This window comes from Salmo trutta, chromosome 27, assembly GCF_901001165.1.
Source record: "Salmo trutta chromosome 27, fSalTru1.1, whole genome shotgun sequence".
Lineage (NCBI taxonomy): Eukaryota > Metazoa > Chordata > Actinopteri > Salmoniformes > Salmonidae > Salmo > Salmo trutta.
In genome coordinates, this window is record NC_042983.1 from 32,263,122 (window position 1) to 32,551,479 (window position 288,358).

Consider the following 288,358-nt stretch of genomic DNA (forward strand, 5'->3'; position numbering starts at 1 on the left):
CTTGCCACAGCTCGCATTGATGTGCCATCCTGGATGAGCTGCACTACCTGAGCCACTTGTGTGGGTTGTAGACTCCGTCTCATGCTACCACTAGAGTGAAAGCACCTCCAGCATTCAAAAGCGACCAAAACATCAGCCAGGAAGCATAGGAACTGAGAAGTGGTCTGTGGTCCCCACCTGCAGAACCACTCCTTTATTGGCGGTGTCTTGCTAATTGCCTATAATTTCCACCTGTTGTCTATTCCATTTGCACAACAGCATGTGAAATTTATTGTCAATCAGTGTTGCTTCCTAAGTGGACAGTTTGATTTCACAGAAGTGTGATTGACTTGGAGTTACATTGTGTTGTTTAAGTGTTCCCTTTATTTTTTTGAGCAGTGTATATATACAGTTGAAGTCGAGCATTTACATACACTTAGGTTGGAGACATTAAAACTTGTTTTTCAACCACTCCACAAATTTCTTGTTAACAAACTGTAGTTTTGGCAAGTCGGTTAGGACATCTACATTGTGCAAGACACAAGTCATTTTTCCAACAATTGTTTACAGACAGATTATTTCACTTATAATTCACTGTATCACAATTCCAGTGGGTCAGAAGTTCACATATGCTAAGTTTACTGTGGCTTTAAACAGCTTGGAAAATTCCAGAAAATTATGTCATGGCTTTAGAAGCTTCTGATAGGCTAATTGACATCATTTGAGTCAACTGGAGGTCTGTGGATGTATTTCAAGGCCTACCTTCAAACTCAGTGCCTCGTTGCTTGACTTCATGGGAAAATCAAAAGAAATCAGCCAAGACCTCAGAAAAGAATTGTAGACCTCCACAAGTCTGGTTCATCCTTTGGAGCAATTTCCAAATGCCTGAAGGTACCACGTTCATCTGTACAAACAATAGTATGCAAGTATAAACACCATGGGACCACGCAGCTGTCATACCGCTCAGGAAGGAGACGCATTCTGTCTCCTGGAGATGAATGTACTTTGGTGTGAAAAATGTAAATCAATCCCAGAACAACAGCAAAGGACCTTGTGAAGACGCTGGAGGAAACAGGTACAAAAGTATCTGTATCCACAGTAAAACGAGTCCTATATCGACATAACCTGAAAGGCCGCTCAGCAAGGAAGAAGCCACTGCTCCAAAACTGCAATAAAAAGGCCAGACTACGGTTTGCAACTGCACATGGGGACAAAGATCGTACTTTTTGGAGAAATGTCCTCTGGTCTGATGAAACAAAAATAGAATTGTTTGGCCATAATGTCCATCGTTATGTTTGGAGGAAAAAGGGGGAGGCTTGCAAGCCGAAGAACACCATCCCAACCATGAAGCACGGGGGTGGAAGCATCATGTTGTGTGGGTGCTTTGCTGCAGCAGGGACTGGTGCACTTCACAAAAGGAAGGAAAATGATGAGGAAGGAAAATGATGTGGATATATTGAAGCATCATCTCAAGACATCACAGGAAGTTAAAGCTTGGTCACAAATGGGTCTTCCAAATGGACAATGACACCAAGCATAATTCCAAAGTTGTGGCAAAATGGCCATCACAAAGCCCTGACCTCAATCCTATAGACAATTTGTGGGCAGAACTGAAAAAGCGTATGCGAGCAAGGCCTATAAACCCAACTCAGTTACACCAGCTCTGTCAGGAGGAATGGGTCAAAATTCACCAAACTTATTGTGGGAAGCTTGTGGAAGGCTACCCGAAATGTTTGACCCAAGTTAAGCAATTTAAAGGCAATGCTACCAAATATTAATTGAGTGTATGTACACTTCTGACCCACACTGGGGATGTGATGAAAGAAATAAAAGCTGAAATAAATAATTCTCTCTACTATTATTCTGACATTTCACATTCTTAAAATCAAGTGCTGATCCTAACTGACCTAAGATAGGACATTTTTACTAGGAGTAAATGTCAGGAACTGTGAAAAACTGAGTTGAAATGTATTTGGCTAAGGTGAATTCAAACTTCCGACTTCAACTGTGTGTGTATATATATTAAGGGAAATATGCACTGAGTGTACAAAACATTAAGGACACCTGCATTTTCTCTGACATAGACTGATCTGTTGAATTCAGGTGAAGGCTATGATCCCTTATTCATGTCACTTGTTAAATCCACTTCAATCAGTGTAGATGAAGGAGAGGAGACGGGTTAAAGAAGGATTTTTAAGCCTTGAGACAATTAAGACATAGATTGTGTATCTGTGGGATTCAGAGGGTGAATGGGCAAGATGAAAGATTTAAGTACCTTTGAACAGGGTATGGTAGTAGGTGCCAGGCACACCGATTTGAAGAACTGCAACGCTGCTGTGTTTTTCACACTCAACAGTTTCTCGTGTGTATCAAGAATGGTCCACCACCCAAAGGACATCCAGACAACTTGACACAACTGTGGGAAGCATTGGAGTTAACATAGGCCGGCATCTCTGTGGAATGCTTTCAACTCAATATTAGGAAGGGGTTCCTACAGTAATGTTTGGTATACTCAGTGTACAGTAACAAAGAGATGAATTAGAAAACACTCAAATTAACTCAAACCCTACACCCCAACCTGAGCACTCCGTTCTGCCACCTCTGGTCTTTTAGCCCTCCCAAAGTCAGGAATGCTGAGTCCCTGCCCATCTTCCGAAAACATCTGAAACCCCACCTCTTGAAAAAGTATCTTTGAAGAAAAAAACACTAACAGCCTTGCTTTGACTGCACTAACACTCGCTTGTGTCTTTTCTTTCCAGCACTGACTTTGCTGAGATCTACTTTTAAAGAGGAAAAAAGCCTACTATGACTGTGATATGTGGTTGTCTCACCTAGCCATTTTAAGATGGATGCACTCTGGATCAGAGCATCTGATAAATGACTCAAATGTAATGCAAATGATATATCTGCCCATAGGCATATGATTTCATGAAGTGTAACTTCTTACACTTCTGATGGGAGGAAAGCTGATGGAATCATTTGGATGAATAAGAAAGTCTGCGAATTCAAGTGAGAGACCCCCTGGCCTAAGCATATACATTCAGAACCAACCCTCTAATAGGAACCTGGACAGAGATGCATGTCAGCTGAGATCTTGAACTGAATTGCTTTCCAGAAGACATAAGCCTAAAATTGGAGCTGGGAGCAGCTAAATTAAGGGACCTGTTTTGTATCAGTGACCATTGCCAGTTCTCCCAGAGGTCTGGTGGAAGAAACGAGAAGAGGGAGAAGAGTGGCTGATAATATAATCTAGATCCCACCCTTCTGAATTTGGCGGTGCTTTGTAGCCATTAGCCTAGCAGTATCAGCACGTGTTGGGAGGAGCTGAGGTTTGTCTCTATCAGTGAGACAGCGCCCCAGTCGGATTGCTGTGACCGACCGTGTACTGCGCGCTCCTCATCCGCCAGTGTTTTCACACATTCGCACACACACAGTCTCTGACACTCACGCGCACTCAGAGTGAAACCGTCTACCGGGACCTGCACGCACGCACAATCTCTCTTGGCTATCGCATCACATCGCGCATCACTGCGGAGAGGGTAAGGCAGGTAGCGGACCCTTGGCACTGCCACTTGTTTCAACACTCAGCATTCCAGGTAGACTAGTGCGGTACTGTCCGTGACTCTCTTCGGAAAATAAGAGGACTTACCACCACCAGTCGAAGAGGAGGTACTAGGCTACTACTGTCACAGACTAGCCCTGCGGCTCCGTGAGAGGAAGAACTTTTGTTGTTTTGATTCGTGATTTTCCCACATTCCTTAACCTTGGAAGTGAAACCTGCTATTTGAGAGAGGATGGGACCGTTACTCGTATTCATCGTCCTCTGCTTGAGCGCCGCTGTCCCGCATCTTGTGAAAGGTGAGTAGAGGAGCGCAATTTTATGGATGGGGATAGTCGAGAGGAAGTATGCTATGCTTTATGTCTGGGTGGGTTTCTCTACATCCAATGACACCCGCTGAAACAGATTAGGCTATATGTGGCAAGAATGAACATTTATTTCCCATCAAAGTGTCATGTTTTAATACGGGATGTGGCAAAATAGTCTAGGCTACTAAATACGCCCTGGTTGTTATGTTATGCAAGAGGTAAACGCAGTAGACATATACAGTGAGTGTTAACTGAGTTATTTTTCATTTTCCAATAGTGTATGGTAGCCTAATTTATGGAAATAATACCGATATTAAGGAGCATGCACAATAGCTTTGACAGTTATTCAGTAAAGCTTAACGCCCGTTCTGCATCCTCTCCGATCTGAGCGGCTATTCCTCGCGTATCATAACTCTCCTGTAGGCTACTTGGGCACGTTCGTCCACTTTAGTATAATTCCAGCATCCAAACTGTGCACTGGCCATTGATGAATGGAAAGAGAAATCTGTTACAAAACACCAAAAAGCGTTAATGACATTCGGATATTGTCAAGCCAGGCCTTCCGTACTGGGTACAAGGTAGGAAAGGATGTATTTTATGTTTGTCGTGATTGACATAGTCTATTTTATCGTGGTGTTGAAAACGCCAGCCATGATGTTGAAGTGCTTGAAGTGGGTAATTAGTATGCAGTTATGCTTTGCTTATTGGTAGTGTGGTGCATTGGCACAGTAGCCCTGCGTGTCATCAACTATGCCATAAAAGCATACTGAAGTGGAAAAGTCCATATCCACGTTTATAAACACAGTCACTACAGTTATTGTTATTTGTGGTCATTATATTTAATTTGAGTTAATTAAATGAGGGGGGCATTTTTTTTTTTTACAGTACAAGGGAGGGTTATGTGAAAATCATTTATGAACCACCCCAGTAATTCTTTACAGCAGAATTTTGATGTTACCAGAATTAAAGGGACAGAAGCTCAGGTTGACCTTTATTGTCATGAATCTTGCCCTGGATGCAGAACAGAGTGATTTCTGCAAAATTGGCCAGCTGCAAAGTCAAAATTGGCCATATTGTACACATTCATGAACATTTATTTTGAAATGGTTAGCAGTGTGGTTAAGGTTAGGTTTAAAATCAGATTTTATGACTTTGTAGCTGTGCCAGCTAGTGACCACTCTGCAGAGCTGCCTCCAGGGCAAGATGAATTACAATAAATGCCAACCTGAGAAGGAAGCCAGAAAATGACAAATGTCTTCAGCAGATCATAATGTGAAAGCGGATGATGGAAGGAGATGTAATCTTGCTTGATCATTTCAGGGAATGTCAAACCGTTGCTTTTAATCCCTATTATAACATTAGTTGCAATGCGGAAACCATATTAGGCTACCCATGACCTCATAAAACATCTGGAAGCGGTAGGCTAGGCTAACTGGGATCTCACTTGAACAGTCTACCACTGAGACTGTTGAGTGTTAAACTCTGCTGTGTTGAATGCTGATTTGTTGAATGTAAATGAGTCATCAACTTTGAGACATTATGATTTAGAAATCAACAGTTTTCTTGTGCAATTATGGTGACCATAGAAGATTGCATATCGCATAATGTTTTACATGAGTCATTTGGCAGCCAATTACCCTCCTTTGATCTGTGCAGCTGTTGCTGAAGAGTGAAATGAGGATAGTGTGTTGACACAGCAGTTAGCCTACTGTAAGTCAGGTCAGAAGATTTGACTTCTGGTGGATAAGTGACTTAATCTAGGTGACACATGGCTACATTTATTAAAGGTGCAATATGTAGAAATTGCTCCGCCATTTCCTGGTTGCTGTAATAGTTCGCCTAATTTCAGTTTACGTGACAAAACAAACAAGTATAGTGTTGAGAATCATTGTACCATCTGAACCTCTGTTTCATTGATATTTACATTTGTATAAGCAAATTCATACTTTCTTATCTTTTGGTTGCTGGTCCTAGTCGTTCGATTAGTTTGATATTTGAGGACGCCACCCAGTCCTTTGTTCTTTATGTTCCGTTGTTCTTTATGTTCTGATGCTAGCTAACCAGCTAGCTACGGCTAACACAGTCATGACCTCTGCAGCCAGAATAACAGCACAGTAGCTGTTTTTCTGTTGACATTCATTTGGATACAACCATAACAATGATAATGCCTGAATTTTACCTGGCATAGCTAGAAACGTTTGCCTTCTCGTCAGGACACTCGACACTGTTCATTACGAGTAGATCGCACTGCATATCAAACACTAGACTAGAATCTAGCTAAATAGTTTGTTGCTAGCAAACCTGCCAATATGACATCCGAATTCAAAAATATTAGTTGTTGAAAACAGAAAATGTCAAACTAGAAACGTGGGCGGATTTGACAGCATAGCGCCAGTTGCGTCATGACTGCAACAGTAGGGACCGTATAAATTCATGTTCATCACTCACCACGTTAGGTCATCAGTCTCTGCAAAAACAAGTCAATGCTAGATAGCTAAGTTTTTCCTCGTTGGACCTGCGTTTACAATGAATGGTTGTTGGTTTAGCTTTCTGTACCCTTGTAGCAAGTATGGTCTGCATCTGTAGACGCTTGTTCCGTCATGATTGCAAGGTGTCACAATATATTTCCCAACTGTCCCGATATCCTTTCCAACTGCCCCGGTATCTGGTTTTAATGTCTATTCTAAAATGCCCTTCTAGACAATCAGAAACGAGTATTCAACAATGCTGTGGTATATAGTGCATTCTGAAAGAATTCAGACCCCTTGATCGTTGTCACATTTTGTTATGTTACATCCTTATTCTAAAATTGATTAAAATATATTTTTCCCTCATCAATTTAGACACAATACCCATAATGACAAAGTGAAAACAGATTTTTTTAAATGTTTGCAAATGTATATAATATGAAAAACAGATACCTTCTTTACGTGAGTATTCAGACCCTTTGCTATGAGACTCGGAATAGGTGCATTCTGTTTCCATTGATCATCCTTGAGATGTTTCTACAACATGACTGGACTCCACCTGTGGTTAATTCAATTGATTGGACATGATTTGGGAAAGCTCACACCTGTCTACATAAGGTCCCACAGTTGACAGTGCATGTTAGAGCAAAAACCAAGCCATTAGGTCAAAGGAGTTGTCCGTAGATCTCAGAGACAGAATATATCAAGGCACAGATCTGGGGAAGGGTATTCTGCAGCTTTCAAGGTCCCCAAGAACACATTGGACTTCATTCTTTAATGGAAGAAGTTTGGAACCACCAAGACTCTTCCTAAAGCTGTCCACCTGGCCAAATTGAGCAATCAGGGAGGTGACCAAGATCCCGATGGTCACTCTGACAGAGCTCTAGAGTTCCTCTGTGGAGATGGGAGAACCTTCCAGAAGGACAACCATCTCTGCAGCACTCCACCAATTATACCTTTAAGGGTGAGTGGTTAGACGGAAGCCACACCTCAGTAAAAGGCACATGAATCCCCGCTTGGAGTTTGTCAAAAGGCACCTAAAGGACTCTCTGACCATGAGAAACAAGTTTCTCTGGTCTGATGAAACCAAGATTGTACTCTTTGGCCTGAATGCCAAGTGTCACATCTGGAGGAAACCTGGCACCATCCCTATGGTGAAGCATGGTGGTGGCAGCATCATTCTGTGGGGATGTTTTTCAGCAGCAGGGACTGGGAGACTAGTCAGGATGGAGGGAAAGATGAAGGGAGCAAATTAAAGAGAGACCCTTGATGAAAACCTGCTCCAGAACGCTGAGTACCTCAGACTAGTGCGAAGGTTTTACCTTCCAACCAGACAACGACCCTAAGCACACAGCCAAGACAACGCAGGAGTGGCTTCGGGAGAAGTCTCTGAATGTCCTTGAATGGCCCAGCAAGAGCCCGGACTTGAAGCCGATCGAACATCTCTGGAGAGACCTGAAAATAGCTTTGCAGCAATGCTTCCCATCCAACCTGACAGACCTTGAGAGGATCTGCAGAGAAGAAGACTCCCCAAATACAGGTGTGCCAAGCTTGTAGCATCATACCCAAGAACGCATGAGGCTGTAATCGCTGCCAAAGGTGCTTCAACAAAGTGCTGAGTAACTGGTATGAATACTTATGTAAATGTCATATTTCCATTTTTTATTTTAATACATTTGCAAAAATGTCTTAAAGCGTGTTTTTGCTTTGTCATTATAGGGTACTGTCACCGATCCCTCCTGAGCTTTCATTACGCACAGCTGGCCCCTATTCCCAGTGATAAGTAATTGTATAAGTGTGCCCTGTGTTTTTGCTTTGTGTTTGTTTGGTGTTCGTCCCCGTGCCTTTACACGACACGCCGTAATTTGGGTGTACTAAAAAACACTATTACATATTCCTGCGCCTGTCTCCCGACCCTTTATGCCAGCGTGACAGGTATTGTGTGTAGATTGATGAGGCGGAAAACAATTCAAACCATTTTAAAATAAGGCTGTAATGTAACAAAATGTGGAAAAAGTCAAGGGGTCTGAATTATTTCCAAAGGCACTGTAATGTATTTTAAGCTGTTTGAAGCTGGTGTACAAAATAAAAAATGCAAAAACAAAACTTAATTAAGGACGTGAAGCATAGAAATAGTGCGCATAGAACATATCTTCCACTTCTTAGACTTGCTTTCAATGCTGATGACATATAAACATGTTTTTAAGTAGTGCACATACAAGTAATCAATTACTTCCATCATGTAAACATATATATATATATATATATATATATATATATATATATATATGCAGTGGTGTAAAGTAAAAATACTTTAAAGTACTAATTAAGTCATTTTTAGGGGTATCTGTACTTTACTTTACTATTTATTTTTTTGACAACTTTTACTTCACTACATTCCTGAAGAAAATATTGTACTTTTTACTCCATACATTTTCCCTGACACCAAAAAGTACTCGTTACATTTTGAAAGCTTAGCAGGACAGGAAAATAGTTTAATTCAAGCACTTATCAAGAGAACACCTGATCATCCCTACGGTCTCTGGCCTGGCGGACTCACTAAACACAAATGCGTCTTTTGTAAATAATGTGTTGGAGTATGCCCCTGGCTATCCATACATTTTAAAAACAATAAAATTATGTTGTCTGCTTTGCTTAATATAATCAATTTTAAATTATTTATACTGTTACTTTTGATACTTAAGTATATTTGAGCAATTACATTTACTTTTGATACTTAAGTATATTTATAACCGAATACTTATAGACTTTTACTCAAGTAGTATTTTACTGTCTGACTTTCACTTTTACTTGAGTAAATTTCTAATAAAGTATCTATATTTTTATGACAATTGGGTACTTTTTCCCCCACTGTTGATATGTCTACTTCTTCTGTGTGTATAAGATGGTTAAATAAAGTGTATTTGCCTATTTTAAAACAGGTGTAGGATCTTAATTTAATCACTCTTTTGTTGTTGAGAAATTTCCTGCACCGCAGGAAATGTAGATAAGCTTGGTGATTTACATAAGTTCACTGAAAACCTGCGTTAATTAACACATGGTTATATTAACAGTGTTGAACTTTTAATGTAGTTACATTTTGGCCAGCTAATAGCCTAACCACCGATCAAGCAACGTTATAGACTAAACATTAAAATCATGTTGCTGCAGGATTCTTTTTGCTGCCACGGTAGTGGTCAAATTAAGATCCTACATCTGTAAATGGGTAATGTATTCCTCTGTCTCTAGTCATTTGGCAACACGTTAGTTAGCCTCAGGAGTCAGCCTTGTCAGGCAGGTCTAAGCCTCTCCTGTCAGGCTGTGCCTAGAGCAGTAGTAGTAAGACTGCTGGGACCCTAGTCTCCTTGTGTCTGCTCCCAGTGTCAAGACATAATTCTCCCTCCTAGTCCCTGCACAATGCACGCACAGCCAAGGTACATTGGGTCTATTTTGTTTCAAGGCTCAGTCAGTTAAAAATATATCCAGAGTGAGGTCTTCAATTAATCATATTCATCTTTTATTCCTGAAAATGTAGTGGGATTTCGTCCATCTGTTTGTGGCTTTAAGCTCATCCAGGGATAATGGTATACTGGGTTGGGGTTGGGGGGTGGGGGCAGTTGATTTCCCACAATAATATCCCCTTCGCAAACTCTGAGGGGATAATTTCACCAAATATGTGGTCATAACGGTTGTTCCAGCTGGTATTACATCACATGTTCAGTCAGATCAGAGTCAGTATGAGCAAGTACACTTTGTTAGCAGTAGTAAAATCTTTTAGCAGCAGTAAATTCATATTTTTTACTGGAGCTAAGAGGACAGTAGGTGGTCCACAAGGCTTACTGCCGGAAAAAACAGCCACAGAGCCGATCACAAATCAATCACATCTCCCCTGAATTCTCACACAATGATCCCTACTTCAAGTGTCTAATCCCACTCGAGAATTTGCTCCAATTGGAATTTAGTGTCTCAAATCCTCTGAAGCAATATTTTCCCAGTTATATTTTTCCCCTCACACCTCTGTATTGCCCAAGGTATCAGGTGTCTTTGGAGACAGTTTCTATCAAACACTCCATTGAGTGTTTGAGAGTATCACGGGGCAGCTCTGTCTGCAGTAACATATGGTTTGGTTTCCAAGGCTGATTCTCACCCATTGTCCGCACACTTGCCTGGGTACACTGCATGACTAAGGGCAGTGGTGTAAAGTACTTAAGTAAAAATACTTGAAGTCGTTTTTTTGGGGTATCTGTACTTTACTTTGCCATTTATATTTTTGACAACTTTTACTTTAACTACACTACATTCTTAAAGAAAATAACCCAAAAGTACTTGTTACATTTTGAATGCTTAGCAGGACAGGAAAATGGTCCAATTCAGACAATTATCAAGAGAACATCCCTGGTCATCCCTACTGCCTCTGATCTGGAGGACTCGCTAAACACAAATGCTTCATTTGAAAATGATGTGTTGTAGTGGCGAACCGTAAAGAAATATAGATAAATACAATTGTGCCATTTGGCTTGATTAATATTAGGAATTTGAAATGATTTGTACTTGTATATTTAAAACCAAATACTTTTAGACTTTAACTCACTTTTAGACTTCTACTCAAGTAGTATTCTACTGGGTGACTTTCACTTCTGTTAAGGTATCTTTACTTTCACTCAAGTATGACAATTGGGTACTTTTTTCACCACTGACACACACCACTTTCAGAAGTGACACCTCTTTCTATGGAACCACAAGAGATGTAAGCTAAGTGTAACCTTAATTCTGACAAGCTTTATTGTCTCTATGTCATGATAAGAGTATGAAGCTTTATCCATTATTCCCATCCATACGTATGTGACCTGTCGTAGCTTTGTGGCTAGTGCACTATTCTCAAAACCTTCTAGATGTATTGTATATTAGAGCAGACTTGGCTGTTCTTCATTTTTTACCATAATTGCAGTAGGATATCCAAAACCTAAAATCAGTGTAGAAAAAAATTACTGATATTAGTGCAAGACGGTTTGTGATAATTCTTAAGAACAACAGACAAAGCCTTATATTTTTAATATGCAGAGTCTTAGACGACTAAAATATCGCATTTATATCGCTGCAATATCGCTTGGTTACCTTTGAATTTGATGATTTGAAGTCAACTGAAACTGACTCTCTCAAAGGAAATATGAAAAAGCGGACCCCACAATAAAATAGGTTTTGCTTTACGTTACTAAGCAGCATGTTAGTAAAACATGAGTCCTACATTTTATTTTACTAGGCAAGTCAGTTAAGAACAAATTCTTATTTTCAGTGACGGCCTAGGAACAGTGGGTTAACTGCCTTGTTCAGGGGCAGAACGACAGATTTGTACCTTGTCAGCTCAGGGATTTGAACTTGCAACCTTGCGGTTACTAGTCCAACACTCTAACCGCTAGGCTACGCTGACGCCCCATGCATGCAGATGATAGCTATCTATCTGAATGGCCATTCTATACATCCACCGTTCCTCATCTGAAGGTTATGGCTTATGTTAAGGTCACTTTTAATAATGTAGCCTTGCAATCTACCACATTGCCCTTCACTCTCCCTGTGAATGGCATGGTCTTCAATCAATGGAGAGTGGTTAAACTCTGAGATCATCAGTCGCGATAACTGTGAAAATCCTGGGTGCTCATTGGACGACAATCCAAGCAAATGGAAATGTAACACATAGACACAGGGGTGAAACAGAAGTGATTATTTTCATAATGCCCTCTACTCTTAATGAATTGTCATAGGCCAGACTCATTGTTCTCTTTTATTCCTTACGTGGCATTGTCAGTGCAGATGCTGTTTAGTCATAATAATATTTGGAGGGGAGTTCATTTTTCACCTGTGTTGATAGGCTAATAGCCATTGTGGTATGTGTCTTTACTGTGAACTTGTATGAGTTATTGGGAGAGCATTAGGTGGTAAAATAATATGGTTAAATGTGCTAGGGTCAAAAGGTTAGTCTGTCTAGGTCACAGGGAGTGGCTTTGTAGTAAAAGTTCAGTTGAAACTGAAACGAAAATAAATGTTGAGACTATAATACAAAGACCAAATCAGAGACCACTAGATGTCCTAAGATTTACAGCACGTTTAAGAATTAGAATAACGCAGAGGCTTTAGGACTGTTAGTGAGATTAAAGTTGGACAGGCGCTGTAAGGAGAGAAATGATGCAGAGAGCTTTGGATGAGATTTATATTTTATCAGTTCACAAGAAACCTGAGACAGATGTTTTCTATAATTAAGCGCAGGCCCTTTAATGTCTATTTAATGTCTATTAGGGTCACATATTATTGTTTTTGTGTTTTTCAGGGCAAGACCTTATTCACATTTTATCACTGATTGGATCAATGAGTGTTCCTCAAAACAGTGATGCCATCATTTTTGGTCACGTCTTAGAATAAACGTTCAAGACATCAGAGTAGTCTCGGGTCAAGCCACAGATGTACAGATTTTGTTGGCCTGGTATACACTACCGTTGAAAAGTTTGGGGTCACTTAGAAATGTGTAACGGCTTGTCTGTGGTGTGGCGGAAAGAAGCGCAGGAAGCAGCGAACACTGTGTGGTAATTTTAATAAAACCACATGTACAAAATAAAAGGTCTCCCAACAACAGGGAAAATACAATCAACAAGCACAGTCGAACAAAACGCAGTCGACACACAGAAGGACAATCCCGCACAATAGGGAGCGGGCCAGCTGAACTAAATAGCCCTCTTAATGACTAACTCAGGGCAGGTGAGAAAACATAAAAAAAGGGAAAAACAAAAAGGGAATCGGTGGTAGCTAATAGGCCGGTGACGACGACCGCCGAGCGCCACCCGAGCAGGAGGGGGCGCCACCGTCGGTAGGAATCGTGACAGTACCCCCCTCCTGACGCGCGGCTCCTGCAGCACGCCGACACCGGCCTCGAGGCCGACCCGGAGGACGAGGCGCAGGGCGATCCGGACGGAGGCGGTGGAACTCCTTCAACATGGATGGGTCCAAGACGTCCTCCGCCGGCACCCAGCACCTCTCCTCCGGACCGTACCCCTCCCAGTCCACAAGGTACTGCAGGCCCCCCGCCCGGCGTCTCGAGTCCAGAATGGCCCTTACGCTGTACGCCGGGGAACCCCCCGATGTCCAGGGGGGGTGGAGGGACCTCCGGCACCTCATCTTCTTGTAGGGGACCAGCCACCACCGGCCTGAAGAGAGACACATGAAACGAGGGGTTAATACGGTAATAGGAAGGGAGTTGCAACCGATAACACACCTCGTTTATCCTCCTCAGGACTTTGAAGGGCCCCACATACTGTGGCCCCAGCTTCCGGCAGGGCACGCGGAGGGACAGGTTCCGGGTCGAGAGCCAGACCCTGTCACCCGGTGCGAACACCGGCGCCTCACTGCGGTGGCGGTCAGCACTCCTTTTCTGCCTGGCACTGGCCTCCTTCAGTGAGTCCTGTACTGCTTTCCAGGTCTCCTTGGAGTGCTGAACCCAGTCCTCCACCGCAGGAGCCTCGGTCTGGCTCTGGTGCCATGGGGCCAGGACCGGCTGGTACCCTAACACACACTGGAAGGGTGACATGTTAGTAGAGGAGTGGCGAAGTGAGTTCTGGGCTAACTCTGCCCAGGGAATATACCTCGCCCACTCCCCTGGCCGGTCCCGGCAATACGACCTCAGGAACCTGCCCACCTCCTGGTTCACCCTCTCCGCCTGCCCATTGCTCTCGGGGTGATAACCGGAGGTTAAACTGACCGAGACCCCCAGCCGCTCCATAAACGCCTTTCAGACCCTGGATGTGAACTGGGAACCCCGATCAGAGACAATATTCTCCGGCACCCCGTAGTGCCGGAAGACGTGGGTAAATAGGGCCTCCGCAGTCTGCAGGGCCGTAGGGAGACCGGGCAAGGGGAGGAGACGGCAGGACTTAGAAAACCGATCCACAACCACCAGAATCGCAGTGTTCCCCTGAGAGGGGGGAAGATCTGTCAGGAAGTCGATAGACAGGTGCGACCATGGCCGTTGCGGAACGGGGAGGGGCTGTAACTTCCCTCTCGGTAAATGCCTAGGAGCCTTACTCTGGGCACACACCGAACAGGAAGAGACATATGACCTCACGTCCTTAGCCAAGGTGGGCCACCAATACTTCCCCCTTAGACTCCGCACTGTCCTCTCTACACCAGGATGACCCGCCGCAGGTAGCATGTGCGCCCACCGAATCAACCGATCGCGAACATCGAGCGGCACATACATGCGCCCCTCGGGCACCTGCGTAGGCGCAGGTTCCAACACCAGTGCCCGCTCGATGTCCGCGTCCACCTCCCACACCACTGGTGCCACCAGCCTAGACGCTGGAATGATGGGAGTTGGATCGATGGGTCGGTCATCCGTGTCATACAGACGGGACAGCGCGTCGGCTTTAGTATTAAGGGAACCCGGTCTATATGAGATGGTAAACCTAAACCGGGCGAAGAACATGGCCCACCTTGCCTGACGTGGATTCAGTCTCCTCGCTGCCCGTATGTACTCCAGGTTTCGGTGGTCGGTCCAGATGAGAAAGGGGTGCTTAGCCCCCTCAAGCCAGTGTCGCCACACCCTCAAGGCTTTGACTACCGCTAGCAACTCCCTGTCCCCCACATCGTAATTACGCTCCGCCGAACTGAGCTTCCCTGAGAAGAAAGCACAGGGGCGGAGTTTCGGTGGCTCACCCGAGCGCTGTGATAGCACGGCACCCACCCCAGCCTCGGATGCGTCCACCTCTACTACGAACGCTAAAGACGGGTCCGGGTGCGCCAACATGGGCGCGTCGGTGAACAGTGTCTTCAACTTCTTGAAGGCTCCGTCCGCCTCCGTCGACCATCTCAAACGCGCCGGCCCCCCCTTCAGCAGTGAGGTAATGGGAGCCGCTACCTGGCCAAACCCCCGGATAAACCTCCGGTAGTAGTTGGCAAAGCCCAAGAACCGCTGCACTTCCTTCACCGTGGTTGGAGTCGGCCAATTACGCACGGCCTTAACGCGGTCACACTCCATCACCACCCCCGTGGTGGAAATGCGATAACCCAGAAAGGAGACGGCTCGTTTGAAAAACTCACACTTCTCAGCCTTAACGTATAGGTCATGCTCCAGCAGTCTACCAAGCACCTTGCGCACCAGGGACACATGCGCGGAGTGGGTGGCGGAATATATCAGAATGTCATCGATATAAACAATCACGCCCTGCCCGTGCAGGTCCCTGAGAATCTCGTCAACAAAGGATTGAAAGACGGCTGGAGCATTTTTCAACCCATACGGCATGACGAGGTACTCATAATGGCCTGATGTGGTACTAAAGGCGGTTTTCCACTCATCTCCCTTCTTGATACGCACCAGGTTATACGCGCTCCTGAGATCCAATTTTGTGAAGAGCTGTGCTCCGTGAAATGATTCCACTGCCGTAGCGATAAGAGGTAGTGGGTAACTAAACCCCACCGTGATCGCGTTTAGACCTCTATAATCAATGCACGGACGCAGACCTCCCTCCTTTTTCTTCACAAAAAAGAAACTCGAGGAAGCGGGTGAGATGGAGGGCCGAATGTACCCCTGTCCCAAGGATTCCGTGACGTATGTCTCCATAGCCGCCGTCTCCTCTTGTGACAAGGGGTACACGTGACTCCTGGGAAGCGCAGCGTTAACCTGGAGATCTATCGCACAATCCCCTTGTCGATGAGGTGGTAATTTAGTCGCTCTCTTTTTACAAAAAGCGATCGCCAAATCGGCGTATTCAGGGGGAATGCGCACGGTGGACACCTGGTCTGGACTCTCCACCAACGTGGCACCTATGGAAACTCCTAGACACCTCCCTGAACACTCCTCCGACCACCCCTGGAGAACCCCCTGTTTCCATGAAATGAGGGGATTGTGACCAGCCAGCCAGGGGACCCCCAGCACCACCGGAAACGCAGGTGAATCAATAAGAAAAAAGTTAATGCTTTCCTTATGATTCCCCAGCGTTACCATGTCCAGCGGCACCGTAGACTCCCTGACTAGCCCTGACCCTAATGGTCGGCTATCTAAGGAGTGCACGGGGAAGGGGGAATTAATCGGCACCCGTGGAATGCCCAGCTTAATGGCAAGTCCACGGTCCATAAAGTTCCCAGCTGCGCCTGAATCGACTAGCGCCCTATGCTGGGAAGAGGGAAAAAAGTTAGAAAATGAAACAGGCAAAAACACATGACCAACAGGGGGTTCTGGGCGAGTCTGGTGCTGACTCACCTGAGGTGACCGAGAAGTGTTCTGCCTGCCTTCTCGACTCCCAGACTGGCTCCTCCAGCACCGGTCGGCCGTGTGTCCTCTCCGACCACAGCTGGTGCAGGAGGAGCCACCTCCTCCGGTGCCCCTTGACACGGCCCCCCCCTACCTCCATAGGGGTAGGGGCGGGGGTGCACGGTGGTGGAACGGGCAGGACCCTCTCCGAACGCCCGCGGGCAGCCAGCAAATTGTCCAACCGTATGGACATATCAATGAGTTCGTCCAGGGATAGATTGGTGTCCCTACAGGCCAGCTCCCTGCGGACGTCCGCCCGGAGACTACACCGGTAGTGGTCTATGAGGGCCCTGTCATTCCACCCCGCTCCAGCAGCCAAGGTCCTAAACTCCAGCGCGAAGTCTTGAGCGCTCCTCGTCTCCTGTAGGAGCAGGTCTGACGGTGGCCAGGTACAACTCTAACTGGAGAAGAAACCCCTTGCACCCAGCCGCCGTCCCATCGTACTCCCTCGGGAGTGCCAGGCGAAGCGCGCCAGAGCCAGACGTCGTAGGAGGAGGAGATGGTTGTATCGGGGGGGGGTATAGGTGGAGAGAAGATACCACTCCTCTCCCATCGGTCCATCCTCTCCATCACCTGGTCCATGGCGGATCCGATGAGATGCAGGACCGATGTATTATGCAGGACACGTTCCTCCATCGAGGGTAGTGAAGTGCCCGCTGCTCCCGCTGATTCCATGCTCTTTGTGGTGCGGGATTCTGTAACGGCTTGTCTGTGGTGTGGCGGAAAGAAGCGCAGGAAGCAGCGAACACTGTGTGGTAATTTTAATAAAACCACATGTACAAAATAAAAGGTCTCCCAACAACAGGGAAAATACAATCAACAAGCACAGTCGAACAAAACGCAGTCGACACACAGAAGGACAATCCCGCACAATAGGGAGCGGGCCAGCTGAACTAAATAGCCCTCTTAATGACTAACTCAGGGCAGGTGAGAAAACATAAAAAAAGGGAAAAACAAAAAGGGAATCGGTGGTAGCTAATAGGCCGGTGACGACGACCGCCGAGCGCCACCCGAGCAGGAGGGGGCGCCACCGTCGGTAGGAATCGTAACAAAATGTCCTTGATTTTGAAAGAAAAGCACATTTTTTGTCCATTAAAATAGCATAAAATTGATCCAAAATGCAGTGTAGACATTGCTAATGTTGTGAATGACTATTGTAGCTGGAAACGACTGATTGTTTATGGAATATCTACATAGGTGTACAGCCCAATTATCAGCAACCATCACTCCTGTGTTCCAATGGCCAATAGCTAATCCAAGTGTATCATTTTAAAAGGCTAATTGATCATTAGAAAACCCTTTTGCAATTATGTTAGCACAGCTGAAAACTGTTGTTTTGATTAAAGAAGGAATAAAACCGGCCTTCTTTAGACTAGTTTAGTATCTAGAGCATCAGCATTTGTGGGTTCGATTACAGGTTCAAAATGGCCAGAAACAAAAAACTTTCTTCTGAAACTCGTCAGTCTATTCTTGTTCTGAGAAATGAAGGCTATTCCAATGTGAGAAATTGCCAAGAAACTGAAGATCTCATACAACGCTGTGTACTACTCCCTTCACAGAACAGCGCAAACTGTCTCTAACCACAATAGAAAGAACAGTGGGAGGCCCCGGTGCACAACTGAGCAAGAGGACAAGTATATTAGAGTGTCTAGTTTGAGAAACAGACGCCTCACAAGTCCTCAACTGACAGCTTTATTAAATAGTACCTGTAAAACACCAGTCTCAACGTCAACAGAGAAGAGGCGACTCCGGGATGCTGGCCTTCTAGGCAGAGTTCTTCTGTCCAGTGTCTGTGTTCTTTTGCCCATCTTAGTCTTTTCTTTTTATTGGCCAGTCTGAGATATGGCTTTTTCTTTGCAACTCTGCCTAGAAGACCAGCATCGCGGAGTTGCCTCTTCACTGTTGACGTTGAGACTGGTGTTTTGCGGGTACTATTTAATGAAGACTTTTTTTCTGTTTCTCAAACTAGACACTCTAATGTACTTGTTCTCTTGCTCAGTTGTACACCGTGGCCTCCCACTCCTCTTTCAAAATAGTTTTGTTTTTCATCTATGCATAGTCACTTGAACTCTACCTACATGTACATATTACCTCAATTAGCCCGACTAACCGGTGCCCCCGCACATTGACTCTGTACCGGTACCACCTGTATAATACAGTTATTTTCACAGTTATTTTATATTTTTTTATACATATTTTGGCTATTTTTTCCTTCATATACATTTTTTTCTTCACTTATCTATTGTTTACCTAATACCTATTTTTTACTTAGAAATTGCACTGTTTGTTAGGGCTTGTAATTAAGCATTTCACTGTAAGGAGACATGTTGTATTCGGCACACGTGACAAATAAACTTTGATTTGATTTGAAGATGTGTCCTACCTCCAATGATATAGTAGTAGTAGTAGTAGGACAGTGAGGTTAAGCTTCCTTTAGTCAAAATATGATTGCAGGTTAATAAAATATAGCTCTACTTTGCTCTGATAAAATCTCTCCATGAGAGAATGGAACACCCCTGCATTTTCAATAAGCCCCATCTTCTTATTCTGGATCAAATGGGAGGTGGCTTAAGATCTTACCTTCGACATACCCCAGGAGATAGGGGAGGCTCATTTTAATTCTGGAAGGGTACACTCCAAATCATGGACTTCCTTACACCTTTTTGTTCTCTTGCAGGATGGATATGTACTTGGATTCAAGTACAAAATGGAACAATGCTAACTGTGCAGGAAAATTTAAAAAAATCCTAAAGGCACAGTAATGCGAACTGTATTTAATTCTCTCTCTCCTCATAGTAATAATGTTTAATAATTTAACTCTCTCTCCTCAGAGTAATAATGTTTTTATTTACTTTAACCGTAAACGGCCGGTTTGATTAAACAGGGACCTTAGTTTCTCTAAGGCTTTGGGTCTAGCAACCACTGAGAACCATGTGAATAATTCAAGAGGTACTTTAACCTGCAGAGGTGAGCTCTATGCTTGATATACAGTACTGTAGTTATCAAGCCAGCATTTCTGAGTAATTTCTCTCTCTCTCTCTCTCTCGCTCTCTCTCTCGCTTCCTCTCTTTCTCTCTCCCTATCTCTCCTTCTCTCTCTCTCTGTCTCTCTCTCTCTCTCTGTCACACTCGCACACTAACACACTATTTCTCTCTCCCATACTGTGCTCCCTCCCTCCCCCCCTCCCTTTCTCTCTCTCTCTCTCTCTCGCTTCCTCTCTTTCTCTCCCCCTATCTCTCCTTCTCTCTCTCTCTCTCTCTCTCTCCCATACTATGCTTCCTCCCTCCCTCCCTCCCTCCCTCCTCTCTCTCTCTCTCTCTCTCTCTCTCTCTCTCTCTCTCTCTCTCTCTCTCTCTTTGTCTCTTTGTCTTTCCCTCTCTGTCTCACTGTCTCACTGTCTCTCTCTCTCTTTCTTTCTCGCTCGCTCTCTCTCCCATACTCTGTGCTTCTATCCCGCTCTCCCTTAGTCAGCGCTCCCAGCGTAATGTTGTTAGGCACGTTAACTGCATTAGGCACATGCAATATCCCAAGATTTGTCTGTGCATTTCATCCGATTCTCAGACTCATCAGCTCTCCCAGAGTTCACAGAATTTTCCCTGCTCTGTTAACTTTTATTTAATTGAATGTGCCAGAGCCTGTGTGTGTGTGTGATTTTGCATCTGTGTCTGTGTGCGTGCTTATCCATCATTTTGATAGTGTGGGTGTGTGCAGTTATGCATCGGTTAATTTGTGTGTGTACAGTACAAGTGTGTGTGTGTGCTTGTGTGTGTGTGTGTGTGTGTGTGTGTGTGTGTGTGTGTGTGTGTGTGTGTGTGTGTGTGTGTGTGTGTGTGTGTGTGTGTGTGTGTGTGTGTGTGTGTGTGTGTGTGTGTGTATGTTTGTGCGTGTTCATCTGTATGTGTTTGTGAATATTAACTATGTGGGCTGCTTGCATATGTTTTTAACTCTGATACTTTGAGAGCTAACCCAGAAATGTCATTGCTAAAATAAAGAGTTATTCCAGGAAGTGTTCCTCTTGTGTTTTGCTCAGACACTGACTGTAGAGCCAAAAGCTTCAGTCATTCCACCACTCAACCAGCATGTCAACACACTGATATGTTTCACCATACAGCCTAATGTAGACTAATAGCCTCTTCACTATTGGTACTGTGTATGGTAGTCTTTTTTTTTGGTGTTATCAAGAAGGATCCCACCTATGGGATATGATGACTGTTTGAATAATATTGTTGTGTATGAGTACGTGAGCCAGTGTGTGTCAGACAAGGCAAGAGAGACAAATGGGATGTATTGTTTGGGGTTATTTGGGGCGAAATATGATCCTTGAAAAAATATCTAGTGACAACGGAGGTATGATTTAGTTATGTGAAATATCTCCAGTGCAGCTGTTTTAGATTATCCTTGGGGTGTTGGCTCAGACAGAGACCAGCTCAAACAATGTGTGGAAGGTATCTGCAAGTGTACGTTGCCGTTGCGCTGCAGTCCCTCACTCTCCAACCTAAAGAACATCAACACCAGAAGATGGTAGAGGTTAGGGTCGGTGAAGGCGGATGGTTAGTGGAAAAATGCTTGTTCCTTCGGCTCTGGAGACAGAGCATTGATCTAATAGGGCTGGGTTGCAGCCTCTTGCAGCAGCACAGTAAATAGGAAGAATACTTAATGGCGCATTCTGCAGTTGCTTGATTCAGTTTTGGACTTCTGAATCTATGAAATGTAACAATTGATTCCTGAAGAACATAACTTAGAAATGCCCCATCCAATCAGAACCCAAAATATAGGCTTGTTTTTTAAACAAAGTAAATGTAAACATACACTACGTAGCCCACCAGAGTCAACTGATGCACTGGTGCGTCAATCTAAGTTACATAATAAAAAAATGCCCATCAAAATCCGTCAGTTTAAGCTAGAGATATCCATTTTTTGCGTTGAATGTGTCTCAATCCACTGCATCCGTCAGTGTCGCACTTCCGCATCTGCAGTGAAAGGTGGCAGAGCTAGAGCGGTGTTTGACAGACCGTGAGACATCTTGAAAATGGGTCTTCTCATGTCAATGTCTGTAGTGTCCGAACGGTCTGACCTACAAACTATTATGACCACTATGGAAAGGGGAGACTCAGGAACACGACGATGTTCTCCGTTTTGCTACGACCCCCACAAGTGTCAGGATATCAAGAAGCTCATTAAACAGCATGATCATTACACAGGTGCACCTTATGCTGGGGACAATAAAAGGCCACTCTAAAATGTGAAGTTTTGTCACACAACACAATGCCACGGATAGTTCAAGGTTTGAGGGAGCGTGCAATTGGCATGCTGACTGCAGGAATGTCCACCAGAGCTGTTGCCAGAGAATTTGTTCATTTCAATATCATAAGCCACCTCAACTTGTTTTCGAGAGTTTGGCAGTACGACCAACCTGCCTCACAACCGCAGACCACGTGTATGGCGTCGCGTGGGCGAGCGGTTTGCGATGTCAACGTTGTGAACAGAGTGCCCCATGATGGTGGTGGGGTTATGGTATGGGCGGGCATAAACTACGGACAACGAACACAATTGCATTTTATCGATGGCAATTTGAATTTACAAAAATACAGTGATGAGATCCTGAGGCCTATTGTAAGTCCCATTTTTTTTAAGGTATCTGTAACCAACAGATGCAAATCATGTGAAATCCATAGTTTAGGGCCTAATTTATTTCAATTGACTGATTTCCTCATATGAACTGTAACTCGGTAAAATCAATAAAATTGTTGCATGTTGTGTTTTTTTTTTTTTTGCCATTTATTAATGTGTTATTCAATGTGTTTATATGGGCTTTTTAAAACTATACCTGAGGGGTCCTAAAATTCTAAATCAAATGGCTACATGATCCATAGTATGACCATCTTAAAACATATTCCATATGTCAGCTTAGCACCCCCACCACCCCTCACCCATTGTCTTAGACTAAAGAATTAAAACTATAATTTTGATATCATGGATGGTCAGTCCTTGCATCCATTGCTCTGTCTATGAATTTGAGTGGTTACATTTTTCCAGCCATATCCCTCAGCTTTTTCCCGACACAGGGGTGGGGAGACACTTTGTTATTGTTTCACCCACTGATTGTCACTTTAAATTCAGAAGGGAGTTTGGGTTTGAGGAATGAGATTTTCTCTCCTCTGAGGTTTTTTCCTTTGAAACATTTCCCTGCTGCTTAGAAGGCACCTGATCTCCCTTTAGAGTGTGGTCAATGTCTCATCCCTCTCTCCCATGATTTAGACCAGTGGTCCCCATCTCAGGACCTACAGTACCCCAAACTGTGTGTTGTAACCCCAGACAAAAACACCTTATTCATCTTGTCAATGGCTTGATGATTAGTTGACAAGTAGAATCAGGGATGCTTGTCGGGAGCCACAACACAAATATGTACTGTTAGGGATACTCGTGGACCGGAGTTGGGAAACACTGATTGTAGAAACTGGTTTTCAAATGTATGTTGTCTTTTATTGTAAAGGTCTTCTATGTAGATTATATTATGCCTAACACCGCACATACATTTTGGAAAATTTTGACAGTGGAATGTGCATAGAATGTGGATTAGCTTAGGGCTGTGGTCTGTCGTGTGTGTGTGTGTGTGTGTGTGTGTGTGTGTGTGTGTGTGTGTGTGTGTGTGTCTAGACATTTGCATCTAGTGATGAATGGACGAAGCTATTTTTCAAGTGAACAACCATTCCATTGAGTGTATCTGTGTCTTGCTGTGTTTTTTTATTTAAATACCTTTCTTGTGTTATGTAGTGGGGGAGTGACTGACATGTATCATGGAATCGAAAGAATGGGAAAAAACTACACATACTTATCCCCCTTTGTTTGTTTGCATGGCATATTAAAATAACATGTACCAAGCTATTTCTTGTCTATTTGAAATGTTTATATTCTGGATACATTTTCAGTTACAGTTTTCAGTTGTATTACTGACTCAGATATTATGTGGATTTAATGTCTGATACTATCTAAACATGCCAAAGGCTGTGGTGGGTTGTGTCCAGACATTAGCTAACCGCTAACCACACCAGACATTCCTCAGATGTGTGTGTGTTTTAAAGTGTTGGTCATAGTAAGTAAGCTTGCACAATCTGCCTGTTTTGTAACTGCACGTGGACTTTTATTACACCAGAAGACTTAGCTAACATGTATTTTATGATGGCACAATACGTTTGCATAACTTCTTCCCAGTTGCAGCGAAAGGCGATAGGTTGATGTCACTGTATCTTTAGCAGCCTTGCTACCCTTTAGTTTGCACCTCCAGTCCCCAAGGCAGCCTGTGTACAGGGCTTGAGCAGCCATGTTGATTTGTTCATATTGGCCCCCTTGCAGGGAGGACATTGTTGATCTGGGCTGGCAGGATGCCAGGGTTAATCAGGGAGAGTTGTCTGTACACACTGGGCATCCGCACCATAGCTGAAGGCCCCAAGCTGCTGGTCAGACCAGCATGTAATCCATGGGTCAGGATGTGGGGATTCAGCTGGCTATTTAATGACAACGTATGCCCTTTTATCCCCCTGAGATTTTAATCAAAATGTACATTTTAGGTTGATGTACCATACAACACCATAAATATTGAGCACAAAAATGTCACACCAAAAGCAAAACGATGCACCAAAGCAGTGAGGCGCTTGGATCTTAATGTTATCACTCTTTTGTTGCTGAGAATATTCCTGCTCAGCAGGAAATGCAAACGTGTAGTGTATTTGAGTTTTAAAATGGCTTCTAAAGTTTGTAATTTCCACTACAAAAATGTTAATTAATTATAATCCATATAATAATTCACATTTCCTGTTGCTGCATGATTATTGTCCTGCTGTAGCAAACTGGCTCTAATTAAGATCCTACATCTGTGTGAAGGAAGTTAATATGACAAAGATTTGTTACCTGTATCACCATGTGAGGTTGCTTAAAATCTCCCATCTGTCTGTCTGTCTGTCTGTCTGTCTGTCTGTCTGTCTGTCTGTCTCTGTCTGTCTGTCTGTCTGTCTGTCTGTCTGTCTGTCTGTCTGTCTGTCTGTCTGTCTGTCTGTCTGTCTGTCTGTCTGTCTGTCTGTCTGTCTGTCTGTCTGTCTGTTCTGTCTGTCTCTCTTTCTCCATTTTCTCCTCTCCTCTCCTCGTTTTCTCACTGATCCTCCACTGTTGCTGGGAGTGCTGGCCTATTCTAACCCCAGAAATTAATCCTCATAAAATGAATATGATTCTTTTGTAGATGGAGGCATCTCTGCTAGTGTGATTAATATCAGCTGGGTCGGAGGAGATGGGCGTGGTGGAAATTTAAACCCTCAATTTAGCATTCCTCTGATAAGAATATTAAATGTCCCAGTGTACAAATATGGCAATTAACTCTCCACACCAAATCGTAGACCTCAGTGGAACAAAACAGAGTTAAGAGTAATATATTTGAGTTTCAAACTAATGAGTTATATGTATAGTGTGTCTACCACTGGGGGATGTCTCTAATGGTATTTTGCAATAAATTACCCCTGAGACAATTTCAAAACCTCTGTAAAAAGGGTGCAGTTATGTCGGCATCAAAAGGCTTTTCTAGCAAAGCCCCTCGATTGAAAACTATCCTTATTGTTGTTTCTATTCACTACATTCTGTCAGTCTCTATAGACAATCATCCCATTGAAAACGTGGAATAAATGTAAAACTCCTCTGGGCAAATCAATAGGCTTTTTGAGGAGGCTGTTCACTGTATTCTTCACCAGTTTTTGAGGAATATTCACCAGCGTCTTCCTTGTTATCTGTTCCTGCTGTAAGCATTCTCTTCACACACTCAGGCCTTGGAGGCTAAGACTGATCACACATGTTCACAGAGCTCTAATTATGCCACATCAGTTCCTAATGTATTCTTTGGTAGAACATTGCGGCTTGCATCCTGATTCGGTTTGATCTCAGGAACAAAACACTTTGATATTGTAGGCCTGCTCCCTTGTGTGATTTGTGTGTCTTTGTTTGCGAGCATATGGTAAGATTGTGTGTGTAGTGAATACAGTAGTATATATTTTATTGTATTTGAGTTGTGAAAATTGCTTTATACTCGCCATAACTTGATAAAGACCTGTTGGTTTCTGATAAGATTTCAACAACCATGCCCATTTCAAACCAAGTGTAGAAAATGACTTCTGATGTTGAAGGGTAAAGCTCAGTACCAAGAGACCTGCTGAGCTGGAGGCACAACCGATAACCAGGAGTAACCAGGAGTGACCAGGAGTGACCAGGAGTAACCAGGAGTGACCAGGAGTAACCAGGAGTGACCAGGAGTGACCAGGAGTAACCAGGAGTGACCAGGAGTGACCAGGAATAACCAGGAGTAACCAGGAGTGACCAGGAGTAACCAGGAGTAACCAGGAGTGAGAGTTAACCTCTACGGGCCACGGGGGCAGTATTGAGAATTTTGAAAAAAATATGTGCCCATTTTTAACTGCCTCCTACACCAACTCAGAAGCTAGGATATGCATATTATTAACACATTCGGATAGAAAACACTCTGAATTTTCTAAAACAGTTTGAATGGTGTCTGTAAGTATAACAAAACTCATATTGCAGGCAAAAACCTGTGAAAAATAGATAAAAAAAGAGAATTTTGTGACTGTACTATTTAGTGTCATTGTTTTAAAGATACCACAGTGAGAAAGGATTCAGTTCGCAACTCCTACTGCTTCCACTAGATGTCAACGATCTTTAGAAAGTTGTTGGAAGCATCTGTCATGAATACAGACCGAATTAGAAAGCTTACAAGTTGACACGTCATCACTTCATTTTTTGCGCCTGCGCATGAATCTGAGAAGAGTGTCTTTGTCATAATCGTTTATTCTAGACACTTGATAGGTTGTGTGAAAATATTACTGATGTTTACTGATGTTTCACGTTTAAAATGGACCAAAAGATTAATGCTAAACAACGTTTGACATGTTTGAACAAACATAAATAGATTATTTACTAGGTTTTTTTTAGCTTTTCGGCGTGACTTTACACTGCCCACCTCATTTTGTGGGAGCCTACTGAACGCTAACTATTTGGACATAAATTATGAACTTTGTCAAAAGAAACCACATTTGTTCTGGACCTGGGATCGCTGGCAGCGCCTTCTGATGGAGATAATCAAAGGTAAGGGGATATTTAGAATGTTATTATCGATATTAGATGATGCTAATGCTAACGGTTTAGCTTAGCTTAGCTTATAGCTTAGCTTATGTTGTTAGCATAGTACCCAGTTTATAGCAAAATGTGATTTCCCAGTAAAGTTATTTTGAGATCTGGCCATTCGGTAGCAATTACGAGATGATAATATATTATTCTTTGAATGACAATATTATAATTTACCAATGTTTTCGAATAGTAATTCCGTGATTTGTAATGCTGGATTCACTGGGAGCATTCGAGCCGAAAAAAATTCTGAATTTCACCGCGACTGTAAATGCTGTTTTTGGATATAAATATGAACTTGATGGAACTAAAAATGCATGTATTGTCTAACATAATGTCCTATGAGTGTCATCTGATGCAGATTGTCAAAGGTAAGTGCATAATTCTAGCTAGTTTTCTGTCTGTTGATGCCCTTCTTTGAATTGGCTAAACATTACACGCAGCTATTGTCAATGTACTCTCCTCACATAACCTAACTTTATGCATTCTCCGTAAAGCCTCTGAAAATCGGACAGCGTGGTTAGATTTAGGAGATATATCTTTCAAATGGAGGAAAATAGTTGATTATTTGATTATTTGAAATGATTACTCTTGCAGTTTTGAATTCCCCGCCATGGTCACATGACAATGAATCCCAATACCGGGATAAGATCCTGCCCCCTGGCCTCATTAAAGTGCAACAGGGTGTTGGTTAAGATGGTACAGGTTTGTATGCATCGGTGCTAATATGGAAAGCTTTTTTACCATTGATCATCTCTTTCTAATGAGACATCTGTCTTTGACACAAAACAGTCGTGTCTTTGGACACAAGTATTTTTCCTACACAGTGCACACCCACTGTGTACACACTGGTTGAATCAACATTGTTTTCACATTATTTCAATAAAATTACGTTGAATTGATGTCTGTGCCCATTGGGCTCATGTTGATGGCTGACTCTTGATTTATTTCTGCCCTCACAGCGATCAGCTTTTGTTTTGGAATTTCCAGTGTTGAAAATATTGCTTAAACGGGTGTTGGGAATTAGTCTTCTGAAAGTGCTCTGTTTTTAAGGAGTCATGTCTTATTCATCTAAAATTCCATGTGAAAATCATCAGGCAAACAAGAATGTTAACGAGTCAACCATTTAATGAACAAGGTCTCCGAAATGCTTTAATGTCTCAATGTACTGTAAAATATTCATACATTTTCTGGATCTCTGACTGTTCAAAAAAAAAAAAAAAATAGTGCAATACCCTATCGCCTCGCCCCTTTCCACAACCCCCCCCCCCCTACCCAATTTCATTTCATGACATGTTTTATGGATCGTATTAACCGTGCCACAAGAATTAATCAGGGTGATCTTGTCTCTGGAAGCGATGCAGATGTAGGATCTTAATTTGAGCCAGTTTGCTACAGCAGGAAAATAATCCTCAGCAACAGGAAATGTGAATTAATACTGTATATGGATTATAATTAATGGACATTTTTGTGGGGTTGACAGCCTGACATTTCAAAGTGGAAATTACAAACTTTAGAAGTATTTCTAAAGCTGCAATAAGTAACTTTTTGGGCAACCTGACCAAATGCACATAGAAATGTGAGTTATAGATCTGTCATTGTATTTGAAATCAAGTCTAAGAAGCGATAGATCTGTTTTTATGTGCACTATTTTCATGCTTCCCGTTCTTAAGTTTTGTTTTTGCGTTTTTTTACTTTCGGTTTTGTTCACCAGCTTCACCAGCAAATATTTCACAGCAGTTTAGATAGTAGAATGATTCTCTACATTATACTTGCTTATTTTGTCACATAAACTGAAATTAGGTGAACTATTAAAATTTTAGCAACCATGAAATTGCACCTTTAATCCTCAAATACACTACAAGTTTAAAATGCTCTGCATTGCAGGAAAGTTCTCCTCCAACAGGGTGATCAAATTAAGACCCTCTAATAAGTCTAGCAGCAGTAAGGTTGTCACTAGTTACCACTTCCACAAAGTAGTAAACCCTGCCTATTTCTACTATTTCTCTTCTGAACATGTGATTTTAAACTTAACCCTAACCTTAACCTTAACCAGTCTGATAACCTTATGTCTAACCATAATCTTAATTTAAGTAAAAAAAGCAAATTTTTGTTATCATTAATTGTTACAATATAGCCAATTTCGACTTTTGGGCTGTGGTAACTAGTAACAACGTAGAATTAGGCTCTCCTGGCTCAGCTCGGGCCTGAAGTAGGGCATCAGTAATGACACAGTAGAGAGAGGAGCAATCACACCACTCAGTGTTTGATGTAGTCAGCTCTGGGATCTGAGATCACAGATGCATCAGTAACCTAGATAACTGCATTGAAAGGGTTGTCTTATGACAAGCTCTCAGCAGGAGCTATTGGATGGGATGTGGGGCTCCTTCCATCTCGTCAATAATTCTGACCTCTAGTGTTTAATATCGGTTCAATCCAATGTGAGAGGTGATTTTGTTATTGCAGACAATAGTTGTACTCAATCAAAGTGTAACGATTCATCCAAGTAAAAGTGATCGGTATTGTATATTTCAAATGTGTTTGTTATTGGGTATAATATGGTACATTTGCTGAATGATGTTTGTTGGATTGTATGTTGGTATTGATGGAATGTCAAAGCTATCACATTAGCAGACCTCATTTCCACCCCCATTCAGAGGCTGGATTAAACCAAAAGGCCTTAGTGTTGGCAACAGTAGCAGAAAGTGTGACAAAGTGAGAAAGTCAAAGGAAACGTCTCGGCTACATAGAGAGCCTCAAGAAATATCACTGTGCTGGGTTAAGATACACCATATGCCAGACTGGCATTGGAGAGGCACTTTGGTCAGAACTTCAGCTGGGTAAAATTGTCTGCCAGCTGCTCCTTGGACTCCCTTGAGACTTGTCTCTTATGTGTGTGAATTGCTTTGATTAGCTTTCGTTATTTAATGAAATTTGGCCCTGTCATATGTTGAATTTCAGAGACAAACAGACAAGAACACAGGCACAATTTTGCACATGTGTTACCTCACTTTATCATCTATACATTTTGGCACTATAGAGTTTTACAATTTGCCTTTGAAATTAAACAATGTGAAATATTTGCCAACAAGTTCAATTTAATAACAACAAAGGGGTGAAGGGTCAAAGTAAACATTCAAATAACATTGAGGTTTTTTACCACATTTTACACAACATTGGATTATTCTAGATGTTAGATGTCCATGATAAGACTCAATCAGTATTGCATTCCTTAGCTCTTGCTTAAGAAGATAAATTATGTTGGAAAATGCAGCTTTGGAGAGTTCCTGGAGAATTCTATTACCATATCCTCTTGTATGAGGTTGGAGTCAATTTATTCTGACTATCAAAGTATGTAGAATATCAAACATATTACATTCTTTCTTTTAGTGTATTGATAAACGCTGTGTCTGTGTTTTACCTGAGAAGTGGAAGAATATGATATTGAAAACTGCCTCCACAGGACACGTTTTTCAATCAATATATTGATTGATGTACATAATTGGCTATAATTGTGTGGTTTTTAACTATAATTTACTTAGGCCACAGGTTTACTTTGTGAAAAGCCTTGGTCCATGTTACAGGTTATTCTGTAAGCCCCTGAACTGTGCAGGCCCCAAGCAGAGTGCATTATGTCTGCCCTTCGCCCATGATGAGGTGAGTTATTGATCTCTTACTGAGACGGAAGCCCTCTGTGTACCTCTACAGGGCTTAGAGTTGGCAAAGCAGGCTAGGCTGTGCACAGTGATGAGGGCTATAAACACTTACAAAAAAGGGTTCCAATAGGGTTGTGCCCATTGGAGAACCCTTTTTGGTTTCAGGTAGAACCCTTTTGGTTTCCATTTAGAACCCTCTGTGGAAATGGTTCTTCATGGAACCGAAAAGGGTTCTACCGGGAAACAAAATGGGTTCTTCAAAGAGTTCTTCAATGGGGACAGCCGAAGAACCATTTTAGGTTCAAGATAGCTCCTTTTTTTCTAAGAGGAAGTAAGCTTGATATAAAATCAGTCTTCTACCACACTGACTTTGGCCAAGTTCCCGGAACTTTCTTGTCACAAGCAGTTGGAAAACAATTTTGATTAAATCTCAGGAATGAGAAAGGAAAGTGGTGGAGGTCGTATTATGTGGATGGAAGCACTTATCAGACAAAGTGCTAGATAAGCTAAGTCAGACTGTTGGCCTATGGCTGGGAGGAAAGACCCTCAGTCGCTTTGAATGGTTTGGAAGGAGACATGGAGATTTCTGTGGCTGCTGAGTCGGGTCTTTAGACATGGAACCCAAGGAGAAGGAAAAGTGTTTGGGTCTGAAGTTCAAGCGATGATTACAGTTTGGAGAAGTCACCTACCTCATAGCAACTGAAGCACGACCACACCTGGTGATTATGGCATCTGGTCCCAAAACCACGGTCACCACGACCGTGACTGTAATGGTTTGGGTTGCGAACGCCAAGGGCTGACTTCATGTATATGAACGTCGGGGAAGCAAACAGTATAGTAGACTAATCATCCTCTCAGTTCAGATCCAACATTAGATTAGACAAAGCAACCTCTCAAAGTTAGCAAACATTTACATGACATTGTGATCCCTTGGCTTTCATCATGAAAATGAAGCCATCACTGTCTGAACCTCACAGTTTCGCTGCAGCCTGGATCCCATCGGCTCAGCAGATGTATTTAACCCCGTAGAGGTGGCAAGGTTGAAGGATGGCTTCAGCGATTCACTGGATTCCCAGCATCACCAAAGGCCTCTCTCATCTTCAAACCCCTAGCAGACTATCAACAAAGCAGATCCATCTCCCTGGGCTGCGTCCTCCAAAAAGCAATCGAGCTATTTAGAGATAAACGGCCGGCCTGCTCCATGCCTTTGCTACTTGCTATGGCTGTCACAGAGATGCAATGCTATCTTTTCGTTCTCTCTTTTTTTCTCTCTTTCTTCTCATCTCGTCTGCTTGGTTTTATTTATCTTTGCATTGTTTTGGCGCTGCCTTTCTTTGGGAACAGATTCTCACTGTGTCAGCTTGTTAAGACCACAATGTCTGTATTTTATGTTGGCCTGTGATCCTTTGACTCTTTCTGCATATTTTTGTTGCGTTTCTTTTCTCTCTTCTTTCTCTCATTCCCTTTAAACATTTCATCTAAATAACAGAAGAGACCCACTGGGCACAGACGTCAGTTAAACATCTAGTTTTGATTTACATTTGTCAACTAACCAGAATTCAACGTTAAATCAACCAAAAATCTCAACGTCATTGGATTTAGGTTAAAAGTTGGGTGAGAAAAATACAAAATTCCCTTATGTTGATTGTTTTTTTCAAATTCAATCAGTTTTCCATGTTGATTCAACATCATCAATTTTTTTGTTGTTGTTGTTGAAATGACATCGAAACAATGTTGATTCAACCAGTTTTTGCCAAATGTGGAGTGTCTTGTCTCCCTCTATTTCTACAATGACAATGTGGACTATAGAGGGATGAATCAGGCGTTTCTTTTATGAGAACAAATCATGTTCTAGTCACTTGGCATGTGTACAAAAAGCCTCATTGTACTTTTTCCGCCTTTGTGATTTTTTGTCATTTGGTGAACCAATATCAAACGCAAGAATAGTCCTTTTGTGTTCCATTAAAATATAATTACTTTATATTGGCTTGTATCCAGTCAACTGATTATCTTTGTGAAGCCCAAGAAGAGTGTTATTTTGTTTGGATGGTGGTCTAAATAAAGCTCTTAAGTATTTATCACTGTGGACCATGGGTCGATCCACTTTAGAGGAGGGTGTATAGGAGCTGTTTGTAAAGATGAGCTAACACCAGAGCAAAGCTGGGCCTATTAGAATGAACCATCCCAACAAAACATTTATTTTGAAAATGGAGTAATGTTGTTTGCGGATTACCAACCCTGTAGAATCTTGTGACCAGTCTGACACCAGCTCACTTTCTGAACTAATTTGAGTTCTAATCAAATTCCAATTCTCCCTCTTTAGATTATTGTGCCAAAGAAATGATCCCCATTAGCGGACGCCAATGGCAACAGCTAGTCATACTGGGGTCCGTCACATAACGAAAAAGACATTACAATTTACATACATTTACAAAACGTGAACATGTAGTGTGTGTGTGTGTGTGTGTACATCTATCACTTACACATACTGTACATGTCAGTAAATACACACAACAAGTAGGTCACATATGAGCGATCTTGCTGTTCAGTAACCCCTCGGGATCCAGTGTTCTTGTCTCGCTGCGTCTTGGAAGGGAAATGTTCATACCAATCACTGCTAAAATGGGCCGCCTGACTCAATGTTCTGGCTGACAAGGCCTTTTCATGTGAGTGTTTCACTGGTTTCTCAGGGCTCAAGTGTGCTAGAGGTATGGAGGTTGGTAAGTGAGATCAGAACCCCCCCCTGAAATGACACACACACATCTGTGATTGTGTGTGCATGGGTGTATCCAACCTCAACCTGAGCCCATGCTGCGTTGGTGGTTGTGGATTGAAAGCTTGCGTTGTGTGTCTGTCACTATGGTATCGGTGGTGTCATACAGTATGTAACTGTTCACAGGTGGCGAGGTGTGATCTCTGAAATGTTAATATGGCGTCCCATCTGGCGTGTGGCAGCTTGTCTCCTTGGCTTGTGCTCTGCCCCCCTTCTCCCCATCACCCCTTCCTGCCCTCCTCATGGCAGTGAGACACTTAATCCCAATTCACATGCCTCAGTCATCTGCACATACCGATCCTAGTGATATCATTTTTTTCCTGCACATTTCTTTCTCCTGCTCTATTTTGCCCTATTTCTTTTTTAGCCCCCTTCCTCTATCTCTGCATCCCTCTCACTCACACCCTCACACCCTCTCTCTCTCTCTCTCTCTCTCTCTCTCTCTCTCACTCACTCACTCACTCACTCACTCACTCACTCACTCACTCACTCACTCACTCACTCACTCACTCACTCACTCACTCACTCTCTCAATTCAATTTCAATTTAAAGGGCTTTATTGGCATGGGAAACATATGTTTACATTTCCAAAGCAAGTGAAATAGATAATAAACAAAAGTGAAATAAATAATAAAACATTATTAACAGGAAACTTTACACTCACAAAAGTTCCAAAATAATAAATACATTGCAAATGTCATATTATGTCTATATACAGTGTAATGATGTGCAAATATTTAAAGTAGAAAATGGAAAATAAATAAACATAAATATAGGTTGTATTTACAATGGTGTTTGTTCTTCACTGGTTGCCCTTTTCTTGTGGCAACAGGTCACAAGTCTTGCTGCTGTGATTGCACACTATGGTATTTCACCCAGTAGATATGGGAGTTTATCAAAATTGGATTTGTTTTCGAATTCTTTGTGGTCCTGTGTAATCTGAGGGAAATATGTGTCTCTAATATGGTAATACATTTGGCAGGAGGTTAGGAAGTGCAGCTCAGTTTCCACCTCATTTTGTGGGCAGTGTGCACACACATTGTTGCAGAATTTTGCATGCAGTCTCAATTTGGTGTTTGTCCCATTTTGTGAATTCTTGGTTGGTGAGCGGACCTCAGACCTCACAACCATAAAGGACAATGGGCTCTATAACTGATTCAAGTATTTTTAGCCAGATCCTAATTGGTATGTCGAATTTTATGTTCCCTTTGATGGCATAGAAGGCCCTTCTTGCTTTGTCTCTTAGATCGTTCACAGCTTTGTGGAAGTTACCTATGGCACAGGATGTTTAGGCCGAGGTATGTATAGTTTTTTTGTGTGCTCTTGGGGAACGGTGTCAAGATGGAATTTGTATTCGTGGTCCTGGCAACTGGACCTTTTTTGGAACACCATTATTTTTGTCTTGCTGAGATTTACTGTTAGGGCCCAGGTCTGACATAATCTGTGCAGAAGATCTAGGTGCTGCTGTAGTCCTTCCTTGGTTGGGGACAGAAGCACCAGATCATCAGCAAACAGTAGACATTTGAATTCAGATTCTAGTAGGGTGAGGCCGGGTGCTGCAGACTGTTCTAGAGCCCTCGGCAATTCGTTGATATATAGTCGAGAGCTTTTTTGAAATCAACAAAGCATGAGAATACTTTGACTTTGTTTTGGTTTGTTTGTGAGTTAGGGTGTGCAGGGTGAATACATGGTATGTTATACAGTAATGTGTTAAAAAGACAATTTGACATCTGCTCAGTACATTGTTTTCGCTGAGGAAATGTACGAGTTTGCTGTTATGATAATGCAGAGGGTTTTCCCAAGGTTGCTGTTGACGCATATCCCACGGTGGTTATTGGGGTCAAATTTGTCTCCACTTTTGTGGATTGGCGTGATCAGTCCTTGGTACTAAATATTGGGGAAGAATACCAGAGCTGAGGATGATGTTAAAGAGTTTAAGTATAGCCAATTAGAATTTGTGGTCTGTATATTTTACCATTTAATTTAGGATACCATCAACCCTGCAGGCCTTTTTGGGTTGGAGGGTTTGTATTTTGTCCTGTAGTTCATTCAATATAATTGGAGAATCCAGTGTGTTCTGGTAGTTGATTAGTTGATTCTAAGATTGTTATTTGATCATGTATATGTTTTTGCTGTTTGTTCTTTGTTATGGAGCCATAATATTTGTCTCTCTCTTATCTCATCTCTCTCTCTCAGCTCATTTCTCTCAATTCAATTCAAAGGGCTTTATTGGCATGGTAAAAATATGTTTAAATTGCCAAAGCAAGTGAAATAGATAATAAACTAAAGTGAAATAAACAGAAACATTAGATAATTCCCTCTCTTTCTCTAACACACATTTTCTCTCTCTCTCTCCGTGTATTTGGTTTATTAGGATGTGCTTTATGTTTTCTTTACACATACTGTATGGCTTTCAAAGTCATAAAAAAGTAAAATGCGAGAAGCTGGGGCTTTAACCCAACCACATGTTCACCAGAATACAACTACAGTGACTTTTAGAGAAGTGGAGAGCAGGAGCTGACTGGCATTTGCATATTATAACAGCTTTTACAAGACTTTTTTGCAATCCAAGCAATACGGCCTATTCTCTGTTCTGTATTTATGTGGAATATTGTGTGAAGTTCATTTGGAAACACTATAAATCCATTGTGTAAAGTCTTTTCATAATACCGCTCAACAGCACAATAGCTACTGTATGACATCTGGAGTCTGCTTTCTCCCTAACTCTCTGGGGAGGCTCTGTAGCATCTGACAGATTCTTAGCTCTGCTTGCAGTAAATGTTAGCTTTAAGACATTTGGGGTTGTAGTAGAGTGAATTTGATGTACCAGAACAAGAAGTGAATAATTATTTCAAACACAATGGGGTTAATAAGCTCTTCTGTGTCTCTATTACAAAGGATTTCCAGAAATGTGCAACTGCCATTTGCCATCTTTTCTTTAGAAATGTACAGAGATTTGAAATGATTCAATCATGAATGGATGGGTGTCCCATTGCATCAATTGACCGATGTGTCAACTTCTGGCTGCGACTCGACCCACAATGCATCTCTCGTACGGCGCCTACACCCAGCCAAAACTATCATATCACACAGAATGTGGCTACAAACAGAATAGTTTTTATTGCCATGTGTAGATGGGATGTTCCTCATTAGAGTCACAGCAGTTTCTTTGTATGACGCTACTCCAACAGGATGTTTATGTGGAACAGAGAGTGATATTGAGCACATCCATGCTGATATACAATTATTTTCTCACAGACACACACGAAAGCAGATGTGGAAAACATATTGATTAAAAGTAGAAGGCAGATGATCGCTCGTGATCAGGAAGTGGATGTGTCTGACTATTGGCCTGAGCTGAAAGGGTGAATATATTCTTCCTGTCAGTCCCAGAAATGTGTTTTTCTTAGACCTTTTCTTATGCTTGAAAGAGTAATTTGATGCTCAATTTTAGATTTTATTCAGCTTGCCAAAAAAAGGAATCCCCTAAAAGGGCTATGAAATGTTTATTTATCCACCATGCTGTTGTACATTTAAAAAAATGTCATACACATTTTCCTCTATTTTGTCTTAGGACACATTTTAATAGGAAAGCAACCCCAAGAAGATTACAAAAATATATTATGTTTTACTTACAAAGCATTACTATTTGGTTTCAAGATCTTTCAAAGACACTACGCTTGGTGTTTGGGGTTTTAGGCTGGGTTTCAATGCAATAGTTTTGTGACATCTGCTCATGTAAAAAGGGCTTTATAAATACATTTGATTTGATGTAATGTATCTCTAATATGAGCCAGATGATTGGTAACAGAGACTCAAAGCTCATTCTTAAGAGTGCAGTATTTTATTTTATTTGACCAAAGCCACATGTCAACGTAGCAGGTAGTGGTTTGTGGACAGGGTTGGGCGGTTACATGAAAAATGTAATCCGTTACTGTGAATATTTTTGAAATAAAGTAATCGGTAATGTAATCATTTGGATTACTCAAAATGAGTAACAATCTGATGACATTTTGATAACTTGAAATACTTTAATATAGAGTTTTTTCATTTAGTAACATGAGTATTTACAAATTGGGGATTAGTGTGAGAGCCTAAAGATCCTTTAATTAATATGTTCTATTCTATGTGTTAGAGCATAATCACAGGGCTCCATACTAACATTTTCAGTTGGTGGCATCAGCACATGATTTGATTGCACCACAATTGCTGTAGGATCACGCAATAGAAAATATGTGTAGCCTCATCATCTTATAAAAGTCATTCAAAGAGTTTCATTAAGAAGTTTAGTAAACTAAAGACAACTAAAATGATACATTTAAATAAATAAATAATTTATTTTAACATCATGTTGAAGCACAGAATCATGATTCCAGATATTTTGATGTGCAACCTTTATTAACCAGTGATTGTCATGAATTTGGGTTTTGACTAGGGAATTGTTGTTCTTATTTTACTATCAAAATAGGGTTCCAGAATTTCCCCTTTGATATTAGATTAAGCAATCTAGAATGTAATGAGCTGTTTTTAAGAATGTAACTGTAATCAGATTACAAGTTATTTTAAAGTAAGTAATCCAGACTGATTAAAATTACTTCATTTTTGTAATTGGATTACGTAGTCCTCCTTGCTTTACCTTTCGTTGTGGCTCTCAATGTGACATTCTGGGTCCGCAACTCAAATTGACAGTAAATATCACAGTAGCTAACTATAAGCTATTTCAGAGTCCGAGCAATTTTTCTTCTAAAACATATTACACTATTGAATAATGCAACCAAACCATATTACACTCTTGAATAATGCAACAATTCAGTATGTGCAGACAATTAAAGGATTTATTTTCTTGTCCGTACACATTAAATTAGCTGACAATACACAACCAACTTCTGCTGGCTAGCTAACAACATCCTTCATGATCAAGTAATGTTAGCATATCAATAATGAACATTTACCCCTCCCATACGAACATAAAAGTACAGTAACATTATCATAAAGTGTCATTAATATTATAATATAGGCTATTAAATGAAAGAGACAATTCTGTTTACGCTCCCCTGCCTAAAGGGGGGCAACTGTTGGGCGGGTGTTGTGCGCTCCCTCCTGAGGTAGTGGTCAAGACGTGAGAAGTTTGCACATTTACATTGACTAATATGTGTAGCTCAGGGTATTTTTGTGAAAACTCTAGTAAGTGTGAAGACCCTCTAACAGAAGCGTAGTGTTGTCACCTCTGACCACTTTATCTCTTATTTCCGCATGGCTTCCAACTATTAATACAATTTCCTGCTCAACCCACCCACTCTAACATGCTGACAACACCTGTGTGAGTAACGTGTGCATAATAAAAAATAAAAAAATGTACACATGCATGTTATTCAATCATTGCACCCATACTGCTTGCGTGCGTCAATGAGCGTCTGCGTAGCCAGCCACTAAAATAGAACTTGGTTCTATTTGTGACGCTTGATGCGCTGCAAGTCCCGCCTCTCCCATCTCCTCATTGGTTTTTAGTAGCATATACCCACGTGGGTGATTGAAAGATGAACTGAGGTCCACACTCTAGTCCAGTTGGTGGTGGTAATGCACCTTAAAGTTGGTTTCCAACCACCATATAAAGTCCAAAGAAGAAGAAGAAGCCTGAATGAGGAGAGATTACTAGAAACAAACTTGGTTTACACTTTTATCTGTGGATTAATTGTCAGAGTAGAGGACCTTGTGCATTTCAGGTAAAATAACAACCAAATGTTTTTAGCCCAGGACAAATGCGCTAGCAACAGCGAGCTAGCTAGCTAAACTTCCATAAATGTTTAATGCTTTTCGACCTGTCCCGAAATTAATATAGTTGGTTCAGAGTTTGTTTTGATATTTCAAACTGTGTGTCCTGATTGTGTCAGTGTCACCAATTGTTCTGTTATGGAACAATCAAATGGAGGAATGATGATGTATAAGAGGTATGTGGAACATTTGCTTCTCAGCGAGAGAGAGAGAGAATAGTTTTTCTGCTAATTAATTCCAGCAATATGGTTGGTCCTTGAAGATTCTGTCACATTAATAGTTCTAATCAATAATTACATTAGCTTAACACCCACAACAAGGCGGTATTTTTATAAACACCAGCCAACTCAACCATCTTTTTAATTTGCCAATGCATTGTATTATTCCTAGGGCCTCTCTTGTATGCTTCACTAATTGTCTGATTTAATTGGCCAATTACAGGTGTTTGGCAAAGGAGTGAGTGACTGTGATTGGACGACCTCATCACAACCATAGATGGATCTACTCCAATTGATAGATACATCCTGTTTTGCAGGAGTTGTGCCCGTATTTGTCACTCACTCTAATTTCCTGAAAAAAATGCATAACCGAATGATAATAAGAATGTCACAGTTTGATGTAGTTCTTTACATTGGGCTTACTGTGAATGACTCCATGGGAAGTCCATTCTCAGAACTCATACAATAGTCAAACCAAACCAACCGAGATGTCCCCAGCCTGTTATTGTCCTGTGAGCATCAATCGCAGTATCCCACAATGGGAGGTTTCATTAAAAAAACAAGTCCTTTTATGGTCTGTCAAGCCTCCACCTCCAGTGATTATGATGTTTGATGACATTTTAATATACATATATCTCGCTTTACAGTATATACTGTTGCTCTTTATTTATGACTTGCTTAACTCAAAACATACAAATCAAGTAATATTCTTTGATGCACATTTACAGCATGACATCAATTAAAACTTACATCTGTCACTGATTCATAGACAGTTATGTGGCTGCATTAAAGTAAACTGCTTTTTATTATAACAATGACTGGACCAATTTTACTGCAGACACACATTCATTGCATCAGTTGGCCTTCTGCAACACTGGAATGTTAAGCCAATAGGACACACAAAATCTCCAACACAAGTTATCATGTCCTAGGTTCTCCACTAGGCCACTTCACAGACACAAACAGGATTTTTCAGTCTCTGAGAGTGGTGTCTGGGCTGCCAGAATTAGCGGTGACAGCACTGTCACTCCTGATGCCATACTGCTTAATGGAGATAAGATCCATTAACCAGATTGGTTGTGACCTTGTCATTGGGCCGTGGGCCGGTGGGCACACAGCAGGAGTGATATGCGTTACTCGTCTATGACGTCACACCTCACTCGTCAGCACTGTTCAGCGTTGTTCAGACATCACTGTCAGCCTCTATATGCTCAAGAATTTGACCAGTCACATAAGGAATAAGTTATTCATCGAGGTCATGGACACCATGATTTATCTAAATACCAGTCAATTCGTATGCCTGAATGTACCACCGGTCCATTTAAGATATACTGTACTTTACAATTGACTGGTTATATTTATGAACGGCGTGCAGGGTGGACAGTTTGTACTTTTTGGGACTATTCTATTTCTTTACATTGTACCAGGCAATCAAGAGTATCTCAAGTATTTTGAAAGTACTGTATGTGAACCAGGTCTGATAGATGTGAGGTGGTCCCCCTTATGTACTACTTCTGGACAGAGGCAGAGCACTCTGACTGGGGCTGTTAGTGCTGCTGTGAAACTAGAGTCCTTTGGTTCTTTCATGAGTCCGAGGCCATCCAAAAGCTGTCATCACTCTGACCCACTGCTAGCTGAATGCTGCACTACCTGGTATTTTCCTCATCAGCATCCAATGAGTCAGATTGTTCAAGAAATTTGACAACGGCAAAGTGATTTGATTATTAAGATTCAGATGATTCAGATCTCCCAGTAAGCATGTTCCTATTTTCTTTAATTACCCCTTCTTCATTAAATCAGTCAGGGAATCATGTTGGTAAAAATGGCTTGTGCAATACATGCCATATCCTTCTGAGTAATGATACGCTATCTGTCTTGGGCGGCAGGTAGCCTAGTGGTTAACTGAAAGTAGGCTGATTCAAATCCCCGAGCCGACTATGTGAACAATATGTTGACATGTCCTTGAGCAAGGTACTTGACCCTAATTGTTCTGGATAAGAGTGTTGCTAAGTGACTGAAATGTCTGTGGAAGTAATGGTGATCTGAGTACAGTAAAAAAATGAACTCAAGCCATAATACAATGTCTGCATATCTACAACCACAGATAACTTGCTCAAACACCCCTTTATTGTTCCATAGTGTGTATGGGCAGATTTTGTTTACGTTATGGTAACCGTGTCTATTTAGTGGCCCACTGTCGGGCAAATGCATTGTGCGATTATTCTAACACATCCACCCATAGACGTCTGTGGGGTTTTGTATATGTGCACTACGCATGGTTCCCTGTATCTCCTCAGTATACATTGGGGTAATATCTGACCTCTGCTGGATGACTTGGCTGGAACCCATTTACATTATGGATGGTTTTAAGGATGGTCATTCAGATGACGCCAATCTGCCCCAGGGCAGTCGTATCATGCCACGGACAGTACCATCTCAGGCAGAGAGGAGGGGATCCCTTTGAAAAAGTCATCACTAGTGCCTTTTCGCAGACTCAATAATTGATGATTTCCATATGGAGAACCTTTTGCCGGAATCAAATAGATTCTAAAACACGATGTATATACAGTATATAACTGATATATTGTCTATGGTTAAAGGCTCTCCCTAGAATACTGGGTATTGGGTAAAAGTGTAGAATACAGAAAGTAAGCTAGACACTGAGAATGTGTTCCATAATCTTTTTAGTCCTGACAAGTTCTATATTATTATCATTGATGTATTTCATTTCGCTGTGTGATGACTTGCAAGGATAATGTTGTACCTAGCTAACATTTGGAAATTGACATTACTTTTTGTAAAGATGGCCCTAAATGGACATGTCATTTCATGTTTTTTTTCTTTCCGTTAACTTTTTGTTGTTCTTAGGTAGGAGCGGTTTGGACTCTTGATATTAGTCGATGTTTTATTTGGAGCTCAACTCAGACCATCTGACCACTCCTTAGACATAGCATTTCCAGCCAATGTATTCATTTGCCTCAGAAAATTAATGCAACAATTGGCACATAAACAAATAGGATCATAAATATGTGATATATCTCTGTCGACTTCAAATCAAATTTATTTATATAGCCCTTCTTACATCAGCTGATATCTCAAAGTGCTGTACAGAAACGCAGCCTAAAACCCCAAACAGCAAGCAATGCAGGTGTAGAAGCATGGTGGCTAGGAAAAACTCCCTAGAAAGGCCAAAACCTAGGAAGAAACCTAGAGAGGAACCAGGCTATGAGGGGTGGCCAGTCCTCTTCTGGCTGTGCCGGGTGGAGATTATAACAGCACATGGCCTAGATGTTCAAATGTTCATAAATGACCAGCATGGTCAAATAATAATAATCATAGTAGTTGTCGAGGGTGCAACAAGTCAGTAACACAAGAGTAAGTGTCAGTTGGCTTTTTCATAGCCGATCTTTGAGAGTATCTCTACCGCTTACTTCTTGGTCTATTAATCAATGAGCAGCTCTCCATTGAAAATATCTTCACTAAGCTGCATACAAACTGAAGTATACAGTGTATGAAACAAGTGTTAGGCCTAATATACAGCTCCTTTGCATAACAAACATTATTTCCATGACTCAGTACACATAACCATAGCACATTGGTTTAGTGCACACAGTGGTTCAAAGTGAGAAACAATTAAGGACAAATAGAAACAAATTACAACAAAATGCAAAGCAAAGCACAATAGCTGAGTGTGCAGTTGAAGAAAGTCCGATTTGAAGAGACACAACCAGAAGTCTCAGAATACACAGCCTTAAATCACTCTGACATGGACTGTTAAATGTTTCTATAGGAGAAGTTGGCCAGAATGGTTGGTACGGCAAAAACATGTTTGGGATATTTTTTGAAACATCCGAAAAGGGTTGCTAAGAACTGTATTTTCATAGGATTTTTTATCTGAAACTTTTTTGAAACGTTATCTGCTGCACAAATACAGATGTATGATTATTGCGGTTTTGATCAGTGTTGACATGTACTAAACCTTTTTTACAAGTCTGGCAACTCATTAAGTATAATATCGCTTTTAGCATTTTATAAACACACTGTCACTGTTTGGGATTTGTCCGTATTGAACATATTGGATTTGTCAGTATGTAGGTCACAGACAAGCATGAATTATGATCTGATTACTTATTTGAGCTTAATTGGCCTGAATACCATTCCATATAGGCATTATCCTTCAATCTACTTCCTGAGTACTCCTATGTCACTAATGCGTGTGTGTCAGTACTTGCTGTTTTTCAGCAACTCTAAAGCAACTCCTCAACTGCACTATCCAAGCAGGCAACATCTGCTGTGGGTTACTGGCACACGCGCTCTTCCATCATGAAACAGGCTGGCTGGCAATCTAAAACATGGCCACTATTGGCAAGCAGAAGTCAAGTCTTTGGTCCCAACTTTGTTTACCTTTAAGAGTTAACTTAAGTTTATTCATAGACAGTGACAGTTAAAATTGCTGAGCACAATGCATACATAACCAACAGAAAGCCTACACACTTTGAAAAAGTCTCGCCTCTATGAAAGTTTTCTTTTCTTTTTTGAAGCGTAGACAGACACAGACACAAAAGCTATGGAAATGCACTTTGCAGTTACTGCCACTCAAACTTCTCACAAAAGAAGTCCCCTAGGCTACAATTGTAGTGGAAGAGACAAATCTTACCAGCTGTAATTCATTACAAAACGGTGCAATTTTCTAACATTTAGAGAGTGATGATTTTGACAGGATACAATGTTTGCAAGTTATATGACTGCTCAATGGATGCAATAGTCCAGTCTTTTTCTCTTAATGAGCTTTTGCAAATTTTAAGAAAAGTGAGGTTGGAACATTTCCCATTATGTTTAAGACTTTGAGTAGTTTCATAATGCTGTCGGCATTGCTTGGAGTTTTATTTCTATTGTGGTGCTGGAGAAATGACATATTAAGTCATATTTTGTAGAATCTTATACAGTAAAATGTCTTGCTGTAAGCCATTCTTACCAAACAAAGAAAACAAATACATTAGTATTTATCTACAATATACTGAGAAATGTTTGGAGGCATTGGGAAGATAACATGAGAACAATATTTCACAATAGTTTATTTTTAGCATTTGTTAGTTCTACACTGGGTATACAAAACATTACAGTTTTTCCCAATTGTTTACACACTAAAACTGGCCCATGAGGCACAATGACACAAACCTGTAACTCATTTGGCAGAACCATACACCAAATCTGCAATACTATTGGCACATGTTTTGCTTTATACTCAGATTGCAGTTCTATAACAAACATATAACAAACAATGCTCTATCTACCTTTGCAAGTCCCATCCCCCAGTAACAAATTTTCATAGACGTGGCTGGATTCAATTTAGCGAAGACGAGGAGGAGAGGAGGGAACATCATTGTCAACACACCATCATTGAAGTAACTGGCCAGTGAGGGGGAAATGTCACCATATGCGCAGCTATGAGCCACAATTGGGTCCTCCACCACCATGCCACCTTTGGAACATACAACACTGCCCATCTCCTTCATTTCCTGAACACCTTACATGACAATCTTTTAAGCCAGAGCATAGAGGGCCATGTGATCCTGAGCAGCAAATGTATATCCTAATTTGGGACATGAGTTTCCATCGGGCTGCTCAGGTCTGCAGCTGGTTCCATGACCATCTCAGGTTTATAATTCTCTATCTCCCACCAGATTCCCCATTTCTCAACCCCATTGAGGAGTTGTTTTCAGCATGGCGGTGGAAGGTGTATGATCGCAAACCCCATGAACGGATGGCCCTTCTCCAGGCAATGGAGGAGGCCTGTGGTGACATTCCAGCAGAGTCCTGTCAGGGGTGGATGCGTCATGCCAGAAGATATTTCCCCTGCTGTCTGGCCAAGGAGAATATCTCCTGTGATGTTAAGGAACATTTGTGGCCGGACCAAAACAACAGACATGACTGATTTGTTTCTTGACTTATGATTTAGATTGTATTGCATTTTGACAGTTTCTTTATCTATTCTGTACAATTGATATAACATACACTACAGTAGTACAAATAAGCCTACTTTTCTTCCTTTGCATATGCAAAATATATTTATTGAATGTGTGCTTACAGTATGCTGTTTGACATGTATTGAGTAATGTTAAATATAAAATGTTCTTGTTTGAGTACACACAAACAATATACAGTATACTGTAACAACAAAATCTTACTCTTTACACTGAAAAAGGTTCTGATAATAATGTTTTGAATATGTCACATTAGTGGGATCTCGGTTGTCACTAAGTTACATTCATTTGATGTGTGTATGTCTCATTTGTGTGCAGAGTTTCACTTTGAGCAGGGAGTACATTGCTGTGATTTTGATTACAGTGTTTCATTTAGCAAGAGGTCTGTGGGATTTGGGGAAATTGGCTAACTGTTTTGTGTTTAGATTTTTGAGTACCTGAGATGTAGTTTCAGCAAACGTGTGTTATCAATTGGGAAAAAACTCTAAGAACACCTGCTCTTTCCATGACATAGACTGACCAGGTGAATCCAGGTGAAAGCTATGATCCCTTATTGATGCCACTTGTTAAATCCACTTCAATTAGTGTAGATGAAGGGGAGAATAAGGATTTTAAAGCCTTGAAACAATTGAGACATTTATTGTATATGTGTGCCATTCAGAGGGTAAATAGGCAAGACAAAATATTTAAGTGCCTTTGAACAGGGTATGGTAGTAGGTGCCAGGTGCACCGGTTTGTGTCAAGAACTGCAACGCTGCTGGGATTTTCACACTAAAAAGTTTCCCGTGTGTATAAAGAATGGTCCACCACCCAAATGACATCCAGACAACTTGACATAACTGTGGGAAGCATTGGAATCAACATGTGCCAGCAACCCTGTCAAACATGTTCGACGCCTTGTAGAGTCCATGCCCCGACAAATTGAAGTTGAGGGCAAAAGGGGGGGTGCAACTCAATATTAGGAAGTTGTTCCTAATGTTTGGTATACTCAGTGTATATGGCTGGAGTTGAGATTGTTTGTTATGCCCCCAGTCAAAATTGTATTGAGCTGAGCAAAGTCAACGATACAGTATGTTTTTCTTGGCAAGCCACAATAAAATAACATTACAGAAAATATCTTCATCCAACTAGCTTCAACAACATCATACTGTGGAAATAATCATACTTAGATGTATATGTACACACACACACACACACACACACACACACACACACACACACACACACACACACACACACACACACACACACACACTTACATATATATACACACACACAAACTTACATAGATACACACACAGACTCACACGTCGGTCCTCTGGCCATGTTTTTGCGTGTGCTGTCCAGGACAATTCCCCAGTGTTGTTGGGCTAGTCGCAGCCTGAGATAACATTGGTCTTACCATCATCTTTGGAACACCACTTGACATAGGAGGGGAAATTGGTTTGGATAATATATCATAGGAACAACCCTTGTCTTTTGTATGTGTGTGTGTGTGTGTGTGTGTGTGTGTATGTGTGAGAGTGTGTGTGTGTGTGTGTGTGTGTGTGTGTGTGTGTGTGTGTGTGTGTGTGTGTGTGTGTGTGTGTGTGTATGTGTGAGAGTGTGTGTGTGTGTGTGTGTGTGTGTGTGTGTGTGTGTGTGTGTGTGTGTGTGTGTGTGTGTGTGTGTGTGTGTGTGTGTGTGTGTGTGTGTGTGTGTGTGTGTGTGTGTGTGAGTGGGTAGGTGTGTGCGTACGTGCATGTGTTGGCCTTTACAGTGGATGAAGAGAAAGGGACACAAGGGAAACCACAATAAGAGAACTGTGGAATGTGTTTAGTCTCTTGGTCTTGGGATCAGAGGAGTCTTCTGGTGCATGGGAAACATCCACGAGGAGCTTCTCATGCCAGACATATGGGATAGCAGGAGATCAACTTCCTAGTTTTTGCTTCTTCACTGTCTTTGTCCTCAGTTACTCATGAGCTGTGGTTTTCGGTGCATTTCTTTATGGATGTTCATTCATATGCATCTGTTTACTGGCATTCTTATGTGTGTGTTTTTATGCGTGTGTGTTTTAAAGGAACTCTTATCTTTAGTAATCACCGCTATGACACTGTCCAGATGATAGAACATTGGATGAGCCAACAGGAAAACAGGAAAAACTCTTACCAGTAGTAACGAGTCATGGGTTAAAAGGACTGACAAGAAGACATAAAACAGACTCCGTAAATTGGATTAGCGTGGTAATGTGCAAGGTACTAGAACCCTTGGAGATGATTTAGCGTCTGTCTGAGAATGTGATTGTATTTTTAGGACTAGGGTCCCTCCAGAGAATATTGGCAGAGACAATGTTGATGTTTGGTTTTGTGAAAAGGAAATTGAGTCTGTTCCATGTGTCTCTCTCTCTCAGTATTGTATTTGGCTAAAATGCTCAACATGTTCAACACGTTTTAAACAGTACCCTGCTCAAGTGTCTTTAAAATTATTGCTTGAGAAATAGTTTTTTCCCCCATTTTAATGGAAATCTATTACAGTAAGGTGCTTAATTGTTACCCAGAAGTTATTTGATATTGACATAAAAAAGTAGCTGCATTGGGCCTTGACGTTTGTCATTCAAGAATGGCTAAATATATCCAGTCTGTCTCTGAATTCCTACACCTTGGACTGTAAGGTAATGACAGTTAGAGAAGAGAATGGACATCACAGGACCTGCCCTAGCCTGGCACAAACCATTCACACATTTAAACTGGTAGCCAATTTTTTTAATGAAAAGGCTACACTTCACATTTGGCTACATTTCACAGGCAATACTACTGCACACTTGACATAAATAGCCTCCCTGTGGCTCAGTTGGTAGAGCATGGTGTTTGCAACGCCAGGGTTGTGGGTTCGATTCCCACGGGGGGCCAGTACGAGAAAAAAAAAAAAATTATGAAATGAATTGAAATGTGTGCATTCACTACTGTAAGTCGCTCTGGATAAGAGCGTCTGCCAAATGACTAAAATGTAAAATGTAAATAACAATGGCCAACAATGAACACGTTCATCAAAACAAAGACATTTGCACAAACATCAGTATTTCTGGTAAACAATGAAAGCACCCCTTAAAAGGAATAAACCAAATGATGAGAGGTGCTGCACAACCTTTGCTGGCGCTCGCTCTCTAGGAGCTACTTCAGACCAGTAGTAGGCCTAGAGGCAGGTTGGCGATTAACAAAGAGACAGACAGTGGGTGAATTTTACATGGCCCGGTACCCCGGTGTTTGAGGGGACCCAACGATAGCAACTTTAGCAAATAATATTTGAAGCAAACAATGTGTCTGTTTTTGTGTGTGGAATGGAAGGAAATGTTGCGACGTTGTCAGAACTTTGAATATTGAAATTCGCATAGCTCTCTCTCTCTCTCTCTCTCTCTCTCCTCGCTTTCTCTCTTTCTTTTTCTCTCTTTCTATCTCATGGTATATGTAGTCCTTACCATTCCCACATGCAACCTCATGTTTACGTCAAGAAAAATAACATGGTAGATGCCACAACATCAGGGAAAACCACAGCTTTACAGTATATACAGTAACTCCTCCCCTTGGGGTCTCTGTGTCTGGCTGGGGGTGTGTCTGCGTGTTTGAGGCAGGCCTGCTCTAGCTTATGATTGGGGTAGAGATAGAGAGCTGTGATAACGATGGGAGACAGCCCAGCCCTCAGCCCTGCCACTCACCCATGGCATAGGAATCGGATTAGGAGGGTGATTCGGCCGTGTATGCCTCACAAAGTAGTCCTACTGTACACTGGTCCAGAATGATGAGTCCACATTAGTCAGAGGCTAGTAGCCAGTATTTTAGCCATGGAGACCTTGAGGGGGATGGGGTTTGGCCAAGCGCTAACATTTCATGATGGCATTGTGTACATTTAGGCTTTTCTGTGGTACTGTGTCTGGTTGATTGTCACCCGCTCACCTGTTATATCATACAGTATGCATGCATGTTATTGCGTTGTGATGGTGGGGTGGGGGTTTGGGGGGTAATATATTGAGTCCACAGTGTTGGATGTACTGTACATTGTGACTCAAAGTGGGAGGATTATTAACGGAGTATTTGAGTGACTCATCCATCCATCAGTCGAAGGATTAGTAAATTATTTGATCAATAATTATATTGTAAATACAAAACCTTCAGTGTTCATGATGGAGTTATACCATTAAAGCCTTTTTAGCTACCCTTTAGTAGTATTATACCATTAAAGCCTTTATAGTTACCCTTTAGTGGTATTATACCATTAAAGCCTTTATAGTTACCCTTTAGTAGTATTATGCCATTAAAGCCTTTATAGCTACCCTTTAGTAGTATTATTTGAAAGTCTAACAATAAAGTAACTGCTCTCTCTTTTGCTCCTCCCTCCTCCCTTGCTCCCCTCTTCCCTCCCTCCCCTCCCTCTGTCTCTACAGCAGTAGATGGTGTGGAGCTGACTTCAGCAGGTGGGGTATTTCTACAATTGGTAACTTGTGTTCCCCTCATTTGTGTGTGTGTATGTGTGTTCTACCCATCATCAGTACAATCATATGACCTTTCCTGTATCCCTTCAACCACTCTCCCACTCTCTCAAACACACACACACACACACACACACACACACACACACACACACACACTTAGAGGTCTTCTCTGACCCGACGACAACCAGACCTAGACCCGACCAGGTTAAACCCAAGTGACCAAAAGAATGTGTTTATCAGCCAAGTTGCCCTTCTGGTTAATGAATAGGTATTTATATGTTGGCCAAGCCTTCTATAAGTCAATCAATTCACTTTATTAGTGTAAAATAAATATGCTTTAGGCTATGCAGAGTCGTGGTCGGGTCTATTCAGGTCCACTCAGTTGTAGTTACATAGACCCGAGACCCAATGTCATTCAAACAGGACCCGGTCCAGACCCGAGGGAAAATATATCATCTTAACACACACATATACTCACACATACACACACACACACAAGACCACACAAGCCCCCACACACATATACACACACACACACACACACACACACACACACACACACACACACACACACACACACACACACACACACACACACACACACACACACCCCTGTGACTGCTGTGGCTCCTGCTGCATTGATTGATTGATTGATTGATTGATTGATTGATTGATTGATTGATTGATCAAGCCCAGTCAGTATCACTTTGCTTGACTGATCTCCATGTGTCTCTCTTTTTTTGTTGTTTAGTTTTCTTTTAACTTTTTACCAATGATGTTTATGTGATGCTTTTAGTTCCTTTCTCTCTTTGAACAAACATACATCCCTCGCCTTATACTCCACAGACTGTAAACAGGCATTCAACCAATCAGAGACTTGTGTTGTTCTCCCTTGCAACAGAGAATTTCATGGAACAAATGTTTACCATTGATCAACAACATATATTCCCCAAGTTTGAGAACTCGAAACCATTTTGGTCCAGAACACTGCCAAACAACCAACCAAGTCCACAATATTTGATCACGCAAATATGCATGAAAGAATGAAACTCATTGAAGTAAGCCTATAATTGAGTGGTATATAATTCGAGATGGTAGGAGTGATTATTCAATTAGATTCTTCCTTTTTTTGAGAATGCTCTTCTATAAAAAAGCCTCAATAAGCATTCTACACATTCTTCTTACTTGAAAATAGCCCTATGAGTCAGGGTAGTTAGTGAGTGGAAAACATTCCATCCCTGTATGAGCTCTGTACCAGGCTGTATCACAACCGGCTTTGATTGGGAGTCCCATAGAGCGGCTAACGATTGGCCCAGCTTCGTCCGGGTTTGGCCGGTGTAGGCCGTCATTGTAAATAAGAATTTGTTCTTAACTGACTTGCCCAGTTAAGTAAAGGTTAAATAAAAAATAAATAAAATAAAAACCTCTAGTTAGTGTGCCTCCATAAGCATTTCTGTGATATTGTCCTCATGCTTCCCCAAGCAGCTGGCTGATGTTATTTGATGTACTTATTATTAGCATATGGTGTATAACAGGATGGATTGCTGGCGTACCTTGTCCATAGACTGGTTACATAGTAAGGAAAACAATGTGTGATTTTGTCATTTGGGGAACTATGCCTTTAGGAACAGCACAGTGGTTTATTATAAAGGCCCTCCAATGCATCTTCTGCTGCCTCAGAAAGCATGTTTGGCAATCACATCCAATTTCCAGTTACCTTGAAAGAGGAAAAGAAATGTAACAGAAGAAGCTTTTTAGAAGCTCTGTAAGTATTAAATGGAACTGAAATATTATTTATTGCAGATCCCAGAGTTGAGAAGTCTCTATCAATGTTGTCTGGTTGTTAGTGTTTCTGGTTGGTAATGGGAATACTTTGGGTATCTCCCAGGTGTCAATAGTCTGGAAAGATGAGCCTACGTGAAGTAGGGCTTGCAAAATAGTTGGGAAGAGATTTTTGACTTACCGATTCCATGGCACATGGTTAATAACCTCTCAGGGCTAGGTGGGACTCTTGCGTCCCACCCACTCAACAGCCAGTTGAATCCTGTGGCGCGATTTTCAAATCCCTTAGAAATGCTAATACTTCAATTTCTCAAACATATGACTATTTTACAGCTATTTAAAGACAAGACTCTCGTTAATCTAACCACACTGTCCGATTTCAAAAAGGCTTTACAACGAAAGCAAAACATTAGATTATGTCAGCAGAGTACCCAGCCAGAAATAATCAGACACCCATTTTTCAAGCTAGCATATAATGTCACAAAAACCCAGAAGACAGCTAAATGCAGCACTAACCTTTGATGATCTTCATCAGATGACACACCTAGGACATTATGTTATACAATACATGCATGTTTTGTTCAATCAAGTTCATATTTATATCAAAAAACAGCTTTTTACATTAGCATGTGACGTTCAGAACTAGCATACCCCCGCAAACTTCCGGGGAATTTACTAACAATTTACTAAATTACTCACGATAAACGTTCACAAAAAGCATAACAATTATTTTAAGAATTATAGATACAGAACTCCTCTATGCACTCGATATGTCCGATTTTAAAATAGCTTTTTGGTGAAAGCACATTTTGCAATATTCTAAGTACATAGCCCAGCCATCACGGGCTAGCTATTTAGACACCCGGCAAGTTTAGCCTTCACCAAAATCAGATTTACTATAAGAAAAATGTTATTACCTTTCCTGTTCTTCGTCAGAATGCACTCCCAGGACTTCTACTTCAATAACAAATGTTGGTTTGGTCCCAAATAATCCATCGTTATATCCAAACAGCGGCGTTTTGTTCGTGCGTTTCTAAATTTCTAAATATTCCATTACCGTACTTCGAAGCATGTCAACCGCTGTTTAAAATCAATTTTTATGCAATTTATCTCGTAACAAAGCGATAATATTCCGACCGGGAATCTGCGTTTCGCTAAATAGAGGGAAAAACAGAAAGACGGGGGCGGCCAGTGCACGAGCATGAAGCCCTTTGTCCTCTGATAGACCACTTAGCAAAAGCGCTCGTGTGTTTCAGCCAGGGCTTTGAATTACGTCATTCAGGTTTTTCCCGGGCTCTGAGAGCCCATTGGAGCCGTAGGAAGTGTCACATAACAGCAGAGATCCTTTGTAATGAATAGAGATGACCAAGAAAGCCAATAAATGGTCAGACAGGCCACTTCCTGTAAAGGAATCTCTCAGGTTTTTGCCTGCCATATGAGTTCTGTTATACCCACAGACACCATTCAAACCGTTTTAGAAACTTTAGGGTGTTTTCTATCCATATCCAATAAGTATATGCATATTCTAGTTACTGGGTAGGAGTGGTAACCAGATTAAATCGGGTACGTTTTTTATCCGGCGGTGTAAATACTGCCCCCTAGCCCTAACAGGTTTTAATGAATTGATACGCAAAACAACAGCGGATTGAAAACTTTGAATTTTTTATTTAAATTATTATACAAAATTCTTGCAACCTATAGAATGTTATTTACATGGGGGATCCAACCTACCCAGCTCTGTAGATTTTGTTGCGAAGAGGCAGAATCATAAGGTAATTTGTCCATATGTAGCTTGTTTTTCGTCACAGGTCCAGGAATGGCTGAATACTTGCAATATTTACCTGGAGCTAACACTGAAAAGTCATAGTCAATCGATTAATAATGTAATAATACTTTTAGCAACAAAAAAATATATTCAATTTTACAATCTGTAGAAACAGTGAGAATAAAGGTTCAGAACTTTTGTGAAACATCACAGCACAGTTGAACAAATATATGGCAAATAGAAATCCAATATGGATGGTGTTAAGAGAAAGATGGGAGGGGTTGAATGGAGCTGAAGGTTGGGACTAATAACAACTAATAACAACAAGATAACTAATGTAAAACATACTGTGCCCGTAAAACGTATATAGGTTAATAACTTTTGTGAAAGAGCACATTTTGAAAGATATGGCAAATAGAAATCAAACCGGATGGACATCAGAAATAGATGGGAGAGGTTGAGGGTAGATGAAGGACAGGAGCAAAAACAAACAAAATAGAACTATTGTAAAATAGAATGTGTCCATAAAATGTACACTACCGTTAAAAGTTTGGGGTCACCGAGAAATGTCCTTGTTTTTGAAAGAAAAGCATATTTATTTGTCCATTAAAATAACATCAAATTGATCAGAAATACTGTGTAGACATTGTTAATGTTGTAAATGATTATTGTAGCTGGAAACGGCAGATTTTTTTTATGGAATATCTACAAAGGCGTACAGAGGCCCATTATCAGCAACCATCACTCCTGTGTTCCGATGGCATGTTGTGTTAGCTAATCCAAGTTTATAATTTTAAAAGGCTAATTGGTCATTAGAAAACCCTTTTGCAATTATGTTAGCACAGCTGAAAACTATTGTCCTGATTAAAGAAGCAATAAAACTGGCCTTCTTTAGACTAGTTGAGTATCTGGATCTTCAGCATTTGTGGGTTCGATTAAAGGCTCAAAATGTCCAGAAACAAATAACTTTCTTCTGAAACTCATCAGTCTATTCATGTTCTGAGAAATGAAGGCTATTCCATGCGAGGAATTGCCAAGAACCCGAAGATATGGTACAACAATGTGTACTACTCCCTTCACAGAACAGCACAAACTGGCTCTAAACAGAATAGAAAGAGGAGTGGGAGGGCCCGGTGTACAACTCAGCAAGAGGACAAGTATATTAGAGTGTCTAGCTTCATTAAATAGTACCCACAAAACACCAGTCTCAACGTTAACAGTGAAGAGGCAACTCCGGGATACTGGCCATCTAGGCAGAGATAAAAAGAAAAAGCCATATCTCAGACTGGCCAATGAAAAGAAAAGATTACGATGGGCAAAAGAACACAGACTCTGGACAGAGGAACTCTGCCGAGAAGCCGGCATCCCGAAGTCGCCTCTTCATTGTTGACTTTGAGACTGGTGTTTTGCGGCTACTAGTCATTTACAACATTAACAATGTCTACACTGTATTTCTGATCAATTTGAAGTTATTTTAATGGACAAAAAAATGTGCTTTTCTTTTGAAAACTAGGACATTTCTAAGTGACCCCAAACTTTTGAACGGCAGTGTATGAATGTACAGTTGAAGTCGGAAGTTTACATACACTTAGGTTGGAGTCATTAAAACTCGTTTTTCAACCACTCCACACATTTCTTGTCAACAAACTATAGTTTTGGCAAGTTGATTAGGACATCTACTTTGTGCATGACACAAGTCATTTTTCCAAAAATTGTTTACAGACAGATTATTTCACTTATAATTCAGACTACGGATTGCAACTGCACATGGGAACAAAGATCATACTTTTTGGAGAAATGTCCTCTGGTCTGACGAAACAAATATAGAACTGTTTGGCCATAATGACCATCGTTATGTTTGTTGGAAAAACGGGGAGGCTTACAAGCCGAAGTACACCATCCCAACCATGAAGCACAGGGGTGGCAGCATCAGGTTGTGGGGGTGCTTTGCTGCAGGAGGGACTGTTGCACTTCACAAAGTAGATGGCATCATGAGGAAGAAAAATTATGTGGATATATTGAAGCAACATCTCAAGACATCAGTCAGGAAGTTAAAGCTTGGTCGCAAATGGGTCTTCCAACTGGACAATGACCCCAAGCATACTTCCAAAGTTGTGGCAAAATGGCTTAAGGACAACAAAGTCTAGGTATTGGTGTGGCCATCACAAAGCCCTGACCTCAACCCTATAGAAACCTGTGGGCAGAACTGAAAAAGTGTGTGCGAGCAAGGAGGCCTTTCAAACCTGACTCAGTTACACCAGCTCTGTCAGGAGGAATGGGCCAAAATTCATCCAACTTATTGTGGGAAGCTTGTGGAAGGCTACCCGAAACGTTTGACCCAAGTTAAACAATTTAAAGGCAATGCTAGCAAATGCTAATTGAGTGTATGTAAACTTCTGACCCACTGGGAATGTAATGAAAGAAATAAAGCTGAAATAAATCATTCTCTCTACAATTATTCTGACATTTCACATTCTTAAAATAAAATGGTTATCCTAACTGACCTAAAACAGGGAATTTGTACTTGGATTAAATGTCAGGAATTGTGAAAAACTGAGTTTAAATGTATTTGGCTAAGGTGTATGTAAACTTACGACTTCAACTGTATATATATATATATATATATATATATATATTTATGTACGTATATATTTGCAAAAAATATATGTGTAATATGGTCTGTGTGTAGCTTGTGTAGAGGAGTCAGGCACAGGACAGCAGATATGAGTAAATAAACGTAATTTACTCAAAATAGACAAATATAATACAACCAAGCGAGCCCACATAACGGACCGTATAACATACAAACAATCACTCACAAACAAACATGGGGGAACAGAGGGTTATATAATGAACAAGTAATTGGGGGATTGAAACCAGGTGTGTAAGACAAAGACAAAACAAATGGAAAATGAAAAGTGGATCGGCGATGGCTAGAAGGCCGGTGACGTCGACCGCCGAACGCCGCCCGAACTAGGAGAGGGACCGACTTCGGCGCAAGTCGTGACAATATGGGGGTTTGGAAGTGATGCAGACAATTACATTGATGGAAGCTACAATCTTTCTGCAATCTAAAAGCTGATCTAACCCCCCAAAAAATACAAATAAAAGTACGGGTCAATTCCATTTCACTCTCAGTCAGTTTTAATTGGATATGAAATTGTTAGATGTGACTAAATTCTTGAATCCATTAATTTAGATGGATTTGACCCTAACTCTGACATTCATATCTCCATGCTCACATCATGTCCTGTGCATCTCTTCTTAATCATTTCTTCTGTTTTAGATGGTTACAATGAGGTCAGAATCGTGTGTTGCTATGGTGTTATGGTAGAATTTTCTTCTTTGTTATTCAAGTATACAGATTAATAACCTAATCTGGATCTTTTCAAGTTTTTTGATCTTTTAAAAGTAATGCCTCTGTTTATTTCATAGCAAAGTTGATTTTCTTCATGGGACATTCCATATCACGTGCACATTTGAGCATGTGAATGAAAGTGTTTAAAAACAATATGCAAGGCAAAACACATGTAGTATCATGTTATGTTTTTTCAGTTACTCACAAATGTGTACACACACGCAGGAAAGCACAAACACAAGCACGCGTACACACACACACACAGACAGTACACACATCGACAGTACACAAAATGAAAAAATTACTGGTGCTATTATACTTTCTTGTTTCACTAAGTAACTAATGTTTTGTAATTACAGGTTTGAAAGTCACCTGTGAATTACCATGTTAAGAACTCATACAGAAATCTGACCTTGTTACAAGGTGCCACTGCCATCAAGTCAACATGTAATACCAGGGTTATAGAGGGGGTATGTGAGTGTGAACTCAATGGAACCTCTCTCACCAGCCATATTAGCTGAAAGGCTGCCTGACATCCAGGCAACAGCCTTCATCCAGGCAACACAGCCTTCATCCAGGCAACACAACCTACATCCAGGAAACACAGCCTTCATTTGAATATGTTCCCTAACACCAGTCATGGCAAACCACACAGTAATCAGCCAATGTTTGCTGTTTGATAGGGTCAGGTGTTACAAGCTTTAGTTGTGTGAATATATCCATGTGGAAAGAATCCTGTACTTGTAAAAAACTAAATGTGCATGTTTGACCCCAGAGTAAAATAAAAATGGTAAAAATGTACAGTACCAGTCAAAGGTTTGGATAAACCTACTCATTTCAGGGTTTTTCTTTATTTTTACTATTTTCTACATTGTAGAATAACAGTGAAGACATCACAACTGTGAAATAACACATATGGAATCATGTAGTAACGAAAAAAGTGTTAAACAAATCAAAACATTATATTTGAGATTCTTCAAAGTAGCATCGCTTTGCCTTGATGACAGCTTTGCACACTCTTCTCTCAACCAGCTTCATGAGGTAGTCACCTGGAATACATTTCAATTAATAGATGTGCCTTGTTAAAAGTACATTTGTGAAATGTCTTTTAGCCAATCTGTTGTGTTGTGACAAGGTAGGGGTGGTATACAGAAGATAGCCTTATTTGGTAAAATAACCATTCCATATTATGGCAAGAACAGCTCAAACAAGCAAAGAGAAACGACAGTCCATCATTACTTTAAGACATGAAGGTCAGTCAATCCGGAACATTTCATGAACTTTGAAAGTTTCTTCAAGTGCAGTCGCAAAAACCATCAAGCGCTGTGATGAAACTGGCTCTCATGAGGACCGCCACAGCAAAGGAAGACCCAGAGTTACCTCTGCTGCAGAGGATAAGTTCATTAAAGTTACCAGCCTCAGAAATTGCAGACCAAATAAGTGCTTCACTGAGTTCAAGTAACAGACACAACTCAACATCAACTGTTCAGAGGAGATTGCATGAAACAGGCCTTCATGGTCGAATTGCTGCAAAGAAACCAATACTAACAGACACCAATAATAAGAATAGACTTGTTTGGGTCAAGAAACAAGAGCAATGGACATTAGACCGGTGGAAATCTGTCCTTTGGTCTGATGAGTCCAAATTTGAGATTTTTGGTTCCAACTGCCATGTTTTTTGAGATGCAGAGTAGGTGAACGGATGATCTCCGCATGTGTGGTTCACACCGTGAATCATGAAGGAGGAGGTGTGAATGTGTGAGAGTGCTTTGCTGGTGACACTGTCAGTGATTTATTTAGAATTCAAGGGACACTTGAATTCTGCAGCAATACGTCATCCCATTCTGGAGCAATACGCCTTCCCATCTGGTTTGCGCTTAGTGGACTATTATTTGTTTTTCAACAGGACAATTACCCAACACACCTTCAGGCTGTGTAAGGGCTATTTGACCAAGAATGAGAGCGATGGAGTGCTGCATCAGATGACCTGGCCTCCACAATCATCCAACCTCAACCCAATTGAGATGGTTTGGAATGAGTTGGACCGCAGAGTGAAAGAAAAGCAGCCAACAAGTGCTCAGCATATGTGGAACTCCTTCAAGACTATTGGAAAAGCATTTGAGGTGAAGCTGGTTGAGAGAATGCCAAAAGTGTGCTAATCTGTCATCAAGGCAATGGGTGGCTACTTTGAAGAATCTAAAATATATTTTGATATTTTTAACACTTCTTTGGTTACTACATGATTCCATATGTGTTATTTCATAGTTTTTATGTCTTCACTATTATTCTCAATGTAGAAAATAGTAAAAATAATGAAAAACCCTTGAATGAGTAGGTGTGTCCAAACTTTTGACTGGTACTGTGTATGTATCACAGAATTGGGTGAACAATTATTTTGTAATGCTAAAGTTGTAATATGAAGCAGTGCTTAATAAAACAGTGTGACACATTTGTATAGCATTTGCCGACAGCTTCAGAAATGTTCTGCAATTTTATGAACATCAGGACATACAGTATCTGTTACGTACGCCTCTTGGAGGAGGGAATGCAACACCCCACTACACCTCAACTCCCCGTGGAGTGAAAAAAGTATATGATCATAGGTGCGGGGAAGGACGACAGAGGCAGAGAAAAATACCGTTTACAAGGAATTTATTATTTCTAAACACGGTAATGTGGGGAAACGGGTCTGGACGGAACCAAAGCAAAGAAAGTCAAAGTTAAGGAATCCTCTCTCTAGAGTTCTTACCTAGTGTGCATAGACAGATTAAATACTACGGGTTATGTATGCCCACAGGCCTCTTGCCTAAACGCTCCCAAGGTGCTTTCCCCTTCCCCCCCTGGGAACAAATGAAACAGAATAATTTACCAATAATTTACGTGAACAATTTCATTAACCAATAATACTAAGTCCTATTCGCATACACAGACCTCTGAAGGAGCGGCTACAAAATAATATCAACAAAACTTTTACTGACCGCCACAACAACCAACAAAGGACATAAAAAGAAGCTCTCCTCCCTGACGAAGGAACACTGGCTTTTATCAAGCTGGAGAAGGAGTTGGTAATTGAAGAGACAGCTGTATCCCCTGACAAGAGGGAGGTGTCAGAGCTCCAATCAGCGATGGGGTCGACCAATCAGCTGCTTAGGAATCCAGGAAGCCATTTCCTGAAATACACACACATACAAACCCACAACAACACAGAAACTGGGGAACGTAACAGTATCTCTTCTCTTTATTAGATAAGAAATACACATTATTTTTAATTACTGCAATACCCGTTTGCTCTCCACTGGTTTTAATTAACGATGAAATTGATATGCATTTTTAATATGTGGTAAGGGAGCATTCATTATTTCGCTTGTGAGGGCCTTATTAATCACCATAAACTTGTGTAATACATTAATAATGTACTGTGCATTCGGCAAGTATTCAGATCCCTTGACTTTTTCCATATTTTTTTACGTTACAGCCTTATTCTAAAATGGATTAAATCATTTTTCACCCTCATCAGCAATACCCCAGAATGAAGTATTCAGACCCTTTACTCAGTACTTTGTTGAAACACCTTTGGCAGTGATTACAGCCTTGAGTCTTCTTGGGTATGAAGCTACAAGCTTGGCACAACTGTATTTGGGAGTTTCTTCTATTCTTCTCTGCAGACCCTCTCAAGGTCTGTCAGGTTGGATAGGGAGTATCACTGCACAGCTATTTTCAGGTCTCTCCAGAGATGTTTGATCGGGTTCAAATCCGAGCTCTGGCTGGGCCACTCAAGGACATTCAGAGGCTTGTCCCAAAGCCACTCCTGTGTTGTCTTGGCTGTGTGCTTATGGTCGTAGTCCTGTTAGAAGGTCAGCCTTCTCTCCAGTGTGAGGCTCTGAGCGCTCTGGAGCAGGTTTTCATCAAGGATCTCTCTGTACTTTGCTCCGTTCATCTTTCCCTCGATCCTGACTAGTCTCCCAGTCCCTGCCACTGAAAAACATCCCCACAGTATGATGCTGCCACCACCATGCTTCACCGTAGGGATGGTGCCATGTTTCCTCCAGACGAGACGCTTAGCATTCAGGCCAAATAGTTCAATCTTGGTTTCATCAGACCAGAGAATCTTGTTTGTCATGGTCTGAGAATCCTTTAGGTGCCTTTTGGCAAACTTTAAGCGGGCTGTCATGTACCCTTTTACTGCTTTCGTCTGGTTACTCTACCGTACAAGTCCTTCAACGTCATGGCTTGGTTTCTGCTCTGACATGCACTTTCAACTGTGGGACCTTATATAGACAGGTGTATGCCTTTCCAAATCATGACCAACTAATTGAATTTAAAACAGGTGGATTCCATTGAAGTTGTAGAAACATCTCAAGGATGATCAATGGAAACAGGATGCTTCTAAGCTCATTTCCGAGTCTCATAGCAAAGGGTCTGAATACTTACAGTATATAAATAAGTTATTTATATTTTATATTTTTAATACGTTTGAAAAAAAATCAAAAATCCTGTTTTTGCTATGTGATTACGGGGTATTGTGTGTAGATTGATGAGGGGGAAAAGGTATTTTGTCCATTTTAGAATAATTCTGTAACGTAACAAAATGTGGAAAAAGGGAAGGGGTCTGAATACTTTCCGAATGCACTGTATCTACGGTTCTTTTTGTAAACGGAGGTGGAGTTGCAGGTTTAATGGGCACTGGTTGGCCATTATGTAACACAAGACTGGACTTTCTGTGCAAAATAGCACTTTATATAATGGCTATGCTGTATTTCTGTGCTCTACTCTTAGAGCTGGACCACTCAGACATTGACATGCTAAAAGCTCCTCACAATTCCGGTACATTCAGCGTGAGTTCTTGCACAGTGCAAGCTTCTTTACAGTATGCATAATGGTGCTCCTAAAGTAGCCAATTTCATTCTCTTTCAATCTGCATAGAATCATCTCTACGATTCCACTGTGATGTTTGAAAAAAGGTACTGTGAAGCTGAAGTGAAAAGCTTGGCACAGCATTTTCGTCCTCTTACTAGTTAAAGTGTGTGAGTAATACCATATACGCACTAATGCTAATTTAGCCTTATTGCAGATTTGACCACTTAATGGAAGTATGATCTCCATTCAGTCTAATACACTATTTAAATCATGTTACTGATGTTGAACAGGTCACTCTTTCACACATAATTATGTGCTGCTTTATTTACAATGCCTGACGTGTCAGAAGCAGTGCTGACATTATTATTAATGAATTATTATGACATTATTATTATTAATTAACTGTTAGGAAAGAAGCCGTGTTTGTGTTCTGCACAGAGGTGTGTAAGAGGAGTCAGCTGGGGCTTTTTCTGTGAATATTAAGATCTCTATTGGGGTAACCTTGTATGGGATCACATTCCCTGTATATATTGGATGAAAGGAAAAGGAAAACACCATGACCTTTTAACTTCCTCTATGCATCTCTTTGTTGTAGCTTTTCCTCCCGTACTTTCTTCCTTTTGAGAAATGTGCTTGACAGACCTCCATGTAGTCATATGAGCTTGACTGGTTAACAAAACTCTTTATGGAATGAAGCACAGGCTTTCTTTCATTCCATTACGAGCTGGGCATTCATGACTTTTCCAGATTCACAGAATGTCCTATGTGTGATAAGGGCCTATGTATTGCCAATAATAAGTGAATGAGTCAATGCCTGACTGTATTATGGAGAGACTTATGCCAGCAAACTTTCGTTGACCACCCCGTTGGGGCGACTCTTCTCCTGGAGCAGTCTTCGTCTGATTGGCTCAAGCCTAATTAGGTTTGATTGGCTCACATGGTCAGAACAGGAAGTACTTTCTTCCAAGGTCCCCTCTGCCAGTGTTGTGACATTTCCATGGTCTGACTAGTCTTTCCTTCTCTTCCTATTCTGTCAACGTCTTGAATGGTGTATTTTGTTTTGACCTCCCTGGGAGATATATTTGACATGCCGGAGTCTTAGGCAGTTCCGTCTTACGTCTTTGATGTGCCTTTTATACTTTCTGACTTTGCAAGTGCATTCATTTGTCATTGTCAAATGTCAATGTGTCTGATCCATTTCGTCATGGCAGGGTGCAAGGACATGTACAGATAGAAAGGTAAAGAGGAAAGGACTTGCTAAAAGCATCCCAGGATGTGTCCTGCTGAGAAGGCTACTGTCCCTTAATGTGGACCCATGCCAGTTGCTATCAGAGAGCACTGGGAAGGGTGGGCTGAAGAAGCAGTGTCAAATAAAAGGAAGTGACATAATCAGGCCAACGTTAGAGCCCTCTGCCATCTCACCAAGTATACATTTAGAGCAGAGGCTCTGAATTGGAACTTCCTAATTTACCACCCATGAATGCATGCAAGTGGCAAATACACACAATTTAAAGGACTGAGGGTTCACAGTGTGTTACAAATTACTTTTGATTGCATAATCTATAAAAAATGTATGTATATCTTTACTGTACTTTGTTGGCCTTTTCAGACCATAGATGTTTTCCATTGTTGTGTAAAACACACTAGAAAAGGCGATAGTCACCAATAAAGAGCAATAGTAATGTCATCTTTTTGTAGACACTAACTCTGCCACATGTCTCGTTGGCCAAAAAGTCTATGGGGAAATACATTTTGTTTTTGTAGGGTTTTTGGATAAATGCCGAAAATAAGGTCTGTGGTAAACACAGGCTTAGGAGATCTTATAATTTTTTTTCTATGAAGTAATCTTCATCATCTAACTTTGTGTAAATTTTGAAGCATTTATGCAATCAAAACAAGCACATTTAAACACATAAAGGCTTCATAATTCATAAATGTCATGTTAACTGACTGCTATTATCTCATAGAACAAAACGTATAAGACATGGGGGGCAGGTAGCCTAGCGGTTAGAGATGCGAGCCAGCAACCAGGGGGTTACCAATTCGAATCCCAGGGCCGACGGGGAAAATATGGCAGGAACAGAGCTGGCAATCTGAGGGTTGCTGGTATCAAATCCTAGATGCTACAGTGGGGGAAACAAGTATTTGATCCCTTGCTGATTTTGTACGTTTGCCCACTGACAAAGAAAGGATCAGTCTATAATTTCAATAGTAGGTTTATTTGAACAGTGAGAGACAGAATAACAACAAAAATATCCAGAAAAACGCATGTCAGAAATGTTATAAATTGATTTGCATTTTAATGAGGGAAATAAGTATTTGACCCCCTCTCAATCAGAAAGATTTCTGGCTCCCAGGTGTCTTTTATACAGGTAACGAGCTGAGATTAGGAGCACACTCTTAAAGGGAGTGCTCCTAACTGCAGCTTGTTACCTGTAAAAATGACACCTGTCCACAGAAGCAATCAATCAATCAGATTCCAAACTTTCCACCATGGCCAAGACCAAAGAGCTCTCCAAGGATGTCAGGGACAAGATTGTAGACCTACACAAGGCTGGAATGGGCTACAAGACCATCGCCAAGCAGCTTGGTGAGAAGGTGACAACATTTGGTGCGATTATTTGCAAATGGAAGAAACACAAAAGAACTGTCAATCTCCCTCGGCCTGGGGCTCCATGCAAGATCTCACCTCGTGGAGTTGCAATGATCATGAGAACGGTGAGGAATCAGCCCAGAACTACACGGGAGGATCTTGTCAATGATCTCAAGGCAGCTGGGACCATAGTCAACAAGAAAACAATTGGTAACACACTATGCCGTGAAGAACTGAAATTCTGCAGCGCCCGCAAGGTCCCCCTGCTCAAGAATACATATACATGCCCGTCTGAAGTTTGCCAATGAACATCTGAATGACTCAGAGGACAACTGGTGAAAGTGTTGTTGTCAGATGAGACCAAAATGGAGCTCTTTGACATCAACTCAACTCGCCGTGTTTGGAGGAGGAATGCTGCCTATGACCCCAAGAACACCATCTCCACCATCAAACATGGAGGTGGAAACATTATGCTTTGGGGGTGTTTTTCTGCTAAGGGGACAGGACAACTTCACCGCATCAAAGGGACGATGGACGGGGCCATGTACCGTCAAATCTTGGGTGAGAACCTCCTTTCCTCAGCCAGGGCATTGAAAATGGGTCGTGGATGGGTATTCCAGCATGACAATGACCCAAAACACACGGCCAAGGCAACAAAGGAGTGGCTCAAGAAGAAGCACATTAAGGTCCTGGAGTGGCCTAGCCAGTCTCCAGACCTTAATCCCATAGAAAATCTGTGGAGGTAGCTGAAGGTTCGAGTTGCCAAACGTCAGCCTCGAAACCTTAATGACTTGGAGAAGATCTGCAAAGAGGAGTGGGACAAAATCCCTCCTGAGATGTGTGCAAACCTGGTGGCCAACTACAAGAAACGTCTGACCTCTGTGATTGCCAACAAGGGTTTTGTACTAAGTACTAAGTCATGTTTTGCAGAGGGGTCAAATACTTATTTCCCTCATTAAAATGCAAATCATTTTATAACATTTTTGATATGCGTTTTTCTGGATTTTTTGTTGTTGTTATTCTGTCTCTCACTGTTCAAATAAACCTACTATTAAAATTATAGACTGATCATTTCTCTGTAAGTGGGCAAACGTACAAAATCAGCAGGGGATCAAATACTTTTTTCCCCCACTGTATTGCCTGCCGGTGTGCCCTTGAGCAAGGCACTTAATCCCCACAACAATGGTCCCCGGTGTGGCAGCCCCCTGCACCTCTTCAAAAAAAACTATGTGTGTCTTTCAAGGGGCTGGGTTAAAAGAACAAGTAACATTTTGGTTGGATCTTGTGTGCAATTAACCAATAAAGTGATCTTAATATCCTAAACCTGTCTTATTCTCAGACCTTATTTTCTGCGTTTATCCCCAAACCTCGTTCTTTCCTCATTAATTTCCCCCATAGGAATGGCTGGTCCTGGGTGGCACAGCAGTCAAGAGCACGGCCCCGCAGTGCTAAGGCGTCACTACAGCCTGGGGTTTGATCCCAGGCTGTGTCACAACCGGCCGTCACTGGGACCCCCATAGGACGGCGCGAAATTGGCCTAGTGCTGCCCGGGGTAGGGGAGGATTTGGCCGGTGGGGCTTTCCTTGGCTCATCGTGCTCTAGTGACTCCTTGAGACAGTGCCGGGTGCCTGCAAGCTGACCCAGGTCGTCAGTTGATCAGTGTTTCCTCCGACACATTGTTGTGGCTAACATCCGGGTTAAGTGAGCAGTGTGATATGAAGTAGACGGCCAGGCGGGTAGTGTTTTGAAGGATGCACGACTCAACCTTTGCCTCTCCCGAGCCCATTAAGAAGTTGCAGAGATGAGCCAAGGGACCTAATTCAGGGAGAAAACTGGGTAAAAAAAAAGAAAAATACGCATGTGGCCATACCACCCTGATCATGCCTGTTCAGGGTCGGGCCTGGTTAGTACTGGGATGGGAGACCGCCTGGGAATACCAGGTGCCGTAAGCAAAAAAAAGTGTTTTACAAAGGAAAGGAAAAGGAATGGCTGAACTAACCAGAGGTAACTCATTTCTGTTTTTTAGGACTACAAGCTGGCATGCTCTAGAGTTGTGGCTCAATTATGTATCCCAAAACATAGATATGTACACTGTCCCTTGTGGGTTTATTGGGTTGGCAGTCATTTCTGTTAGTCAGGCTCCATATCCACTGTCCTCAATGTAACTCAGTCCTCTAACGCAGGGTTTCCCAAACTCGGTCCAGGGGCCCCCTGAGTGCACATTTTGGTTTTTGCACAGCTGATTCAAATTGAGGACAGTGGATATGGAGCCTGACTAACAGAAATGATGTGTTCTAACAAGTGTGGTGATGAGGGAGGGTTCCTCTCTACTGGCCCTGATAAGGGGTCAGGATGAGGGATGGCTGAGGGTTGAGGTTCTGTGAAGTCACAGTTAGGGTGGGGGTGCCAGCTTCTCAGAATATTCTGTGACTGTAAATACAAGGTAATCATGCTGATGATCAGCCAACCACAGTGGTTGGTTCAATCCGCCCCTGATTCACTCTGCCCCCTCTCCACCACTCAACCCATTTTATGTGGGACCACCAGAGATTGTAATCGAGGCTATAACGTTAAGCATTCCTCAGGTTGCTGAGACATTTTAAATGTGAACAACATTGTTTGTTGGTTGAAAGATGCACTTTACAGCAGATTTTTGTGGCGTATGCATTTGGAACGTATATAATAAGACATCGAGAAATGCTGGATGAGAAAAATGAAATACCAAGAATAACCACAGGGGAAAAATCCCAGTAACATAGCCAAGTGTGGCTCAATGCCTGTGCTCAAATATGATTAATCAGCTTTAAAGGTGCATGGTCTTAGGTAGACTGTATACGGAGTTGACTGAGGAGTTTAGATTGCGGTCTTTAATGTACACTGAGTGTACAAAACATTAGGAAAACATTCCTAATATTGAGTTGCACCCCCTTTTGCCCTCAAAACAGCCTCAATTGGTTAGGGGCATGGACTCTACAAGGTGTTGAAACGCGTTCCACAGGGATGCTAGCCCGTGTTGACTCCAAATCTTCCCACAGTTGTGTCAAGTTGGCTGGATGTCCTTTGGGTGGTGGATCATTCTTGATACACACGGTAAACTGTTGAGCTTGAAAAACCCAGCAGCGTTGCAGTTCTTGAAACACTCAAACCGGTGCGCCTGTCACCTACTACCATACCCCGTTCAAAGGGACTTAAATATACTGCTCAAAAAAATAAAGGGAACACTTAAACAACACATCCTAGATCTGAATGAAAGAAATAATCTTAGTAAATACTTTTTTCTTTACATAGTTGAATGTGCTGACAACAAAATAACACAAAAATAATCAATGGAAATCCAATTTATCAACCCATGGAGGTCTGGATTTGGAGTCACACTCAAAATGAAAGTGGAAAACCACACTACAGGCTGATCCAACTTTGATGTAATGTCCTTAAAACAAGTCAAAATGAGGCTCAGTAGTGTGTGTGGCCTCCACGTGCCTGTATGACCTCCCTACAACGCCTGGGCATGCTCCTGATGAGGTGGCGGCTGGTCTCCTGAGGGATCTCCTCCCAGACCTGGACTAAAGCATCCGCCAACTCCTGGACAGTCTGTGGTGCAACGTGGCGTTGGTGGATGGAGCGAGACATGATGTCCCAGATGTGCTCAATTGGATTCAGGTCTGGGGAACGGGCGGGCCAGTCCATAGCATCAATGCCTTCCTCTTGCAGGAACTGCTGACACACTCCAGCCACATGAGGTCTAGCATTGCCTTGCATTAGGAGGAACCCAGGGCCAACCGCACCAGCATATGGTCTCACAAGGGGTCTGAGGATCTCATCTCGGTACCTAATGGCAGTCAGGCTACCTCTGGCGAGCACATGGAGGGCTGTGCGGCCCCCCAAAGAAATGCCACCCCACACCATGACTGACCCACCGCCAAACCGGTCATGCTGGAGGATGTTGCAGGCAGCAGAACGTTCTCCACGGCGTCTCCAGACTCTGTCACGTGCTCAGTGTGAACCTGCTTTCATCTGTGAAGAGCACAGGGCGCCAGTGGCGAATTTGCCAATCTTGGTGTTCTCTGGCAAATGCCAAACGTCCTGCACGGTGTTGGACTGTAAGCACAACCCCCACCTGTGGACGTCGGGCCCTCATACCACCCTCATGGAGTCTGTTTCTGACCGTTTGAGCAGACACATGCACATTTGTGGCCTGCTGGAGGCCATTTTGCAGGGCTCTGGCAGTGCTTCTCCTGCTCCTCCTTGCACAAAGGCGGAGGTAGCGGTCCTGCTGCTGGGTTGTTGCCCTCCTACGGCCTCCTCCACGTCTCCTGATGTACTGGCCTGTCTCTTGGTAGCACCTCCATGCTCTGGACACTACGCTGACAGACACAGCAAACCTTCTTGCCACAGCTCGCATTGATGTGCCATCCTGGATGAGCTGCACTACCTGAGCCCCTTGTGTAGGTTGTAGACTCCGTCTCATGCTACCACTAGAGTGAAAGCACCGCCAGCATTCAAAAGTGACCAAAACATCATCCAGGAAGCATAGGAACTGAGAAGTGGTCTGTGGTCCCCACCTGCAGAACCACTCCTTTATTGGGGGTGTCTTGCTAATTGCCTATAATTTCCACCTGTTGTCTATTCCATTTGCACAACAGCATGTGAAATGTATTGTCAATCAGTGTTGCCTCCTAAGTGGAAAGTTTGATTTCACAGAAGTGTGATTGACTTGGAGTTACATTGTGTTGTTTAAGTGTTCCCTTTATTTTTTTGAGCAGTGTATTTTGTCTTGCCCGTTGTCGTGTCTTTGGGGTACCATTAAACTGAAGACATGTTTATCAATTAACTCCCTGTAATTATTATCACGCGATTAAACTGATTAATCGTTTAAAACCTGTCTGGGCTAGGGGGCAGTATTGAGAATTTTGGAAAAAATATGTTCCCATTTTTAACTGCCTCCTACACCAACTCAGAAGCTAGAATATGCATATTATTGTTCAGGTTTGGATAGAAAACACTCTGAATTTTCTAAAACTGTTTGAATGGTGTCTGTGAGTATAACAGAACTCCTATGGCAGGCAAAAACCTGACAAGGTTTCAAGCAGGAAGTACCCTGTCTGACAAGGAGTCGTGCGTCTTGCATCTTTTTATTGAAAAGTAAGGATCTTAGCTGTAACGTGACAATTCCCAGGGCTCCAATAGGCTCTCAGAACCCGCGAAAAACCTGAAGGTTTACGAGGGAGCCTCAGGCTGAAACACATTATCACCTTTTGTAAGTGGCTGCTCCGAGGACCTTTGAATGAGGCGCGTGCTCGAGTCGCATCTGAGGAGAAATATTATTCGGCTGTTTAGGCTCAATGCATACTCCCGGTCGGAATATTATCACTAATCTACGAGTTAAATGGCATAAAAATTGGTTTTAAACAGCGGTTGACATGCTTCGAAGTACGGTAATGGAATATTTAGACATTTTTGACACGCCAATGCGCCATGCGCGGGACCGTGAAGAAGCCTCTCTGGCGCAGGTGGGACGAATTCGTCCCACCTACGTAACAGCCACCTGAATTCAGTGGCGCGATTTTTGAATCGTATGAAATACTATTACTTCAATTTCTCAAACATATGACTATTTTACAGCTATTTAAAGACAAGACTCTCCTTAATCTAACCACACTGTCCGATTTCAAAAAGGCTTTACAACGAAAGCAAAACATTAGATTATATCAGGAGAGTGCCCAGCCAGAAATAATCAGACACCCATTTTTCAACCTAGCATATAATGTCACATAAATCCAAACCACAGCTAAATGCAGCACTAACCTTTTATGATCTTCATCAGATGACACACCTAGGACATTATGTTATACAATACATGCATGTCTGTTCAATCAAGTTCATATTTATATCAAAAAACAGCTTTTTACATTAGCATGTGACGTTCAGAAAAAGCATACCCCCCGCAAACTTCCGGGGAATTTACTAACAGTTTGCTAAATTACTCACGATAAACGTTCACAAAAAGCATAACAATTATTTTAAGAATTATAGATACATTACTCCTCTATGCACTCGATATGTCCGATTTTAAAATAGCTTTTCGGATGAAGCACATTTTGCAATATTCTAAGTACATAGCCCAGCCATCACGGGCTAGCTATTTAGACACCCACCCAGTTCAGCCTTCACCAAAATCACATTTCCTATAAGAAAAATGTTCTTACCTTTCCTGTTCTTCGTCAGAATGCACTCCCAGGACTTCTACTTCAATAACAAATGTAGGTTTGGTCCCAAATAATCCATCGTTATATCCAAACAGCGACGTTTTGTTCGTGAGTTCTAGACACTATCAGAATGCTACATCACGGTCACGAGCATGGCGCATGGCGTGACAAAAAATGTCTAAATATTCCATTACCGTACTTCGAAGCATGTCAACCGCTGTTTAAAACCAATTTTTATGCCATTTATCTCGTAGAAAAGCGATAATATTCCGACCGGGAATCTGCAATGACCCTAAACAGCCGAATGAAATTTCTCCACGGGGGCAAATCGTGCATGCGCCTCATTCAATGGTCCTCTGATCGGCCACTTACCAAAGGCAATAATCTGTTTCAGCCAGAGGCCGCCTCGTCATCGTTCAGGTTTTTCCCGGGTTCTGAGAGCCTATTGGAGCCCTAGGAATTGTCACGTTACAGCTAAGATCCTTACTCTTCAATAAACAGATGCAAGACGCACGACTCCTTGTCAGACAGGCCACTTCCTGCATGAAACCTTGTCAGGTTTTTGCCTGCCATAGGAGTTCTGTTATACTCACAGACACCATTCAAACAGTTTTAGAAACTTTAGGGTGTTTTCTATCCAAACCTGAACAATAATATGCATATTCTAGCTTCTGAGTTGGTGTAGGAGGCAGTTAAAAATGGGCACATATTTTTTCCAAAATTCTCAATACTGCCCCCTATCCCAAACAGGTTAACAGAAAACATACAAACAGTAATTATCGTCACAAATAATTGGTATAGTAATGTGACCTAATGGCTAACAGGCATGGCTGGTCTGTTAGACAATGGGTCATAAACGGTCAGCTGAGGAGGTACACAGAGTTCATTAATATTAACAATTGACAATTGAACGCTCACTCATTCGGGAACAATTGCAATCAATATATATTTACGCTCAGTGTGTCGTCGGGATCCTTGTTCGAGCGTCGTTCTGATGGAGAGTTCGCTCTCTCTCTCTCTCGGTTAGAATGGATCTTTCAAAGCGACATTCATTAATGTCGTTATAGAATGGATGTTTCGTTGGTCTTCGCGTTCAATGATATAATTTACTTAGCTGCAGACTAATAATTAATATCAAAGACTTGTTCTTATTCTGTCGGTATCACTAGTCTAAAAGTTAACCTCTCTAGGACCGGCGGGACGAATTCGTCCCACCTACGTAACAGCCAGTTGAATCCTGTGGCGCGATTTTCAAAACCTTTGAAATGCTATTACTTCAATTTCTCAAACATATGACTATTTTACAGCTATTTAAAGACAAGACTCTCGTTAATCTAACCACACTGTCGGATTTCAAAAAGGCTTTACAACGAAAGCAAAACATTAGATTATGTCAGCAGAGTACCCAGCCAGAAATAATCAGACACCCATTTTTCAAGCTAGCATATAATGTCACAAAAACCCAGAAGACAGCTAAATGCAGCACTAACCTTTGATGATCTTCATCAGATGACACACCTAGGACATTATGTTATACAATGCATGCATGTTTTGTTCAATCAAGTTCATATTTATATCAAAAACCAGCTTTTTACATTAGCATGTGACGTTCAGAACTAGCATACCCCCCGCAAACTTCCGGGGAATTTACTAACAATTTACTAAATTACTCACGATAAACGTTCACAAAAAGCATAACAATTATTTTAAGAATTATAGATACATTACTCCTCTATGCACTCGATATGTCCGATTTTAAAATAGCTTTTCGGATGAAGCACATTTTGCAATATTCTGAGTAGATAGCCCAGCATCACAGGGCTAGCTATTTAGACACCCGGCAAGTTTAGCCTTCACCAAAATCACATTTACTATAAGAAAAATGGTCTTACCTTTCCTGTTCTTCGTCAGAATGCACTCCCAGGGCTTCTACTTCAATAACAAATGTAGGTTTGGTCCAAAATAATCCATCGTTATGTTCCAACAGCGACGTTTTGTTCGTGAGTTCTAGACACTATCCCAATGGTAAATAACGGTCACGCGCACGGCGCATTTCGTGACAAAAGATTTCTAAATATTTCATTACCGTACTTCGAAGCATGTCAACCGCTGTTTAAAATCAATTTTTATGCCATTATTCTCATAAAAAAGCGATAATATTCCGACCGGGAATCTGCAATTAGCTAAACAGCCGAAGGAAAATACTGCACGGGGTCGAATCGGGCACGTGCCTAATTCCATTGTCCTCTGATGGGCCACTTGGAAAAGGCGATAATGTGTTTCAGCCTGAGGCTGCCTCGTCATCGTTCAGGTTTTTTCCCGGGCTCTGAGAGCCTATTGGAGCCGTAGGAAGTGTCACGTTACAGCTAAGATCCTGACTCTTCAATAAACAGAAGCAAGAACAACAACACCTTGTCAGACAGGCCACTTCCTGCATGAAATCTTCTCAGGTTTTTGCCTGCCATAGGAGTTCTGTTATACTCACAGACACCATTCAAACAGTTTTAGAAACTTTAGGGTGTTTTCTATCCAAAGCCAATAATTATATGCATATTCTAGTTACTGGGCAGGAGTCGGAACCAGATTAAATCGGGTACGTTTTTTATCCGGATGTGAAAATACTGCCCCCTAGCCCAAAGAAGTTAACCACGTGGTATAGTTCACTTTCAGTAGAGGAATTGGATGGTAAAACCTATTGGCCATGGAGTGGAAGCCTGGTCTGCAGAAATGTAGCTCAGGGTATAGTTTTATAGTGACCCTAGAACAGGCTTGTCAAATGACGCCTGGTCCTGTCTGTGTCCCTGGGGGGTGTGCCGATGACTGAGTTAAGCTTGGTACAGAAATACAATTCTATCACATTAACATCAGTACATAGCATCTCAATGTATTACAAATAGCTTTATCCTTATTAATACATTTTATACAACCATTATGATGCAAGTCTCATCGCTGAGGCTATTATATAAACAGTTTTATGGTAATATGGCTATATTGTCTCTTCTGAGTATCACAAAATTGTACCAAGCGGACCAGTTCGTAGCTGGATTCTTCACCAATCTTCCATACCTTCTCCAGAACATAAAATGTCGTTCGGTTCTCCAATTCTATGAGTTGGAAGAATTTTCTTTGTCTCTCTATGAAACATGTGGTAGGAGATTCTCCTCTTAGAGTTTTTACAACCCTTTCACACAGGGCCTGGGTTGGGGGGAAGGTAGGTTGGGGGATGGTACAAAGGGGAGGGGGTCAACTGTCCTCCCTGTACCCCAAAGAGGCCAACGTCATGACACCGTTCACCCTCTGAATTTCATACATACACAATCCAGCAACACTGATTGAAGTGGATTTAACCAGTGAAATCAATAAGGGATCATAGCTTTCACCTGGATTCACCTGGTCAGTCTATCTCATTGAAAGAGCAGGTGTTCCTAATGTTTTGTATACTCAGTTCATATGGTTTATCCCTCGGTCTAATGAAATTTAGCTGGGTAAATACACAATCCCCCGGCATCGGAACAAGGTAATGTTCCTAAAACCTGCCAAATAGGATTTAGGGGCTCGACTGTACCCGACACACCGAAAATGTCACCCTTTGGTGATTGATCTTAGAGGAAACATAGGACGCATTTCTGTGTTTAACCACTCATCAGGTTTTCACCGTTGATTGATTGGGCTCTCTTTGAAGCCCAAAAGGAAATTGCGGAGCTCGCGCAGGCATCGCGTGGCACACATCTATCACGGCCCAAGGGCTAGCGCACACAAGACTACAGTGGCTGACATTCGCACAGCAAAGCCCCCAACCTCTTTTCAACATACACACACCGACAGCAAAGAGAACAACTTCGTAGGACAAAGAACGTTTTAGCAGGGTGAAGTCTCAAAGGACACTGCTAATATAGACAGCCCCTTTTTCTCTCTCTCTTTTTCCCTCTCACTTTCAGCTGATGTACGAAGGGCTATATAAATAAATTTGATTTGATTTGACTTTCTCACTCTCTCATTCTCTCTCTCTCATTCTCTTTCTCTCGCTGTCTCTCTCTCGCTCTCTCTCTTTCTTTCTATCTCTTTCGCTCTTTCTTTCACTCTCTCTCTTTCTCTCTCATTTTCTCTCTCATTCTCTCTCTCGCTCTCTCTCTCTCTTTCTTTCTCTCGCTCTCTATTTCTCTCTCTCATTCTCTCTCTCTCATTTTCTCTCTCTCTCTCTCTCTCTCTCTCGCTCTCTCTCTCTCATTATCTCTCTCTTTCACTCACTCTCACTCTGCTGTGGCTGTGCTTTGTGCAGGGATGCATTCTCCATTAGAGAGGCTTTCTGTGTTCCTTTGTGCCGTTATAGATCGTCACGTCAAAACAGCCCTGACGCCTGACACCCTCTCCTCCTCCTTAGAGAGCAAGGCCTTTGTGAAGCTATTATACTTTCCTCTGTTCAACTAATTATCCACAAGTCTCATTAATACTGATACAGGAGTGAGGCGGAATGGGCTTGACTTTGATAGGGTTACCCTCGTTTGCAATTCATATGCAACGACGTGCCACTGCCAACAACACGTAGCAATAAGCTAGCCTGTGTTCATTCTAAAGGCTGAATCTGCCCTGGATCTCTATGATGTTGTGACGTTGCTACTCTTTTCTTGTGACTGAGGTTAAGCAGATGAGAGGGAATAGGCTGTTTGTGTGTTGACTGAACACTAGCAATTGTGCTGAAATTGGTTCTTCACCTATCGATGTGAGAGTGAGGACATGAATCGAACCCTAAGACCGGTCATCTCTTCCTTTATAGGTGTTACTGAAGACGAGGGAAATAAAATAAGTGACTTATCAAAAGGCAGTTATGCCTGTCAACAATTTGGTTACATTTTTTTTTACAAAAGACAATTTATTTGTAAGTTGGAAACATTTCTTTTTGTCACAGGACCAGTCCCTAGACGTGTTTTCATGTCCTTTGAAGCATTGAATATTGGCTCAAGTTGTTTTATTTAACATCCCATGGTTAAGTATGTGTTGAGCCAATATGGAACTTTAAGCCTTCTCAGTCAACATAAATTCATTGTGATCGTGTGAACGGGCGATGCTCCTACCCTCCTGGTTATAAAATAGATCTGATTGATGTTTAAGTCTCTGCCAAATAAGTAAATCACAGCATTATACAACATAATTTGATAGTCGATCCCCCCATCCCTTCAAAGTTATTTGCATTAATATCTTCCCTGTGAGAGATTACAAAAGTTTTGCCATCAAACCTCAACTGGGAAGTTTTGACAGCATCCAGGCAGTTCTACACCTCGTTGTTTAAAACATGAGGGAGCTATTGGCAGGCTCTGAGTTATGAATCCAATAAGCCTTCATCGAGGCCTTGTCATTTACATTTGGCCCACACTGCAGGTAGTAGTCGTCGGTGAGGGGTTTTAGATGGCAGTGTTATGGCACCATGTTGTAGGCACTGTCAGTGCAGTGACATATTGCTGTGTCATAAGTGTTTGCTTATAATAACTTTGAGTCCAAGCCTTTGCTGTCATTATTATTCCCTAAGAAATGACATTGTAGCAAAACTGAATTGGAAAAATAGAAAAGACCTGGGAAAAGATGAGCGTGCTAACCAAGTTATTAATCATCATCAACTGAGACAGACCAGGCACTTTCAAATAAAATATGTTTTCCTCTTATTGAGATTTCAGCTTTGCTTATTTAATGTGTGTTTTGCTGTGTGGGTGTATTTCTTGGCTTCATTGCAGTTAAACAGGCTGAACTCTACGCTATGTTTATCTTAGGAAATGCTGCTTTCCTAGTGTGGGCTATTCCAGGATCATTAGTGCAGCCTTCGTGCCTTGGGCAGCTCAGGATGGTTTGTACGAGGCTAGCTCTGGGCAGCTCAGGATGGTTTGTACGAGGCTAGTTCTGTGCAGCTCAGGATGGTTCGTACGAGGCTAGCTCTGGGCAGCTCATGATGGTTCGTACGAGGCTAGCTCTGAGCAGTTCAGGATGGTTTGTACGAGGCTAGCTCTGGGCAGCTCAGGATGGTTCGTACGAGGCTAGCTGTGGGCAGTTCTACAGAACTCTAGAACTAGAACTCTGTGAATGACAGGCACTTCATCTATCACTCTCCAACCATCTATTTACCCACCAGTCCTTTCCTATGACTTAGAGTTCAACCCACTGTATTGGATTCATTAAGTCAGTCGGAGATTCTCTGAAGGAAAAGGATGGACCACAACCTGATACAATGCATCACTACTGTAATGATGTTTGCGCAAGCATCCATATCTAGTCAATATTTATAATGGCAAAAGACCCCTTGATAATGTTGACCATGTTTTGTCTCCTTCTGTTTGTTGTTTCTCCACTCAGGACCATGCCACCCGAACCCATGCCACAACAGAGGAATATGTGAAATCAGTGAAACCTACAGAGGCGACACGTTCATAGGCTATGTCTGCAAGTGTCCAACCGGCTTCAACGGAATCCACTGCCAACACAGTAAGTTGGATGATCATCATTGTTCTTGTATCTACCGGTGCTAACATTTCTAGGCAAAATCTCCATATGAAAAAAAGAGTGAAGTAGAGATCGTAAAGAAAATTTTGCCATTCATATAAAGACTTTTCACTGGTTAAATGCTCAGCTGTCATGACCATCCAAGAGCTTAGAGAAAACAAATAATGGTCCTTTACAGAAAGTAAAGGTGTGTTTCAAGCAAAGCTGTGTTTAACTTGAAAGAGTGGGTTCAGCAAAATGCCAGAGCAGTAAATCAGGTACAGAAAATAAAAGTGCTGAATTTGCTTTCTTTTGTAGAGTATGCACTTAAAAATGTAGTGTTAGGAAATGTATGTTGCTACACTACATGATGTAAGACCTTGAACAGGAGCTGGTGTTACTGCATCTTATCTGTGTGTGTGTGTGTGTGTGTGTGTGTGTGTGTGTGTGTGTGTGTGTGTGTGTGTGTGTGTGCACATCTACAGATAAATTGTATTCAGGATGTTTCCTATAAGATAACTAAGACAAACACAATTATGAACATATCCTTGAACAATGCAGTGCATTATTCAATTCAACATGTTAATCTGTGTTGATTTTTATATTGCACAAAACAAACACAAAGCCATGGCGACGGTGTGAATAGATCAACATGAGAGCAACATGTAGTTACAAGGTGATCCTTTGAAAAATGTTACTTCACATTTTGAGAGTATTACATTATTGTTATTACATTATTACAGTATTACTTGCACTGTTTTTGAATGCTTTATCAAAGTAACCTTACCCCTCAGACCAGAAAGCAATTCAATATAAACAGGGAAGAAGTAGGGAACCCGCTAGCCACTAACGTTGGATTAGTGGCCAAAGTTTAGTCTTTGTTTGGAAGTGCTAAATGCTATATCCTGCTGGATGATATATAGGCCAGCTCCTGTGGTTCCTATACTCTCTCTCCCTGTCTCTGCTTGGCGGATCCGGGCATTAGGTTTCCTTTCCTATACGCAGGCCATCTTCCTCACAGGTGTGTCTGTAAATAATGAAGAGCAGCTTTAATATATTCTGGTGAAGTCTGGGCGGGATGGATATTAGTTTAGAGACAGAAAGAGAATGAGAAAGAAAGGGTGGGGGAGAGAAAGGATGGAGAGCGAGAGAGAGAGAGAGAGGGAGAGAGAGAGAGAGAGAGGGAGAGAGAGAGAGAGAGAGGGAGAGAGAGAGAGATAGCTAAACCAGATGCATCTGGTATTTCCCCACTTACATGTAGGTTAAACAGACCCAGAAGATAAACAGAGATGTTCTGGAGAAAAGTGATTTTCTTTTCTTCCCTACTATTGTGAGAAAAAGAGCATTCGAGACACAGTCTACAGAGAGTTATGGTTGTCTAAATGAACATGAGGGACAGGGGAGATTGACTGCATTTATGTCACCACAGTCTTTAAAATGTTTTTTTACTTGCTTTAGATTTTATTAGCTTTCAAGTGAAATTAATTCCAGTTACCCGACATAATAAATGCGTGGAATTCCTTTGTTATGGTGTTTTTGATCTTTGGAATGCTGCAAAATGCTACCTATCGTTAAACTTAACCAATTCTTGAATTTATCCATATTGTAAAGTATCCAGATAAAACACAGTGAGATCTTGTAATTTATTGCTATACAGAAAGGAATGATAAGGACTGTATCACCCATGTGTATTTGTTCTACTGCCAAGTCACACTCACTGTGCTCCAGTCCCCCAACTTTTCTGACCGTTTCCGCATGTGATGGCTTATGGAAAGGTTTTGTGTGTGTGTGTGTGTGTGTATATATATATATATATATATATATATATATATATATATATATATATATCTGTGCTCCATTTAGTTAGTCTGCCTTTTAATTAATTTCAAGTGAAAGGGCCAAGTTCTTTGACTAAGTGACAGCTCTACATTTAATCCTGACTTTTTCAACATTAGCCTCATGAATTTGGCCCAATGTTGATTTCAGAATGAGTGATCCTGTTAGCATGCACATCATAATTCAGTTATTGTTTTCCATTAAGCCCCGAGGGCGAGAGACCTATTTGAGATGGCCTAAATATGTGCTAATGGGTGCCAACCTAAATACGTGCTAATGGCTGCTAACCTGAATACGTAACTAATGGCTACCAACCTTAATATGTAATAATTGCTGCCAACCTGATTGCGTAATAATATCTGTGAACCTTAATGCGTACTAATGGCTGCAAACTAAATAGGTACTACTGGCTGTCAAACTGAATACGTACTATTGGCTGCTAACCTGAATACATACTAAAAGCTGCTAACCGGAATATGTAATAATGGCTGCAAACCTTGTGTACTGCTGACTTCCGACCTGAATGTGTACTAATGGCTGCAAACCTGAATACGTACTAAAAGCTGCCAAACTGAATGCATACTAATGGCTGCCAAACTGAATACGTACTAATGGCTGCCATTTTTATTTTCACTCATTACAGTCAAATTAATAAAAATCTGTACATGTATCTGAAGACATTAATAAACAAAATCTAGTGTCTGGATAATTTCTGCAATTAATTGATAAAGGCACAGGAATAATTGTTCCCTCAGAATGACAGCTTTGCTGGCTTTGTTGAGGTGCGGGTGGGCTTTTAATTGCTGACGAGCTTAATGGAAAAGATAAAATTGAGTCGGTCTGATTTTATCGGAGAGGAACAAACCCGAGTTGAATGGCTGCCTGCGTGCCTTCGTTCTAAGTGGAGAAATATTGCCAGGGAATCCAGCAGAAACCAGAATGAGAAGTAGGGAGAAGCAGAGACGATACTGAGATGTGTTTGCATATTGAACACTGGAATAAATGTAATGTTGTCTGGCTTGACACCATTTCACAGCTTATTTTGCTTTAAAACAAATCACAAGTCAAATAAAGTCAGAGAGCACTTCACCATTTTATTTACTACTAAACTAACCACAGTCTGTTCACCTCTTGCTCTTATTCTGATTGAACATGTACTACATAATGTGCATGTTATCAGTACTGTATATGATGTTACCAATACTCTGGTTTGAATGTGCAGCAGAGAAACCCAAGCCTTTGCCGTTCCCTTTACCTGCTTACTCTGTCAGACCCAAATCCAATTTCACACCTTTGAGCATTATCCTAAACACAGACAGTATTACACACCATGCTCTTCAGAGGTGGTTTATGAAGCACAGACATAAATGACATGGCATGAAATATAAGCTATTTTAAGTCTGTTTTGATGGACAGGTCTACAGCTGAGTTAACTTTTTTTTGTGCTGAGCTATTCAGGAGACAAGTTGAGTTGTTGAGATTTTAGAGCACAGACAGGGCATTTCAGACACCTCAGCGACAAATTCGCAAACAGCTTTACAGAATAGGTTTGTACATTCATGGTCGGCAGCTGAAGTACATTGTGTTGGCTTTGCCAAGGAAAACTAGTTATCAAGGAAAAATAGAAAGGTGTGTTTTGTACGTCTGGCTTCTAATCCTACACTCTTAGAAAAAAATATGTTATCTAGAACCTTAAAGGGTTCTTCGGCTGTCCCCATAGGTGAACCCTTTGAGTAATCTTTTTTGGTTGCAGGTAGAACCCTTTTGGGTTCCATGTAGAGCCCTTTCTACAGAGGGTTCTACATGGAACCCTTAAAGAGCTCTACCTGGAACCCAAAAGGGGTTTCTTATAGGGCTATATGATATGTCACAAAAATAAATCTGACGTTTTTTGTTTGTTTATGTATTTGATGTGCACACCTTATTGAAGCCCAATATATCTCTGTTTCAATACTGTATCTACCAAACAAACCTTTAGCTTTCTCCAGGATGCAGTACTGTGCTGTAGTTCTCTCTAATAGAATGTGAACATTTGATTTGTTAGCACTAGGGATTCTCTGATTCTAACACAATTGGGCATCTGGTCCTTGAAATAATGGACAGTTTAGGCTTTCATCAATATAAGATGATAAGATGGACAATTTTTTGGGGCACAGCACCAAGACAAGGATGGAGAATCCCAGGATTGTGAAGATTACAGTATGTGACTGAAAGTGTATTTGTTGAAATCCCTGGGGGGCAGATGGATATACCCTCGCTTATCCAGCCTCTCCTAGGTAAAGTGGAGTCAGTGCACATTCTGTCTACCGTGAAAATACATGGGAAATATAAAATATGTATTAACTTAATTGAATAGAGCTTAGAGAAATAAAACACCTGTCATGTCAAATCTGATATGTTATGTGATAATAGTTGAATCAGGGCTTTGTTTTGCAGACACAATCTGTAAAATCAACCTGTTTTCTGACATGTATTATAGTATGTTTGTTTTTCAAGTGTCCCCATATGATCGGTTCTCATGCTGGCGACCTTCCAGGAGTCTCCACAGTCTGTAAAAGGCACAGCAAGTCCCTGGCGGTTTGGCTTATTATCATCACTGTTATTATCGCAGCTCTTATTTTGAGAGAATGTGCCGCTGCGTTGTCATTACTCAAATGATGCGCTGTCATGTTCACGTGGCGACAGGGGGCCGACTGTCAGACCACAGTATTCGGAAAATGGCTTATTATTGTAATGAAGTGTCAAACAGGCAGGCGATTGGGAGTGATCACCTCTGTGTCTGTAGGGGTCAAGCCTGTCCTGGGCACACATACTGCATCTTCCATCTACCAAGGTCAGACAATACAAACAAACAAAGGTTGATTCGCTGTTGTTTACATTTTGCAGAAGCATCTTTCTTACTTTCTCTATGTGTTTTTTCTGTCTTTGTTGTAGGGTTAATGTGTCATGATACAACCACTTGTCTTGGGACTCTCAACTAATCCAGTGGACAACATTGGTTGTACTGTACAGTACCCCCTGTTAACTCCATTGCAGAACTGCCTGCAGCAATCAGATGGCAGGCTGTAGTCAACATGAGGCATTTCCTTTTCAAAACATCGGACCTATCCTGTCAGGAAGAGATGATAAACTAGGCTTAAATGAAAAAGCACACCATCATTATAACAGTGCTCTCGCTAGGATCTCAGGGTGCTCCACTATCCTCACTCTCACTGATGTAGAAGACTACAGCACATCAGCTCAGTATGAGTAAACAGCGAAGCAGTGCACTATGAGCTTAATGATGTCTCGAACACTCTCTTCCTGAAATAGGATAATGTAGGTAGAGAGGGCACAGAACCCCAGCCAGCGGGAAATGCTGTGTGGTGATATGCACAGTGTTCCCAAGCTGGCTCCATGGAAAACAAGTTTAAAACATGCCTTCTTCTCCGAATGGGCTGGGGCTGTGCCTTTAGTACATACATCCCTTTATTCCTCGGCCAGATGTCTCAGAGCGCATTTCATCTCCAATTTTTTATCAATAAGCAGTCTTTGCCCTCTTTATTTTTAAACCATGCCAACAGGGCACAATTGATTGAAGCTAAACGTAGGATGTGTGGGTTTTTTCATATTTGATGATGTATTGACAGGTGCTGTCATGGCTTGTTGGCTCTGACGCCTGCTCGGCTCCCTGTTCTGAGGGAATCAGCCTGTCTTCATGGCGTGGTCTAATATGAGCCGTGAGGAGCAATTACTGTAAGTCAATACACCTGGTCAACATCAGAGCGGCCTTTCATCTGCACAGGCGACAGAGACGCTAGGTCTGCATCTGGGCATACTGCTGGCTCTCCGATTATGCCTGCATTAGACACATTTATTTGATATGCTGCTGGAGAGATGCAGTGGTACCACCATTTCTGTCTTTCTCTCTTTACAGTTAAACCTTCACACACACACAGGGAGAAAACATACATCCTTTGCACATGCAACAGACTTATATTCACCTCACGGCATCCCATCTCCATGAAATGCTCTCAGTGACTTTGGCAGAGCTGTTTTGCACTTCTCCAATTGTTGTGCTCTATATACTGTTCAAGAGTCTAAGAGGCAGAGGTATATCTGTGTATCCCTGCATGTGTGTGTTAGCGTGAGAGAAGGTAAAGCCTGTACAGTACCAGTCAAAAGTTTCGACACACCTACTCATTCAAGAGTTTTTCTTTATTTTTGCTATTTTCTACATTATAGAATAATAGTTGAGACATCACAACTTTGAAATAACACATATGTAGTAAACAAAAAGTGTTAAACAAATAAAAACATATTTTAGATTTTAGATTCTTCAAAGTAGCCACCCTTTGCCTTGATGACAGCTTTGCACACTCATGACATTCTCTCAACCAGCTTCATGTGGAATCCTTTTCCAACAGTCTTGAAGGAGTTCCCACATATGCTGAGCACGTGTTGGCTGATTTCCCTTCCCTTTATGGTCCAACTGTCATAGTCCGTGTATGTAGGTGGCAGGAGCAGGAGAAAACAGAGTGGTTTAAAAAATTGAATATTTATTTCCAAAACCAACGTAGAAAAGAATCCGGGTAAACCAATAACCCGTCGCACACCGATATAGAAACAACACGTACATAACAAACAAACAATCACCGACAGAGAAATGAGGGGAATCAGAGGGTTAAATACACAACATATAATTACTGGGATATGAAACAGGTGTGTAAAGAGACCAGACATAACCAATGGAAAATGAAAAGCTGATCAATGGTGTCTAGAAGGCCGGTGACGTCGACCGCCGAACACCACCTGAACAAGGAGGGGCATCAACTTCAGTAGAAGTCGTGACACCAACTCATCCCAAGCCATCTCAATTAGGTTGAGGTCGGGTGATTGTGGAGGCCAGGCCATCTGATGCAGCACTCCATCGCTCTCCTTCTTGGTCAAATAACCCTTACACAGCCTGGAGGTGTGTATGGGTAATTGTCCTGTTGAATAACTAATTATAGTCCCACTAAGTGCAAACCAGATAGGATGGCATATCACTGCAGAATGCTGTGGTAGCCATGCTGGTTAAGTGAATAAATAACAGAGTTTCACCAGCAAAGCACCCCCACACCATCACACCTCCTCCTCAATGGTTCACGATGGGAACCACACATGCGGAGGTCATCCGTTCACCTACTTTGCGTCTCACAAAGACACAGAGGTTGTAAACAAAAATCTCAAATTTGTAAAAGTCAGACAAAAGGACATATTTCCACCATTCTAATGTGGAATGCTCGTGTTTCTTGGACCAAGCAAGTCTCTTCTTCTTATTGGTGTCCTTTAGTAGTGGTTTTTTTGCAGCAATTCGACCATGAAGGCACATGGACTGGCCACCCCTCATAGCCTGGTTCCTCTCTAGGTTTCTTCCTAGGTTTTTGGCCTTTCTCAGGAGTTTTTCCTAGGGAGTTTTTCCCAGCCACCGTGCTTCTTTCACATGCATTGCTTGCTGTTTGGGGTTTTAGGCTGGGTTTCTGTACAGCACTTTGAGATTTCAGCTGATGTACGAAGGGCTATATAAATAAATTTGATTTGATTTGATTTTTGATTCACACAGTCCCATCTGAACAGTTGATGTTGAGATGTGTCTGTTACTTGAACTATGTGATGCATTTATTTGGGCTGCAATTTGAGGTGCAGTTAACTCTAATTAACTTATCCTCTGCAGCAGAGGTAACTCTGGGTCTTCCTTTCCTGTGGCGCTCCTCAATAGAGATGGTCCTCAGTTTCATCGTAGTGCTTGATGGTTTTTGCGACTACACTTTCAGAAACTTTCAAAGTCCTTGACATTTTCTGGATTGACTGACCTTCATGTCTTAAAGTAATGATAGACTGTCTTTTCTCTTTGCTTATTTGAGCTGTTCTTGCCATAATATGGACTTGGTCTTTAACCAAATAGGGCTATCTTTTGTATACGCCCCTATCTTGTCACAATACAACTCAAATGCATTAAGAAGGAAAGAAATCCCACAAATGAACTTGTAACAAGGCACACCTGTTAATTGAAATGTATTCCCGGTGACTACCTCATGAAGCTGGCTGAGAGAAGAGTGCAAAGCTGTCATCAAGGCAAAGGGATGCTACTTTGAATAATCTCAAATATAATGTTTTGATTTGTTTATCAGTTTTTTTGGTTAGTACATGATTCCATATGTGTTATTTCATAGTTCTGATGTCTTCACTATTATTCTACAATGCAGAAAATAGTAAAAATTAAGAAAAACCTTTGAATGAGTAGGTTTGTCCAAACTTTTGACTTGCACTGTATGTTTGAGTGAGTAGGAATGCGAGATAGTGTGGACACATTAGTGTGTGTGTGTGTGTGTGTGTGTGTGTGTGTGTGTGTGTGTGTGTGTGTGTGTGTGTGTGTGTGTGTGTGTGTGTGTGTGTGTGTGTTTGTGTGTGTCAGGTGTGTGCGTACTGGTAGTGAAGTCAGGTGCAGGAGAGCAGAGAGTTGTGAACAGGCGCACACTACTTTACTGAGGCAGGAGAAACCAACAGACGGACGCAACTGCGTCAAAACCTCCAGCCCATAGGCAAAAGTGCAAAACACGCAAAACAGTCACAATAATTTATGTTTAACAATAAACATCTTCGTGAACAACACAGTAAAAGCAAACCAGACTGGCGCGTCAACAATAAACACGTAACACAAACAATTCCACACAAAGACATGAGGGGGAACAGAGGAATAAATACATGCAGTGTGATTGGGGAATGAAAACCAGGTGTGCAGGGAACAAGACAAAACAAATGGATAAATGAAAAATAGAGCGGCGATGGCTAGAAAGCCGGTGACGTCGACCGCCGAACGCCGCCCGAACAAGGAGAGGAGCCGACTTTGGCGGAAGTCGTGACAGTGTGTGTGTCTGTCTATATGTTTGTGAGTGTGTGTGTGTGTCTTAAAGAACAACAGTCGGCAGTCTTCCCTATTTGTCACGACTTCCACCGAAGTCGGTTCCTGTCCTTGTTCGGGCAGCGTTCGGCGGTCGACGTCGCCGGTCTTCTAGCCATCATCGATCCACTTTTCATTATCCATTTGTTTTGTCTTGTTTTCCTACACACCTGGTTTTCATTTCCCTCATTAATTGTTGTGTATTTAACCCTCTGTTCCCCCCATGTCTTTGTGTGGAATTGTTTGTTGTAAGTGCTTGTGCACATGTTTTCTGGTGCGCGACGGGTTTTGTACTCATGTTTGTTATTCTTTATGCCGTTGGTTTTGCAATTAAACTGCTCCGGCTATTACCTAGTTATGTTCTCCTGCGTCTGACTTCCCTGCCACCAGTTACGCACCCCTTACACTATTGTACAATTATAAGCATAGGGTGGTCATTTCTGAGGCTTGTCTCTCTCTTTCTGTCTCCACAGAGCAGAGGGGGGTGGTCTGATAGGGCTGTCTTTTACTGCAGCCCCTGCCTCAATATTTTGATCTCTCTTCCCAAAGTTTTAGGAGCATATTTAGCATATTTATTTACCCAAAAGTCTTATTCATTATTTTCCTTCATTAGAAGCCATCCATTTTAGCTCAAAATATTTAACATTCTATAATAAGGTGGGTGTGTTAATGAAGGCACCTCTGATTGGATATAGTGTAGCTGGGAGCAAAGTTGTAGTAGAGTTTGGTTGAATGTGGTCCAATACTCAAATATCCAAATCACGCTCCCCCAGCAATGTCAATTAATTAATCACGATTAGCCTAGGTGGATGAAAATTACATAGCTCAAAAATAACCTGAAAAATAATTTGACAGGATTAAATTGTGTTTTTTTCTATGTCTGTGACTGTGTAATCCATTGATGATGCCCTTTTGTCATTTCAACAAAAAAATGTAATGTGATGATGTTGAATCAATGGGGAAAACTGATTACGTTTGAAAAACAGTAATTAACGTAAGGGAATTTTGCATTTTTTCACGCAACTTTTAACCTAAATGCAATGACATGGTCAAATCTTTTGATATCACTTTGAATTCAGGTTAGTTGACAACTCAACCAAATGTAAACCAGTGTTGCCGGGGTTCAGCTGTGTGCCCACGGTGCTACCATCAGGACAAATTGGACACATTGCCCTAGGATGAGTTACGTCTGTACTATTTAGCACACTTAGCAAATATCAGAAATCTAAATCAAACTGATCATGCAATATAATATGCTTTTGATGTGCCATATTTTGAACCATTTTCAATGATGTTGACTACTTTAAACATCTTCTTCTACAGAACCTGCTGGACCGATCGGAACCAAATTTGGTATATATCATCTATGAATGCACATCTTCCAAGAATCTGAAAAAACATGGCCGCTAGGAGCCAATGAGCTTGCATTCATGTTTTATCCTATCCAACAACTCCACAATGTGGCCAAACTCAATCATACTTTACAGGTTAGCTAAACTCATTATAGCGTCACTGTGTAGTCAATGTGAATGCGCTTGCAAATGTTGAGTCTTCACAGTGGTCGGAACATGTGAACCAAGTTTTGTTACAAAACAAATATCTGTGACTGATTTATATGCATTTGTGGTAGACCACACCTATGTGCATGTTTATTGGTCATTTGCGGCCATGTTGTTTGACATACTAGCCTGGATTATAGTGTGTTTACAGACATTGGTCCATAGATGCCATTTATCAAGTTTCATGAAGGTTGGTCATTCGCTGCCAGAGGTAGCGTTGTAAGTGTTTTTCACAAAATTCAAAAGGCCGTAAAATCCATCATAGCGGATTTGATGTATTCTTGAGGCAGATTTGTTCCGTGTGAGGAAAGGGACCTATGTACCAAATTTCATGAATCTAGGTCACATGGGGTGAAGGTTGTGACCTTTAAAGGTTTGCATATTCAATCGCTTGTTATAGCTCCACCATGTGGCCAATTGGCATTGCATCGCATGGGAGGGTGTGGCCTTTGGCCCTTTACCATCATGCCAAGTTACACCGTCCTTGGCCTTACCATCTCATGGGAATGTGAATGTTATTTTACTTGGGGGAAAAACCCGGTATAATAATAATAATGAACGCCAACAAATACAATATGGTTTCACCAGCTACGCTGCTGAATCCATAACTAGACGTTGAACTGATGTTTGTGCCCAGTGGAAAGTGTCTGTGTGTGATTGAAAAAGGTTGAAAAGGTCCAGACAGATCAGTGTTGTGCATGAAATGTAAATTTGCCCCCTCGAATCCCACTAGCCATTTCTCAGGCCAAAGAGGAGTTGGCCTTATCTTATGTATCTGGGACAACAAGCTGGGGAAACAAGCTGGAATCAAGGTGCTTAGGGAGGTCTGTGAGGCCTGCCTTAGACCCTGAACTATTTTTCAGTCTCTCTCTACACCCTTAGCCCCACAGATCAGGACTGGCCTTTCCATCTCTGGGTAAGGCTGTTGACTGAGCAACACAATCTGCCTCCACATGCAGCACTCAAGAGAGACTAAGCTTAGCTGTCAGTCAAATTATTGCCTGTCTGAGCTGAGGGAGAGAGAGAAAAATAGAGATAAAGAGGGGGAACTGAGGTAGGGAGAAGGAGAGAGAGAGTGAATAGTAGAGGCAGAGAGACAGAGTTAAGAGTTGAGGCAGAGAGCGCACAGTAGAGACAACTGGTAGTGAAGGAAGCCAACCGAAGGGGAGAAGAGAAACAACAGAGATGCACAGATAAATGTTTTGGTTAAGAAAGAGAGTAGCTGGTGATATAACTAGATGCCTGCAACAAAACAAAACAAAAAAACAGATGAGAGAATCGGGCCAAAACTGATCCTGAACCCATTAGTTCCAGTTGGGGTGTGTTATATTTGTCTCCTCTGCTTCCCTCTCTGTCTCTGTGCAGTTATTCACCTGGTTAATCTTTCCTATGGAGGAATCGCCGGGATCGAGTGGTTATTGAGCCTAATTGTGCGGACACACCCTCTGTCACTTGGGCTGTGCTGTCACCCCGGCCTCTGCAGCAGGCAGTCAGGGGTGGCCCCACTGGCACACCGCCAAGCAGCATAAATAGAGACGCATTTCCAAATCCCAGGTGGCAGTAGCACTTACAACAGGACCTACCCTTGGGTGTTCAGCTGGACTCAACAGCCTAAACACTACAAGTAAATGTTCGGGACGAACAGCCATAGCCCTATTTTTTCTGTATGGTCAGAAGAGTGTACTTCATCAACAATAAGGAATTACTGAATATAGGTGGGTGAAGCAAAAAATGTCAAGAGTGAGAACAAGGAAGAGAAGAGAGAATACTCTGACTATCGAAAAGTGCTGTGAATAATTTGACTGCAAACCAAATGGATGTACCTCGACCAGAGTAGAACACTTCACGTTCGCAGGCCAGTTTTGCCTGTTGAATATGCATCTACATAGAGAAACATCAGTGTTCATTGGTGTGGCAGGTAGCCTAGCGCATTGGGCCAGTAACCGAATGGTTGCTGGATCAAATCCCTGAGCTGACAAGGTGAAAATCTGTTGTTCTGAACAAGGCAGTTCCCCAGTAGGCTGTCATTGTAAATAAGAATTTGTTCTTAACTGACTTGCCTAGTTAAATAAAAATAAAAAAGGCTCAGTGCAGTCAAACATATGATTATCCTGTCTTTTAAATATATTTTCACACTATGTTGTTGGAACAATTTGAAAAGACTGACATTTCAGCCTGTTTTGGTGGGATGTACTTTTGGCCTCACTAGGCGGTAAATTAGTTAATTGACCAATTAGAAAGAGAGTTCCAAACCTCTCTGCCAATAACAGCTGGTTTTCTGTTTTCCCCTGCCCACTGAAAACACTCCCAGACAGTCCTAGCTAAATTATTGCTTGAGAAATTGCACTTTGGTAAGAAGCTATTTTAGCAAATGTTTGACTATTTTAATTGAAAACAAGGCAACAGTAAACATGTCATCCCCCACGAATGATGCAGTGCCCCCCCTTGGGCCAATTGTGATATTGCATGTGACTAACAAATTTCAGATAATTTATAGCTCACGCCTTGGGCCAATCATTTGAAAATGCCGGATCTCAATAGCAAGACGCATCATTCATCTAAGTTTAGTCAAAATTGCGTGTGACTACCGTACGAACAAATGGATGGACAAATGGACAAACGGACAGACGGACTGACAGAGACAGATCCACAGTCCCCTCCCCGATTTCATCATGGGGACAACAAGTAAGGTGCATAATTGTTACACAGAAATTATTTTATATTGATATAAAAACGTCTGCATTGGACCGTTTAAATAAACAGCACAGAGATAAAGGGTTAGGAAGGAGTAGACTAATTGAATTGGCTCTGAATTGATTCCCCAGAGCTACCACTGCAGCATTCTAATTTGTTGCGACAACATCAATATTGAGTCTGCATAAACCATATATTTTCAGTTCATTGTGAAAACCAGCAGGATCAAGTGTACCATGACTATTTTTTCTATTTGACAAATTTGACTATTTGTAAAATGCTTGCTGGATATCCTCCAGGTTTAAACACATGGTGCGAGGCTTTTACACTGGTATTTTGTTGCCTTAGCTGGTAGAGTCATGTAGATGGATATAAATTGCACTGCCTTATAAAGCTACAAATACTCTGAAGCAGGTCTTATTCAATTGTTTTAAATGTCAGCGCTTTAGTGGCAAGGCATTAATTGTTTTATGATAGTCCGCTAGAAATGGAAATAATGTATCAGCATTACTTGATGGACATAATTTGATGGCATAAAGGCAAATGACCACAAAGATTGAGCTTGGCATGAGATAACTCAAACAGAGCTTGAGAGTGGACTGCTTGCCAGCTTTTCAACTAAACCCACGGATCGGTGGGCTGTCTTGAAGACAGACTCATATTTCTTACTGAGCTGCACTTCCTAAATTCTATCTGGAAGCATTAGAGGTCCACACTGACAAGGTTTTGATGATGGTAGCACTAGCATAGTTGGTTCAATTCCAATAAGGGTTGCAAATACTGAATTGTCTATTTGGATAGGAATGTCTACCAAATGACCACATAAACCACTAAAGCTATTTGAACCTTACTGTTTTTATTTATTGATTTGTTGTTGAATTTTAACAGGGAATAATGAAGTTTCCAACAGTGTCACCTCTTTCTCCCTAAAGCCCCCTTCTACACTCTCCTCCCCTTACATTATATCCTCCTCATCTCTCTCAACTGATGGGCTTAGTCTTTAAAGGTCCTTGTTAGAACATCTCCATGATGTGAAGTGTGCCCATAGTGGATCAGACCCTCTTGTTCTGACTGATTAGTATTCCTTTCATATGTCTCGTAGATGCTCACTCTGAGCTTATTAAGATGACTCACTGAGCTCTCAACAGAGTGCCATTCGGCCGGGGTGTCGAGGGCTCTTCACATCTCCCCTGAATCCCAGGCATACGGCCCTCTGGTGACTCCGTCTTTCTCCTGGATGCTTTGTCTGTTATGCCCCGTTTCCACTGGCACTTAAAATTAGGACCAAATTAGGGCCAAATTTGAGCTGGCTCGAATGGAATTTTCAAATTTGAGCTGGGTCGAGGGAAACCTGTGCCAGTTTCACAACTGCTAACAGCTCAATTTGAATTTGGGCTGGTGACGCCATTACTATGTAACCACCAATCTGATCACTGCTGGATGCTGACACAATGTTAGCTAGCTTGTCAGAGCTTGTTGCTGTTAGCTAGCAGATTGGGCAAGCAGTACTACAATAGTCAGACATGACACAAATTACCACTATAGCTGGATCCTTTATTCATTTTTACACTACACAATACACTTTTATGAGAACATTCAGCCCTCGAATGCTAGCTATCTAGCTAGCAAATCAGAGTTGGAACAAGCTAGCTAGCTAACGTGAGCTTGCAGGAATTTTAGCTGGCCAATTCATATTGAAAGCTAGCTACATTAGATACATCATAGCAAACCTGGCATCTGATTTGCTTGGTTAGCTAGCTAGCTAATAGCCAATGCCATGTCAAGCAAGGTCAGAAATAAGCTAGCTACCTAGCCTGTTGTGCTAGCGACGACACTAACTGTTTAGCTAGCTAGCTAACGTCAACAAACTAAATACATGGCTCTGAGTCTGGCTGGCACTGGCATGAGTATGGGGTAACGTTAGTTTCAGCATGGTGAGGGTAATATAAATTCCTAAACATCTTGCTAGCTAACAACATTAGCGAAGCTAGCTGATGTCACATATTGGCTACCTAACAACATGATATCATTTCTCATTTCTGGAGGCAGTGGAAATGCAAATTGAGCTAGCCCACCAAGGCCAGCCCAACCTGGATTGACTTCAAAGAGCTAATGTAAACAGGGCTTTACATGATTCTCACCAGCATTCTAGATGTCTTTTCAACCATCACCATTCACAGTGTGTTTCTGAGTAGCTCCTCGCTAGCCAAATCCCACTTGAATACGTGTGTCCTTTCAATACACTGCTCTTAATCCCTTATTCACCACTAAATGTATCATCATGTCCCTCAGTGGGGATCTCATACATGACATGCAACAATACAGGAAAAGGGAAGCTGAGTAAGCTGTGTACTGGGATGGAGTTTAAGACATTCCTTTATGGGGGAAACACTCACATTGCTGAGCTGTGAGATCTGTATGTAATTGTGACTGACTGACAAATTTAGATAGACAGCTCTGTGATATGAGTGTGAGAGACGGGCCATGCCATGGCCTTATCTGTCAACAGAGATGAACAGGACACAATTCACCTCACAGGCACCCAGTCCCATCACATGAACAACACTGAAGGCTGTAGTATACATCCAGATTTAAGAAGTGGCAAAACTGGTGAAATAACGCTGACTGTTTCCTTTCCATGCAATTTACATAGCTAATAGGATTTCACCCCCGAGGTCTGACTTTAATTACACTAGTCAAATATTTTCAACTATCAAAATCCCCTCAAATTAAGATATCAACAGACCAAGAAGAGCACTGGTACTTCACACTGAGCCTTGTGTGTGTGTGTGTGTGTGTGTGTGTGTGTGTGTGTGTGTGTGTGTGTGTGTGTGTGTGAGAGATACTTCTAGAGTTTGAAGTAGCTCATTGTATTCATTCCAGGTTATTTCAGCTACTGTTAATGAAGACCTCACTCTCAACTTTCAACCCACTGAGGTATCAAGCCTGTCTTTCCCTAAGAGATGATGTGAGATGATGGTTCTTTTATCCATCTTCTGCTTTGTGAGTGTACACCGTAACCTCAAACCTGTCAGGAGTGAGGGAAGATATTCACAAATAAACAAAAACAAGATGAGTGTTGAACCACTGAAGTGGTGAGAAGACAAGCACTAGAGGCAGCAGAACACAGAAATCAGCCTATAGGGAAGAATCATTCTAAATTTGCATTCTGAACTACTCTCCACCATGAGGAACCACCTAACGGAAAATACCATGTCATTTCTATCCCGGTATAAGGAATACCTATAATCAATGGCTGCCATCTTTACCTCAGTGTGCTGTAGAATGGCTGATAAGTTAATAATATATGTTCCTCTGCTCAACAGATTGAGATGCATGTTTGTCTGTCTGTCCCCAACACAAGGGTAGCTGTGACAGCTCAACCTGGAGATCTGTTTTTCATTTCCCACATGAATTTATTTCAGTCATCAGGGAAGAGATGTGGTTTGCCATATATTTCAACATCAAATTAAACATCAGCCTTGAAGGCTTACTATGAATCATCAGGCTTTGACCCTGTTCTTGAGAACACCCTGACCCATCTCAAGTAGGATGATTACTGCTATATAGGAAGGGTTAGTGCTATCCGTAATCCTTCGCACGTCCCTACCCTAAACCCTAACCCCTGCTCCCCCCCCCCCTTTTCTTCCCAATTTCGTGATTACGATCTTGTCTCATCGCTGCAACTCCCCAATGGGCTTGGGAGAGGCGAAAGTCGAGTCATGCGTCCTCCGAAACATGATCCGCCAAGCCGCACTTCTTAACACCTGCTCGCTTAACCCGGAAGCCAGCTGAACCAATGTGTCGGAGGAAACACCGTTCAACTGATTACCCAGGTCAGCCTGCAGGCGCCCGGCCCGCCACAAGGAGTCGCTAGAGCGCGATGAGCCAAGTAAAGCCCCACCGGCCAAACCCTCCCCTAACCCAGACGATGCTGGCCCTATTTTGCTCCGCCCTATGGGACTCCCGGTCACAACTGGTTATGACACAACACTGCAATGCAGTGCCTTAGACCACTGCGCCACTCGGGAGGCCTTAACCCCTATCATAAACCTAAAACTAATCTTAATCATAACCCTTACCTAACTGTTTTAAATTTAAACTTCAATGTGGTGATGTCAGAGTTGGGACGTCCCAAGGATTACGTTTAGACTATAGGAAGTGGGGTAAGAGAGGACAAGGTAATTCACTTGAATAGCAGAATTAAACAACTGGAGCTTGTTCAGAAATGTATTCTGCTGAATAGACAACTTTAGTCTATCAATGTGCAATAAAAAAGTCTGCTTTATGAGTTACATTTCTATCGGCTGCTATTTGAATGTTTCACCCTTCTGAATACACCCCAGATAGCTGTAATTATCCAACCAGTGACTCAAAGTCACCAATTTAACAAAACTAAGAGGTCAGGATCAAGTTTTCCATATAGCCCTGTCCAGGAAGAAGGATACTGTACTAAAAACAGAGATGTGGATTTTCAGCCACATTAAAATGGCTTCATAATTTAGAGTAGGTGGTAGTTGTGATGCGGGGGCAACGCCTGTGAGGAGATTACCTTTCATTCTGCTAATTAAGTTTGGGCCATTTACAAATGTGACAGGACTACAAGCTATTAGCGCCCATTCATTTTAATGAGGGTCACTCAGCTGTGCTCTTTATCAGGCTTACTGACAGTCTGTTGAATATGTATAAGCCGCATGTCACTTCCAAAAACCCTTTCGATGGGAAACGTAAATAATATAGCAATTACGATTAAGTCACACAGTCAAGTGTACCTGGGCAGCGCAGTGGATTTGATTACCTGTCTGGTAGGGATCTGTTCATAGGTTTCTGTTCGGAGTTGTTGTGACTCAGTCAATTGTAAAACTAATGACCATTTTCCTGGGATTTTATATAGTCCCTCTGACGTATGAGCCTATGAGATGGAGCGGACTGGCTGTCTCGTAACATGGTTGTAGTGTAGCAGGGCTGTAATGTAGCAGGGCTGTAATGTAGCAGGGCTGTAGTGCAGCAGGGCTGTAGTGTAGCAGGGCTGTAGTGCAGCAGGGCTGTAGTGCAGCATTGCGGTAGTGTAGCAGGGCGGTAGTGTAGCAGGGCGGTAGTGTAGCAGGGCGGTAGTGTAGCAGGCGGTAGTGTAGCATTGCTGTAGTGCAGCAGGGCTGTAGTGCAGCATTGCGGTAGTGTAGCAGGGCGGTAGTGTAGCAGGGCTGTAGTGCAGCATTGCTGTAGTGCAGCAGGGCTGTAGTGCAGCAGGGCTGTAGTGCAGCATGGCTGTAGTGCAGCAAGAGTCAGTATAGCCCAGTGGAGAGGGTTCTTGTCCACTTCCCTCCACACCCTCAGGCCTGTTCCTGGTCCCTGGACATGCTGTAGCCAATTTAGCACTCTCCGCAAGTATCCCTTTCAGCCACAGAGTGCTATTCATCACTCTCATTATCGTCCGACTGAGACACGGTTGGTAAAGAAAAAGAGGGGGGAGGGGCAGGGAGTGAGTCCTTTCGCTGGTCCAATCAGAACAGGCCCCAGGTCTAACTATAGACTAAGGTGTTGTCGGGGTCCGGATGGAAGGGGGGGAGGGGGAGGGGAGGGTGCCAGATAGCCCCTGCCACTAAGCCCTATCTGGCATGCATTATCCCTGGTCCACCCAAAGCCTGCTGCAAATTATTTGATTTAGTTTTTTCTAGTGCTTTTATATCATCCTAGCTCTATGATTTAGAATGGACAGGTGCCCATACTGAAAATGAGAGTAGTTCAACAGTGAGTAAATGCATATTTCTGTGAAATGGTATGAAACATTTGTGCATTACTTGAAATATTACACAATACAAAATGTGTATTACCATCAAAAATATCCCTTATACTCTAGCTATACAGATCTAGGTTCAAATTTGATCACTATTTTGTTGCTGAGAATTTTCATGCAAGTGTATTTGAGTTCTAAAAAGGCTTCTAAAGTTTGTAATTTCGACTTTGAAATTTACGGCTTGATTTGCGCTAACGAAAAATGTAACAACCCTTACTAAAATGACCATTAATTATAATCTACATAATAATTCACATTTCCCGTTGCTACGTGTCTTTTACTGCTGTAGCAAACTGGCTCAAATTGAAGATTCTATATCTGTAGTAGCATTTCTTCGAAAGTAGAGAATCTGATGTAGTCATGAAAATGCCAGGGAATGCAGAGAGCAGTCTGGACAGGTTCTGAGGGAGAAGGCCAAGTTAATAGAGAAAATATAGAACCTTAATATTAACATGTACGCACACACACACACACGCACTCACACACACACACGCACTCACACACACACACGCACACACACACACACACACACACACACACTCACACACACGCACACACACAGAGAGAGATAAAGACTCCAACCCTCCTTGCCCCTCCTAGCCTGATGTCGACGGTGTAAAAAAACGTCTGATGAGCTCTGAACAGCAAATCAGTTTAAGCCTCTGCTCTGCCGTCTCCTCTGTGTATAATTTTACTGAGCTGAGTCAGGGAGAAAGTGAAGCTTCAGTTGATCCCGAGGCGCTTGTCTGGGTGAGATAGATGAATGCTTCAGGATCAGCTCAGTAACATTCTGATAATGGTACATTATATGATGAAGATTATGAAATCACTCATCGCTTTAGATGTAAAAGTTTGTTTTGTGTTGTTCTCTCTTTGCACATTTATATGATGTGGTGTAATGACTAGAAACAAGTTGGTTCTCAGCTACAATAATGTGCACATTTGTGAATGATGTGTATTTCAAAATGAATGTTCTATGAAACAGATGAATTTCACATACTGTTTCTGTGCTCTTGAAAATGTCTTTAGAATGAAATTAGTAAAAAATGAAATAATAAGGGCTGTGACAGTTATGTCATTTTGTCAGCAGGTTATTGTCATGCAAAAGCCAGCCGGTATCACGGTAATTGACTGTTACTTAGCACAAACATGTTTATCATCTCCACACATAAAAGCTGCATAAAAGCCCCTGAACATCTACATTTGAAAAAAGTGTAATAAATAATTTTAATATACACCACAATAAATCCATTATTTATTTTAGTTAGGTCTAAAGAAACATTATGATACCAGGAAAATGTATTTCAGAAGAATAGAAGATGAGTTGGCCTACTGTATGTTATATGGCTAAAAGGGATAATTTGAAACAGGACCTATATGTTAGATTTAGAGTTATTTGGCCACTTTAGTTGTGTCCTTAGAAAACCTTAGAATGTCTTAGAAATCAAAACGTATATGGGCTGCATGTTGCAACTATAGGCTATTGATGATTTGTGAAAGTCGCAAAAAAAGCTTGTGCTCTTTTACTTGCCACAGGCTGCTCAGCTCTTCTCTAATGAAGCGTTCATATTTCCACCCATCATACTATTGTCAATTTAATATTGTCTTAACTAATATATAAAATTTGTTTTGATTTAGATTGGCCCATTGTCAAATAGGCAGGAACAGTGGCAAGGGAAAAAATAAGTAATCTGTATGCATTCGAATAGCGAATGGAGGCCGTCCTATTTTTCAATGATGCCGGGCAGGCTACTATGGTTTTACAGTGGAGCTGTGCTTAATATGAGCAGCTGAGAAATAAATATAAGAACAAATATTTTACTCCACCCATCAACCACTGTTTGAGGAGCATGCTCTCGCTCGGTGTTAGGTATGTTCCGCCCAAACTCTGTATGCCATGTGCTCTCCAACCTCGTTCTTGCAGCTAACCAGTGCTTAATTTGGGAAACCAAGTGAAATCTGTTTGGAAACATTGATGTTTTCGCAAACAAAACATATTTCACTAAACTGTTGACAGCCTCTCTGCACACTGGAGAAAGTACTAAAGGAGAGAGAGGAGAGGGAAACGCATGGTGGTGAGATCCTGTATAGATAAGGTAATTAATTATGAAAATAAATAAAAAATACCTATTACTAGGCTATTCAAAATCACCCTGCGCAATCAATGAACCTACAGCATCTAGGGCTGAATGTTACCTCCCAGATTTATGGATATACATTTTGGAGAGTACCATATGGTAACATTTTACATTTTAGTAATTTAGCAGATGCTCTTATCCAGAGCAACTTACAGTAGCAAATGCATACATTTAATTTCATGCATTTTTTATATATATTTTTTTTTGTACTGGCCCCCCGTGGGAATCAAACCCACAACCCTGGCGTTGCACACACCATGCTCTACCAACTGAGCCACAGGGAGACATCCAGTATGCATAATAATCCAGTATGCATAAAAATACTGTCCACACTCAAACGTGATTACTCAAAAAATATATATTTTGGAGTATAGGCTAGACCAATTACGTACCAAATACATCTTAAATCAGATTTGCAATGCCTAATTGTTGGTAGGCTATGTACAGTATGTATCGTATAATGGCACATAAGCCTATGCATATGCATATTCTGTTATATGCGTATGGGTGTTTTGAATGAATCATCACCTTAGAAAGCTCTGTCCATTGCATTGTGTTAGGCTTTGAAACGACATCCACAATGACATGTTTTACACACAGTTTCAACCTGCTCTTGAACCTCTTTCTTCAAATTGATTGTCACAGTGAGGTGAGTTTTAAAAGCAGATACTGTTTAGAATATAATAAGTGTTTGATGTGATTTTTGATTGCATTTGCATTTGATGTCAGAGTCAGTGGTTAAAGGGACAACACAGCCCTGAGTACCAGGCCATTAGGACATGGTGGTCATTAGCAAGTTGGGTACTACCAAAGCATGCCCAGAGTGCATAAAAGGAGATTACTGTGACTCAACAGTCACATGGAATTTTACTGCAGTCATGACTCATGACTGACAGAGTGGTGGTAATATGGTCATCGCAACAGCCCTAAATACAGTAGATGAAACCACGTTTGAAACACATCATCCTACCCTGCTTAATGGTGATTGCACATAATCATGCTCATCAAATGAGCTTAGCAAACTGAACCATTTGGCAATGTGTGGTGCGTTACATGCTTATTATATGTTAATTACTGAATCGAATGCAAAGAGGCTGCCTTGGACTCCTCTCAGTTCCTAAGTCTTTGGCCCTGTGCCTGTGGATGTGCCTGTGGTGTAGCGAGATGGAACCGGGGGGTGTTTGTTTACCTGACCCCATGGACTAGCACATCCCCATCTCGCTCCGTCTCTCACTGGACGGATTAACTGCATTCCCTCAAGTAATCCGCTCTCTCTCACCTGATTTACCGGCAACACAGCACTTTAAAGTCTCACTTTTCTACCGCTGAGTTTCTAGGGGTGGCTGGCCTCTCAAAAAGGAGCAAATCATTGCCCTGGCTGTATTTGTTTCTCTGTGTTACGGCCTGCTGCGGGCAATCTGGTCCTGTGTGACTCAGCTGGTAGAGCAGAGCGCTTGCAATGCAAGGGTTGTGGGTTCGATTCCCACGGGGGCACCTGTACGAAAATGTATGCACTCACTACTATAAGTTGCTCTACTTAAGAGTGTCTGCTAAATGACTTAAAAGTAATCTGAATGGCTCAGCCATCAATAAGCTGCTCCCAAACATTTTAATCCCGCATTAGGAAGTTGAGTCTATCATAGTTCATGTGTGGGATTCAATTACATTATGAAGGGCAGCACAGAACAGCTGAAGATGGATTTTAAAGAACTGACTGGGTCTCTGCTTGACACCAACAAACGCCCCATAATATCTGTCCCTGTGCCCTCCCTAAATCTTTTAGCCCTCCATAACTGGCTACGAGACTATTGCAGCTCTGTTGGTGTAACATTTATTCACAGTTTTGATACCTTCTGGAAACAAAGCATGTTTTATAAGGAGGATGGGTTCCACCCAAATCATTTGTGTTCCTTTATCCTTTCACGACATTATAAGGCTGCGTTGAGACAATGACTTATTAAGGATCCAAGCCCAACTCAGTTAATCTCTACCATTGTGTCGCTGAGTTGTCATAATGTTTCAGAAAATGTACATTGTCCCAGGGGTGTTAGAAGACCCAATGTAAGAAACCTAATGTATGTCCATCTAACTGCCCGGAATGCCTCTGCTGATCCTACAGCTATTGTATGCAGTAATAATGTACCATGAACTAGAGTTATATTGTTAGCATTGAGGTGGTGTGCCCTAATAGGAAGTCCACTGTGTGCAGCTCACCCTGCACTAACATAAATAACATGAGCATGTCTACTTTTGCTAAGCTTCCCAGGAAAGCAATGAAAACAATCAAGAATCCCAGAAAGTGCTAAAAAATAGCCCTCGTTAATGTATGTAGCTTAAGAAACAAGGTTCATGAAGTCAATCATTTGCTAGTAACAGATTACCTTCATATTCTGACAATCTCTGAAACTCACTTAGATAATACCGTTGATGATACAGTGGTAGCAATACATGGTTATAACATATACAGAAAAGACAGAAATGCCAAAGGTGGAGGTGTTGCCGTTTATATTCAGAACCACATTCATGTAAAGCTTAGAGAGGATCTGATGTTAAATACTGTTGAAGTAATATGGCAACAGGTTCATCTGCCTCACAAAAAGCTCATTCTGGTGAGAAGGTGCTATAGACCACCAAGTGCTAACAGTCAGTATATGGATAACATGTGTGAAATGCTTGATAATGTACATCCCCGTCTCTATGTGATATCAACAGAGAGGTAAAAATATTTCAAAAACTTAAAGCATTATATTTGGGACAAATCATTCACTAAACCCTAAACCTCAACTAAATTGTGTAATAAATAATGTGGAAATTGAGCAAGATGAGGAGACTATACTGCTTGGAGTAACCCTGGATCGTAAACTGTCATGGTCAAAACATGTTGAATTCATTATTCTCAAATTGATTATTATTATCTATGAACATTTGAACATCTTGGCCATGTTCTGTAATAATCTCCACCCGGCACAGCCAGAAGAGGACTGGCCACCCCTCATAGCCTGGTTCCTCTCTGTGTTTCTTCCTAGGTTCTGGCCTTTCTAGGGAGTTTTTCCTAGCCACTGTGCTTCTAAACCTGCATTGCTTGCTGTTTGGGGTTTTAGGCTGGGTTTCTGTACAGCACTTTGTGACATCAGCTGATGTAAGAAGGGCTTTATACATACATTTGATTGATTGATTGATTGACATGGAGAGATAACATTAATAATATGCATGTAAATCTCTCATGGCCGAAAGTGGAGGAGAGATTGACTTCATCACTACTTGTTTTTATAAGAAGTGTTGACATGCTGAATGCACCGATGTGTCTGTTTAAACTACTAGCACACAGCTCAGACATCCATGCATACCCCTACAAGACATGCCACCAGAGGTCTCTTCACAATCCCCAAGTCAAGAACAAACTATGGGAGGCACACAGTACTACATAGAGCCATGGCTACATGGAACTCAATTCCACAGCATGTAACTGATGCAAGTAAAATTAGATTTAAAAAACAGATACAAATACACCTTATGGAGCAGCGGGGACTGTGAAGAGACACACGCACAGGCACAGACACAAATGATAAGACATGCACTCTACACACACGTGCACATATATGTTGTATTGTAAATATGTGATAGTGGAGTAGTGGCCGGAGGGAATACAATAAATTCATTGGTTATGTGCTATAAAATATAATGTAATGTAATATTTTAAACTGTATAACACTGCCTTAATGTTGTTATACCTCTTATTGTACCTGTTGTGTCATACATGTGTATTCTGCCTGCTAAGGTTCTATAGATGCCAGTGATGTATAACAGGCACGTGCTGTACTACTAATAATTTTCATTTATGGGATAAATATCAATTACATTTAGCCATATGGCTGCATTGTAAGTGCAATATATTTAAGACGCCTCAATGACCTCAAAAAGAGAGGTTGAGATGGAGACAATTGCAATCATTTCTGTCCGTGAGATCCCACATCTGGACACAGGCAGGTGGGTACCCTATTAAATACCCATCTGAGTTTCCCAATCAGCCAATTCGATACTCTGCAGTATGTTCAGCTCTGAATGGCATGACTGATTTATGTTTTCTTTTTTTAGACCCCTCTTTGATAATTCATAGTGTTTTTCTTTTCTTCTTCATGCAATTCTATGAAATAATGCAGGATAATGAGTTTGAAAAGCCGTTTTGAAAATCTCAGCTTTAATGATGATTGGCCCTTGTTGTCATGTATAATGCAGAAACTAGTCAGTGTTTGTCAGGTTAATATTCTTAACGAGATTGTTAGGCCCCTCTAGGTTGAATTAATTAAAACATAATCCTCCTTGATTGCGACAGCCTCCTGCTATCAAGATGGAATCCCTCCGACAAGTGCTTGTTTGTTCATTTCACAGCTAATAATATGTTAGTCAGTGGGGGACAGGGTGTCTAACTGGGTGCTCTCATTTCAATCACGCTGCCCTTTGCATGGACGGATAATTACCTGTAATTGTCCTTTGGTGCCATCACAGAGCACAGTTACAGCCAAGGTCTCCAACAGGAAATGTGCTCTACTCACCTCGGCAGCGTTACAAGGCTTCACTGGATTCCTTTGAAATAAATATTATCACACTATTAGAGTTACTTTGCGGGTGTCTCCTATTGACAACAATGATCAGCAACATGTGTTGGTAATAGTATGTCATCATGCCAAAATATCACTTGGACATATCAGAAAGGTGTTTCATGCATGATTTAATCCTAGTCATCATGAATGGAATTCGTTGAAAACTGTGGGACGCAGCCTAGTTGAATAGAGCACGTCCTAATACTCCTTTACTTTGTCTTTGCAAACTGAGCAGTTGGTCAGGTCTGTTTCAGGGTGGCAGGTAGTCTAGTGGTTAAGAGCGTTGGGCCAGTCACTGAAAGGTTGCTGGTTTGAATCCCTGAGCAGACTAGGTGAATAATCTGCTGATGTGCCCTTGAGCAAGATGCTTTACTCTAATTGCTCCTGGTTAAGAGTGTCGGCTAAATGACTACAATGTTTCCCCACTCTCAAAGTTCAAAGAGGAATTGTGTCACCTCTTAAGCATAATCGAACAGGACTGAACCCTGAGGTGTGCTTTTGATCAATTTATTCTGCAGTTTAGCAGAACTCCACAGCCCCCTACCTACCTACCTACCAACCACGCAAGGCCAATATCAATGTCTATGTCTATAGTGGCAACATTGAAAGCCCTTGTCTTTCTCAATTTGGACATATGTTCCAGATGAAATGCTTTTCAAAATGTAACATTCTCTTTGTTTCCCGGTGGGGTGCATGTTCTATCTGATTCTACTCAGTTATGGAGGACTTGTCTTTATTTGTTTCAGTGCTTTCAGTACTTTCACCGTCAGGTTGAGAAGGTTCATCTCCGCAGAGGTATTCTCTCCATCATCACAAGCGTTATATAAGGGTAGGCTAATGTGACTGGTGCTCCATAGGTCTATGTGCTCTTTGAATATAATAGTAAATAAATGGAATGTTAGCCTATAATGAACGCTAATGTGTTCCCATAACGGTGTCTGAAACATTGTCAAGGTAGCACATGTAAACTTCACATGCCACAATAGACAGGCATACCGATGTGGATGTGATGTTCCTCAACTTTCAGAATGCAGTATTGCAACAGTCTCATCACACTGCTAACTCTATCAGAATTCAATTCAGATATAGACAGAAAACCCTCATTTGGAGTTTTGATTGTATTCTGTGGGCTTGGCCAAATGCCATCAGCTGATGCGAGGTAATGTGTGTTATGGATGTGTTAGCTTGGATACTGCACTGCCAAAAAGAGTAGAATCAGCTCACCTGATTTTAGTCTATGATTTGACTATTAAATGTTCAATGTTTCTTTGGAATTTTTTATCTCCAATGGAATAATTTCAACACATTAAAATGAGAGTTCAGTTCACGTAACAGAGTTGACCTTAAAACGAGGGAAATACGTAAATGAATCACGTAAATGAATCAGAATTTACTTTGTCAAAGCAACACAAAAAACTAGGGATTTACAATGATGGTGAAACGATTAAGTGGGTTAACATCTTCCTAGAAGTGACACAGGTTTGACAGAGGGGCATGTCAAAATACAGAATTTTGGCACTTTAGCAAGTCAGAAGTTTACATACACCTTAGCCAAACGTTTCGGGTAGCCTTCCACAAGCTTCCCACAATAAGTTTGTCCCATTCCTCCTGACAGAGCTGGTGTAACTGAGTCAGGTTTGTAGGCATCCTTGCTCGCACACGCTTTTTCAGTTCTGCCCACAAATGTTCTATAGGAATGAGGTCAGGGCTTTGTGATGGCCACTCCAATACCTTGACTTTGTTGTCCTTAAGCCATTTTGCCATAACTTTGGAAGTATGCTTGGGGTCATTGTCCATTTGGAAGACCCATTTGCGACCAAGCTTTAACTTCCTGACTGATGTCTTGACATGTTGCTTCAATATATCCACATCATTTTCCATCTATTTTGTGAAGTGCACCAGAACCACCTGCAGCAAAGCACCCCACAACATGATGCTGCCACCCCCGTGCTTCACGGTTGGGATGGTGTTCTTCGGCTTGCAAGCCTCCCCCTTTTTCCTCCAAACATAACAATGGTCATTATGGTCAAACAGGCTTTTTATGGCGGTTTTGGAGCAGTGGCTTCTTCCTTGCTGAGCGGCCTTTCAGGTTATGTCGATATAGGACTCGTTTTACTGTGGATATAGATACTTTGGTACCTGTTTCCTCCAGCATCTTCACAAGGTCCTTTGCTGTTGTTCTGGGTTTGATTTGCACTTTTCGCACCAAAGTACATTCATCTCTAGGAGACAGAACGCGTCTCCTTCCTAAGCGCTATGACAGCTGCGTGGTCCCATGATGTTTATACTTGCGTACTATTGTTTGTACAGATGAACGTGGTACCTTCAGGCGTTTGGAAATTGCCCCCAAAAATGAACCAGACTTGTGGAGGTCTACAATTTTTTTTCTGAGGTCTTGGCTGATTTTATTTTTTATTTTCCCATGATATCAAGCAAAGAGGCACTGAGTTTGAAGGTAGACCTTGAAATACATCCACAGGTACACCTCCAATTGACTCAAATGATGTAAACAAGTGTTGGAAAAATTACTTGTGTCATGCACAAAGTAGATGTCCTAACCGACTTGCCAAAACTATAGTTTGTTAACAAGAAATTTGTGGAGTGGTTGAAAAACGAATTAATTACTCCAACCTAAGTGTATGTAAACTTCCGACTTCAACTGTATATAAAAAAATGTCTGATATAAAATAAAAATAAATGTAAAGTCAATGTTGATGCACAATTTCTACTTAAAATGTCGAAGGTACTATTTTCGTGGAATGACCCACCAATGTCTACGTCTGTAGTGGCAACAGTGAAAGCCCTTGTCTTTCTCACTTTATACATATGGTCCAGATGATATGCTTTTCAAAATATAATGTTATTCTCTTTGTTCCCCTGCGGTGTGCATGTTCCAGCTGATTCTGCTCAGTTATGGAGGACTTATCTTTATTCGTTTCAGAGCTTGAATTCTCATCACTGTCAGGTTGAGAAGGTTCATCTCAGCAGGGGTATTCTCTCCATCATCACATGCATCATATGAGTGGGGGGCTACTGTGACTGATGCTCCATAGGTATATGTGCTCTTTGAATATCATAGTGTAATGTGTGCCTATATGAGGGCCACACGTGTTCCCAGAATGATGTCTGGAATATTGTCTGGGACACACCTGGAACACGGTAGCACATGCAAACGGCACATGCCACTATAGACATAGGCATACCTTTGTGAATGTGACGTTCCGCAACTTTTAGAACACAGTATCGAATTTGTATTTCAACTGTCTTGTCATGCTGCTAAATAGACAAACCTTAATTTGGAGATTTGATTGTATGCTGTGGGCTTGGATCAGTTAATGGCATTTGGCCGAGGGCATGTGTGCTATTATGGATATATTAGCTTGGATTCTGCACTTAGATGTGGAAGATAACATCTCAGAAAAACATCCTAACAGGCTTATACTTTATTCATATTTGTGTTCTTAAGCTTGCAGAGTTTGTTCCATAATCATGAAATCAGTGTTATTAGTCACTGAAGAGTAGGGCATGCTTTAGAGTGGGATTAAGTGTCTTAGTACTCACTTTACTAGAGGCGGAAATGAGACCTTTGCTTATGTGTATGTTTCCAAATGCCAAGTTATGGATTCTTCTCAAAATCTATTCCAACCTTTTTCTTCTGTGCATGAGACTGGCAGGATGCCATAAAGTGGATTCCTTTATGAGATCTCCTATCATGAAACACATCCGATTCACAGTAGGTTATTCTCAGCAGGACTTTGCCCTAAACACTAACTGACGTCAGTAACAGATCACAGACATAGCAAACAGACTGTGGACCAATGGGGATTTTTAGAAAGTAAACAGTACAGCACTGATTTCGATCTGCCTCAAAAGAACATGATGGCTGACATGCGTCACTGTTCTGTGATCTGTAGATGAAATGGCATGAGACCAGCTAGTTCCAGCTAGATTGAAGATGTGTACATTCCTTACTAAGCTTAACCTAATGTACATTCTTTACTTCGCATAGCTCAAGTCTACACACTAGTGGTGCAGTAGCCAAATTGGTGAAGTGAAATGAAAAAAAAAACTTTTTTTTTTTTAAACTGAAAAGTGGTGCGTGCATATGTATTCACCCCCTTTGCTATGAAGCCCCTACATAAGATCTGGTGCAACCAATTACCTTCAGAAGTTACATAATTAGTTAGATTGCACACAGGTGGACTTTATTTAAGTGTCACATGATCTGTCACATGATCTCAGTATATATACACCTGTTCTGAAAGGCCCCAGTCTTCAACACCCCTAAGCAAGGGGCACCACCAAGCAAGCGGCACCATGAAGATCAAGGAGCTCTCCAGTCAGGGACAAAGTTGTGGAGAAGTACAGATCACGGTTGGGTTATAAAAAAATATCTGAAACTTTTAACATCCCACAGAGCACCATTAAATCCATTATTAAAAAATGGAAAGAATACGGTACCACAACAAACCTGCCAAGAGAGGGCCGCCCACCAAAACTCACCGACCAGGAGCTGCAAAGGTCCACAGCGGAGATTGGAGTATCTCTCCATAGGACCACTTTAAGCAGTACACTCCACAGAGCTGGTCTTTACAGAAGAGTGGCCAGAAAAAAGCCATTGCTTAAAGAAAAAAGAAAAGAAAATATGTTTGGTGTTCGCCAAAAGGCATGTGGGAGACTCCCCAAACATATCGAAGAAGGTACTCTGGTCAGATGAGACTAAAATTGAGCTTTTTGGCACTCAAGGAAAATGCTATGTCTAGCGCAAAACGAACACCTCTCATCACCCTGAGAACACCATCCACATTTTTCATCATCATAGACTGGGAAACTGGTCAGAATTGAAGGAATGATGGATGGCGCTAAATACAGGGAAATACTTGAGGGAAACCTGTTTCAATCTTTCAGAGATTTGAGACTGGGACAGAGGTTCACCTTCCAGCAGGACAACAACCCTAAGCATACTGCTAAAGCAACACTCAACTGGTTTAAGGGGAAACATTTAAATGTCTTGGAATGTCCTAGTCAAAGCCCAGACCTCAATCCAATTGAGAATATGTGGTATGACTTAAAGACTGCTGTACACCAGCGGAACCCATCCAACTTGAAGGAGCTGAAGCAGTTTTGCCTTGAAGAATGGGCAAAAATCCCAGTGGCTACATGTGCCAAGCTTATAGAAACATACCCCAAGAGACTTGCAGCAGTGATTGTTGCAAAAGGTGGCTCTACAAAGTATTGACTTTGGGGGGGTGAATAGTTACGTACGCTCAAGTTATTTTTTGGGCTCTTTTTTCTTGTTTGCTTCACAAGAAAAAATATTTTGCATCTTCAAAGTGGTAAGACTGTTGTGTGAATCAAATGATACAACCTCCCCAAAAATCTATTTTAATTCCAGGTTGTAAGGCAACAAAATAGGAAAATGCCAAAGGGGGTGAATACTTTCGCAAGCCACTGTATATATGTTTGTTGAAAGTCCCAAACCTAAATTGGTGGGTAACATTAACGGTCGATCCCAGGAAACCATTTGATTTATTAGCTTCAGGAAGCCAGCCGCTCCTTCTCAGCGAAAGCATCTTGGGGCGGCAGAATCAAGTATCAAATAGAGCAAATTCAATAAATATTCCCCATGAATGCATGTTAATTAGAACCATGTCCTGCTAATTGCAAACATTTCTGCTTCAAAGAAATTAATGTGCCTCTTTTCTGTTTTCTTGGCTCTTGCAGATGTTAACGAATGCGAGAGAGACCCGTGTAAAAATGGGGGCATCTGCACAGATCTGGTTGCCAACTACTCTTGCGAATGCCCCGGGGAGTACATGGGAAGGAACTGCCAATACAGTAAGTGCTGTATTTTTCTCTTTTATGATCAGTCTTGCCTGGCTCTTCTCTTTTATGATCAGCCTTGCCTGGTGTACAGAACAGTTGGTAGCTAGTGCTGGCAAACAGCGCAAAAACATTATTTCATTTGGTTTCTTTGTTTATTTTCTTTGTTTCTTACTCTAACCATCTTTCTGTATCTAAATCCACAAGGGTCTGTATCTGTGTTTTGTGGAAATTGTTGTGAGGATTCAGGGTTGTTCGAGATGAGACTCTGACTTGGACAAAGGCTCCTCCATGACTGCAGACAATCAATGGGGCAGACCTTGCACAACACACAGGAACACGCATACGCATGCACACAACCACACACACACACAGATCCTTAATATTACCCACATACTCTGCTTTCACCAGACATATTCCCTTTTTGGGGACATTAACAATACTTACACTTTCTCTTAAAGTTACAACAATGTGCTAGTTTTGAGTAGTCTAGTAGGAGCTGAACTGATTTTTTTGTAATACAGTCATGTCATTGGACCAACTTTTGGCACCGTCTAGTAGAGATTTTGTCAAAAAACAAGCCTAAATATGTTGCTAGAGACTGGCCATGTCCGAATATCCATACTTGCGTTCTAGGCTGTGTGAGTGTACGCCCTGCTGCTCGTTGTTAAGCTAGTGCTCCTGCTACCTGTCTCCTTAACCTCTCTAGGGTCGGCGGGACGAAATCGTCCCACCTACGTAACAGCCAGTGGAATCCTGTGGCGCGTTATTCAAATACCTTAGAAATGCTATTACTTCAATTTCTCAAACATATGACTATTTTACACCATTTTAAAGACAATACTCTCGTTAATCTAACCACACTGTCCGATTTCAAAAAGGCTATACAACGAAAGCAAAACATTAGATTATGTCAGCAGAGTACCCAGCCAGAAATAATCAGACACCCATTTTTCAAGCTAGCATATAATGTCACAAAAACCCAAACCAAAGCTAAATGCAGCACTAACCTTTGATGATCTTCATCAGATGACACACCTAGGACATTATGTTATACAATGCATGCATGTTTTGTTCAATCAAGTTCATATTTATATCAAAAACCAGCTTTTTACATTAGCATGTGACGTTCAGAACTAGCATACCCCCCGCAAACTTCCGGTGAATTTACAAAAAATTTACTAAATTACTCACGATAAACGTTCACAAAAAGCATAACAATTATTTTAAGAATTATAGATACAGAACTCCTCTATGCACTCGATATGTCCGATTTTAAAATAGCTTTTCGGTGAAAGCACATTTTGCAATATTCTGAGTAGATAGCCCGGCATCACAGGGCTAGCTATTTAGACACCCAGCAAGTTTAGCACTCACCAAAGTCAGATTTACTATAAGAAAAATGTTATTACCTTTGGTGTTCTTCGTCAGAATGCACTCCCAGGACTTCTACTTCAATAACAAATGTTGGTTTGGTCCCAAAGAATCCATAATTATATCCAAATATCCTCTGTTTTGTTCGTGCGTTCAAGACACTATCCGAATGGTAAAGAAGGGTGACGAGCACGACGCATTTCGTGACAAAAAAATTCTAAATATTCCATTACCGTACTTCGAAGCATGTCAACCGCTGTTTAAAATCAATTTTTATGCTATTTTTCTCGTAAAAAAGCGATAATATTCCGACCGGGAATCTGTGTTTAGGTTAAAAGACGAAAGAAAATAAAAGCATGGGGTCGACTCGTGCACGTGCCTCAGCCCATTGTCCTCTGATAGAGCACTTGCCAAAAGCGCTAATGTGTTTCAGCCTGGGGCTGGAATTACATCATTCAGCTTTTTCCCGCCTTCTGAGAGCCTATGGGAGCCGTAGGAAGTGTCACGTTACAGCAAAGATCCTCAGTCTTCAATAAACAGAGTCAAGAAGCTCAAGGAATGGTCAGACAGGCCACTTGCTGTAAGGAATCTTCTCAGGTTTTTGCCTGCCATATGAGTTCTGTTATACTCACAGACACCATTCAAACAGTTTTAGAAACTTTAGGGTGTTTTCTATCCAAAGCCAATAATTATATGCATATTCTAGTTACTGGGCAGGAGTAGTAACCAGATTAAATCGGGTATGTTTTTTTTATCCGGCCGTGCAAATACTGCCCCCTATGCCCAACAGGTTAACTTGTTGACCTGTGTTTTGGCCCACTGCCCTGCAATTTACTGCTTGCTTCTACATGACCAACTTGCGAGTTGGTCTTCTCCCGCTCGTATAGTGTATGTGTAGCCAGGAACCATACAATGAGCAAGTCCTCTACTTTCTCTCTGTTTGCCATACTGGTGTGTGACTCAGGTGTGTGTTGCTTATGCTTTTGCCATTTCACGGGCTATGCTTGTTTTGGGAGGCAGGGTGAGGCTGTATTTGTGAACCCACTGTAGTTTATAGCAAATGTTTTGTAAGTTATTGTCAAGAAGAGAGACACGGAAGCACAGTTAGCCTAGCTAGCCTAGCTAGCCTGTAGTTTCAAATGGTGGTTCCTAATGAATGGTTTCAACGCTGCATTATGGGCTCCTGAGTGGCGTAGTGGTTTAAGGCACTGCATCTAGGTGCTAGATGTGTCACTAAAGACACCCTGGTTCAAATACAGCTGTATTACAACCGGCCGTGATTGGGAGTCCCATAGGGCGGCACACAATTGGCCTAGCGTTGTCTGAGTTTGGCCAGTATAGGCCGTCATTGTAAATAAGAATTTGTTCTTAACTGACTTGCCTAGTTAAATAAATAATAATTATCTAGGTTTATTTTGCTCTATTCCGGGACAATGTGGACCGTCCAGACTTTCAATGTAGCAACTGTTTGCTCGCAGAGGACTACAAAGGCGAAGTGGCTACTCTTAGCAAACAAGTAGCAAACTTACACAAGCTACTGGGGAATCCACTTCCGCCTACTTTCTCTTTCTCTTCTACTCCAGTAGCTGGACGCCGCTCTGACCTGGTGGGCGTGTCGCCCCCGTGTTGTCTCTCCATAACAGACTGGCTGGAGCTCTGAAGTGATCCCTCCCCAAAGGAGTCTCCTCTTCCCTAGAAAATGGAGTTAGTATAATGCTTCTGGATGACTTAGTGGATGATCCTATTATTTACCCTGCCAACCAGCCAGAGAGGCACGAAAGCAGCAGACTTTGGCAATTGGGGCCTCTTTGGCGGTGGGAAACCCGGACTAGATACAGACTTCAAACAGACTTCACCCTTGATCCAGAGGTTCCAGAGCCTTCATCCCTGGGGGCTTCTGCTTCGAGGTCGGATCCGGATGTACCTGCACCTTCGTTCCCTGTTCTGACTCCCTCTCTGTTGGCTTTTACGGTGAATGAGACTTTGTTGGTTATAGGAGGCTCGAACCGTGTCCTAGAGTTGAGAACCTTTTGAGATTCTGCCTCTCGCAAGTCCTCGACGGGTCTCCCGAATCATGTAAGGTGTAGTAATAGGCAGATGTCCTCTTCTATCTCGCCGGCTGTAGTCTTAGGCAGCTCTATGGTGTTGCTCGAGCAAAAACCCTGTGCTAACCCAGGGTGTGCCAACCCAGGGCTCGAGTACAGGATATTACTAAGCTTCTCCCTATCGTTCTGTCAGCACACAGAGATTGATGCTGTTGTAGTCCATATGGCTGATAAACATGCCCCTTTCAAGCGACTCGAAAAACTGAACTATTCCATGCTGCTCTCCTGTACTCTCAGACCTCCTCTTCATAAGAAATCAAGCTTGGGCCAAGGCTAGACAAACTGGCTCGTTAGCTGATTGGAAGCAATTTAGGCAATTGAGAAAAAGATGAACTGCCTCGGTTAAACAGGCCAAATCAAACTACTTCCTTAGCGCTATGACAGACTCTGTTAGTGACCCCTCTAACTTCTGGAAAACTGTTATTAATTTACTGAAGTGGGGTGCCTGTACTTCCCTGCCTAAGCAAGTCGTTTTAGGCTCCTGCATCATTACTGAAAAGTTACGATTTGTGATGGTTTTAATCAGCATTTATCTCAGCTGGTTTCCTATTTGAAAGACGTGGTGGTCATACTGGTCTTGGCCAGTCAGTTGGCTGTTCTTCACACACACAGCCTGTAGTTGCCTCGATGGATGATCAGTCAACTGCACGTGATTTGGGGAATGGTAGTCAGGGGTTTTCTTTTTGCCAACTGACAGAAACAGAAGTTATTGCTGCCTTATTAGCTATTGACACCAATAAGTTATTAGGGGCTGACAATTTATGTCCGTCTTTGCTTAAGTACACAGCACCTAACATTGCTGGTTCAGTAACACGCTTTTTTTATTTTACTTTAGTATTAGGAAATATTTCAAGTGTGGAAATCAGCTATTATGCTATCACTCCATAAGGGCAGGGATAGTAGTGATTTTAATCATTATCTACCCATTTCCAGACTTCCTTTTCTTGCGAAAAATAGTAGAATCATTGGTCAACAAACAGCTACGTTATTTTCTATCTGCAAGTGGTATTCTTAATGTTAATCAATCCGGATTCAGACCTAAATATAGCACCAGTACGACAACCATGGCTGTTTATGTATTTATTACATGATTAGGGATCCCCATTCACTCTTCCTAGGGTCCAAACATATTAAAGCACTTATATTACATATTAACAAAAGATAAAACAGTACAACATATAACATTATTACACCACTGTAAATGATATTGCAAATGCCTTAGAATATAGAAAGAATTGTGCTGCCATATCTGTTGACTTGTCAAAAGCTTTTGATATTGTAGACCAGGGCAAAGGCCGGCCCGGGGGCCGTATGCGGCCCGCGACCTGATTCAATATGGCCCGCGGAATCATGCTCAGATCACATATAGAATTTGCGATAGTAAAGTTTTGAAAAACATATTTGTTATTCAAATAAAAGCCCACTGAATACTCACCTTTGTGTAATTATTTAACTCCCACCGCTTGTGGGACATTTATTTTGAAGGCAAGTATAAATATCAACTGCACGAGGACAGACAGTGACTGACAAGCTGACACACATGTTACAGTTACAAATAGTAGCTAGCTAGAAATTGCGCAAAAATGAGTTTTTCAAAGAAAAGAAAAGTAGACAATGAATGTAGGGTGTTCGAGCAACAGTGGTCATCAAAATATTTCTTTATTGAGGTATCAGCGAAAGCTGTGTGCTTAGTGTGCAAAGAGATCATCGCTGTCTTGAAAGAATACAACTTGTCCCAACACTTCCAGACGAAGCATGCAGAGAAATATAGGAATATGTCTTCTGAGCAGAGGGCAAGTGCATCGAAAGAGTTGCTTTCTCAGTTGCAAAAGCAGCAAGGACTTTTCACAAAACTGCATTCAGCAAACAACGGAATTGCGAGAGCTAGCTATGTACAGTCAAACAAAATTGCTAAACATAGCAAGCCATTTACTGAGGGTAAATTCATTAAAGAATGTTTAATTGACTCTGCAGCAATACTTTGCCCCAACAAGAAAGAGCTGTTTGAAAATGTTTCCCTGTCAAGACGAACAGTGACACGGCGTGTTGAGGACATGGCAGAGAATATGGAACAACAGTTGAAAGACAAGGTAAATGTAACGAGGGTCGTACAAAGGGGACCATGGCGCGGCGTGTGAAGTGCTCATATTTTACTTGAATGAAAACACTCAATCAAAACAACAAAATCGACCGTCAACAGTTCCGTCAGGTTACAAGGAACAAAACAGAAAACAACTACCCACAAAACCCAATGGAAAAACAGGCTGCCTAAGTATGGTTCCTAATCAGAGACAACGATAGACAGCTGCCTCTGGTTAGGAACCATACTCGGCCCAACACAAAGAAATACAACACATAGAATGCCCACCCCACCCCACAACCTGACCTAACCACATAGAGAAACAAACCCTCTCAGGTCAGGGCGTGACAGTAAAGGATTTCACCTATTTCTCCTTGGCCCTGGATGAGAGCAGTGATGCACGTAACATGGTGCAGTTGTTGATATTCTTACGAGACATAACACAGACTTACAGCTTGCTTCAGTGCAGTCAATGAAGAGCACAACCACAGGGAAAAATGTATTGGAGGAGGTTAATAAGTGTGTGGCAAAGCTGGGACTGAGTTTTGAAAAGTTATCCAGTGTGACCACTGATGGGTGCCTAAACTTGACAGGAAAAAATGTTGGCCTTTTGAAAAGGATACAATATCAAGTAGCTGAGCTGAACACAGATCAGGAAATTATTTTCCTGCATTGCATTATTCATCAGGAGGTGCTCTGTAAATGTGTTCTGAAAATGAGCCATGTCGTGGATACAGTCACTGAAGTGGTAAACTTCATAAGAGCAAAATCTTTAAACCGTAGGCGGTATGTAAAAATCTGGTAAAAAGGTAAAAATCTGTCGTTCTGCCCCTGAACAAGGCAGTTAACACACTGTTCCTAGGCGTCATTGAAAGTAAGAATTTGTTCTTAACTGACTTTCCTTGTTAATAAATAAAGGTAAAATAATATAATAAAAAAATATGTCTCAGTGTTGGAAGAGAGAGGTCATGCAGATCTCCCCTACCACACAAACGTGAGATGGCTGAGTTTGAGGAAGGTACTTAAAAGGATGTGGGACCTGAAGTCGGAGATTGCTGAGTTTTTGCAAATGAAAGGGAAATATGTGGATGTTTCTCAACTGCAAGATAAATAATGGTTGGCTGATTTTTGCCTTCACCATGGACATCATGGCCCTCGTGAATGAACTGAATTCCAAACTACAAGGAAAGGGCCTTTTTGTACATCAGATGTACAGCCTTGTCAAAGCCTTTAAGGGAAAATTACTCCTCCTGACCCGCCAAGTAGAAGCCAACAATCTCACCCACCTTCCCACACTACTAGTCTGTTTTTTATCAGATGACCAGCGGGAGAAGTGTACATTGTTGCTGCGTGTTTTGAATGGTGAGTTTTCTCGTTGTTTTGAGGATTTCATAGTGCTGGGAAATGACATGGTGTTGGTTTCCTCTCCTTTCACCTTCAATGTGGATAACGCTCCCACTGACCTGCAATTTGAGCTTATTGATCTTCAGTCTGATGCAGTGATTGGAGAACTATTCAAAACAATGTCACTGACAAGGTTCTATGCATCTCTCGATGAGCAAAACTTTCCAAAGATTAGGAGCCATGCTCAGAAGATGTTTGTACTGTTGGGGTCAGCCTATGTATGTGAACAGACATTTTTATTGATGAAATATAACATGTCAAGGCACAGATTCTCTTACTGACTCTCACCTCTCAGCAATCCTGCGCATAGCAACGTCAGAAACTATACCTGACTTCACTGCTCTAGTCAATGCCCATCAGAGACTTCACTCCTCACACTGATTGAGTAGTTTAAATGTAATGTTGAGCTCTTTCTCTTTCTTTTGTTTTTGTGCATACCCGTTAACAAGAGTTCTGTCTGTGCTGCTGAATGCACAGTGTACTTTTCCCTCTGTGTAGGTCATTGCGTGTTTAACAATGAAAATACCTACCAAAAGAAGAACATGGATGTGGTTTATTTCTGTGCATGTTAAAAAAGTAAAATAAGTAACATATCTGGATGTGATTTACAGTAGATATCTGTCAACAGTCATACACATGATGTATAATCCTGTAATATGAATCTGGCCCGCGATGGCAAAAATATATTCTAATATGGCCCTCCATGGAAGGTAATTGCCCAGGCCTGCTGTAGACTGTCCTTGATAGAGTTGGGTACTGATGCTTGCCGATGGTTTCATAATTATCTCAATGACAGAACTCAGGCCATCAAGGTAGAAAGGGTCAAATCTAAATTCCTTGAGTTACATAAAGGAGTGCCCCAAGGTTCATTACTCGGCCCACTACTGTTTTCAATTTATATACATGACATAGGTAATGCTGTAAAAAATATATATTAATTTGTATGCAGATGATACTGTGTTGTATTCCATTGCCCCATCGGTTGGCCAAGCCTTTTCACATTTGAAGTCTAATTTCCAAGCACTGCAGTGGTCCTTATTGGATTCAAAGTTAGTGCTAAATGCAAACAAAACAATACTTTTATTAGGTCCCATAACCCAGATTTAAATTAATTTGTAATGAGTAGTTTGAACGGTACACAAATTGATCAAGTTCCTTCCTACAAATATCTTGGTGTATGGCTTGATGACAAACTGTCATTTAAAGAACATGTCACTGTGCTGGTAAAGAAGGGGAAGTTCAAGGTTGGTTTCTTTTACAGAAACAAAGCATGTCTGACTTTTGTTAATAGGAAGGAAATTGTCCAGGCCCTGGGGATATTATCAATCTTGGTGTTCTCTGGCAAATGCCAAACGTCCTGCACGGTGTTGGGCTGTAAGCACAACCCCCACCTGTGGACATCGGGCCCTCATACCACCCTCATGGAGTCTGTTTCTGACCGTTTGTGCAGACACATGCACATTTGTGGCCTGCTGGAGGTCATTTTGCAGGGCTCTGGCAGTGCTTCTCCTGCTCCTCCTTGCACAAAGGCGGAGGTAGCGGTCCTGCTGCTGGGTTGTTGCCCTCCTATGGCCTCCTCCACGTCTCCTGATGTACTGGCCTGTCTCCTGGTAGCGCCTCCATGCTCTGGACACTACGCTGACAGACACAGCAAACCTTCTTGCCACAGCTCGCATTGATGTGCCATCCTGGATGAGCTGCACTACCTGAGCCACTTGTGTGGGTTGTAGACTTCGTCTCATGCTACCACTAGAGTGAAAGCACCGCCAGCATTCAAAGTGACCAAAACATCAGCCAGGAAGCATAGGAACTGAGAAGTGGTCTGTGGTCCCCACCTGCAGAACCACTCCTTTATTGGGGGTGTCTTGGTAATTGCCTATAATTTCCACCTGTTGTCTATTCCATTTGCACAACAGCATGTGAAATTTATTGTCAATCATTGTTGCTTCCTAAGTGGACAGTTTGATTTCACAGAAGTGTGATTTACTTGGAGTTACATTGTGTTGTTTAAGTGTTCCCTTTATTTTTTTGAGCAGTGTATAAATTACCAAACAGGGTCTCAGGGTTGGACAACACTGGAGGCCCCTTCGGTCTCCATAGATTTGGGAAAAGCAGATTTGAGGTTTTTTTTGGTCCCTTTATGTGGAACAACTTGCAGAGCTCTCTGAAATAAGATGTTCAGTTCCCCCTTGGTCTGTTCAGAGTGATGATCAGATCTCTATGTTCATAAATGTGTCTGTTTTTCTTAATATGTTTTGTAATTTTGTATATTGTATGTGTTTGATGTGTTTATGCAGGGCTCATCTGTAAAACAGACCCTAGTGTCTATGTGTTTGATGTGTTTATGCAGGGCTCATCTGTAAAACAGACCCTAGTGTCAGGATGTAGGTCAAAATAAAGGTCAAAATAAAGGTCAAATAAATACAAATAAACAATACAATTCTAGGCCTTTATAGATAATAATAATGTAATAAAACTATTTATTTATAGTATGTTAAATTGCGCAAATTGTGTATGCTTTAAATACCAGGATGTCATATTCCTTTTGGCTTTTCATCTAGTATAATTCGCTGCACACTTTTAAGGAAGAGAATTGTCTTTTGAGACAGACGTGTGTTTGACAACAGCTGATAATCAGCTGAGGGGACGCGCTGTACCAAAATGAACGAATGGCGGGAATCAAGGTAATTGTGCATTAGATTATGTATTCTCAGTAGGATGAGCCTAGTATGCTGATATTTGTTGATTAATGCAAGTGTTTTTACTAAACAGTATGTTCTAAATAGTATGTATTATGATTTGTACACAGTATGCAGTTTAGGTAATAGTAGGCAAGCCAGATTTCAGACAAAGACAATATATGTGCAGTCAAGTACAGCTCCTGTCATTTAGAACTAAAGGTCTCGTTGAAAAAAATAAGACCACGCACAATTACCCTTTTTAAAATATTTTCTTATAAGCATATATATGTAAATTACAGCAACACACTGGATACCATTTCCACCAGAATTGTTGGTCTCTTTGACGCACTCAGAGCTAGAGTTCTGATTTCCCCTCATATCTTTGGTTTTGAATGAATTTGAACTGATTCAAGAGCAGACAAAAGTGGACTTTTTGAATCAGGCGAGGATTGGGAGCCTTGAACTATTTTCTAACCTGGCTTCTGTTTTTCGGCCACAGCCACTGCTTAGAAGAAAGCTGTTTGATGGATTAGTTCAAGTCTGCACTCGCCAGATAGCAGAGTCCTTTTCCAACAGAGGGAAATGTCACTACAAACTGCCTCAGGATTTACAGTCTGTAAACAACTTAATCGAGATATGCACCAGAAATCAACATCTTTATGTTTGCATTTTGTGAAGGCCCCAAGTGTGAAAGTTTATTTTTTACGTTATCATCATGAAATAGTCGCTGTCTGAACAATTTCTACTGGAGCAATAACAACACTATTGTATTGTAGAGCAGGGGTGGGCAACTTTAATGGGGGTTGGGGCCATTGGGGCCATCTGAACTCATCATGAGGGGGCCACAGTGGTCCACAGTGGTCCACAGATCTGCACACCCACATCCACATGCCATCAGAGCCGGCCCTTGCCTTTTGGAGGCCCTAAGTGAAATTTTGTTTTCATGAATCTTTACAATATAGCCAATTTTGACTTTGCAGATGGCCCATCTAGCAGAAATCGCTCAGTTCTGTCTCCAGGACAAAACTCATCCCAATAAACGTCAACCTGCTCTGCGAAGCATGTGGAAAGGAAATCCATAATAAAGTCTTTGAAATACATATCATCCATGTGAATAAACCAACCAATAAACGAGTTGCCCGAGGGGCAAAACTCAAGGGCTTTTATTGTAAATCAATCAGGCAATCTTCATCAGTTGAAAATAAATTATTGGAAATTAACAACAATACTTGTCTGAGATTTGACACCACACATTCACTCATGGCAATGACATAGGGCAACTAGAGTGTCAGCCAATTGAATGCCTTGAATCAAAGAATTTACAAATATAACATTTCTACCTCCAACCAGACCAAGTGCAAACCCTGTCTTTGATTTGGATATCAGAGGTAGAGAAATACCTATTAAACGCTGAGCTATTCTGAGAGCAGTAGGGGGAGAGAGGGAGTACCAGATATGTTTATTTTCTTATTTCCATGGCTGCACAGAATGAGAGGACTGCTCACTGTCTCTCTCATCTTCAGAAGTGGCTTGTTTTTCCAATCCCTGGAGCCTGTTGGCTCAAAAAGACCTTGTTCATTCATTAAGCCATTCATGGGAATTTCTAGGAGTTCAGTTTGGACTCACGCTGGTGAATGCCCATTGGCAAAGTGTGCACAGGTGTTTGTTTGTGTGTGTGAGAGCCTGCATCAAGCCGGTGGGCATTCACAGGAAATTAGTCAAACTTAACATTTTGAATGTTAGTGCACGCATATTCAGACCTCAGAAGGAGTTTTCATTCTCTCCCCAGTCCTCCAGTCTTCCTTCTCATTAGTATTGCTGCGGTGGCCTTAATTTCAGTGTGGCTCTAACTTGTTGGGGCTGTAGGTAAGCCTTGTGGGAGATTTATTCAGCTGTCACATGGTAGCGATGGTGGTGTTAGTGATGCGTGTGCTGTCGGAGGGGCTGAAGTATGCACAGGGAGCAGCAAGCTGAGGCCTAGGGCCTCCAGCCACAGCTGCTCTGCTCTGACGGACGAACGGCTGGCTGGCAGACAGATCATTAAAGGAGCCCTGTTATCTCCACAAGGTGAATATTGCCACAGAGTTGCCGTAGCGTTGCTAGAGCTTTGCTAGAGCGTTGCTGCTAGGGTTCAAATCAAATCAAATGTATTTGTCACAAACACATGGTTAGCTCGGGCACGTAGACAGGCACATCGCGCACCGCTCCCGAGCATACTACTTGCCAATGTCCAGGTTCTTGACAACAAGGTAGACGAAATACGAGCAAGGGTAGCATTCCAGAGAGACATCCGAGACTGTAATGCTCTTTGTTTCACGGAAACATGGCTTACTCGAGACACTGAGTTGGTACAGCCAACTTTTTTCTTCACGCATCGCGCCGACAGAAACAAGCATCTCTCTGGTAAGAAGAAGGGCGGGGGTGTATGCCTTATGATTAACGATATGTGGTGTGATCATAAGAACATACAGGAACTCAAGTCCTTTTGTTCACCTTACTTAGAATTCCTCACAATCAAATGCCGACCACATTATCTACCAAGAGAATTCTCTTCGATCATAATCACAGTCGTGTATATTCCCCCCCAAGCAGACACATCGACGGCCCTGAAGAACTTCATTGGACTCTATGTAAACTGGAAACCACATGTCCTGAGGCTGCATTTATTGTAGCCGGGGATTTTAACAAGGATAATCTGAAAACAAGGCTTCCCAAATTCTATCAGCATATCGATTGTGCTACCAGGGCTGGTAAAACCCTAGATCACTGTTTTTCTAACTTCCGCAACGCATATAAGGCCCTCCCCCGCCCTCCCTTCGGAAAAGCTGACAACGACTCCATTTTGTTGCTTTCAGCCTATAGACAGAGACTAAAACAGGAAGCACCCGTGCTCAGGTCTGTTCAACGCTGGTCCGACCAATCGGATTCCACGCTTCAATATTGCTTCGATCACGTGGACTGGGATATGTTCCGCATTGCGGCGAACATCTACATTGACGAATGTGCTGATTCGGTGTGCGAGTTTATTAACAAGTGCATCGGTGATGTGGTACCCACAGCGTCTATTAAAACATTCCCCAACCAGAAACCGTGGATTGATGGCAGCATTCGCGCAAAACTGAACGTGCCAACCACTGCTTTTAATCAGGGCAAGGTGACCGGAAACATGACCGAATACAAACAGTGTAGCTATTCCCTCCTCAAGGCAATCAAACAAGCTAAGGGTCAGTATAGAGACAAAGTGGAGTCGCAATTCAACGGCTCAAACACGAGAGGTATGTGGCAGGGTCTACAGTCAATCACGGACCACAAAAGAAAAAACAGCCCCTTTGCGGATCACGATGCCTTGCTCCCAGACAGACTAAACCACTTTTTTGCTCACTTTGAGGACAATACAGTGCCACTGACACGGCCCGCTACCAAAACCGGCTCTCCTTCACTGCAGCCAACGTGACTAAAACATTTAAACGTGTTAACCCTCGCAAGACTGCAGGCCCAGACGGCATCCCCGGCCGCGTCCTCAGAGCATGAGCAGACCAGCTGGCTGGTGTGTTTACAGACATATTCAATCAATCCTTATCTGTCCCACATGCTTCGAGGGCCACCATTGTTCCTGTTCCCAAGAAAGCTAAGGTAACTGAGCTAAATGACTACCGCCCTGTAGCATTCACTTCCGTCATCATGAAGTGCTTTGAGAGACTAGTCAAGGACCATATCACCTCCACCCTACCTGACACCCTAGACCCACTCCAATTTGCTTACCGCCCCAATAGGTCCACAGACGACGCAATCGCCATCACACTGCACACTGCCCTAACCCATCTGGACAAGAGGAATACCTATGTAAGAATGCTGTTCATCGATTACAGCTCAGCATTTAACACCATAGTACCCTCCAAACTCGTCATTAAGCTTGAGACCCTGGGTCTCGACCCCGCCCTGTGCAACTGGGTACTGGACTTCCTGACGGGCCGCCCCCAGGTGGTGAGGGTAGGTAACAACATCTCCACCCCGCTCATCCTCAACACTGGGTCCCCACAAGGGTGCGTTCTCAGCCCTCTCCTGTACTCCCTGTTCACCCACGACTGCGTGGCCATGCATGCCTCCAACTCAATCATCAAGTTTGCAGACGACACTACAGTGGTAGGCTTGGTTACCAACAACGACGAGACGGCCTACAGGGAGGAGGTGAGGGCCCTCGGAGTGTGGTGTCAGGAAAATAACCTCACATTCAATGTCAACAAACAAAGGAGATGATCGTGGACTTCAGGAAACACTAGAGGGAGCAGCCCCCTATCTACATTGACAGGACAGTATTGGAGAGGGTGGAGAGTTTTAAGTTACTCGGCGTACACATCACAGACAAACTGAAATGGTCCACCCACACAGACAGCGTGGTGAAGAAGGCGCAGCAGCGCCTCTTCAACCTCAGGAGGCTGAAGAAATTTGGCTTGTCACTCACAAACTTTTCCAGATGCACAATCGAGAGCATCCTGTTGGGCTGTATCACTGCCTGGTACGGCAGCTGCTCCGCCCATATCCGGAAGGCTCTCCAGAGGGTGTTGAAGTCTGCACAACGCATCACCGGGTGCAAACTACCTGCCCTCCAGGACACCTACACCACCCGATGCCACAGGAAGGCCAAAAAGATCATCAAGGACAACAACCACCCGAGCCACTGCCTGTTCACCCCGCTATCATCCAGAAGGCGAGGTCAGGTGCATCAAAGCGGGGACCGAGAGACTGAAAAACAGCTTCTATCTCAACGCCATCAGACTGTTAAACAGCCATCACTAACATTGAGTGGCTGCTGCCAACATACTGACTCAACTCCAGCCACTTTAATAATTAAAAAATGTATGTAATCAATTTATCACTAGCCACTTTATATGTTTACATACCCTACATTACTCATCCCATATGTATATACTGTATGCTATACCATCTACTGCATCTTGCCATCTTGATGTAATGTATCACTAGCCACTTTAAACAATGCTGCTTTAAATGTTTCATACCCTACATTACTCATCTCATATGTATATACTGTACTTTTACCATCTACTGCATCTTGCCTATGCTGTTTGAGCTATGGGTTGCTGCTAGGTTTGGTAGAGAATTGCTACAATATTGTTACAGTGTTTCTACACTGTAGTTGTTACAGTTGTTACAGATTGTCTAATGCAACAGTATTGATAAAGTGTTGGAGCATTTGCTAAGGCTTAGTTGCTACAGTGTTTCTTCAGTGTTATAGAATGGCTTCCCTGGCAGTACAGTTGGGGGGGTTGAACTGGACTAGCTCTTTTTTATTTTAAAATATACTCAACTGTAGTATCTGTGGTCACAACACTAATTCTGATATCTGCCATTAAAATGGCATTATAATTTGTAAGAATTGTGGTTAATCATATCAGCTATACATTAGGACTATTATACAAATCCAGGTGCTGTATTGAGTCATAACATAAAGGGTAGGTAATGTCAGGGGTGAAAAAACATGCTAAAATAAATAAGCCTTAGAAGACAAGTTCTTTGTAGTGAAGATTAAATAACAGAATATAAAGAGCGACAAGAAAAGAGAAAAAAACAAGGCATATTGTTTCGACATTATTGAACTCTGAGTTACGGACGCAGCTCAGGAAAAGAATCCTTGTTAAAACTTGTCATGAATATAGGTGTCATAAGTTTATCCTGTGATGTGCTTTTTTATTATTCCACCCAAACCGTCTTTTGATTGAGGGATGAAAGGATGAAGAAAAAAAACAGATTCCCTGCTCTGGCATAACAAGATTGAGAGGGTTTCTGCGGTGTACCACAGAAAGGCAGCCTTTGGTAAACATTAGTATTCATGGCTTTGAATCCAGGGGATTGGCCAGAGATTGCCAACCTGCAAATGAAATTGGGATTGTATGTCAACACAATGGAGCATTATCAATGCTTACCCATCACTTTAATACTAATCTTTGATAAGACAGGTTCCCTCACCGGTCCCCTCAAACCATTTCATTCTTTTAGTTAAAATTTGAGCAAAGAAGCTATTTCTTCTCCCCCCAAAAAGATAGGTTATTTAGAAAATAACCTTTTTCCATCAATAATTTTCTGTTTGTAGAGGCAGACGACCAGGCAAAGCTGACAAGAGCACAGATGGAGTTGAGATACCAGATTTGAGCAAACACAAAAGCCTTTTGGAGAGACTGACATCTCTCACTTGCCAATGTACTTATTTGCTCTTTCAATGGATTGACCTTCTGGCATGCCAGGAGAAGTTCTTACCATACTACCCCTAATATACAGCAGGTGAACTTATGACCATATGACACATAGGGTGTTTCTCAAAATGCATACTACCATGCTCCGAGCAAGGAAGGGTCGGAGTATGAATCCAAATCAATGTATGCAAAACGGAGCAGGGAGGGCACTTCTCAAATGCGTACTCTGTTTATACATATTTTGAAACATGCATCGATGCAAGCTTCAACGGAAAGTATGCACAGAAATATGACAATGTAAAAATGAAGCACATTTTCTTGAAGTCAATGAGCCATTATTTGAGCTGAAGCGAGAGAATATACCCTCCGACTTCAGAATGAAATGTTACGAAATGTCTCGTATGTTGCCTTTCTACAATATTTTATCTTGATAATTTAATAAATACATGCTGTGTTAATTTTGGCATGGTTACCTGCCTACAATACCCACTGTGTAGTGTGCATAGCTCGTAAGCCCATAGTAAGTCAATAGAGCTAACTGGCTAGCTAATACTGTTAGCTTGCCAGATAGCCACAAAAAATTGCTAGCTAACTACCCATGAAGAATTGACATCTACTTTGGATAACATTGGTTTTGGGTCATTTTTGCCTGTTTTACTGTGTGGTTAACAACATTATTAAAATTCACGTATTAGGTAAAATGTTTGCTTTGTGTATATCTTGTTGTATCTTTATTGCCATTGTCCTAGCTAGCTAGCTTGTTGTTGTATCTTTATTGCCATTGTCCTAGCTAGATGCACTATTGTAAAGTGGTTGTTCCACTGGATATCATAAGGTGAATGCACCAATTTGTAAGTCGCTCTGGATAAGAGCGTCTGCTAAATGACTTAAATGTAATGTAAATGTAGAAGAAGGAAGGTTCAGTGAATGGGTAAGTCCATAGTAAGTCAGTAGGGCTAACTGGCTAACTAGATAGCCACGAAGATTAGACATCTACCATTTCATAACATTAGTTGTAGATCATTTTTGCTTATTTAACTGGTTAGCTGGCTAGCTAGATTATGATTTAAAATATATCTAGCTAATAATAATGAAGTAAAATGTTTGCTTAGTGTATATCATGTTTCATCTCTATGTTTGCCATTGTCCTGGCTGGAAGAAGGTTCAGTGAATGGGGAATGCGAGTGCTTCTCAAATTAAATGTTTTGTTGTACTCCTTTTTCTCCCCAATTGGTAGTCTTGTCCCATTGCTGCAACTCCACTACGGACTTGGGAGAGGGGAAGGTCGAGAGCCATGTGTCCTCCGAAACACCACCCTGCCAAGCCACGCTGCTTCTTGACCCACTGCTTGCTTAGCCCGGAAGCCAGCTGCACCAATGTGTCGGATGAAACACCGTTCAACTGGGGACCGAAGTCAGCATGCATGCACCTGACCCGCCACAAGGAGTCACTAGAGCGCGGCTGGCCAAACCCTCCCCTAACCCAGGCGATGCTGGGACAATTGTACGCTCGCTGCCTTATGGGTCTCCTGGTCACGGCTGGCTGTGACACAGCCTTGTATCAAATCCGGGTCTGTAGTGATGCCTCAAGCACTGCGATACAGTGCTTTAGACCGCTGCGCCACTCGGGAGGCCATCAAATGAAATGTTTTATGTGTTCTCCACACTCTCGTCCTCACAAGAACATACTCAAGGGAATGCACTTGGAGCATGAAAGTGTGGAGCACGGTACTATGCATATTGAGAAACACCCAGAACATACAGTCTGTGAGCTGTTTGATAATGAATCAACCAGAGAAAGAGAATGGAGTGAGTTATCAGACTGGAATACAGACAGGGATGGTGTCCCCAAGGCTGTCCACCACTCATTACACACACACACACACACACACACACACACACACACACACACACACACACACACACACACACACACACACACACACACACACACACACACACACACACACACACACACACAGAGAGAGAGGCCCTTTCTGAGGACAATCCTCAGACATCACCGGCTCCCTGCTTCCCTAGCTACGTTGTTACAGCAACTGGATCTGCTGTTGGTGTTGTTTTCAAAATTGCCATTGCGTCTCCCACAACAGTGTTTATTACTTGATAAGAAGGGTCTCTTTACACTCCAGGCTACACAGGTTCACAGTGTTTGTATTTGTGTTTTTCATCTTATGCTGTTTTGGCCGAAAGGTGAAAGTCACATCACAGACTTTGATGACTAGTGCTGCAGGCTAACCCTGCAGGATAGTGTTTCATGACACATCCTATTGGTTAGGGGAAGCAGTGCCCAAGGCTAAAACATGTAGATGAATTGTGCTCCATGTTTGAGGAGTCTTCTAAAAAGTGGACAGTTTTGTCAACATGCTGACCAAAGTGAGTAGACATCAGTTAAGCATACTGTACTCACTGTGACACATTCAGTTGACACCCAGTTCATCTCACATTCCGGTTACCTAGTTAAACAAAGGAAAATAGTTGTGTCATATACTGTCAGCATGCTTTGAATGCAGTTATATCAACACTCACTTAAATTTTGAGCCTATATGTTTAAATATATGTTCAGTTACATTTCTAGTAATACCACCTTTGGCAAATCCCGGCATTGGATGTCTGCATTTCTTATACATTAGTCACCAAGAAAAGTTAGTGACTAAGTTGTGCAGTATTTGCTGTTGACCTGCACACATTGCACTGATATAAGCTTAGTCTTAAAATATCTCCTAATAGAGAATTACTTTCTGAGAATGCTAGCTACTATGGAAAATCTGAAGAAATAAGATAGCTTTGGAATAAATAACTGTAGCAACTTATTCTACAATGAAGGGGAAAAACTATATCAGTCAACATCATTGTTATAGCCATTATTAATAATTGACCGTGTCTGGCATAGCCAAAAATACATATAAGAAAGAGGGTTACCTAATCATCATCTGTTACTTATCTGTTGTCTGGCAAAAACTGGAAGACATTCTAATTAAAACAAATGATGTATTAAAACAATAGACTTTAAACTTAACCACTCCACAATGTTTCATTATTCTCTTTGTTGTTACCCTCCAAAGACCCACACAGACAACGAGAATTTTAACCCTGGCTTCTACTGGGACTTCCTTTAAAAAATGCTAATGTTTAAGTGAGGTTTCTAATAAGAGCTAGGTGATGTATATGTTCACGTATGCATCTGTATTAACCATTGAGGGGTGGGTTTGGAAACAGGATAAATAGCAGAAGAATAACTGTGAATTACTATGAAGTGCTTTTGTAGCCCTATAAATCAGCACGATGATATTTATTGGGCCAGCTGCAAAGACAAAATGGACTATATTATAAAAATCCCTGAAAACAAAAATATTTCATGACTTTGTGGCTTTGCATGTCACACGGGTTGTAAAATGGAGACCAAGACGCAGCGTGGATAGTGCTAATTTTCAAACTCTTTAATGAACACACTTGACAAAATAACAGACGACCAACACAGTCCCGTCAGGTACACTAGACTAGAACGGAAAACAACTACCCACAACCGCAAAGGAAAAACAGGCTGCCTAAGTATGGCTTCCAATCAGAGACAATGAAAGACACCTGCCTCTGATTGGAAACCATACCCGGCCGAACATGAAAACCAACACATAGAAAATGATAACTAGAACAAACCCACATTGAAACAGAAAACCCAAAATACCTACAAAACAAACCCCCCTGCCACGCCCTGACCACTCTACTATGGCAAATGACCTTTTTCACTGGTCAGGACGTGACACTGCAGTGCTGCATCCAGAACAAGTTCATGACAGAAAATCCCAACCTGCTATAGATCACTTTGCAAACAAGTTATCTAAACATAATTTTTTCTGCGAACCTGCACATCATCTCTCTTTTGTAATACCAATGTGAGGGGTTATGGCAGAGGAAACAGTGTTGTTGTTTCCTAGTGTGCTGCTGAAATAATGACAACCGAACCTGGAGATCTTTGTGATCACATTGCACTAAAAAAGGGAACCGACCACGTTTCAACATGTGAAGATGGCGTTGCAGTGGATAGCAATTCTACTATGTTGTGTTTTTTTTTTACGTTGATCTTAACTTTTTTGTGCATACAGTGCATTCGGAAAGTATTCAGACGCCTTGACATTTTCCACATTTTGTTACAATACAGCCTTATTCTAAAATGTATCAATCTACACACAATAACCCAGAATGACAAAGCATAAACTAGTTAAGAATTTATAGCAAATGTATTAAAAATAAAAAACTGAAATATACTGCTCCAAAAAATAAAGGGAACACTAAAATAACACATCCTAGATCTGAATGAATGAAATAATCTTATTAAATACTTTTTTCTTTACATAGTTGAATGTGCTGACAACAAAATCACACAAAAATAATCAATGGAAATCCAATTTATCAACCCATGGAGGTCTGGATTTGGAGTCACACTCAAAATGAAAGTGGAAAACCACACTACAGGCTGATCCAACTTTGATGTAATGTCCTTAAAACAAGTCAAAATGAGGCTCAGTAGTGTGTGTGGCCTCCACTTGCCTGTATGACCTCCCTACAACGCCTGGGCATGCTCCTGATGAGGTGGCGGATGGTCTCCTGAGGGATCTCCTCCCAGACCTGGACTAAAGCATCCGCCAACTCCTGAACAGTCTGTGGTGCAACGTGGCGTTGGTGGATGGAGCGAGACATGATGTCCCAGATGTGCTCAATTGGATTCAGGTCTGGGGAACGGGCGGGCCAGTCCATAGCATCAATGCCTTCCTCTTGCAGGAACTGCTGACACACTCCAGCCACATGAGGTCTAGCAATGTCTTGCATTAGGAGGAACCCAGGGCCAACCGCACCAGCATATGGTCTCACAAGGGGTCTGAGGATCTCATCTCGGTACCTAATGGCAGTCAGGCTACCTCTGGCGAGCACATGGAGGGCTGTGCGGTCCCCCACAGAAATGCCACCCCACACCATGACTGACCCACCGCCAAACCGGTCATGCTGGAGGATGTTGCAGGCAGCAGAATGTTCTCCACGGCGTCTCCAGACTCTGTCATGCCTGTCACATGTGCTCAGTGTGAACCTGCTTTCATCTGTGAAGAGCACAGGGCGCCAGTGACGAATTTGCCAATCTTGGTGTTCTCTGGCAAATGCCAAACGTCCTGCACGGTGTTGGGCTGTAAGCACAACCCCCACCTGTGGACGTCGGGCCCTCATACCACCCTCATGGAGTCTGTTTCTGACCGTTTGAGCAGACAGATGCACATTTGTGGCCTGCTGGAGGTCATTTTGCAGGGCTCTGGCAGTGCTCCTCCTGCTCCTCCTTGCACAAAGGCGGAGGTAGCGGTCCTGCTGCTGGGTTGTTGCCCTCCTACGGCCACCTCCACGTCTCCTGATGTACTGGCCTGTCTCCTGGTAGCGCCTCCATGCTCTGGACACTATGCTGACAGACACAGCAAACCTTCTTGCCACAACTCGCATTGATGTGCCATCCTGGATGAGCTGCACTACCTGAGCCACTTGTGTGGGTTGTAGACTCCGTCTCATGCTACCACTAGAGTGAAAGCACCGCCAGCATTCATTAGTGACCAAAACATCAGCCAGGAAGCATAGGAACTGAGAAGTGGTCTGTGGTCACCGCCAGCAGAACCACTCCTTTATTGGGGGTGTCTTGCTAATTGCTTCCGAAGTGGACAGTTTGCTTTCTTAGAAGTGTGATTGACTTGGAGTTACATTGTGTTGTTTAAGTGTTTTTTTGAGCAGTGTATTATTTATTGAAGTATTCAGACGCTTTAGTCAGCACTTTGTTGAAGCACCTTTTGGCAGTGATTACAGCCTCAAGTCTTCTTGGGTATGATGCTACAAGCTTGGTACACCTGTATTTGGGGAGTTTCTCCCATTCTTCTCTGCAGATCATCTCAAGCGCTGTCAGGTTGGATGGGGAGCGTTGCTGCACAGCTATTTTCAGGTCTCTCCAGAGATGTTCAATCAGGTTCAAGTCAGGGCACTGGCTGGGCCACTCAAGGACATTCAGAGACTTGTCTAGAAGCCACTCCTGCGTTGTCTTGGCTGTGTGCTTAGGGTCATTTACCTGTTGGAAGGTGAACCTTCACCCCAGTGTGAGGTCCCGTGCACTCTTGAGAAGGTTATCATCAAGGATCTCTTTGTGCTTTGCTCCGTTCATCTTTTCCTCGATCCTGACTAGTCTCCTGGTTCCTGCCACTGAAAACATCCCCACAGCATGATGCTTACTTTACTGACTTTATTGTCCCCATGGGGAAATTTTGTTGCAGTGTCATGCACACGTTTAAAGTGGTGTTTAAATAACAAAACAAATTGACAATACGACTTTCATAACAGTTACATACCAATAAAAAGAAACTAGCCTGCTGGCCTAACTGGGTCGATAGGAACATTAGCCCAAGCTATTTAGGGGGGATATCACACCTGGCACCTGATTGTCTAGTTATGTTTTTCCTGCCGAGGGGTGCCCTATGCCTGCGCCCAGAGGGGAGTAGTTCAAAGTCCAGGTACAGGGGCTGGCTTGGGTCTAAAATTATTTTGTGAGCCTTGTGGAGGGCCCTGACCTTAAAGATCTCATCCAGGCCTGTCTGTTTGATTCCAAGTACCTTGATTGCTGTGGTGATAATCCTTCTTAGCATATTTCTCTGGCTGACAGTGGAATTATCAAACCATCAAAAGACACAAAAAGTTAAAGTACTCTCAATGAAAGACTTGTAAAACAGAGTCAGTATAGTACAATTAATACTGCCACCACCATGCTTCACCATAGGGAGGGTGCCAGGTTTCCTCCAGACGTGACGCTTGGCATTCAGGCCAAAGAGTTCCATCTTGGTTTCATTAGACCAGATATTCTTGTTTCTCATAGTTTGAGAGTCCTTTAGATGACTCTTGGCAAACCTCAAGGTGGCTGTCATGTGGCTTTTACTAAGGAGTGTCTTCCGTCTGGCACTCTACCATAAAGGCCTAATTGGTGGAGTGTTTGTCCTTCTGGAAGGTTCTCCCATCTCCACAGAGGAACTCTGGAGCTCTGTCAGAGTGACCATCGGGTTCTTGGTCACCTCCTTGACCAAGGCCCTTCTCCCCCAATTGCTCAGTTTGGCAGTGCAGCCAGCTCTAGGAAGAGTCTTGTGGCATAAACTTCTTCCATTTAAGAATGATGGAGGCCACTGTGTTCTTGGGGACCTTCAATGCTGCAGAAATGTTTCCCAGATCTTTGCCTCGACACAATCCTGTCTCTGAGCTCTACGGACAATTCCTTCGACCTCATGGCTTGGTTTTTGCTCTGACATGCACTGTCAACTGTGGGACCTTAAAGAGACAGATGTGTGCTTTTCCAAATCATGTTCAATCAATTGAATTTACCACAGCTGGACTCCAATTGAGTTGTAGAAACATCTCAACATCTCCAATTGAGTTGTAGAAACATTCAATGGAAACAGGATGTACCTGAGCTCAATTTCGAGTCTCATGGCAAAGTGTCTGAATACTTATGTAAATAAGGTATTTCTGTTTTTACTTTTAATACATTTGCAAAAATGTCTAAAAACCTGCATTCCTCTTTTTCATTATGGGGTATTGCACTGTTTTGTCTCCACCATAATTTCCCATGGACATCAGAACAGCGATACAACCTCGATTTGGACAAAATATCTACTTCAACGAGTTGGCAGCTCTGGACTTTCTCCTTATCCCAGTCCAGACCCTAATCCCCAGGACTTGAAAGAGGAAGCAGCGGGAAGCAGGCGAAGCGGCATCATTTTGAGACTACGTCAGAGAGCCAATACACCGCCAATGACCGCCTGTTTATTGGTGAACTAGCAATCACTGGAGAACCAACTGGATGAGCTCTGTTTGAGACTATCCTAGCAACATGGCTTGAAAAACTGCAATATTCTATGTTTCTCAGAGTCATGGCTGAACGAGTACATGGATATACATCTTGCTGGTTTTTCTATGCATCATCAAGATCTGATGGCAGCATCTGGTAAAACTAAGGGAGGAGCGGTGGGACATCATTGACATGTTCAACCTATCCCTGACCCTGTCTGTAATAACAACTTGTTTCAAGTGGACCACCGTAGTCCCAATGCCCATAACGCCAAGGTAACCTGCCTAACTGACTATCACCCCGGAGCACTCATTTATAGCCATGACATGCTTTGAAGGCTGGTGATGGCTCACATCAACACCATCATCCCAGATACCCTGGACCCACTTCAATTTGTATACCACCCCAACAGATCCAGAGATGATGCAATCTCTATTGCACTCCAAACTGCCCTCACCCACCTGGACAAAAGGAATACCTATGTAAGAATGCTGTTCATTTACTACAGCTCAGCATTCAACCCCATAGTCCCCTCCAAGCTCATCAACAAGCTCAGGACCATGGGACTGAACCCATCCCTCGGCAACTGGATCCTGGACTTCCTGACGGGCCGCCCCTAGGAGGTGAAAGTAGGCAACGACACATCTGCCACGCTTACCATCAACATGTTGGGCCTCTCAGAGGTGTGTGCTTAATCCCCTCCATTACTCAATGTTCCCCCACTACTCATGTGGCTGCGCACGACTCCAACACCATCATCAAGTTTGCTAACAATACAACAGTGTTAGGACTGATCATCAACGACGATGAGGCAGCCTATAGGAAGGAGGTCAGAGACCTGGCTGTGTGGTGCCAGGACAACAACCTCTCCCTCAACGCCATCAAGCTGATCGTGGACTATAGGAAACGGAGGGACGAGCACACATCCATCCACATTGATGGGGCTGTAGTGGAACGTGTTGAGAGCCTCAAGTTACTCGGTGTCCTCATCACTAAGGAATTAACATGGTCCACACACCCTCACAGTTGTGAAGAGGGCACAAAATCACCTCTTCTCCCTCAGGAGGCTGAAAAGATTTGTCATGAGCCCTATGATCCTCAAAAAGTTATACAGTTGCACGATTGAGAGCATCTTGAATGGCTGCATCACTGCTTGGTACGGCAACAGCAAGGCGCTACAAAGGGTGGTGAGTACAGCCCAGTACATCACTGGAGCCCATTTCCCTGCCATCCAGGACCTTTATGCCAGGTGGTGTCAGAGGAAGGCCCAGAAAATGGTCAAAGACTCCAGCCACCCAAGCCATAGACTGTTCTCTCTAATACTGCACTGCAAGAGGTACCAGTGCACTATGTCTGGAACCAACAGGACCCTGAACAGCTTCTATTCCCAAGCCTTAACATGCTGACCAAACCGCTCGCGCACCTGTAGGTGCTATCTCGCGCATGTTGATTTTGTACCCCCACACCAGACACGATCAAAAGACGCAGCTTGAAATATCAAACAAACTCTGAACCAATTATATTAATTTGAGGACAGGTCGAAAAGCATTAAACATTTATGGAAATGTATCTAGCTAGCTTGCTGTTGCGAGCTAATTTGTCCTGGGATATAAACATTGGGTTGCTTATTTTTCCTGAAATGCACAAGGTCCTCCACTCCGACAATTAATCCACAGATGAAACGGTAAACCGAATTAGTTTCTCGTCATCTTTCCTCCTTCCTTCAGGCTTATTTTTCTTCTTTGGACTTTATATAGCGGTTGGCAACCAACTTTACACTCATCTTTCAATCACTCACATGGGTATATGCTCCTAAAATCCAATGAGGAGATGGCATGTGGGTATATGCGCCTAAAAACCAATGAGGAGATTTGAGAGGCAGGACTTGCACCGCGTTGAGCGTCACAAATATAATGATGTTCTATTTTAGCGCCTGGCCACGCAGACGCTCGCGAGCAGAGTGGGTGCAATGATTGAATAACATGTATGTGTACATTTATTTTGCAACTCTCGCGCACGCGACGTGTCTGGTCTGGTCAGCATGTAAGACTGCTAAACAAGTCTTCTAAATAGCTAATTTAATGGCTGCCCGGATTACCTGCATTGACCCTTATTTGAACTAACTCTCATGCACTGACTCTATGCACACACACTGGACTCTACCCACACACACTGGACTCTACCCAAACACTCACACATACTTACTCTGACACCCCAACACACACATACGCACACACAAACACACACACACTACATATACCCACACACATACAGTATAACATGTGCTCATATGCATACTGACGCCTCCCACACACACACACTTTCACACTCACCACATACGCTGCTGCTACTACTCCACATACGCTGCTGCTACAGCTCAGTCTATTATCTATCCTGTTGCCTAGTCACCTTACCCCTACTATGTATGTAGCTACCTCAATTACTTCGTACCCCTGCACATCGACTCGGTACTGGTACAGTAGTCCATGTTACAATAACAATACTTGTTTTTGTTATTCACTGTGTATTTGTTCCTTTTGTCACTATTTCTATTTTAGAAAATGTATCTTTGTCTTAACTCTGCATTGTTGGAAAAGGATCTCTAATTAAGCATTTCACTGTTAGTCTACACCTGATGTTTACGAAGTATGTGACATACATTTTGATTGATTTGATTTTGATTAGAGACTTCACGCGAACAGAACTCAGACCATCTCTCCAGATCTTTTCAGGGGTCTAAGTTACTTTGGATGTCACTGAGTTCACAAAAATTGGCTGAAAGGGAACAAGTGTGGAAACAAGAAGCTTTTTACCTACCCAGATCTTAAAATTCATCCTCAGTTAGAAAAATACATATCTGTAATTATGTGCAATAATGTGAAGTTGGTGACTGAAGAAAAGCACTCATCACAGACTAAGCATACACAGCAGGTCTGAAAACACATGACACCTTCATGCTTAAGCCTAGCTCGATGACATGCTGGTTTATTCGCCTAAGAAGAGTGCCTCTACTCAGCAGTGTTTTTGCACAGCGTGGAAGCTCTCACCTAATATTTAGCAGTCATGCATAGCTGTGAGTTGGGGACGCTCGAGAACGCTGTGGGCAAAGGCCTTAAAGATGCTTTGCAAAGCAGTGTCATAGCAGCCTGTTAATGCACGCCTGAGCAAAACACTAAAAATAGCATTAAGCCCAAAGTAGTTAGAGAAGCACTAAAACCAGGGGTACAGACGAAGCTGGGCTGTTCCCCTTTTTAACCCTTCCAGTCCCCCGCAGGGTTCCCCTTCACCTGAAATACAGGGGCGGATGGTTGAGATGCAGCACATTGAGTTGGTCTATTTTGAAAAGAGAATGACATTTTGTTTTCGTTTGATATGATTAGTCAGACAATCTCAAATGTTCTAGTTGCATTACATATACCAAGCGTCCATTTTTTGTTGTGGAGTTGAATTTGAAGAAGACTAATTTACGTAGCATAACTGCATTTCTCCGGACGATAAATCAATCCCAAAACGTACAATTATTAATGGTCAAATCGTTCCATTCCCATGCATCATGTCGCTCTAATTGACTACAGCGTGAGGTAGGTGGAAACTTACAAACTGTTGTGTTCTTTGAGAGCAAAACAGATGTTTTTGCACACAGACTAGCAATTATAAAAAGGAGAGAAGGTGCTAAACACCTGACAGTCGAGGGCTGTTGTGTGTTCTTGTTAAAATCGAAACAATGCATTCCTTGGTTCATTCACTCACTACGATGGGCATGTGAGGAATCTACAGTATGTAGCTCGTTTTCAATTTGTTTTCAACTCTCCCATGTTTTTAATTAATATTTGTAAGAATTTCTGGGATGAGGCCAAATTGTTTGATTTTGCTTAAGAAATTACATCTTTGACACGGTGTGCATTATAATGGACACAACAAAAAGAAGCACTCACAAGTTCAGCACAAGAAGCATTTTGTCTTTGAAAAGCGTTGGCAGGGTATAAAATCCACAGATGCGGCTGTTAAAATGCTGCTTAGCAGATCCTCAGTAAAAAGGATTCTTATACTTTGGGTGATTTCATTAGAGCCATATTGGTGTCATGTCTCTCCACTTTAGCTCTGGAGTATTGATGGTATATAAACCCTGCTTCGGACTGTTGACTGTGGTGATGATGTTGTCCAGGCAGAATAGTTGGAGTTCCTTTGGAGCCAGTCTGAGGGCTCTCTTTTTGGTGGAGGACTTAGAGAAGAGACCCATGGCTCCTGTGGATGTGGATGGGTTGCAGGATGACCAGAATGGCCCCCTAATTGAGGGCTGTGTCATAGTGGAAACATTGAGGATGTCCTGGAGATGAACCAGATCAATGACAACAGTTTGATGAATACGAGTCAAGGTGACCTGACTCTTTACGACATCAAGGACAGGATTTCCATGGGAGAGAGTAGCAACAAAGATACGATTTCGGTTAGCGAAGGCAAAAACTCAGTGTTTATGACCGAGACTCTGCCTGATGTAATGGAGGGGAGCCCAACCATGGAGTACATCTTGTTCTGAGACAGATGAACATGGACAGAAAATGATGGACTGAGGAAGGAACACTGAAAAGCAGCAGTGCTGTAGAGAATGGGACGGTGGACCATAAGATTATTCCTATGAAGAAAGAATGCTGCTCCTCTGGTGCACACCTATACATATGTCTTATTAAAATATTCATGTTTTGATCAACCTCTATCTTAAACTCACTAGCCAGATACCTGTGAAACGTATGATTGCATACGTATTTGATACTTTATCTAACCCTATACATGTCTGTTTTTGTTCTGTCCTCTCAGAATGCTCTGGACCACTTGGCATGGAGGGGGGCATCATCTCCAACCAGCAGATAACAGCCTCATCCACACATCGTGCTCTGTTCGGCCTGCAGAAGTGGTACCCCTACTTCGCCCGGCTCAACAAGAAGGGTCTGGTCAATGCATGGACGGCTGCCGAGAACGACAGATGGCCCTGGATCCAGGTAAGACTCAGATACCAGCTGGGAGAAACGAGTCACTCAGGTTACTAGACAGAGACAGATGTGCCCACTAAAACTCCTCGCACACCAGAGCAAATGTTGATCTGAGATGTGTGTGTACATCTGAATGTTGGCATCAATGCAGTATTAACTGGAGTTTAGGAAGTTTGGATTTGTGACGTACTGTATCTGTTTTTAGAGTTGAAGTTACAGTACTTATATTATGCTTGGGTCCTATTTCAGGTACTATTTTTGCTTGTGGTGTGACTTTACAGTTAATTAGTGTGTCAGTTGACTAGTGCCACAGTGCTGATTGGGTTTAGTGGCAGATTAAACAGTGAGAGCTGGACAGAACAGCTGTTGGTTCCACTCCTGTGTGTATTACCAGTGGGGTTGCTGGAGCGAATCACAGCATGTATGTGCTAAACCTCTGCCGTTCTTTCGTTCTGAAATGCAAATGCATATCCTTCACTCAGACCTACACAGTTGTGTACTCCGAGATTTGTCTCAGAGGTGCCAGTTCAGGCATCAAAGTGTTTGTTTGGTTGGATTCGTAATAGAAACAATAGGTACATTTCACTGTGTGGATATTTAAAGCAGTTAGTGAAAGGTAATGATATAATAACTATCCCATTGTGTCTCTAAGAATTGACATGGATTATGGATTTATTTATTTTTTAGCTGTCATTTCTAAGTGTGTCCCAAATCTATGTTATAGATCACAGAAATTAAAGAGAGCGATAAACAGAAAAGTGTGGGGGGGGGGGGGGGGCGAGAGAATGTGTCAAAGAGGGATAGGAGGAGAGGGTATATAGAAATCATGATCCAAAGAGATTATCTGAGGAGAAATGCAGAGTGAGAAAAGACAGACACATGCATGAAAGGGAAAGGTGAGCGAGACGGAAAGAGAAACAGAGAGTGCGAGAAGAAGTTTATTTGCGTTGTTTGTAACATATTTTTTTTACTTATTTCGTACATAATGTTGCCACTACCATCTCTTATGACCGAAAATAACTTCTGGACATCAGGACTGCGATTACTCACCATGGAATGGCAGAATCCTTTTTTTCCTTTAACAAGTCTGACGAGCCCAACGCGAACGATATACTGCTTTCTCGGGAACAGGCCCAGATCCCCATGATTTGCGTGAAGAGAATGCGGAGAAAAAGAGGCCAGAGGGCGGGCTTCTTTCTGAGAATTCGTAGGCAATCGAATAAACACCCACTTCCTTCCATTCTGCTAGCAAACGTGCAATTTTTGGAGAATAAAATTGATGACCTACGCGGAAGATTAAACTACCAACGGGACATTCAAAACTGTAATATCTTATGCTTCACGGAGTCATGGCTGAACGATGACACTATCAACATACAGCTGGTTTAACACTGTACCGGCAGGATAGAACAGCGGCGTCTAGTAAGACAAGTGGTGGCGGACTATGTATTTTTGTAAGTAACATCTGGTGCACGAAATCTAAGGAAGTCTTGAGCTATTGCTCACCTGAGGTAGAGTATCTCATGATAAGCTGTAGACCAGACTATCTACCTAGAGAGTTTTCATCTGTATTTTTTGTAGCTGTTTACATACCACCACAGACTGAGGCTGGCACTAAGACACCAATGAATGAGCTCTATTCCGCCATAAGCAAACAAGAAAACGCTAAACCAGAGGCGGCGCTCCTAGTAGCCGGGGACTTTAATACATGGAAACTTAAATCTGTTTTACCAAATTTCTATCAGCATGTTAAATGTGCAACCAGAGGGACCACCTTTACTCCACACACAGAGACGCATACAAAGCTCTCCCTCACCCTCCATTTGGCAAATCTGACCATAATTATATCCTCCTGATTCCTGCTTACAAGGAAAAATTAAAGCAGGAAGCACCAGCGACTAGATCAATAATAAAGTATTCAGACGAAGAAAATGCTAAGCTACAGGACTGTTTTGCTAGCACTGTGACCATATGTACATACCCCAACCAGAAGCCATGGACTACAGGCAACATCCGCATTGAGCTAAAGGCTAGAGCTGCCGCTTTCAAGGAGCTGGACTCTAACCTGGAAGCTTATAAGAAATCCCGCTATGCCCTCCGACGAACCATCAAACAGGCAAAGCATCAATACAGGACTAAGATCGAATCGTACTACACCGGCTCTGACGCTCGTCGGATGTGGCAGTGCTTGCAAACCATTACAGACTACAAAGGGAAGCACAGCCGAGCCAAATAACACTGAAACATGCATGAGAGCACCAGCTGTTCCGGAAGACTGTGTGATCACGCTCTCTGCAGCTGATGTGAGTAAGACCTTTAAACAGTTCAACATTCACAAGACCGCAGGGCCAGACGTATTACCAGGACGTGTGCTGTGAGCATGACCAACTGGCAAGTGTCTTTTTTAACCTCTCCCTGTGCGAGTCTGTAATACCAACATGTTTTAACCCCTGTGCGGCCTCCGTATGCGGGACGGACATCCAGCGAAAAATCCTATCGCCATTAGCATAACAAAATGTAATAATTTTTTTTTTCACATTTTTTTTCAAATTATATCGTTTTATAGATACACCTCTCCTGAATCGAACCACGTTGTCCGATTTCAAAAAGGCTTTACAGCAAAAGCAAAACATTAGATTATGTTAGAGGAGTATATCGTAAAAGTAGCCACATAGCCATTTTCCGACCAACCACATGCATCACAAATAACCAAAAAACAGCTAAATGCAGCACTAACCTTTGACAATCTTCATCAGATGACACACCTAGGACATCATGTTACACAATACATGCATTCTTTTGTTCGATAAAGTTCATATTTATATATAAAAACAGCATTTTACATCAGTGCGTAACGTTGACTAACTATTTTCCCTCAAATGCATCCGATGAAACAGCGCTACAATTTACTAAATTACTATTCGAAAACATTTTAAAAATGTAATATTGTCATTCTAAGATTTATAGATGAATATCTCTTGAAAGCACCTGTAATGCCAGATTTAAAAATAACTTTACTGGGTAATCACACTTTGCGATAAAAGGGGATGCGATACTCAGAACAATAGGCTAGCAATACTGGTTAGCGCCATCTTGGAACAATCGCATATCAAATCTAGTCTTGTATACTATTGTCAATAATCCCTTACCTTTGATTATCTTCATCCTTAGGCACTTCCAGGAATCCCAGGTCCACAACAAATGTATTTTCGTTCGAAAAAGTTCATCCTTTATGTTCCATTAGCTTGTTGTTGTTAGCGCGTTCTGAAGGCTGCACCAAAAGTTCCGACGTGCGCGGGGCTACTCGTTCAACAAAATTCATTTTTTTCTTATTTAAGTTCGTTCAAACATGTCAAACGTTGTATAACATAAATCTTTAGGGCGTTTTTCAACTAGAGCTCCAATAAGATTCGAGGGGGACGATTGCATTGTGTTTCAAAACGTTTCGAAAGGGGAGGGTAGCTAGGGGCGCCGGCGTCATAAGGGTGATGGCCCTCTCCGTGTGACCACGTTCCACAGCGTGTCATTCAGTCAGTTTTCACAGTAGAAGGCTCAAATCACTTTGTAAAGACTGGGGACATCTAGTGGAAGCAATAGGAAGTGTTCAATGAACCATAGCTCACGGTGTGATTAATAGGCAACGTGATGAGGTTGAGTCCGCAATTCAGAATTCCACTTCCTGTTTCGATCTGTCTCGGGGTTTTGACTGCAATATGAGTTCTGTTATACTCGAAGACACCATTCAAACAGTTTAGAAACTTTAGGGTGTTTTCTATCCACAAGTATTAATTATATGCATATCCTAGCTTCTGAGTTTGAGTAGTAGGCCGTTTAAAATGGGCACGAATTTTTTTCAAAATGCGCTGTGGCGCCCCCTATCCTAGGCGACCGTCAAGAGGTTAAGCAGACCACCGTAGTGCCTGTGCCCATGAACACTAAGGTAACCTTTCTGAATGACTACAGACCCGTAGCACTCACTTCTGTAGCCATGAAGTACAGGCTGGTCATGGCTCACATCAACACTATTATCGCAGAAACCCTAGATCCACTCCAATTTGCATACCGCCCCAACAGATCCATAGATGATGCAATCTCTATTGCACTCCACACTGCCCTTTCCCACCTGGACAAAAGGAAGGCCTATGTGAGAATGCTATTCATTGACTACAGCTCATCGTTCAACACCATATTGCCCTCAAAACTTGTCAATAAGCTAAAGACCCTGGGACTAAACACCTCCCTCTGCAACTAGATCCTGGACTTCCTGACGGCTGCCCCCAAGTGGTAAGGGTAGGTAACAACACTGCACTGATCCTCAACACAGGGGCCCCTCAGGAGTGCGTGCTCAGTCCCCTCCTGTACTCCCTGTTCACTCATGACTGCACGGCTAAGCACGACTCCAACACCATCATTAAGTTTGACGATGACACAACGAGACAGCCTATAGGGAGGAGGTCAGAGACCTGGCCGCGTGGTGCTAGGACAACAACCTCTCCCTCAACATGATCAAGACAAAGGAGATGATTGTGGACTACAGGAAAAGAGAACCGAGCATGCCCACATTTTCATCGACGGGGCTGCAGTGGAGTAGGTTGAGATCTTCAAGTTCCTTGGTGTCCATATCATCAACAAACTAAGATGGTCCAAGCACACCAAGACAGTCATGAAGAGGGAACAACAAAACATATTCCCCCTCAGGAGACTGAAAATACTTTGCATGGGTCCTCAGATCCTCAAAAGGTTCTACAACTGCACCATCGAGAGAATCCTGACTGGTTGCATCACTGCCTGGTATGTCAACTGCTCGGCCTCCAACCACAAGGTACTACAGAGGGTAGTGCGAATGGTCCAGTACATCACTGGGGCCAAGCTTCCTGCCATCCAGGACCTCTATACCAGGCGGTGTCAGAGGAAGGCCCTAAAAATTGTCAAAGACTCCAGCCACCCCAGTCATAGACTGTTCTCTCCTGTTCTCTCTGCTACCGCACGGCAAGCGGCACTGGAGCGCCAAGTCTAGGTCCAAGAGGCTTCTAAACAGCTTCTACCCCAAAGCCATAAGACTCCTGAACATCTAATCAAATGGCTACCCAGACCTATTGCATTGCCCCCCCCCCCCTTTTACACCGCTGCTACTCTCTGTTGCTACTCTACTTTAATAACTCAACCTAAATGTACATATTACCTCAACTAACCGGTGCCCCCGCACATTGACTCTATACCTGTACCCCCCTGTATATAGTCTCACTATTGTTATTTTACTGCTGCTCTTTAATTACTGGTTTCTTTTATTTCTTACTCTTATCTGTATTTGTTTTAAACTGCATTGTTGGTTAGGTGCTCGTAAGTAAGCATTTCACTGCAAGGTTGTATTCCGTGCATGTGACTAATACAATTTGATTTGAAGACAGAGTGGAAGGGAAAGGTGAGTGAGACAAACAGAGAAACAGAGAGAAGCAAAGAAGTCAGAGAGACACATGGGTGGAAGGGAAAGGTGAGCGAGACAGACAGAAACAGAGAGAAGCAAAGAAGACAGAGAGACACGGGTGGAAGGGAAAGGTGAGCGAGACAGAGAGAGAAACAGAGGGAGCGAGAGAAAAGCAGCCAAGCGCATGGAGCATATAAGACAAATCTGGGATGACGTGGCGTCATTAAAGGCAAACAAACCACTGAGGTGGTTTGTTTGGCTTTAATGACGCCACGTGGGATAATGTTGAGGATTCTGTGGCGCTCTGGCTTCAGGAGAGGGGCTCTGGGTAATTGGGACATGAGTAGAGTGGTGTAGACTTCTCTCAGCGCTATGGGGTTTTAGGCTCGGGGGCGGTATGTTCTGAAAGTGTGTGTGTGGGTGTTTTGTGTTTTCCTAGTGTCAGGGCCAGCCCTGTCATGGTGTCAGGTTTAACACTCCAGTTCTGTGTGTTTGTCTGACGATTTATTGTATTGACAAGATAGCCAACTGACCGCTCTAACAGTGGAAATATATGTCCGTACTGATTGAAGGCAGATGAGATCAGGTGGGAACATTCTAGCAAATGAGAAGGCAGATATGTGTGTGAACAACATGCACAACAACTAAGTCATTTTTGTCAAAGTTGCCAGAATTCCACGTGTATCCACTTATATCAGTACATTTGTAACAGCCTAAACATTATGAAACTTCTATTTGATCAAATAAGCCTTACTTAATTTGACACTCTCATAGACATCCATACAAAAAAGGGCTTATGTCACGCGGACAGATTTTGGGCGGAGTAAAACCTCTCGCTTCACCTCTTCCTCTCTGCTCTGTATTATTGAATAGCAAATAAATCAAACAGACAGTGTCATACTTTTAATAATACTGACATTGTGTATTTACACACTTTGTGTGGTTGTATTTCCAAATATACTGTGTATATATAACTGTATATATAACCTTTTATAACTGTGTTTGTGAGCCTGTCTGTGTTTCTTCACGTGTCTCTCTTTGTAAGGGAGCCTGGATTGTCCTCATTAGGGCTCACACACACATGACATTGCTTCGCGACACTCTAGGGAAATATGTTGTTGGCGTGACGTTGACGACATACCTCTCTGGTGGTTCTTGGATGAATTGAGATGCGACAATGTGATATGAATGTCTAAAACAAATAAAATCACAAGTGAATGTTAACAGGGTTAGGCTATAGATGAGAAGAGAAAGTGTTACTTTTCATTGAGGGAATGCAGCTTCTACTGCTCTACTCCACTCCACCCTTAAAACTCCAATGTTTTGGAAATGCAAAGCTCTGCATACAGTCATTGAAGAGTTAATTAAAAGGGAAAAAGCTAATCACCACCACTTGCTTTAGTACTTTAGAACAGCCATGGCTTGGTATTTGTGTCATGGTTTGGCATTTGTAGACATTTACTGATATGTCACGGTTTACGGACACCCTTAGTAAGAGGCAAAGTTTTGTAGAGACATTAAAGCATTATTCATGTTGCATTATGGGCATTTTTGGACGGGAGTTGTATTATGCTTTTACACGTGCCGTATATTGTGGGAGCTAGGAAATGTCCCTCTCTGGTGGTTCTCGTCCTAGTATCTGAGCTGGAAAAGTCCTGCACTCGGTTGCCCAAAAGCATTTTAAGGCTACGTTAATCGTTAGAACCTTTGTAGGAGCATTATTAAATCTCTGTTTCCCAACCATCAGTTGCTTTTGAAAACACTTGTTATTTAACGACTGCCGCAGACCACTCGTAGAACAGCTAAGTACATCGGTAGATGTTTTTTTGCCCTTCCGTGTCACTTTATACACAGATGATCTCCGCTAAGCACAAAATCAAGATGTTTATCTGTCTTTCTGTGACTGCCGATATCTTTAGAACTAATGTTACAAGTGACTACAAATACAAAGTTGCCCATTTCTTTGCATAACAAGCACGGCTCAAAATAATGTCTGGAACGGTGCAAATGTCATGGCATCAAACAAATTGAAAACGTGTTTGATACCATTCCACCTATTCCACCCCTGCTATTACCACGATCCCGTCCTCCCCAATTAAGGTGCCACCAGCCTCCTGTGATAAATGTTTCAAATTAAATCCGAGATGACTGTATAAAAAGGTACATACAGTATAGGCTTCATAGATCTATACATTTCAATGATATTGAAATCAAGTTCATATTAATTTAATTGAGTTTTATTTAGCTATTTGTACGTCACTCTCTGTCATTTTTGACTCTATATATTTCATGATGTGTAACGTGTACAATGATGCACAAAATCTTGATTTAGTGCATTATAATAGGTTAAGCATTAGAATAAACCGACCTCAATATTTGTAGCCAAAGGTGATATTATCTCTCTAGGAGCTGATCTGTCAACGGTATTGTGGAATAAATCTAATGTTAAATTGAGATTGGAAAGGGAGAAAGCTGATCCGAGAGCAGTGCTTCCTTTCTTTCGATCCTATCAGTATCAACAGATGCCTCAACAACGCACTTAGAGAACGTTCACCCATCCAGCATCGTTCACACTCTCTTAAACTTTAGCCCCACCCAAGGGTTAAAGGGTTAAGGGTTGATCTGAGCGTTCTGTCCTAACAACAGCAGTCAAGCACCCAAGCTAACTGCCAAACATTGGCTAGCTTGCTAGCTACTTCCAGACACAAATGAGAGAACACCTCACTGACCATTTTACTCGCCCTAGCAGAGCTGTTTAGTCTGTTTTTATTCTATCCAGAGCATTGGTGACTGCAACTGTGCTGCTGGCAACAATCTACACTTTTTTGCCAACGTTTACTGACACTGACCATATTCAATGGGTCTTGAGCATTTGTAAATGTGTCAGTTATTCTGCGCTCTGGCACACTCAGACGAGAGTGCTTGAAATCGGAGTAGATAGCCAGAGTCAATTTACCAGCTACATCTATCAACAGTTGTCGCAGTGACATTCTATTGAAATGCATACTTGCATAGTGGAGTCTTTTGTTAAGACATGTTGCGAGCTAGCTAGCTAAACAATGAACCATAATCCCAATTCATGACGTTACTAACCTGCATGAATCTACAGGTAGCTAACCAGCCAGGTTCAATGTTAGCTAGCTAAGATTAGGCTATAACTAGCAAAGCAAATGGCTTTGAGATATGAATAATAAGATCATACACGTAATATTAGCTAGTGAGCCAGACAGCTAATGATAGCTTGATAGATAACGGTACACTTTAACTTGGAATGAAAATTAATTTCTGTCAAAATTAGAAACGTGTAATATCCGAAAATGTAGCTAGCTAGGCTATCTTACCCATATACATCATGGATGGATCCCTCTCCCGGTCACGGATGCCATGGTTGCCCTTATTTTGAAGATGTAATCCGGAGACAGGTGTTTTGTCCATCTCCTTAGCTATCATAATCTAATTCCACTTATTTCAAAATTCGGTCTTCCAGAGCAACACTTGTGCAGTTCTACTACGCAATATATATTTTTTTAAAGCCGCGTTAGACAGGATTACCTACACATACTGACCAGCTCAAATAGACAGAAATGTGCTATATGGCAGACCAATCTGAACTCATCTCTCGGCATGTCCAGCCCACTCATTATCTCAGCCAATCATGGCTAGCAGGAAGGTTGCTGTCTTTTTGTGTGTTAAACCAACTAGGCTCATAATTTAACATTTATATTCATATTTACAGATGGCATACAAGTTTGTTATTAAGGCACAGGTAAGTTCACATGTTCCAGAAGGCATTTCTAAGTTTACGTTCAAATGGCTCTCCTGTGAATTATTGACCCGCGACATACGCCTAGTTTCCTGAAACAAGTCACATATAGGCTCAGGAGAAGGGGAATAAAGCATGCAAGATGAAGATCTTTTTTTCATCACACAGGGGTTCTTTGGTTGTGTCAAGGACACAGGCCAATCTGATGGCCACAATGCTGGCAATTCCCTCAACAATTACAAGCCCCAATCTTGATTTGAGAGCATAATCAACTCTGAATATCTTTCCAGCTGATGTGTTTTGGGCCCGTTGTGTTTTTAATTTTTTGATGTTGCAGATCGATTGTAGCTTCCATCAATTGAATTGTCTCTATCAATTCCAATCACCCAAATATTTGTTTGTAAATAATACAGTACCAGTCGTAAGTTTGAACACACCTATACATTCCAGGGTTCTTCTTTGTTTTTACTATTTTCTACATTGTAGAATAATAGTGAAGACATCACAACAATGAAATAGCACACATGGAATCATGTAGTAACCAAAAAACTGTTAAACAAATCAAAATATATTTTTATATATGAGATTCTTCAAAGTAGCCTTGCCTTGATGACAGCTTTGCACACTCTTGGCATTCTCTCAACAAGCTTCATGAGGAATACTTTTCCAACAGTCTTGAAGGAGTTCCCACATATGCTGAGCGCTTGTTGACTGCTTTTCCTTCACTCTGTGGTCCAACTCATCCCAAACCATCTCAATTGGGTTGTGGAGATTGTGGAGGCCAGGTCATCTGATGCAGCACTCCATCACTCTCCTTGGTCAAATTGCCCTTACACAGCCTGGAGGTGTGTTTTGGGTCATTGTCCTCCATGCTTCATGGTGGGAACCACACATGCGGAGATAATCCGTTCACTTACTATGTGTCTCACAAAGACACGGTGGTTGGAACCAAAGATCTCAAATTTGGACTAATCAGATTGGTGTCCTTTAGTAGTGGTTTCTTTGCAGCAATTCGATCATGAAGGCCTGATTCACACAGTCTCCTCTAAAAAGTTGATGTAGAGATATGTCTGTTACTTGAATTCTGTGAAGCATTTATTTGGGCTGCGATTTTTTTATTTTTTCATTTTATTTAACCTTTATTTAGCTAGGGAAGTCAGTTAAGAACAAATTCTTATTTACAATGATGGCCTACCAAAAGGCAAAAGGCCTCCTGCGGGGACGGAGGATGGGATTTTAAAAAAAGTATATATATATTATATATATATAGTACAAAATACATATCACGACATGAGAGACAACACAACACAACATAAAGAGCGACCTAAGACAACACCATAGCAAGGCAGCAACACATGACGACACAGCATGGTAGCAACACAACATGACAACAACATGGTAGCAACACATCATCATAATTTCTGAGGCAGGTAACTAATGAATTTATCCACTGCAGCAGAGGTAACTCTGGGTCTTCCTTTCCTGTGGCGGTCCTCATGAGAGCCAGTTTCATCATAGCGCTTGATGGTCGCTCTTTATGTTGCAACTGCTCTTGAAGAAACTTTCAAAGTTCTTGACATTTTGAAAGTTTTGTCTTAAAGTAATGATGGACTGTCGTTTATCTTTGCCTATCTGAGCCGTTCTTGCCGTAATATGGACTTGGTCTTTTACCAAATAGGGCTATCTTTTGACGTCTTTGCTATTATTCTACAATGTAGAAAATAGTGAAATATATAGAAATACCCTGAGTAGGTGTGTCCAAACGTTTGACAGGTACTGTATAGGTATACACATCTTTTTAAAATATTTTTTTGTTAATTATTTTCCACTAACCCTTCCACCCCTCCCCTAATTGGAGTAAACTAATGAACAACAACACTTAGGCTTCTACTTCCAGGTTATACATACTATATACATTTTACAGACACAATCTATATTACAATAGTGATTTTTTGTTTGTTTTACCCCTATCCTTCCGCTACCCTCAACCCCTCCCATTTACAGTTGAAGTCGGAAGTTTACATGCACCTTAGCCAAATACATTTAAACTCAGTTTTTCACAATTCCTGACATTTAATCGTAGTAAAAATTCCCTGTCTTAGGTCAGTTAGGATCACCACTTTTATTTTAAGAATGTGAAATGTCAGAATAATAGTAGAGAGAATTATTTATTTCAGCTTTTATTTCTTTCATCACATTCCCAGTGGGTCAGAAGTTTACATACACTCAATTAGTATTTGGTAGCATTGCCTTTAAATTGTCTAACTTGAGTCAAATGTTTCGGGTAGCCTTCCACAAGCTTCCCACAATAAGTTGAGTGAGTTTTGGCCCATTCCTCCTGACAGAGCTGGTGTAACTGAGTCAGGTTTGTAGGCCTTCTTGCTCGCACACGCTTTTTCAAATCTGCCCAAAATGTTCTATAGGATTGAGGTTAGGGCTTTGTGATGGCCACTCCGATACCTTGACTTTGTTGTCCTTAAGCCATTTTGCCACAACTTTGGAAGTATGCATGGGATCATTGTCCATTTGGAAGACCCATTTGCGACCAAGCTTTAACTTCCTGACTGATGTCTTGAGATGTTGCTTCAATATATCCACATAATTTACCTTGCTAATGATGCCATCTATTTTGTGAAGTGCACCATTCCCTCCTGCAGCAAAGCACCCCCACAACATGATGCTACAACCCCCGTGCTTCACGGTTGGGAGGGTGTTCTTCGGCTTGCAAGCATCCCCCTTTTTCCTCCAAACATAACGATGGTCATTATGGCCAAACAGTTCTATTTTTGTTTCATCAGACCAGAGGACATTTCTCCAAAAAGTATGATCTTTGTCCCCATGTCCAGTTGCAAACCGTATTCTGGCTTTTTTGTGGTGGTTTTGGAGCAGTGGCTTCTTCCTTGCTGAGCGGCCTTTCAGGTTATGACGATATAGGACTCGTTTTGCTGTGGATATAGACATTATTTGTACCTGTTTCCTCCAGCATCTTCACAAGGTCCTTTGCTGTTGTTCTGGGATTGATTTGCACTTTTCTATTCTCATAGTTTCTTCAAATTGTAAATTAAAGATAACATTTTTTGCTAAAGGTATTATTATATTATTCATTGAATGACTATGACTTTTCAAATCACCCTGTAGTGCTATCTGCAGAGTAAGCGCCAAGTTAATGTTGCAATTCTTCATCCATTCCTGGACCTGCGACCAAAAACAAGCTACATATGGACAGTACTAAAACAAATGATCTAATGATTCTGTCTCTTCGTAGCAAAATCTGTAGAGCTGGAATGGTTGTATCCTCCATATATATAACATTCTATTGGTTCCAAGAATGTTGTATAATAATATTAATCCGGCGTGATTTTGCGTATCAGTTCATAAACCATGTGCCTTGGAATCGGTACATTGAAAATCTCTTCTCAACTATTTTGCGATCTATATGGCACAGCTGTCAATATTTGGTCCTTAAATGAAACTCTTTCAAATCACCCAGCAGTGCTATCTGTAGAGTTAGCACCAGGTAAATGTTGCAATTGTTCAGCCGTTCCTAGACCTGCAATGAAAAACAAGCTTCATATGGACAGTACCAAAACAAATTATCTAGTGATTCTGTCTCTTTACAACAAAATCTGCAGAGCTGGGATGGTTGTATCATCCATATATATAACATCATTTTGGTTGCAAGAATTTTGTAACTTGAAACCAACTTTCTATGGCTTGTTTTAAAAATAGCAATATTTTGGAGATGATTTCTTTTTCAAATAACCAAAAGTGAAAGGTTGTAATCTGAATAAAGAAACAAAAGCCCATTCTTGAACATAGGGTGAGACATTCTTACTAATCTGCTAGAGAACCAGTTCAGATTTAAGTATAACTTTTGTATCACTGATGCCTTTAGTGAGAGGTCTAATGCTTTAATATTTAATAATTTCTGCCCTCCGAATTCATAATAATTATATAAATCGTCCCGTCTAATTTTATCTGGCTTGAATATTTTTTATATTATTTATATTTTTTGCTCATATAATTTAAAAAAATAGGTCGCTAGGTATAGGCAAGACCTTAAGAAAATAGGTAAACTGGGATATGACTAAATAGTTAATCAGGGTGATATTTCCACAAATATACAGGTATGTTCCTTTCCATGGTAGCAAGATATGTTCTATTTTTGCTAACTTTCTATAAAATGTATTGTAGTGTGATCAATTCTATCTTTCGGGATATGTATACCGAGTAGATCCACATAACCGTCAGACCATTTTATTGGTAATGTACACGGTAATCTAAAAGTTGTATTTTTTTTGTGATCCAATACATAATATATTTGTACACTTATCATACTTTGGTTGTAATCCAGAGAAGTTAGAAAAAGTATCTCAATCCTCTATGAGGCTGTGGAGGGATCCAAATTGTGGATTTAAAAGAAAACATGAATCATCAGCGTACAATACCTTTGTTTTTTAAGCCCTGGATTTCTAACACCTTGATATTATTTTTGGATCTGATTTTAATAGTGAACATTTAGATGGCTATAATAAATAGTTAAGCCGATAGTGGACAACCTAGTTTTACTCCTCTTGACTGTTTAATACTTTCTGAGAAGTATACATTATTTACTATTTTACACCTAGGGTTACTATACATAACTTTAACCCATTGTATAATAGATTCTCCAAATTGAAATATTCCAGGCATTTATATACTGCTCAAAAAAATAAAGGGAACACTTAAACAACACAATGTAATTTCACATGCTGTTGTGCAAATGGAATAGACAACAGGTGGAAATTATAGGCAATTAGCAAGACACCCCCAATAAAGGAGTGGTTCTGCAGGTGGTAACCACAGACCACTTCTCAGTTCCTATGCTTCCTGGCTGATGTTTTGGTCACATTTGAATGCTGGCGGTGCTTTCACTCTAGTGGTAGCATGAGACGGAGTCTACAACCCACACAAGTGGCTCAGGTAGTGCAGCTCATCCAGGATGGGACATCAATGTGAGCTGTGGCAAGAAGGTTTGCTGTGTCTGTCAGCGTAGTGTCCAGAGCATGGAGGCGCTACCAGGAGACAGGCCAGTACATCAGGAGACGTGGAGGAGGCCGTAGGAGGGCAACAACCCAGCAGCAGGACCGCTACCTCCGCCTTTGTGCAAGGAGGAGCAGGAGGAGCACTGCCAGAGGCCTGCAAAATGACATCCAGCAGGCCACAAATGTGCATCTGTCTACTCAAACGGTCAGAAACAGACTCCATGAGGGTGGTATGAGGGCCCGACGTCCACAGGTGGAGGTTGTGCTTACAGCCCAACACGTGCAGGACATTTGGCATTTGCCAGAGAACACCAAGATTGGCAAATTCGCCACTGGCGCCCTGTGCTCTTCACAGATGAAAGCAGGTTCACACTGAGCACATGTGACAGACGTGACAGTCTGGAGACCTCGTGGAGAACGTTCTGCTGCCTGCAACATCCTCCAGCATGACCGGTTTGGCAGTGGGTCAGTCATGGTGTGGGGTGGCATTTCTTTGGGGGGCCACACAGCCCTCCATGTGCTCGCCAGAGGTAGCCTGACTGCCATTAGGTACCGAGATGAGATCCTCAGACCCCTTGTGAGACCATATGCTGGTGCGGTTGGCCCTGGGTTCCTCCTAATGCAAGACAATGCTAGACCTCATGTGGCTGGAGTGTGTCAGCAGTTCCTGCAAGAGGAAGGCATTGATGCTATGGACTGGCCCGCCCGTTCCCCAGACCTGAATCCAATTGAGCACATCTGGGACATCATGTCTCGCTCCATCCACCAACGCCACGTTGCACCACAGACTGTCCAGGAGTTGGCGGATGCTTTAGTCCAGGTCTGGGAGGAGATCCCTCAGGAGACCATCCGCCACCTCATCAGGAGCATGCCCAGGCATTGTAGGGAGGTCATACAGGCACGTGGAGGCAACACACTCTACTGAGCCTCATTTTGACTTGTTTTAAGGACATTACATCAAAGTTGGATCAGCCTGTAGTGTGATTTTCCACTTTAATTTTGAGTGTGACTCCAAATCCAGACCTCCATGGGTTGATAAATTGGATTTCCATTGATTATTTTTGTGTGATTTTGTTGTCAGCACATTCAACTATGTAAAGAAAAAAGTATTTAATAAGAATATTTCATTCATTCAGATCTAGGATGTGTTATTTTTGTGTTCCCTTTATTTTTTTGAGCAGTGTATATAAATTCCAGTCATACTTTATCAAAAGCCTTTTCAAAGTCAGCTATGAATACCAGGCCTGGTTTCCGAGATGTTGTATAGTGTTCTATTGTTTCCAGTACTTGTTCTATATTATCTCCAATGTCTCAGACATGTAAAAATAACCTGTCTGATTAGGATTAATAATATCCAACAATACCTTTTTAATTCCATTCCGCAATCATTTTTGCCTCACGACACTGAAGTGTAAAGGGCCTCCAATTTTTTTTATGGACTGGATCTTTATATTTACCACTTGGATCCTATTTCAGTAATAATGGAATCAGACCTTCTTGTCGAGTATCTGATAATCTACTATTTTTATAGGAGTGGTTAAAACATGCAAATAACGGTCCTCTGAGAATATCAAAAAAGGTTTGGTATGCCTCCACCGATATGCCATCCAGCCCTGGAGTTTTCCCAGACTTAATGTCTTTAATTGCATCTAGAAGTTCCTCCTCTGTAAATTGGCCTTCACATAACTCTTTCTGTACAGATGTTCATTTTACATTATTAATAGAAAAAACGTTATGTATATAACTTCGGTTAGTGGAGATGGAGGAGACAAACGAAAACATATGTTAAAAGTACTTTGCTTCCTCTATAAAAATATTGTTTGGTGAATCATGGGTGATTTTTGGTAGTATTTATATGTTGAAGATTAAAAAATGTGTTCTCATTGTCCTTTAACTTTCAGCACCCATTGTGCTTCACATTTCTCCTTTGCAACCCTGGGGATATCAAGGGAGTTGTATGTTGAACTTTATTTCTGTATACAAGGGTTTTGCAAGTGGTTTGGTTGATTGGGGTGGTTTGTTAGTGTTTTGGTTGATTGTGGTGGTTTATTAGTGTTTTGGTTGATTGTGGTGTTTGTTCATGTTTTGGTTGATTGTGGGGGTCGTTAGTGTTTTGGCTGATTGTGGTGGTTTATTAGTGTTTTGGCTGATTGTGGTGGTTTATTAGTGGTTTGGTTGATTGTGGTGGTTTATAAGTGTTTTGGCTGATTGTGGTGGTATATTAGTGTTTTGGTTGATTGTGGTGGTTTATAAGTGTTTTGGTTGATTGTGGTGTTTCGTTAGTGTTTTGGCTGATTGTTGTGGTTTATTAGTGTTTTGGTTCATTGGGTGGGTTATTACTGTTGGTGAGATGTGGTGTGTCTGTATCTGCTGTATCCTGCAGTTTATCTTTTGCTGTTGTATTGATTTATTGATTATCATGTTTGTGAGTTGTTTGTTCTCAGGGCACCATTGAGAATGAGACCCTGGTCTCAATTGGGCTCCCCTGAATAAATACAAGTTAAATAAAATGTAATTGTCACTTTTAGTCTGAACTACTATTGTTCTTTCTCAAGTTGTTTTTGCTCAAACTTGCCTGCCCCTGTAAAGGTTGTTTTTCCTAGCAGTTCACACATGTTGAAGTACATTATTTCATGTACAGCTGTAGGACCTTATTTGAGCTATATTGTCACAGCAAAATAATTCTGCAGCAACAGGATTTTAAAGTTTAGTCCATAATGTTGCTTTTATCAGTGGTTAGGCTGTTAGCTGACCAGAAGTAGGTTACATGAAAAGTGCAATACTATTAATATAACCGTGTGTTAGTGTGGATTTTCAATTAAGTTATGTAAATCCAATTTTTTAATTCTTTAATCCAATAATTCTTTAATCCAATTCCAAGATGGCGTAGCAGTTCAGACGTCCTGTCGTGTCCCGTGTATATATATATATATTTACATATTTTTTTCTTCACTTATCTTTTTACATTTTTTTTTTATTCTAAATACTCAACCTCAAAGCACTCTCCTGCAACCCGCCTCATCAATTTAAAAAAAAAAAAGAAAGTATTATTTACCTCATCTGAATTCCACGACAGAAGCTAGCCAGAGGTTAGCCATTTTCACTGGCTAACGTTGAAGTTCAGCTAGCTACGGTTAGCTGTCCTCAGCTATCCATTAGCTCGAAAAGCTATCGCCAGTTTTTGTACAGCGCGACTCAGACCAGAGCATATCGGACCTATTCTCTCTCCTTTCCTCGATTTCTACCGCAGGCTCTGGACATTTACACCTGGATCTTGCAGCTAACTAGCTACTACCTGAGTGACTATTGGCAACGTCGGTCTCGGAATTAACACACACTATTACGGAGCTAGCTAGCTAGCCAGCTGAAGAGTTCCGTCAGCCACTCGTGGGCTATTCCTGAGCTAGCCAGCTGAAGTGTCTCCTGGGCTACAACTCACCTATCCTGACCCGTTTTACTGCCGATGCGGAGCCCCATTGGGTCTTCACGACTGGATCACCGACGTTATCTGCCCGAGGGAGTTGTCCAACTGGCCCCTCCGTCGCGACGTAACCTGATCGCCCATCTGCGGCCAGCTAATCGTTAGCTGTCTTTTCGGCTGCGATCTGAATAGGTCTGTCGGACACTTTTCTTGGGCCACTATAACTAACTATTTTGCCAACTTGGACAGGTCCCCCTTCCACACGGAACCCCACTAACCCACAGACGGAAACGCACGAGGCGGCTAAAAACAGACCTCCCTCCCATCTTCCACCAGCTTGCTACCTAAGGCCCGGCTAGCTGTCTGAATCTCACTGGACCCTCTGATCACTCGGCTAAGCATGCCTCTCCTTAATGTCAATATGCCTTGTCCATTGCTGTTCTGGTTAGTGTTTATTGGCTTATTTCACTGTAGAGCCTCTAGCCCTGCTCATTATACCTTATCCAACCTCTCAGTTCCTCCACCCACACATGCTATGACATCTTCTGGTTTCAATGATGTTTCTAGAGACAATATCTCTCTCATAATCACTAAATGCCTAGGTTTACCTCCTCTGTACTCACATCCCACCATACCTTTGTCTGTACATTATACCTTGAAGCTATTTTATCGCCCCCAGATACCTGCTCCTTTTTCTCTCTATTCTGGACGTCACAGACGACCAATTCTTATAGCTTTTAGCCGTACCCTCATACTTATTCTTCTCTGCTCCGCTGGGGATGTAGAGGTGAATCCAGGCCCTGCAGTGCCTGGCTCCACACCTACTCCCCAGGCGCTCTCTTTTGATGACTTCTGTAACCGTAATAGCCTTGGTTTCATGCATGTTAACATTAGAAGCCTCCTCCCTAAGTTTGTTTTATTCACTGCTTTAGCACACTCTGCCAACCCGGATGTCCTAGCTGTGTCTGAATCTTGGCTTAGGAAGTCCACCAAAAACTGTGAAATCTTCATCCCTAACTACAACGTTTTCAGACAAGATAGAACGACCAAAGGGGGCGGTGTTGCAATCTACTGCAGAGATAGCTTGCAGAGTTCTGTCCTGCTATCCAGGTCTGTACCCAAACAATTTGAACTTCTACTTTTAAAAATCCACCTCTCCAAAAACAAGTCTCTCACCGTTGCCGCCTGCTATAGACCCCCCTCGGCCCCTAGCTGTGCTCTGGACACCATATGTGAACTGATTGCCCCCCATCTATCTTCAGAGCTCGTGCTACTAGGCGACCTAAACTGGGACATGCTTAACACCCCAGCCATTCTACAATCCAAGCTTGATGCCCTCAATCTCACACAAATTATTAATGAACCCACCAGGTACAACCCCAAAGCCGCAAACACTGGCACCCTCATAGATATCATCCTAACCAATGTACCCTCTAATTACACCTCTGCTGTTTTCAACCAAGATCTCAGCGATCACTGCCTCATTGCCTGCACCCGTAATGGGTCAGCGGTCAAACGACCTCCACTCATCACTGTCAAACGCTCCCTGAAACATTTCAACGAGCAAGCCTTTCTAATCGACCTGGCCCTGGTATCCTGGAAGGATATTGACCTCATCCCGTCAGTAGAGGATGCCTGGTTATTTTTTAAAAATGCCTTCCTCTCCATCTTAAATAAGCATGCCCCTTTCAAGAAATTTAGAACCAGGAACAGATATAGCCCGTGGTTCTCCCCAGACCTGACTGCCCTTAACCAACACAAAAATATCCTGTGGCGTTCTGCATTAGCATCGAACTGCCCCCGCGATATGCAACTTTTTAGGGAAGTTAGAAACCAATACACACAGGCAGTTAGAAACGCCAAGGCTAGCTTTTTCAAACAGAAATTTGCTTCGTGCAACTCCAACTCTAAAAAGTTCTGGGACATTGTAAAGTCCATGGAGAATAAGAACACCTCCTCCCAACTGCCCACTGCACTGAGGATAGGAAACTCTGTCACCACCGATAAGACCACTATAATTGAGAATTTCAATAAGCATTTTTCTACGGCTGGCCATGCTTTCCACCTAACTACCCCTACTGCATTCAACAGCACTGCACCCCCCACAGCTACTCGCCCAAGCCTCCCCCATTTCTCCTTCTCCCAAATCCATTCAGCTGATGTTCTGAAAGAGCTGCAAAATCTGGACCCCTACAAATCAGCTGGGCTTGACAATCTGGACCCTTTCTTTCTAAAATTATCTGCCGAAATTATTGCAACCCCTATTACTAGCCTGTTCAACCTCTCTTTCGTGTCGTCTGAGATTCCCATAGATTGGAAAGCAGCTGCTGTCATCCCCCTCTTCAAAGGAGGTGACACTCTTGACCCAAATTGCTACAGACCTATATCCATCCTACCCTGCCTTTCTAAGGTCTTCGAAAGCCAAGTCAACAAACAGATTACCGACTATTTTGAATCCCACCGCACCCTCTCCGCTATGAAATCTGGTTTCAGAGCTGGTCATGGGTGCACCTCAGCCACGCTCAAGGTCCTAAACGACATCGTAACCGCCATCGATAAGAAACATTACTGTGCTGCCGTATTCATTGACCTGGCCAAAGCTTTTGACTCTGTTAATCACCACATCCTCATCGGCAGACTTAGTAGCCTTGGTTTTTCAAACGATTGCGTCGCCTGGTTCACCAACTACTTCTCTGACAGAGTTCAGTGTTTCAAATCGGAGGGCCTACTGTCTGGACCTCTGGCAGTCTCTATGGTGGTACCACAGGGTTCAATTCTTGGGCCAACTCTTTTCTCTGTATACATAAATGATGTCGCTCTTGCTGCTGGTGAATCTCTGATCCACCTCTACGCAGACGACACCATTCTGTATACTTCTGGCCCTTCTTTGGACACTGTGTTAACAACCCTCCAGACGAGCTTCAATGCCATTCAACTCTCCTTCCGTGGTCTCCAACTGCTCCTAAACACAAGTAAAACTAAATGCATGCTCTTCAACCGATCGCTGCCTGCACCTGCCCGCCCATCCAGCATAACTTCTCTGGATGGTTCTAACTTAGAATTTGTGGACAACTACAAATACCTAGGTGTCTGGTTAGACTGTAAACTCTCCTTCCAGACTCACATCAATCATCTCCAATCCAAAGTGAAATCTAGAATTGGCTTCCTATTTCACAACAAAGCATCCTTCACTCATGCTGCCAAACATACCCTCGTAAAACTGACCATCCTACCAATCCTCGACTTCGGCGATGTCATTTACAAAATAGCCTCCAATACCCTACTCAACAAGCTGGATGCAGTCTATCACAGTGCCATCCGTTTTGTCACCAAAGCCCCATATACAACCCACCACTGCGACCTGTATGCTCTCGTTGGCTGGCCTTCACTTCATAATCGTCGCCAAACACATTGGCTCCAGGTCATCTACAAGACCCTGCTAGGTAAAGTCCCCCCTTATCTCCGCTCACTGGTCACCATAGCAGCACCCACCTGTAGCACGCGCTCCAGCAGGTATATCTCTCTGGTCACCCCTAAAGCCAACTCCTCCTTTGGTCGTCTCTCCTTCCAGTTCTCAGCTGCCAATGACTGGAACGAACTACAAAAATCTCTAAAACTGGAAACACTTATCTCCCTCACTAGCTTTAAGCACCAGCTGTCAGAGCAGCTCACAGATCTCTGCACCTGTACATAGCCCATCTTTAATTGAGCCCAAACTACTACCTTTTCCCCTACTGTATTTATTTATTTTATTTATTTTGCTCCTTTGCACCATATTATTTATATTTTAACTTTTAACTTTCTTCAAACTACAAATCTACCATTCCAGTGTTTTTCTTGCCATACTTTATTTACTTTGCCACCATGGCATTTTTTTGCCTTTACCTCCATTATCTCACATCATTTGCTCACATTGTATATAGTCTTATTTTTTTCTACTGCATCATTGATTGTATGTTGTTTTACTCCATGTGTAACTCTGTGTTTTTGTATGTTGTCGAACTGCTTTGCTTTATCTTGGCCAGGTCGCAATTGTAAATGAGAACTTGTTCTCAACTTGCCTACCTGGTTAAATAAAGGTGAAATAAATAAATAAATAAAATAAATAAATAAAAAAATCACGAAGCTCATCTGCCTTTCATGCAGTGCCAAAAAATCATCAGCAACAAGAGGGATCAAATTAAGATCCTACATCTGTTGGTATTGCACTGCAGAACACCTCACAGGGTATCAGATCACAGTATGAACATATGTGAACAACATTAATTAAATTAAGTAATAATCATGATCAGTCATTTCTACTGGTCAGTGCAGACTTCCTCCACACAGTAAGCTTTAAAGTTCAAACCACTGCAGAGAAACGGCATTCACATTCACGACTTTAGGCGTCTACTAAGTCAGTGGAACTAATCGGCCTGGCATGAAAACATATTCTTAATTTTGACAACACAGTATGTGACTGGTCCATTCTGACTCTAAAGAATGTGTAGGGGCATTATTACAGCCTGTGTGAATGACACAGTGTCAGCGCTGAGGGGGATGGATCTACGTGACTCAACCGATGTGCCACATTAGGGGCTTAAAACGCAATCCTTCCTCCATTTAGGTCTTGAAAACTTTGGCAGGTCCTCTGCCACTTCAAAAAAAACACAGGGAAATAAAAATAAATGCTTGTCAAGGAGACCATTGCCAAAACTAATTGACCATTTTCAAACAATTACTGTATAAAAGAGTGGAGGATTTTATGGACGACAGAATATCTTCAAATTGCAGTTTAAGAGTGGAATGATGTGAACTACAGCAGTGAGCTGGAAGGACTGAGATTCTGATAACACCCGGTCTCACTTCTGTCTTACTTCAAGAGGCAGGAGGCATCTTACTCAAGAAGCGGGAGGCATCTTACTCAAGAAGCGGGAGGCATCTTACTCCAGAAGCGGGAGGCATCTTACTCAAGAAGCGGGAGGCATCTTACTCAAGAGGCAAGATGTGATCCGACTCTACTGGCTCTAACAGATTTGCTAAAAAGATATATTGTTTGCAGATAGGTTTATGGTTGTGTTTTATGAAGGGTAGACGGTTTGTTTTGAGTACATACTAACACTACACTGTTAGTGGGGAAACTGTGTAGCAATGTACAGATAAGTGAGGTTCCATTCTCCCAATAAGCACCATCAAATTACAAAACTTTGAAGAGCAGCCATGATGGCGGCAGATGAGGGGCCATCTGACCTCAAACCCTTTCCCGTCTCAGAGACTCTCGACTGGGCCATCTCTTCCAGACCTCCCTCTCCATGGAGTTCACACTAAGCTCTTCTCGTATCCCTGTCACTGCCGAATTGAGATCATGATAGGGAAAATTATCCTCATGTTATGCAGTGTCATTTTGATATACGGCCGGGGGAATTATGGGCCTTTTATGTCAGTCCGCTCACACTGAATCAATTTTCTCAAACTGACAATCACCGCTGAGCAGTATCCAGGCAGATGTTCTCAACAGAGCCTCACTCAGCGTGAACTAAGACACCACCAGTATTATGTGGAGTGACTGAAGTGTGTTTGTAAGTGGTCATTATCCGTGCAAAGAATCACACCAATTACCTGAGTACTAGGCTTTTTAGTCACAGTAGACTAATGAGAGAGAGAGAAGATGTTAATGTTGTTCTCCAGAATATGAAAAAAACAAGAGATAAGTGGAGAATAAATGGGTGTTCATTGTGGCTTTGATTGCATTGTGGATGCTGTGTAAGACTTTGTCAAGAAGACTTGAGTTACTGTAGTCAGCAAGTGAAGAAGTACATGCTCGGAGTGCATAGTCGTACTTAATTTCAGAGGCTAAGTTTGGCCCTTGTGGTGTTGTTCCAAGAACATTTTGTCTATCCATCATTATCATGAACAGGGGCCTTTTTGGTTTTCACAGTATGTCTCTCATTCTTGTGGGACACAGTTCATCTGGGTTTCCCCTGATCTCACCCCAGGATGTTACATGTGGAGCAGCCGTCGTGAGGAAGTAGCAGTTGCCAAATGTACGGTGCATTCAGAAAGTATTTAGACCCCTTGACTCTGTCCACATTTTGTTATGTTTACAGCCTTATTCTAAAATGGATGAAATCGTTTTTTTCCCCTCATCAATCTACATACAATACCCCATAAGGACAAAGCAAAAACTGGATTTTAGAAATTATTGCAAATGTATTTCAATTAAAAAACTGATATCACATTTACTTAAGTATTCAGACTTTGTAGAAGGACCTTTGGCAGCGATTACAGCTTAACGTCTTCTTGGGTATGATGCAACAAGCTTGGTACATCTATATTTGGGAGGTTTCTCCCATTCTTCTAGGCAGATCCTCTCAAGCTCTGTCAGGTTGGATGGAAACCGTCGCTGCACAGCTATTTTCTGGTCTCTCCAGAGATGTTCGATCGGCTTCAAGTCCGGGCTCTGGCTAGACCAATCAACAACATTCAGAGACTTGTCCCGAAGCCACATCTGCATTGTCTTGGCTGTGTGCTTAGGTTCATTGTCCTGTTGGAAGGTAAAACTTAGCCCCAGTCTGAAGTCCTGAGCACTCTGTAGCAGGTTTTCATCAAGGATCTTTCTGTACATTACTCCGTTCATCTTTCCCTCGATCCTGACTAGTCTCCCACTCTCTGCCGCTAAAAAACATCCCCACAGCATGATGCTGCCACCACCATGCTTCACCATAGGGATGGTCCCAGGTTTCCTCCAGATGTGACGCTTGGCATTCAGGCCAAAGAGTTCAATCTTGGTTTCATCAGACCAGAGAATCTTGTGACTTTTGGCAAACTTCAAGCGGACTGCCATGTGCCATTTACAGAGTGTCATTTGTCTGGCCATTCTACCAAAAAAGCGTGATTGGTAGAGTGCTGCAGATATGTTTGTCCTTCTGCAAGGTTCGCCCATCTCCACAGAGGAACTCTGGAGCTCTGTCAGTATGACCATCAGGTTCTTGGTCACCTCCCTGATCAATGCCCTTTTCCCCCGATTGCTCAGTTTGGCTGGGCAGCCAGCTCTAAGAAGAGTCTTGGTGGATCCAAACTTATTCCATTTAAGAATGATGAAGAACACTGTGTTCTTGGGGACCTTCAATGCTGCAGAAATGTTTTGGTACCCTTTCCCAGATCTGTGCCTCGACATAATCCTGTCTCGATGCTCTACGGGCAAGTCCTTCGACCTCATGGCTTGGTTTTGCTCTGACATGCATTGTCAACTGTAGGACCTTATGTCAACAGGTTTGTGCCATTCCAAATCCTGTCCAATCAATTGAATTTACCACAGGTGGACTCCAATCAAGTTGTAGAAACGTCTCAAACATGATCAATGGAAACAGGATGCGCCTGAGCTCAATTTTGAGACTCATAGCAAACCGTCTGAATACTTAAATAAGGTATTTCTGTTTTTTATGTTTAATAAATGTGCAACAAACTCTAAAAACCTGTTTTCACTTTGTGTTTATGGTGTATTATGTTGTAGATTGATGAGGAAAATGTGTTATTTGTTCCTCTTTAGAATAAGGTTGTAACGTAACAAAATGTGGAAAAGGGGAAGGGGTCTGAATACTTACCGAATGCACTGTACCTCAACACTGTTCTAATATTATTTTGACACAGTTATGACTATTGTGAAAATGAATCAGATTCAGACACACACATCTGAGAGAGTGTGTGTGTGTGTGTGTGTGTGTGTGTGTGTGTGTGTGTGTGTGTGTGTGTGTGTGTGTGTTTGCCCCTGTCTTTGTTTCTTTCCATATGTGTTCATTCAGCACAGCACCAGTTCTTAGTTACCACCAAAGACTGTCATCTATTACAGCAGAGGTCCTTAGTTACCACCATAGGCTGTCCTCTATTATAGCACCAGTCCTTAGTTACCATCATAGGCTGTATTCTATTACAGTTTTGTCATCATATGGAGCTATTAAAATTAATAATAAAATAGCTTCTGACTGGAAAAAAGACTCTCTATCTCTCCTCCTCTCTCTGATAATGGTCATACTGCTGTGCGTCAAACTTAAGGATTCTAACTGAAGCCCCAACCCGTCTCTCTCAGAAGTGCTTTAGTTTGGCAGTATATTGACAGGCTAGATTGGATTGACTGGCTGGCTGGCTGGATGTGGTGTGAGAGGATAGACTAATGTTGCATTCACACACAGTCCTGAGGAAGATAGATGACCTTGACAGGAACAGATAAAAGATCTGAGTGTAATGGCCAGAGGATGTCTGACACACACCGATGTGCCCTAGGAGGAAGTCCACTATGTGCAGCTCACCCTGCACTAACATAAATAACATGATACTGTTGAAGTAATATGGCTACAGGTTCATCTGCCTCACCTAAAGCCCATTCTGGTGGGAAGCTGCTATAGACCACCAAGTGCTAACAGTCAGTATCTGGATAACATGTGTGGAATGCTTGATAATGTATGTAATATCAACAGAGAGGTATATTTTCTGGATGATTTTTAATATTGACTGGCTTTCATCAAGCTGCCCACTCAAGAAAAAGCTTCAAACTGTAACCAGTGCCTTATCAGTCAACCTACCAAGGTAGTTACAAACAGCACAGGAATTAAATCATCAACATGTATTGATCACATCTTTACTAATGCTGCAGAAATGAGCTTGAAAGCAGTATCCAGATCCATTGGATGTAGTGATCATAATATAGTAGACATATCTAGGAAAACCAAAGTTCCAAAGGTTGGGCCTAATATAGTGTATAACAGGTCATAGAATAAGTTTTGTAGGGATTCCTATGTTGTTGATGTAAATAATATTTGTTGGTCAGTGGTGTGTAATGAGGTGCAAACAGACACTGCACTTGACACATTTATGAAATTGCTTATTCCAGTTACTGATAAGCATCCACCTATTAAGAAAAGTACTGTCAAAAATGTTTAAATGCCTGTGGATTGATGGGGAATTGGTTGAGAAGGATGAGGCAAAAGGAATGGAAAATAAGTCTGGCTGCACAACTGATTGGCAAACTTATTGCAAATTGAAAAAACCTGTGACTAAACTGAATAAAAAGAAGAAGAAACTACACTATGAAACAAATAAATTACTCAAAGAATGATAGTAAAAAGCTTTGGAGCAACTTAAATGAATTTTTTGGGAAAAAAGCAAACTCAACATCATTCATTGAATCAGATTACTCATTCACAACAAAACCAACTGATATTGCCAAGTACTTTAATGATTTTTTCATTGGCAAGATTAGCAAACTTACGCATGACATGCAAGCAACAAACACTGACACTACACATTCAAGTATATCTGACCAAATTTTGAAAGACGAGCATTGTCATTTTGAATTCTGTAAAGTGAGTGTGGAAGAGGTGAGCAAAGTATTGTTGTCTGTCAACAATGACAAGCCACCGGGTTCTGACAACTTGGATGGAAAATTACTGAGGATAATAGCGGACGATATTGCCACTTCTACTTGCCATATTTTCAATTTAAGCTTACTTGAAAGTGTGTGCCCCCAGGCTTGGAGGGAAGCAAACACCATTCCGATACCTAAGAATAGTAAAGCCCTCTTTACTGGCTCAAAAGCCTACCAATCAGCCTGTTACAAATCCTTAGTAAATTTTTGGGAACAAATTGTGTTTGACCAGATACAATGCTATTTTACAGTAAACAAATTGACAACAAACTTTCAACATTGTAACGCAGGTCATTTAAAAGGGACCAAGGCACAGCGTGTGTAGTGCTCATATTTGCTTTTAATGAATACACTTTAACAAAACAACAACATGACCGATACCAGTTCCATCAGGTGACATACACTAAACAGAAAACAACTACCCACAAAACCCAGGAAGAAAAACCCCTACTTAAATATGATCTCCAATCAGAGGCAACGAGGACCAGCTGCCTCCAATTGGCAATCAACCCCAAAAAACAACAACATAGAAATAGAAAACCTAGAACACAAACATAGAAAACATAGAAAAACACAAAACACCCCCTGTCACGCCCTGACCTACTCTACTACAGAAAATGACATCTTACTAGGGTCAGGACGTGACAAACATGCTTATAGGGAAGGACATTCAACAAGCACAGCACTTACACAAATGACTGATGATTGGCTGAAAGAATATTATGATAAAAAGATTGTGGTGGCTGTTTTGTTAGACTTCGGTGCGGCTTTTGACATTACCGATCATAGTCTGCTGCTGGAAAAACGTTTGTGTTATGGCTTTACACCCCCTGCTATAATGTGGATAAAGAGTTACCTGTCTAACAGAACACAGAGGATTTTCTTTAATGGAAGCCTCTCCAACAAAATCCAGGTAGAATCAGGAATTCCCCAGGGCAGCTGTCTAGGCCCATTTATTTTTTCAATATTTACTAATGACATGCCATTGGCTTTGAGTAAAGCCAGTGTGTCTATGTATGCGGATGACTCAACACTATTCATGTCAGCTACTACAGTGACTGAAATGACTGTAACACTTAACAAAGAGTTGTAATTAGTTTCAGAGTGGGTGGAAAGGAATAAGTTAGTCCTAAATATTTCTAAAACTAAAAGCATTGTATTTGGGACAAATCATTCACTTAACCCTAAACCTCAACTAAATCTCTTAACAAATAATGTGGAAATTGAGCAAGTTGAGGTGACTAAAATGTTTGGAGTAACCCTGGATTTTAAACTGTCATGGTTAAAAAATATTGATACAACAGTAGCTAAGCTGGGGATAAGTCTGTCCATAATAATGCTCTGCTCTACCTTTTTAACAGTGCTATCAACAAGGCAGGTGCTACAGGCCCTAGTTTTGTCGTACCTGGACCACTGTTCATTTGTGTGGTCATGTGCCACAAAAATGGACTAAGGGAATTTGCAATTGGCTCAGCACAGGGCAGCACGACTGGCCCTTGGATGTGCACGGAGAGCTGATATTAATAATATACATGTCAATCTCTCCTGGTGGAAAGTGGAGGAGAGATTGACTTAATCACTACTTGTATTTATGAGAGGTATTGACATGTTGAATGCACCGAGATGTCTGTCTAAACTACTGGCACACAGCTTGGACATCCATGCATACCCGAGAAACATGCCACAAGAGGTCTCTTCACAGTCCCCAAGTCCAGAACAGACTATGGGTAGCGCACAGTACTACATAAAACCATGACTACATGGAACTCTATTCCACATCAAGTAATTGATGCAAGCAGTAAAATTTTATTTAAAAAAACTGATAAAAATACACTCCATGGAACAGCAGGGACTGTGAAGCAACACAAACATAGGCACAGACACATGCATGCACACACGATAACAGATGCACTATACACACATGTACACATGGATTTTGTACTGTAGACATGTAGTAGTGGTAGAGAAGGGGCCTGAGGGCAGACATATCTTGTGAAATCTGTGAATGTATTGTAATGTTTTTCAAATTGTATAAACTTCCTTAATTTTGCTGGACCCCAAGGAAGAGTAGCTGCTGACTTGGCAGCAACTAATGGGGATCCATAATAAATACAAATACACGCTCACACACACACAACACATACATGTATGAATATGTACACACAAACACATGCACAGTCACACACAGACAAACAAACTCACACACACAAGGTTCTTGATTGCTGTTTTATCCCTTATTTCCCCACAGATAAACCTACAGAGGAGGATGCGGGTCACGGGCCTAATTACCCAGGGTGCAAAGCGCATCGGCAGCCCAGAGTACGTCAAGTCTTACAAAGTGGCCTCTAGTGATGATGGCAAGACCTGGAGGACAAACAAAGTCAAGGGCACAGACGAGGACATGGTGAGACACACACACACACAGCAACTGGAGACCACACACCAAGTCAAGGGCAGAGTGGAGGACATGATGAGATGACTTTTTAATTAGCCAGCTCACTCCGGGTTCCTCTTCCTAGCACTTACCCCCCTCCACTTTTTATGACTTTTAGATTGCATTTTATACTATTTGGGGATAAACGGCCACCAAATAGGCTCCCTGACACTCTGTCATTTTTGACAGCGCACCATGTCCCCTGTCCCGTCCTCCAACCAGCCATCCCCATTTTGTCCCCTGCCACCAATGGATTGTGTATGTGTGCCATTCAGAGGGTGAATGGGCAAGACAAAAGTTTTAAGTGCCTTTGAACAGGGAACAGGGTATGGTAGTAGGTGCCAGGCGCACCAGTTGTTCATGCTCAACAGTTTCTCGTGTGTATCAAGATTTGTCCACCACCCAAGGACATGCAGCCAACTTGACACTACTGTGAGAAGCATTGGCGTCAACATGGGCCAGCATCCCTGTGGAACGCCTTCGACAGCTTGTAGAGTCCATGCCCGACAAATTGAGGCAGTTCTGAGGACAAATGAGGGGTGCAACTCAATATTAGGAAGGTGTTCCTAATGTTTGGTATACTCAGTGTATATATGTACAGTACCAGTCAAAAGTTTGGACACACCTACTCATCAAGGGTTTACTTTATTTTTACTATTTTCTACAAAACTATGAAATAACACATATGGAATCATGGAATAACCTAAAAATTGTTAAACAAATCCAAATATATTTTAGATTTTAGATTCTTCAAAGTAGCCACCCTTTGCCTTGATGACAGCTTTGCACAATCTTGGCATTCTCTCAACCAGCTTCATGAGGAATGCTTTTCCAACAGTCTTGAAGGAGTTCCCACATATGCTGAGTGCTTGTTGGCTGCTTTTCCGTCACTCTGCTGTCCAACTCATCCCAAACCATCTCAATTGGGTTGAGGTCATGTGATTGTGGAGGCCAGGTCATCTGATGCAGCACTCCATCACTCTCCTTGGTCAAATAGCCCTTACACAGCCTGGAGGTGTTTTGGGGTTCATTGTCCAGTTAAAAAACAATTGATTGTCCCACTAAGCGCAACCAGATGGGATAGCATATCGCTGCAGAATGCTGTGGTAGCCATGCTGGATTAGTGTGCTTTGAATTCTAAATAAATCACCAACAGTGTCACCAGAATAACACCCCCACACCATCACACCTCCTCCATGCTTCACGGTGGAACCACACATGCGGAGATCATCTGTTCACCTACTCTGCGTCTCACAAAGACACAGCGGTTGGAACCAAAAATCTCAAATGTTTTCCTTTGCGCGTGTTTCTTTTGATTTTGAGGTGTGTCTGTTACTCTGTGAAGCATTTATTTTGGCTACAATCTGAGGTGCAGTTAATTCTAAAGAACTTATTCCCTGCAGCAGAGGTAACTCTGGGTATTCCTTTCCTGTGGCGGTCCTCATGAGAGCCAGTTTCATCATAGCGCTTGATGGTTTTTGCGACTGCACTTGAAGAAACTTTCAAAGTTCTTGAAATTTTCCAGATTGACTGACATTCATGTCTTAACGTAATGATGGACTAACGTTTCTCTTTGCTTATTTGAACTGTTCTTGACATAATATGGACTTGTTCTTTTACTAAATAGGGCAATCTTCTGTATACCACCCCTACCTTGTCACATAACAACTGATTGGCTCAAATGCATTAAGAAGGAAAGAAATTACATAAATTACAGTGAGGGAATAAAGTATTTGATCCCCTGCTGATTTTGTACATTTGCCCACTGACAAAGAAATGATCAGTCTATAATTTTAATGGTAGGTTTATTTGAACAGTGAGAGACAGAATAACAACCAAAAAATTCAGAAAGACGCATGTCAAAAATGTTATAACTTGATTTGCATTTTAATGAGGGAAACAAGTATTTGACCCCTCTGCAAAACATGACTTAGTACTTGGTGGCAAAACCCTTGTTGGCAATCACAGAGGTCAGACGTTTCTTGTAGTTGGCCACCAGGTTTGCACACATCTCAGGAGGGATTTTATCCCACTCCTCTTTGCAGATTTTCTCCAAGTCATTAAGGTTTCGAGGCTGGCATTTGGCAACTCGAACCTTCAGCTCCCTCCACAGATTTTCTATGGGATTAAGGTCTGGAGACTGGCTAGGCCACTCCAGGACCTTAATGTGCTTCTTCTTGAGCCGCTCCTTTGTTGCCTTGGCCGTGTGTTTTGGGTCATTGTCATGCTGGAATACCCATCCACGACCCATTTTCAATGCGCTGGCTGAGGGAAGGAGGTTCTCACCCAAGATTTGACGGTACATGGCCCGTCCATCGTCCCTTTGATGCAGTGAAGTTGTCCTGTCCCCTTAGCAGAAAAACACCCCCAAAGCATAATGTTTCCACCTCCATGTTTGACGGTGGTGATGATGTTCTTGGGGTCATAGGCAGTATTCCTCCTCCTTCAAACATGGCGAGTTGAGTTGATGCCAAAGAGCTCCATTTTGGTCTAATCTGACCACAACACTTTCACCCAGTTGTCCTCTGAATCATTCAGATGTTCATTGGCAAACTTCAGACGGGCATGTATATGTGCTTTCTTGAGCAGGGGGACCTTGCAGGCGCTGCAGGATTTCAGTCCCTCACGGCGTAGTGTGTTACCAATTGTTTTCTTGGTGACTATGGTCCCAGCTGCCTTGAGATCATTGACAAGATCCTCCCGTGTAGTTCTGGGTTGATTCCTCACTGATTCCTCACTCTCATGATCATTGCAACTCCACGAGGTGAGATCTTGCATGGAGCACCAGGCCGAGGGAGATTGACAGTTCTTTTGTGTTTCTTCCATTTGTGAATAATCGCACCAACTGTTGCCACCTTCTCACCAAGCTGCTTGGCGATGGTCTTGTAGCTCATTCCAGCCTTGTGTAGGTCTACAATCTTGTCCCTGACATCCTTGGAGAGCTCTTTGGTCTTGGCCATGGTGGAAAGTTTGGAATCTGATTGATTGATTGCTTCTGTGGACAGGTGTCTTTTATACAGGTAACAAGCTGAGATTAGGAGTACTCCCTTTAAGAGTGTGCTCCTAATCTCAGCTCGTTACCTGTATAAAAGATACCTGGGATCCAGAAATCTTTCTGATTGAGAGTGGGTCAAATACTTATTTCCCTCATTAAAATGCAAATCAATTTATAACATTTTTGACGTGTTTTTCTGGATTTGTTTGTTGTTATTCTGTCTCTCACTGTTCAAATAAATCTACCATTAAAATTATAGACTGATAATTTCTTTGTCAGTGGGCAAACGTACAAAATCAGCAGGGGATCAAATACTTTTTTCCCTCACTGTAAGTTTTAACAAGGCTCACCTGTTAATTGAAATGCATTCTAGGTGACTACCTCATGAAGCTGGTTGAGAAAATGCCAAGAGTGTGCAAAGCTGTCATCAAGGCAAAGTGTGGCTACTTTGAAGAATCTCAAATATAAAATACTGTATATTTTGATTTGTTTAACACTTTTTGGTTACTACAAGATTCCATATGTGTTATTTCATAGTTTTAATGTCTTCGCTATTATTCCACCAAATAGTAAAAATAAGGCCCTGGAATGAGTAGTTGTGTCCAAATTTTTGACAGGTACTGTATACAGTTGAAGTCGGAAGTTTACATACACCTTAGCCAAATACATTTAAATTTAGTTTTTCACAATCCCAGACATTTAATCCTAGTAAAAAGTCCCTGTCTTAGGTCATTTAGGATCACCACTTTATTTTAAGAATGTGAAATGTCAGAATAATTGTAGGGAGAATGATTTATTTCAGCTTTTATTTCTTTCATCATGTTCTCAGTGGGTCAGAAGTTTATATACACTCAATTAGTATTTGGTAACATTGCCTTTAAATTTCAGGTAGCCTTCCACAAGCTTCCCACAAATAGTTTGGTGAATTTTGTCCCATTCCTCCTGACAGTGCTGGTGTAACTGAGTCAGGTTTGTAGGCCTCCTTGCTCACATACGCTTTTTCAGTTCTGCCAACAAAATGTCTATAGGATTGAGGTCAGGGCTTTGTGATGGCCACTCCAATACCATGACTTTGTTGTCCTTAAGCCATTTTGCCACAACTTTGGAAGTATGCTTGGGGTCATTGTCCATTTGGAAGACCCATTTGTGACCAAGCTTTAACTTCCTGACTGATGTCTTGAGATTTTGCTTCAATATATCCACTCAATTTTCTTTCCTCGTGATGCCATCTATTTTGTGAAGTGCACCAGTCCTTCCTGTAGCAAAGCACCCCCACAACATGATGCTGTGCTTCACAGTTGGGATGGTGTTCTTCGGCATGCAAGCCTCCCCTTTTTTCCTCCAATCATAATGATGGTCATTATGGCCAAACATTTCTATTTTTGTTTCATCAGACCAGAGGACATTTCTCCAAAAGCAAAGAGGTTCTGAGTACATCCACAGGTACACCTCCAATTGACTCAATTTAAGTCAATTAGCCTATCAGAAGCTTATAAAGCCATGACTTCATTTTCTGGAATTTTCCAAGCTGTTTAAAGGCACAGTCAACTTAGTGTATGTAAACTTCTGACCCACTGGTTTGTGATACAGTGAATTATAAGTGAAATAATCTGTCTGTAAACAATTGTTGGAAAAATGTCTTGTGTCATGCACAAAGTAGATGTCCTAACTGATTTGCCAATACAATAATTTGTTAACAAGAAATTTGTGGAGTGGTTGAAAAGCAAGTTTTAATGGTGTGTATGTAAGTGTATGTAAACTTCTGACTTGAACTGTATATTCTGACAAAAATATAAACGCAACATGCAACAATTTCAAAGATTTTACTGAATTACAGTTCGTATAAGGAGATAAGTTAATTGACATGGTCACAGATATCTTTTAAAAATTAGCCTCACAACAGGGCTCAGGATCTCGTCAAAGTATTTCTTTGCATTCAAAATTGCCATCAATAAAATGCAATTGTTTTCATTGTCCGTAACTTATAACTGCCTATAACATAACCCCACTGCCACCATGGGGCACTCTGTTCACAGCGTTGACATCGGCAAACTGCTTGCCTAAAAGACATCATCAACTTCTTCTGCGGTTGTAAGGCCGGTTGGACATACTGCTAAATTCTCTAAAACAATGCTGGAGGTGGTTTATGGTAGATAAATTAACATTAAATTATCTGGCAACAGCTCTGGTGGACATTCCTGCAAGCATCATGCCAATTGCACGCTCCCTCAAAACTTGAGACATCTGTGGCATTGTGTTCTATGACAAAACTGCACATTTTCGAGTGGCCTTTTATTGTCCCCAGAACAAGGTGCACCTGTGTCATGATCATGCTGTTTAATCAGCTTCTTGATATGCCACAGCTGTCAGGGGGAGGATTATCTTGGCAAAGGATAAACACTCACTAACAGGAAGTAAACAGATGTGTGCACAAAATCTGAGAGAAATAAGCTTTTTGTACATATGGAGAATTTCTGGGATATTTTATTTCAGCTCATGAAATATGGGACCAACACTTTACATGTTGCGTTTATATTTTTGTTATATATACAGTATATAGTTGTTACTCTAACAACTGTAAGATTAATGAGGCATGCAGAACACCGGGATAAGAGGCTAAACTCAAAACCCAGTTTTTAATTTTCTTGCCTGAGATCTTTGAGTCTGACTGTGAGTGTGCTAGCCAGAGAGTAGACTCACTGATGTTCTGACCCAGAGGGACCGCCCTTTTGAGTGCACAACTGTGCAATGCTGACCTGAATTCATCCGGAGGGAGCTGCATTCCTTAACATTCCTTAACACACACACACACACACACACAAAAAACATACATACCACCTGAGAGGGCCCTATGAAACACTGTTAGTTCATTTGGGGATAGCACTGTAAAACAGTCTATATGGTATGGCAAGGTAATTGGTCAACTAATTCAAAACACATCGTGTGCTTACAAATTACCAGCTTATATCGTGCAATTAAAAAATATATTTTTCCAGTAATTTGAGCTCATTGAATGGCAGCAATTTCTTGAGTTTCGAGTAGACACTAGAGACCGTGTGAGAGACTGTTCACAGAGAGACTGTTCACAGAGAGACTGTTCACAGAGACAATTTGCTTCCCCCTTCCTGTCCCTTTTAACCCCTCTTCTGTCATATAATTTCCCTACTCAGATATTCCGTGGAAATGTGGAAAACAACGCTCCCTCTGCCAACTCCTTCACCCCTCCCATTGAGGCGCAGTACGTGCGCATCTACCCCCAGGTCTGTAGGAGACACTGCACCCTGCGCATGGAGCTGCTCGGCTGTGAGCTCTCAGGTAATAATTCATGACTAGAGGTTCGCACAGGTGTCGCGCCACCAACAGGACAGTTCTGCATTTCTCAAGAAGTACAATAGGGGGCACCATTGAGTATTGTCATATCGTATTTCTTTGGAAGTATTGTTTTGGAGGTCATTTGCAGTTCTAGAAAGGACTCTTTCCACTAACTAGTTTGTTTCTCCAGGATGCTCTGAGCCCATGGGGATGAAGTCTGGCCACATCCAGGACTACCAGATCACAGCGTCCAGCCTCTTCAGAACACTCAACATGGACATGTTCACCTGGGAACCCAGCAAGGCCCGTCTGGACAAACAGGGAAAGGTCAATGCCTGGACTTCTGGACGCAGTGACCAGTCCCAGTGGCTTCAGGTAGGAGGCTACCCCCCTGCTTCCCATCTAAGGAAACATAGGAACTGGAGTTTCTCCTATCCACATAATCTGACCAGGAAAAACAGAGGATCGTAGGAATAGCCTAGTCACATGGTCAGGATAAATTAATTTGTTATTTTTCAGCAGAAACTTGCATAAAGGAACTTATACTATATGCATTCAGAACTTGTGGCTTATGGGGGAAACATACTTCAACTTTATTTTGCAAGCATCATACATCTACTAACTTAACCACCAGAACCTCATAACTCCAACTAGTCCTAACTACTCCTGAATGCAACACCGGCCATGCCTGCACTGTGCTTGTGAATCTGTCCTCACGTCATCTTACCTTTAGCTGCAGCCCAGTACGTGCTGTCACACTACAGTTATCCTATTTGTGCTCATTAAGGTAACTGATTGTCTCAGACGACCCAGCCGGGACCTTAAGCAAAGACGCATCCCTCAACGGACGCTTATAGTTTGTCCTCCCAGGAACTTGAGAAGTATCTCGTTACCAAAAAGCGTGAGAGAGTGACTTAGAGAGTATATGAGAAGATTTTGTCTAGAATAACAGTTAGGAACAGAGCAGGTCACAGCTGTTTGGAATCATCGGGACTTAGCCAGATGTGAATGTGCATCAGTGTTTCAAAACAACCGTAGATATAGTCCAGATGCAGGATCTTAATTTGATCACCCTGTTGCAGGTGAACTTTAGTGCAATGCAAGAAATGTGTAACTTGTAGTGTACTTGAGGTAAAAAAAGGCTTCTGAAGTTTTCAATTTCCACTTTGGGATTTCAGACTTGATGTTCCCTTACGAAAAATGTATCAATCCCTACAAAAATGTTCATGAATTATGATCATCATAATAAATTTAAATGTCCTGTTGCTGCAGTATTATTTTCATGCTGTAACAAACTGACTAAAATTAAGATTCTACATCTGTATGTCCTTATTGTTTATTGCAGTGTCCGCAGTTGACTTAAGATGCTGAAAAGTTCCAGGGAAGGAGATAAAACCTTCTCCCTACAGGCTGCAACATGGATTAAGCTATCCTGGCATTACAAAAGCTCTGTTATAGAATGTTGCTCGTTATGACACTGTCACCTGACCTGACAAGGACAAAACTCTGGATTCTAGTAGCCTATGTAACATGTCCAGACTAGGGCCTGGAGTTTTCTAGCTGGTTAGGTGACATGGTCAAGAAAACTCCTGGCCCTAGACATACTGCAGTAAAAATACAGGAATATTTTGTTTTCTAGAACAGTAAAATAAAGGGCATAGCATTTGTGTCTGATGGTCATCTCTGGGATCGGTTGTTCCCTGGCCTTTCTGTCCTCTCCTACCTCTGATAGTCCGTTAGAGCTTAGCGGTGACATAAACAGTGCCCCGTAGTAGTGCCCCCTTGTCTAGCCATAATTAGATTGGCTGAGCCTGGAGTGAGATATGTTTTTATCACAGCAAAGGCCTTCTAAGAAGGAAGAGGCCAGGCTGTGCGGTTAGACTAGCTCCAGACAGGCCATGAAGCTCAGTTGAATTGATTGCTGTGGATAGAGGGAAACTCGTGGTTTGATATTACATGCTGTGCCTACAGGAGGAGGGAGAGGCTATGAAGCCAGCTGTTAAATCAATGGCTTCCTCCAACGACAAGGATACATGGCGATGCCCACTTCTCCCCACACCTTCTAGACCTATGGCAAGGGAAAATAAATAGAAGCATTGATGTTTTCACCTCACATTAGTGTGTTTGTCACAGGAAGTATTGATGTTCATCTGGTAATGCGCGGTTGTGTTTGTTTATGTGTTGTGTATGGATATGTGGGATGTGTATGAATGGATATACTCTACATATGACTATTGGTGACTCTACTCACAGTTCAAAATCTTCTCCGCACCAGTTGCCATGGTGAATAATTGATTACCAGTGACATTACTGGATGACTTTACACTTGATAGATTAATGGAATTAATCACACTTAGTGACAAATTAAGTATTCTAATTAATCAAGACAACTGCAGTAGAGCAGCAGCAAAAAAATCCTTTACAGAGTGCAAACACGCCAGACTAGACCTGGCCATGGAAGAGGCTGAACCTGCTCTCATCTGACTAACGAACCAGTCACTGTAATGAAATGTTGATATTGTCACATATGTATCTTTATCTTGAGGAGACCAAACAAACTTTGTGCATGATAAGGGTCAGACAGACTTTCGTTATGACTTTCATGATTTTTTTGTAAGACCCACCTGCTCACACCCCCATCTCCAATGCCCGCATCACTCTCTGCCACATGGCCTCAAACTGCACCATTTTGTTTCTCTCCATTGCCCATGCACTTTCAACATTTTGGGTCCTTGTTATCATTGAAGGATTGGTTGATTTCCAGTTTTTAAGTATACATTTTTTAAGATGATTGATGAGAAAAGTATTGCCCAACCCATCGGGTATCTCACTGCACTCTCATATGCCGTGTCTTGAAATATGCAGATAGATGGATTAAAAGTACATTTACATTGTAATAATTCCCACTTTAAATAACGTTCAGCTTATAAATGCTTCATAAAGCCTTCATAATGCCTTCATAAGCACTACAAAAATGTGTTACAAAGCAGCTATAACCATATGGCATGCTTTATAAAGGGTTCATAAATGTGGCATAACTGTGTGACATAATCACCTATGTCAAAAGTGACATAACCCACTAGGTTGAATATGATATAAACATGTGCTTTATAAAGGGTGACAACATGTGCTGATAAACTCTAAAGTGATGTCATGTTAGTCACATTACACCTAATCTCTTTCCCAGACACTTCTGCCGAAATGTGTGGAAGGTCTAGTGGACCAAAGCATCAAACTTGGCCATCAGTTAATTTTAAGAAGATACATTGTGGAAATGGGCATGGTTTAGCCATAATTATGATTTTTTTGACTGTGTTAAGTAGTGACGATGATAAATAATTTACTCAGTAAGGTCACTCCTATAGAATTCTATGGTCACTCCCAGTAAGGCCAACTTTGAATGTTTGATATCCCAGGATTATACTCTATGTGCTGTGTGTGCAATTGCTTAGGAACGACGTTACTCGAAGAAACACTTACCTTGATGAAAGCCCCCAACCTAAAGAAATTGAAAGTGTCTTTATTCTGGAACCAAGTTACATGTTCCTCAGTACACAAACATGCACACAACAAAAATTAGCCATACTGCGCGGTGCTGGGCTCAGTCAGGTTAACTTGTTTTTCACTGTCCATTGGCACCACAAATGGGCATTTTACTTTACTCCACCCATTCTATTGGGGACCGATTCACATCTTATGTGCGCTTACTGCACTACAGAAAACCCGCTAACCAAACAACAGTGCAGGGCATGCTCACTGAATTAAAGGGCAACTACACTCAAAAATACAAATTTCTTCGATTTTTACAAGACCTCAAAAGTCATCCCCTGATGTGGTTTAAACATCTCCCGCACTTGCCTTTAAAAGGCCCTACCAACATTTTTTGCCATGAATGACTCCACTTTAGAGTGTGTGTAATCCTGCAGCACAGCATTTTGGGGGAAGGTCAGGTCCAACATTGACTATGCAGCCAAGAGTTAAAGTGGTTCGGCCATCCTAGAAATGTTGTAGTGAAATATAATATATCAAATTCAGCAGACGCTTTTATCCAAAGCGAATAACAGTCATGTGTAAATACATTTTTACGTATGGGTGGTTCTGGGAATCGAATCCAATATCCTGGCTTTGCAATGCTCTTTGTGAAGCCTCAATTTAATATTATTTATAAGGCCTTTATTAAGTGGTGCTTATGCCACCCTTTATAAAGCACAGGTTTATGTCAGCAGAATTCCAGCAGCATACCACCCTGAAGATAAGCAGGGTTGGTCCTGGATGGGAGACCAGATGCTGCTGGAAGTGGTGTTGGGGGGCCAAAAGGAGGCACCCTTTCCTCTGGTCTAAAAAAATATCCCAATGCCCCAGCCCAGTGATTGGGGACATTGCCCTGTGTAGGGTGCCGTCTTTTGGATGGGACGTTAAACGAGTGTCCTGACTCTCTGTGGTCACTAAAGATCCCATGGCACTTATTGTAAGAGTAGGGGTGTTAACTGCAGTGTCCTGGCTTAATTCCCAAACTGGCCCTCATACCATAACGGTCACCTAATCATCCCCAGTTTACAATTGGCTCATTCCTCTCCCCTGTAACTATTCCCCAGGTCATTGCTGTAAATTTGAATGTGTTCTCAGTCAACTTACCTGGTAAAATAAGGGTTAAATAATGAATACATTTTTTTACATAGTGGGTTATGTCACATTTGACATTGGTGTTTATGCTACATTTATGAACCTTTTATCAAGCATGACAAATGGTTATAGAAGATTTGTAACACATTTATGTAGTGTTTATGAAGTCTTTATGAAGGCTTTATGAATCCTTTATAAGCTGCATGTCATTTAAATCGGGACCCAACTGGTCTAACTCCACCCATAACTTTTGGTATTTATAGCATTCCCAGAAGACGTGGATTATTGAGTCATTGTAAGTTTTACACTTAAGACATGGCTCTGTGTTGTGCTGTAGAATTTGTGAATTTTGTATCTTGTATAATAAATTCAATACATTAGTTTGTACTGGATTAAGTGTACATTTTTGTTAACTGTAATTTTGTTAGTTGCAGTGCCAGTCAACATTTTGGACACACCTACTCATCCCAGGGTTTCTCTTTTATTTGACTATTTTCTACATTGAAGAGAAATTGTGAAGATATCAATACTATGAAATAACACGCATGGCATCATGTAGTAACCAAGAAAGTGTTAAACAAATCCAAATATATTTGATATTCTTGAAAGTAGCAACCCTTTGCCTTGATGACAGCTTTGCACACTCTTGGCATTCTCTCAACCAGCTTCATGAGGTACTCACCTGGAATGAATTTAATTATTAGGTGTGCCTTCTTAAAAGTTAGTTTGTGGAATTTATTTCCTTCTTAATGCATTTGAGCCAATCAGTTGTTTTTTGACAATGTAGAGGTGGTATCTTGAAGATAGCCCTATTTGGTAAAAGACCAAGTTCTTATTATGGCAAGAACAGCTCAAATAATAAAGAGAAATGACAGTCCATCATTACTTTTATGACATGAAGGTTAGTCAATCCGGAAAATGTCAAGAACTTTCTTCAAGTGCAGTTGCAAAAACCATCAAGCTCTATGACGAAACTGGCTCTCATGAGCACCACCACAAAATATGAAGATCCAGAGTTACCTCTGCTGCAGAGGATAAGTTCATTAGAGTTACCAGCCTCAGAAATTGCAGCCCAAATAAATGCTTCACAGAGTTCAAGTAACTGACACATCTCAACATCAACTGTTCAGAGGAGACTGCATGAATCAGGCCTTCATTGTTGAATTTCTGCCAAGAAACCACTACCAAAGGACATCAATAAGAAGAAGAGACTTGCTTGGGCCAAGAAACACAAGCAATGAACATTAGGCCGGTAGAAATCTGTCCTTTGGTCTGATGAGTCCAAATGTGAGATTTTTGGTTCCAAGCTCTGTCTTTGTGGGATACAGAGTAGGTGAATGGATGATCTCCACCATGAAGAATGGAGTAGGAGGTGTGAATATGTGGGGGTGCTTTGTTGGTGACACACTTAATTTATTTTGTATTCAAGGCACACTTAACCAGAATAGCTACCACAGAATTCTGCAGCGATACGCCATCCCATCTGGTTTGCGCTTAGTGGGACTATAATTTGTTTTTCAACAGGACAATGACCCATCACACCTCCAGGCTGTGTAAGGGCTATTTGACCAAGAAAGAGAGCAATGGAGTTCTGCATCAGATGACCTGGCCTCCACAATCACCCGACCTCAACCCAATTGAGATGGTTTGGGATGAGTTGGACCGCAGAGTAAAGGAAAGCAACCAACAAGTGCTCAGCATATGTGGGAACTCTGTTGGAAAAGCATTCCAGGTGAAGCTGGTTGAGAGAATACCAAGCTTGTGCAAAGCTGTCATTAAGGCAAAAGGTGGCTTCTTTGAAGAATCTCAAATATAAAATATATTTTGATTTGTTTAACACTTTTTTGGTTACTACATGATTCCAAATGTGTTATTTCATATTTTTGATGTCTTCACTATTATTCTACATTGTAGAAAATAGTAAAAAAATATATTAAAAAAACGGAATGAGTAGGTGTGTCCAAACTTTTGACTGGTACTGTATGTTCCAACATCCTCCATCTTGTACCAACATCAGTTATTTGTTAGTCTTTCTTCCAATAGTAAGAGAGTCAGTTGGATAGTGTCACGTCCTGACCCTTGTAAGGGGTCATTTTCCATAGTAGAGTGGTCAGGGCATGACAGGTGGGTGTTTTGGTTTTCTGTTTCTATATGGGGTTTTCTAGATTTCTATTTCTATGTTTTTGTTTTGGCCAGGTATGGTTTCCAATCAGAGGCAGCTGTCTATCGTTGTCTCTGATTGGAAGCCATACTTAGGCAGCCTGTTTTTCATGTGTGGGTGTGGGTAGTTGTTTTCCGTTTTGTATGTGTTACCTGACGGAACTGTTGGTGGTCGTTTTGTTGTTTTTGTTAAGTATTTCATTAATAAAGTGAATAGGAGCACTCTACACACTGCGCCTTGGTCCCCTTTAGACGGCCCTCGTTACAGAACTACCCACCATGATTGGATCAAGCGGCGTTCCTTGCTGAAATGGACACCTGGTCACATAGTGAGTGGACGGAGAGGAGAAATTGGACCTGGGGCCAGGTAATCGAGAGATACTGGAGCCTACCTGGGAAGAGGCAGCCCCAAAATATATATATTTTTTTTTTGGGGGGGGGCACACGGGTAGTTTGGCTGGGCCAGGGGTGAGGCCTGAGTCAACCCCCCGTGCTTTTTGTGGTAAGCATGTGCCTGCCTCTCGCACTCTCTCTCCAGTGCGCCTCCATAGCACAGTACATCCTGTGCCTGCTCCTCGCGCTCTCCCTCCAGTGCGCCTCCAGAATCCAGTACGTCCTGTGCCTGTTCTTCGCACTCTCCCTCCAGTGCGCATCCATAACCCAGTACGGCCGGTGCCTGCTTTGAGCACTCGGTCCACAGTGCGTCTCCCCAGTCCAGTGAGACCGGTTCCTGATCCACGTACAAAGCCTCCAGTGATAATCGATGGTCCGACGCCTGTAGAGATTATCCATGGCACTAAGCCTCTAGTGATGATCCATGGCCCGGAGCCTGTAGGGATATTCCATGGCACGAAGCCTGAAGAGGTAATCCATGGCCCGGAACCTGAAGAAATAATCCTTGGCAAAAAGCCTGGAGGGATTATAAATTGTCCAGAGCCTGTAGGGATAAACCATGGCACGAAGCCTGTAGGAATAATCCATGGCCCGGCACCTGTAGAGATAATCCATGGTAAGAAGCCTCCAGTGATGATCCTTAGCGCGGAACCTGTAGAGATGATCCATGGCATGGAGCCAGCAGCAACGGTCATTAGTCTGGAACCTATGATGACGCCTCCCAGTCCGGAGCCTCCGGCGACACTCCTCAGTTCAGAGCCTCCAGCTACGCTCCCCAGTCCGGAGCCTCCAGCGACGTTCCCCAGTCCGGAGCCTCCAGCGATGTTCCCCAGTCCGGAGCCTCCAACGACGCTCCCCAGTCCGGAGCCTCCAGCGACGCTCCCCAGTCCGGAGCCTCCAGCGACGCTCCCCAGCCCGGAGCCTTCAGCGGCGGTCCGCAGCCCGGAGCCTTCAGCGGCGGCCTGCAGCCCGGAGCCTTCAGCGGCGGTCTACAGCACAGAGCTTCCGGTAATGATCTACAGTCCGATTCCTCCGATAATGATCCAAAGGCCAGTGTTACAGAAGCGGAGGGATCTGCGGGCGGAACGGGGGTTACGCCCTGAGCCGGAGCCACCTCCGTTGCTGGAGGATCGGAGGGAGAGGAAGGTTCTGGGTGTAGCACATGAGCCGCCATAGACTTTTGTCACCCTCCCTGCCCTCCCTTTGTGTTTGGGGTTGTATTTGTTGTCTTTTGTTTGGGTGCAGTCGGAGTCTGCACATTTGGGGGGGGGGGGGGTACTGTCACGTCCTGACCCTTGTAAGAGGTCATTTTCCATAGTAGAGTGGTCAGGGCGTGACAGGTGGGTGTTTTGGGTGGTTTTGGTTTTCTGTTTCTATTTGGGGTTTTCTAGATTTCTATTTCTATGTTTTTGTTTTCTATGTTTTGGCCAGGTATGGTTTCCAATCAGAGGCAGCTGTCTATCATTGTCTCTGATTGGAAGCGATACTTAGGCAGCCTGTTTTTCATGTGTTGGTGTGGGTAGTTGTTTTCCGTTTTGTATGTGTTACCTGACGGAACTGTTGGTGGTCATTTTGTTGTTTTTGTTAAGAGTTTCATTAATAAAGTGAATATGAGCACTCTACACGCTGCGCCTTGGTCCCCTTTAGACGACCCTCGTTACAGATAGGCTCTCTGTAAGGTTTTGTATATCTTACCTATCATATGAATATCCTTTTCTGACTCAAATAGGATTCCCTCAAGATTGCTCTGATGTCCAAAATATTTCAAATAAAAAAATTGTGATATGAAACTTTTAAATTGGTTGTATTTGAAAATATCTACATTGGTCAGCCCAAAACTTCTTTTTAATTCTCTCATGGAAATACATTTATTTCCTATTATCAAGTAATTTAAGGTTTCTATGGCCTTGGTCCATGTGGACAAATTTATCAGTGCATTCTGAAAAGCTATCTAAGGATTATGCCATCGGGTTGTGTTTTTGGGGAGTGATATTGGTTATTGCAGAATCATTCATTTTCTTTCATATTGTTATAGCGTTCTTAACTTTGAAGTTGTTAATGCTCTTAGCTTCAACCTTTGAAAATAGACATGTAAAAGGATTCTTTGTGACTTTCAATAGCCCTTCAAGTAGCTGAGTTAGCTGTAGCCTGGTACATCCCAGGGACCCCCCTCCCAGGCAAACCGGCGACCCAGGGACCCCATCATACATTAGCAAAGATTAGATGTTTTGTCTTATCATCAGGTGAATGATAATGGCAAGGATAAGTGATCAACATTTCAAATCGAATAGATTTGGTAAATAGTTTTACATTATTTTGACCTCCCAACACTATAATTGGACGAGGAAGTGTAACTCTAGCAGCCTATTAACTAGAAAGGTAACGGCAAACACATTTTGGCTAAGAGCAGCCGTTTAGCTGGTTAAACAGAACTTTCCGCACTGGTAGCCTTTTTGTGGGGTGCTTTTTTAAAGCCTATGTCAGATACTGTACACCAGTGAGTGTAGTTAGCTTCAATGAGTGTAATATGCTGAATATTAGGACTTCATATATAAAGTTGACATCATTAGAAATAAGATATTTTCCTATGTTCTAATTTAGTTATGTAATTCAAAATGTGTTTATTCTGTTGTTTCTAACCATGTTCATAAAAACATTGAGATACTTATTTTTTTCGTCGACCCCTGCAGTACCCCTGGTTGAATCCCCCTGGCCTAGTACCATTGCTATACCATGTGAAATGTCTACTCAAAGACAATGCAAAGAGCAGGCTTGTTGAGCCTTCTGTGACTCTTGATCCCTTTGTTGTATTTTCTAAATTGATAGTAGTTGAAATTGGAAATGCATGCTTATACAAGTAATTGACACAAAAGCTCAGACTGATGTTTTCATTCAAGCAACCATTTTGTTTTTCAGTAGACTGCCAAACAATACAGAAACTGAATTAGCACAGATACTGAATGTTTTTTTCATACTTTCTTTCCTACGTTGTTATTTTTCCTGGTCCCGATTCATTTCTTCAAGAAAGCCCCCGTCACTCCAAGTATGTCATTTGATACCTCTGAACATCATTCATTTTACTCTTAATGAGTGTGTAGTTACCTACTACGTTGCCCTCCAGCATCTCAGGGAACCTTTGGGCACACGTGCAGAATGAAGTTCTTTGTTTGGCAGTGCTCACTTGCCCCCGCTGCCATCCCAGTGGGTGGTCTGGCACCAACTCGGTATGTCTTATGAGATACCCGTCCATGGAACAGCAGAACAGCATACCTATGGATCTCTCCCTTACTCAGGTGGCACAGGAAGTTGTGCTCCGCTGGCGTTAACTCATCAGGATGTATAATATATCAGCGTGGTGATAGCAGTACGATAGGATAGCAGAGGGATGTGTCTGGCAGAGAAGGGCTCTGGGCTGTGGTACTGCCTCTTCCTTGTGACCAGGGGGGTGGAGTGTCTGGGTGTTTTGTTGGTGTCCATGGGTCTTGTATCTGCTGTAGGGGGATCTCAAAGATGGGCAGTGGACTGTATCCATACACCTTGTGAGCATGGAGGCAGGTCTTAGTTGAGAAGGTGTACAGAGATGAGGGGATTCGATTTATGCTCCGGGCCTACCCGGGTGAATCGCGATAGCATTGATTGCATTCGTTTTGGAACTGGGTGAACCGGGTGCCCTGATCAAAGCCGACGGCGAAGTAACTTATGTCAAGCACGTGGAGTAATGGGCACTTAAGTACGGTCAGTTACCATTGATTGACAAGATAAATGCTCTTCTTATTGCATTCAGTAAATGTTTTCCTTTGTTCATATCTCCTGCGTTGTGTTGGAGCGCCATGTGTCCATTTCTGTCTTGGCGCACCTCTATTGGATTACAGTGTTGACGCCATTGCCTGTTCCATTCATATGATTCATGTTTAATATTAGTGTGGGCCCATATCATTTACTTTCGTAATGGCCAGGGGGGCACCGGGAGATGAAATGACACAAACACAATTTTTGCCTTCGACAGCCTAACACGTAAGAGGTTATTAGGATATGCTAATGGCCCATTAGCAGGCCCGACTGGCCATTACACTTAACAGTAGGACTCAAATCTACTGAAGAAAAAAAAACACTGACACAATTTATTTGTTTGGTATCTTTATTCTTTATTTTCATTTTCATGTCATGTATTTGACTTCAATGGTATACCATACTATAAATGTTGCCGTTGGTTTCTGAAGAGTTTGTTCACTTAATCCCTGACAGATTTGAAGTCGCTGAGTGTAGCAGAAGGAAGTAAGAACTGCACACTCTGCACAATATATTGATTCAACTTGTTGGGCCAAGGCATCTTGCCTTCTACCACACCTGACAAGTTCTGTACCTCGGCACAGGAATGACTCTTCTGATCCAAATGAGATGTACAGCCTGGTAGTTGACTTGTTGTAGAATGGTGTAAGGGCCTTTAGGTCTTGCTGGTAGTAGCTCCACAGCTGGTTCTCAAACCAAAGACCTGAATGTGCTGAGTGTAGTGAGCCATAGGGGCCCAGGGTACTAGAGGTGCTGGACGAGGCACAGCCATAGAGGCCCAGGGTACTAGAGGTGCTGGAAGAAGCACAGCCATAGAGGCCCAAGGTACTAGAGGTGCTGGACTAGGCACAGCCATAGAGGCCCAGGGTACTAGAGGTGCTGGAAGAGGCACAGCCATAGAGGCCCAAGGTACTAGAGGTGCTGGACTAGGCACAGCCATAGAGGCCCAGGGTACTAGAGGTGCTGGACGAGGCACAGCCATAGAGGCCCAAGGTACTAGAGGTGCTGGACTAGGCACAGCCATAGAGGCCCAGTGTACTAGAGGTGCTGGAAGAGGCACAGCCATAGAGGCCCAGGGTACTAGAGGTGCTGGACGAGGCACAGCCATAGGGACCCAGGGTACTAGAGGTGCTGGACGAGGCACAGCCATAGGGGCCAAGGGTACTAGAGGTGCTGGACGAGGCACAGCCATAGGGGCCCAGGGTACTAGAGGTGATCTCTGTACTGGAGAAGGAGGCACAGCCTTAGAAGCCCAGAGTGCTAGAGGTGTTCTCTGGCACAGCCATATAAGTGGTGGCTCTCCTTTCCTTTAGCAACTGCTCCAACTCAAGTATCCTGGCAGCTTGCTTCTATATCATTTTAAACTGACTCATAGACGTCAATGTCTAGTTCCTCATCTGGAGCAGTTACTATTCTGAAAAGGACTTGAGGAATGCTGGGGAGAAGTGAGCTGATGTTTGCCGTGATGGTCCAGTGTGGTATTCCCTCTAAGGGGTCAGAAGGGGTCTCAGAGATGGGTTATGGTGCTGGCTTCTCCTTAGAACCAGAGGGATAGGACTCTGTATGGCAGATGGATGTGGCTTTGGGGCTGCTGTGGAGGGTTGGGTTCAGCCTACCAATGACCTCTTCTGCTCTCCTCTGTTGTTTGAACTCAACCTCTTCCAGATCACACTCCTCCTGTTTCACAGACAGATACTGCTGAAATTGTTGTTCCACCCCTTCCAATGTAGATGGGACATGATAATGGTGAGAGAGGAGGATAGAATCCTGTGAAGCATAGAGATCAAACTAATTTAGCATACAAGCATTTGAATCTTTTGAAGTTCGTTTGGAAAATATACAAGTACTTCCATGATTAGAAAAAGAAAATCAGCTTTAAAAAACAAAACAGAAACAATCAACATTATAAATAATAACTCTTAACATTTCGATCTGTTGCGCTATGTGGTGTGAGTATTCTGTATACCATTCTTCTTGCCCTATGAAAGACAGCTGGGAAAATCTTAGTAAATAAATATTTTCAATGTATCAGACAAACTAAAATACACACTGAGTATAACAAGTTCCTAATATTGAGTGGCACCCCTTTTGCCTTCAGAACTGACGCAATTCATCAGGGCATGGACTGCAATGTGTCGAAAGTGTTCCAAAGGGATGCTAGCCCATGTTGACTCCAATGTTTCCCACAGTTGCATCAAGTAGGCTGGATGTCCTTTGCGTGGTGGACCATTTGTGATACATGGGGAAACTGTTGAGCGTGAAAAATCCAGCAATGTTGCAGTTCTTGACACACTCACTCCAGTGCGCCTGGCACCTACTACCATACCCCATTAAAAGGGACTTAAAACATTTGTCTTGCCCATTCACCCTCTGAATGGTACACATGCAGAATCCATGTCTTACTTGTCACAAGGCTTAAAAATGCTTATTTAACCTGTCTCCTCCCATTCATCTACACTGTTTGAAGTGGATTTAACAGGTGACATCAATAAGGGATCATAGATTTCACCTGGATTCACCTGGTCAGGCTATGTCAGGGAAAGAGCAGATGTTCTTAATGTTTTGTACACTCAGTGTATATAGAAGTGCATTGCTACTTTTTTAAAGTAATACATACCGCTCTCTTGATGGATGCCTTTAGCTTGACTTGATCAAGAACTTCTCTTTGCTGATTAAGATCATATCTGAGTGTCTCTCTTCCACCAGCTTCTCTATCTGTTCAAACAGATCATCTGGAGCCTCAACAGTTGCAGATGATGTGGCCGATCTTCTGGCAGGTCTGCTAACAGATGTCTGTTTCGTAGTGCAGTCAAAAGGGGGGACCAGAAACTAGTGAAGTCCACCTCAGGCAGTGGACAAAGACAGTAGCAGTAGCACTCGTAGTGTCAGGGTCTTGTAATGAAATGATCCTGAGCTGTGCTGTTTTATGGGTTAAGTTCCTGCCTTGCCCCTAAAGGGTGTTAGGGATGTGGCTGCAAGTGACCCCTGGTTTGCATATGAACAGATTAACCTGGAGAATGAATCACTAATGAGTTCATTAGCCACTGTACTGTTTGAATCAACTTTGTTTCCACCTTGTTTTCAACCCTAAACATCAATGCGATGACATTGAATCAACATGGGAAACGGATTGGATTTACAAAAAGTCATTTTTGTTGTTGATTTCACATTGAATTCACATTAGTTAACAACTCAACCAAATGTAAATCAAAACTAGACATTGGCGTTTCTACCCAGCGGGTAGCTATCACAACAGAATAGCCATCACAACAGAATGCCCATGCCTAGGATGAGTATTAATGTCCCATTAACCCTACTGCTGTGGCTGTAGTGAAAGACCACACTGAACATATTATATTAGAAGTTGTGGAGTGTGTCCTACACTTTGAGACAGTACATTGGTAGCACACAACACTTTGGGGAGAGTAAAATATGGTCAGCTGTCTTGATTTATTTCCCCAAAGAAAGCCATGGCCTTGACCTTAAACATTACAACAAACCTTAAACATGACAACAAAAGGATGTAATCCCAGAGCAGACATTAGGGCTGTTGACATTAGGGTTCCTAGAGCTATGAACATGAACAGAATAACAGTATGGTCGTTACGGCATGGAGAGTTTAACTGAGATAGTGATGAGCCTCGTATTGATGTATTTCGTTCACATGGTTGAAAGATCAATACGGCCTGTGAACAATCAATCTTACTGTCAAGGCTGGACGCTTTGGGTTATCTAAGCTCCCATAAACTAATGCAGACAAGTTTCTCTTTGTTCAAACCCCATGACTTCCTTGCTCTCGTCTTGGATGTTTTCAATACAGAGATGCCGAGCTTTCCTCTTTCGTTTGCCTCCAAGTTTGTTTAAGTGATAATGCCTTCGAAGCCGGTGTTTGGAGGATATTGGCATGGGAGTTGTTAGGCCCGAGATGGCTTCGAGGGCATTAAACACCGGCTTCAAGGGCATTATCACTTTTATACAACGGGTTACCAACATATTCAAATGTTGATTGACATTTTCATTAAAAACGTTCTTTTGATGAATTTGCTCATACTATTTCATCCTTCCACAAGATATAGTCAGAAACAAATCTAGGGTTGCTATCCAAGCCGGCTGGTCGTTCGTTCTATTGGTTCGGTTGCCAGAGACGAGTCGCAGTCGCTCAGTCTTTTTGTTCTGTATCTATGGACGAGAGCCAGTCTTTCGTTCTAAATGTTCCATTGCCTTACTAGCTGGCAACTTTCTTATCCCTTGCTTGCTAGCTCACCAACTACGGCTTACTTACAGTCACGTCAAACAGTGCAGACAGAATAACAACAGTAGCTGCATTTGTTTAAACTGTTTTCTAGTGACATTTTATTTGGATACATCCATAACAATGAGCTAATGAGGCACAATTTCGCCTGGCGTAAAGAATGTGCTCCCTCATTAGGACACTGTTGTTCAGAGGAGCTAGCCAACAACACAGCTAACACAAGAACTTCAAACTGAAGCTGGAAAGACTGCAAACTAGCTGCACTTCATTTCGTTTGACCTTTTTTCAATTGATATTTCTTTGTATATATCCATAAAAAGGATGCCAGCTGATTCATGATTTCGACTGGCTGAGAAACGCTGCCTGCCTCTCTTTCTCTCGTCCTGACTCCCGACTCCTACACGTTCATTACTATGGGACAGTTGGAGATCGAATCTTAATATTGAAGCAATGTTGCTAATGTCGAAGACACAGACAGTAAGGTTTATACAAATCTTTGCTGTTGAAAACTAAATGTTAGTCTAAAAGAAATGTGTGATAATGTCTAGATGCTTTTGATTGTGGAGATGAAGTTTATAACTTCCCTTCCTGGGCTGATGCAACAGTAGATTGCGCAGTCAGATGGAACAGAGTAAATAGGCATTTTAATGTCATAGATGTAGCCGGGGGTAACTTGTGGAATAGACACCTTCTGGAATGCGCTATTAACCAATCAGTATTCAGGATTAGACCCACTGTTGTGTAATTCTGCACATCCACCACTAACTACACTCAAAATTACTGAGCCAGGTGAAAGTCTGACAGGCAGGCCTCTGCAAAACCTGACGATGAGAACCATGGGTCTCTTCTCCCTGTGAGAGTATCTCGCCGGTCTGACTTAGTTTCTTTCAGACTGACCATCCCAGTTGTTATCCTAATTATGGCTTTAAATTGCTTCTCCATGTTTTCCCTTTTCCTTTCTTGCCTGCCTTGCCTACCATATTGGTTTTCCTGTAGATGACCCTCAGTATTCTAGTTAGATATGTCTGGTGTGCTTTTACAGAGAGTACAGAGCTACGGCTCTTTTCTGTCCATATGTCATATGGGGGTATGGAGTGGCATTAGAGGGGTTGCTGTTTTTAATAATAGTTGAAGGAATATAAATGGCCTGTGGAAGATAAACTAACAATAAGATATACATGTTTTGTTTTGTCTTTTCTGTTTAAAGTCCTAAACTTTATTTTTTTATTCCAGCTCAATGTATGGTATAATCAATCAGCTGAAATGCATTTTATTTTATTTGTCAGCCCATGTTTATCAGATACAGAATATATGTTCCATAAAAGTTTGGTACTCAATTGAAAGTGTTAAGTTGTCAAGCACATCTCCCCAAGACTAGTGTGACAGGCTTCTTCTCAATTCTGTTGTATAACTGAAACAAACAAAGAGAGAATTGAGTGATGTCCACCAAAATGTATTTTGAAATATTGTGCTCAAATAAGAGAGAGGGCCTTTGGCTTCAAATCATGTTTTTATGACAGATTTTTCACAAAGAAAGTGAGATATTGTCAATAGAAACTTTTATTTGATAGGTTGTTTGAAAAATAAATGTTGTCTAGATTTTTCACAAACAAAGTTAGATTTTATCAATAGAGCTTTTAATCCAATTATTGCCTTTATAGACTGCCTCAAAAATACATTCTCTAAGCGTTGTCTTTGCTGGCAATGCTTTTTCCTGCCTCCTAGTGTCTCAAAGCAACATGAGAGTTTCCATTGTCATTAAACCTGTCTCACCCTGTCTGTATCCTGCCTAGTTGAACCACCACCTGCCATTCACCCCTATAGATAAAATGTATGGTCATCTGTGCACAAGCACCATTCACCTGGCCAGCTGGCCATCACTTGCACCTCACCCCTCAACATTATCCTCCACCCCCTAATCCTGCACCATTTACAGTGATGAGGTGAGAACAGCAGGCAGTTTTTGATGGGCAGTTATGGGCAGGGGCGCAACTTTCATTGGGGACATGTCCCCCCCCCACATTCTGAAATTGCATTTTTGTCCCCCCCAGTTATATCATTGGAATGTGATACAAAACGAGGCAACGGTGTGCTTTCGGACCATGCGGACGCCTCCGAGCGGTCGGGTAGGATGTTTGGAGTGTTTATCCGACTGGATAAAAAAATAAAAAATTATTATATGTCCCACCCACTTCTAAAACCAAAGTTGCGCCCCTGGTTATAGGTTAATGTGTGTCAAGTACTGTAGCATTTTGACTGACAACACAAGAGTATTATTATCCACAAGAGTATTATACTTGATAACAGATGGAGACATAGTTGATCTAGAACCATTGTGAGAAAGGACAGAGGGGGTTGGATTGAATTGTAATGAATTTTCCATTGATCTCATCCTATTCGCTCACCCACACATTTGGATAACACATAAACCAAATGTTTACTGCCATATATAACAACAGAGAAGATACAGTTTTCCACAAAATTGTTTTAACTGCAGTGCTGTGTTAATGCCGCCTGGTCTGGCAGTTGCTGTAAATGACCACACGTTTTCCGTTGTGTACCACATGTTCTCAATTGACGAGGGGAACATTAACAGATGAAGTTGATGTGCTATCACAATCAACATTGTAACCAGCACTTTTAGAGTTTACCTGAGATGGAGAACACCTCTTCTGTACAATTGCCCAAGTTGTTAAGCTTCTTTTTTCCTCAGGCTTTTAAGTAGATTGTATTAACATGTTTTGTGAACAATAACATTGTAACTAGAACGCATGGCAAAAAATAACAAAGAAATGCGTATTGGAAAGTATTCAGACCCCTTAACGTCTTCCACATTTTGTTACGTTACAGCCTTATTCTAAAATGGATTATATAATGACCAAGCAAAAACAGGTTTTATACATTTTTGTAAATAAAAAATAAATAAATAAAAACACATTTACATTAGTATTCAGTTCAGACCTTTTACTCAGTACCTTGTTGAAGCTCCTTTGGCAGTGATTACAGCCTCAAGTCTTCATGGGTATGACGCTACAAGCTTGGCACACCTGAATTTGGGGAGTTTCTCCCATTGTTCTCTGCAGATCCTTTCAAGCTCTGTCAGGTTGGATGGGGAGCGTCGCTGCACAGCTATTTTCAGGTCTCTCCAGAGATGTTAGATCGGGTTCAAGTCCGGGCTCTGGCGGGGCCACTCAAGGACATTCAGAGACTTGTCCCGAAGCCACTCCTGCGTTGTCTTGGCTGTGTGCTTAGGGTTGTTGTCCTGTTGGAAGGTGAACCTTCGCCCCAGTCTGAGGTCCTGAGCACTCTGGAGCAGGTTTTCACTCTATCCTGACTAGTCTCCAGGTCCCTGCCGCTGAAAAACATCCCCACAGCATGATGCTGCCACCATCATGCTTCATCGTAGGCATGGGGCCAGGTTTCCTCCAGACGTGACAATTGGCATTCGGGCCAAAGAGAATCTTGTTTCTCATTGTCTGAGAGACCTTTAGATGCCTTTTGGCAAACTCCAAGCTGGCCATCATGTGCCTTTTACTGAGGAGTGGCTTCGGTCTGGCCACTCTACCATAAAGGCCTGATTGATGGAGTGCTGCAGAGATGGTTGTCTTTCTGGAAGGTTCTCCCATCTCCACAGAAGAACTCTGGAGCTCTGTCAGAGTGACCATCGGAATTCTTGGTCACCTCCCTGAGCAAGGCTCTTCTCCCCCGATTACTCAGTTCGGCCAAGCGGCCAGCTCTAGGAAGAGTCTTGGGTGGTTCCAAACTTCTTCCATTTAGGAATGATGGGAGCCACTGTGTTCTTGGTGACCTTCAATGCTGCAGAAATGTTTTGGTACCCTTCCACAGATCTGTGCCTCGACACAATCCTGTCTAGGAGCTCTACGGACAATTCCTTCAACCTCATGGTTTGGTTTTTGTCTGATATGCACTGTCAACTGTGGGACGTTATATAGACAGGTGTGTGCCTTTCCAAATCATGTCCAATCAATTGAATTTATCACAGGTGGACTCCAATCAAGTTTTAGAAACATAAAGGAATGGAAACAGGATGCACCTGAGCTCAATTTTGAGTCTCATAGCAAAGGGTCTGAATACTTATGTAAATAAGGTATTTCTGTTTTGTTTTTTTGCGAACATTTTTAAAAACCTGTTTTCACTTTGTCATTATGGGGTATTTTGTGTAGATTAATAAGGAAAAATAATAATTTAATAAATTCTAGAGTAAGGCTGTAACGTAACTAAATGTGGAAGAAGGGAAGGGGTCTGAATACTTTCCGAATGCACTGTAGATATTACATTGGGGACAGTCTATACTACATTTTTCCTTACCTAAGTGTTTGAGTGCAATTTTGTTTTAGATTATATGAATAAATTCCAAGTTACATATTAATAAAAACTATTTTTGTAATTTGTTTTTCAAGACAACATAAAATATCAAATCAAACTACATCTTCTGTATATATCTGCTTAATCTATTCACGCCTTGTGGGAGATGCAATTACACATGAGGAGCCTGAACTATAATCTGTCAAGATGTTGCCAGGACGGAAGCTGGAAGCCATCGAAGCGAGCTGCCAAGCGTTCCAGCTGGCATAAGCTGATTAGTTAATTATGCACATTAACATGTCCATATAGCAAAGGGAACATTCCAGACACTGTGCTTTTCAAGTTTCACAATATCCCTGCTACAGCATAGAATACATATGGAACTTCTGGCATGTATTGTTTGAGCAGTAGTAAGACTTTGGCTGGTTATGCTAAACAGTCCTCAGAAAAAAGATGACTAAAGGAGGAATGGAGTGCTTAATCTCTGCCTCTTAACTTCTGATAGTCCATTTTTTGTCTGAAAGTTAACTAGGCTTTATGCTGGACTAGTGTCATTATTAAGAATGCACATTTGAGTTTTACCTTCTTTGTCCTTCTCTCAATGTGCCTATCTTACTGTATATTAGACAGGCGACAGAATTACTTTCTAGTTACCAGTTTGTTAATGAAGTAACTGCCCTACATTAAAGTGTAAACTTGATGTGCTGAGTGTCCTGAAAAAAAACACAGAAATCTCTTCAGGTCTTGACTGAAATTGCTTGGGAATAGTGAAAGGTTATAAAAGCATCCTTTTCCTAGAGTCACCCATACAGATAGTTTGGTGAGCAGAGAGACTGTAGTAGTGTACTGTAGCAACCCAAGAACAGCATCCCATAACATAATATCATCCCGTTTGTCTAACAAAACTCCCTCCTCTCCGTACCCCAGCATTGCTTTCCACTGCTTCTCTCCATACTTTAACTGGTCATGCAGCGTACTAAGGAGCCCAGTGGTGAGAAAAGTGTTGTAATCATTATTGTTATGAAGTGACTGAGCAGAATGCTTGAAACTGTGGGGATGCACTACTCTCATATCCACAGGAAGTCAAACATTGCCATCACTCAAATCCATAAGACACAGGGAGATTCTGCTATGGCAACACAAACACATAAAATATAACACCGTTGTGTTTAAGCTCTTGACCTAAGCGACATCAGTGTAAGACTAACAGATGTCTGTGTAGACTATGATAAACAAGCCAGGCCCTAGTTAATCGTGTTTTGCGTAGGTAAAGCCACCACTGCATTGTGAGATTATCAAACGCAGATCATGCGGTGGTGTCATAGTTCTGATGTTTGTTCTGAAACCTAATTTTGTAGGTCCAGAGCACTTCATTAATTAAGACATGCATTCCACAGGCATTCCTCCCCTGCCGTTTCCATCATAGAGGGTGTGTGTTTTTAACTATGACTCAACACTGTGTGAAACTTTCCTGGAGTTTCCCCTTTAGTTCTTTCTCCCTGTCAGGTGTCCAGTGCAGATGGACCTGTTATGCATTATTTCTCAGTCAGACCCCCCACCCCCTCTCTTTTAAAATACCCTTGAGCAAGCGTGCACACACACACACACACACACACACACACACTCACACACTAGTTTTGTCACGATACCAGAATTTTGACTTAAAATTTAGTATCACGATACTCGATACCATCACAATACTTATACCAAAACAATACCAAACCATACCACGGCAAAAAAACAAGGCGTATTAGCCAAAGTCACAGAATGGCATTTGATCTAGACAGATCTTTCTTGTTCAATATCATTGCATTTGAAAATGTAGATTTTTGAATGTATGCATTAATGAATAAATTATATAAAAATATAATCAATTTCACTTTGGCTTTTACCAGTCTAACTACATAACACTACAATTGTAATAATTTATCTCTATTGGTAAACTGGGTAAATCAAGATGTACAGTAGCCTAGACCTCTTCACAATACAGGTGAATGCATATTCAATAAGAGTGTCTACGTGCATTGAGGTATTGAGCTTGTTTTCATGAGCCTACAGATGAAAAACAATCTGTTTACCTTGCATTTGGGTCTTATATTATGGTACTGATCATGCATAGAATAAGCAATCGCTTAGTTTTATAAAACTGTGCATTGTCTCTTTAAGACCCATGATGTCATTCATACGCAAAGTCAGTTCGAGGCTCGAGCAAAGATGATCTTGACTGGGAGAGACGTGAGGCAGGGGAGACAAAGTGAAGTGAAGTTTCGGTGTACCGTGCAACACTAACACACACACGCATGTACGCATGCGAACACGCACGCCTGCACAAACACACACACATGTATACAGTGCCTTCAGAAAGTATTTATGCCCCTTGACTTATTCCCCATTTTGTTGTTACAACATGAATAAAAAATCTATGAAATATATGTTTTTCTCTCACCAATACACACAATACCCCATAATGACAAAGTGAAAACATATTTTTTAAATGTTTCCAAATTGATTGAAAAAGAAATACAAAAATGTCTAATTTACATAGGTATTCACACCCCTGTGTCAATACATGTTAGAATCATCTTTGGCTGCGATTACAGCTGTGAGTCTTTCTGGATAAATGTCTAAGAGCTTTGCACACCTGGATTGTACAATATTTGCACATTATTAAAATTCTTCAAGCTCTGTCAAGTTAGTTCTTGTCATAGATATTCAAGCCAATTTAAGTCAAAACTGTAACTAGGCCACTGTGGAACATTCAATGATGTCTTGGTAAGCAACTCCAGTGTATATTTGTCCTCGTGTTTAAGGTTATTGTCCTGCTGAAAGGTACATTTGTTTCCCAGTGTATGTTGGAAATCAGACTGAACCCGGTTTTCCTCTAGGATTTTGCCTGTGCTTAGCTCTATCCTGTTTATTTTTATCCTCAAAAACTCCCTAGTCCTTGCCGATGACAAGCATACTCATAACATGATGGTTCGTATTCATAACGCTTCGTGTTCAGGACATAAACTTAATTTCTTTGCCACATTTTTTTGCAGTTTTACTGTAGTTCCTTATTGCAAACAGGTTACATGTTTTGGAATATTTCTATTCTGTACAGGCTTCCTTCTTTTCACTCTGTAATTTAGGTTAGTATTGTGGAGTAACTACGATGTTGTTGATCCATCCTCAGCTTTCTCTTATCACAGCCATTAAACTCTGTAATTGTTTTAAAGTCACCATTGGTGAAATCCCTAAGCGGTTTCTTTCCTCTCTGGCAACTGAGTTAGGAAGGACTTCTGTATCTTTGTAGTGACTGGGTGTATTGATACACCATCCAAAGTGTAATTAATAAATTCACCATGCTCAAAGGGATATTCAATGTCTGCTTACATTTTTTTTTTTTACCCATCTACCAATAGGTGCCCTTCTTTGTGAGGGATTGGAAAACTTTGTGGTTGAATCTGTTTTTGAAATCACTGCTTGACTGAGGGACCTTACAGATAATTGTATGTGTTGGGTACAGAGATGAGGTAGTCATAAAAAAAATCATGTTAAGCACTATTATTGCACATATAGTGAGTCCATACAACTTATTATGTGGCTTGTTAACTACATTTTTACTCCTGAACTTATTTAGGCTTGACATAAGAATGGGGTGGAATACTTGTCAACTCAAGACTTTTCAGCATTTCATTTTTCATTAATTAGTAAACATTTCTAAAAACGTAATTCCACTTTGACATTATGGGGTATTATGTTTAGGCCAGTGACACACAATATACATGTAAACCATTTTAAATTCAGTCTGTAACACCACAAAATGTGGAAAAATGAAGGGGTGTGAATACTCTTCTGATGTCACTGTACTGTATTCTCAATGTCTTGCGTATTCCCCTATGAAGACAAACTGGAATTCAAATGTGGTATTCCAGTAGTTGTTGGGACCTCATAACAGACTGTTTATTCATTTCAAAATAAGCTCACCCTTTCCAACATTATTGTTTTCCTGTGTAAAATAGTACTTCTAATAGGAAGCAGCACCTCAACACTGTAAGTGAGGAACCAAAGGACTGTAAACAAATTGCTTTCACCTCAGTAGACCAGGTTTAAGTCCCTCTACCCAGCCTTTCTTATAAGCTTACATGTCCCTGTGGCACAGGCAGAGAGATGAAATATGGCCTGTGAGCGCTGCTCTGGTGGTTCAGTGTCGTCTTTTTGCTCTGCAAGGAGGATTAAATGCAATACAAGCCCCCTTTGGATGTCCCAGAGAGCCCTGTGAGAGGGAGTTACCGCCTTGGTTCATGTTGTGGAGATATGATGTTAACTTCTCAGCCATACTTCCACGTGGCATTACTGCTGTGCACTGCCAGCCTGAAATATGTAGAAAAAAGTATTTATTGGAAACTGTGTTGGGGTGAATGTAGACACTGGGCTAGCATGTTAAAGCAGCAGTCAGCAGTAGAAACAATAAAAAAGCAGCCTACCCACCCTTGTGTCAGTAAAAAGCTGAGGTATTCTATGAATGCAAGGACTGACCATCCATGATATCAAAATTATAATTTTAACCATGTTTTCAGGCTGTGCAGTATTACATTTACTTTGTTTACAAACAGAGTAAAACAAAGCTTATAGTTTGGGTTCTCATGTGATACGACAGCTGAACTAAGCTCATGAGGCATTTCTAAGTTATATTCTTCAAGAATCAATGGGTACATATCATTCATTTATACAGAGGGTGGTACTGCCAAGCCACTCCGCTATAAGGCAGGACTGATTGATGCTAGGGCTCATTCCCCTATCTTTCTTCTGTGGAGCTTCATACAGACAAGAATTTCTCTTACATTTGTTGGTGTTTAAAGGTTTTGTTACTTTACAATATTTAAGAACAAAACATGGCCTCTCTTGTAACATTGCTGTAGTGCATTGAGTTGTTTATGAGTTAATCAACTGGCAATACAAAACACTTTACCAGACTGCTACAAAGACATTTGTCATCCAGTAATCGGGCAGAACCACCTGCACAATGTCTGGGTCGTCATGCTACTTCAGTTGGGATGTATCCATTTATTCTGGCCTCAATAACCTGCAAAGGTTATGAACAAGCTATAAAATAAATCCCATTTCGCCTGCTCGTTTGTCATCCCTTGGCCACTTCATTTTCACAGCTAATTATCTCCAGTACAGTGATAAATATGTGTGGTGATTGTCTGTGGCACCCTGATAATTATACCCAGCTCTGATGATGGGGAGAGGAGGGGGGGGGGGACTTCTGCATGGACACTTTGAGAGAGAACCAGTTGGGCATGTGTGTAACTGGTCTCTGATAATATTAAATGCAGCGCACTGCCTTACTCAATTATCAGTGAGTCGCTACACTACAACCTAAAAGGGTTCTTCAACTGTCCTCATAGGAGAACCCTTTGAATAACCCTCTTTGGTTGCAGGTAGAACCCTTTTGAGTTCCATGTAGAACCCTTTCCATATAGTGTTCTACATGGAACCCAAAAGGGTTTTCCTATGGGGACAGCCAGAGAACCCTTTTGGAACCCTTTTTTCTAAGAGTGTAATGCAGTAACTACAGCCATAGCTGTACAACTTCCCTGCTGGTTACTGCCCTGCTGGTTACCGCCCTGATGGTTACTGGCCTGCTGGTTACTGCCCTGCTGGTTTCACCCCTGATGCTTACTGCCCTGTTGGTTACTGCCCTGCTGGTTACTGCCCTGCTGGTTATTGCCCTGCTGGTTACTGCCCTGCTGGTTATTACCCTGCTGGTTACTTGCTCATCTAGCAGGTTGGACTGTGTTCCTGACAGAGTAATGTGTGTCATAATGGGGTTAGGGACCAAAGGCCACTCTGTCGTAATTGTCAGAGTGCAATGGGATCCGATTCAGTAGGAAAATGGAGCAGAAATGGATAATAAACAGCTTCAAAACAAGGCAATGATTGGATGATGGATGGACTCTCCATTACTGCTCAGAATGATGCGTTGAGAGGAGTGTTTCTGATTGTTCAGCTTTTAAAACGTAATATGGGTGAAAGCATACAGTAGGCATGTCTCTAAATGCCTATCATTTGCAGTAAATCTCTTAAAGCTGAGATCCGCATAAAGGGAAACAGCGCCGCTGGCCGCCCCAGGCGTATTTAGGGGTTCAGCAGCGTAGCTGTTGAAAACCTATTGTGTCTGTTGGCATTCATCATTACTGTTTTTATTTTGTTTATTAACCTTTTTCTGCAGTGGGCTAAATCATAGTCTTTCTAAGTATTCTTAAACAAATCTACTTTGAAACAAAAGTATGCACCACACACACATGGTTATGGGCTTAAAAAGTTAAGTTTTCATCCCATTACACTTTATATACTGTACATCACAGAAGACTGAAGTATAACAAAACCATATGACATAGAAACACTGGATTTTCTGCAGGTTTTTTAAATAATAAATAGAGGGTACATCAGCTTTAATAATGCATATAGATTGTAGCTTCCATCAATGTAATAGTCTGCATCATTTCCAATCCCCCATATAATTTTTTGTAAATATATATATGATGTTTATTCATTATGAAATTAGGAAAAATATTATAGGTTCATGAGGTCATTTGACTGCAGCAAAGGGCTACACAGAGAAGAGGAGCTCCAGTGTCGTGGTAAAACAAATGTTTCAAATACTTTCCTGTTCTATCGTGCGTGTAATGATGTGCAACGATGTCAGAGGGAAATAAAACAGTGTTCCTTGTTTGAAGTAACGTCTTTGTTGTTGTAATATGGCAAACGGATGTGGCTGTTTCACCGCTACAGACTCCAACTTCAAACAGACTGAAGAAAGAGAACAGCAGAGTTAATTGTGGGGTTATAATGACTAAGTCATGTTGCAATGAAAACAGTGCTGTAATCTTCATTATTGCTCTGCTCATAATATGTATGGCAGGTGATGTAAATTGGATTAGTTTAGGCAGAGGAATTGAGTTTGGAAACTGCAGGCTATTTATAATACGACTGCGTATGTTTTGGCAGCAAATACAGTGCGTTCGGAAAGTTTTCAGACCACTTGTCTTTTTCCACATTTTGTTACATTACAGCTTTATTCTAAAATTGATTTAAAAAAATTCCTTATCAATCTACACACAATACCCCATAATGACAAAGAAAAATCGTTTTTATTATCACGTATACATAAGTATTCAGACCCTTTAATCAGTACTTTGTTGGAGTACCTTTGGCAGCGATTACAGCCTAGATTCTTCATGGATTTGACCCTACAAGCTTGGCACACCTGTATTTGGGGAGTTTCTCCCATTCTTCTCTGCAGATCCTATCAAGCTCTGTCAGGTTGGATAGGGAGCGTCGCTGCACAGCTATTTTCAGAGCTCTCCAGATATGTTCGATCAGGTTCAAGTCCGGGCTCTGGCTGGGCCACTCAAGGACATTCAGAGACTTGTCCCAAAGCCACTCTTGCGTTGTCTTGGCTGTGTGCTTAGGGTCGTTGTCCTGTTGGAAGGTGAACCTTTGCCCCAGTCTGAGGTCCTGAGTGCTCTGGAGCAGGTTTTCATCAAGGATCTCTTTGTATTCTGTTCACCTTTCCCTCAATCCTGATTAGTCTCCCAGTCCCTGCCACTGAAAAACATCCCCACAGCATGATGCTGCCACCATCATGCTTCACCTTAGGGATGGTGCCAGGTTTCCTCCAGACGTGACGCTTGGCATTCAGTCCAAAGAGTTCAATCTTGGTTTCATCAGACCAGAGAAGGTTGTTGAATCTTGAATTGACCCTTAACCTTTTGCAGATAGTATTTACAGTAGGCTTACTCTTTTTAATTTTATGAACCTAAAAATGTATCATTATGACAACTTCCAAGTGTCAGAGGACACGTGCGAATGAAGCAAGCTGCAACGCTCCCTAACACGTCAGGGACACTGACAAACCCGTAGGTATAAGAAAACAGGAATGTTAATTAGAAGTACTACTTGATAGATACCTGCTCTGTTCCTCTTCAGATGTATTTGCGGCAATCCAAGTATTATTATGGTATTATGATATTAGGCTCCTGCAAGGCACTGCTTCCCTAATGAAATTGGTGCAATACTGCTCCGACCACAAACTCAGTCTCTTTAATCAATAAAATTAGCTGGATGTTTATTTCCATCTACACTGGAGAACTGTTCTAATGCCTACCGGTTGAAACTCACATCTTGTCTTGAGTGTTTATGCAGAGCACAGCTCAGAGTTGAAGCATGTCTCTCTCCAAAGGAGTCAAAAGCTGTGTGATAGAGGGATTTTGATTGTCTGGGAGAAAGAAGACACTGGTGTTTTGATTAAATGACATGCATGGCGAAAAAGTGGAATGCAACAAGTAATTGGGAATGTTGAAGGGTGATCTGTCCTCAGTGTCCTTCAGGATAGGCCCCCTGTGGGACCACTAGAGGCATCTGGTCATGTATTCTCAGGCAGTCAGCAGAGTCCCCTGCAGCCTAACTATTGCTATTGCCAGCCTTCCATATTGATCTAGTCCAAAGTATTCATGATGGCATTTTGTCCGCGCAGACTGAGGATCCATGAGCGTTCAAAATTCTAATCAGTTTAACTGCATTCTTTATTCTCGGTGCTACCTGGCATTTTATCATTATTTGTCCTATTACTCCACACGCATTAGGGAATCAATAGGAACAGCACCTGCGGCCAAGTTGCCTTGCTGAACTAATTGAAGAAAGGGTGTTACAGATACAAAATCTCCAGGTGGTTCCCAATGCAATCAGAGAGAAGCACACAACCATTTAGCCACAGCTGTGATATTCGATGAAGGTGGCAAATATGAAATATGGAGCCTGCATCATGTGTGTGTGTATGTGTGTGTGCATGTATCTGTGCGTGCGTGCGCTTGCATATGTTTCTAGGTGCAGGTGTGTGGACTGGTCCTCTAGGGCAGGTGTGTGGACTGGTCCACCAGGGCAGAGTACGGGATGAGACTAACAATGAGACTCGTGGTCGGTACACTCATCATACTCATCTCCGGGGGCCTATAGAGAAAAATAGAGAAAAACATTTAAGAGCTGTTGCTCAGGAATCTTTGGTAACGCCAAACGTCATTGTCTCTTATAATCATTAGAACATCAGATGTGAATTCATGATTCCAGGAATATCTTAGAAGTAACTTAAACTAATTTGAAAAACACATCTGATACTAATTTAATTAAAGCATTATTGGCTGAGCCTAATTTCAATCCAGTCCAATATGGCCCTTACTTAGCTCTATTTTATTCAATTTCCACGCAGCTAGCGCGCTTATTCAATTAGCCTCCAAATTAAGTTACTGTGGGGACGCTAGATCCATCTGCCTCCCTGATTCAGTTGGGTGCTTTTTAGTGTCCCCCGGCCATCACATCTTTAAATGAACAGCCCTCCTTTGAGCCTGGATAATGCTACACCTCACCTTCCATTATCTTCTCTCTTCTTATCTTCTAGCACACGTCGGCCTCATCCCCCCGTCTCTTTTCTCGCTCAACTGATGCTGGATGTTTTTTATTTTATTTTTTTTATCTTTGAATGATTGATTCATGAGTTTCCAGCAGAGAGAGAGAGAGAGCCTTAATCTCAGGGATCTGTAGGAATGTAAGGTTTGAAGGCGCCTCGACTCAACTCAGTGCTGCCCAGATTGCCTCCTATGCATTCTACATGTGTATCTGGCTGTTTCAACATATATCAAAGCCAATCTCCCACTCCAAGACCAGACTTGTATCCATGTGCTTATCTCATTGCTTTTCTATCAGAGATTCTTATTGAATATTCACAAGTAGATGGAGCACCTTATAGATGTAGCATCTTGTCAGTCACACACGATGATAATATGATTGATCTGGAGCTGTCCATTTTAAGAAAGGGTGCAACATTAGAGGAAACTAGGTATAGATCATATTAGAGGCCTTGCTTGGCATTCACAGTTTGTGTCTGTCAACAGTCTTTGTGTGTGTGTGTGTGTGTGTGTGTGTGTGTGTGCGTGCGTGTGTGCGTGTATGCTTCACACTTGACACTTTTAGCACTCACAAAGACCACTAAGGAAAGAGAAACGTATAATAAACTTGTAATCAATTTTTTAACAAAATGAATGGCTGAATTTTATCCCAGTATAGTAGATGAAAAGAGAGTACAGAGTACTACTCTGCGCCTGGTCTGTAAGTCTTAACCCCGTGTTAACCCTGCCACCTGCCAAATCCAACGTATATGCTGTTTATGAGAATCACAGTGGGTGTAATTTCCAGCGTTCTCTCCGCTGTTGTAAGACCAAATCAAAGTGTATTTGTCACATGCGCCGAATACAACACAACGCAATTTGTAAAATGGGTGACTGCAATGTTGCATCTGAATCTGAAATCTCAGGGTTTTTATTTTGTTCATATTGTTTTAATTTGTTTAATTATTATTAAGCCCTTAACCAACAATGCAGTTCAAGAGTTAATAAAATATTTACTAAGTAAACTAAAGTAAAAAAATATATAGAAAACTAACACAACACATTTGCATAACAATAATGAGGCTTTATACAGGAGGTACCTGTACCGAGTCAATGTGTGGGGGTACAGGTTAGTCGAGGTAATTTCTGACTGCATCCCAATAATCTCTCCTTTCTCCCAAAGAGTGCACTTGTTTACTTCCCTTCATGGATTTAAAAGGAAATAACGGGTACTATAGCCCATGCCTACACCAATCCAATGTTTTTAAATGTGTCGGGATTAGTGAACGTGTGCACACTTCAGGAGAAAGCAGGTATTATTTGGATGTGCCCCGTGGATTTGTGTCCCTCTCTACTCTCCAACAGATATTGGACACGACACACTGAACCAATGGAGTCCCTCCACACTGTCAAAGCTTTAAAGGGGCAGTGCAGTGAGTTATTTTCATGAAATAAACACACACAGTGATTTATTAGACATACAGTGATGATTTAAAAATACAATTACAAAGGCTGCATGGGCTTTAAATGATCTGTCAGCATGGTTGATTCCATGGCCGTTTTCTTCCCCCCCATTTGATTTGAGTTAATGAGACAAGCAGAGTCTATCTCTAGCCCATCCCTAGAAACATGGAATTTATTTTCCAGAAGGATGTAGAATGTTTACCTTTTAATAACTGGATTTGATCCAAGATTTCTTTTGGAAATTGATCCCCCGCCTTAATTGTGTTTTTATAATCCATTCTGTCTTTGTCTTTTGGCACCCAGGTGAATTTATGCTTAAAACTTCTTCTCAAGCACTTAGCTTGGGCCCGCTGGTTTAAATGATGCATGGGGGAAAAAGGCTCCCACTAAATGAAAAGCTGTCAAGTCTTTTCAACTGTGTGTGCTGTGACAAATTCACTCTGATCACAGTAGTCTCTCCTCAAAGGCACTCAACAGTTTTACACCTGCATGTTTTAGCATAACATTTTTCACATCAGATAAAATCTAATTTTATTTAACAGTGAAACGCTTACTTATGAGTCATTTTGCAACAATGCAGAGGTAAAGATAAAGATACAAATAAAAAATAGAAATAGTGACAAGGAATAAATACACAGTGAATAATGAATAACAATACCGTGTAAAAATAACATGGCTATATAAAGGGAGTTGAGGTGCAGTGGTACGAGGTAATTGAGGTAGATATGAACATATAGGTAGGGGTAAAGTGACTAAGTAACAGGATAGATAATGAGCAGTAGCAGCATATGTGGTGAGTGTGAAAGTGTGTGTGTGTGTGTGTGTGAGATTGTGTGTTTGTGTATGTGGTGTCAGTACACACGTGTGTGCATGTTTTGTATATGTTGTGTTGGTGCGTCAGTTTAAGCATGTGTGAGTGTGTGGGTAGATTCCAGTGTGTGTGCATAGAGTCAGTACAAGAGAGTTAGTGCAAAAAAGGGTCAATGCAGGTAGTCCAGGTTGTCCATTTGATATTTAGCAGTCTTGTGTAACAGTCTTACGGCTTGGGGGTAGAAGCTGTTCAGGGTCCTGTTGGTTCCAGACTTGGTGCACTGGTACCGCTTGCTGTGCGGTAGCAGAGAGAACAGTCTATACCTAGGGTGGCAAGAGTATTTGACAGTTGTTTGTGCTAAGTTTGGCAAAGGAAACAGAGTGAGGTGAGGAAAGGAGGGAGGGATAAAGGAAGTGTGATGCATACTAATACCAAGGACATGAGAAAATAATTGGCTCGAACATTCAGACTGCTTTGTAGTGTCCTTCGATTTACTGTTTACTGGAAGGCTTAAAACTACCACTGGCTTGAAGATGCACACTTTTATTAGCTCATTTTTGACCAATATTGGGAAGCTGCCACCAATATTTCTCCACAATTTTCTCAACATAGCCAAGTATTTCCACTCAACGCTTGACACTTTTTTCCTAAAGTGGATCGGTATGCGCCACAACTGTCATTGAACCTTTGCTCTAGGAGGGTGAGGTGACGTGGCACTGTTAAAAGCAGTGAACACAGGTCGATTTGTCAGAGCGAGCAGGAAGTTCTGTGTTGAACTTTGCATGTCTTGCACTTAGCTTACCCCAGCAGGGGCTGGTCTCACTCCAATACAGCCAATACTGAGCCTTTAGTATCTCCACTGTGAGTTAGGCCCCGAGGCAACAGAGGTGTACGCACCTCTTACTTGACAGAACCCGCCTTTTGCCATGTCAGTGCTCAGCGGAGGCCTTATGTGATTTGACATCCCACTGCCTCAAGTGGAAACGGTAGTCATGGAAGGGATTGGGAGTTAGGAGTGTGTGTGCGTGTGTGCGTGTGTGTGTGTTAGGTGTTTCACTCTTATATTCCCATGTGGTGTCTCCCAGTTGGGCTGGCCTGAGTGTTGCCTAGAGTTGGAGCCAAGACTGTGATTATCAGGTCATCAGGCATAAGCCTCGACACGACCACCTCTTCAACAGGCTTTCCCAGAGCGCGTGGTTTGGCCTGTTAAATCCATTGAGGTGGTGTTCTAGAACATGCTTGGAGCCTGTTCTGTGTGTTGCTAAGGAATTCACAGGTCGGGATCTGTGTTGACTCAAACAGTTGACATATAGAAACTCACACACATTTCTCCCTTCATAAAAAGAAACTCAACAGCATTATGCTTGCATGTCTTGATACTATGATGGTTTATTCAAATATAGGGGCCCCTTGCTAAGATACAGGAAGAGACACTCCTATCTAGTTTTCTGAGCACGGATGTCACGCTAGGGAAAACCATGGGAATTGGCCTATTCCTCTCACACCTCTGCTTTAAGCTTTAACGATGGCGGCCCCAGTTTGGGGTTGATGGGCCATGATATCATCCTGTCCAGTCCACATCCCTGCACGAACTGTACTTACAGTATACTACCCTGGCTCCTGCTCTGTGCACTGTGTACACTCCACACACACTCACAAACCCAGGCACACACACAAGCACATGCACACTTCCCCGCAGGCTAGAAATTGGGTCAGGTTATATGAGCAGTGTAGATTAAATGAGTCTTCAACACACACAATTAAATCAGCACAGCTTGAGGGGGAGCTAGCTGCTGTCTGCTGCTATAGATGTATGGTATGGAGCAGCAGAGGGGATAACTGTGTTCCTCTACAGCAGTCAGCCCTCAGACAACACCACCACTTCAAATATGGACATGGGGATTACACGTCGACTTTCATCTTAATGAGCAGACGAGGGAGTTTCTCTCTCTTCCCTTACTTTTTTTTCTCTTTCTCCCTCTCTCTCTCGCTCTCTCTTTGTCTGTGAGAAACACATGCATATGTCGCCTCTTAGCACCATGACACGAATTCTAGCACCCCCAGGTGTTGCAGGAGCAGTGCTAATTAATTCTCCAAAATACATTTTGTGAATACCCAAATGTTTTCCGCAGTTGGGGGAAACGGGTGGAAATGGAGAACAGGGGTTGGGGGAAGGGAGAAGGGGGGGTGGGGCTCTTGTGTCATCTTCTACTCCCTCGAGGAGAAGGAGACAGAGAAAGAAAGGAATGCTGGTATTGTTTTTTGTGTGTGTCTTTCTCCACCACAACCATGCAGAGGTTGCTGCAAAGACTTCAAAAGCCTCTGGTGTGCCAGGGTTAAGTGTGTTGGGGGAAGGTTGGGGGGTTGCCTGGCTCTAACAAGCTTATCTCACCCTTTAATTCAGTTTGGGCCATCAAAGTGTTGGGAGCTGGCTGCGCCAGGGGCGGTCGTATTTTTTGACCGCTACCTGTGACAGCAATTACAGGTTCCCCTTCAAGCGTGCCTTTGTTTTGGTGGCAGACTCGACTGGTTGGCCAGAATGAGATTACCTCTGCGCTGTGCTCTGCTTGGAGGGTAATCAAGCCTCACAATGTGACGTGTCACTCCTTTTCTCAATGAGAAAGCTGTTTGCAATTATTGTAATTATAAAAGAGAGGTTACCATAAACATATTTATATGCACCATAGGAACATACTGTACTCCCCCCCTCAGAAACAGACATGAACACTTCGTTAAACAAAGAGGTGAAGGGTCTTTCAATTCTGGTTTTGAAGGAGGTAGCTCATGAATAGTGTATTCATAGCAAACGATTTAAGCTCATGTGTATAATTTCCTACATGATATCAAGGTAAAGTGCCCTTGTACCAAGACTTAAATTAGGACCATAACTGTGCAACTGACATACCACCTCAGAGAGCGAACCCATTTTATGTTGTTTTCAGAACCCCAAGAGATGGTTGCTTACTCCATATCACGTAACTCTGTTTTATAAGAGCACAGAAAGATTGACAGCAAGCCAAGGCTTTTCTTCCTTAAAAGTCAGGGAGCAGGCCTGAGCCTGCCTGCCTGCTCCTCCAACAGGGTGTCTGTAGTGAAAACTTCTATGAATCCCTGGGGAATCACCCCGAAGTCTGTCAGGAGCTGGGAGGTTTGAACAGGACTGAAGGCATGCTCTGAAGCAATATCTCGGCTTCATGACAGGTGTTGTGGAGATGTGAGCTCATGTGCAACACGCGCCATAGTGAGGCATGTTTGTGTGTGTAATGCATTGTGATATGTTGTATTGGGCGGCAGGTAGCCTAGCAGTTAAGAGAGAGTTGGTCCAGTACTCGAAATGGTATTGGTTTGAATCCCAGAGTCGACTAGGTGAAGAACGGACCCTAAATGCTCCAGTAAGTCACTCTGGATAAAAGAAACGTCTGCTAAATGACTAAAATGTTCATGTAAAATTGTGTTGCAATGCATAATAATATAATGTCTTTAATGATGTACAGTAACGTAGAGTCATGCGAGGGTCTTGAAAACATGAGAGAGAAGCCACGCTATCACATACTCACTCTGACCAGACTAATCAGGATAATATATGGGCTCCTGCTGCATGTTGTAAATTCAGTTTAGGAAATCCAGCTCTCTCAATTGTACTTCCCCTCTCTCCTTTTTGACCGCCATTCTCTCTATGCCAATATGTTTTATTAGTTTCCATGCAATGGCAAAACTCAGCCTGTCCTCTCTCTAGCATGTGCAGGGGACTGTTGTTGTGCATGGATCTGATAAGACAGTTACGGTCGTGATGTTATAGACATTAGGTCTTGATACTTTGCCACCACAGTTTGGCCATGCAACTGCAGAGAGTTTGATGATAGTGGTCAGCAAATGTTTTTCATTTTTCAAATCCAGACTTTTACATTTTAATAATTTAGCAGACACTCTTATCCAACACAACTAGGGTTAAGTGCCTTGCTAAAGTGCATATTTAGAGAGATTTAAAGGATCTTATCGTTGACAGAATGCAAAATGTATGACCCGAACATTACCTGTTTTTCTCCCTGGTTCCTCTGTGGGATGCAACCTGGTATGATTAGGGACTCAACATGCACACATTTGTTTGTTTATTTCCTCAAATGCAACGCTATGCTGACTGAGGTTAAATTATGAAAGATAAAGCGAAAACACCTATAATTCCATAATTCTGCTCAGATACTACAGATAACTTTTCCCTCAATGCACAGTTCTATACTCCAGGGATACCCATCTTACATTCAGTGTGCCTTGCTCTCAGGTTCTTCCACTTTAGATTCAAACAATGTATTGTTTTTGGCATTGTGAATTCACATACATTAGTCATTGAGCATAATCAACGCATAATAAATATAGAGATGCTAACCCAGACAAACCATTGACTTAATTGGTGGTAATTGCATGAAATCCTGCATGGGCTTGGTAATAGTAAAATAGATAGTTATGGTACATTCTGTACATTGTTGTTATTGTGTGTTAAAGTCCAGGCTTAACACAACAGCCAGAAACATGGACTGTTTTGTTAGCTCTAAATAATGAGGAATAATTTAACCTTAAAAGTAAATGATGTAACAGCTACACTGTTTACTACCAAGCCCTTTGATGTAGGCTACAAATGAGAGTGTGTTAAAACATTTACCCATATGGTGCTGCCCGGCTTTTAGAAGCTGCTATGGCCGGCGATTTCTGCTCTGCTGAGGAGAGGCCTTGTTGTTCAATATGCTGTGAATAATTGAAGGTTACTTCCTGCAACCAAATGTACAATGTCTTTATAAATCGTCTCTGGAGATAAGAAGAGAAAAGATGCTGACGGACTGGAAGGAGAAAATTGAGCATCACTGACACTTTCATTTAGCTGAGTCAGAGAGGTGACTAAGTAAAGTGTATTTCTCTCTCCCCTCCACCCCACCCACCCCATTCTTTATGTCTCTCTCAGGTTGACATGCTCCTGCCTACTAAAATCACCGGCATCATCACCCAGGGGGCCAAGGACTTTGGCCATGTCCAGTTCGTCGGCTCCTACAAGGTGGCCTACAGCAACGACGGAGAGAGGTGGCTCCTATATCAAGATGAAAAACAGAAGAAGGACAAGGTGAGCCATCCACACTTCATGAAGATAACCAAACTGCTCCATTAAAAAATACATGGAACACAAACACTGCATGCCCTGAGTACTGGAAGGAACAGTGTCTGCCAGAACTCAAGCAGAAGTATTATTAGTTGTAAAAGCCAAACAATATTTCAACATTCAGCAGTAATAGCCCAAATGCATCAGAATAAAAATGTCCATTATGAAAACAAGAATAGCACCCCATTGAATGAAATAGTAAATTAATGGGAGAAGCAGAATGAATGGAGAAATATGTTGTGCAGCCTATAGTTGTCCAGATCCGTCCTGGTCTCATCTCTGTGTTAGCATTGCATCTTCTTATCTCGGGCTCCAGCACAGCTTGCTGGGGCCTCTCTGCCGCTGTCTCGTCTCCTGGATCAGATAAGGGCATGTTGTCTAGCAGTCCTGGTCGGTACACTGCCCGAAAATGTGTTTGCGGTCCTTCAATAGAGTACACGTGTTCGTTCCAATTGCCCACGCCAGCCAGCGGAAGGGCTGTCTCCCTGCTATCAGGAGAGCAGCAACACTACTCGGGCTGTTGTTTTAGAGGAGGTCTGTTTACTTTGCTACTCTCGCTGTGTTGTTTAAAGATAAGGACTTCGTGGTGCTGCTGCTTACGGACTTACGATGGTCAGAGTAGGGCTAACCTGGGAGGAAACACACCTAAACACACACACAGAGATCTCTTGATTTATTCAATCCTGTAAAACACACTGGCAGCTTCCAGTCTCTGTTTAACAGAATATAGTGAACTACATTTTCCCAGAAGCATAAATTCACCAAATGAGCATAACGACAAGTGATCAAATTAGCTGTTTTATACAGTCAAATGTTGTTTCCTGAAGCAGGCTTTCATAACGGGAGCATGGCGAAGATAAGGGTTCGAAAACAGATATATAATGGTAACTTGTTATGGCACATATCACCCTCCAATGGGCACACATCAATTTACTGTATGCCCTCATGTGCCAATAAATGGTCAGTTTAGCGGCCCATGCCTGAAAACACTTCTCCATCCGCTGATTGAATGCCTCGCTTGAGGAGTTTATAATTTCAACACCCAGGATGATCTTTGGATGCAGGCCACCGCGTTTTCAACCAATCTCAATTTTGAACACTGGAAGACTTTCAAACGTTTGTCAAACCTGGCAGGACCGAGAGAGAAGAGGTAAAGGAGACAATGGCAGGATCCAAGCAATCTTTTGTTTTGAAATCTATAGTTCCTCATTTGTGACCATAAGCATAGACTAAGAATACAGCGACACTATATAATGGCACGTTCATATGCTACATATGGAATAAGTATTAATGAACTATGCAATCCACAACAAAACATCCTATCAAAACATCCTAATTAGTGACCTTAATTCGAAAACCCGCAGACACTCAGCGCTCCGTGGAATGAGTGACACGTGTTTTGGAGCATATTTGGGAACAAGGCCTGGATGGCTGTTAATCAGTGTGTCCCAGGACAGAGCTGTGATGAGCTTTCCAGCTATATTACTTTTCAAGGTGTTTCCGCCTCTCAGGCATTTAATGCTAGAGGACGCATTAGGCTGCCGGACTGCAGAGGCGTTTCCTGTAGCGCCACAGGCTTGGAGAGGTTGGTCGGGCTAAGAGCCCTGCGTGTGTGTCTGTGGATTCATGCATGACTGTTTGAGAGAGAATCTGAGTGTGTGTTTGTACGTGCACATTCATGCATGTGTGCGTGCAATACGGAGAGTGTGTGAACGTTTGTGTGTGTGTGTCTCCGTCTGGGTGGGGGTCTGGTTGGGCACAGTGGCTGAGCCTTGTAAATATTCTCTTCAAGTCTCTCCCCTCCTGAGCCTCAGTGTGGCTGAGACCGAGAGGAGAGGCCTCGGCCAGCATACAGATACCCTTGGACACAGACACTACCAGGGACATGTCCACAGACACTACCAGGGACATGGCCGCAGACACTACCGGGGACATGTCCACAGACACTACCAGGGACATGGCCGCAGACACTACCGGGGACATGGACACAGACACTACCAGGGACATGGCCACAGACACTACCGGGGACACAGCCACTACCGGGGACATGGCCACAGACACTACCGGGGACACAGCCACTACCGGGGACATGGCCACAGACACTACCGGGGACACAGCCACTACCGGGGACATGGCCACAGACACTACTGGCTGTCACTCACTTAGATGTTGCATGTATTTATAAACCATACATTCCGTCACTATCTATCTGTCTATCTATCAAATAAATGCAAATTCACACAGGAACACACACCTCCATTTATACACTGACACATGGAAACAGTGACACACTCACACATTGATTTAACACAAGCAGACTTGACAACATGAAATTCCTCACACTTGCACTCAAAAAGATTTACACATTCAGTGATAGCACCATCTTCGCAGCAGCCCACCGATCTCACTGCGGATTCCTATTTGCCAATATTTGCAGAGTGCGTTGATGGGGGAAATCAAGCACAGAAGTAATTGATTCATCAGTAATGGTGTTCCACTTAGGTGCCAAAGGGTTAATTAGCCAGTGGACCTGCCAATTCCCCTCAGGTCAGAGGGTAACAGCATGTTAGATGGCGTAAATACAATCATAGTTTAAGATTAACCACTAATAGCTCTCGTTTCCTCCCCCTTTGGCAGTGCTCTGTAGACCACCACATCTGAAACATGTGGTGAAGGGTCAAGATTAGCTGTGATTCGGTCTATATTTCCTCGCCGCTTGAAGAAGTGGTTGGCTTGCGGATGTGAATTTGATTGAGCGGAACCAATGAAGGCAAGGCTGAGCTGAGATTGCCTAGTGTCACCCGAGCTAGCCACAAGCTACATAAGAGCTGGAGTTTGCTAGGCCTAGGAGACCTGCACTCTTCGCCTCTGCAGCAGTTTTGAATAATGAAGTATGGTCAGTGGTCAACCCCCTGAGTCCCCCCAGGCTCGTCCAGTAATGTACGCCCTTGACTGGCTCAGCCAGTAAAATCAATGCTGGGGAAAAGGCCGGCTCCTGGGTCAAACTAAAGGTGTGCCGCAGAACGGAAGGAGATGGACTATTTGGTACACATCCATTGGCTTTTAGAGCGAAAGCAGTAAGCAGTCATTGCAGAGTGAGAGAAAAAAAAATCCCACTGTGTAGCATAGATGTCCACCATAGACTGTCAGTGAGGACATGTGAGGACACATGAATGGATGTCTTTGTTTGAGGAGGTTTGGAACATGGTGTGTCTTCTCCGAGAGGCTGCAGAAGTCTAGAGATTCAGGACGTGCTCAGTATGAACCAAGTCAAATAACTAGACCCAAACATCTGGCCTTTTCTTCCAACTCCCCTCATCTTGGCAGGGAGATACATTGCTTTACTTTCAATGTTTGCCTTTTTAAAGAGATGTTTTTGAAAAAATATACAAATAATTAACTTTGTTTATTGTATTATACCAAGAGACTTGTGCGTTATAAAGATTGGACCCAGTCAGTGAACTTCTATATTTTCCAGACCTGGGTTCAAATTCTATTTACTGTATTTCAATTACTTCCAAGTGTATTTTATTTGGTCTAGTATTTGGATATTTTTTTATTTTAAAATACAAGTAGTTGAATATTGGAATGTATTTGGAAATACACCTGGAAAGTGTTGGCATGTATTTGAAAATACTCAAGTATATTTTTTAATTAAATATTTAAATATTCCCATGCATTTCAACAAAGGTCTGTTTGGTATTTGAAATAATTCAGTTTGAAAAAAATTATATGAAGTACATGTTTTAAATATACTGCTCAAAAAAATAAAGGGAACACTTAAACAACACAATGTAACTCCAAGTCAATCACACTTCTGTGAAATCAAACTGTCCACTTAGGAAGCAACACTGATTGACAATACATTTCACATGCTGTTGTGCAAATGGAATAGACAACAGGTTGTAATTATAGGCAATTAGCAAGACACCCCAAATAAAGGAGTGGTTGTGCAGGTGGAGACCACAGACCACTTCTCAGTTCCTATGCTTCCTGGCTGATGTTTTGGTCACTTTTGAATGCTGGCGGTGCTTTCACTTTAGTGGTAGCATGAGACGGAGTCTACAACCCACACAAGTGGCTCAGGTAGTGCAGCTCATCCAGGATGGCACATCAATGCGAGCTGTGGCAAGAAGGTTTGCTGTGTCTGTCAGCGTAGTGTCCAGAGCATGGAGGCGCTACCAGGAGACAGGCCAGTACATCAGGAGACGTGGAGGAGGCCGTAGGAGGGCAACAACCCAGCAGCAGGACCGCTACCTCCGCCTTTGTGCAAGGAGGAGCACTGCCAGAGCCCTGCAAAATGACCTCCAGCAGGCCACAAATGTGCATGTGTCTGCTCAAACGGTCAGAAACAGACTCCATGAGGGTGGTATGAGGGCCCGACGTCCCCAGGTGGGGGTTGTGCTTACAGCCCAACACGGTGCAGGACGTTTGGCATTTGCCAGACAACACCAAGATTGGCAAATTCGCCACTGGCGCCCTGTGCTCTTCACAGATGAAAACAGGTTCACACTGAGCACGTGACAGACGTGACAGAGTCTGGAGATGCCGTGGAGAACGTTCTGCTGCCTGCAACATCATCCAGCATGACCGGTTTGGCGGTGGGTCAGTCATGGTGTGGGGTGGCATTTCTTTGGGGGGCCGCACAGCCCTCCATGTGCTCGCCAGAGGTAGCCTGACTGCCATTAGGTACCGAGATGAGATCCTCAGACCCCTTGTGAGACCATATGCTGGTGCGGTTGGCCCTGGGTTCCTCCTAATGCAAGACAATGCTAGACCTCATGTGGCTGGAGTGTGTCAGCAGTTCCTGCAAGAGGAAGGCATTGATGCTATGGACTGGCCCGCCCGTTCCCCAGACCTGAATCCAATTAAGCACATCTGGGACATCATGTCTTGCTCCATACACCAACGCCACGTTGCACCACAGACTGTCCAGGAGTTGGCGGATGCTTTAGTCCAGGTCTGGGAGGAGATCCCTCAGGAGACCATCTGCCACCTCATCAGGAGCATGCCCAGGCGATGTAGGGAGGTCATACAGGCACATGGAGGCCACACACACTACTGAGCCTCATTTTGACTTGTTTTAAGAACATTACATCAAAGTTGGATCAGCCTGTAGTGTGGTTTTCCACTTTAATTTTGAGTGTGACTCCAAATCCAGACCTCCATGGGTTGATAAATTGGATTTCCATTGATTATTTTTGTGTGATTTTGTTGTCAGCACATTAAACTATGTAAAGAAAAAAGTATTTAATAAGATTATTTCTTTCATTCAGATCTAGGATGTGTTGTTTAAGTGTTCCCTTGAGCAGTGTAGTTGGCTATTTATCGGAAATTATTAGGAAAAACTTTCAAATACCTACAATAGAAGTAGTTGATTCGGGTCATATTATTAGAAAGTATGAAAATACACTGTACATAAGTATTTCAATTACAAATAACCAAATACTCATGTATTTAAACCCTGGTCTACTATTTTCCAAGTAAAACCACAAGGGCAAGTCAGTAGGCTACATCCTCTTTTTCGCTCTCTCTTCTCCTTTTTCTCACTGTTTGTTACCGTTTGTTCTTTTTTAGTGGTCCTGCACATCTCTTGTTCCACCCTGTTTGTTTCATAGAGAGAGCCTGGCAGTGTGAAAGTCTCTGGACGGCTCCAGAGAGATCCTTGTCATATTTCAATCAACTGCTGTTTTTTTATTCTTCCTGGCCTCCCTGTTGTAATAGCTCAACTGTATCTTGTGTCTGCTATATTACCGTTGTGGCAGCACTCCTGCAACTGATACCACCGGTTCTCTTCTCCCGAGCCCAATAGACTTCAATTAAACTGTACAATATATAGCAAGGGTAAAGATTTTAGGTCCATACAGAACGGTTTAACAACGTGTAAGATTTGATACAGGCCCTTCTCCAACATTCCTCCATGATAGAATGAGCTTCAATATTTGGTGTATTGCAACCTCTTACATCTAGATGTTCCACTAGCGGAACGCCTCGCCAATATCCAATGATAGAGCGCGGCGCGAATTACAAACTCTTCAAAAATCCCAAAACTTCAATTTTTCAAACATATGACTATTTTACACCATTTTAAAGACAAGACTCTCCTTTATCTAACCACATTGTCCGATTTCAAAAAGGCTTTACAACGAAAGCAAAACGTTACATTATGTCAGGAGAGTACCCAGCCAGAAATAATGACACTCCTAGGACATTATGTTATACAATACATGCATGTTTTGTTCAATCAAGTTCATATTTATATCAAAAACCAGCTTTTTACATTAGCATGTGACGTTCAGAACTAGCATACCCACCAAAAACCTCCGGTGAATTTACTAAATTACTCACGATAAACGTTCACAAAAAACATAACAATTATTTTAAGAATTATAGATACAGAACTCCTTTATGCAATCTCGGTGTCCGATTTTAAAATAGCTTTTCGGTGAAAGCACATTTTGCAATATTCTGAGTAGATAGCCCGGCCATCATGGCTAGCTATTTTGACACCCACCAAGTTTGGCACTCAGATTTACTATAAGATTTGTAAGTCGCTCTGGATAAGAGCATCTGCTAAATGACTTAAATGTAATGTAAATGTAAATAAGAAAAATTGGATTACCTTTGCTGTTCTTCATCAGAATGCACTCCCAGGGCTTCTACTTCATCACCCAATGTTGTTTTGGTTCCAAATAATCCATAGTTATATCCAAATAGCTGCGTTTTGTTCTTGCATTCAAGACACTATCCGAAGGGTGACGCGCCGATTTTTCTCGTAAAATAGCGATAATATTCCGACCTGGAGACCTTGTTTTCGTTCAAAGACTGAAAATAGAAAATGGAGTCTTCACATGCACGCGGCACCCGTGTCATTGTTCTCAGAACGATCACTTTCCAAAAGCCCTACTGTTTTTCGCCCAGGGACTGCAGAGTCATCATTCCCCGTTCTGGCGCCTTCTGAGAGCCTATAGGAGCCTTAGAAAATGTCACGTTACAGCAGAGATCCTCTATTTTCCATAAAGAGGCTATAGAAGGACAAGAAATGGTCAGAGAGGGCACTTCCTGTATGGAATCTTCTCAGGTTTTGGCCTGCCATATGAGTTCTGTTATACTCCCAGACACCATTCAAACAGTTTTAGAAACTTTAGGGTGTTTTCTATCCACATCTAATTATATGCATATTCTAGTTTCTGGGCAGGAGTAATAACCAGATTAAATCGGGTATGTTTTTTATGAAAATACTGCCCCCTATCCTAAACAGGTTAAATCTACTGTAAATTGCCTCCCTGCACCGAAACTTGATGGAATATGACCACTCTTCTTTGTTTTTAGGAGATGGAACATGTCACAAATTGCACTGCTGTGGAGAGAAGAAGAAAATGGAGTCATAGAAATGTTAATAGTGAGCTGAAAACGTTTAAGAAAGTCCACAATAATGTATTTCTAGAAATATCCATAGCAGAAGCAACATTGCAATCTATTGCACTCTTATTGCCGTATTCATGGTCTAGAAATTGGATTTTTTGTACTCAGTCTTTATTTCACAGTGGAGTATCTGTATCTGTTGCACCTCAAATTGCATGCTCATCACTTCACCTAACAAGTTAACAATCCAAGAGCAAAATCCTTTCTGTGGAATGAAGACTTCCACTGCACCATGTCAGCACGACACTCCAATGTTGAGTTAATGTCTTACCAAAAAGGCTTGGGAGGGTAATTAATTACATTCAGGACACTGTGCCGAGTCAGGCTGCCTGTGAGATTTAGCCAGGGAGTTAGATAGAAAAGACACATTAAAGTGCAGGTGGAAGAAGAGCGTATAAGGTGAAGTGACGTTGAATATTTCTCTCTTTTTTTATTCCCCTGTGTTTTTAAGTGGTTTAGTCAGGTATTCTCCTACTCAGGTATTCTGATCGGTGGGCCTGGTCAGGCAGAGGAGAGAGGGGAGGGAATGGATGACCGGGAGAGGCCGAGCTCTGATACTTGTTAACAGTAGAACTGCTGGGCCTCGATGGACGCCCCCTTCCAGCTAATGAGGAGTCATTCTGACTGCAACAATTCTAACAGTGCAATTGATATATTTCATATATCCCATGTCAAAAATAATAATTTGGTTGTGTTTAAGAAGGCCTTGGGTAACACGGAATGATTTTTATTTTATTTCAAATTAAAGCATTTTCATTAGTTTATGTTACTGTAGGTTATATGTAAAAACAAAACAATTATGGCAAAATTCAGGTGAAACAGAAAGCATATGTTTTGGAACATGGTAACAGCGTATTTTTCTAACAACAACATAGATAAATAAAATACCCCGATTACCAAGACGTATGGTCAAAAGACGCGTGGTCAAATGATGAACACATCAGTAGCCTAAACATCAAAATAAACCCCAAGTGGCCTTGATAAATAGTGAAACTCGGCACAAAAGCAAAAATTGTATTATAATGAATGTACAATGTGTCAATATAACAGCAGTAAAATATTGTCAATTATTATCAACTCGTGCTTGTGTGCATCTTCACATAATGGCATCAGTTGGATTTACTTTAGCTGTTGTCCCTTGTCCTAACAGGTGACAACATTTTTGTAATTTTGACTTGCTTGACACACTTTGACTTACCTTTGTTTGGTTGTAGTGCGTAATAGTATCCGGTTTTGTCTTTATTGTGTCCCCGTTCACGGTGTCTTGTCATTCTTCAGCACATTTGTGGAGTGCACTATTGTGGAGTACAATGGCTGTTTAGGTGCCTTATTTTGCACAGAGGGAGAGAGCTCCCGTCTCACTTTGTTCAGGGTGCCGGCCAGACATTGCAAGCAACTTGTTCACCAATGACCGTGAAGAGAAGAAATTGTCCGTGGTGACATTTCTCCCCTTGCCTACATAAAGTTCCACAAGCCTCATCACCACATTCTCCGACACTCGTTCACCTGCTAGGCGATGTGGAATTATCCCAGATATTGAAAGCCATTCAGAATGTACAATTCCGTACGCTCTTACTGTGTAGACTACTGTAAGTAGGCCAGAGTTGACTGATAAGACTGTTTTGATTCGGTGGACTGATATAGAGTACATACCATTTTAAAATGAGGCCTATAATTACAATAGAATGGCCCGCCCTGTTCTTCATTCACAATTGGTGATTACATAATTATGCATCGTTCGCTTCCCCTCACTTATCAACTCACCCATTCTCCCCATCATACTTTACTTAATTTATTTAATCTGTTGTTATATGTGTGAAATTAGTTTCGGTATATAGTTTAGGTTCAGTTTTGAGGTAATGATTATCAGCTGGGCACTTTCAAATGTTGGAAGAAGGAGACGGGCAGGCCATAATGTTGGGAGAAGGAGTGGAGCAGGCCATAATGTTGGGAGAAGGAGTGGAGCAGGCCATAATGTTGGGAGAAGGAGTGGAGCAGGCCATAATGTTGGGAGAAGGAGTGGAGCAGGCCATAATGTTGGGAGAAGGAGACGGGCAGGCCATAATGTTGGGAGAAGGAGTGGAGCAGGCCATAATGTTGGGAGAAGGAGTGGAGCAGGCCATAATGTTGGGAGAAGGAGTGGAGCAGGCCATAATGTTGGGAGAAGGAGACGGGCAGGCCATAATGTTGGGAGAAGGAGACGGGCAGGCCATACTGTTAGGAGAAGGAGTGGAGCAGGCCATATTGTTGGGAGAAGGAGAGGAGCAGGCCATACTGTTGGGAGAAGGAGTGGAGCAGGCCATAATGTTGGGAGAAGGAGACGGGCAGGCCATACTGTTGGGAGAAGGAGTGGAGCAGGCCATAATGTTGGGAGAAGGAGACGGGCAGGCCATAATGTTGGGAGAAGGAGACGGGCAGGCCATATTGTTGGGAGAAGGAGTGGAGCAGGCCATATTGTTGGGAGAAGGAGAGGAGCAGGCCATACTGTTGGGAGAAGGAGACGGGCAGGCCACACTGTTGGGAGAAGGAGAGGAGCAGGCCACACTGTTGGGAGGAGATGGGCAAGCCATACTGTTGGGAGAAGGAGTGGAGCAGGCCATACTGTTGGGAGAAGGAGAGGAGCAGGCCATACTGTTGGGAGAAGGAGACGGGCAGGCCATACTGTTGGGAGAAGGAGTGGAGCAGGCCATAATGTTGGGAGAAGGAGAGGAGCAGGCCATACTGTTGGGAGAAGGAGACTGGCAGGCCACACTGTTGGGAGAAGGAGTGGAGCAGGCCATAATGTTGGGAGAAGGAGACGGGCAGGCCACACTGTTGGGAGAAGGAGCGGAGCAGGCCACACTGTTGCGAGAAGGAGACGGGCAGGCCACACTGTTGGGAGAAGGAGAGGAGCAGGCCACACTGTTGCGAGAAGGAGACGGGCAGGCCACACTGTTGGGAGAAGGAGAGGAGCAGGCCACACTGTTGGGAGAAGGAGACGGGCAGGCCATACTGTTGGGAGAAGGAGACGGGCAGGCCATAATGTTGGGAGAAGGAGACGGGCAGGCCATACTGTTGGGAGAAGGAGACGGGCAGGCCATAATGTTGGGAGAAGGAGACGGGCAGGCCATACTGTTGGGAGAAGGAGACGGGCAGGCCATACTGTTGGGAGAAGGAGAGGAGCAGGCCACTCTGTTGGGAGAAGGAGACGGGCAGGCCATAATGTTGGGAGAAGGAGACGGGCAGGCCATACTGTTGGGAGAAGGAGACGGGCAGGCCATACTGTTGGGAGAAGGAGAGGAGCAGGCCACTCTGTTGGGAGAAGGAGAGGAGCAGGCCACTCTGTTGGGAGAAGGAGACGGGCAGGCCATACTGTTGGGAGAAGGAGACGGGCAGGCCATACTGTTGGGAGAAGGAGAGGAGCAGGCCACTCTGTTGGGAGAAGGAGACGGGCAGGCCATGCTGTTGAGAAAAGGAGGGGCGACGGGTTAAACCATTCAAAAAAGGACATGCCCTCCTAAAACTAGTAATAACGCCAGTTCTGTTTGGGATATTAAAATTCTAACAATGCCAGTGTATTATATAGACTTATTTAGGAAAAGTCAAAAAGTCACAGGTTGTAATATGTTCCCGGATTTATCTAATGGCATTGAGGAATTTACTGCATCAGTCACCGGCTTCATTAATAAGTGCATTGACGACATTGCCCCCGCAGTACATACATATCCAAACCAGAAGCCATGGGTTATAGGCAACATCGTCACTGAGCTAAAGGCTAGAGCTGATGCTTTCAATGAGCAGGACACTAATCCGGACGCAGATGAACCATCAAACAGGCAAAACGTTAAATACAGGAACAAGACTGAATGCTACTACACTGGCTCTGACTTTTCGGATGTGTCAGGGCTTACAAACTATCACAGATTAGAAAGGGAAACCCAGCCACTAGCTGTCCAGTGATGCAAGCCTACCAGATGAGCTGAATAACTTCTATGTGCCCTTCAAGGCTAGCAACACTGATCTATGCATGAGAGCACCAGCTGTTCCGGACGAATGTGTGATCACGCTCTCCATAGGTGATGTGAGTAAGACCTTAAAACAGTTTAACATTCACAAGGCAGAAGGGCCAAATGAGTTACCAGGACGCTTACTCAGAGCATGGATTGACCAACTAGCAAGTGTCTTCACTAACATTTTCAGTCTCTCCCTGAACCAGTCTGTAATACCTACATGTTTCAAGCAGACAACCATAGTCCCTGTTCCCAAGAACGCCAAGGTAACCTGTCTAAGTGACTATCGACCCCGTAGCACTCACAAATATAGCCATTCAAAGGCTAGTCATGGCTCACATGAATACCATCATACCAGACACCCTGGACCCACTCCAATTTGAAAACTGCCCCAACAGATCCACAGATGACGCAATCTCTATTGCACTCCACAATGCCGTTTCCCACCTGAACAAAGGAACACCTACGTGATAATGCTGTTCATTCACTACAGCTCAGCGTTCAACACCATTGTGCCCTCCAAGCTCATCACTAAGCTAAGGACCCTGGGATTAAACACCTCCTTCTGCAAGTGGATCCTGGACTTCTTGACGGCCCGCCTCCAGGTGGTGAGGTTTGGCAACAACACATCTGCTATGCTGACCCTCAAAACGGGGGCCCATCAGGGGTGCATACTTAGTCCCCTCCTGTACTCCCTGTTCACTCACGACTGCATGGCCGCGCACAAGTCCAACACCATCTTTAAGTTTGCAGATGACACAACGTTGGTAGGATTGATCACCGATGACAATGAGACGCTCTACAGGGAGGGGGTCAGAGAGGGTGTCAGGCAACTGCTTGGCATCTGACCACAAGGCGCTACAGAGGGTAGTGCGTACGCCCCAGTACATCACTGGGGCCAAGCTCTCTGCCATCCAGGACCTCTATACCAGGCGGTGTCTGAGGAAGACCCTAAAAATGCCAAAGACTCCAGCCACGCAAGTCATAGACTGTTCTCTCTGCTACTGCACGGCAAGCGATACAGATGTACCAAGTCTGGAACCAACAGGACCATGAACAGCTTATACCGCCAAGCTATAAAACTGCTAAATAGTTAGTTAAAATGTTAACCAATAGCTACCCGGAATATCTGCATTGACCCTTTTTGCACTAATCTCTTTGGCTAATCAAATGCGCTGCTGTTACTGTTTATTATCTATCCCTTTGCCTAGTCACTTTATCCCTACCTGTATGTACATATCTACCTCAATTACCTCGTACCCCTGCACATTGACTCAGAACTGGTACCCCGTGTATAGAGCCAAGTTATCGTTACTCATTGTGTATTTATTCCTTGTGTTATTGTTTTTCTATTTATTCCTATCATTTTTTATTTAATATATTTTTCCACTATTTATCTCTGCATTGTTGGGAAGGGCCCGTAAGTAAGCATTTCCCTGTTAGTCTACACCTGTTGTTTACAAAGCGTGTGACAGATATATTTTATTTTATTTGATTCACTCTATTCCAGCCATTATTTTGAGCCTTCCTCCCCTCAACAGCCTCATGTGGAATGGAGGTGGGAGGAAGAACGGTAGGAAAGAACTAGGGACGAGAAACTGTAGGGAGGGAAACCATGAAAAAGAATGAAGGATGAAGAGTTGGTCCTTAACTGTACAGCATGGTGTATGAGTAGACGTGTGAATACCAAAGACATTCTTAATCGAATCCAGAGTAGGAGAGACATGATCAAGAGAAAAAGACCAAACGACACAGGAGGAGGAGAGAGAAACAGATGAGGAGATACATGAGGAGAGAGAAAGTCATTGTGGTGTGTGTGTGTGTGTGTGTGTGTGTGTGTGTGTGTGTGTGTGTGTGTTTTAAACCTAACATACTGCTTCCCCCATCAATCAGAGGCTGGATTGCCTGTCATCCTCTCTTCATGCAGATAAGGGCCCTTGAGGCCCCCTGTGTTGCACTACCACCAGAGATGCAGGGGGTAAACTGCAGTAAGCTGCAACCACTCTACCTAAACCCATTCCAACAGCTCCTCAAGGGACTGTAGGGTGGTTGTGTATCTGTTGCCGCCCTTTTTGGGTTAAATACCTCCATCAGAATATTGTGTTCACTTTAGACCTACACTGTACCTGCATCCAGCAGACTGGTTTAATGGTCCAGATCAGAGTCTTGTGTGGTCATGAGTCTATAACATGTGTGTCGGTTGCTTCCACCAAGACCTCCTCTGTTTCAGCAAAATAAAATGTGGTTGCAGTGGTGGGTTTGCTATCCTGGCGATGCCGGAACTTTGATGTTTGAATAGTTGCATGTATTTGGAACCACACTTCCATGAGATCATAACTGATTAGAATAAATAACTATTTGATTGACTTGTTTTCATACTTTGGTTTTTACTAAGGCTAATTAAGATTTCCTCCAATCCTCCATTTAAACCTATTTAATTGAAGAATCAAGGGAAGATTCATTTGATGGGGGATTGTCACCGAAGAGTTTCTAAAATGTGTGGCAAATTAGTTCACATAGAATAAACATGAAAATATTTGTCATTTGTATTATCTTCAAGCTCCAAGAGATAGTGTCTTCAAAAACAGTTTATTGGTGTAAACATCAACAGTATCCATTTTGGGCTCACTATTTACATCCGTTTTTAGGACTCTGATCTGGACCATTAAACCAGTCTGCTGGATAATGTCTTCACCTTGAGTGTGAGGGGTATCGGAGATGACACTTATTTTGTAAGAATTCACACCTTTGGCATTCACGCCTCTAAGTAAGTGTGGAGTGGTTTTTGGAGAGGAACCTGATATGTTTGTGGAATAGGGAGGTGTGGGCATCTTTTGCGAATGTATTTGCAGATTGCAATAAAAGACATCATTCACTGTACATAAATACAGACTCTAGTGAGTGCGTCAGATATGTTGATCATATCTGACGCACACGCCAACAGTCATAAATCAAATCATGTGTGGAAGTCAATGGGAGATTTGCACGAAAGGGTCACATTCACATATCTAGTGTAGAATTACATAATGTCTACTTATTTTTTACATAAAAGCAACATGAAAGATAACCCATACTGATGTATACAAAACGGCATGGAACCAGTTCTAACTCTCCATTATTACACTACTAAATCAGAGTTAGGGCTTTTTCCTGACTATGTGATCTGACAGGGAAAAACGCTTGGCCCTAATGAAATAACAATTTATTGGTTGCATACATATATCTTGCAGATGTTATCGCAGATGCAGCAAAATGCTTGTGTTTCTAGCTCCAACAGTGCAGTAATACCTAACAATACAAAACAATACACACAAATTCAAAAATGAAATGAAAATGGAATTAAGAAATATCAGAAAGAGCAATGTCAGATTCTGAATATAAATATGTATGTATATTATGGTGTGTATAGACATTATGGACAGTAAATGAATAAAGGTGTGTACAGCAGTAGGATGAGCCTTGACTAGAATACTGTATATACTGTATATATGAAGTGGGTAAAACAGCATATTCACATTATTAAAGTTACCAGTGTTCAATGACTATGTACATAGGGCGGCAGTCTCTCAGGTGGGTGGTAGCTGGCTAGTAAAAGTGATGAAGTTCAGGGCAGGGTACTGGGCGGAGGCTTTATGTGCCCTACTCACTGTGCCCAGTCAGAACTGCAGTAATTCTAGAGCTTTCAGCAGCATACTCTCCCAGGGCCTGTATAGGGCTGTTGATAAGGACTTGGTACGAGTGCTATCGCTGATCATACCCAGGGCCCCAGAAAGGCCATTGAGAAGACATCCTCCCTAGTGGGGGAATTACCTTAGTGCATATTAGCGATCTGTGGAATATTTTGGGAAATGAGCAGCCTGAAGTGACTATGAAGTGTCTTGCAGTAGGAGAATAATGCAGGCCTTCTCACTGCTCTCTTCAGTAATTCTTTGAGTGGAAATGCGGTGTTGCTTGCTCAAATGTCATTATTCCACGCGAATCCTGTGCACGATGCAGCAGAACACGTGAAAGTAGATCAGAAACGGAATGTGTTTAGCTTTTGAAACCCTCCTACCATACATACCAGCTAGAGTTCCCTTACATCACGACTGAATATCCCTGGTCCTGGGGGACCCACAGGAATGAACTTTGTATTTGATCATCAACACCTAATCATCAAGCCCTTGATTAGTTGAATGAATCAGATGTGTTGGTGCTGGGCAAGAAAAGGTTTTGCCCCCCAGTGGGGCCCCAGCAACAGGACTGAGAGAGCCTGAGAAAAATAATGTTTTCTAGGGGTCATAGTTGGCGAATGTCAAGTCAACCACTCAGAATGTCTTCAGCACCTGCAGGGGTCCGTCCCACTGGTTTTACATTTCACATAATGGCGAGTCCCATTACATCCCAATTAAATAGTCATAACCACGCTTGTTTAATTGAAATGATCACGGCCTTCAATGAAGCGGTCCCAGTAGGTACCTATCACCCATATTCCATTTAATTCTACTGTCGATTAACCACACTTAGACACAAGGCTTGTATTTATCAACAACACAGTGTGCAGCCCAATACATTTGTTATGCTTGTTTATATTTGAATATTTTATTCTCGCTCGCTTAACTACATATCAGCAGAGAGATTGATAATTTGTTTCTGGGTTGTTGTTTAGCAAACTGCCTGTCTATTGGGTTTTGTTGGATGCTACTGCACCAAGAATGGTCTGCCGTGAGGGAAATGACAATAGGTTGCTACAGTAACACCACTGCCATGTGTTTTCTATGGCCACAAAGCACAGGTCTTGACCATCTTTCTGGGCATTGACGTTATGGAAATCTAGCCATCAGAATTATGTAGCATACACAGCATGTCCATCTCTTTTTATCTTCTTCTAACCTTTGCTCTTGCTATCATTTCTTATTTCCCTTCGTTTGCGTGATGAGGTGCACATATGCTAATAAGCTTTCTGAGGTCTGTGTGGGTGTTCAAGATCACCATTCATTTAATCTAATTCCCACTGTCCTTCCTTTCGCAGGTGTTCCAAGGAAACTTTGACAATGACACGCACAGAAAGAACGTGATAGCTCCGCCCATCTACGCCCGATTTGTCCGGATCCTTCCATGGTCGTGGTACAGCAGGATCACTTTGCGTGCAGAGTTACTGGGATGCACAGAGGAAGAGTGACCCCCCCCCTCCCTTTAATAATGGATCATCTAGCCCAGATCCAGTGTTTCAATATAAACTGTGCAACCTGTAAAAAGAAATCAATTTCAAATGGATTTTTCAAGAATACGTGTTTGGTTGTGTTGGGTTGCTATTTGTTTTTTGTACAATGATTTAAACCTGTCCTTGTCCTCATTTTTTTATTTTTGTGGTCAATGTCTTTTATTTTTCTCCAGATTTCCATCGTGTTTGGAATGAACTTGTGTAACATATTTGACTGGCAGGGGTGGTGGAGTGGGGAGGGGAATCACACTCTGATTTAAACGTATTGCCATGGAAGCTACGGTACAGTGTCACCTTTTAACAAAGACGACATGAAACCTATCTACCATGATTCATTGGACATTATTAACCCCATTTCAACTCATAGCAGAACTATCCAAGAAATCCTTCAACGATGACAACTAAAATACTACAGTGACAGATATATTTTACACCTCTTCAAGCCAGGCTTTTACCATTGCTGACACTGACATTGTAACGCAAGTCAAAAACAACAACAATGCCATTGTATTTTATGTAAAACACTTAATAATTGCATGGTGCATAAATTATTATATTAAATGTATATTATGACAAATCATTTATAACTCCTTCCCTAAGAGTAATCGCTTTGTTTTAGGGATCTATTTTTACGTGCATTTTAAATAGTTCTGATACACACCGCAAAAGTTTAAAGAGTGACTGATCTGCTCGACGAGTAACAAGCAGTATAGACACTGAGCTTTAATGGGCTAGCTGATTGAAGAGTCCAAATGCTCTCAGCTTTTTATTGCTTCTTTAATTTATTTCAATGTAATTAGCATTTCAAGATATTTACTTGGAATTACGTCACATTTGTAGAATTGTATACTTTGTTTACTTTTGTTTTTGTCTGCTTTTGTATCCTGCCCAATCCTGCCTTTACAATATACTTTTGAATCAATTTGAAAAGCTCAGGATAGAAGTCATCCATCCATACCCACAATTTTATCATTTCTAAGAGTAAGCCCTCCTTTTTATATATATTTACAGACATTACCATGGCAATTAAATTAATAAAATGACAAACTTACTTCACAGAAATATTTTATTTATTTATTATATTTTCTTTTTATATCAAAATACATAGTGACAGCATCACACAAACAGCTTTCTATTCATGCATTTTCAAAAAAAAAACGAAGTAGGAACTTTGAATATATAAATATCTGTCTTTGTTTGATATGTACAATGAACATTATCAGTTGTTGTTTCAGTATGTCACTGTATTTCAGTGTTGCATTTTAAAGTATCATTACGTGCATCATAAAAAAAAAATATTTGAAGGACACCAGAAATACCAGAATAGTCAAGGACTTATGCCCATTTTTTGCAGTATGATTGGGGGAAAAAGCCACTTGACTTTTACCCTAGTGTGTGCAATTTCCAATCGGAATGTCCCTGGAGTGATCTTTATGATATTGGGACATTACGGCCCAAAGAGAAAGTTGCCCGATGTATTTCGTTCATAATCCTGAAACCCATATACGCTGATAGAGCGATTTTGTTTGAACAACATTGGATGTGAAGTTGCTATTGGTGTAAAACAGTGTAACATTTGTTAGATCCATGGACACAGCATAAGCGTCATGCCATGCAACTAACTCACTTTTTATAATGGATGTATTTGGCTAGGCATAATGTTTTTGATTTAATTTTTTGATATCTTGGCTTTTGATCGAGCTATTTACTAGTATTTCTTGTCCAGCTGTTCCTGTCTCCATAAGGTTGTCTGCTTGATTGATCATTCTAGATGGCTGCCTGTGTGCACTTTTCACAACGGGATTTTTACTGACCATTGGATATGGCAGCATGACGTATTAGGAGGGATACAGTATCAAATATGTCCATGTCCACAGGCACATTTTGTTATACCATTATGTTACAGGTCCTTTACTTTGCACTTACCATTGCTGCATTGTAAAACCTTGGCTAACTGGTGAAAGGGAACCAGGACGTCCATATTGTGTTTCTGTGTCTACTCAGTCTGAGTATCAAGCGCTATCTAGCAAAGTGTACCAATTATATGCTGATTAGTCCAAGCTTGCGAAGGAGAGTCAGGAACTAATACTGTGTACAGCTGAAAAAAGATGTTGCTTCAAACAAGAGCTCTTTCAGTTTGACCAATAAAAAATATGTCTGTGAATCGAATGGCTTGCCTTTTTTTTCTCACAAAGGTGTCACCTTACCCGTCTTTAATAGGAGAGTCTTTTCTCGTTCTCTGATCATGCTCTGCTTTCTCCCAGCGTCTGATTACACGTGACTGTGCTTTAGCGTGTCACCTTCATTGATTTACCGTAGGCTGCCATGCTTAGTTCCTTCATTGCACTTTCAACTTCATTCTCTTTGCTGTGGCAGGGGATCAAGACGTGAGTCGAAGGCCAAACGTGAAACTGCACTGTCTATTAATGAATCAATTACGTGAGATCCCGTATGGGGAGATAATTGCCTCGTAACTCAGGTGAGTGAAGTTGCACACCAATTAAAAGCTGATTAGAAAAGAATCTGTTTAGTCTGCTTGCCCCATCCGTTATATCAGGGGTGTCAAACTCATTCCATGGAGGCCGAGTGTCTGCTGATTTTTGTTTTTTCCTTTCAATTAAGACCTAAACAACCAGGTGAGTGGGTGGGGGCAGTACCCAGTTTGGGGAAACCCTGCGTTAGAGCATGATCCGGAAAAGAGGAGATGCTGGTGGAATGAGGAGTGTGCCTTAGCAAAGCCCCAGCCTGATTTACAACTGCAGCCTGGTAAACAGCCTCTGGATGAATGCTTCCTGGGGGTATGTAGACTAGAAACAAATCGATGGAGGAATTTCAGAGAATGACTGCATACACAGCCTTTTTTGCATTCCTAGCATAGACATAGCCACGCCTCCAACTTGCCTTGCGTGTAGTTATATTGCAAATGTATGTATACAGTAAGAATCTAAAGCAGCTAACAAGGCTGTAACTTGGATAATAACATTGAGGCAGAGCATAAACCGTTTTTATAAGAGGCTTTATTTTATTTGAGGTAAATGCATATTGAAATAAATAATAGTTTTGCATATAATCAAATGTGTCTTTTTTCTTAGAGTATAGGTAGTATTGTCTTTGGAAACCAATTTACATTCAATGTCCTCACCCTCTCACACATCTTTACTTATACAAAATATGTATGCTTTGTACCATTCTTTCCATCTTGCCTTAAGGTTGTGCAAAAAAATAACCAAGGAAAAAAGTAAACAAATGTCAGTACAGCAAGCTACTGTTCACTGACAGAAGGAAATTGGAATTCATAAGGTCACTTCACTCAAAGAACCCCAGACCAAAGGATTAGACTGAAATGTACTTAGGAAGGCCTCAGACTGTCAAACCCAGACCAGGACCTTGAATTAGACCTGCCAGACTTTTACTCCATCACCTTGCTTCAGTGACTGGTGCATTCCCCATGCTGAGTGGTACCTATGGCCCTGACAGGTCCTGACAACTCCGTTGACTCCCTTGTTGAAGAGTGAGTGAAGATCATGTCAATCCATGTCACTTCACCCCATGCATCTCTGTCTAGATAATAACCAGGTCTGACATTGCTGACACACTCACATGCTCTCAGCCTCACACCTTTTCCCTTCACTCGCCGTGTGTGTGTGTGTGCGTGTGTGTAACCATGCGTGCAAGTGCTTTCAGACAAATAAAGGTTAAGTGATGTTTTCACATCTTTAAATAGATGTAAAGCCCATTACCAAAACAAATAATCATCTTGTTCTAGATAGCAATGGCAAGCGTTTCCAAGAGACACATATGTATAGTAAATATCCTCAAACAATGCTGATACTGTCATTGAGCATAAGTGGGTCCAAATGGATCACAAACATAACAATTACATAGCATTATAAAAGCAGGAGTTGCAGAGGGAGCATTCATAGCAACCAGTAATTTTGCAACAACAAAAAATCTATTTAGTTTGTTATCTGGACCATAATGGAATTCTAATGTCTGGGTTTCTCATTCCTGGTCCTCTCATACAATTTAATTAAGCACTCCATTTCATTTTCCTTCTTAGTATTTCGGTTTGAATTGTCCTTTCAATTTACAACACTTTGGGACTTTTTTGCTTTTTACCTACAGTGTGCCGTTTCCCCTCTTTCAATAAAGTTGGAGCCCTAGAGCTGCTGAGTTGTGACCAAAGTGTGAAGTATCTTATATAATCTTACATATTTTACATTACTACAGATTATTGCTCATAATTATCAATACTGTAAATTGTTGTATGATTTCTAGTTAAATGTGAGTTTATTTGGAGATACAGGAAGTAATTTATTACCAAATCAGGACCACCTCTGAGAAAGATGTGTGTACACCTGAATAGAATGGCAGATCCAGTGTAAGGGAGATACAATTACTTTTCCATGATCAGTAGATAGTGACATTTCTGAAGCATCCCTGTGAACTATAGTCATCTGGTTGTCCCTCAAAACCAAAAACCAAACACAGCCAACAACATGTTTCTGGCTACTGAACATCTACAACACAACCAAACACTCACTGTGTAAAGCGCATCTGCTTTCCCAAGACATCATTATTACAAACACAAGCATTTGGGGACAATCAGGTCACCGGCGATACAAGCCAGTATTCAACGTCCATTCATATCTGAGGACCTCTGGAGATGAGGTGTAAATGAGCCACTAAGGGCAACAGTGAGCGCTGTTATCTTCAAGTAGGTTCCACTTTTGCTACGGATGGGGGATGGTGAAAGAGCGTAAGCATCTGCCTCTGATACCAAAGGTTGCAAGTTGAAATTCAGTGACAGAAAGTAGTTTTTCATATTTTTGTTTGAAGCCTATCCCAAACCTTAACCCTTATCTTAACCATTCGGAGTTAATGCCTAACATTCATAATTTGGAGTTAATGCCTGAATTTAAGCCTAACCTTAAAAAAGTTAATGCCTAAACTTAGCCTTAAACACTTTGAAATTTGACATTTGAGAAGCATGGATGAATTCTAATTCATGAAGTCTAATTCTGATGTGAACTGGTAGTTTGAGGAATACTTCTATTTGCATTTTGACATCCAATGTCAAATCTAGTGGGATGGCTCAGGTACTGTACTACATGTACTTCAATTCCATTAAACGTCTCCAGCCGTTTACAGAAGAGCCGGATCCCCTGCCTTAATCCAGCTCTATTTTCTGTTAGTCAAAATCTGTGAGACAAACAAAAGATTTGTGAACAAATTGTATTCCCTCAATATGTATTGGAGTCAATACTTATTTTCCTAAAATAATAACTGGATTATGTTATCGTTTCAGTAGGGAAGGCATTGACATTTCCCATTTCAAAATAATGTTGTCTCTCTGTCTGCTCTCCAACTGTGTTCCCGACTGCAAGAGGAAATGGACAACACATAATATCTGCTATTAATATCTGACGTTAAGTACTGAGAACAAAAGTTGTGCTTGGTGGGTGGAATTTAATTTGGAGTCCTGTCTTTTTCGGTGAGGCTATTTGCAGAACGACATGGAGATTAAAGGTCTTGTTCCCATCAAGAGTTAGTCCACCCCTACCGGGGACGCTGTGAAGTGGCTCATTATCAGCTGAACAGGAATGACAGCACTTGCATGACAGAGAAGTCTCCCCCGCTGTTCCCGTGTGTTCTAACAGGCAGAGCCCACACGCTCTGTCAGATGGGCTGACCAAAGGAGAGACAGGGAGACTGATGAGGCACAGAATAAATAGCAGAGAAAAGTTTTGTTGTTGAGTAACCTAATGAAGGGCTGACCTGTGGGTGCGGAATCCTCGTTCGGGAACATGACATCCTTACTAGTGACATCTAGGGAACTATTCATGAGGCATGTCAAGACATTGATCACTCCATATTCCATGCAGTGCAGACGACATGATGGAGATTTTCAGCAGTGGTTGTTCATACAGAGGTCTGCAGTCACTGTCTTACTTGCACATTAAAGCAGAGTCATGGTGGACAGTTTGCTGCTGAGCCCTTAATGATGTAGAATTATTGCATTAGCCAAATCAATATGTTTTGCCTGTTGTCTATAAAGGAAGGAAAACAAACAAGTTGGAGTGAATATGGATGCACTTGTGCATGCGTGTGTGTGTGTGTGTGTGTGTGTGTGTGTGTGTGTGTGTGTGTGTGTGTGTGTGTGTGTGTGTGTGTGTGTGAGATATAGAGACATAGTGGGAAAGAGAAAGTATGGCTGTATAGGTTGCATCTTAAAATGCTGTATTTTATGAGGTGTTCTTAAGGAAATATATAATTATGCATGTCACAGAGCTGGAGGCTGTATGTCCAGGCTGGCGTAGCTCTTTCCTGCAGTCAATGACCAAAAGCACACGATTTGCCTCAATGGTGGAATGTTATTCATATTTTTCATAATTAATAAAGACGTTGTTGTTTTTTTAACGAAATTCCAGTGTTTCTATGTCAAACAGATTTGTTACATTTCCGTCTTCTGTGATGTATATAATGTGTAATATTGGGATGAAAACTGAAAATGTAATACATTTCAACTGTACATCTGACACGGTACAGGTGTCTTCTTTTTTTTAAGCCCATAACCATGTCTGTGAGGTGTATACTTTAGTTTCAAAGTAGATTTGTTTAAGAATACCAAGAATCACTCTGTGTGACCCTGATTTAGCCCACAGCAGTAAAAGGTTAATGAGATTTACTGCAGAAGCACAATGGTAGCTTCCAACTCATACAGACAGCTACATTTATGCATAATGTGATTTCAAGCACTGATTACAGGTTTAAAATGTTTCCTTCTCTGTGGCTTCTGTGTCTGAGTCAAGATATATACGGCTCTGGAAAATATGGAATCTGATGATCATGATAAGGTGCTTAAAGATCAATTTCATAGTTTCATGCAAAATGGCTGAACAAGCATCTGAGAGTAGCGGATGGCTAGCATAGTAGTTCACAGTGACCTTCACCGTCACCTTCTGGAAGAGCCAAAGTACAGGCATCCCTGACAGATAGATACCTTGGTTTTATGGGACTGTAGTATATTATAAACTAGTGTTGGTAGCTTTATGAGTATGATGTTATTGTGATAATATTGAATCCCGGAGCAGCTTAGTACTTGCGTCGGCACTGTGGTTTCAGAGCAGACAATAGAACAGAACTACCAGTTAGATTATGTGGAAAGTATGAATGCAGTTAACTAGCCTCCATCCAGACTGCTGTGTGTATAAGCTACTGTACTGTATGAATGCAGTTAACTAGCCTCCATCCAGACTGCTGTGTGTATAAGCTACTGTACTGTATGAATGCAGTTAACTAGCCTCCATTCAGACTGCTGTGTGTATATGCTACTGTAGTGTATGAATGCAGTTAACTAGCCTCCATGCAGACTGCTGTGTGTATATGCTACTGTAGTGTATGAATGCAGTTAACTAGCCTCCATTCAGACTGCTGTGTGTATATGCTACTGTAGTGTATGAATGCAGTTAACTAGCCTCCATCCAGACTGCTGTGTGTATAAGCTACTGTACTGTATGAATGCATTTAACTATCCTCCATTCAGACTGCTGTGTGTATATGCTACTGTACTGTATGAATGCAGTTAACTATCCTCCACTCAGACTGCTGTGTGTATATGCTATTGGATGGGCTATGTACAGATGCAGTGATCAGTGAGCTGCTCTGACACAAGATGCTTAAAGTTAGTGAGGGAGATTCAATTCATTCCAGTCATTGGCAGCAGAGAACTGTAAGGAAAGGAGGCCAAAGGAGGAATAGTCTTTGGGGGTCACCAGTGAAATATACCTGCTGGAGCGCATGCTACGGGTGGGTGCTGCTATGGTGACCAGTGAGCTGAGATAAGGCTGAGCTTTACCTAGCAAAGACTTATAGATGACATGGAGCCAGTGGGTTTGGCAACGAATATGAAGCGAGGGCCAGCCAACGAGAGCCTACAGGTCACAGTGGTGGGTAGTATATAGGGCTTTGGTGACAAAACAGATGGCACTGTGATAGACTGCATCCAATTTGCTGAGTGTTGGAGGCTATTTTATAAATGACATCGCCGAAGTCAAGGATCGGTAGGATAGTCAGTTTTACGAGGGATGTTTGGCAGCATGAGTGAGGGATGCTTTGTTGAGAAATACGAAGCCAATTCTAGATTTGATTTTGGATTGGAGATGCTTAATGTGAGTCTGGAAGGATAGTTTACAGTCTAACCAGACACCTAGGTATTTGTAATTGTCCACATATTCTAAGTCAGAACCGTCCAGAGTAGTGATGCTGGACGGGCGGGCAGGTGCGGGCATCGATCGGTTGAAGAGTATGCATTTAGTTTTACTTGCATTTAAGAGCAGTTGGAGGCCACGGAAGGAGAGGTGTATGGCATTGAAGCTCGTCTGGAGGTTAGTTAACACAGTGTCCAACAAAGGGCCAGAAGTATACAGAATGGTGTTGTCTGCGTAGAGGTGGATCAGAGCATCACCAGCAGCAAGAGCGACATTATTGATGTATACAGAGAAAAGAGTCAGCCCAAGAATTGAACCCTGTGGCACCCCCATAGAGACTGCCAGAGGTCCGGACAACAGGCCCTCAATTTGACACACTGAACTCTGTCTGAGAAGTAGTTGGTGAACCATGCGAGGCAGTCGTTAGAGAAACCAAGGCTGTTGAGTCTGCCGATAAGAATGTGGTGATTGACAGAGTCGAAAGCCTTGGCCAGGTCGATGAATACGGCTGGACAGTATTGTCTTTTATCGATGGCAGTTATGATATTGTTTAGGACCTTGAGCGTGGCTGAGGTGCACCCATGACCAGCTCGGAAACCAGATTGCATAGCGGAGAAGGTATGGTGGTATTCGAAATGTTCGGTGATCTGTTTGTTAACTTAGCTTTCGAAGACCTTAGAAAGGCAGGGTAGAATAGATATAGGTCTGTAATAGTTTGGATCTAGAGTGTCTCCCCCTTTGAAGAGGGGGATGACCGCGACAGCTTTCCAATCTTTGGGGATCTCAGACGATATGAAAGAGAGGTTGAACAGGCTAGTAATAGGGGTTGCGACAATTACAACTGATAATTTTAGAAAGAGAGGGTCCAGGTTGTCTAGCCCAGCTGATTTGTAGGGGTCCAGATTTTGCAACTCTTTCAGAACATCAGCTATCTGGATTTGGGTGAAGGAGAAATGGGGAGGTTTAGGCAAGTTGCTATGTGCGGTGCAAGGCTTTTGACCGGGGTAGGGGTAACCAGGTGGAAAGCATGGCGAGCTGTAGAAAAATGCTTATTGAAATTCTCAATATTCATGGATTTATCGGTGGTGACAGTGTTTCCTAGCCTCAGGGCAGTGGGCAGCTGGGAGGAGGTGCTCTTTTTCTCCATGGACTTTACAGTGTCCCAGAACTATTTGGAGTTTGTGCTACAGGATGCAAATTTCTGTTTGAAAAAGCTTGCCTTTGCTTTCCTAACTGCCTGTGTATATTGGTTCCTAACTTCCCTGAAAAATTGCATATCGCGGGGGCTATTCAATGCTAATGCAGTACGCCACAGGATCTTTTTGTGCTGGTCAAGGGCAGTCAGGTCTGGAGTGAACCAATGGCTATATCTGTTCCTGGTTCTAATTTGTTTGAATGGGGCATGCTTATTTAAGATGTTGAGGAAAGCACTTTTAAAGAATAACCAGGCATCCTCTACTGACGGAATGAGGTCAATATCCTTCCAGGACAAGTCGATTAGAAAGGCCTGCTCACTGAAGTGTTTTGGGGAGCGTTTGACAGTGTTGAGGGGTGGTCGTTTGACCGCAGAATCATTACGGATGCAGGCAATGAGGCAGTGATCGCTGAGATCCTGGTTGAAGACAGCAGAGGTGTATTTAGAGGGCAGGTTGGTCAGGATGATATCTATGAGGGTGCCCGTGTTTACAGATTTGGGGTAGTACCTGGTAGGCTCATTGGTAATTTGTGTGAGATTAAGGGCAATAACACAATAGAAATAGCTGTATACAGTGTGTGCAAATGAAGTAAGGAGGTAAGGCAATAAATAGGCCAATAGTGACAAAGTAATTACAATTTAGCAATTTACACTGGAGTGATATATGTGCAGATGAGGATGTGCAAGTAGAAATACTGGTGTGCAAAAGGGCAGAAAAACAAAAACAAATATGGGGATGAGGTAGGTAGTTGGTTGGCTGGATGGGAGATATACTGCGCTACCAAGCAAAAATGCAGTAACTGCTCATAGCGTGGAACTGAGAAAAATGGCTTTTTTCCCCCTTAGTTTCACAGTAGCCTTATGCAGTTACTGCTAACATGACCCCCATTTTCTCCAAAACACTATAGAGGCAGGATACTTGTCCACATGATTAAGCATGTATTTAATGTAGCAAAAATTACATTAACTCATTTTCAACCAAATGAGCAGTTACTGCCTTTTTGCTTGGTAGGGCAGTATAAGTCTCCAACTTCAGTGATTTTTGCAATTTGTTCCAGTCATTGGCAGCAGAGAACTGGAAGGAAAGGAGGCCAAATATACCTGCCTGAGTGAAATATACCTGCCTGAGAATTGAACCCGAGAATTGAACCCTGTGGCACCCCCATAGAGACTGCCAGAGGTACGTACAACAGGCCCTCCGATTTGACACTCTGAACTCTGTCTGAGAAGTAGTTAGTGAACCAGGCGAGGCAGTCATTAGAGAAACCAAGGCTGTTGAGTCTGCTGTTTATATGCTACTGTACTGTATGAATGCAGTTAACTAGCCTCCATCCAGACTGCTGTGTGTTTATGCTATTGTACTGTATGAATGCAGTTAACCTCTCTAGGGGGTGTGGGACGCTACCGTCCCACCTGGCCAATATCCAGTGAAATTGCAGAGCGCCAAATTCAAAAACAGAAATACTAATTATAAAAATTCATGAAACATACAAGTTTTATACATTGGTTTAAAGATGAACTTCTTGTTAATCCAACCACGGTGTCAGATTTCAAAAAGGTTTTACGGTGAAAGAAAACAATGTGATTATCTGAGAACAGCGCCCAGCAGACTATTCATTACAAACAGTAACCAGCCAAGTAGACGTGTAATAAAAGTCAGAAATAGCGATAAAATGAATCACTTAACTTTGATGATATTCATATGGTTACACTCACAAAACTCCCAGTTACCCAATAAATGCTTGTTTAGTTCGTCCCTCTTTATATCCAAAAACCTCAGTTTTGTTAGCACGTTTTGTTCAGTAATCCACTGTCTCAAACAACATCTGGTGAAATTGCAGAGCATGAAACTCAACAAAACAGAAATTCTCATAATAAACATACAAGTGTTATACATCGGTTTAAAGATTAACTTGTTAATTCAACCGCTGTGTCATATTTCAAAATGGCTTCACGGCGAAAGCAAACCATGTGATTATCTGAAACAGTGCCCAGCAGACAAATCATTACAAACAGTTAGCAGCCAAGAAGAGGAGTAACAAAAGTCAGAAATAGCGATAAAATGTATCACTTACCTTTGATGATCTTCATATGATTGCACTCCCAAGACTCCATGTTACACAATAAATGTTCATTTTGTTTCCATAATGTCCCTCTTTATATTCAAAAACCTCTGTTTTGTTGGTGCATTTTGTTCAGTAATCCAATGGAACAAAGCGCGGTCACAACAGACTGACGAAAAATCTAAAAAGTTCCTTAAAAGTTCGTAGAAACATGTCAAACGATGTTTATAATCAATCCTCAGGTTGTTTTTGTCATAAATAATCGATCATATTTCAACCGGACGTTAGCTTCGTCAATAGAAAAGGAGAAACAAGAAAGGTGCGCTCCCGGTCACACGCTGGACTCATGTCTGGAAATTTCAACTGTCCTCTCATTGAAAGTGGTGTTTCTCCTCATTTTTCAGAGTAAAAGCCTGAAACAATGCCTAAAGACTGGTCACATGTAGTGGAAGCCATAGGGATCATGAACTGCGTCATAAGTCTTTGTATGGTGGATAGGCTTTCAATGGAAAAACAGGCATTTCAAAATAATAGCATTTCCTGGATGGATTTTCCTCAGGTTTTCGCCTGCCATATCAGTTCTGTTATACTCACAGACATTATTTTAACAGTTTTGGAAACGTCTATCCAAATCTACCAATTATATGCATATCCTAGCTTCTGGACCTGAGTAGCAGGCAGTTTACTTTGGGCACGTTTTTCATCCAAAATTCAGAATGCTGCCCCCTACCCGAGTGAGGTTAAAACTTCTCTAGGGTAGGGGACAGTATTTTGACGTCCGGATGAAAGGCGTGCCCGTAGTAAACTGCCTGCTACTCAGGCTCAGAATGTAGGATATGCATATTATTAGTAGATTTGGATAGAAAACACTCTGAAGTTTCTACAACTGTTTGAATGATGTCTGTGAGTATAACAGAACTCATATGGCAGGCAAAAACCTGAGAAAAATCCAACCAGGAAGTGTGGAAATCTGAGGTTTGTAGTTTTTCAAGTGATTTCCTATACATTATACAGTGACTTGGGCTTCATTTTGCACTTCCTAAGGCTTCCACTAGATGTCAACAGTCTTTAGAACCTTGTTTCATGCTTCTACTGTTACTGGGAAGAGAATAAGAGCTGACTCAACAAGTGGACTGCCTGAGGCCAATGAGTTGTTTACTGCGCAGTCACACAGGCTCACCGTTCCTTCTTTTTCCTCTTTAATGAATACGCTATTGTCCGGTTAGAATATGATCGAATATTTATGATAAAAAGACCCTAAGGATTGATTGTAAACATCGTATGACATGTTTCTACGAACGGTAATGGAACTTTTTGACTTTTCGTCTAGGGTTTTGCGCTCGCGCATTGTGCCTTTGGAATAGTGATCTGAACGCGCGAACAAAACGGAGGTATTTGGACATAAATATGGAGTTTATCGAACAAAACAAACATTTCTTGTGGGAGTCCTGGGAGTGCATTCCGACGAAGATCAGCAAAGGTAAGTGAAGATTTTTAATACTATTTCTGAGTTTTGTTGACTCCAGAACTTGGCGGGTAACTGATTAGCTTGCTTTGATGGCTGAGCTCTGTACTCAGAATATTGAATAATGTACTTTCGCTGTAAAGCTATTTTGAAATCTGACACAGCGGTTGCATTAACTAGCGTCCATCCAGACTGCCACCCACAACATTTCAATATAACAGCGCTAGGGAATTAGATCAGCTGCCACTGAATATGTTTACAGATGCTATTCCAGGGATCACATTGCCGTTTATTCTTTTTATCTCTAGAGCACTAATGTGCTGTAACATTGTACTGTATTTTGCAGACAGTTAAAATCACAAAACTGAATATAATATTATTTCAATCATTCATTAAACTCACTTTTTATATTGAGCAGTGTGAGAACAAACAACTATTCAATCAAATCATTCTCAAGAGGAACATCAAAGGTCTTGTCAGCAGTTTTCCAAGAGGGGACTGCATGAATTTCCATAGAAGCCAATGCTAGTTATTTATAGCAGATTTTTGTCGTAAACACTTAACTAATTTGTCGGTATGGCTCTGTGTTTGTCACACTCACAATTGTGGGCACATGTGTTTTGCGTACATTGCGAAATCTTTCTCGTTATCTTGTTTGTGGAGTCTGTGGGGAGTCATTGGCAGACCTGGGCCAACCTTGTGCGCAGCATTCACTTCTCTAACTAAATTGTTGCTAATATTATTTGGGATTCCAGTTACCTATGGAACATTGAAGTAAGTCAAGTATGCTACCAAAAAGCTTCAGAAATCGCCAGGTAAACTCCTCTCCTGTATCTTATTTTGGCCAGATCTACCATGAGCTAATCATTATGGGTCTTTCTATAACCTAGGCTACCAATGAGCATTTCTTGTAGTGGACAACTGTTTGGAGCTGTTACAAAATCATTAATAATAAATTGCTTTTTTTTCTTCATGTGAATACATTAAGATATAGAGGGGGAACGTAGATACATTCAATATGTATCTACATTCCACGGGGTGGCAGGTAGCCTAGTGGTTAGACCGTTGGACTAGTAACCTGAAGGTTGCAAGATCAAATCCCCTAGCTGAACAAGGTAAAAATCTGTCTTCTGCCCCTAATAAGGCAGTTAACCCAATAGTCTGTCATTGAAAATAAGTATTTGATCTTAACTGACTTGCCTAGTTAAATAAAGGTAAACATATATAATTAATGAATTGAATCAAAACCTAGTCTTTTTAAATCCTTTCTCATGCTTGGAGTCTTCACAGATTTGGCAACAATAGTGTGACATAAAACATTAACTTTCTTTCCTTACATTTATGACACTGTTCTTTGTTGTTATATCACATACTAAGCATAGAACAACTGAATTACACATTGACCTTAATCCTGTGAAATTCCTGGAATTTAATGTAGGACTCTTTTTTTCTATGAAGATCTCGGAAGTGTACTGTAACCTTGTAACATTTCCCTATCTTACGGTGTGATTAGGGCTGTTGCAGTGACCATATTACCACCACATGGCAGTCATGACCGCAGTAAATTTCCATGTGACTATTGAGTCACGGTAATCTCCTTTTATGCACTCTAGACATGCTTTGGTAGTACCCAACTTGGTAACGACCAACAGGTTCTAATGGCCTGGTACTCAAGGCTCTATTGTCCCTCCAACAGGTCCTAATGGCCTGGTACTCAGGGATCTATTGTCCCTCTAGCCACTCTGACAATGCAAATGCAATCAAAATTCACATCCAAACACTTATCAAAGGAACAGTATCATGCTTTTAAAACTCACCTCACCGTGATCATTTGAAGGAAGAAGGTCAATAGTAGGTTGAAACTGAGTGTAAAATGTGTCGTTGTGGATATAGTTTCAAAGCAATATCCACAATGAAATGGATAGTGATTTCTAAGGTGATGATTCATTCAAAACACCCATACCCATACACACCTTCAGAAAGAATTCAGACTCCTTGACTTTTTCCACATTTTGTTACATTAAATACATAGAAAATCCTCAACAATCTACACACAATAACCCATAATGATGAAGCGAAAACAGGTTTTTATACATTTTTGCAAATGTATTACAAATAAAAAAGGGGCTATCAACAGTTTAGTGAAATAGCTTTTGTTTTGCGAAAACATGTTACTATTGATGTTCCCAAACAGGGTTGGAGAGCTCATGGCATACAAAGTTTGGCCGGAATATCACTTGTCAGTCAGTGAGAGCATGCTCCTCAAACAGGAATATCACCTGTCAGTCAGTGAGAGCATGCTCCTCAAACAGGAATATCACCTGTCAGTCAGTGAGAGCATGCTCCTCAAACAGTGATTGATGTGTGTAATATATTTATTACTCAGCTGCTCATATTAAGCACAGCTCCACTATAAGACTGAAGTAGTCTATCCAGCATCATTGGAAAACGGACCAGCGGCTAAGCCTTTGGTCTCCATTCACATTCTAGTGCATACCAACTATGTATTTTTTTTCCCTGCACCCGTTTCTGCCAATTTGATAATTGGCCATCCTAAATCTGAACTCATTTTACATATTAGTAAAGACAAGATTAAGTTTAGAATAGTCTGATGGGTGAAAATATGATCACCTGATGAGAGAACAGCTGTGCAGCCTCAGGCAAGGAACAAAGAGCAAGCTTTCTCAAATATTTTTGTTGTTGTTGCCTTTATTTAACCAGGTAAGCTAGTTGAGAACAAGTTCTCATTTACAACTGTGACCTGGCCAAGATAAAGCAAAGCAGTGCGACACAAACAACAGCACAGAGTTACACATGGAATAAACAAGCGTACAGTCAATAACATAATAGAAAAAAAAGAAAGTCTAAATACAGTGTGTGCAAATGGCTTGAGGAGGTAAGGCAATAAATAGGCCATAGTAGCAAAGTAATTACAATTTAGCAGATTAACACTGAAGTGATAGATGAGCAGATGATGATGTGCAAGTAGTGAAACTGGTGTGCAAAAGAGCAGAAAAGTAAATAAAAACAATATGGGGATGAGGTAGGTAGATTGGGTGGGCTATTTACAGATGGACTATGTACAACTGCAGCGATCGGTTAGCTGCTCAGATAGCTGATGTTTAAAGTTAGTGAGGGAAATGTAAGTCTCCAGCTTCAGCGATTTTTGCAATTCGTTCCCGTCACTGGCAGCAGAGAACTGGAAGGAAAGTTGGCCAAAGAGGTGTTGGCTTTGGGGATGACCAGTGAGATATACCTGCTGGAGCGCGTGCTACGGGTGGGTGTTGTTATCGTGACCAGTGAACTGAGATAAGGTGGAGCTTTACCTAGCATAGTCTTATAGATGACCTGGAGCCAGTGGGTCTGGCAACGAATATGTAGCGAGGGCCAGCCGACGAGAGCATACAGGTTGCAGTGGTGGGTGATATAAGGGGCTTTGGTAACAAAACAGATGGCACTGTGATAGACTGAATCCAGTTTGCTGAGTATATTGGAAGCTATTTTGTAGATGACATGGCCGAAGTCGAGGATCGGTAGGATAGTCAGTTTTACTAGGGTAAGTTTGGCGGCGTGAGTGAAGGAGGCTTTGTTGCGAAATAGAAAGCCGATTCAAGATTTGATTTTGGAGATGTTTGATGTGAGTCTGGAAGGAGAGTTTACAGTCTAGCCATACACCTAGGTATTTGTAGTTGTCCACGTATTCTAGGTCAGAACCATCCAGAGTAGTGATGCTAGTCGGGCGGGCGGGTGTGGGCAGCAAACAGTTGAAAAGCATGCATTTGGTTTTACTAGATTTGAACCAGGGACTGTAGTGCCACCTCTTGCACTGAGATGCAGTACATTACACTGCTGCGCCACTCTGGAGCCTGATCCTCAATAGACTATAGTCGCATCATGCAGCCCATATGTTTAGGTTTGTATCATTCACAACCAAAGTTGCCAAAATTTTCTAAATCTAGCATATAGGACCTGTTTCAAATGATCACTTTTACGCTCAACTGCCATTTCATATGCGAACTTGCTCTGGAATGGGATACATATCCTTTCTATTTTATTCAGCTAAGTTCAATTATATTCTACTTACTATAAAATAATATAATATAAAATAATGGCACGGGACTTATAAGCATATCTCTTTTGCATGTCAATAACTGGCTGACAAAATTTCATGACTGCCACAGACCTAAGAGTGAAAAGAGTTTTCATGGGCACACATATTTCAAATAATGTACAGTATGTGATTGTAAAATCCAATACTTCAAACAGAATGAATAACGTTAATATTATTAATAAAACAAAAATCTGGCATTCATAGTTCCATTAACTGGGTTCGTCAATAATTATGCATAATCGTTGTTTGATGGGCGTTTGATGTCTCGCTATTTAGTTACTTATGGACATTATTGCCGCAACATCAGCTGATTCAGGAAAGGATAAAGAGCTTGTGTGATAGTGCACGCGATTTAACAACAGCCAAAGTGTATAAATTAATGTTGATCTGGAGTCTTGACAGAACATTTTGGTGTCTATGTTGTCATAGAGGTCAAGATAATTAGCTTGCTGTTTGGGGTTTTAGGCTGGGTTTCTGTACATTACTTTGTGACATTGGCTGATGTAAAAAGGGCTTTATAAATACATTTGATTGATTGATTGATTGATTGATTAAATGGTGATATACAGCCAAAACAACAGTATCTATTGCTAGACTAGAGGTACGCTATACTTTGCTATAGTTTGTCAGTGGTTGCACATCTAACTAGTTGGAATGAAGCCAGAGGGTGAATAGTAGACATGTAAATACATACTTTCTCTGTTTCCAGCAGGTCTCCAGCTACCCAGATCTGTCTGATCAGCCTGGTAGGGTGCCGTGGGTGTGTCCAGCTTACACCTGTGAAAATCTGTGTGTGTATAGCAATGGAATGAAACATCCAACCAATACCTCAAGTGTTGTGCTGTAGATCCACCACAGACCTGAAGGGTTGTGGGGTCCTTTCCTGAAACAACTCCTAGCCCCTACCACTAGACACTTGTGGAGATCTGGACAGGTGTAAGCAATAACGCCAAAATTCCACAAAGCCTATCAGAGGGTGAGGTGGAGCTCTCACCATGTCACCACCCATCAATCCCTCTCAGATCTCCACAAGTTTCTAGACTCTGGGCAGTAGGGGCTAGGGGTTGTTTCTGGACAGGCCATGGGTATTACGGTAGGTCGGTCGGTCGGTCGGTCAGTGTCAAAAATGTTAGATGTCAAATACTTGCTTCCTCTGTCCTTGGGTGAATTGCATTTTCTTGATTCGTTGCATTCTCTCTCCTCGTCTCCTCAAAACCCATTAGATGAGAAGGTCAGAGAAAAGTGGATTTGAGGAATGTGAGGAATGAAGGATGTGAGGAATGAAGGAAATGCAATTGAGATTGTTCCATTGTTTCCTCCATTCCTCATCTCCCTCTCAAAGTACATTGGTTCCTCCCCTCGGGATCCAATGCACTTTCAAGGAGAGGCAATGAGTGGAGAAAACAAGGACAGAGGAAGCAAGAATATGATGTTAAGTTTACACACACACACACACACACACACACACACACACACACACACACACACACACACACACACACACACACATTGCTTGAACAGTTTACTGATTATAATGATTTCATTATTGGTTATTATTATTGTCAATTGTTTTGTTGACAGAACCCATTGTATTATATTATTGTATTAAATGTTTATATCAACCATAGATAAATATAGAAATGCTGTTGATAAATATAGAAATGCTGTTGTTTTTCTTTATCATTCTTCTGGTTTAGCATATAAATGATCGATAAGTTGACTAAGGCACAAACAGACCTGGCTACTATGCAGACTCTTATTCCTGTAGCTACAGATGTTAAGCTGCAAGAAAATCATATTTAAATGTATATCAAAGCATTTAGAAATGCTGACCCTGAAAGACCCTTAAACTTTGGGATAGGTGGGGCGCTAGTGCCCCATCTCGACAACGTCCGGTGAAATTGCAGAGCGCGAAATTCAAAATACAAAATTCGTAATATTAAAAATTCATGAAAATACAAGTGTCTTCAATCATTTAAAACCGTAACTTCTTGTTAATCCAGCCGCTTTGTCAGATTTCAAAAGGCTTTACGGCGAAAGCATACCATGCGATTATCTGAGGACAGCACCCCGCGTACAAAAGCATTAAAAACATTTTCCAAACAAGCAGAGGCGTCACGAAAGTCAGAAATAGCGATAAAATAAATCACTTACCTTTGAAGATCTTCCTCTGTTTGCAATTCCAAGGGTCCCAGCTACATAACAAATGGTAGTTTTGTTTGATAAAGTCCTTCTTTATATCCCAAAAAGTCAGTTTAGTTGGCGCGCTTGTTTCAGTAATCCACCTGTTTCCCTTGTTCAAAATGCATACAAAGGAATCCCAAAAGTTACCAAAACTTCATCCAAACAAGTGAAACAACGTTTCTAATCAATCCTCAGGTACCCTAATATGTAAATAAACAAAATTTAAGACGGAGAATAGTATGTTCATTCAAATAAAAAACAAGCCTGAAACTCTTTACAAAGACTGTTGACATCTAGTGGAAGCCATAGGAACTGCAATCTGGGAGGTATTCCTTTGATTTTCGCATAGGCAGCCATTTCAATGGGTGGTGACCTCAATTTCTTTTTATTCCGGATGGATTCTCCTCGGGTTTTCACCTGCCATATCATATTTTAACAGTTTTAGAAACTTCAGTGTTCACTATCTAATACTACCAATTATATGTGTATCCTAGCTTCTGGGCCTGAGTAACAGGCAGTTTACTTTGGGCACGTCATTCATCCAAATTTCCAAATACTGCCCCCTATCCTAAAAATATTTATACTGTATATGCTGCATCAGATGCATCAGGGAGCAGTGTGACTTACTTAGGCAACACACAGCTCCCATATCTATTAGAGAGGAGAACAGTAAAACACACCATAGCAGCCCCATCTTAATGGCCTTTCCAAGGTCATCTCAGTAGCAACCCGGGGAGAATTCTGGCTCCCCACAGGGTGGAAGGAGGCATTGTATTAGTCTGACCTTTTCCCAAAGGTGCCTGCATGTGCAAACCAATTGTTGTCTAAGATCACCCCGGATGCCCTCAGATAAGGCAGAAGATATGTTACAGGCTGAGTGCATTCTGCTGTTGTTTACTGTAAATATGCTATTCTTCTGTCTGTGGTGGCTGGTGGGAAAGGACATTAAGTCCAGAAAGTCTGTGGGTTTATTCTGTAGCCATGGGTTCACCAACAAGAGAGAAACCAGTGTGATGGCAAGATTTGGGGTGAACTGCTGTAACTTCTGTAACTTCTATGTCTGCACCCTAACACAAGGTCATTGTGTTCTGGAACGGTTGCTTATATAAAGTTGTGTAAACTGTTGTGTTAACAGTATGATTGTATTGTTACCTCCCACTATATAAGGGACATGGAACCATTCACTCTTGGAGTTCATCCCTGTGAAATCAGAGATACAGTAGATCTTCCCTGTAGCTGCTTGATTAAAGATTTTTCTATTATACAATGAAATAGTCTCTGCCTTCACCTTTCACATTGGGCAAAGATTCACAGAGAAAGTGTTAAAATATCAACATAGATTGTATCCCTTAATCTTGTGCTATTCCTAAAAGTATTACTAGCCTCATGACTGTTACAAATGTGTTCTTCTCTGTGGATTCGACTTTAACATTACCGAATTGAAGGGTTTTCTTGGAACTAATCCTTTGATATTAACACAGAATGCCGTCACACACAGAAATGGTCTCTGAGATTGTCTCTGAAAAAAAAGTGCATTATGTAATAGCAATTAAAGGAAGTCACAATGTGCATCACCTTGGACTCGTAAGTCTTCGTGTACAAAGATTTTCTCTCTGAGTGTCTGAGCCCAGAGGGAGAATCATTTTGGCATGTCTTAATATAGTGAAATTAACAGCCAAGGATAGTCAATGAAATCACTGCAAGCATCAGAGGATTATTATAAAGAATCAAGGTTTTAAATGAATACTGTGCAGCAATTTTAATCAAATATTATTTATTTGATGATGAAAGAGGGTAACTGTTGAGAGTTGTTTGCTGAAGCATAGAGGCCTATTTGAACACACAAGTGAAATATTATCAACCTATATCCTTTATGTGGTTACCAGGACACTGGTAAATGTGGTACAGTAACAGTGACTATTGAATTGCACCTTTGTGTCTTTAATGTATGCCACAAGGTCATGAGTGTCTGCGACTCAATGTCTTTGACTGCACGGGGAGCCTGACAGTAAAGTCACACTGACAATTATTCTTCATCCAAAGCTCTGCCACCATATCATATATGTTACGCTCTATTTCATGCTATGTGGTTGACCGCATTGATGCATGGAAATTAATACAGAGGACTGTGTTTAATTGTGTAAAACATTCTGCTGGAGAAAATGGAAACATAGTCACATTCCCAAGTGGCGCAGCGGTTTAAGGGTGGCGCAGAGGTCGAGTGCTCCTGAGTGGCGCAGTGGTCGAAGGCACTGCATCTCAGTGCAAGAGGCGTCACTGTAGTCCCTGGTTCAAATCCAGGCTGTATCACATCCAGCTGTGATTGAGAGTCCCATAGGGCGTTGCAAAATTGGCCCAGTGTCATCCGGGTTTAGCCGGTGTAGGCCGTCATTGTAAATAAGAATTTGTTCTTAACTCACTTACCTAGTTAAATGAAGGTACAATAAAAACATTCCATGAGTTTCCCTGCCATGTAGCGTGGTAAAACCATTACTGAGGATTTGTTAACCAATTACATGTTATGGTAAATCCACACTTATTTGTCAATCGCCTTGAATCAAATTATTATGATCTGATTCAATTAAGCAATAAAGCCTGAGGGGGTGTAGTATATGGCCAATATACCATGGATAAGGGCTGTTCTTACGCACGGCGCAACGCAGAGCCCTTAGCCGTGGTATATTGGCCTTATAACAGAAACCTCCGAGGTGCCTTATTGCTATTATAAACTGGTTACCGACGTAATTAGAGCAGTAAAAATAAATGTTTTGTCATACCCGTGATATAACATACCACGGCTGTCGGCCATTCAGTATTCAGGGCTCGAACCAACTAGTTTGTAATTGGTATTATGTTGTGTGTATTACGTGATTAAAAAGTTGTTATTTTTTGTTATAAAATAATATTTATATGCATTACATATTCAATCTACAGTACAATCACCACAGGTGAAGAGCTAGAGATGACAACATTAAATGAGAAGAAATACAATAGAGAGAGAAATCAGTGTTCAGTCACACATGGCCCTTATCAAGACAGCTCTGGCATTTACTTCAGAGCTCAAAAGTATGCAAATTGCCTCTGTCAATTTGTTAAACTCGAGAGCAAATGCTGTCTTACCTGACAGCACCATCTGACAGGGAACCTTTATTACATTTGAAAAAATAACAACAGACAGCTGTCTGTCTGTCTGTCTGTCTGTGTGTGTGTGTGCGTGTGTGTGTGGCTATTTGCAATGGTACAACAACTGACCTCATCATTCTCTCATATTAAATGAGTTAATAGTGTGGGCAAAACATAATGGGCTCTGATTAAAAACATTACGCTCTGGCTTTCCAGCTGAATGTTTAAAGGAAGTGATAATTAAGATCTAACTTTGTTCCACCATAGCTACTGTTAGCTGGCAATGAAGCATTTCTCTGCTTTGACATAATGATGTACTGAGCAACACTTTAAGTGACAAATTGGAGAAAGAACAAGGAAGAAAGTGGCAGAGAAAGTGCACAAGGATAAAGAGAGACATAGGAACAGAAATATGGTGCCAAAGGCGACAAACGGCAATAGAGTTACATGCTGAAGAGAGGAGTGACCAATGAGAATGATGAGAGCGATCAGAGCCAGACAGAGAGACAGAGAGAGCGAGGGAGAGAGTGAGGGAGAGAGAGAGGGAGATAGGGGGAGAGAGAGAAATGGGTCCATCTATGCTGTGACTGCATTGTGACTGAAAATAAATCTGCCAAATCCATGCATGAGCGAGGTTCTGGTGAGCTCCCAGTCGATGTCCCAATCCATGTCAAGAGGAACGTGAGTTCTCAGGGCCTGAGAGTCACCTCTTAGCTCCCTGTATGTACACTTTTCAAAAAAAGAGTCGAAGTGGAAATATTGTCTCACTGTAACAGGACAATTTGAATAAATATAAAACATTTATAATTGCTGCTAGGGGGCATCTGGAAGTGGTGATTATAAGCTATACAATGCAGTAACTTACCTAGGGGGCTATGGTTTGGAGAAGGCTCTGCAAACCAACCGACCTCATACCATCAAGTATTCTCACAGCTTGTTAGAGCATTGTGAACTGCCATAGCACAGTGGTCTGAGCAGCATGCTTCGGCTTTGAGCATCATGAGTTTGAACTCAGTCTTGGGCAATGGTTTTGACACTTTCTATGAATGGAAACTTATGTTGTTATTTAACTAATCCAAAGGCTGCTGCGTACCTACCTCCAAAGGCACCTAACTTAGTAGGTAGCACTTTTCCTGTAGATTATGGGATTTGAAGGCTGCATCACTTGATAACACATTTACATTCCACTGAGCAGCAGACGTTTGTAGCCACTGTAGAAGTGTGAGAAAGTAGTGCTAGCAATTCAGTGAACAACTAACCCAAAATGGAAATATCTGACACGAATAACAAGTTAACAAGTAACAGAATCCATCTCCTCAGTAGCTGTTAATGAATGAAGTTGACCCCAACCAGAATAATTATCCTACTATGGTATAGCTTCCTCCTCTCCAACCTGGTCTCAGAGCATTTCTTATTATTCTGTATGTAAATCCGTGACACTCCATTTAGAATGATGTGTTATGTTTTGTATGGTATGGATTAATTTGTGGATGTCCATCATCCATTTCGTATGATATGTTACGAATTACATTTCAAATTTGCTAAATGTACAGTATATTCAGAATTGGCAAAATGTACAATATGTTGGGCTTTTGCAAAATGTACGATATGTTACAAATTCTAACTAGGTGGCTTACATTATCTAGCTCGCTAATGTTAGCTAGCCTGCAGGTTAGGGTTAGTGTTATCTAAAAGGGTTAAGGTTAGTCAAATGGTTAGCTGAAAGGTTTAAGGTTATGTTAAGGTGAAGGGTTAGCTAACATACAAAGTCCCAAAGTAGCTATAAAGTATTGTTGTAAGTAGTTGAAAAGTTGCTAATTAGTTAAAATGCTAAAGTTGTCTGTGATGTTATTCAAACTCGCAACTTTTGGGTTGCTAGATGTTTCAGTTACACTCCCACCCATCCACCCCACTTTAAGTAACCAACTGTCTTATGTAACGATACCAAACATAACATATCATACTAAATGGAGTGTCTCGGATTTACGTACAGGATAATATGAAATGCTCCAAAACCAGGTTGTCACGGCTGTTTAAAGGATCGGACCAAGGCGCAGCATGTTTGTAGTTCCACATCTTTATTAAACCGTGAAACTAAATGCAATACACCAAATACTTGAAATAACAAAAACAACAAACTGTGACGCAGAGAGAAAACATACTACTCAAAATTAACAACCCACAAAACCAAATGGCAAAACCCCCTACATAAATATGATCTCCAATTAGAGACAACGAGAACCGGCTGCCTCTAATTGGAGATCATCCCAACAATCCCAACATAGAAATAGAGACCTAGAAAAACATAGAAACAGAAAACACAAAAACCACCCAAAAACACCCCGTCACGCCCTGACCACTCTACTATAGAAAATGACATCTTACAACACTTGGCTCAGGTGGTAGAGCATGGTGTTTGCAACGCCAGGGTTGTGGGTTCGATTCCCACGGGGGGCCAGTACGAGAAAAAAAAAATGTATGAAATGAATTGAAATGTATGCATTCATTACTGTAAGTCGCTCTGGATAAGAGCGTCTGCTAAATGACTAAAATGTAAATGTAAAATGTACAAGGGTCAGGACGTGACAGTACCCCCCCCAAAGGTGCAGACTCCGACTGCAACCAAACCCCCCCCCCAAAAAAAAACACAAAACACCAAGGGAGGGTAAGGAGGAGGTTGACAAATGTCTATGGCGGATCTAGAGCTAAACCCAGAACCTAACTATCCCTTCGATCCTCCAGCAACGGAGGTGGCTCCGGTTCAGGGCGTAACCCCCGTTCCGCCCGCAGATCCCTCCGCTTCTGTAACACCGGCCCGTGGATTGTTATTGGAGGAATCGGACTGTAGATCATTACCGGAAGCTCTGTGCTGCAGACCGCCACTGGAGGATCCGGGCTACGGGCCGCCGCTGGAGGATCCGGGCTGCAGGCCGCCGCTGGAGGATCCGGGCTGCCGCTGGAGGCTCCAGGCTGCAGGCCGCCGCTGGAGGCTCCGGGCTGCGGGCCGCCGCTGGAGGCTCCGGGCCGCCGCTGGAGGCTCCGGGCTGCGGGCCGCCGCTGGAGGCTCCAGGCTGCGGGCCGCCGCTGGAGGCTCCGGGCTGCGGGCCTCCGCTGGAGGCTCCGGACTGGGAAGCGTCGCTGGAGGCTCCGGACTGGGAAACGTCGCTGGAGGCTCCGGGCTGAGGTCTGTCTCAGTAAGTTCCGGACTGTAGGCCGTCTCAGTAGGTTCCGGACTGTAGGCCGTCTCAGTAGTTTCCGGACTGTAGGCCGTCTCAGTAGGTTCCGGACTGTAGGCCGTCTCAGTAGGTTCCGGACTGTAGGCCGTCTCAGTAGGTTCCGGACTGTAGGCCGTCTCAGTAGGTTCCGAACTGAAAAACGTCGCCGGAAGCTCTGGAAGGGGAACTGTCGCCGGAAGCTCTGGACTGGGAATGTGCACTGGAATCCTGATGCGTGGTACTGGCATGGGTAGCGCCAGACTGATAACCCGCACCTCAGGACGAGTGCAGAGAGCAGGAACAGGACACTCCAGACTGGGCATGCGCACTGGAGGTCTGGTGCGCAGGACTGGCTTATTTATATCCAAAAACAGCATTTTACATTGGCGCGTGATGTTCAGAAAATATTTTGCCTCTAATACTGCCGGTGAATCAGCACTACAATTTACAAAAATACTCATCATAAACGTTGATAAAATATTAAACTGTTATTCAAAGAATTATAGATGAACATCTCCTTTATGCAACCGCTGTGACAGATTTCAAAAAAGCTTCACGGGGAAAGCACACTTTGCAATAATCTGAGGACTGCGCTCAGAAAAAGACATCAAGCAATACAGATACCCGCCATTATGGAGTCATCTAAAATCATAAATAGCGTTAGAAATATACACTTACCTTTGATGATCTTCATCAGAAGGCCCTTCCAGGAATCCCAGGTCCACAATAAATGTTGTTTTGTTCGATAAAGTCCATAATTTATGTCCAAATACCTCCTTGTTGTTTGCACGTTCAGTAAGCTACTCTAAGTGTAGGAAGCGCGGCCAAAATGTCACGACGAAAAGTAAAAAAAAGTTATATTTACGTTCATTCAAACATGTCAAACGTTGTATAGCATCAATCTTTAGGGCCTTTTTAACTTAGAACTTCAATAATATTCCAACCGGACGATTCCAATGTCTTGAAAAACGTTTTGGAACACAGCTACTCCTCATGTGAATGCGCGCCAATGAACTCATGTGCTTTCCTGAGTCAACAACTTCCAACTTCCTTTGTTCGCTCTCTGTTCACCATAGATGCCTCAAACAACTTTCCTGATGACATCTAGTGTAAGCCTTAGGAAGTGCAAAATGAACCCTAAGTCACTGTGTGTTAGATAGGCAATGACTTGGAAAGACTACAAGAACCAGATTTCCCACTTCCTGGTTGGATTTTTCTCAGGTTTTTGCCTGCCATATGAGTTCTGTTATACTCACAGACACCATTCAAACAGTTTTAGAAACTTTAGGGTGTTTTCTATCCACATCTACTAATTATATGCATGTTTTAGTTCAAAGACAGAAAATAAAAACAAGGGGTCGCCTCGTGCACGCGCCTCAGTCTCATTGTACTCTGATCGACCACTATCAAAATGCGCTAATGTTTTTCAGCCAGGGCCTGCAAAGCCACCATTCATCTTTCTGGCGCCTTCTGAGAGCCTATGGGAGCGTTAGAAAATGTCACGTTATGCCAGAGATCCCCTGTTTTGTTTAGAGATTATCAAGAAGGCCATGAAATGGTCAGAGAGAGCGCTTCCTATTTGGAATCTTCTCAGGTTTTGGCCTGCCAAATGAGTTCTGTTATAATCACAGACACCATTCAAACAGTTTTAGAAACTTTAGAGTGTGTTCTATCCAAATCAAACAATTATATGCATATTCTAGTTACTGGGCAGGAGTAGTAACCAGATTAAATCGGGTAAATTTTTTATCCGGCCGTGCAAATACTGCCCCCTATCCCCAACAGGTTAAAAATAGCAAAACATTTCAAATTATTGAGTGACAGGTTGGCGCAAAATTTGTATCTCCCTGCTGCACTATGTCAGCACAATGGACAGAGCGCAGCTCGATGTGTGTAGGGGGTTTATGTTAGCCGGTAATTGCAAATAAAATAAATGAAAATCCTCCCACTTGCTGGCCAACAGATTTTCTCATGGTGTTTTCATTCAATATGCTTTTTAGTACATGTATCTTAAGCTATCCCTTTAAATACGGTGTACACCTAATTTGAATTTTGTCGACAGACTCAATAGAATACATTGAGAGAATGGGTTCAGAATATAGGGATCAATGAAAGACAGCCATCTTTACATATTTGTCTTTTAGATTTAAAAATACTCTGATCCTGTAGGTAATTTTGGCACGTTAGTGTTATGAATGTACGTATGAATGAAAAAGAAAATGGTTTGGAGAGCCTTTACGCACAACATATTGATGAATAAAAAGTATAGGGGTTTGATTCATCCTGAAAGTTGGCATATTCAAGTTCAACCCATAAACTATTGGAAGGTGGGAAAAAGTGTACAATTGGGGTTGAACAATAGTCCTATGAATCTACCATAGTTCTCTCTAATCATGGAACTATATGATGGTCCAGTTGTTGTGAACTGTGCGCCAGGTTCCATGTTTGCTACACCTGCTACGTGTGGTCTGAGTTCCATAATGATTGCACAACGTTAGCCTGTGGTCCACTAATGCTAGCAACCCTCAGCAATAACTTCCAAGGACGTGACAGAGGCAAGAAAGGTACAATTAATGGAATGGAATGATGCAAAAATAAATGTATGTGGGTATTACTGACGGTGGCTCCCGATAGTGGCTAATTAACCTGATGCAAATTGTAAAATAAAACAGAGAAATGCCCGGGCATATAATCGAAACATTCTAAATCGCATACATCAACCCGGCAGGTTCAGCACTACAGAAGCCCTATAGCTTGGGTCTCCACATTTCTTAAATGCAAATTCTGAGGGCACACAATTAACATTCTGAATAACGGCACAGCTATGTGCATACTACTTCACTGTGGAAAAGGGTCCGCAATACATGTCACGCTTACGTGTTGGCTTCCATATGGATGCTTTCACATTCGTCTCCAGGGATCTTAAGGAAAAATCATCTAAAACAATTGTGTGTTTACAATCACCTTCTCCAAACGCATTACTCATTTACCTAGCTTTTATTGCTGTTATTTCTAGCGAAACAAAATAAAGTGGATACTTTAGCCATTGGGAACAGGCAGTTTCGCTCAACCTTATTCGTGGTTTCCTTGTGCATAAAGGTGGTGGATTTATGAGGGAATTATGATTTTTATAAGCTCAACTTCAAACGTATAGTGGGTGAATAGAATGCTATTTCATGCTTAAATTCAAGGTCAGAATATGCATAGAGCAGTGGAGGCTCCTCAGAAGAGGAAGGGAAGGACCATCCTCCTCAGTGAATTTCATAAACATTTTAATTGTAAAACATTTAAAAAGTTATAATCTTTAGATAAAACAATAATAAATATAATCACGTCACCAAATAATTTATTAAAACACACTATTTTGCAAAGAAGGTCTACAGCAGCCTCCACAGCCCTCTGCAGGCTATCACAAGAGGGCTGTGGAGGACAGCTAGCTTCCATCCTCCTCTGTTTACATTGACTTCAATACAAAACCTTGGAGGCTCATGGTTCTCACCCCCTTCCATAGACTTACAAAGTAATTATGACAACTTCCGGAGGGCGTCCTCCAGCCTATCAAATCAAATGTTATTTGTCACATGTGCCGAATACAACAGGTGTAGACCTTACTGTCACGGTTGTCGTCGGTAATGGAGGACCAAAATGCAGCAGGTATGTGTATACTCATCTTGATGTTTATTTACTTTCCAAAATGAATATCAAAATAACAAAACCACGAGAACGAACGAACGAACGAAATGAACGAATATCAACAACAACAAACAGTCTGGCAAAGCATAAGGCTCAACACAGAACAATCTCCCACAAAATACAAGACAAACACACCCAACTAATATAGGACTTCCAATCAAAGGCAACACCAAACAGCTGCCTTCAATTGGAAGTCCAACCCCAATTAACTCAACATAGAAACACACACACTAGACTAACCATAGAATACATGAAAACCAAACAGTGCCCAAAACCCCCGGAATACTTAAATCAAATGCCCCTTCAACAAACACACCACCCCGAACCACATAAAACGAATACCCTCTGCCACGTCCTGACCAAACTACAATACTAATTAACCTTATACTGACCAGGACGTGACACTTACAGTGAAATGCTTACTTACAATCCCTTAACCAACAATGCAGTTTTAAGAAAAATAAGTGTTAAGAAAGTGTTTACAAAATAAACTAAAGAGAAAAAAAAGAAAAAAAGATGAAGATAAAAAAGTGGGGGGTAAATGCAATTAGTCCAGGTAGCCATTTGATTAGCTGTTCAGGAGTCATATGGCTTGGGGGTAGAAGCTGTTAAGAAGCCTTTTGGACCTAGACTTGGCACTCTGGTACCACTTGCCATGCGGTAGTAGAGAGAACAGTCTATGACTGGGGTGGCTGGGGTCTTTGACAATTTTAGGGCCTTCCTCTGACACCACCTGGTGTAGAGGTCCTGGTTGGCAGGAAGCTTAGCCCCAGTGATGTACTGGGCCATATGCACTACCTTCTGTAGTGCCTTGCGGTCAGAGGCCGAGCAATTGCCGTACCAGGCAGTGATGTAACCAGTCAGGATGATCTCGATGTTGCAGCTGTAGAACCTTTTGAGGATCTCAGGAAAAATACCAAATCTTTTTAGTTTCCTGAGGGGGAATAGGCTTTGTCGTGCCCTCTTCACAACTGTCTTGGTGTGTTTGGACCATTCTAGTTTGTTGTTAATGTGGACACCAAGGAACTTGAAGCTCTCAACCTGCTCCACTACAGCCCCGTCGATGAGAACGGGGGCGTGCCCGGTCCTCCTTTTCCTGTAGTCCACAATCATCTCCCTAGTCTTGGTTACGTTGAGGGATAGGTTGTTATTCTGGCACCACCCGGCCAGGTCTCTGACCTCCTCCCTATAGGCTGTCTGGTCATTGTCGGTGATCAGGCCTACCACTGTTGTGTTGTCTGTAAACGTAATGATGGTGTTGGAGTCGTGCCTGGCCATGCAGTTGTGGGTGAACAGGGAGTACAGGAGGGGACTGAGCATGCACCCCTGTGGAGCTCCAGTGTTGAGGATCAGCGTGGCAGATGTGTTGCTACCTACCCTCACCACCTGGGGGCGGCCCGTCAGGAAGTCCAGCATCCAGTTGCAGAGTGAGGTGTTTAGTCCCAGGATCCTTAGCTTAGTGATGAGCTTTGAGGGTACTATGGTGTTGAACGCTGAGCAGTAGTCGATGAATAGCATTCTCACATAAGTGTTCCTTTTGTCCAGGTGGGAAAGGGCAGTGTGGAGTGCAATAGAGATTGCATCATCTGTGGATTTGTTTGGGCGGTATGCAAATTGGTGTGGGTCTAGGGTTTCTGGGATAATGGTGTTGATGTGAGCCATGACCAACCTTTCAAAGCACTTCATGGCTATGGATGTGAGTGCTACAGGTCTGTAGTCATTCAGGCAGGTTGTCTTTGTGTTCTTGGGCACAGGGACTATGGTGGTCTGCTTGAAACATGTTGGTATTACAGACTCAATCAGGGACAAGTTGAAAATGTCAGTGAAGACACCTGCCAGTTGGTCAGCACATGCCCGGAGCACACATTCTGGTAATCCGTCTGGCCCCGCAGCCTTGTGTATGTTGACCTGTTTAAAGGTCTTACTCACGTCGGGTACGGAGAGCGTGATCACACAGTCGTCCAGAACAGCTGATGCTCTCATGCATGCCTCAGTGTTGCTTGCCTCGAAGCGAGCATAGAAGTGTTAGCTTGTCTGGTAGGCTCGTGTCACTGGGCAGCTCGCGGCTGTGCTTCCTTGGTTTCTCAAAATGACTACCTCGCCTGATTCACCAACAACTTCTCAGATAGAGTTCAGTGTGTCAAATTGTTGTTGTTTTGGTTCCAAATAATCCATAGTTATATCCAAATAGCTGCGTTTTGTTCTTGCGTTCAAGACACTATCCGAAGGGTGACGCGCCGGCGCATATCGTGACAAAAAAATTATAATTATTCCATTACCGTACTTCGAAGCATGTCAAACGCTGTTTAAAATCAATTTTATGCGATTTTTCTCGTAAAATAGCGATAATATTCCAACCGGGAGACGTTGTATCCGTTCAAACACTGAAAGTAGAAAATGGAGTCGTCACATGCGCGCACCAGTGTCATTGTTCTCAGAATGACCACTCTCCAAAACCCCTACTGTTTTTCGCCCAGGGACTGCAGAGTTATCATTCCACGTTCTGGCGCCTTCTGAGAGCCTATGGGAGCCTTAGAAAATGTCACATTACAGCAGAGATCCTCTATTTTCGATAAAGAGGCTGCAGAAGGCCAAGAAATGGTCAGACAGGGCACTTCCCATATAGAATCTTCTCAGGTTTTGGCCTGCCATATGAGTTCTGTTATACTCACAGACACCATTCAAACAGTTTTAGAAACTTTAGGGTGTTTTCTATCCACATCTACTAATTATATGCATATTCTAGTTTCTGGGCAGGAGTAATAACCAGATTAAATCGGGTACGTTTTTTATCCGGCCGTGAAAATACTGCCCCCTATCCTAAACAGGTTAAGGTACACTAGACACTTGTATGTCGTAGCCTAGTGAAGGCCAACATTTATCTTGTTTTATTAGGCTATATAAAATAATGGTGGTTGATGTGTATGGCTGCATTTCAGATACTTTTTTGGACATTTAAATGTTGCTCTAATAGGGCTTATGCCTAGCGTTTGAGAGAGAGAGAGAACATCGTTTTGATAGCAAGCCCTGATCTCAATGACTCTACTGCCCCCGCAAGGAGAAAAATATCTGCTCATTTTCAGCCACTTTCAGCCACTCAAATTTCCTGATCCATCAAGAAAAATTCTCGGTGACAAGAGAGTGAACAAGTTAATATCCGACATCTGTTGGCTATGCTTAAAGAGTGATGAGAAATGTTTAAAGCTTCAATGTCGCTTGGATAACGTTTCCCCGGGGCCTCTCTCTATTGTTGCTCCCCTTAATGTCAGCGTTTCACAGACTCTGCCGACTTAACTTTCTCTTTTTTATGCCAAACTTTTGTGCAAAAACCAACACCCCCCAAACCCCTTTAGGAATTTCTGAACAGAGGCATCTAAGGCAGAACTAGAATATTGGACCATTTTTTATTTGAAACGTTGAACATATTCTGACATCCACACCGTAAGCAATATACATTTGGAAAGGGAGAGAAATAGAAATATAGACGTCGATTGAAATTCAAATCAAATCAAATTGTATTTGTCACATGCTCCGAATACAACAGGTGTAGACCTTGCAGTGAAATGCTTACTTACAAGCCCTTAACCAAGTAAGAGATAAGAAAAACAAATAATTAAAGTGCAGCAGTGAATAACAATGCTGTCTCATTGTGACATTGGTTTTCTGACAAAGTGGGCTAGAAGGGTTTCTAGGTATACATTGATTATAAATATTATGTTTCAGTGCTATGGACACAAGTCTGTTCCAATTCTCATAAGACTTTGTTTACTATCTTGAACTAAGATGCCATTCAAAGATTTATTTGACAACTTTGTCCCCTGTGCTAAAAATGTCAAATGTGCAAGAGTAAAATGGAATTTTAGAGAAAGGAAAGATTTAAGTTGCATTAGAATGAGCGGGTGGCAGGTAGCCTAGCGCTTAAGATTGTTGGGCTGGTAACCGAAAGGTTGTTGCTCTGAATCTCCGAGCCAACTATGTGAAACATCTGTCGATGTGCTCTTGAGCAAGGCACTTAACTCTAATTGCTCCTTTAAGTAATCTGAATAAGAGTGTCTGTTAAATGACAAAAATGTAAAATGTCATGATTGAGCCCAGTACCCGCTGGAAGCACTGGTATCCCTATTTTCCCCTTTTCAATTTGAGAATATGTAACTTGTCCAATAAAACTGCTTATTTTCATTAAAATCAAAAGAAGCATGCCTCCCTATTTTAGGCCTCTGGTAACATGAGAAATAGGTTGTGCTTTCATAACAAGGAATTTAATGACAACAATATTGAGAACACAGAATGGAGAAATTGATTTCAATGTAATATCCCACAAGTCTGACAAAGTGATTCATGACCCCCCCCACTCTCTCTCTCTCTCTCTCTCTCTCTCTCTCTCTCTCACTCAGAGGATTTGGGAGTCACACTCGTTCCTTTAGTCTTCACAAAATGTATCTTTCTTGAAACTTGGTTCCAGAGGGGGAATTTTTCATTTGATCAAATACTATGTATTATATAGAGGGTGAGCAGTTCCAAGGGCAAGCACATTGTCCCAGTGCTTTGTCATCTAATGACTTTGAGACTTGAATAGGTTATGAAAGCTTTTATCTTCCCTTGGTGCTACAGGCTTATGAAACACAGTCAACATGCTCACATTGCTTGTTGATCTTCACTTTGAATATGCATGCTGCTCTACACTCACTTTGGACCCAATTAAAGTCACATCATATAAACAAAAGACCCTCAAGGTAGCATTAGTGAGGTTTGGATAGTCGACTGTGGACAGTGATATATGGTGTTTATGGGGCTTTAAATCCTTAGGCATTTTCACTACAGTCTGTATCTGTAATTGGGCCCAGTAACCGAAAGGTTGCTGTTTTGAATACCCGAGACAACAAGCTGAAAAACCTGTGGATGTGCCATTGAGCAAGGCACTTTACACTAATTTGCTCGATGGGCACTGTACTACTATGGCTGACCATGTAAAACAACACATTTCACTGCACCTATCCAGTTTACATGACAATAAAACTGTTTAAAATGTTTTACTAATCAAACTTAACCCTTACATGCCAGAGGTAACTGTATTATAAAACTGCTTGTCTACAAACACATATGAATATTAAATTACTTAATGTCAACTCCAACACTAGACAACTGAATTTCCACTTGTATTGTAGATACTGCTGCTTGTTATGATATATTTTCAGCAATTATGAGTGTGTGGACCATCATGTTCCATATGAAGAACATTCTGTGCCTTTAGAAAGTATTCATACCCCTTGACTTATTCCACATTTTGTTGTGTTACAGCCGGAACTCAAAATTGCAAAAAATATGTTATTTTCTCAACCATCTACACACAATACCCCATAATGACAAAGTGAAAACATGTTTTTAGACATTTGAGCAAATTTATTGAAAATGAAATAAATACATACATACAGTACCGGTCAAAAGTTTGGACACACCTACTCATTCAAGGGTTTTTATTTTATTTTTTTACTATTTTCTACATTGTAGAATAATAGTGAAGACATCAACACTATGAAATAATACATATGGAATCGTGTAGTAACCAAAAAAGTGTTAAACAAATATATCTTATATTTGAAGTTCTTCAAAGTTGCCACCCTTTGCCTTGATTACAGTTTTTCACACACTTGGCATTCTCTCAACCAGCTTAATGCGTTTCTGCCCATCAGTTGTGTTGTGACAAGATATGGTTGGTTTACATAAGATAGCCCTATTTGATAAAAGACCAAGTCCATATTATGGAAAGAACAGCTCAAATAAGCAAAGAGAAACAACAGTCCATCATTACTTTAAGACATGAAAGTCAGTCAATCTGGAAAATGTCAAGAACTTTTCTGAACGTTTCTTCAACTGCAGTCGCAAAAACCATCAAGCGCTATGATGAAACTGGTTCTCATGAGGACCGCCACAGGAAAGGAAGACCCAGAGTTACCTCTGCTGCAGAGAATAAGTTCATTAGAGTTACCAGCCTCAGAAATCAGCAATTAACTGCACCTCAGATTGCAGCCCAAATAAATCCTTCACAGTGTTCAAGTAACAGACACATCTCAACATCAACTATTCAGAGGAGAGTGTGTGAATCAGGCATTTATGGCCAAATTGCTGCAAAGAAACCAATACTAAAGGACAGCAATAAGAAGAAGAGACTTGTTTGGGCCAAGAAACACGAGCAATGGACATTAGACCAGTGGAAATCTGTCCTTTGGTCTGATGAGTCCAATTTGAGATTTTTGGGTCCAACCACCGTGTCTTTGTGAGATGCAGAGTAGGTGAACGGATGATCTCCGCATGTGTGGTTCCCACCATGAAGCATGGAAGAGGAGGTGTGATGGTGTGGGAGTGCTTTGCTGGTGACACTGTCTGTGATTTATTTAGAATTCAAGGCACACTTAACCAGCATGGCTACCACAGCATTCTGCAGCATATGCCATCCCATCTGGTTTGTGCTTATTGGGACTCCAAATTGAGCTCAGGTGCATCCAATTTTTTTAGGTGATCCTTGGAGATGTCACTACTAACTTGATTGGAGTCCACCTCTGGCAAATTAATTTGTTTGGACATTATTTAGAAAGAAACACACCTGTCTATATAAGGTCCCACAGCTGACAGAGCATGTCAGAGCATAAACTATACCATGAAGTCCAAGGTACTGTCCAGATATATAATTGTGATAAGCCATAAATCTGGGGAAGGGTGTAAAACAATTTCTAGAGTCTTTCCAAGAGCACAGGGGTCTCCAACATTGGGAAATTGAAAAAATGTGTAACTACCTAGACGCTGCCTAGAGCTGGCCATCTGTCCATACTGAACAACCGCGCAAGAAGGACCTTGGTCAGGGAGGTGGCCACTCTGACAAAACTACAGAGTTCCTTGGCTGAGATGGGAGAACCTGTCAGAAGGACAACAGTCTCTCCACCACTAAACCAATCTGGTCTTTATGGGAGAGTGGCAGGACGGAAGCCACTCCTGAGAAAAAGGCACATGACAGCAAGCCTGGAGTTTGCAAAAAGGCACATGAAAGACTCCGAGATCATAAGGCAAAAGATTATGTGGTCTGATGAGACAAACATTTAACTATTTGGCCTGAATGCAAAGTGCTATGTCTGAAGAAAACCAGACAAAGCTCATCACCCGTCTGAATTTTGGCCCATTCCTCCAGACAGAGCTGGTGTAACTAAGTCAGGTTTGTAGGCCTTCTTGCTCGCACATGCTTTTTCAGTTCTGCCCACACATTTTCTATAGAAATGAGGTCAGGGCTTTCTGATGGCCACTCCAATACCTTGACTTTGTTGTCCTTAAGCCATTTTGCCATAACTTTGGAAGTATGCTTGTGGTCATTGTCCATTTGGAAGACCCATTTGCAACCAAGCTTTAACTTCCTGACTGATGTCTTGAGATGTTGCTTCAATATATCCACAATATATCCACTATTTTGTGAAGTGCACCAGTCCCTCCTGCAGCAAAGCACCTCCACAACATGATGCTGCCACCCCCGTGCTTCATGGTTGGGATGGTGTTTTTCGGTTTGTAAGCCTCCCCTTTTCCCTCCAAACATAACGATGGTTGTTATGGCCAAACAGTTTTATTTTTGTTTCATCAGACCAGAGGACATTTCTCCAAAAAGTATGATCTTTGTCCCCATGTGCAGTTGCAATCCGTAGTCTGGCTTTTTTATGGCGGTTTTGGAGCAGTGGCTTCTTCCTTCCTGAGCGGCCTTTCAGGTTATGTCGATATAGGACTCGTTTTACTGTGGATTTAGATACTTTTGTACCTGTTTCCTCCAGCATCTTCACAATGTCCTTTGCTGTTGTTCTGGGATTGATTTGCACTTTTCGCACCAAAGTACGTTCATCTCTAGGAGTCAGAACGCGTCTCCTCCTGAGTGGTATGACGGCTGCGTGGTCCCATGGTGTTTATACTTGCGTACTATTGTTTGTACAGATGAACGTGGTACCTTCAGGCGTTTGGAAATTGCTCCCAAGGATGAACCAGACTTGTGGAGGTCTACAATTTTGTTTCTGAGGTCTTGGCTGATTTCTTTTGATTTTCCCATGATGTCAAGCAAAGAGGCACTGAGTTTGAAGGTAGACCTTGAAATACATCCACAGGTACACCTCCATTTGACTCAAATGGTGTCAATTAGCCTAACAGAAGCTTCTAAAGCCTTGACATCATTTTCTGGAACTTTCCAAGCTGTTTAAAGGCACAGTCAACTTAGTGTATGTAAACTTCTGACCCACTGGAATTGTGATACAATGAATTATAAGTGAAATAATTTGTCTGTAAACAATTGTTGGAAAAATTACTTGTGTCATGCACAAAGTAGATGTCCTAACCGACATGGCAAAAGTATGGTTTGTTAACATGACATTTGTGGAGTGGTTGAAAAACGAGTTTTAATGACTCCAACCTAAGTGTATGTATGTTAACTTCCGACTTCAACTGTATATGTAATAAAATATGTTTGTATGAAGTACATATGTGTAACATTTTATAACACCCTTTATAATGTGTTATAATGCTGACTATAAGCATCTATAATAACTCATAAGCCGTTATAAAACGTGTGATGTTTGATGTTTCATAGATCATTAACTATAATGACTTAATAGACTAAAGAGGCCCTATAAAACACTTCAACAATAGCTCATCATTTATCATAAAGCTTTATAAAGCACTATTCATGTGTTTTTGTTTGCTTTAGTAAAGTGCTTCACTATATTTTAAATGCCAAAATAGGTTGTAGGCTTTAAGTAGTGTGATAATTTTCCACAAAGTTAATTAGTTAATTACACTGGTAAAAAAATTTTTACATGATCATATGGACATCTTTAAACAAAACTGTTCATTTAAATACACAACAAACGTAGCTAGCTAACATTAACATTAACAGTCAAGAGTAGCTACAAGGAAAGTGTTCTGTTGGCAAGATGGTCATTCCACCTCCCCACCCACAAGTCTGTAGCCTACTGCTGCTAGCTACCTCATAGGTCTATCAAGTCTGTAGCCTAATGCAGCTAGCTACCTGACACGTCTATCAAGTCTGTAGCCTACCGCTGCTAGCTACCTCGCAGGTGTATAGCCTACTGCTGCTAGCTACCTCATAGGTCTATCAAGTCTGTAGCCTAATGCTGCTTGCTACCTCGCAGGTCTATAGCCTACTGCTTCTAGCTACCTCATAGGTCTATCAAGTCTGTAGCCTAATGCTGCTAGCTACTTCGCAGGTCTATCAAATCTATAGTACTTCAAAATGATGAAAGTCCTCATTGGCGCTGCCCATGCTAAAACAGGCGTTGGGGCATTAGAGTCCGTTATCTAACTTTATGTGGCAAACCTACAGCAAATAGCTGACATTGATAATAATGTCAGTTAGATTGAGAGAAATACGTTGTATTAAGATGTAGGTAAATGTTTTTAAAGAGTAAGTGAAAGAGAATGTTGATGTACGATGTGCTGCAGAGTAAGGTTTTTAATTCAGGCGCCAGTAGCTAGTGAAGTTTCCTAGCTAACGTTGCCGCTAGCAGATAGATAAGATACCCATCAGCATCTGCGGGTCGCTCGTGCCTAAATGCTACTACAGATGTAGGATCTTAATTTGAGCCAGTTTGCTACAGCAGGAAAACAATCCTGCAGCAACAGGAAATGTGAAATATTATGTGGATTATATATTAATGGACATTTTTGAGGGGTTGATACATTGTGGAAATTGCAAACAACAGAAGCCTATTTAGCCTCAAATATACTACACGTTCTACATTTCCTGCATTGCAGGAAAGTTTTCCTGCAACCGCATGATCAAATTAAGATCAAACATCTCTATTGTGAACCGATTCAGGAAACTAGGCTTATGTCGCAAATCACTTCACAGGAGAGCAGTTTGAACGTAAAAAATATTTTTTATCAAAAGGCATTTTTTGGGCAGAAATGCCTTCTTGAACATGAGAACTTTCATGTGCCTAAATAACAAACGTGTATGCCATCTGTAAATTGTATAAAATTGTTCAATTACGAGCCTTGTTGGTTAAGCCACAGAAAAAGTTTGCAACCTTCACACTAGCCATGATTGGCTGAGATAATGAGTGGGCTGGACATGCAGAGAGAGGAGTTGGATTGGTCTGCCATAGAAGGCTTCTGTCTTATTTGAGCTCGTCAGTCTATGTTGGTAATCCTGTCGAACTCGACTTTAAAAGAAAATGTATTGTGTAGTGGACCTGCAAAAGTGTTGCTCTCCACTTTCTGGAGGACCAAGTTTTGAAATCAGTGGAATTAGAGTATGATAGCTAAAGAGATGGAGAAAACACCTGTCTCCGGATTACATCTTCAAACTAAGGGCAACCGTGGCATGCCATTCCTGACAGGGAGACGCGTCCATCATGCATGATGATGTTTACAGGTAAAATAGTCTAGCGTCAGCTAGCTACATTTTCAGATATTACACGTTTTCTAATTTTGACAAAAAGTGGTTTCATTTCAAGCTAAAGTGTACTGTTAGCTAGCTAATGTTAGCTGGCTGGCTCCCTAGCTGGCATTATTATTTGTTTCCCAGAGCTGTTTTCTGTTCTAGTTAGAGCCTAATGTTAGCATTGAACATGGTTGGTGTCACATCCTGACCATAGTAAGAGGTTATTTTCTATGGTAGAGTAGGTCAGGGCGTGACAGGGGGTGCTTTGTGTTTTTCTATGTTTTGTATTTCTATGTTTAAGTTCTAGTTTTTCTATTTCTATGTTTTTTTTGGGGGGGGGTTGATCTCCAATTGGAGGCAGCTGGTCCTCGTTGTCTCTAATTGGAGATCATATTTAAGTAGGGGTTTCTCTTCCTGGGTTTTGTGGGTTATTATATTTTGAGTAGTGTTTGTTTCTCTCTGCGTCACGGTTTGTTGTTTTGTCATTTTCAGTTATTTGTGTATTGCAAAGTTTCACAGATTTAATAAAATGTGGAATTACAACCACGCTGCACTTTGGTCCGCTCCTTTCAACAGCCGTGACAGTTGGTTAGCTCCCAGCACTGTGGCACTGTTCATTGTTGTTTAACTAGCTAACGTTAGCTTGCTGGCTCATTAGCTAACGTTACATGACGTGTGTACAACACCCTATGAATATGACCTGTGTCAGAAAACGTCTGCAAAAAAGCGTAAGGAAAATTTTGCCAGCAGAGCTAGTTAGGCTGTTTTCATGTTATCCAGAGGTAAACAAATCATCAGCCAGAGCGTCAAGTGTGCGCTCCGAGAGCGAAATGAGATGGGTGGGGCTAAAGCTTAAGATTGTGTGAACGATGCTGAATGGGTGTAAACAAAGAAGAGCTCTTCACTAGATAGCAAAACATTCAAAGGCGATTTTCTCAAAAGTGAATTTACAAGTTGATCAACTTTCAAAGCAGAATTACTTTCCCATTGTTCCTCAAATGCTGTGTATGATATACCATTTTGTAGCTCTGAGTATCTATTTTTATCTAATGTAAAAAACACCCTTTCAAATTTTGCTACATAAGACCGAAACCAGGTGGTGAGTCACTATTGATGAGTGAATGGAGAGCTAGCTAATGAGTGATAAGGGTTTATACATGTTTGAAAGAGTTGGCCTGGGACTAAGTATTATAAGTCATTATAGTTACTGATCTATGAAACCTCATACTGAGTTTTATAACCGCTTATGAGTTGTTATAGATGCTTGAAGCCAGTGTTATATTCCATTAGAAAGGGTTTTATAATGTGTTGAACGTATGCACTTCATAGAAAGTGTTACCAAATGTGTAAATGGGAACATCTTGGCAGAAACACATTTTGTTGGAATTGGCACCATTCCATCAGCATTGTCCGGTGTAGAGAGTGAAACAAGGGTCTGTTTTGCCCAGTGAGGTATTGAGAGCCAAGACTTATGACTGTCCAATACTAAAGTAGGATCTTAATTTGATCACTCTTTTGTTGCTAAGAAATTTCCTGCATAGTGAAAAATATATAAACCCATAATCCATATAATAATTCACATTTCATGTTGCTGAAGGATTATTTTCCTGCTGTACCAAACTGGCTCAAATATTAGATCCTAAATCTGTACCTTCTTGGACAGAGGCAGACAAATGGTCAAAGCTGTAGCAAGTGATTACTGGAACTTCATTTGAGTGTGCAAGCTTGTGTTGTTTATGAGAAGTCAGCTCTGTCCAGAAGCAACCCCTACACACTTGTGTGGCGTTTAAATTATTTGAAGGGTTTAGGCAAAATAGTAGCTCCTGGCTGTGTTTTATTCCGGGAAGATGTTCCCTCCAATCTGCACTTGTTCACTCTCCTTCACAGATCGCATAGGACTGGATTTGTGAAAGCAACATGGCGGAAACTAGGTGGAGCTGTTGCTTACACCTACCCAGTTGTCTCATATTCATAGAGGAGTGAACAAGGTGAGTGGGAAGGTAACTTCCCAGAATGAGACCCATATCTAGTCTTCTCGGGTCTACACTACAAGTGCCTAGCACTGTGGGGGAGGGTGCTAGGCATAGGGTGCTTCTAGATGGGGACATGGTGAATTATATTAAGTGTTTCTAGACGGGGACATGGTGAACTATATTAAGTGTTTCTAGACGGGGACATGGTGAACTATATTAAGTGTTTCTAGATGGGGACATGGTGAACTATATTAAGTGCTGAACCCTTTCTCCTTGGTGAACTATATTAAGTGTTTCTAGACGAGGACATGGTGAACTATATTAAGTGTTTCTAGACGGGGACATGGTGAACTATATTAAGTCTTTCTAGATGGGGACATGGTGAACTATATTAAGTGTTTGTAGACGGGGACATGGTGAACTATATTAAGTGCTGAACCCTTTCTCCTCATTGTGTGATTTATTCGCGGCAGGTACCCTAGTGGTTAGAGCGTTGGGCCGTTAAAAGTTGCTGGATCGAGTCCCCTAGCTGACAAGGTAAAAATCTGTCGTTCTGCCCCTGAGCAAGGCAGTTAACCCACTGTTCCCCGGGCGCTGAAGACGTGGATGTCGATTAAGGCAGCCCCCCACACCTCTCTTATTCAGAGGGGTTGGGTTAAATGCAGAAGACATGTTTCAGTTGAAGGCATTCTGAGTAGGTATCCTCCTATTCACAGGACTTGGGGAAAAAGTGTGTTATCTTGAACATGATTGCTACATCTTGCACATGATCACATAGAGGTCATCGCAAGTAGACAAAGACTGACTAAATAGGTCATTGTGATATATGTACCATTCTCTTGATCAATTGTGGTTCCAGTCCATCTCACCTTGCTATCCAGTTAATGTGTTATTCATTGATAGTAGATTGCAACACCGTGGGATTCAGATGTGTGAAATTGAAGATAACCTTTAAGGGTTTGCTAATAGTGCGTAGCCTTCCATTTATATTGTAATTTCAACCAAGCTGACAATTATTGATGAGTCATGCACATGCTACCTTATGAAACTCTGTTTATAAGGGGATTGGTGAAATGAAAACTATTCAACTATGTATTCACAAATGTTGTTATAATGTGTCATCGTCCGACTAAAAGTTTGACTCAACGGGGAAGATATACAGTACATACACCAAAGACCAAACAATGTGGACATATGCCCGTCAAACATCCTATTCCAAAATCATGGGCATTAATATGAAGTTGGTCCCCCCTTTGCTGCTTCAACAGCCTCCACTCTTCTGGGAAGGCTTTCCACTAGAATGTTGGAACATTGCTGCGGGAACTTGCTTCCATTCAGCCACAAGAGCATTATTGAGGTTAGGCACTGATGTTGGGCAATTAGGCCTGGCTCGCAGTCGGCGTTCCAATTCATCCCAAAGGTGTTGAGGTCAGGGCTCTGTGCAGGCCAGTCAAGTTCTTCCACACCAATCTCGACAAACCATTTATGTATGGACCACGCTTTGTGCACAGGGGCATTGTCACGCTGAACAGGAAAGGGCCTTCAGCAAACTGTTGCCACAAAGTTGGAAGCAGAGAATCGTCCAGAATGTCATTGTATGCTGTAGCTTTAAGATTTCCCTTCAATGGAAGCGGCCTAGCCCGAACCATGAAAACAGCCCCAGACCATTATTCCTCATCCACCAAACTTTACAGTTGGCACTATGCATTGGGGCAAGTAGCATTCTCCTGGCATCCGCCAAACCCAGATCTGTCCGTCGGACTGCCAGATGGTGAAAGGTGATTCATCACTCCAGAGAATGCGTTTCGCTGTTCCAGAGTCCAATGGCCGCAAGCTTTACAAATGAAATGTATTTGTCACATGTGCCGAATAAAACAGGTGTAGACCTTACAGTGAATTGCGTACTTACAGGCTCTAACCAATAGTGCGAAAAAAAGGTGTGTGTGTGTGTAGGTAAGTAAAGAAATAAAACAACAGTAAAAAGACATTTGAAAAAAAAGAGTAGCAAGGCTATATACAGACACCGGTTAGTCAGGCTTATTGAGGTAGTATGTACATGTGGGTATGGTTAAAGTGACTATGCATATATGATGAACAGAGAGTAGCAGTAGCGTAAAATGAGGGGTTGGCGGGTGGTGGGACATAATGCAGATAGCCAATGAGCGGGAGCACTGTTTGGTCGGGACAATTGAGGTAGTATGTACATGAATGTATAGTTAAAGTGACTATGCATATAAGATAAACAGAGAGTAGCGGGGGGGGGGTGGGCACAATGCAAATAGTCCGGGTAACCATTTGGTTACCTCTTCAGGAGTCTTATGGCTTGGGGGTAAAAACTGTTGAGAAGCCTTTTTGTCCTAGACTTGGCACTCCGGTACCACTTGCCATGCGGTAGTAGAGAGAACAGTCTATGACTGGGGTGGCTAGGGTCTTTGACAATTTTCAGGGCCTTCCTCTGACACCGCCTGGTGTAGAGGTCCTGGATGGCAGGCAGCTTTGCCCCAGTGATGTACTGGGCCGTACGCACTACCCTCTGAAGTGCCTTGCGGTCGGAGGCCGAGCAATTGCCATACCAGGCAGTGATGCAACCTTTCAGGATGCTCTCGATGTTGCAGCTGTAGAACCTTTTGAGGATCTCAGGACCCATGCCAAATCTTTTTAGTTTACTGAGGAGGAATAGGCTTTGTCGTGCCCTCTTCACGACTGTCTTGGCGTGTTTGGACCATTCTAATTTGTTGTTGATGTGGACACCAAGGAATTTGAAGCTCTCAACCTGCTCCACTACAGCCCCGTCAATGAGAATGGGGACGTGCTAGGTGCTCCTTTTCCTGTAGTCCACAATCATCTCCTTAGTCTTGGTTACGTTGAGGGAAAGGTTGTTATTCTGGCACCACCCGGCCAGATCTCTGACCTCCTCCCTATAGGCTGTCTCGTCGTTGTCGGTGATCAGGCCTACCACTGTTGTGTCGTCAGCAAACTTAATGATGGTGTTGGAGACGTGCCTGGCAATGCAGTCGTGGGTGAACAGGGAGTACAGGAGGGGACCGAGCACGCACCTTTGGGGAGCACCAGTGTTGAAGATCAGCGTGGCAGATGTGTTGCTACCTACCCTCACCACCTGGGATCGGCCTGTCACGAAGTCCAGCATCCAGTTGCAGAGGGAGGTGTTTAGTCCCAGGTTCCTTAGCTTAGTGATGAGCTTTGACGGTACTATGGTGTTGAACGCTGAGCTGTAGTCAATGAATAGCATTCTCACATAGGTGTTCCTTTTGTCCAGGTGGGAAAGGACAGTGTGGAGTGCAATAGTGATTGCATCATCTGTGGATCTGTTTGGGCGGTATGCAAATTGGAGTGGGTCTAGGGTTTCTGGGATAATGGTGTTGATGTGAGCCATTACCAGCCTTTCAAAGCACTTCATGGCTACGGACGTGAGTGCTACAGGTCTGTAGTCGTTTAGGCAGGTTGCCTTTGTGTTCTTGGGCACAGGGACTATGGTGGTCTGCTTGAAGCATGTTGGTATTACAGACTCAATCAGGGACATGTTGAAAATGTCAGTGAAGACACCTGCCAGTTGGTCAGCACATGCCCGGAGCACACGTCCTGGTAATCCATCTGGCCCCGCAGCCTTGTGTATGTTGACCTGTTTAAAGGTCTTACTCACGTCGGCTACGGAGAGTGTGATCACACAGTTGTCCAGAACAGCTGATGCTCACCTCGAAGCGAGCATAGAAGTGATTTAGCTCATCTGGTAGGCTCGTGTCACTGGGCAGCTCGTGGCTGTGCTTCGGAGCCGGTGTAGTATGATTCAATCTTAGTCCTGTATGGATGCTTTGCCTGTTTGATGGTTCGTCGCAGGGCATAGCGGGATTTCTTGTAAGTTTCCGGGTTAGAGTCCCGCACCTTGAAAGCGGCAGCTCTCCCCTTTTGTTCAGTGCGAATGTTGCCTGTAATCTGGTTGGGGTATGTATGTAAAGTCACTGTGAGGACGACGTCCTCAATGCACTTATTGATAAAGTCAGTGACTGATGTGGTGTATTCCTCAATGTCATCGGAAGAATCCCGGAACATGTTCCAGTCTGTGATAGCAAAACAGTCCTGTAGTTTAGCATCTGCTTCATCTGACCATTTTTTTATAGACTGAGTCACTGGTGCTTCCTGCTTTAATTTTTGCTTGTAAGCAGGAATCAGGAGGATAGAGTTGTGGTCGGATTTACCAAATGGAGGGCGAGGGAGAGCTTTGCACGTGTCTCTGTGTGTGGAGTATGTATGATCTAGAATTGTTTTCCCTCTGGTTGCACATTTAACATGTTGATAGAGATTTGGTAGAACTGATTTAAGTTTCCCTGCATTAAAGTCTCAGGCCACTAGGAGCGCCGCCTCTGGGTGAGTGGTTTCCTGTTTGCTTATTTCCTTATACAGCTGGCTGAGTGCAGTCTTAGTGCCGACATCTGTCTGTGGTGGTAAATAAACAGCTAAGAAAAGTCTAGCTGAGAACTCTCTAGGCAAGTAGTGTGGCCTGCAATTTATCACAATATACTCTACATCAGGCGAGCAAAATCTAGAGACTTCCTTAGATTCCGTGCACCAGCTGTTGTTTACCAATATGCACAGACCGCCCCCCCTCGTCTTACCGGAGTGTGCTGTTCTATCCTGCCGGTGCAGCGTGTATCCCGGTGGCTGAATATCTATGTCGTCATTCAACCATGGTTCCGTGAAACATAGGATATTACAGTTTTTGATGTCTGGTTGGCAAGATATTCATGATCGTACCTCGTCTAGTTTATTGTCCAATGATTGCACGTTGGCGAGTAATATTGACGGTAACGGCAGTTTTCCTAGTTGCCTTCTTCGGGTCCGGACGAGGCATCCCGACCTTCTTCCTCTGCGTCGCTTCCTTTTGCGAATAATTGGGATGTCTGTCCTGTGGGGTGTTTGGAGAATATCGTGAGAGTCCTGCTTGCTGCTGCTGTTGTTGTTGTTGTTGTTGTTGAAAAAATCTTTGTCTAATCCGAGGTGAGTGATCGCTGTCCTGATATCTAGAAGCTATTTTCTGCCGTAAGATACGGTTGCAGAAACATTATGTACAAAATAATTTACAAATATCGCGGAAAAAAAACCACATAATAGCACAATTGGTTAGGAGAACGTAAAACGGCGGCCATCTCCTCCGGCGCCATTTTTCAGTTTTTTTACACCAACCCAGCCGACGCTTGGCATTGCACATGGTGATCTTAGGCTTGTGTGTGGCTGCTCGGACATAGAAACCAAATCAAATCAAATGTATTTATATAGCCCTTCTTACATCAGCTGATATATCAAAGTGCTGTACAGAAACCCAGCCTAAAACCCCAAACAGCAAGCAATGCAGAGGTAGAAGCATGGTGGCTAGGAAAAACTCCCTAGAAAGGCCAAAACCTAGGATGAAATCTAGAGAGGAACCAGGCTATGCGGGGTGGCCAGCCCTCTTCTGGCTGTGCCAGGTGGAAATTATAACAGAACATGGCCAAGATGTTAAAATGTTCATAAATGACCAGCATGGTCAAATAATACTAATCACAGTGAACAGGTCAGGGTTCTATAGCCGCAGGCAGAACAGTTGAAACTGGAGCAGCAACACGGCCAGGTGGACTGGGGACAACGAGTCTTCATGCCAGGTAGTCCTGAGGCATGGTCCTAGGGCTCAGGTCCTCCGAGAGAGAAAAATAAAAAAATAAAGAAATAAAGAAAGTAAGAAAGAGAGAATTAGAGAGAGCATACTTAAATTCACACAGGACACCGGATAAGACAGGAGAAATACTCCAGATATAACAGACTGACCCTAGCCCCCCCCCCGACACATAAACTACTGCAGCATAAATACAGGAGGCTGAGACAGGAGGGGTCAGGAGACACTGTGGCCCCATCCGATGATACCCCCGGACAGGGCAAAACAGGCAGGATATAACCCCATCCACTTTGCTAAAGCACAGCCCCCACACCACTAGAGGGATATCTTTGTGTAGCTATGTACGGCAGGACCAAATCGGAAAGATAGGTAGGAGCAAGCCCATGTAATGCTTTGTAGGTTAGCAGTAAAACCTTGAAATCAGCCCTTGCCAGGCGGAACGTCTAGCCAATATCCAACGGAACAGCGTGGCGCGAAATACAAAAACCTCAAAAATGCTATAATTTCAATTTTTCAAACATACGACTATTTTACACCATTTTAAAGATAAGACTCTCGTTAATCTAACCACATTGTCCGATTTCAAAAAGGCTTTACAGCGAAAGAAAAACATTAGATTATGTTAGGAGAGTACATAGACCAAAATAATCACACAGCCATTTTCCAAGCAAGCATATATGTCACAAAAACCCAAAACACAGCTAAATGAAGCACTAACCTTTGATGATCTTCATCAGATGACACTCCTAGGACATTATGTTATACAATACATGTATGTTTTGTTCAATCAAGTTCATATTTATATCCAAAAACAGCTTTTTACATTGGCGTGGGATGTTCAGAACATGCATTCCCACCAAAAACCTCCGGTGAATTTACAAAATTACTCATCATAAATGTTGACAAAATACATAACAATTATTTTAAGAATTATAGATACAGAACTCCTTTATGCAATCGCTATGTCAGATTTTAAAATAGCTTTTCGGCGAAAGCACATTTTTCAATATTCTGAGTACATAGCTCAGCCATCACGGCTAGCTATTTTGACACCCGCCAAGTTCGGGGCACACTAAACTCAGAATTAGTATTAGAAATATTGCATTACCTTTGCTGATCTTGGTTAGAATCCACTCCCAGGACTGCTACTTCCACAAGAAATGTTGTTTTTGTTCCAAATAATCCATAGTCATGTCCAAATACTTCCGTTTTGTTCGTGCGTTCAGGTCACTATCCAAAGGGTAAAGCGCGAGCGCATTTCGAGACAAAAAATTCAAAATGTTCCTTTACCGTACTTAGAAGCATGTCAAACGCTGTTTAAAATTATTTTTATGGTATTTTTATGGTAAAATAGCAATAATATTCCAATCGGACAATAGTGTATTCATTCAAAGAGGAAGAGAAAAAATGGCGAGGTCTCGTGAACGTGCATTTCCATTCCCTTTGTCCTCAGGCAGACCACTGATTTCTATCCAAATCTACTAATAATATGCATATTCTCGTTTCTGGGCAAGAGTAGTAACCATTTTAAATCGGGTACGTTTTTTTCATCTGGCCGTGAAAATACTGCCCCCTATCCTAAACAGATTTTAACAGGAAGCCAGTGTAGGGAGGCTAGCACTGGAGTAATATGATCAAATTTTTGGGTTCTAGTCAGGATTCTAGCCGCTGTATTTAGCACTAACTGAAGTTTATTTAGTGCTTTATCCGGGTAGCTGGAAAGTAGAGCATTGCTGTAGTCTAACCTAGAAGTAACAAAAGCATGAATTAATTTTTCTGCATTAATTTCGGACAGAAAACTTCAGATTTTTGCAATGTTACGCAGATGGAAAAAAGCTGTCCTTGAAACAATCTTGATATGTTCGTCAAAAGAGAGATCAGGGTCCAGAGTAACGCCGAGGTCCTTCACAGTTTTATTTGAGACAACTGTACAATCATCAAGATTAATTGTCAGATTCAACAGAAGATCTCTTTGTTTCTTGGGACCTAGAACAAAGACCAATTTGGGTTTCCAATCTCTCCAAAAGAATGTGGTGATCGATGGTATCAAAAGCAGCACTAAGGTCTAGGAGCACGAGGACAGATGCAGAGCCTCGGTCTGACACCATTAACTTCTATGGGCTAAGTGGGATGCTAGCATCCCACCTGCGGGACACAGCCAGTGAAATATCAGGGCGGCAAATTCAAAAACAACAAAATGTCATTATTCAACTTTCTCAAACATACAACTATTTTACACCATTTTAAAGATACACTTCTCCTTGATGTAACCACATTGTCCGATTTCAAAAAGGCTTTACAGCGAAAGCAAAACATTATATTATGTTAGGAGAGTACATAGACAAAAATAATCACACAGCCATTTTCCAAGCAAGGACATGTGTCAATAAAACCCAAAACACAGCTAAATGAAGCACTAACCTTTGACGATCTTTGTCAGATGACACTCCTAGGACATTATGTTACACAATACATGTATGTTTTGTTCAATAATGTTCATATTTATATCCAAAAACAGCATTTTACATTGGTGCATGATGTTCAGAAAATGTATACCCACCAAAACGTCCGGTGAACGTGCACATCAATTTACAAAAATACTCATGATAAACGTTGACAAAATATATAACAATTATTTAAAGAATTATAGATAGACTACCCCTGGATGCAACCGCTGTGTCAGATTTTAAAATAGCTTTACGGAGAAAGCACATTTTTCAATATTCTGAGTACATAGCTCAGCCATCACGGTGAGCTATTCAGACACCCGCCAAGTTCGGGGCAACCTAAACTCAGAATTAGTATTAGAAATATTCACATACCTTTGGTGATCTTCGTCAGAATGCACTCCCAGGACTGCTACTTCCACAAGAAATGTTGTTTTTGTTAGAAATAATCCATATTTATGTACCAATACCTCCGTTTTGTTCGTGCGTACAGATCACTTATCCAAAGGCATAACGCGCGAGCGCGGAACGAGAGACGAAAAGTCAAAATGTTCCATTACCGTACTTAGAAGCATGTCAAACGCTGTTTAAAATCAATCTTTATGATTTTTTTACGTAAAATTGCGGTAATATTTAAACCGGACAATAGCATATTCATTCAAGAAGAAAAAGAAGGAACTGCGTGCTCGCATGAACGCGCATATCCAATCCCTTTGTTTCCAGGCAGACCACTCAGTAACTGAGCTCCTATTATGTAGCCAGTGACAGGAAAATGCTCAAACCACTTTCTGAAGGCTGTTGACAGACAATGGAAGCCTTAGGTAGTGCAACGTCACCCCACAGACACTGTAGTTTCGATAGAGAATCAAAAGAAGAACTACAATTCTCAGACTTTTCACTTCCTGCTTGGATTTTTCTCAGGTTTTTGCCCGCCATATGAGTTCTGTTATACTCACAGACACCATTCAAACAGTTTTAGAAACTTCAGAGTGTTTTCTATCCAAATCTACTAATTATATGCATATTCTAGTTTCTGGGCCAGTGTAGTAACCTGTTTAAATTGGGTACGTTTTTCATCCAGCCGTGAAAATACTGCCCCCTAGCCCAGACAGGTTAAAAGGTTATTTACTGCCTTCACAAGTGCAGTCTCAGTGTTATGATGGGGTCTAAAACCAGACTGAAGCATTTCGTATACATTGTTTGTCTTCAGGAAGGCAGTGAGTTGCTGCGCAACAGCTTTTTCAAAAATTTTTGAGAGGAATGGGAGATTGGACATAGGCCGAAGGTTTTTTAAATATTTTCTGGGTCAAGGTTTGGCTTTTTCAAGAGAGGCTTTATTACTGCCACTTTTAGTGAGTTTGGTACACACCCGGTGGATAGAGAGCTGTTTATTATGTTCAACATAGGAGGGCCAAGCACAGGAAGCAGCTCTTTCAGTAGTTTAGTTGGAATAGGGTCCAGTATGCAGCTTGAATGTTTAGAGGCCATGATTATTTTCATCATTGTGTCAAGAGATATAATACTAAAACACTTGAGTGTCTCCCTTGATCCTAGGTCCTGGCAGAGTTGTGCAGACTCAGGACAACTGAGCTTTGGAGGAATACGCAGATTTAAAGAGGAGTCCATCATTTGCTTTCTAATGATCATGATCTTTTCCTCAAAGAAGGTCATGAATTTATTACTGCTGAAGTGAAAGCTATCCTCTCTTGGGGAATGCTGCTTTTTAGTTAGCTTTACGACAGTATCAAAAATACATTTCGGATTGTTCTTAATTTATCAATTAGGTTGGAAAAATAGGATGATTGAACAGCAGTGAGGGCTCTTCGATACTGCACGGTACTGTCTTCCCAAGCTAGTCGGAAGACTTCCAGTTTGGTGTGGCGCCATTTCCGTTCCAATTTTCTGGAAGCTGGCTTCAGAGCTCGGGTATTTTCTGTATACCAGGGAGCTAGTTTCTTATGACAAATGTTTTTAGTTTTTAGGGGTGCAACTGCATCTAGGGTATTGCGCAAGGTTAAATTGAGTTCCTCAGTTAGGTGTTTAACTGATTTTTGTCCTCTGACGTCCTTGGGTAGGCAGAGGGAGTCCGGAAGGGCATCAAGGCATGTTTGGGTTGTCTGAGAATTTATAGCACGACTTTTGATGCTCCTAGGTTGGGTCTGATCAGATTATTTGTTGCGATTGCAAACGTAATAGAATGGTGGTCCGATAGTCCAGGATTATGAGGAAAAACATTAAGATCCACAACATTTATTCCATGGGACAAAACTAGGTCCAGAGTATGACTGTGGCAGTGAGTAGGTCCGGAGACATGTTGGACAAAACCCACTGAGTCGATGATGACTCCGAAAGCCTTTTGGAGTGGGTCTGTGGACTTTTCCATGTGAATATTAAAGTCACCAAAAATGTGAATATTATCTGCTATGACTACAAGGTCCGATAGGAATTCAGGGAACTCAGTGAGGAACGCTGTATATGGCCCAGGAGGCCTGTAAACAGTAGCTATAAAAAGTGATTGAGTAGGCTGCATAGATTTCATGACTAGAAGCTCAAAAGACGAAAACGTCGTTTTGTTTTTTGTAAATTGAAATTTGCTATCGTAAATGTTAGCAACACCTCCGCCTTTGCGGGATGCGCGGGGGATATGGTCACTAGTGTAACCAGGAGGTGAGGCCTCATTTAACACAGTAAATTCATCAGGCTTAAGCCATGTTCCAGTCAGGCCAATCACATCAAGATTATGATCAGTGATCAGAAACCCATTTCATGAAGCTCCTGACGAACAGTTTTTGTGCTGACGTTGCTTCCGGAGGCAGTTTGGAACTCCGTAAATGAGTGTTGCAACCGAGGACAGGCGATTTTTACGCGCTACGCGCTTTAACACTCGGCGGTTCCATTCTGTGAGCTTGTGTGGACTACCACTTTGCGCGCTGAGCCGTTGTTGCTTCTAGACGTTTCCGCTTCATAATAACAGCACTTACAGTTGACTGGGGAATCTCTAGCAGGGCAGAAATTTGACTAACTGACTTGTTGGAAAAGTGGCAACCTATGACGGTGCCACGTTGAAAGTCACTGAGCTCTTCAGTAAGGCCATTCTACTGCCAATGTTTGTCTATGGAGAATGCATGGCTGTGTGCTCGATTTTATACACCTGTCAGCAATGGGTGTGGCTGAATTAGCCAAATCCACTAATTTGAAGGAGTGTCCTACTACTTTGTATATATAGTGTGCATGTCATGTGTATAGAAATGTGTATTAGATTTGAAATATCAAAGATCAGAACAAATAGACATCAATGCCCTCAGGATTTGAGGAATTTAATAATTTTCAAGGTCATTTTGAATTGCAGAGACGTGTTCTGCTTTAGTATATGTCTCAATAGGGAAATACAGTATCCACATGAAGTCCATGTGTATATGCATTCATTTAAATGTGTCGTCCCACTCTGAAATCTCTTTTAGATTTGTGATAGCAAAGATCACAACACATTTACATCAAAGCCCATCAAGCCCTAACAGAAAACCGTGTTTCACTTCAGAGAGCGTTTCAAAACAGCCACACTCTCATCTCCTCCGATGAAGATTCCATGTCATGAAAGTTTAATGACCAAACAACAGAGTCCTCTGAAGATTCACAAATAAAAATAAATGTGACTTGAAAATCCCAAGAGGAGGAAGGAGGTGAAGAGATGAAATAATATAATATATTATTACAAATAATATATTCTTGGTTGAAATTAAATAAATGCTCAAACATTATATATTTTTACTAGATTTTTAAGAGAAAATGTGACAGTATTGGTTTGAACATCAGACATAAGACTCACACATATTGCTTTGTATTATGTTTTATGTACTGTAGTTTCTCTATTACTGTAATGCTCAGGTGTATAAGAAAAATGGCGAGACATATATTAACTGAGTAAAATTGGCTACACACAAACTTGCCAAAGTTTCATTCTCTCTGCCTCTCTATTTTATTCTCTGTAAAACTTATCCAGCCAAATCTCTTTCAGCTCCAGCTTCATTTCTTGATGAGATTGAACCTTGGAAAACCTTTCTCAACTCTGTCTGAAGAGTTCAACGGCTTGGCTGCCGACATCCATACTGTAAGTCAGCAACTTGTATCCTGGGCTGTCATTTAAACCTCACAAAAGAGACCAATATGAAGAGTGCACTGGGCTGAGCAGAGAGAAAGAGAGAGCACAATCAGGCCTGTGCAGAACAGGGAGTAGAGAGGGAGGCGGGAGTGGAAGAGGAATATGGCGAATGGTGAGAAAAGAAAACGGCTCCAGTAAAGTTCCTGTGGATGAAATGTAAATTTGCTCAATCAGAAATTGAAGTTCATTGAAGGCCTTATGAGAGACCCAATACTACATTATGTTCACTATCACAGGGTCTAAAGCAGAAAGTGCTGATGGCAAGGTGCAGTGCATGGGTTGGTAAAGGCAACAGTCTTAAGTTAATATGCATTTCATCTTTCAAGTGGTTGGGAAATTGTTTGTCTTTGGAGCCTGATCACATTAACCTCTATGGGCTAGGTGGGACGTTAGCGTCCCACTCTATTCAACAGCCAGTGGAATCGCATGGCGCGAAATACAAAAACCTCAAAAATGCAATAATTTCAATATTTCAAACATACGACTATTTTACACCATTTGAAAGATAAGACTCTCGTTAATCTAACCACATTGTCCGATTTCAAAAAGGCTTTACAGCGAAAGCAAAACATTAGATTATGTTAGGAGAGTACATAGACACAAATAACCACACAGCCATTTTCCAAGCAAGCATATATGTCACAAAAACCCAAAACACAGCTAAATGCAGCACTAACCTTTGATGATCTTCATCAGATGACAGATTCTCGTTTCTGGGCAAGAGTAGTAACCAGTTTAAATCGGGTACGTTTTTTATTTGGCCATAAAAATACTGCCCCTAGCCCAGACTGATTAAAAAGACATAGGGTCTGGAATCAGGCACGGCAACTACACCGGGGCTAGGGGGAGCTATAGCCACGTCACAAATCTGCGTAGCCCCAGTTAAGCCCCCTCAAGCATTTTAGCATTTTTTTATTTTTAAATAAAGAAATATGTAAAAGTTAATAACCAGCCATTCTGTTCCCAATCCGATTCTGGCTGAGTGTGCTAATGCCGCACGTGAACCCTATGACATGTGTGTGTATATTTGTGTGTGTGTTTGTGTGTGTGGGGGGGGGGGGGTCTGGTGTTAGGCTACGTTATGTGAGCTAACTTCTAGCTAGCTAGTCGCTCATCTCGCCCCCTTGCGATTGACCGTTTTCTGATCAAGAGAAGAGTGCGGGTAGAAAATTAAATTCCAGACCCTGTCTCAAAGGGGGCCAAAGAAGAAGAGTGAGATAAGAAAGATGAGTCGGAGAGAGAAACTCGTGAGCCACGACGTGAGGGAGCACAGGAGCAGTTCGTCGCTGCTAGCTGCTCCACAGTCACTGTTAGCTGCACTGTTAGCACAGCCACCGCTCCCTCTAATTTAAGTCAGTCACCTGTTGAAGAACCAAGGCGCCCTCTGCTTTCGGCGTTATCCAGCCACAAAAGTTGGACAGCAAGTTGGAAGACATTTGATTACCTCTTCAGGAGTCTTATGGCTTGGGGGTGAAAACTGTTGAGAAGCCTTTTTGTCCTAGACTTGGCACTCCGGTACCGCTTGCCATGCGGTAGTAGAGAGAACAGTCTATGACTGGGGTGGCTGGGGTCTTTGACAATTTTTAGGGCCTTCCTCTGACACCGCCTGGTGTAGAAGTCCTGGAAGGCAGGCAGTTTAGCCCCAGTGATGTACTGGGCCATACACACTACCCTCTGTAGTGCCTTGCGGATGGAGGCGCAAGCAATTGCAGTACCTGGCAGTGATGTAACCAGTCATGCTGTCGATGTTGCAGCTGTAGAACCTTTTGAGGATCTCAGGTATTCTTTGCAATAGAAATATAATCGCTAAGATTGTAATGATAGCCAGCTTGTTTTTGACCATGTGTGAACAGTTGACAGGGGTAAATGCACTTCTCGTTGTGGCTGCACTGTAGATATTATTCCCTTCATTTCTGACGTTGTGATAGCCATTTCATCCGAAACATTATTACCAATGCACAGTTGTCTGATTATGCATATGGAATAAATGCACTTGTAAATTGTCATGAAAATCTACTATTTTATTAGCACCCCCACGTATTGATCAAGCCCCCACTTAGCACCGGGAGAGAAAAAATCCTGGTGCCGTGCCTGTCTGGAATGTACAACTGTGTACCTTCATTTAGTATGTTATGTTACATTACGTTACGAATGGAATAATGGTCTGGTTACTTAAGACAGAAACAAAGTAATGAGGTTGGCCGGGGAGGATGGGTGGGCGTATACCGTGACCGTCTACCAATCAAAAGGTTGCATGTTTGAGTCGCGTCCAGGGACAACTCTAGCATTTTAGCTAACCCTTCCCCTAACCCTTTTCCTAACCTTAACCTAACTGAGTGTACAAAACATTAAGGACACCTTTCTAATATTGAGTTGCACCAGCTCCTTTTGCCCTCAGAACAGTCTCAATCCGTCGGGGCATGGACTTTACACTGTGTCAAAAGCATTCCACAGAGATGCTGGCCCATGTTGATTCCAATGCTTCCCACAGTTGTGTCAAGTTGGCTGGATGTCCTTTGGGTGGTGGACCATTCTTGATACACGTGGGAAACTGTTGAGTGTGAAAAACCCAGCAGTGTTGTAGTTCTTCACACAAGCCGATGCACGTGGCACCTACTACCATACCCCTTTCAAAGGCACTTAAATCTTGTGCCTTGCCCATTCACACTTTGAATGGCACACATACACAGTCTATGTCTCAATTGTGACCCACCACCGAGATGAGGTCCTGTAAAGCACTACTACATGATTTCATATGTGTTATTTCATAGTTTTGAAGTCTTCACTATTATTCTACAATTATTCTACAATGAAGAAAATAGTAAAAAACCCTGGAATAAGTAGGTGTGTCCAAGCTTTTGACTGGTACTGTATATAGAATTTAAAGAAAAATATCTCAAATTAATATGCAACCATTTAAACAACTGCATTAGCATGACAAGCAAAAACGTATTTTACGTACTGATCTAAAAGTGGATATTTTCCTTCCAAAAACGTTTTGCTGATTAGATTTCATAAATTGTTTTGGTACAAGTTTGCTACATTTTATCTCTGGGACCCTCATGATGACAAATCAAAGCAAGATTACTGAATGTAAGTACATTATTTACCATCAGACATGAATGTATCAAACCAATTGCCCTGATAAAAGTGTTTTGTTGTTGTGCACTATCCTCAAACAATAGCATGGTATTTTTTCACTGTAATAGCTGCTGCAAATTGGACACTGCAGTTAGATTAAGATTTCTGATGATATAAGACATGTCTATGTCTCTGAAAGTTGGCTGTTGTTTACAACGCCATTCTAGTCACATATCATGTAGAGGTTAAATTGTGTTTTTTACATTGTATAAAAGTAAAGACTCAGAGCTAGAAAATGACATATCATACACTGCCGTTAAGGAACAATGGGAAAGTAATTCTGCTTTGAAAGTTGATTAACTTGTAACCCCACTTTTGAGAAAATGGCCCATGAATGTTTTAGTTTACCTACTGGAGAGTTATTCTTTGTCTACACCCATTCAGCATCCATCTCTTTAAGGATTTACATGTGATGAAATGTGCTAAACAGAGTGAATAAGGTAGTGTAGTAAACAACCAAAGATTTCAAGACTAACAGGGGTGAAAGCAGTAGCAAAAATGTAGCACTAAAAATACACATTATCTAGTCCTTGGCATATATCCTAATCTGACTTTAGTGCAGGTTGTGTTGTTCTTAACATTACCGTCTCTGGTAAACACACACTTTATCAAATAACATCTATGTTTATTTGTCATGTGCACATGATACAGAAGGTATAAATGGTACAATGAAATGGTTACTTACATAGTGGAGTCTAGCTAGCAAGCTAAACAATGAACCATAATCCCAACTCATTCTACCATGCACCATGCATGAATCTGCAGATAGCTAAAGCTAATCAACTAGGTTCAATGTTAACTAGATAGCTAATATTAGGCTATAACTAGCGATGCAAATGCCTTTCTGAGATACAAATAATATTATTATACAGATCATATACAAAACATTAGCTAGCAAGCCAACCAGCTAACATTAGCTAGATAGCTAACAATATGCTTATCTTCCAATGAAAGTGACTTTCTGACTAAATTAGCAATGTATAATATCTGAAAATGTAGCTAGACTCTTACCTGTATACATGGCTGAATGCTTCTCCCTCTCAGTTTTTCTGTGGCTAAACCAACTAGGCTTGTAATTTAACAATTGTATTCATATTTACAGATACACGTTTGTTATTAAGGCACATGATGGTTGACATGTTCCAGAAGGCATTTCTGCCCTCAAATATATTTTTGATACAAATAAAAATAAAACGTTCAAATGCCTCTCCTGTGAAGTAATGATGTCGCCTAGCTTCTAGAAACGGGTCACAATTTTCTCATTGCTTAAAAATCCTTCTTTAACCAGTCTCCTCTCCTTCATCTACGCTGATTTAAGTGGTTTTAACAAGTGACATCAATAAGGGATTATCTCTTTCACCTGGATTGAGCTGGGCAGTCTGTCATGTAATTCTCCTAACCTACTAGTTAAATTCTCCTAAATTGTTGTTACCACAAAGGCTAACGACGCAACAAGCAGCCCTGGCTTCAGAGCAAGTCGTATACTACTATACATCCTCCAAGACCTTTGATGCATTATGTCATCCATTTCGTGTGAGATTGTATGACCGGGTAGGATTTATGATACTATACGTCCACCAATTTGTAGGACATTGTACGACCACTATTCCATTCGTAACATAATGTAATATATCATACTACATTCCAAATACTACAAATTACCCTGAGGCCAGGTTGATCTTTGATACATCATTAGTTTAACCATCGCTAGCTGCAACACTGCCCGAATGTCCAAAGAAGTCTAATTAAAATACTCCACATAGAGTGAGCTTCCCAATCAAGACTGAAATAATTCACACTCTAGATATTGACGGTTTTTGGGAGGTTTTCTGAGGTTTCTCACATGCACTTAGCTAAATTATAGATGAGCAGTCCGTATACCTAAAATAATTGCCTCCAAATGATAAAGCTTACTTCTCGCTATCAAACATGAAAGGTTGAAGCGTGTACATCATTTGCTCTCATATGTCATTTGAACAAATTGTTTTGATATGAAAGGATGAGAGCATTATTTATTCATGTGACAAAGTTATTGAATGCAGAGGGAGCCTCATTAAATGTGTCCTTTTTCTCTCTGAGTCATAAAAAGGCCAGATGAGCCCATCAGTAGTTGCGCTACCAGCAAGCCTGTGTGTCCCATGTAAGCAAAGTCTGGCATCTCTCTCTGTGTGTGTGTTTTCATGCATGTATGCATGTGTGTATGCACGTGTGACAGTGTGAAACAAAAATAGAGAAAAGAGAGAGAGCCAAAGGAGACTTGTAGTGCAACAGCAAAACAGATTTCTCCTTCCCCTCCCACGTTAGAACTTGGACGAGTTGGCGGTCACACAAGTTCATTTCAATAAATCAGTGTACTGAGGCAGAGAGAGCCTGCCTGCCCTATCTGGATTCCCACACAGTGTACTGTGCCTGGCACCCTCCTCATCAGAAGGATTCTTCAGTGACACAACACAATAACATGGACGGTTAAAAACCCTGCTTCCGCTTTGCAAACACGGCATCTGTCCCCTGCAGCTGTCCTCACTCGTGTTCTCATCTGCGGAGGTCAGGCCACCCACGACCCCTGGGCTGGCCAGGTGCCCTCAAGGGCATGGTTACTCTACCACCCGCTCAGATGAACTGTCTTGGCTGCTTCCAGGCCTCGCTCAGGCTTTTGATCTATCTGCCCTATTTTGTGAGAACAACAAGCACTCGTGCCACGGACAGTTTTGTTCAACACCAGGCATGCTCTGAAACAACGGCTGTTAAAACTCCCCTAGGTATCAGGTAGAGGGAAGCCAGTGAGAACCTTGGGCAGAGTTGTATCAGTGGTTTCCAACACCCAAACTTTGAAATTTATTATTTTGCTATGTCCAAGTAAGAAATGGCTTGGACAATGTGATAAGTCTTCAATTGAATCATGAAATTTTGATTTGATCTCTCTCTCATATATTTTGCAGATATATCTCTTGGTAGTAAAAAATGTAATAATAGGAAGTGGTTGTGGTGGTCTGTTGTTCCTGTCAGCCTCAGATGGAGTTGGCAAGGTCCTTTATAGCAGCAGGGAAAAGGTAGCTGAATAGTGATCTACTGCTGGCATACCATACTGAACAAAAATATAAACACAACATGCAACAATTTCAATGATTTTCCTGAGTTAAAGTTCATATAAATAAATCAGTCAGTTGAAATAAATCTACTAGGCCCTTATCTAAGGGATTTCCCATGACTGGGCAGGGGTGCAGCCATGGCTTGGCCTGGGAGGGCATAGGCCCACCCAATTGGGAGCCAGGCCCACCCACTGGGGAGTAAGGCCCAGCCAATCAGAACGAGTTTTTCCCCACAAACGGGCTTTATTACAGACAGAAAAACTCCTCAGTTTCATCCGCTGTCCTGGTGGCTGGTCTCATACGATCCCACAGGTGAAGAAGCCGGGTGTGGAGATCCTGGGCTGGCGTGGTTACACGTGGTCTGCGGTTGTGAGGCCCAGTTGGACGTACTGCCAAATTCCATAAAACGACGTTGGAGTCAATTTATGGGAGAGAAATTAACATTCAATTCTCTGGCAACAGTTCTGGTGGACATTCCTGCAGTCAGCATGCCAATTGCCCACTCCCTCAAAACTTTAGACATCTGTGGCATTGTGTTGTGTGACAAAACTGCACATTTTAGAGTGGACTTTTATTGTCCCCACCTGAAGGTGCACCTGTGTAATGACCGTGCTGTTTAATCAGGTTCTTGATATGCCACACCTGTCAGATGGATGGATTATTTTGGCAAAGGAGAAATGTTCACTAACAGGGATGTAAACAAATTTGTGCACAAAATGTGAGAGAAATAAGCTTTTTGTGCATATGGAAAAAGTCTAGGATTTTATTTCAGCTCATAAAACATGGGACCAACACTTCGTTTATATTTTTGTTCAGTATAATTATAGTCTCTGATGTGCATATTGGCCGTCAATTCCTGCCAGTTTAGTGATGATGGAATTTAATTTGAAACCTACAACTTCAAGTTTCATAACTCATATTGGATTTCCTTGGATACTGATATTAATTGTTCTACCTATTTAGGTTAGTGTAATGTAATTACATAATTCCTTATTCAAACTGCACGTTAGATTGTACGAATGAGCAATGTACCCTTAATCATTGAAAAGCATTTATATATTTTTTCCATTTGCTAAAATGCATCATAAATATTCATTGCATATTATTGTGTGTCTAACCCTCACTAACAATTAATTTCTCTTTACTCCTCTGACCATTTCATCTATCTACTTTATTCAAGCCATGAAACCGTGATAATGCTTTTCCATTCCAATCCGTCCTTTGATTTCACTCAAATAGCCCACGTGGAATGGCAGTGGATTTATATTACGATGACCAGGTTTGAAATTACACAGACATAACAATTTGGACATATCTGGCTGTGGGGAATGCAAATCATTTACAATATCAAGATGAAAATGCCTGTCACAGCACAACATTATAAAACTGCCACACTCAATATATTCATTTGTATAGGGGGACAAAAGTGTCAAAGAGAAAATAAGTGTGTGTGTGTTGGGATGATGGGGTTGTGAATCATCAAAGCCACTCAATTAGGTGATCATGAACGTAATTTACTTCTTTAATTAGATATTTTCAGGGAGCCACTATTTCTACAAATTTAAGTCAATATAATACAAATTAAATGTAATTGGTTAGTTGTCAAAATGCCATGCAGTCTGTTGCAGGCACATACTGAATATCCCATTATTGAGATATGCTGATTGGTGACTGTAAGCGGCTTATGATGGGCCTACGCACACCCACTCTATCTTCCTCTCTCACTCACATTAAGGCCTGTCTGTGCTGTTCGATAAGGGCCTTGAATTAACATTTTAATAACGGGACTGTTCTAGTTGTCTGCCTTTGTCTTTTCTTGGAGAACAAGGAAATAAAACTTACCTTAGGCCAGTACAATATCTGTGCAACCCAAGATGGCCTACCAAAGAAAACAATGAATGTATGATTGGCAAGTACATTGATAGTGTTCATTTCAAACAAAATGAATACATCTTCTGAGAATGCCAAAGAAATGGCATCCCAAAGTCCAACATCACGGCTAAATGTTAGAATGGCATCCTAGAGTCCAACATCACTGCTAAATGTTAGAATGGCATCCCAAAGTCCAACATCACTGCTAAATGTTAGATGTCTTTAGAGCAATAAAGATTTAAGGACTGTTGTAGAATATTCTTCCTTTTCTGTTTTGTGGTTCATTAAGTCTTTCCTCCCAGGTTTTTACTGACTTATCTCTCTGTTGATTTCACTCCTCATGTCCTCCTCCTCTATCAAAGTCTATCCTCTCTTCTAAATTCACTCTTAATAACTGATGGGTCACATACCAATTCACAAGGTAACTTAAATTTCTATTCATTTCAAATGACACATTCCTCATTTTGATTCTATTTCAGTAGCAACCTCTCCATCCATCTTATCTTGGTAAAGAGGAGATGAGACACCAACAGCTATTCACATAGATAGTGTTTGGACTGCATATGCTATTGATTCCTGGTACATAGCTATTCCCCTTCATTTCACCTCAAGTCTTTCCCCAAACCTAACAACAGGGACAACAATTGTCTGGAGCTGGCTGACCAAGTAGGTCATGCAGATCCAAGAGAAGTTGAAGATCCAGGTAATTTGACTGTCTCTGGTTGCAACATACACTAAGCCTTTCATTGTTCACTGTCACGTTAAACTGCTACAAATAGCCTATTTAGC

At 41.9% G+C, this 288,358-nt stretch overlaps 1 protein-coding gene and 1 non-coding gene across 3 annotated transcripts; both read left to right on the plus strand.

Annotated features, from left to right (window-relative positions):
* The first annotated feature begins 3,320 nt into the window (after positions 1-3,320).
* Positions 3,321-227,707, plus strand: LOC115164906 (EGF-like repeat and discoidin I-like domain-containing protein 3). 2 transcript variants are annotated; one of them, XM_029717822.1, is made up of 10 exons: positions 3,321-3,837; positions 49,602-49,631; positions 76,550-76,678; positions 107,947-108,060; positions 136,583-136,764; positions 166,037-166,192; positions 172,388-172,532; positions 172,720-172,904; positions 208,733-208,888; positions 225,350-227,707. In XM_029717822.1, exons 1-10 carry the CDS (start codon positions 3,774-3,776, stop codon positions 225,497-225,499), a joined length of 1,311 nt encoding a protein of 436 aa, XP_029573682.1. In that variant the 5' UTR covers positions 3,321-3,773; the 3' UTR covers positions 225,500-227,707. The 2 variants fall into 2 exon arrangements, with proteins under 2 accessions (XP_029573682.1, XP_029573683.1); XM_029717823.1 differs by lacking the exon at positions 49,602-49,631.
* On the plus strand, positions 47,997-48,071 carry trnaa-ugc (transfer RNA alanine (anticodon UGC)). Its single transcript has one exon. It is a non-coding gene; the product is annotated as a tRNA-Ala (tRNA).
* Positions 227,708-288,358: the final 60,651 nt, after the last annotated feature.

Excerpts from the sequence above, each read along its gene's own strand:
- LOC115164906 (XM_029717822.1), top strand. The coding sequence starts at position 3,774 with ATGGGACCGTTACTCGTATTCATCGTCCTCTGCTTGAGCGCCGCTGTC. Across the intron at positions 76,679-107,946 it reads CGGAATCCACTGCCAACACA|ATGTTAACGAATGCGAGAGA; the intron begins GTAAGTTGGATG and ends TGGCTCTTGCAG. Across the intron at positions 166,193-172,387 it reads AGGGCACAGACGAGGACATG|ATATTCCGTGGAAATGTGGA; the intron begins GTGAGACACACA and ends TTCCCTACTCAG.